At 38.1% G+C, this 243,793-nt stretch overlaps 14 protein-coding genes across 25 annotated transcripts in view; 8 read left to right on the top strand and 6 right to left on the bottom strand.

Moving 5' to 3' along the window:
* The first annotated feature begins 8,570 nt into the window (after positions 1-8,570).
* On the top strand, positions 8,571-23,232 carry stum (stum, mechanosensory transduction mediator homolog). 3 transcript variants are annotated; one of them, XM_057353805.1, is made up of 4 exons: positions 8,571-8,849; positions 18,199-18,378; positions 18,866-18,901; positions 21,349-23,232. In XM_057353805.1, exons 1-4 carry the CDS (start codon positions 8,681-8,683, stop codon positions 21,381-21,383), a joined length of 420 nt encoding a protein of 139 aa, XP_057209788.1. In that variant the 5' UTR covers positions 8,571-8,680; the 3' UTR covers positions 21,384-23,232. The 3 variants fall into 3 exon arrangements, with proteins under 3 accessions (XP_057209788.1, XP_057209789.1, XP_057209790.1); XM_057353806.1 differs by having other exon boundaries at positions 8,572-8,849; positions 18,893-18,901; XM_057353807.1 differs by lacking the exon at positions 18,866-18,901 and having other exon boundaries at positions 8,572-8,849.
* A 3,779-nt stretch (positions 23,233-27,011) lies between these two features.
* itpkb (inositol-trisphosphate 3-kinase B) lies at positions 27,012-62,181 on the bottom strand. 2 transcript variants are annotated; one of them, XM_057353125.1, is made up of 8 exons: positions 61,694-62,181; positions 58,345-59,599; positions 38,379-38,478; positions 37,699-37,912; positions 35,369-35,573; positions 33,965-34,066; positions 31,978-32,049; positions 27,012-30,209 (listed from the first exon to the last, which is right to left on the bottom strand). In XM_057353125.1, the coding sequence occupies exons 2-8, from the start codon at positions 59,407-59,409 to the stop codon at positions 29,997-29,999; spliced, it is 1,971 nt and encodes a 656-aa protein (XP_057209108.1). In that variant the 5' UTR covers positions 59,410-59,599; positions 61,694-62,181; the 3' UTR covers positions 27,012-29,996. The 2 variants fall into 2 exon arrangements, with proteins under 2 accessions (XP_057209108.1, XP_057209107.1); XM_057353124.1 differs by having other exon boundaries at positions 61,917-62,181.
* Positions 62,182-65,280: 3,099 nt separating this feature from the next.
* On the top strand, positions 65,281-88,283 carry coq8aa (coenzyme Q8A, genome duplicate a). Its single transcript, XM_057353307.1, has 15 exons — positions 65,281-65,386; positions 69,500-69,682; positions 70,029-70,361; positions 71,655-71,721; positions 75,924-75,998; positions 77,641-77,766; positions 80,564-80,649; positions 80,754-80,894; positions 82,139-82,220; positions 82,995-83,088; positions 85,323-85,464; positions 86,369-86,476; positions 86,806-86,871; positions 86,950-87,036; positions 87,112-88,283. Exons 2-15 carry the CDS (start codon positions 69,518-69,520, stop codon positions 87,403-87,405), a joined length of 1,866 nt encoding a protein of 621 aa, XP_057209290.1. The 5' UTR covers positions 65,281-65,386; positions 69,500-69,517; the 3' UTR covers positions 87,406-88,283.
* A 31-nt stretch (positions 88,284-88,314) lies between these two features.
* On the bottom strand, positions 88,315-91,596 carry si:ch211-245h14.1 (uncharacterized protein LOC563420 homolog). The gene is made up of 7 exons (XM_057353308.1): positions 91,485-91,596; positions 91,284-91,341; positions 90,760-90,884; positions 90,261-90,330; positions 89,945-90,178; positions 89,485-89,667; positions 88,315-88,945 (listed from the first exon to the last, which is right to left on the bottom strand). The coding sequence occupies exons 1-7, from the start codon at positions 91,563-91,565 to the stop codon at positions 88,731-88,733; spliced, it is 966 nt and encodes a 321-aa protein (XP_057209291.1). The 5' UTR covers positions 91,566-91,596; the 3' UTR covers positions 88,315-88,730.
* A 213-nt stretch (positions 91,597-91,809) lies between these two features.
* Positions 91,810-97,912, top strand: znf512 (zinc finger protein 512). Its single transcript, XM_057352840.1, has 16 exons — positions 91,810-91,851; positions 92,450-92,540; positions 92,713-92,765; positions 92,920-92,969; positions 93,385-93,560; positions 93,649-93,726; positions 93,810-93,914; positions 94,195-94,319; positions 94,608-94,694; positions 94,784-94,882; positions 95,020-95,187; positions 95,696-95,890; positions 96,066-96,167; positions 96,388-96,450; positions 96,695-96,793; positions 97,101-97,912. The coding sequence occupies exons 2-16, from the start codon at positions 92,480-92,482 to the stop codon at positions 97,479-97,481; spliced, it is 1,842 nt and encodes a 613-aa protein (XP_057208823.1). The 5' UTR covers positions 91,810-91,851; positions 92,450-92,479; the 3' UTR covers positions 97,482-97,912.
* Positions 97,913-98,288: 376 nt separating this feature from the next.
* Positions 98,289-114,004, top strand: gtf3c2 (general transcription factor IIIC, polypeptide 2, beta). Its single transcript, XM_057352956.1, has 19 exons — positions 98,289-98,414; positions 99,177-99,369; positions 99,490-99,706; positions 100,255-100,534; positions 100,673-100,749; positions 100,864-100,941; positions 101,019-101,117; positions 101,265-101,492; positions 101,595-101,706; positions 101,929-102,040; positions 106,261-106,292; positions 108,084-108,213; positions 108,311-108,455; positions 109,046-109,207; positions 109,613-109,700; positions 109,777-109,896; positions 109,972-110,136; positions 112,172-112,279; positions 113,142-114,004. The coding sequence occupies exons 1-19, from the start codon at positions 98,355-98,357 to the stop codon at positions 113,361-113,363; spliced, it is 2,628 nt and encodes an 875-aa protein (XP_057208939.1). The 5' UTR covers positions 98,289-98,354; the 3' UTR covers positions 113,364-114,004.
* A 969-nt stretch (positions 114,005-114,973) lies between these two features.
* slc30a2 (solute carrier family 30 member 2) lies at positions 114,974-126,518 on the bottom strand. Of its 2 annotated transcripts, XM_057352975.1 has the most exons (9): positions 126,458-126,518; positions 125,521-125,612; positions 122,431-122,639; positions 121,796-121,942; positions 121,451-121,604; positions 121,134-121,353; positions 120,026-120,131; positions 119,770-119,904; positions 114,974-118,812 (listed from the first exon to the last, which is right to left on the bottom strand). In XM_057352975.1, the coding sequence occupies exons 2-9, from the start codon at positions 125,598-125,600 to the stop codon at positions 118,667-118,669; spliced, it is 1,197 nt and encodes a 398-aa protein (XP_057208958.1). In that variant the 5' UTR covers positions 125,601-125,612; positions 126,458-126,518; the 3' UTR covers positions 114,974-118,666. The 2 variants fall into 2 exon arrangements, with proteins under 2 accessions (XP_057208958.1, XP_057208960.1); XM_057352977.1 differs by lacking the exon at positions 126,458-126,518 and having other exon boundaries at positions 125,521-125,800.
* Positions 126,519-127,396: 878 nt separating this feature from the next.
* On the top strand, positions 127,397-148,705 carry si:ch211-243j20.2 (uridine-cytidine kinase-like 1). Of its 3 annotated transcripts, none has more exons than XM_057353359.1 (15): positions 127,397-127,532; positions 128,750-128,946; positions 130,284-130,390; positions 131,476-131,646; positions 132,626-132,697; positions 134,992-135,181; positions 135,499-135,560; positions 139,547-139,566; positions 143,770-143,868; positions 144,224-144,317; positions 144,531-144,593; positions 145,016-145,138; positions 146,348-146,455; positions 146,778-146,934; positions 147,099-148,705. In XM_057353359.1, exons 1-15 carry the CDS (start codon positions 127,414-127,416, stop codon positions 147,173-147,175), a joined length of 1,659 nt encoding a protein of 552 aa, XP_057209342.1. In that variant the 5' UTR covers positions 127,397-127,413; the 3' UTR covers positions 147,176-148,705. The 3 variants fall into 3 exon arrangements, with proteins under 3 accessions (XP_057209342.1, XP_057209343.1, XP_057209344.1); XM_057353360.1 differs by lacking the exon at positions 139,547-139,566 and adding an exon at positions 138,922-138,938; XM_057353361.1 differs by having other exon boundaries at positions 127,399-127,532; positions 128,753-128,946.
* Positions 148,706-149,045: 340 nt separating this feature from the next.
* mpv17 (mitochondrial inner membrane protein MPV17) lies at positions 149,046-167,714 on the top strand. Of its 3 annotated transcripts, XM_057353367.1 has the most exons (9): positions 149,410-149,632; positions 149,800-149,852; positions 150,049-150,131; positions 156,298-156,413; positions 158,651-158,743; positions 162,496-162,591; positions 165,670-165,702; positions 165,796-165,848; positions 166,290-167,714. In XM_057353367.1, the coding sequence occupies exons 1-9, from the start codon at positions 149,504-149,506 to the stop codon at positions 166,357-166,359; spliced, it is 726 nt and encodes a 241-aa protein (XP_057209350.1). In that variant the 5' UTR covers positions 149,410-149,503; the 3' UTR covers positions 166,360-167,714. The 3 variants fall into 3 exon arrangements, with proteins under 3 accessions (XP_057209352.1, XP_057209351.1, XP_057209350.1); XM_057353369.1 differs by lacking the exons at positions 149,410-149,632; positions 149,800-149,852 and adding an exon at positions 149,046-149,271; XM_057353368.1 differs by lacking the exons at positions 149,410-149,632; positions 149,800-149,852 and adding an exon at positions 149,046-149,325.
* A 501-nt stretch (positions 167,715-168,215) lies between these two features.
* uts1 (urotensin 1) lies at positions 168,216-171,295 on the top strand. The gene is made up of 2 exons (XM_057353376.1): positions 168,216-168,617; positions 169,578-171,295. Exon 2 carries the CDS (start codon positions 169,600-169,602, stop codon positions 170,050-170,052), a length of 453 nt encoding a protein of 150 aa, XP_057209359.1. The 5' UTR covers positions 168,216-168,617; positions 169,578-169,599; the 3' UTR covers positions 170,053-171,295.
* Positions 171,296-175,041: 3,746 nt separating this feature from the next.
* On the bottom strand, positions 175,042-188,264 carry trim54 (tripartite motif containing 54). Its single transcript, XM_057353258.1, is given in 10 exon segments — positions 175,042-175,130; positions 175,350-175,474; positions 176,531-176,553; positions 180,715-180,963; positions 181,708-181,796; positions 184,005-184,068; positions 184,978-185,015; positions 185,018-185,091; positions 187,302-187,474; positions 188,112-188,264. Coding segments are annotated over 10 exon segments (1,077 nt in total).
* Positions 188,265-189,577: 1,313 nt separating this feature from the next.
* Positions 189,578-204,138, bottom strand: dnajc5ga (DnaJ (Hsp40) homolog, subfamily C, member 5 gamma a). 4 transcript variants are annotated; one of them, XM_057353373.1, is made up of 7 exons: positions 203,982-204,135; positions 195,796-195,929; positions 195,459-195,672; positions 194,707-194,866; positions 193,562-193,644; positions 191,809-191,847; positions 189,578-191,448 (listed from the first exon to the last, which is right to left on the bottom strand). In XM_057353373.1, exons 2-5 carry the CDS (start codon positions 195,918-195,920, stop codon positions 193,565-193,567), a joined length of 579 nt encoding a protein of 192 aa, XP_057209356.1. In that variant the 5' UTR covers positions 195,921-195,929; positions 203,982-204,135; the 3' UTR covers positions 189,578-191,448; positions 191,809-191,847; positions 193,562-193,564. The 4 variants fall into 4 exon arrangements, with proteins under 4 accessions (XP_057209356.1, XP_057209358.1, XP_057209355.1 ...); XM_057353375.1 differs by lacking the exon at positions 191,809-191,847; XM_057353372.1 differs by lacking the exons at positions 191,809-191,847; positions 193,562-193,644 and having other exon boundaries at positions 195,796-195,926; positions 203,982-204,138.
* A 1,608-nt stretch (positions 204,139-205,746) lies between these two features.
* On the bottom strand, positions 205,747-207,507 carry hddc2 (HD domain containing 2). The gene is made up of 6 exons (XM_057353370.1): positions 207,412-207,507; positions 207,217-207,338; positions 206,579-206,681; positions 206,422-206,490; positions 206,201-206,339; positions 205,747-206,118 (listed from the first exon to the last, which is right to left on the bottom strand). The coding sequence occupies exons 1-6, from the start codon at positions 207,454-207,456 to the stop codon at positions 205,979-205,981; spliced, it is 618 nt and encodes a 205-aa protein (XP_057209353.1). The 5' UTR covers positions 207,457-207,507; the 3' UTR covers positions 205,747-205,978.
* A 32,211-nt stretch (positions 207,508-239,718) lies between these two features.
* The window catches only part of hey2 (hes-related family bHLH transcription factor with YRPW motif 2), a 4,722-nt gene continuing 647 nt past the window's right edge, over positions 239,719-243,793 (top strand). Inside the window, exons 1-5 of the mRNA XM_057353364.1 lie at positions 239,719-239,964; positions 240,518-240,596; positions 240,767-240,850; positions 240,999-241,080; positions 241,533-243,793. The exon at positions 241,533-243,793 is cut by the window's right edge and continues 647 nt beyond it. Coding sequence (XP_057209347.1) covers positions 239,882-239,964; positions 240,518-240,596; positions 240,767-240,850; positions 240,999-241,080; positions 241,533-242,194 — 990 coding nt within the window. The 5' untranslated portion in view covers positions 239,719-239,881 and the 3' untranslated portion in view covers positions 242,195-243,793. The remainder of the gene's footprint in view (positions 239,965-240,517; positions 240,597-240,766; positions 240,851-240,998; positions 241,081-241,532) is intronic.

Genomic DNA, 243,793 nt, shown 5'->3' with positions numbered 1-243,793 from the left:
AGCCAGAACCAAAGCCAGTGCTAGAGTCAGAGAAGGAACCAGAACCAAAGATGGCACCAGTGCCAGAGCCTGAACCAGAGTCTGAGCAGGAACCAAAGCTAGATCCAGAACCAAAGCCGACAACAGTGTCAGAGCATGAACCAGAGTCTGAGCAGGAACCAAAGCCAATGCCAGTATTGGAGCCAGAACCAAAGCTGGCACCAGAGTCAGAGAAGGAACCAGAACCAAAGATGGCACCAGAGTCAGAGCATGAACCAGAGTCTGAGCAGGAACTAAAGCCAGCAGCAGTGTCGGAGCTTAAACCAGAGTCAGAGCCGGAGCCAGAGTCCATCGGCACAGAGAGAACACCATGCCAGAGGTCTGAAAATGTTGTTCACCTCAAAAATCACATCACAAGTAATGTTTTCTTATTAAAATGTGTGTCAACTCGGAATAACGCAAATTACATGAGGAATGTTAGTCAGTTTTAGGACAGGTGTTAAGCCTGATGTGTCTGCATTTGTTTAATGTTACTGCATGGTTTACAGTGAAAAATGTATTTATATAAATATCCTACACAGTGTAAAGATTATTACATTTTCTTTCATTTCTTTAATATTGAATAAGTAAGGCCATGTCAAAGATTGAAATCATAATGTAATGAATGACTGAAATCAAACTTTGACACTCATAATTATGAGACCTTCGCCATAACACATTAAGAAACACACATTAGTTTAAATACATTGTTAGGACTTTCCATAGACATATATTTTTATACTGTACAAACTAGGGATGCACCGATATGTACATTTTGGCGATAACCGATAATTCTTTAACATTGGAAGCCGATAACCGATATATTGGCCGATATACAGTATCTAAATATTCATATAAAATTCTCTAAGACTGACTGGTGGACAACTGCTTTTATTTGATAACAATCACTGCAGAAAAACAAGGTAACCATTAGTTCTCTTTTCCCCTCTGAAAATCATGTACCAACTACCAGGCTTACTTTACACTAGTTAACGATTCTTTAACCTTCAAACTTTTCTGGTATATTCTTTATTGGTAACACTTTACAATAAGGTGCTATTTGTTAGCAATTAGTTTATGCATTAGCTAACATAAACTAACAAGGAACAATGCATTTATTAATATTAATTCATGTTAATTTCAGCATTTACTAATGCATTATTAAAATCAAACGTTGTCACTGTTAATTGTAGTTAATGCACCATGAACTCACATAAATAACTGTATTGACATGAACTAACATTGACAAGGATTAATAAATGATGACAAATTAAATTGTTCATTGTTAGCTAATGTTGGCTAATGCATTTACTAATGTTAACTAATAGCACCTTATTTTAAAGTGTTGCCTTTTTATTTAATAAACAAATTATAGATGTTCTTCAAGAGCAACCCAGAAAAATGTTCTTAATAGCCACATATCTAACAGGTCTCAAGACAGAAAGCATTCAGACAGCAGTCTGATTCAAACAATATGCGTTTGTTCCTATAATTTACACATTCATAAATACTGTATCTACATACTGTACCTACATCAACTATGTTTTGCTCATATCTGTAAGTGAATGATCACGACAGAAAGACAGTACTGTACTGTATTTTAACTGTAAGCAGCGTGCATATAACGTAGTTTAACCAGAGGAAATTATTTATTATTCATCGGCCATAATATATCGGCCTAAATTTTATTATCGGCCGATACGGATAACATTAAAAATGACCATTTATCGGCCGATACCGATATGGCCGATAATTTATCGTGCATCCCTAGTACAATCCGTATATTGTATCCTTCAATCCTCACCCACCCATAATCCAAACCCTTTCACAAATCTTTCTGCATTTTTACATTTTCAAATAAGCATAATTTAGTTTGTTTAATACTCAATTTGAATTGTGGGGACCACTAAATAAGTTTTGCGTTAAACTTGCTTTAGGCCCTAACATACAACCCACAGCTAAATTTAACAACACTATGTGTCTTTTAAATTTTGCTTTTTTTGCCATCTAAAAGGTTAGCTTTGGAAAAAGTGAGCACAATAGTAACAACACAACTCAGACTAGAGAGCCCCGCACATGAACAATCACACCTCTGGTAAGATCCCGTGTGGTGTGTTCAGTCCTGCTCCTGAGTTCTGTCTCCCAAAGCAATGATTGTTTTCTCTTCACGCTGTAGGTCTACTCAGTTTTGCAGGCGTCATGAGAACAACTGACATGTGGACATCTTTGAAAATGCTGCCGCCAGCTGGGAAAGCCAAACTGACATCAGAAACAATTAGATTTTGACTGGACATTGCTGACAACAAAGCATATTTTTCCAAATTTTTTAAGCATTATAGTATTCTATTGCAGATTAACTTGTGGGATTGTTGATATAAATTTAGAGGTAAATTGTATTATGTTGTACTTTGTATGTATGAGCTGTATTAAATCACAATTGGTGTAAATTTCACCTCATTCTTGACTATAAGACTGTATTATCGCTAAGATGTCACAAGGCAGGCTTAAGAAGCTCTTTGGTTTTCAAGCTCTTTTAAAAGATTATTATTATTATATAATTATCCAGGCACTTTTAATGGAGTATGAACAGTGTTAGAATACATTCACATTTAAGCTATATTTTAAGGAATGGTGAGGACATCATGTCAAAATAATAACGATTGGTTTATTGACCACCTTCATTACGTTAGAAATAGATTGTGTTCTTGTCTAAAACCATAAGCTGAGAACCAGACTGAAGCACAAAGTGTTGATACACGAGATACACGAGAGGTCTCGCATCCAAGACTTCAGTATTGCATGAAAGTAATCAGAGCCATTTCTCCTTTTTAAAGGTGCAGTGAACTAGGACCACAATTTTAACCCAAGCTTTTGTTATATAAGAGGGAATCGTATTCAAGCGAACATCCTGTAAGTGTCAGACCTGAAAACGCCCTTGTTACTGAAATAACAACTGTTATTGATACGAGGCTCAGCGAACGGCAGGTCCTGGAATGCACCTATCTATGACAGGTTGAACACCGCCTCCACAGAAGAATATCAACGCCTACTTCTCGAGCTCTGCCCACTGGTTCGCGCATGACAGTACTGAACACAAGCTGCACGGAACCAGATAGAGCGAGTGTAAGCATCATGCCGTTAAAGATCGCAAAATATTGTGCAGTGCCTGGTTGTGGAAGAACACAGTCGCTGCATAACCTTCCTTCGGATTCCGACAGTAGGAATGCGTGGTTCACTTTTAAAGACGTTCCAGCTCACGTGGGGAAAACATTGAGTGTTTGTTCGCTTCATTTCAATGCGGATTCCTTGAACAAGTCTTTGCGGAGAGACCAAAATTAAAAAGCAGTGCTGTGCCGTCAATATTGGATCCGATACGAATGGCACAGCAATCTTATGTGAGTAAAACATATTTGTACTATGCGTCACTATTGCTTTGTTAGAGATCGCTTGATGTGCCCTGATAGTATTACCTGGGGACCTCTAGTCATTTGTAATAATTGTAATCGGCATCTCTGTGATTTGGCGGGCTCATATATCATTTTTCAAGGTTTTATCCACCGTTTGCGAATAACGGAGGCTGTTTTGAAATGTTTTGATATTATTTCTGGTGCTGGGTCATTTTGGCCGGGAGTCTACCGTTTGTTTATTTATCATTTATTATGTACATCCGCTGTCGCTGTGAAAACAACAATGGCGGCAGCCGTTGGTGGAACTGTGTAGATTAAGGGGCAGTAATATTATAATAAGATCCTGCTTTTACGTCACAACAGGAGCGAAATCTGAACGGCTCGATTTCTCACATGCTTGCAGGGAAAGGCTTACTGGGTCTTGTTTTTCACGTTTTCTGGGTTGCTAGATGCACCGGGGACCCGATTATAGCACTTAAACACAGAAAATTTTGGATTTTCATCCGATGACTCCTTTAATAGACTAATATGGGTAGGCACCTGAAAGTACAATTCTGACGTAATGCGCTCAGCATATTACACAGGAAGTGTTAACTCCACTGACTCTAGGCCACTTGCTTCTCATGACACTACCTAAACCTTGCAGAGTGGAAAAACACACTTGCAGAAAAAAACACATTAGTGTGATGACCATATGCATACACAACAGCAAAAAAACAAGAGCCAGATCAACTGATCACATGGATTTTTCTATCACCACCACCTGTCTTCTGCTCTTTGGTTTCAGCTCATTGACTCTCAGTAAAGGTTTGTCTTTATCTTTGTTTTTCTTTTTAAGGGTTGGATAAATTACAAATTGGTAACCAGTTGGATATATTTTTCTTTACTGTACCGGCTAATGGCCAACCAACACTCATAAACAGCCCAACATTGCCTGAATGCCATCTGTTGGCTTTGTGTGTCCCAATTTTAAGCACAATAAGAATAATGCTGTTCATTACTTTCATTTTGATGTGTTTTAGAATTGTGCTGCTTCTCCTTCACCTTCACACCCATAAAACATGTTGTAGGCTACTACAAAACCTATAAAGACTGCCACATGAATGGCATCATGTAGGTTTACCTTTGTAAATGTCTTGGCAACATCGAAAACGCTTATACAGTATATAAAATCATTTTCAGTAACTTTTTTCTTTGAAAATCTAGTTTCATCACCAAGCAACAAACAGAAGTCTGTGCCGACCCTGAGGATAGCTGGGTTCAGAACCTGATGAGGGATTTAGGCAGTCCCATAACTGAGATGCCAGTTCCCAATTCTGAAGCGGACACTGAGCCAAAGTAAACTCCTCTTTGTGTTTTAATTTTTTGTTTAAAAGCTCTCATTTAGTTGTAGATTATGTAATCATAAACTGTAACAAAACATTGCATAATACGGTTTTCTATAGCTACTTTGCAACAATGCACATTGTTAAATGTGCTACATTAATAACAGAATTGATACATTTAACATAACATGCATATTTTAAAATAAGTAATAAAATTCAGGACTTTATTGCATCTGTATTTTTACAAGGTATCTAGAAGACAGAAATAAACACTAGATTTGGCTCAAGTCATCTAAAAGTATCTATTATACCTCTTTATTATACTTTACATCGAGCCTTTTGTCCTCATGACAGGTCTGATCAGTTCTGCATACACCCTGGGCAAGAATAACTGAATTTCTCAACGATGAGCACAAAAGGACACCACAACTCATAATGCAGTATTTACTTGCTGGTATTTTCTTTTATTGCACTCTATGGTACAACATGTATGCAATTCATCACCATGATTGATGTACACACGCTGGTATTTTTGCACATTTATTTTCCGTCTGCATTATGAGACATTTCCTGGAAAGTACTTTTAATATCTTTAATTGCAGCTTATATTGTGCAAAGAACAACTGCATCTATCCATATATTCTGTTTTAAGATTGGTTTTTGACACTCCCGTTTGTTCGTCCTTTCTATTTTTGAGCCATATTAAACATTTTATAACACTTAAGGATACTTTGGTCTCATTCTATACTGCTTAAAATCTGAAGTATTGCAGGAACCTCAATCCAAATGTATGCACTTTCATTTGTTTTTATCTTAAGAGCAAATAAGGCTGCAACTAAGAAAGTAACAAAAACAACATCTGCTTTTTTACTTTCTTAGTTGATTCCCTAAAATATACATTTCATCCTTCACTCTTTATCTACAAAACATAATTGTCCTTTTAATTTTCAGTGGGTTTCCCTTCACTTTTAAAAAGTAATTCTATCACTATAATTTGACCATATCATCAATACCATCATAATTTAAGTAAACAAGTGAACAAAATCACAATGGAAAGGATCAGCCACTGTATAATAAAGGTAGAAAAGGACACTTGGAATCATCCAGACATATCGCTCTCGTCTCAGTTAGCCCATGCAGTATGTTCCGACTGTCTTAACTCACAATGTTTAAAACAGACAGTAACCCTTCTGCCCACTAGTGGTCGCTACTGCATAACAAATCTAATTCAGCAGAAAGGACGAACCCAACCATTGGGTTCTTTCAAATTAAAATGCTGGGCTGTTTAAATCCATTGTTGGGTCAAATCTTAACATTTTCAGTGTTAATTTAACTCAATAATTGGGTTTGTCGCTATGCTGGGTTGAAAATAACCCAGCATTTTAGAGTGTTATGGCACTTAGTTTGAGAGGTTTACTGATTGTCTACAGAATTTATTAATATAGACTATACTGTACATATATCCAATATTAAGCAAACTAATCATCTAAGAAATAGTATTAAGTGGTAAAATGATCAATTATGGCGCATCCGTATGAGTGAGTGAGTATGTTCTTACATAATTAGTGTTTTGTTTCATGTTCAAAGGCCTGGTGTAATTTAGTGTGTGTGCATTTACTGTTCATCCACAATCTTGCATCAATTCAACCTTCTCCAAGGAACACATATTACAATACTTATAAAATGTATAGCTTGAATGCACTGCAAGTTGTTGCAAAGTGTCTGCCAAATGCATAAATTTAAAACCTGACAACAGGTTGAATGGTTTAACGACAATAAGGCTTACTCAATGTTTCTTTATTCTCAAATCTGCTGCATTTGGTTTAACAACAAATGTTTGCTTTAGTAGCTGGTTATTTTAGCCTAAAAGCTTTTAAAATCTCTTACCAAGCCACTGAAAGTACATCAGACATGTGCTTCTGTTTGTTTGTCACAAGGCTGCGGATTGAATATTTAAATCCAAAATTATCAACGGCCACGCGCCGAGCAGAAAGTCTGCGAGTATTCAGAAGACTGCCAGTGTGCATCCAACAGATCTGATGTACCAGACATGACATGAGACCAAACAGGTGGTCACAAACACAGATCCGACACCAGTGTCTTTTGCAGAATATAAAAGGATTCAAGATGTGTTTTTATTCAGATTTCACATCAAAAGGCAATAATATTCGATAGAATTTGATTAGGATATATTTTGTGTTTGTGGTAGTGCTTTGTTTACACCTTTATGGTTTGTAAAACCACATGGATTGCAAAATATACATAGCAACCCAAAGACACAGAGTTTATGAAATACCAGAATTACTTTAATAATTATCATATTTCCTGTTGTACTTTTTTCAGTTGACATCATTTTATATGAACCATATCCACCAATACCACCCTGTTCCTATAGGCAACCTAACAGCAAATGAGTTTAGGGTTCATCTTGATGAATATTTACGAAGAAATATCCAAAAACTGGTCCATATTTGTTAAGGGACCTAAGAACAGAGCAGCTAAACCTCACTGGGGAGGAATTGCGTGAGTATCCAAAGACTGACGGAATATCATTAAATCAAGAGTGCATGTGTGTACTTAAAATGTCAAAACAGACTGAGCTGAAATTGATTGACTGTTGCCGTTTTTCCATCCTAGGAGCAGAACCTATGCTCATATCCACATTGCATCCCCTTTACAACCCCTCATAGTCCCCTTAAGAAAGTCATTACCACATTGACAATCACACCACAAAAAAAGCATATTTTAAATCCAGTGTACACTAAGAACAACTTTGCGGAAGCTTTTATCTCCGCACTAATCTGGAGATGAACTCTGCAGCAATTGTTGATGAACCGGTTGGGTCAACTGTAGGCATTAATTTACAAATAATGGACAGTTTCTAACCAATGGTAATCTATTAGCCTCAAAACATAGCATGTGTGTGCACTGCAAGAATAATGGTAGGCTACCAAAAACAACATTAAAAGCATACCATCTACATAAAAAGAAAAGATTTCTCAAAGCTTCCTGATGGGGAAATGGCAAGTGTTCTGATCTGATGAGTGCATCACAGCTGTTGACACAACAGACCCAGATGGTTTTGATTGGCTGTCTGGCTCATTGTGATGATGGCTGTGCCTTTGGACGCTCTTTTCACTCATTGTGCAACATATCAGCTGTAACAAAACTGTGTCAAGTACAAGCCACAGCTTTCCTAATGATAGCCTATCATAATATAAGAGATCAAAAAAGTTTTTCATGCTTTTTCACGAATCATCAGGTTTTGCACAAACCTTTGGAGTCCCTGCCACATAAAGTGGGTGATGTCAATTATTTATTTTATGTAATTGGGGAAATTATGAATTGTTATAATCCTTACACTTAGTAATCCTCATTTATAATGACGTTTTAACATCAACAGTAAACGGGAAACATGGCAAAACAATTCTGGATAAACACATTGATAAATCTTTGTTAAAACACCACATTAAACACCCCATTTATATCAAAGCTGCAACAAAACAACTTTACTTACGTTGATATTCAAGATGACAAGTTGAAATCACGCGAAAACAACTTTGTTATGTGGAGACTAAATGAAGTATTGATCGCGAAAGAAAAACGCATGACCTCCTGGGGCTTCCGTACGAAGTTAGCGTTTTTCTCGCATGTTGATTGTGCAAATGACTTAACTTTAGTAAACTTGATATAATTTAAACGTGGTACATCAGTAATGTTTCGTTTGAGCGTGCTAATTGTTCTATACCCTACTAACGCCACTGTGTCTTTAAATGTATTGTACGTACTGTCACTCACTGACACTGTAGTAAGCGTGACGCCTCTACCGTTCACTTCGCGCACTGACTTCAACATCTCACTGCGCCTGAGTGTCCTGTATACACCATAACGAGGATTTTAAGGTTTTCTGTTAGTTTACTTAATTTGAAAATGGACCGGAAAGACACAGAAATGAACGATAAAGGAGTTTCATCTTCTACCAGCGGAGTTGTTGTCCAAGTAAGGGAGAAGAAAGGACCTTTACGCGCTGCCATTCCCTATATGCCTTTTCCAGTAGCTGTCTTCTGCTTGTTTCTCAACACATTTGTGCCCGGACTGGGTGAGTAACCGAGGGCGATCTGCTTTTTGTGCACAACCGAGCCACCTGTGCGAATTAACCGTGTTTATTCTGCATTCTGTATAATATCTTGTATTACGCTACATGTATTGTTTTGTGAGTTGGTCCTAAATGATGTATTTCATCAACAAGTTCTTTTAGTGTGACATTAAAGTAATGTTTTGGCAAAAGGTTACTTTTTATCCTATATACTTTGTGGAGAATACATTCGTTTATACTAACAATCGGGGTTAATGTAGAGTTACGCCACTTTACGCAAGGCTCATTGTATTTGTTTATTCGCGCATTCAGTCGTACATTGATTCATGTGCACTCATGTTTATATTTGTTTTATTTATTACATTTTCAATTGGTGGAATAATACTATCGTTTTGCACAAATCACCGGAGCTCACTTGAAGCGTCTGTACGCGAAAAATCCGCTCAAGTTTCTTGCAGACATTTAGGGTCAAGATACCCAAAGCCGGTTCAGTTCAGCTCGTGCGTAATTGTAGCCACGCATACAACAAACCACACAAACAGTCAAGACAATGTTAATGATGAATAAATGCACCCACTCCATCTGCCCTGATTGATAACTTGACCTTTTCTCCTTCATAGCTGATCTATTCATCCAAGCGTACTATTGTCATGTCAACCCTGATTCTCGATCATAGTTTGACCTTTGGGTCTTCTGTGTTATCTGTTATCTCCTTTCTTCCTTTTACAAGACAGCCTCTCTTCTTAATTGCAAATAGATTGGTCATGATGGAGGTTTCCAAAGCCCAAATGGATTCCTATTTCCTCACAATTATGCTGCTGCAGTTTGACAGCATTAGAAACATTAAATCTAATGACTGTATTGTTTGTACAGTACAGTGCTTTGCTTTCCTGTAGCTCAGTGGTTAGGCGCTAACAACGCCAAGGTCATGGGTTCGATCCCAGGGATTGCACATAATTAGAAACAAAAATGTATAGTATAATGCAATGTAAGTCGCTTAAAGCGTCTGCCAAATGCATAAATGTAAATGTGATATTGAATATTAATCAGAGTCTAATACGCTTGGGGAATTACAACCTTCGGGAAAATGTATATCTTTGAAATATTGAACAGTAGAAGAATCTAACACTATGTTCTTTGGTTATGATCATCAAAGCTGAAATAAAGCAATGAAACTCAAACCTGGTACGCTCCTAATCTGAACCCTTCTAATTCGTGTTATTGTCTGGGTGGTTGAACTGATACCTCTGGGCTCTCCAGTCTTTTATGGATCATAAAGCTCTGTACATCAGATTAGCCTCTCTCTTTTTCACCTCACACCCTGGTGTCATAGATATTTTACCTTTAGGTTTCAGTTTTTGTCTAAGGTGCGAGGTGCTTTGTGTTGCAGAGCTCTAAATCCAAGCACTGACAGTTGCAGTTAGTTTTAACATTTAAATGACAACTGTCGAGCTTGTTACCGCCTCACTCGGCCACTTGTGGCCCTCTCATGTTTGTCAATATTGGTTTCATCCATCAGGATACCCCCACTGGAACCGTGCCTCATGTCATCTAATCTTATAGTCCATTACAGCATAGCTTTTTCATTGGCTCTTATCAAATTTCAGCCAGTCCCTCTGGTCTCTGGAGGACATGGAGTACTTCTGCTGTAGGTCTTGTGAAAGCGATCCGTGGGTCTGCATGCATTTAGTATAAATCAATGCACGCTATTTGTTTGGAGAATTCGCACAGTCTGTTACTTTCTCTTAGAGGTTTAACACACATGCACAATTGTTAAAGATTTTAATAGGATAGCTCTGATCGTTTTGACATGAAAGAATGAGAAATATTATATGTAGAGAGTTCATATTGAAATCTCTAAAATTTAGATCTTTGAATCCAAGCATTTTCCGACAGTTTTTTCCTGAAACTAGGGGCGACACATGCAGTTTCTGGGTCCTTTGTAGGAGAACATTTTGAGAAACTGGAGATTTACGTTACCATTTGCTCCTTATTGAAACAAGAGATACTAAATAAATCTCATATAAAATTCTCTGTCCTGTATGATTGCCTCTCACGTAATGTTGAATTGAAATACCCAAGATGCATTTTAAAGGGGCCATGCAACAGTGTTTCATGCATTCTGACTTATTTACAATGTTAAACATGCTGGCTTCTCATGCTTAACATGGTCAACTTGTCAAAAAACGAGTTGGACGTATGACGTAGTATTTCTGTGCTCGATACACTCCCCCAGCATTCGTATAGGTTTCGGAAAGTTTTTTTTTAACATGAAAATCCGTTTCGTAACAACTTTTCTTAGTCCCTTATTGGGCAATTCTCCCGGAAAAGCACTCCCATGGCAAGGCAGACGAAATAGCCCGCCCACCGCCAACCGACGAGCGAGGAAGACTCGCTTTCCATCAAGATTGGCTGCGCTGTGGGCCTGCAGCTGCAGCTCGTTACTCTTGCGATAGAGAGAGGTCGAGGTGTGTTTGTTTGTTCACGGCATTTCAGTGATATTATGTTGTATAAACGGTGGATATAACGCTGGATTTGGAGATTGTTTGAAACTGATAGATGGCACGGTCCCAGTGCTAAAAGATACCGGACATGAACCGCATGAAGTGAAACTAAGTCATGTCTGTGTTTTGTTGGCAATCGGCGCGTACCTGCATAACGTAAACAACACAAACTTATAGTGAATCAATAGTTATGCAGGGATAATGTATTGCGATGATGTATTGTGTGCTCGTGATTTAGTTCCTCCCCCCGCACACCCCCAGGAGGTCGTATTTTTCCAGAAATAATCGTACAGCTGTATCTATCTTTTATAAATGTGATCAAACTAAAGACTCTTCGAAGATACGAAGTATGCAATACTACTGTATAGGTACTCAAGATTAATATGAGATTGGCAGAAACTGCGTGTGTTATGGCAGCTTTAAGAGCAGAACTGTGCGGAATGGTTTACCCTGCTCATGTCTGCAGCACATTCATTTACACATAAACTAGAGCAGAATATTATGACAAGAGGGCCCATGTTTGGATGGTGATGATAAAATGCCAAGAGCCAAATGGGGCTCACTTTAGCGCACAGACTGCATTCTGGTTGTCAGAGAACGTTACCACCCTAGTTAGTGTACAAGCTGCTCTCTTCACCTTTAATTGCAGATACTTGGCAGGGTATGCACTGTGCGCCAGATGACGTTAGCATTAAATTATGTTAATTTGCATGTGCACCAAATGAGGGTCATGTTTGTGGATTTCATGCCAAAACTAAATGTCTGGTTACACACAGTTGGGCACAAAATTTCCCTTGATTGTAAAGGGGTTCTTCATACAATAGATTCAACAAATATTATAAAGTATGTTATTTAGCCTGGTTAAAGGCATAGTTCACCCAAAAAAATTTTTACTCACCATCTTGTCTTGTATATGACCTGTATATATAAGATATTATGAGAAATGTCGCAGTGGTTTTGTGTCCATACAATGGAAGTCAATGGGGTCCAGTGTTGTTTGGTTATAATCGTTCTTCAAAATATCTTCTGTGTTCTGCAGAGGAAAGTCAGTCACACAGGTTTGGAATGACATGACATGGTGAGTAAATGAACGAATTTCCATTTTTGGGTGAACTTTCCCTTTAAGTAGCCATTTAGTTTAAGGTTCCTTGAACTAAGGTTTGCTTTCTCAACACTGCAAATAATATAAAGTTATATCTTAAACCTGATTTTTGGCTGATGTGATTTTAAGGCCTTGACATTATATGGCACCAAAACTATTTTGACAGTTGGATTCACAGTTTTATCAGTCTTGTACGTTCATCTACATAATGTATTCAGGGACGCTAGAAAATATATTCTGTTTTACTTTAAGACTGTGTCGGCTCTCATATCCAAGAATACAGATCGTTTTTATTACCTTAGAATGAGCTATTTCTATCTACATACACCGTGGGTCCCCTTGCATTGAATTCACCATGTTGTTTCTACGGTAGCCCTAAACGGACAAACTGCTCTAGCGCATTTCATAAAAACATTATCTCCTTCGGCAAAGAAGTGAAAACGTGACGACATCTTTGTCCTTTGTCAGCCACCATAGTGCTTCAAAAAGGAGGGTAGAGGGGTGGAGTGAGCCATTGGTTGCAATTTGCAACCTCACCCAAGATGGTGCTAAATTTCATACACTGGACTGGACCTTTAAGGTCTGTAAATGGTAAAGATTTGCATTTAGTCAAGTTCTGAAATGGAGAGAAATACAGTTTATTGTACTAGTATCATTTGGGTCCATGTGCCCAGAAAAGTCATACCTATTAAAATGCTTAAATTTTTTTATTGAATGTTCAGAACCACACAGATCTAAAACTAAGCTGAAAACATCTTCATAAACAGTCAGATTTAAAGGATTGTTGTAGATTTAAAATGACATGTGCAACTCTCAGTCATAAAGTCGAACGCTTCATGTGGATACTATATCCCAACACTCTTTGAACTGTACCCATGACACTAGCCCTGGTGCTCTTCTTGTTTCCATGACAGCAGATGCTAGCAGAGGGCTGCTTGCCTGTCTGTGGTAAGATTGAAAGAGATAAGCCAGTCCGTGAATTCATTCCAAGGCAGAGCACTTAAAATGGTAAAAAAAGGGAGTATGTGGTTTTAACCGGGCTGAAAAATGAAGCCTGGATTTAATTTCAAATTCCATTAATACATTTTAAAAGCTTCTCTTTGGTCTTCTTTAAAGCCAAGACAGAAATCCTGTGACCGTCACGTAAAGGACTATGTTGTTTAACCTTTGGCCCGTGTGTGAACTCTCTTGTGGATTCAAGCTAATAATAGACTGAATAATTCAAGGCCATGAAGAATGCTGTGATGTAATCGGATGTTTACATCATAATTTCTCATTTTCATCATTTTAACAGTACTTTGCAATGCAAACCAGGAACAAAATTATGCAGTACAGAATTAAAACTAAGGAAAAAAAAACCAAATAAACACTGTAAGAATTAGATTAAATTAAGAATTCTAAGAATTTTGTCTCAAAATTGCAGTAAAAATGGAGAAGCTCAAATTAAAGTTGCATTTATTTTAAAGTACTTTACATTTACGTTTATTCATTTGGCAGACGGTTTTATCCAAAGCGACTTACAAGGAGGAACATTTTGTCAACACGCTAAACAGTACCATTAGTTTACAAGGCCATGCTACTAGGAGGATTAAAGCTGGAGTAAGCAAAGGAGAGAATGAACAACAAGATTTTTTTTTTTAGACAAATAGACAGACAGACAGACAGAGTTTCTTTAGTAAATTGCACATACTGACCACAAACACAAATCGAATTAAGACGGGTGGAGTACTCCTATTTTAGTCGCATTATCGAAGTGCGGAATAGACATGTACACGCCTTAATCGCACTATTACCGGCGCGTAGGAACTTTCACGGCACTTTGCGACAGGTTACACACACGCACGGCAGTGGACAGCCGTTTCGTTTTACGGCAAACAACATGGCTTCAAGCAAGAAAGCACATTTTTGGTCCGAACGGGAAACAAGAAAGATGCCAACAATTCTAGAAAATAAATGAAACACCAAAAACTGTATGTGGTACCATGGCGAAGACGAACTGTTTGTTGATACATGAAATTATGGAGGGAACGTCGAAAGGTATATTCTTAAAGCAACTCATGTAAACACCTTAATCGTAATATTAGCTTACTCAGAATAAGGCAAATAATTCGATTACTGACGTCCATGTAAACGTGGTCACTGAGTTTTTTTGCACGGTATTGCCGTCAGTATGAATGGTTAGTGGATGGATCCCACCATTGCCTTTTTTTAATACTGGGAGCAGTTTATGGTACTAAGTACCATCAAGCATCCCTGACGCAAAGAAAATATTTTCTTATTTATTTAATGTCAATATATTAGCTATTAATCACAATTATCACTGATGCGTTTGATGGCAGCACTTTCTTTTACCAAAACCTTACAGACAGAATGTGGAAAAAGAACTTTTGGTTTGTTACTTTGAGGTATTGAAAAAACCCCGGAAAAAAATCATATTTAATAAAAAAAAAACATTTCATGCAATGTTTATTAGCTACGGATCGGTCTGAGTGAAATCTCTATAAAGGGGTGTTATTGTGAGGAATGGATGTGTGATGAGTAATCTCACAGAAGGGATTGGAACTGCGATGGCTGTAGGCATGAGATTGACTTTGTCATGCCTTTTCACAAGCTGTCTTGGCTCGCAACCTTGTGCTATTATAAATATGGGCCATTGAGCTGTTGTGCAATCTTCAATTTCCGGTGTCTCCGTGCATGTCTTCAAGGCCCACCTTGAGGCTAATCCTTCATCTCTCATGATGTGTCTGCTATACATCAACCTCTTGGGTGCAATTTCATTGCTGTCTGTTGATGCATCATGTTAGATGATTCAATTTCATTGACACCACGAAAACCAGGAACAGTTTTGTCGATCCGGAAGTGTTTAGACTAGGGCTAATAAATGTACTGGGGATCAGTCCTCTTCCTCACCCTTAGGGACGGAGTGAATCGAACCTTATCTCCACCCTCAGCAGCGGAGCAATTCGGACCTTGTTAAAATGTTAAAAGGTGTCGTAAGCAAGACAGAAGAGCTTTGTCTTTTTTTCCACGTCCAACAAATAGTTTGTCATACGTAGTGACTTGAACAAACTCAATCCATTGTGTAATCAACAAGAGAGGCGGCTTGTTAATGATTTCCTGAAAATATTTCCTGAGTGGCGCATCCGAAAGCTCCACCGAGGCTCTCGCTCAGCCTTGTGGGCAGAGAGATAAATGATTTTCCATTCCACGCGGCAACATTGAGGGTCATGACAACTGTTTTTACCAAATGGGTTTATGTCACAAACATGTGTATAAACAACCTAGCGCTTTCAAAACCTGCATTCACACCTGAGACTCTCGCTCTCTTTCTGGTTCTCTTTCTTCCGAGTAAGACAAAGCAGAATAATTAACCTCCTACACTGGCAGTCGGGCACATGTGTGAGAAGCCGAAGAAAATTATAGTCATTGTGAGCCTAATGTGCAGGGGCCGGGGACCCTCTGCCGCTGAACCAGTGTAGCTCTTGTTCATAGGGAGTGTGTGTGCGTGTGTGTGTGTGTGTGTGTGTGTGTGCGTGTGCGTGTGTTAATGTGGTGGGGTAGGGGGTTCTCACATCATGGACTGTAATTAGACTGCTGGGCAATTCCAACGTTATGGACGTGACATTTTGCGTTATGGACGTGACATAAAAATGCTCAGAGAATGAATTTGTTACAAATATATTGAACCATCTGTTTATATTTTACTAAACCCTTGTTGATAGAGTCTAAACATCAAAAAATGTCAGTCTATGAACAAATTTTCTATTTTAAAAAAGGGAAATAAACATGCGTTATGGATGTGACAAAAAAAGGACGTGTTTTTTGGGAGACGATAAACTTTGTAGGATTTCTGTGAAATAAAATGCACAATCCTGAAGCAATAATACCCAATTAATGGAGAAGGGATGCCTCTTTATAGAACATAAAATAGTTATTTTATCTTAATTTTCATGTGTCCATTTATGAGGAATATGTAGCGTTATGGATGTGACAATCCTGAAAATGGCACTTACCTGACTATGAAAAACCATGCACTAAAAATAAAACAAATGCTTTACAAATTTGAAGAGAGATCTCACATGGGTATTTGAACCACCAAATGTTAAAATCTGTGCTGTTACCAAAGTAAAAACTGTTGGTAAAAACTTTATTTTTTCATGGTAAGGTTGATATTTTCACGGAATTGCCCAGCTGCATACATCCAAGGCGTTTCACTTAGGTTTTGTCCATGGTTATACTGCACAAACCAAAACTAAAAGAAAAGTATAGACTGAGTGGGAATGGGTGACCCAGTCTGTGAAGTCATTTGTGATTTACTGTTTTTTTACATAAAAAATTCCACAGACTGGGTCACATCGGCTTCCATTTAAATAAATGTGAATACTGGGAGTAAGCATTCCATCTTATACATTCGTTCTTCACTTCCTTGGTGTCTGTTGTGCTATGACTGCTTTCTTAGAATAATGTTTGTATAAGGGCCATGGGAAAAAGATACTGTGAAATGGATACAAATGATTTTTCCCCTTCTACTTGGAAAGCCCCTTCCAAAAGATAAATGTGAGTTTTTTTCCCAGTTCCTCTCCAAAAGGCAAGCATACCACCAGCCCACACTGTCAACAAATGAAAAGACAGTATCCAGGGCTTTTAAAGTCACCATGAAAGGGAAGTTGCGATTGACCTATTTTCCATATCGTGACGTATATCCGAGTGAAACGGCTTCTGAAATTAGAAAAAATGTAGGGCGGGGGCCGGGCTTTATTTTGCCCATCCCTTTTTGATTGGTTTGTTGTAAGTTGGGCCTGGAGGCAAAGACTTAAAATGCCTGGCCATTGGACAGTGTAGTCCTACCTCTTTTTTGTTGCTTACGTCGTGTGGTGAAGAGTTGTTGAGGGGGAGAGGAGCTTAATGTTTTTGATTAAAGATTATAATCGCAAATGAATTAAAATAATAATAATAATGGTGTGCACGGATAAATCATTTATAATAATCACTGCAACACTGTGTGAAACACATTTTCCTGTTTGATTTCATGGTGACTTTAAGGGGGTTTTCAACTGTCTCTTCTTAGGGAGATTCATTACTTCTGTGAGCTATGATTCTTGGTTTAACTATTGTTCTCCCTATTATAGTATATCTACCATTATAACTGCCTTGAAGTTCACCCGAAAACTAAAAATGGTATATTTTTCACCCTTTTGTTCAAAATTGTCTTCTGTGGAACACAAAAGACATAAGAAAAAATATCTTGTGTACATACAATTGGAAGTCAATTCGGGACCAATGTTTGATTTATTTATTTATTATAAATAATTATTTATTTATATAAATGATAAATTATTATTTTTTTATTGTTATTTTCTCTTTGCTCTGTTTTATGTACATTATGTATATTTAAATCATGCCTGTTTGCCGGTTTATCGTTTTGCATTTGTTAAACATTGTCCATGCATTCAGAGAACATGTTAACATTCTTCACAAGAGTTATCACATCACAAGTATTTCTTTCCGGTCAGTAAGTCATACAAATCAACCAGTCATGTCTGAACACTATTAATCATATCTAGTCAAGCTCTAATATTAATATTTTACATCATAATTATGACTTTGACCATAATGTACTTTATAATTCACAACGTGATTAACGAGTTCATTACAGGCAGTCAGGTCAGGACATATTGCTTGTTTTAAAACATGTAAAAACAAAAGAACCACGTTGACATAGCCTCTCACTGTGCTTTTGTGGCAGGTACGTTCATCTCAGCCTTCACGGTTTTGTGCGGAGCGAGGACAGACCTGCCCGACAGACACATGTGCTGCGTGTTCTGGCTGAACATCGCAGCCGCCTTCATCCAGATCCTCACCGCCATCGTCATGGTGGGCTGGATCATGAGCATATTTTGGGGAATGGACATGGTTATTCTTGCAAGTATGTCTTTAAATTAAGTGACATTGGGATTTACAGTAAGTACACAAACGCGTTTTTGCATAAAAAATCCACGAGACACTATGTACTTGATGTTTCACAAATCCGTGTCTGACAATTTAACATGCGTAGTAAGTGTAAGTGAAGATTACAGGATGCTGTGGGATGTAGGCTACATTGTTCAGGTCCGATTTCGCATCATTCTTGTTCCTGATAATACCATCCCTGCCTTCCAGGGCTGTAGAAGGTGCCAGAATCCTTTGAACAATGACTATTAGAGCAGTCTGCTGGTAGGAGTGGATTGAAAGCGCCACAGTAATTGCTCCGTGTAGGCGGTTAACGCTACTCACAGTATAGTCTATAGTGCTAATGAAACACGGAGATATAGTCTTTCAGCATTCTATGCGTTGTATAACCTGAGATTTTTTGAATTTGCATGTTGCGTTTTACTGATTGATTTATATTTCTAACCATTTATTTATTTATTTTGTTACCTCATGGCGGTTCGGACTGAAAGTCTCTGAAGGTAAGTGAACCTGAGATTTGACTGTGCTGTTAAAACTCATCTTCAGACCTGCCTCAAATAGAACATTTAAAGATGCACCACCAAATACTGGTCACGTACACACTACGGCTATATACGGTCGACACTCCACGTCTGAATGCTTATTTATTTCTGTACACACAATATACATTTACAAAAAAGTTCACTTCAAGTTCAAAAGCTTCTAATTTTAAAGTATACTTGTAGTGAGTACTAGTATACTTGTAAATGTACCATTTCAATTCTACTTGCTAGGTGGAAAGTGCACTAAAATACACTTTAAAAAACTTGTTTAGTACTTTAAGAGGCGGTTTCTCAGACAGCGCTTAAGCCTAGTCCCAGACTACCTTAAATGTTAGAGGTTTCTTGATCAAAAACAACTTACACTGATCTTAAAATATATCAGTGCGATTGTAATGTTTTTTTTTTGTAAAATGACTTAAATATCCTGATTTAAGATAATCCCTGTCCAGGAAACCGCCCCTAAGAAATTTAAGATCTAAGTGTACTCAACTGTGCCATTTTAAGACACCATGAAAATAATGACTAAATACTATATGTTTTGTATATTAACAAATTAATGTGCGAAAAGCACTTGGAAGTGTACTATAAAGTGTATTTTAGTACACTATTTCTTACCTGGGTTTGGACTAAATTGGCTGACATTTTGGTTTAAGTGTACATGTACAACTAAATCTTTCTTCGTAAAGTATTTGAGAAATAATACTTAATTTTGAGTTTTAAAGTGTAACAATAGCACACATTAATAAGCTTTTTTGTAACGTATACAACTTTTAAAAAAATCATCCACGTGATCGATTACAACCACTTTCTTGAACCAAAAAAGATATTACAAAACTCACGCTTAAGTGTGTTATACGCTTAAGTGCGTAACCATCATATTTGTTTTTTTAGCCACAAGACACCAAAAATGTTGCTATGGTTGTCATACATCAGCCATCACAATTTCAGGAGTGACTCCCGTATTCTATACACACAGAACAATACATTTACATAATTCACTCCCACATTTAAATTGATGGCTGTCGCTTGCATAATTTGCGACGTGGCCATTAATGTAATAAAACAATGCATGACATTATCATCAATAGCATCAAAGTATTTGATACAGGTCTGCCGTTCAGTCACTCATCACTACACATGCTGCAAGCTCATTCTGAATCTGATCCATCTCGGACAATGTGCCTCCTGCCATCTGCCAGTCTCCCATCAGTCTGCTTGAGCCACTTTTTGTCTATTAAATGCCAGTAGAGTCATAGCGCTCATTAGAATAGAAGGCCAGCAAAGGCGAGACATCATACGGAGTCTGCCGAGATGCACCACAGCAGAGTCGCACGCTGAGCTCTTTCACAAGATATTTCAGCACCTTGCCTTTGTGGTACGGAAGACAGCTTACGCTTGCCTTAAAACACGCAGCACAATGGTTTGCATGCAAAAGCTTCAGATTTGAAATGTATATTAACCTTATTAAGCTGCAGCTTTAATGCGTTGATTTATTAACATCATTTAATGTTCTAATGTGACGTTTTAAGTTTGTTGGAGTCATTAATCCATTTCCATTCTAAAGCCCACCCTACAGTAAATACTGCAAGATAAAGCCCACATTTAAGTGTTGGTGGAGATTGTTGAGTCTTTGCTATAAAATGCCAACCCCCAGTTAAAGTGATATATGGAGATGACAATATATGAGTCACCGCTCCAGATGGTCGATTGATGTGTCGAGTGAGGCTCACGTCAGGTGGTAGTTGAACATTTCTGCTATTTTCATATTTAGGTCGGTTTAAACATTTCCTCAAGACTTTTTATAGGAAATAAAACCATCATTTAGTACTTAAGATATCTTCTGTAATGTAGGTGCCTTCTTGAAGGTCACGGAAAGTAAATGATCAAGAAATCCCCAAACAAATTGAATAAATTAAACTTTCATATTGAGCTAGTTCTTAAAGGGATAGTTCACCAAAAATAAACAAATCGTCACCATTCATCCTGATTTAAGATGGAAAAACCTTTGATTCTTTTTTCAGTGGAACACAAACGATGATTTTTTGAGAAATGTCGCAGTCATTTTCTGTCCATACAATGGAAGTCAATGGGGACCAGTGTTGTTCGGTTACCAACATTTTATAAAATACCTTTTGTGTTCTGCAGAAGTAATACAAGTTTGGAATGACATGAAGGTAAATAAATGACAGATTTTTAATTTTTGGCTGAACGATCCCTTTAAAGTACTTTGATAAAAGGCACAGGATTCATGGTTCATGGGTTGGCTTTTGAGACTTTATAATCAAAAGGTTGCAATTTACGTCCTGCTATTCAACCACCAGGCTCCGTTTCAGCCATTCAGTTCACCCATTTGGCTTTTATGTACCACCCGTCTTATAAACTCTGTATTGCTCCTCTGTTTACAGGTTACAGGGAGCAGGCCGCCCCCCAGCAGCTCTGATTCCTGCCCTCCAAATCTGGAATGTGCACCTTCTCCCATGCCATCCGGCCAACACATATTGGAGCTTTGAGACGGCACCCACATGGCCTGGGAGATCCAGGGATTTCACATGTTGATTCTCAGTCCAGCTCATGTTATATATATTTATATATATTCAGGTACTGAATGAATTGACCTGACTGCTGAGGGACAGTGGACTGTGAATCTGTTGTGCACATGTGAACTGTCTACCTTACACCTGACAGGGAAAATTCTTTTATTTAATCTTGCTGTGCTCTGTAGTCTTAACATGTATTAAATCGACACAAATACACCTAATAACCTACACATCTGTAAAATGTATGTAAAAGTGCTTTCAAATGTGCAATGTAGCTCAAATAAAGGGAGGCTTAAAGGAATAGTTCACACAAAAATAAAAAAGTACTTCCATATCATTTCAATGTTTTACTGATGAACAACAAAAGCAGCAGTATTTATTAAAGCATAATGTCCGAAATTAAGTTGCTATTTAATTAAAAATAAAGTTAATGGTGACCATGTGTCAACATTTTTAGGCAAAGAGGTTTTAGTAAATAAATTTTCAGTTAATTTCTTGTCCAAACCCATCAAACAGCTTCAGAAATCACTGAATATAATGCAGTATTTCCTATATTTTATGGTGCTTTGGCCTTCTTAAAGCTTCACATCTTTAAAGGAATAGTTCACCCAGAAATGGTCCCCATTGACTTAACCATAGTACATTTTTATTCCTACAATAGAAAGTCAATGGGAACCATTTTTGGATGAACCATTTCTTTGAGAAGGACATGGCCCCCATCCACTTTGAGTGTATGGTAACAAAAATATCTTATGAAAAGTCATACGTTTGAAATAACATTCAGATTTTTTGTCTTAAATTTTCAGTGAACTATTCCTTTTATAACGTATATTTTGCTTCTCACACAACATTTTACTGTGCGAATACAGTACACATTACACAGAATATTTAAATGGTCATGTGCATTACAGTATTTATAGTATTTTAGTGTGCCGTGTTTTTATTACTCAAATCAAGCATTATACATTGTATATTTATCTGTTTGTTTTACAAATCAATGCATTTTTTTGCAGGGATGCATTCTTTACTGTTAATAATTAAAAGAAAAAAATGTACTGGTAATTTTTTTGCCAGGACACATTCATTTTATGAACATTTCAGTTAACACAATGCAATGCGTTGCAAAATACAAGTAAAAAATCTGTACATTGTGCCCTATAGATTTTCTACAGCGTTATTTTTCATCTCTGTTAGTCCTAAAACCCAGAGCCCAACACCCAGACAAATAAACAAGTGTTGTTGAATAGTGGGACAGTTGCCATAGCGACTGCTCACTTTAATTGACTCATGCCTAGGGTATGAAATAACACAATTAGTGAGAGTTATTGTTATTTGACTGGAAAAGGCGCAGTGCAAAGTGCAGAAGTCCAAACATAGCGATTTTAAAATTGATTAATTAACCACCAGTTGTAAATGCAACAAACAAAATATATGATGCTGAATGTGCAAAATATTATGAATTGAATTTATATGGTTTCTTACATTTCTGAGGTCTTAAATTATTTTGAATCTTTGTTTAATATGAATAGATACTAGCTGGTCTCTGCTGTGAATGTATTTGAGGGTTTTTTATGTATACAAAGTGAATTGTACATTTGTGTGCTGTTTAAAAACCATCAGTGTAATTCAGTCCAAAGGCGTAGATTTAGTACAGCCAGACGTATGTTGCTCAGCAGACTTACACAATGAATTGTAACCTGTCACACCTCTGTACATGTCAGAGGCAGCGTCTAATAAATTCTGCTTTTTGAAAGTGACATTTTAGTGAGTGTGTCTTTTTTGTACCGTTTACAGAAACGCTCACAATCCAGGTTCATGACCAAAACTTGTAACATTACACACTCTTGCTAAATAAATGTATTTTTTATCATTGTCATGCTTTTAACTAAAATGACAGTATCTAACCTACCGTACAAACATGAAATAACAAAATCATTCTGAAATAAAGTAACTTTGTTACTCTCTACATTAATTAGAGATTGATGTCTGCAATAACAATACAGTGCTTGAAGGAAGAAAGTGTTTGGCCACAAAGGCTCATTATTGAATACAGAGACGTGACTTCAAGGCTTTTACCCAATTTACTGAAATTAACACAATTCAAATGAGACAAGAGGCAAGACGTCCTCTCTTGGGAAAATAAAAGATGTTTTACAAACATTAAGCGTGAGACATGGTGATCCAAAGGAGAAGCTCTCATGCCATTTTCACAATATTTGTTTTGCTTAGTTTAATCTCTGCTTTGCCATGTGTCAAAAGTGCATTTGGTGAAATTACATCTTTGCTTTAAATGGGACTCAAGGGATCTGTCTTTTTGGATGTCTACAAGCTGCCTAGAAAATCCACCTCTTACTGTAAATCTGTGGATCACATGGAAAAAATGGAAAGGGATGCTGACTTTCCAAATGCCATCGGTCTTACTTTCAAAATTATAGCTTTAAGTGTTAAATACTTGATGTTAATGCTTCATTCAAAATAAGTGGCATTGTGCGTGTTATGCAAGTTTACTTTGATTTTTAGTAACGATCGAGTCATTGTCCATGTCTTTTTAATTAAAAATATTTAAATGTTACAATAATTTATAGTGGTACTGTAGTTCAAGCAGTTAATTTGTAGTTTAATTTTAAAATCTGCCATCATTTATGGTTTTATTGCAGCTTTTATCACACAAAAACGTTTTGAATGTAGGATTATGTCCGACTCTGTTTTTAGATCGTAACGGTTTGTCTCTTTTCCCAAATAAGGCTGGATTTTTGTGCTGTTGAGTGTTTTTATTATCTTAAGCCTTTACAATGCATTCCTCTGATTCTCACTGGTTTTTCTCATCTCTCATGATAAACCCAAGCAGAGGCACCATGAATAGTTGCAGTAACCATTTAATATAATATCTTCATATGTGAATAACCGTGCTTAGTTCATGTGTTTGGTTTTATACGCCAAACAAACTACTGTACCACAAAGAGTCGTGACCACGGTCACTGGGTTTGTTTACAACAGAAAGGAGAAGGGTAAATAAAGGGCTTGAGGTCTAAACCTGAAATATACACGGCATCTTCAATCACTTTGTGTCCATATACAGACAAGAGACCCGCTCTGGTGCCAGCACCCACCCCCAAAAAGGGTGTCAAACTTAAATGACCATCCGAGTACACGGACACTAGACTTATCTAACACTTGAAAAAAAGAAAATCTCCACTTTTAAAGTTTCGTGCATCATGGTTGCTAGCTGTGACATTAAAGTTTTAAATGTTTACATTTAATTTAAACCCTTGGAGAGGTGCAAGTCAAACATCCTTTGTCAGTGTCTTTGGAGTATTTTGGCATACATCAAACGGAATTGCTAACCAGTCTGACCAGACAAGTCATATTCCCTTCAAATTCCCAGTCTAGCTAAACACTAGATGCGTGTTCCGTGGGGAGATTTTTATCTCTCGGTTATGGAGCCACCAGATGGCGCTCTAATACAGCACCACTTTGACCAGCTAGCTACACCATAAAACAAACGTGTACGTTCTCATTTGTAAACTGCAACCACCTCCTACATCTCAATCCCCATTTCCTTCGTGGAAAAATAAATAAAACATAATACAAAATAATGACAACTACAGGACAATGAGCCTTAATGCGCCAGTTTAACAGACCCTCTGTTTACCTGAACACAGCATCCAGGTGGCTTTTAACACTTTGCTCCTAATTAATCCCAGCTGGTGATCATTAGTTGTGATAATTGTAGACGAACTCTCAATGGTCTATAATGAGAAAGGGGTGTGTTCAAACAAAGGCAATTGAGCGTTTCTGTTTGTCCACAGGGTGCGCCCATAGTATCTAACGTTTGCCCTAACAATTATATTTCGATCAACTAAAAAAGAATTGTTAAACACATAAAGTTGCTTTGATTACAATATTGTTTATATTGCTTTTATATTTTGATTCATTTAAGCGGCGCTGGGCCGGGTGCGCGCTGACGTGTTCAAGCGCGAGCCTCGACTCTTAATTGTTCCCTTCTGTTTAACTATTCAAAAAGTTAAATTAATGGCCAAATAATAATCATTTAAACATTTTGTCACTACAGTTATTTTGATGTTGTATGTCACGCTTCAGAAAGAAGAAAAGCAGATCCCAGGCTGCTGCTGAAGAATTCAAAAGATGCAATTCCCACCAGCTGCTCGTGTCTGTATGACGTCACGAACCGTAACAATTGGGGTCATACATACAGTATGACAGTTTTACTGGAGCAAGTTGTCACTATATGAAATAATACTATAGAATATTACCGTTTATTAACACATAGGGGCCTGCCCGTTATGTCAGCCTCCATACCATGTCCATTTTGATTTAAACCATCAGATGGATACTGATCTTCAAATTAAATGTGCTTTGTCTATACATGATTAATCTCTGATCCTAAATCCTAAATCTGATCCTGAATGTTTTAATAGTAGGCTATTCACAGCCTCCTCATACAGCAACCAAAAACTTATCTCACTGAATTATGACTCAAGGTTTGCCCATGTCTTATGATCCTATTCATAGACGATCATTTGTCAGTTTGACCTTTTTTCATCCTGAGCTCTGCCTGTTCCTCTCAGCTGAGGTTTGATCTATAACTCAAAGTATTTTTACTGTTTCTGACGCCAGTGCTCGGTCACACACTTTATTTTTCGTCTTTAGATCCTTTTATTAGTATGGGTGTGTGTGAGGCTTCTTGACTTCTTGACTCTTGAACATGGCCTCACTCCAAGCTGACTGCTCCCCGGGCTAATATTTCGGCATCCCAACGCCAGCACTGTGACTCGGTCCAAGTATGACTAAATAAGGAAGTCCAGTTTATTCAAGAGAAACTGAAAATTGAGCTGCTTAACCTTCACAATTTAAGCTATCAGATAAAAATAACTAGTTTGTGCACTACCCACACCAAAGACAATCTGATCATGGATGATAAAAAAACATGTAACCACGACAGAGAATACTGATATAAATTATTGTTTAGATCTTTATCTCAAATGTTTTAGAGTAAGAATGTGATAGAATAAGTGATGTATTTTTCGTACTTTGAGGAAATGAATAAAACAGTTTTGCATAGTTTTGAATAGACTTTAAACTACAGTGAATTTATTTATTTATTATTATTTACTTTATTGCTAACAAATGTCATTGACATTTATCAATGTTACCCAAATCCACAAAGAGTGCATTTGGGGTATATCATGTTTTGGATAGGTCCAAGGCATAAAAACTTTTTTCCTAAAATATACTTAATGTCTGTTCAGTCTTATTTTATTAGGTAATTCACATGAAAAAAATAGTTTAATTTATAGGAAAGGGGAAGAGGCCAAAAACAGTCACTGCGACTATAAGCATTATGTTTACTATGGAATGAAAGTAATGACATCTTTCTATCTTTTTCTTATTTTTTGCATTCATATTTATGACATCTAGATCAAAGGAGCAATTTGATGTTATGTAAACGTCCTCGTACCAAACAGGACCCAGGCCTTGACCATCAACTCATTGCAACAAAACAAATCCGACTGGTTTCAGAGATTTATTTGTCCCAAAGAGAAAGAACAGGCTCTGAAAACATTTGCACATTTTTACACAGCAACATGAGCTTAGCTTACATTACAGTGAACCACTACATCACCAAAGTATGAGAGGTACAGCCGAACAAACATGAAAAATAAAACAATGCAGCTACATTTAGTGTTCTTGTGCAAAATGTAACAAAAAACAATATATAAATATGAGTATGCGTATGACACCTTTAGAGGTCCCCGTAATTTTGACTTCACACAAAAAGGGCATGAAATGTAAAATGTGTAGGGCAGGAACTTGGTCAGTTTAGTTTGTTCTTTGTAATACAAGAATCACACCAGCAGGGGGAGACCTATTCCCATTTCTTTGGACAAGTTTAGTTTGCAGAATGGACAAAACTGAAATAACTGGAGATTGTGTATTTATTATACTGCACAATTTTTGCTATGATGCTTTTAACTTTATTCACAGGGTGCGTAATTCATTGTTCTTCCACTGTAGTAGGCTACCACACAAACTCTCGCCATCGAGTTTTTGATTGACATTTCTCCGAACAAATATTTCAGTGACATCTGTCAGGCCTGTTAAAGCTAATCTTAAGGCTTCATATACCAAACAGTTCTACATTTTCCTCTCTCCGTTTTCAATCTGTGTTTGGGGAACTACAGCACAAGGCTTTGAGAAAAGGTTCTCAGTTCCTTCGTCAATCGTAAAAGGCCATTTATTAGACAACAGCACATCTCTCATACTGAGTAAAGCATGGGTACAAATGAGGAACCCTATGATGATGTACTCTGAGACCTCTCAATGACCTCTTTACCCTTGGTCATTAACAAGATTCACGCTGACGTATCAAATAGTACGTCCGCCATATGCGTTCCTCACCCGGGGCTACATCAACAATGATAAATCACCGTTTGCGTTTATTCTGCTGTCAGGTCTGGTTTCCATAACTGACCAACAAATTAGTTTTTATCTCCAGCAATATTTTGTTTGGAGCATATCTCTGTGTCTGGGGGTATGCAGAGATGGGGCATTTGCATGGCAAATAGGCATGCAAACAACAATCAAACCTTCAAAAATGACGCGTTCTTAAGAGGTGTGAGCGAGCGTACGAAGGCACTGCGACCTCAGGCGCTTGTCAATGGAAGAACAATATTTCTCAAGCTTCTCATAACAACAGGAATGTTTAAAACTGCGTGGAATAGTTGACATGTTTTGGATCAACATATGTGTACAATAAGGTTACGATCTGTAGCTCCTTGAGCTCCAAAAAAGTCATTGGGCTCACCACCTGCCATTTACAGCCCTTAAGGATTCTTACAGACAAACACCAGTCAAGATATGTCATCTTAAAAACAGACCACAAACTGGTAGTGTCAGACACTTACATCATCGTCTGTATTTCTGCTATGCCCTTCCTGAGAATAACCTTGGTGCTTTGATTCACTGTTTTTGGGCACACTGGATTATGAAGGAATGTCAATATGATGAATTTGTTTAGCATGAAAGCATAGAGTAAGACCATTCACCGCATGGATCCTTTCATTTGTTCTACTACAGGCATCTAGTAAAATGACACACAACACTACTTAACTTAAAACTGGTTAGAAACTTGCAAGTATAAATATCTAAATAGGATCTAGTGGTGGATTAGAGAGTAGGCTAGTTTTAAAACTTGTTATAAAATTTAGATTTTTTTTCAAATAAAAATGGTGGCTGGGTGTAAAAAAGACATTTTCTGAGCATGTGCAACATCTCCAAAACATGTTAAGATTACCAGTAAAACTTACAATTGTGCTCACAAGTTTACATATTTCTTGCCAATTCTGCTTATGTTAAAAAATAATAGATCTACTTTTTTTGTACTGCATGGAAAGTCACATAACAGATATCAAAGTACATTCAACAAGACAAAATACTAAATAAAATGTTCACCGATTATCCTAATAGTTAAACTCAGGTAAAACAATAGTGCACTAAAATACACTTATTTAATTACACTTTCAAGTGTACTCTATTAATCTTGTATTTAATATACTAAAAACATAGCTTTCTATTCATGGAGTCTTAAAATAGCACAGCTGTTAAAAAGACTAATAATTTGTATTTTAGGTACAAAATTACTCCAAAATAGAGCACTTTAAATACCTTTAAGTGTATTTTAGTGCACTTTTTTCACCTGGCAACAGTTAACCTTTGTGTTCTTACGTAGGGCTGTCAAACGATGCGATGCGAATCTGGATGCGATTAATCGTTTGACAGCCCCATAATATTGTCTGTAGTGGCACATCATTTGCTCAGTGATGTTGAACATGCAGAGCATGCTGGGAAATCATAGCCCAGAACAAACCAGTGGCAAGTAAACTAAAGGCTACAAATAGTCATCGCTCTGGGAGGTAAAAGAAACAAAAGCACGTAAACAGCATACATTGTTCATTCACTTAGCTACTGTTTTGTCTTCTGGAATCTACAGATATCCGTCACGTAGAGCTTATATTTACAAAGAACTTTCCCACAGCAGTACTAAAAAAGCTCAATTTTCAGGATCCCACTTATCAATAATATAAAAGATTCTGCAAGCGCATGTCAACGTCTGTGTAAACCAAAGAGCGCAAGTGCAACCGTAAGTACTCGACATTATTCCATAACACTAACAAAAGAACTGGCATAAAAGGTGGATGAGAGGGAAAAACGGACTGCGACTTTAAAAATCCACCTGTCTGTTAAAGCATCAAGCTGCAAAGATTCTATTCACACACATCCTGAGCTAAAACACTGGCTTTTACACTACATATGTACAGCATCTACAAGTTTACAAACATACACGCTCATTAAAGGCCACTGCGGCGTTTTCGTTTTCAATTTTACAGTTTGCTTTTTTGGTAAGATCGGTTAGGATAGCTTTAGGGTAACCCAGCGAGGTGTGGAACTGTAGTGCGGGCGACCCGCCCCGAGGGCAGGCAGAGAAGATGAAATCTCTAGTCGGGATTAGTAGCAAGCATGGAGATCACAATGTCTATGAGGTGGTCCAGGCCGTAGAGGTAGCCGTCTTCTCTGTTACCCTCCACCCAGGTCGCCCTGTGGCACAGCTCCTGGCCATCCGGCAACGGAGTGGTCTTGCCGAAATCGATCATCCATATTCTTGCCTGTTCCCGTTTGTCGTGAACGAATAGGAGAGAGCTGCCGATCACCTGAGCGAGAGAGAGAGGCGGAGTTATAAACGCATGCCGTGCACAATAGATGTAAATATCTTGTTTTACGTTGATATTTGTGCAGCAAACATACGATGGCTCTTTAAACAGACGGTTGCAAAGAACTGTGCTGTTTTGTCCACAGTAAAGTTTGCTTTTGTTATATGTGAATGTGAATATACAACACTGTGTTTGCAAAGTCTGTTTTAGCTCCTTTTATTGACACACTTGTGGAGTGTGAAGTGTATCAAGTGTATTTGTCTTCTTTATAATACTTAAAACACTAATAAAGGTTGTGGCGAGCTTTGCACATAACAGAGCTGCTGTTTTAGCTTAAAGTTCTCCTCAGACGAGCACTTTCAACAAGTTGGTATGATTTATTAGGGTCTTCATGAAATGTATGGAACATATTCTGCTTAAAAACACTCGATGGCTGTGTAAACGAAACCCTTTTTGCCTCGTCAAAACAGCTATGCTCACAGCAACCCGTTTTGGTGCATGTCTCTTTAAATGATAATGAGTTACAGCGCACACCCCCCCCCCCCTTCCGTCCGGCATGTCAACACAACACACGTGTAGTGGCAATGGTTTAGCTAAATTATATTTCCTGAATTCCTCTGCGGTTCGTTTCGTCTTAAACGTCTCAAATCATTCGTCCGGAGACAAAAAAAATCAGTCACAGCAAACAGCGCATCCTAATGCGCTTACCTTGTGTATGCTTACCTAAAATCCACGGAATCCACTGCAGATCTCAGCGGAATTACATGGATTTTAGCGCTTGTCACACAACGTGAGAGCTAGTTTGCTGTGATAGATTTTTCAGCCTAAGCACGAATGATTTGAGACGTTTAAAACGAAACTAACCCCAGTGTTCGCCCCTGTTCATTAGCAGCTTGCCGCAGCTAAACATATTAATGCACATAGTGTATTAACATACAGTACATACAGCTAAACTCCAAGTGTCCGTCTGCACTTATATACAGTAAGTTTAACACTGGCTTTGAATGTTCTATTTAGCCCGTGACTGACTTAGCTCCCTTCGCTATCATATGCTAATGTTATCCTCCTATATATACGGTACATTCACGTCAATTCAGACTGTTGATAAATATTACTTACATCAGCTAATCCTGCTTGTAATCCTTTTTCAACCTGTCCCAGGTTGAAAAAGCATTCCGGTTTGAAGTGATTCGCACAAACAAGCAGGTTTTTACTTATGGTTTCTGATGGATTTCCACTAAAAATAAAATAAATCCACTCCTGTCTCTTCCTAGGTTTGGACTCTGTGCAGCGACTACATTGCATGTTGTCCATGAACTTTAGCCATGGCGTCATGTACACCGCTGTCGCTTGTGAAAACAACAATGGCGGAGCGCGGTGGGTGGAACCGTGTAGATTAAGGGGCGGTAACATTCTAATAAAATCCGCTTTGGACGTCACAATCGGAGCGAAATCTGAACGGCTCGATTTCTCACATGCTTGCAGGGAAAGGCACACCAAAAAAAACCTTACTGGGTTCTTATTTTTCTCGTTTTCTGGGTTGCTAGATGCACCGGGGACCCGATTATAGCACTTAAACACCGAAAAAGTGGGGTTTTCATCTGATGTCTCCTTTAAGGCATTAGATGTTTAAAAGCTGATCTTTTCATAGATGCTGTCATGTATTCATTTCCCACACCTTCATAAATGCTATTACGGTTTATCACATGGGGGCGGTGCAAGGAAGCATTTTGTATGTGTGTCTAAGAATAATAAAGAACAGGTTTACCTCGTGTGTTTTGAAAAACGGTGAAACCTCCAAGGTGTCTCTGATCTCATTTAGGCGGTTCAGATAGGAATTCTGTAGGGTAAAAGACAAAAATAATTAAAAAATAATATTTACATTTAAAATGATAAGTGTCATAAAACTCATGTTTTATGAGTAAGGATATGTGTCCACCGAAGCATTTTTTATGTGGCTGAAATCTAAAAACGTAGGCTGTGGGTGTTTGACAGGTTTTTTTAGCAGTGGCGCTTTGGTTGCCATGATACAGAAATTCCGTGTGGTACCAATATCTGATTTCAAAGATACTTTGTTTAATCAACAAATATTAATATTGTGGTGGCCGGGGATATCCGGTACAAACACAGATACTCGTAGGTAGAAATATTAGCTTCTGCGTTTGTTTTTCAGTTGTTGTACAGATATACGATCAAGCAAGATGTGGTGGTTGGTTGTTGTTGTATTTGTTCCGCCCCTCCTGCAATGTGATTAAACCAGAGGTGGACGATATTTTTTGTTTTAAACATTTGTTTAGTGTCTGTACTTTCTCAGAATGTATTTACTTTGGAAAAATGTTACTTCACTACATTATAAAGCATATATACTCTTTTACTCCACTACATTTCATGAATATATCACTGCTGTCCTTCTGAAACCTTGTATCTCCAAATTTCATGATTTTTATATTTTGCCATAAATCATCATTATTAGTCAACTGTTATGTTTGTCACTGGGCTTTGCACATTTCTAACCAATAAAAAACCATTTAAAAAGTGCTTGTCCACTCTGACAACACAGTATTTTATCATTTAAAAACCGCAGTGTTTTTTTTCCATTTGCTGAAAAACTGTGAATTTGGACAGCCAAGGTTTCAGAAGGACAGTGACGACATGTAGTCTTTCTACGTTGAATGCATTAAAATTCTAGTACTTCGTTTTATTCAAGTATTTTTAAAGTAAGAAAGTACTACATTTTTAATTTACTTAAGGTTAAAAACATGTAGTTATGAAATGTAGTGGAGTAAAATGCATGATATATGCTTTATAATGTAAAGGTAAAATTGTTCCGAAGTAAAAACAATGAAAAAGCACTGTACTGTACAGATACTTGAACAATGCACAATTCTGTTTTTAATTCATGGCGACAAACAAAAGTGGATAGAAAAACCTTGTAAAATCAGTGCAAACAAACAAAATTCCAATGCAAACAACTGAAAAATGACGTTGACCTCAGAAGAAAGCCTTAGTGGACATTTATGTTACATGTTAAACGTGTAGGACTGTGGTCCTGTGAAACGCAACATTTCATTCCTTTTGTATGTTTCCACACACAGCAAAATGACACTAAAGCTCTTGAACTTGAGGATGTTGTTTATACACCGACTATTGAAACACAAGCTTGTTTATCTGTTAGATGTAAAGCACAGTCATCAGATGAATCAGAACTTGTAAGTGAATCAGGATGCACGTAAAGTTCCAGGACACACGGTGGACAAACATGGTGTTACTGTTAAATAAATAGAGACTTAATTGGAAGCCAAGGACAAAGTTCTTCGGAACTGTTTGCCAAAAGGGCTTAACACTGAGGAAACACCCAAACTGAAGGGAACCCTGCCATGCCATACACCTTCATTTCATATACAGCAAGTCAATTCCCCGAGCACAAGTACACAAAGATTGACGTGAGTCAGCCTGTTGCATCATGCAAAGCGTGTGTATTTGCATGTGTGAATTTCTGGGCAATATAATGGTGCATGTGCTTTAAAAGTGGCTTTCCCTGACAAACACAGTTGCAGGTGGGCTTTCTCTGGGTTTCAAACATCTACAATGCTAAAAGGCTGCACCGCACAAAGGAAACCCCAAGTTTCACAAACCACCCTGGGGGGCGGCGGGGGGGCCAAGAGTTCTGCTCCACCTGTTGCTGCTTCCCCTCTGTCGACCACAGAGGAGCTTCATATGGGCCGTAAAGCACAAATACTTGAACATGAACTTACCAGGATGTTCTTGTTTCCTTTGACAAACTCCTGGAAGGCTTCGGTCAATTGTTCCCTCGTCTTGGTCTTTTTGAAGTCCCTCTTTACTGTACCGTCCTCTTTCTGTATAGGGATAAGGGGAATTGTGGGGGGTCAAACCAGAACGGGAAAATAAAAGCACCAATACTGACTTCACAACAAGGTGCAAGTTACAAGAAATCAGACATAAAGTCTTAATTTTCAACCAGTATTTATGTCTTAGTTTCAGAGTTACTTTTTTTTTGTTTTTAGTTATTAAAAAGAGTGTTTTAAATAGGCTTTTATTCTTATACTTTTTGTTTTCAAGCTCATTTTAGTTTAATATTTTGCCATTTTGTTTTATTATTATTATTATTTAATGTCATTTTATTTTATTACATTTATGTATGTATTTTTAATTTTATTTCTTACATTTACATTTTTCTAACAACTATCTAAACAATAAACTGTTATTTTACTTTAAAAAGCAATTGTGTGTTATTTTGTATATTTATATATATACTTATGTCTTCTATTAAGTTGATCGTACTAAAACTTATTAGCAAATCTCTTCATTCTTGCTTTAACCATAAATCTCACAAAAATTAGTTTGACAGCAAGCTTGCTAATCTCCTCTTCTTCATCCTAAAGGAATCATGACTGTCTGGACTGACTTCATTAGCTGTACAACAGCAGTGAGTCTTTTTGACATGTTTAATGAGGATGTATTTACGTTGGTGGAGCCATGTAAGAACTGAATTACGGAAGTGAAATTGTGTTGTGAGGGCCGTGGCCTGTCACTGACCGATGTTGGGCTCAATGGACGTGCCACAAACAGGCTGCGTGTATGACAGAAACATTCAGGCACGACCGTCCTCTTGAGACGGACCAATCCTGCCCCCTCACCTCAATTTCAAGACTGTGATTTCATTAAAACACATGTCTCAAACAATGTCTCAAAACCTCAAAAAATGCACTTCCAGTCAAACTGAGATTTCTCATTCATACTCTTATATTATTAAAAATACGTTTTTATGTATTTCCTTTCATTATTTTAGTGCCTTAACTAAAGGTTTTCAAATAAAATGAGGCCTATATATTACTTGATTTCAGTTATTTTGACAATATTTGGCATTAATAATAAAAATAAGATATAGTTACATATAGAGAAAGTTTGTACTGTATGAATCACCAACCTGCAATTTTATGTTTTAAACAGAAATGGGGATAAATAGGCAAAAGTTACAGATTGCAATTTGAATCTTTTTTTTTAGTTAAAATGCCATTTAATCCGAATGTTTTGTGCAATATCATTTATTTCTGTTCTATATCATGCTGTTGGTTTCACATGAAGGGGAAGTGTTAAATGTCAAAGTTCCATCACGATTTTAGAAGCAGAAATCTCACCTTGATGCCCTCGATACGGAAGCCTAACGTGGCCGTGGAGCTGATGGTTTCCCTCCACTGCATGTAGCGCGGTTTTGTGACCGCTTTCTGTTCGTTTTCCTCGGGCGTGGGCGCGTCAGAGTCCACTTCGATCATCTTCTGGTACATGTCGGGTCTCAGGCTGGGCTTCTTTCTGGCTTTTGTCAGCTCTTCTTCCAGATATGTCCTGTGAGGAGAAACAGTTTTAGGGTCACATACTTGTTTCATCAAAACTTATAAATTTGTAGTACATTCAAAAGTTGACTGATTTCATTGGCTAGAGGCATATATCCACTGAAATGGTAACATTAGTCCTTAAAAAAAAAACTATAAACTGCCATTGTATGACACCCATAACAATTCATCAAAATATTCGATTTTTTTGGTCCAGAGAAAAAAATGAGGTCTGTCAAACGATTAATTGCATCCAGAATAAACGTGTTGTGTTGACATATTATATGTCCGTGTTCTGTGCATATTAATACATGTATATATACAGTATATATATTTAGGAAATATTTAGGTGTGTTTATTTATATTTACCAATAATTGAAATGATACATAAACATTTATTTTTTTACATTTTGTATTTTTCTCAAATATATGCATGTGTCTATAAATATACAAAATGAATATGCACAGTACACAAACATACTGTATATTATGTAAACACAAACTTTTATTCTGGATGCAATTAATCACAATTAATCATTTAACAGCCCTAAAAAATACAACGTGTGTGAGGAATCAATGACAAAACTTTCATTTTTTGATAAACTTTTCCTAAATATTTACTCTCCTTTTAAACCACACTGACACAACCTCTCTCTAAATCCAGATGAACTTTTCTTGAGAACTTCTGTTGCTAAAAACTGCACTGAATACGTGAACCTCAAAGCGTTGCATTGTTTTGTTTGGACAGCCCAGTGGATACTGTTAATATCCCGACCATCTGGTTATCTCTATATTTGTCCATGACCGCTGCCACGTTTCGGTCGGAAAACAGATCGATAGGCGATCCCGGGAACGTCAGAGCGGGAAAAGTGATGAAGGCTGACCGATGTGTCTCAGGGTCTTCCTATACCGGCCGCAAACAAGCACCGCTATCATTCAGCAGATTAGAGGACACAACGTTGATCCTCTGCAGATTCTCTGGGGAGTGAAGTTCTTCTTAAAGTTATATGGTGCTTGGAATGTTTAACATCTGTACAAACAATGGGTCAATGGAACTACTAATAAGAAATTTTCAAGAGCAGACAGGCGGTTGGACGAACGTGAGATAAGACAAACTGGGGACTTTAGAGGATTTCGTTTTAGATGAGAGAGAATTCTGGTTTAGTTTCTTTTCATTGGCGTATTAGACTACAGATAAGTTTCTTTCAAGTTGCTTTGTTGTACACAGCTCTCTGAACGGCGCCAGCTGTCCTGCATCTGTTTTTAGTTGAAATTCTTTCAAACAGGGTAAAGGAACAAAAAGAAAACTACTCTACTACTTCCAGATTTCAGAATTTATTTCCTAGAAGAGGACGACACATTTTAAATAAGGCCAAATGTTTGACCTTTAGTATTACACAAACATAGATGACCTCAGAGCTAACACCAAAAAAAGCCATTTTGATGTTATCAGGTCAAAATAAACTTCATGTCCTTTTTTAATATTTGTTAATATTTACTGGACAAGTATTTTTCATATAGATTGTGAAGTTAAAAATGTTCATATTGATCTTCATAACAATTTAAAGGTATAGTTCACCCAAAAATAAGAATTATATCATTGACTCACCTTCGAGTTGTTCCAAATCTGTATAAATTTCTTTGTTCTGATGAACACAGAGAAAGATATTTGGAAGAATGCTTAGAACCAAACAGATCTTGGACCCCATTGACTATCATAGTAGGGAAAATGACTTAGTCATTTTTTGTTCTATTGAACACAAAAGAAGATATTTTGAAGAATGTAGGACAGCAAACCGTTCTGGGGCACTTTCGACTACATTTGTCATTTTTCCTACTAGTCAATGGTGGCTAAGAACTGTTTGGTTACAAGCATTCTTCCAAATATCTTTCTCAACTAGAGATGGAGTAATTCATGGCAGAATTTTCATTTTTGGGTGAACTATCCCTTTAAAAACTTTTCTTAATTTTCATGTTTTCCATGACCGCCTTTCAATAATTGTTTTGCAGATCTTTATACTAACTGGTTCAAAGGTCATTTTCTATTTCTTCAAAATGTAATATAAAGTTAAAAATGATGTAAATCGGTGTAGCATCACATGTAGGACCGCTCCACCCTCATCCCTGATACAACTGACCTGACTCCAATCTTGCAGTCCATGACACAGGGCAGCTCAAAATCCGCCAGTAAGTCCTCCATTTGATTGTACTTCTCTCCCTCCTTCTCTACATCTCCGAAATACGCAGGAACGTAAGGTTTCAGTACGTCTTTCATTAGCCTGTCCAGACATTGCTGCTCGCACGCGCAGTGTTTCTTCAGGATACGACCATTGGCACCTGCTTTGAAATTACCTGAGGGGGCAGAGAAAGAGTACGTTGACACAAACACTGCATTCAGAAATGTGTCTAAACTCATCGCAAATACACACTGTGAAGTGGCAGAGATTCTTGCTTATATTAGTGAATGTTAAACTTTGAACACATTTATAGCTAACCAGAGGACATTTTTATTGCTCTTTCATACTTCAAGAGACTTTATTGAGCTCGCAAATAAGCACTACATCCTTAAATAATTTGGTCTTGTAAGAATAAGGTGCTCAAACAAATCTAAATACAAAGGTTTGTTATCGTACTGTATTTAATACAATGTGTGTGGACTGCACACTTGCAATGCAATGGCCGAGCATTCAAATCTGCATTTGCATATGTGTGTAAAGCACACCTCTGGTCTGAGATTCAATGCAATCCCAAAGCACTTCAAGTTTGCGAGTGTTTTAACTCGAATAATGAAAGGTACACCAGTGACTCTGATGCCCACCTGCATGGCCAGCCAGCTGGATCCAAGGGTACTTTTTCTTGAAGGACATCAAAAATGGTGACCACTGAACCATGTTCTTGATCTTCTTCCATGACTTATGCTGTTTAATGACAAAGAGAGTATGATGAGTATGTTTACATATATTTCCTGTAAAACTACAACCACTGAAAAAGCAGTAAACACTGCACACTCATATGTATACAGCCACGGAAAATAATTAAGAGATCTTAATTATTAAATAACAATTAAGAGAACATTTTCATTTAATCAGCATTTCTAGATGTACTGTGACCATTCCATTCCAGTCCTGTGCAGTGTTGGGTAAGTTACTCTCAAAAGTAATTAATTATTAGTTACTAATTACATATTCAATAGTGTAATTAGATTACTGTACAAATTACTCTCTCCAAAAAGTATTTAGTTACTTATTACTAATTACTTTCTATAGCCTATATCAACCTTGATTAGTTAAGTGATTCAAGGATATACATGAAACGGCTCTTTTAATTCATTAAAATAAATAATATTAAACTACATAAAGTTCTCTTATTAACTGACCAAAGTTGTCATGATCCTGCCTCTCCTTGTCTTGGTTTTCAGGTCTTGTGGCAGGATCATGTCAGACCCATGTGTTTTGTGTGGAGAGAAGCATACTATTGTCTGTCATAACATAGTATGCATTCTCTCCGGTGTCGCGTCTTTTAGCCCCGCCCCCTTGTTTCTCCGTCAGCTCCCTATTAGTGTTTCATCCCACTCACCTGTCCACCCAGTTTCCCCATTAATGTTATCCTTGTCACCTGCCCGTCACTAGCCTTTTGTCATTTTCCCTTGTTAGTATTCCCTTTATATTCCCTTTGTATTCAGTCTCCCCTTGTCGGTTCATTCCTTACCATTACTTTACCCTACCTAGTATGTGGATTACCTTGTTCCTGTCTGCCGTGTCTTGTTTGCCGTGTCTCTGTCCTGCTTTGGACTTATTATTTGGATTTTCGCTGACCTTGTTTGTTTGCCCCTTGAGGGAAGTTTTAGTTTGAGTTCTGTTTTGTCAAAGTTTTCCCCATTGTGGGTTTTTTGTTTACCATTTAAATAAATCATTTCTGTTAACCCTTTGTCTGCCTGCGCCTGGGTTCTGTCAACACCGTGACAAAAGTATTACAAATGTGAGAATTATACATTAAAGCACATATTTTAAAGTTAGACTCTGAATTTTGATGTCAATTACACTATTAAACACATATATTACAAGTATTTAGTTTAATTACATCAGAAGTAATTATATTACAGAAAAATAAGAGTAATCCCTTACTTTATTTTTTCAAGGGAAAAGTAATTAAATTACAGTAACTAATTACTTAGTAACTAGTTACACCCAACACTGGTCCTGTGTCTGTTAAATTTCAACAAAATCAAAGCTCAGGAGTGACAACGTCATCCAACAGTAATGTGAAACACTGACAGCATGACAAGACACATGAAAACTGTGATAAAAATCCAGGTTATTACAAATGAAAATATTTTTAACTTCTCCTAAATACAAATATTACTGTTGTTTTGCTTAAAAGTGAATATTAACTTATTTTCTTTGCAGTATTTGAGGTGTGAAAAAATACAGAGCATAATTTCCGTTATTTTCGCCTGTTTCGCAAGTGTTCATTTTCTGCAGATAAATGCAAAAAATAAATAAAAAATAATATTTTTATGTGAAATTTGGGAGAAATATTGTTAGTAGTTCACAAAACGAAACAAAAATAATAATTTGACCTAAACACATACCTATAAATAGTAAATTCAGAAAAACTGACAATAACTTTGAAATCTCTTGTCTCTTAATTTTTTCAGTGTATATATTTTGGCTGTGTATACAATTTGTCAACTGGTTACACAAGTTTTTATCAAATAAATAAAACAAATATAATATATTAAACACTTTAAATGCCTGGAGGCGTATGAGTAAATACTTATATAACACTTGGCAGATGGAGCTCATTTTCCTACTGCAAAGCCCAAACCGACACACAATATGTGGGTAAGAATAAACAAACAGGTCTTTTGCATCTATTTACATACATTTGCTGGCCGCTCCTACACTGGTCTGGACTGATACCATAGTTTACACAGCACATTACAACACTTTATTATTGTACAATCACATTCACTACATAAACCCTAAATATAAAATACAGGGAATCTCAATCATCTATTTCGTGTCTTCTACGTGTTTTTAGTGCGTCATGCAAAAATGTCTCCCAATGGAGACAACAAACAAGCAATGAAGCAGATCTGACAGTTTACATCAACCTGTCTGTCCAGCTGACACACTGGTTTATTCCACGATAAAAGATTTCACCTGTAACCCTGTTCTTCTCTATTTGGACATATTCACAAGCTGCATAAAACACTGTTTTTCCACTTCCAAAAAAAGCCGCTGGGCCATTACACTGTGTTATTCCACTTCACTAAATGTCCTTGAGTGAGATCACTTTAACTTTCCATGTTGGCATGGCGAACGCATTCTCTACTCCCCTCTCTGAGATGGATGGGGGGTTTCCTCGGGTGACCAGGAAAGCCTTTCTCCCCCCCAGCGCTCTGAGCCAGCTCTCCCAGGAAGAGCAGTCCATCACTGGGCATGATGTGAGCACAAATCAGCCCCCTGTTTAAAGCTAGAGAGCCTGTCGGGCCAACAAACCCGAGCCAAGAAACGCACTCAAAATCTGCTTTGCTATGCATTTCGATTAAACAATGGATCGAAGCATTGCTAATAGAGTTACAAATATATTTCAAGTTAGAATTCACTTAAATAGAAACTGACAGGACAGTGTGGTGTTTTTCATGGGTTGCTATGGCAGCAATAAGCTTGACAATTCTTCAATGTAACTTCCATGCCAAAGTGTCTGATTTCACTTAGACAAGAATAAAAAGAGCCATAAATGGTATTAACCATCATCTGAGCTGCATAAGGGTTTATCTGTCACATGAAGGTTTTGTTCTGCTCCAGTGGAGAAAACCAGCTCTCAAGACCATAAGATGCTGTTGGAGGAGTTGGGTGTGTGGTGACAAAAACAAAGCCCCCTCAACCTGTACATCTACTAGGGGCAACCCCTAAAGGCAAATATTGGAAAGTCGCTGACCCAGAGGTTGCCATCATTGCTTGGGAAAGCAAAGGCTTGAATGTTAACAAGACTGTAGCTAAAAGCATTCAAGGATTTTATGGCCGCAATCCGTACTTTTCCCTCTCTATCGCCATCTCTTTTTTGAAATAATGCAGGTTTTTCTACGTACTCGACTTTACAAGCGTTGAAAACAACTCACATTGTCTTCAAAATTCAACCCGACATCTCAAATTACAAATCATTATTATTCTTAATAATTCTTAATAAAACATACTTTAAAATATATATGTATATATTAAAAAAAATTATTCTTTCATAGTGTGTTGTTTTTTAGTTTTTGTGAAATGCATCTTGTAGTAGGTTAACTAAACTTAAGTATAAAATGTGCTGGATAAATTAAAATTGTGCAATGTTGCCCCTGGGCAAAAAATCAATTTGCTTGATTACTAGCACATGATGCAAATGATATGGCAAAAATTGGTCTGTAATGAAGGGATGACTTTGAATAAGCCAATAAAAAGGTTTCCCTTGGTTACACAACATACTGGCAATCATTTTGGGCTTTTCTGGCATGTTGCACTGCCTTTAGAAAAGCATGTTATTTTCAGCCCATGAAAGATATAACTCATATTTGTTTTAGAGTGATTTAAACTTATCTGAAAACATTTATTATTGTGCAGTGTGTTCTGCTGAATTGATCATTTGCAATTACTTCTTAGAAAGCCTTTAAATTTAATAAAAAAATAAATATGTTTTGTATAAAACTCAATAAAACTAAATACGTTTGTATTTTAGTAAACAGGTCCATTTTAGGCAAGAAAAATGGTTTGCATAAGGCATGCAACAGAGTGTTTATTTCTTATTAATAATACCTTAAATGTTATAAAAATGTAACAAATATAAATATATATATATAAAATAAAATAAAAAATATATAAAAATATATACATTTGGCCCATGTGCAAAAATAAAGACCCACATCATGTTTTACAAAAGACCAACTCACATTTCAAAAGACTATTGAACACAAGTGAGGAAAGATATCTGATATTTTAAATAAAACTAAATAGCTACAGCGAGCAGAGGTCCTTGGCAATATATAGATGTCTGAAATGAAACAGATGCTGTCAGGGCGCTGTGGTTCACACCTCTGGAGAAAGCACTTAAAAACATTAGGACTGATGGACAGGTAATGTTTGCCAGATATTAAGGTCAGAACACTGTGGGATCCATCCTCACCACGACAACACACATTAAAGGATAAAGACAAAGTGTATCCGAGAAAAAAATCTACAGTGAGGAAAACATCAGGATGTGGGAAAACAAAACAAGTGGAAAACTTGCAGGAAATGATGCGGGTTGCAGACTTCAACAGAGAACCAAGGTCAGGTCAAAAAGCCTATAGCCCACTGAGTAAAACAACAACTGCAGATCGTACACCGTAGATTTCAAGATGTCCTATTTCTATAATAAATGTATTTATTATAATAAACCATATTTGTCAAATTGGGTTGCAAAAACACCAAATCAAGAAATTTCCCACAACTGGCTAATAAGGTTAAAACATCTTGATATCAACAAAAATAAAAGCAACAGGTAACACCAACGACCCCCAAAAACAGGTGTTTAAATCTTTTACATGGTGGTCTGGGTCTCATATCAGAACATATTCTACAGTCTAAGCAAACTAGAATCCATTACCTGCACTGCTTTGACCACCAGAATGATTGACGTGGCAAAAAAAACCAACACAGGAAAGATGAAATTCCAGATGTGCGTGATGAAAGATGACATGGTATGAATGATAAAATCATGCACCGACGTGATGCATGTAATCGCAATGTAAGCTGGAATTTGAGTGAAGCGCGGTGCAGGGCGATGCGCATTTCTCATTTGTTTCCATACAAAGCATTCAAAAGCACAATTGACCCATGCAAATATGCTGGTAGGCCGAGCGCAATGTGCAGAGACCACATTAAAACTCAATGGGATGCCTGCGAGGGCCATGAGCAATGCAAATGTTCTGGGTTCCTCAAACTCACCTGAATTGCAAAGAGTTTAAAATGGCAAAGGAACAGGTTATATAACAGCAACTCGTGATTTTTGGTCCAAAGATTAGATCGGAAAACCTCCGAGACGAATTGCAGTGTTCTGTCTAATCTCAAAGTAACTAAAATGAGTAATAAAACGTAAGTGTGTGCTGACTGACGTTTCTTTGTGTGTGTTAAATGCGTCTACGGTGGATCTGTGGTGTGTTAGTCAAAAGGATGAGTCATGTGAATGTTTAAATAATCGTGTTTTAAACCGAGATGAGGTCAGCACTATGTTCTCACATCGCCAACATGATTTGTGAATCTCACTTCCCGTTTACTGAAACGTATAATGATGAATGATGAAATCATTTGTAAATATAACGTCATATATGTTATTAAAGTATATATTTTTATTAAATTTGTCAAAAAAAGGATTTTTGAGAGGTTGTTATCTGGGAATAACGAACCTGCAAATTCAGATTAGTTAGGGTCCCATATTTGCATGCAGAAATATATTTGCATGACTTCAATGGTTGGTGACGAATGGGTATGGGTGATGGGTAGGAATTGAAAGGAGTAAACATAATACATATGAATGCCTTTCAGACTAAATGCATTTCCTGGATTTAAAAACATATAAAATAAACACTTTTTTTTTTTAAATATTTAAAACATGTCTTTAACACCAATGCACGGAAATATCCAGAGTCTGCAATACATCTGTATGTGAACTTCGTATTTAGAAGTACGAAAAAATAAGACTGTGCACACAACAGGGTCAAAAAGAGAACTAAAGGTGAGCAACCTCCCTCTTGACTATAAGTGCAAAATCATCTCGAAACCACAAAAGTTTCCGACAGCAGTGCATTCTGGGAAACACCTGACGCCTATAAGATCCAGTGAACGTTTGCATGCAGCACCCGGAAGACTATCGAGTCTTGCTTGTTTTGCTGAAGACCACAGACTGTTATTCTGTAAACATCACCCCACAATAACAAACCAAGTCAATTCTCAAAGCTAATTCTCTGTGCCTTGGCAAAAATGACATATCTTGTGTGATGTGCTAAAATCAGAGGTGGACAGTAACGAAGTAAATTTACCTGAGTACTGTACTTAAGTACACCTTTTGAGATCTGTACTTTACTTTAACTTAACTACATTTGAAAGACAAATATCATACTTTTTACTCCACTATATTTATAAAAAGGTCCAAAAGTAGAAAGTGGTTTCTATGCAGCGGGTTTTCCTGTGTGAGCAATTTATCTGGCTTGCGATCTGCCAGGACCTTCTACTGTTGCCAAGTATTAACTTCTGATCTGCTGCTATATCATTTAAGCGATTTGGAAAATGAATGATGTTTTTACTGAAGTAACTATAGTTGAAGTATTCCTGTTGAAATAAAAACAATAGAACCCTGCCCAAAATACAACATAAAATGTAATGGATTTAATGGTTATAATGGGAATTGTACTATGGATACTTGTTGTCTACTTGTATGTGATGGATTCTATTGGTGGGATGGTAAATCTTATTGGAATAAAACCCGAAACACACTAAAAATCTCATTCTAATTAAAAAATTCTTTGTTTTTTTTCCAGCAGGGATGGTATTTGCAGTAAAACCACAGTATCCACAAATTTACCATTCTCTATAGGAACCATACTCCAATTAATAATCTTTAGTAAAACCACAGCAACTAAACATACCATAGTTTCATTATACTAGCTATAGTTTATGTTTGTAGTTAAATTATGGTAATACAAATGCTAATAAATCCAACAAACACATAGCTTCTACTATTTACAAGAACCTTACTACTTACTGGTAAATTGCTGCTAAAACTGGTAAAGGGAATATACAAAATAAAAGAACACCGCTCATAAATACATAGGCCTAGGGGGCTAATGAGGATAATTAGGCTAAGTGATCATACAGGATTATATCTAAACTAAACATATATGTGCTAAACATACAGTATAAAGCTCTTAAAGGAGTTGCTCACTGGAAAATTTGCCCCCATTGACTTTCCATAGTAGGAATAAAAATGACTATGGAAAGTCAATGGGGGCAAATTTTGAAGTGAACTCCTCCTTTAATACAACGGATACTGTGAGCTACTCAAGTGTATTCAGAAGGTTGCTTCAGAGGCATACGGCATACGACAATAAAACAATGCACAACTGACATAAAGGAAATTTACTTTTAATACTTAAGTACTTTTAAAAGCACATACTTCTGTACTTTTACTAAGTAAGAATCTGTCTTTACAACTTTTACTTGTAGTGGAGTAATATTTGACCAGTAGTATCTGTACTTTCACTCAAGTAAGGAAGTTGTGTACTTCGTCCACCTCTGGCTAAAATACACACATACACAAACTACACATACATTAGAAAGTGTGCATTGCATTTATGCAACCGGAAGGTTTCATCCAAAGTGATTTAGGAGGCATTCAAGCTGAGTATGTTTCTCCATACATTGACATTTATTCATTTGGCAGATGCTTTTATCCAGAGCAATTTACAGTCCGTCCTTCAGACATTTTACACATTTGTGAGGAAAACAAAATTGACCATTTCAAAAAGGGGGTGGGGCCATGTCGCACCTACTTTATCCATTTTATACAAAATTGTGAGGGAAAAAATGTCCATTTTAAAGAAGGGGCAGCGCCATGTCGCACCCACTTTATACATTTGTGTGGAAAAATTGACTATTTCAAAAAGGGGGCGGAGTCATGTCACAGCCACGTTAAAAAAAGCCATACGAGTGAGTCTAATAAAAAGTCGTAAGACTTCGCCTTTCAGCAACCCTCCCTTTGGAATGCCAGAAAAAAATGAACTATCCCAGAGGATGATAATGCGACCGCAACTATCCATTACTCATTCTCGTCCTCTCCCTCTCTCACACCCCTTTTCCTTTCGCTATTGTATAAAACCACTATCAACAGCTGAGGATTTTGTTAATTTGGGGAACGGAAGAGGCCGCGGCGTATCGCTCGGGGCGCACTCCGCGGCGCTGCGTCGTGCCATTGTTCTGATAAGGGCAGCCTGAGCTATATCGAGCGTGAGGAAAGGGATGCCGCTCTGTACAGCGTCTCCTTGACCTCACGGGTGTTGTTAAAGTTTCCACTGAGCACTGAGGGAGGAAGTGGCTTTTAACCCCTCGAGAGGAACCTCTCTGCGATACAGGAAACGAAGAGGGTTTTGAGACAGTATTTTCCACATCTGCAAGACATAATCAGCAACATGACCAAAGGCTTGTTTTTTTAGTTTTTTTTAGAGACAAGCCGCTCACAATTATAGAATTATGAGTCCTGTGGCCGTATTGGACACCACCAGCCCTACCGTATGCCTTTAGAATGCAGACACTAGGGCTGAGAGTTGTATTGAACACTTACTACACTTTCCATCAGCAATATACTATATGATGTATTATTTTATATTTGTGCATAATAAATGATGAATCTTCACCATTTTCACCTTGTAAAGTCAGCCAAAAATAAATGGGTAGTTGACAAATAAATCGTACATGTGACACAGCAAAATGTAGAAAACAAACTGTAAATATTACATCTTTATATTATTTTGATGTTATTCATATTTATATTTATCACATAAAATAGCATGAGAGAGATTTTTCCGTCACACCATAGGACAAATTTGCATAATTCTGTCAACTACGAAAATAAAAAAATGATAAAAAAAAAACTTACAATTATACAATTAACTTTTACAAAATTACAATTTTATTGCATATTGTTTTATTTTAGAAGTGGAAGTTATTTTAGAGTGCATATATCAGAATACAAACAGTATTGTGAACTTATCTTGAGACTTGCTCACTATTTTGCTTAAGGCTAGACAGACGAGATCCACATGTGTATTCGTACTACCCACTTTTTTTAAACATAGACTTATATGCATTTTAAATTAAGTAATATACTCAGGTTTAGTGTTTTCTTCTAAAGTAAGCACGGTTTAAAAAGATCAACGTCCATATCTTGAAAATCCTGAGGTGCAAGTTTCCATCGACAAGTCAGTGACATGTCTAAACTGCATCAGAGCGTTTAAAGCATGCACACTACACGTACACACAGACAAGCACACAAAAATGAGTACAGGACTTGGGTGCCGTCAGATCCATGTATACTGTTTATACTGAGGAGCTACCGTTTTCACGTACCAACAGACTGTTTGGCATCAATTCCACTTTGACAGTTAAGAACATATTACTTAACACTCCTCTGAAAATGTGTCATATCTGTTCCTGCCTGTCCTGAAACCGCCTTTTCCCATCAATGGCAGGAGAGTCCTTTCACGGAAGCGAGACCTCCCATAAAACGGCAATTTAACGGCACCCTAATGTATACAAAGTTTCGCGGGATCATATTTGATGATACTTTGACTTGTCATTGTGGAGATCGACCCCAGCTGTCATTCACATTCATTAAATGAAAAACCATTGACAGGGATATTCCTCCAAAAAAGTACTTTGTCTTTTACACAGAAAGAAGGAAGGCCACAGAATAATACAATAGACATAACATAGCACAGCCTTATATAGGTTAAAGGTCAAAATTCTTCAAGAGAGTTGTGTAATAAAGATAGGCTTTGGTAAAGGAGGGGAACTGAAGGCAGTGAAATATATTAAGTGCATCAAAGATGCCACTACAAGAAAGTCTGTGACGTACAGAAGGCATCAAAGGACACTCATGCATTTCTCAGAAAGACAGCAACAACATTCCTTATAACAGTGTTGCTCTGTTGCGAAAATTAAATTCATTCATGTTTTATAGTACAACATACTGTATATATGTAGCATATATATCATGTATGCATTGCATTGTATATTGTATACATATATGAATTTGCATATATAAAAAACATATACACTCTAAAAAAAAGCCGTAAAAATAGGGCACAATATACTGTATTAATATGAAGGAATTTTCCGTGTTCATTTTTACAGTTGTTTTACCTGTATTTTACATTTTGCACTGCATTCATTTGCATTTTAGCATTAATGGAAATGTCTGTAAAATAAAGGAAAATGTACTGGTAATTTTCTGCCAGTACTTTATCTGTTTTTTTACGGGATTTTTTTTTACAGTGTACATATACACACAAATATACACATACTGTACATACATACAAAAAACACGCACACTATATATAATATATATAATTCTTCCATATGTATATGTTATATATATGTCCTATATGTGTATACAGGGGGCCATATGTGTAAAACATTTGCTTTAATGCCCCCTCAGGTTATATTAATCAAAATATGAGGTGTATGGTATACAAAATGGACAAAACACTAAACGTTTGAGGTATTTACTGGACACAACGGGGCAACTACAGCATATCAAAGAATATGGATTTGCTGTTAATATTTAAAAAATGCATAAAGATACAATCAAATCTCCAATAAAGCACACAATGTATCTGTTATTAATATCTGTTGCTCCTCCTGAGCCAGGACTCAGTAAGCTTTGTACATGTGATGCGTGTTATTTTTTGCCAAGCCTGCTTATATTCTTCCCAAAGCTGAGCTTCAGTTTATTGTCCAAGTACAACTATGCAGCATGAATACAACGTTTTTAATACATCTTTAATATTTAATTTAAAGTGAAGAAAGCTGGACATCACTTGTATGTGTGCATGTATACAGTATGTATGTTTAAGATACCCAAATTCTCTCTCAAGTTTAAGAAATCCAAATGCTCTTTCCTTCCCTATCAAGTGTAAACAATCACACATTAGTAGTAGCTGCGGGTGCTTTCCCTACATAGAACGAATACACGGTTCATACAAGTAAAGCCTGCTGTGCCGCAAAAAGTGTCTGGACACGAAAAAGGGCCGGTGCACTTCCTGTCTGTTGCATATGAAACGGCTGCCTCCAGCAGCAGTGCAGCAGAACACCAGCTGTTTGAAGCAGGCATGCCTTGACGTCAGCCCGTCGCCAGGCAACCGTCAACCACAGGGGTGTTACATTTTCCATTGCTCGTACCCTTCAGATCCTCCAGTGTATCTCGCTACAGCATTTGTATGCTCACAGTCAGGGTGATAGAATCAACCTCACACAAAAACTGTTTGTGCTGGATTGGCTCACACGGCGCTGGAGGAGTGTTAAGAGTTCAGTGTGAAGCCACTCTAAGACTGAACAAATACGCCAGGGTGTCTATGTCACCATATCTGATTACAAAACGGTTGTACTTCATTTGACTTCGGAAGATGGCAGAGAAGCAAAAAGATAAAATTGCTCATTTCTGCAGTATCTACTAGGGATGTTGCGGTGATGAAATTTTCCCCCATCGGTTAATCATTTTACATTCAATTTTAAAATAGTGGCAATACGGGAACGGCAATTGCTTGATTTAATGGTGGGTTCAATATCTTTCTTAATAAAAAACACACGAAACTAAAAAAAAGTACAGTGACATTTGCTTATATTAAACACAGATAAAATAACAAATAGATAAATAAATAAGAAACGAATAAGAAAGGAATACTAAACGAAAAACGTTTATGTTAGATAAATAATTAAGAAAGGAATACGAAAGAAAAACTTTTACTTTAAATAAATGGCAAAGCACCGGCTTTTGAAAATTAGAACAGAAAGAAAATTAAAACGTAACCGGCTCTTGATGACAGTGCTTACATATTCTAATATGTTCTTTGCCAGAAAAGCCTTGTCAGTGCTTGTCAGTCAGCACTTTACTCTCCTCGGATAATGAATAAAATCTAAATTGTTCCGCTTACGCTGAATGCAGCAGCCGCATTCAGATGCGCCGTCTGGTCTTTGACTAAACTATGTGATTTATTACTATAAAAAATTAAAATGACGGTGGGGTCAGTGACGCGGTGGACAAATGATGTAATTGGTATGCGGGTGGACACCGTGTATCATCGGTGACACCGACTTTCGCAACAAGCCTAGTATCTACAGTACCATGATAATTCAAATGGTCACTTAAATTAGGGATATCTGAATTAAAAATGAAATTTTTGAATGATTTGCTAACCCACATGCCATCACAGATGTACTATATGACCTCCTTTCTTCAACTGAAGAATCTTATATTAAAATACCATCATCTTATATGGGACTCAAAATGTTAAAGCTTCAAATACAACATTTAACCATCATTAAAGGAATCTAAATGGGTTAATAAAAGTCTTCGTGTGCAAAATATGCTTGGGAGGGAATTTTTAGTTTATTTAGTTATGCTGAAACCAAAACAAGCACTCAGATTTAAAAATGGTGACACGTCAATTACTTGGTTGCGTGTCCCATTGCGACTAGTTCTTAAAATGCACTAAAAGCACTACGGTGGCTGACACAGAACTAAGATGTCGTCAGTTTTCGCTTCTTTGCCAAAGGAGATAACGTAATTACGAAATGTGCTCTGTAGACTAATTTGTCCGTTTAGGGCTACTGTAGAAACAACATGGCGAATTACATGCAAGGGGACCCGCGGTGTATGTAGATAGAAATAGATCATTCTAAGGTAATAAAAGCATAACTCTTCATTATGTAAGGTCTTTATACACCTCTGAAGACATAGTTATGTATATTATATTGCTGTCCACAGATCCTCCAAAAAAATGACACGTTGGACTTTTAAATGTTTTTTTCTCTCTATGACTGTGCTCAGTTTTTTTACTGTGCACAGCTTGTGTGGCATAAACGTGCACCACACACATAATCTGTAGGCAGCTATCCGCCCACTTACTGTAGCCTGCGCCTGGTGCAATCCTCAAGCTTAGACATGTTTTATCATACCTTATTCATACTTTCACATTTATTTAAAATTGTAAGATTGCACGGAGATTAAACTGACATGTAACATTCCACAGTTTGCAAAACTGCCAATCAATATAAAATAGCATAACATAGTTTCAAATATTGACAGAATACACTTGGCAATAACATGAAACAGACTTTCACATACCAAGATGCACACTGCAAACAGGTAAAATAATACCCATAATCCTGTTTAACATGTGCACTCAATAGGTTTCACCCATGAAGAAATAATTAGGACTAATAATCATAGACAAATAAAAGCTGATTTATTTAACCAGGTCGGGTCACCTCACGGGGATTGAGATCCCAGGATTAGTCAAATACTACTCACTTTACTTCGCTTACCTTCCATTTGACGCTTTCAAACATAGGTAACCAAAAACTTGCTTTTGCATGATGCCGCTAGGTGTCAGTCCAACACGGCTGCCACGTCATCAAGCGCAACGTAAACAAAATCATCACCTTTAAACAGCGCACGCTCAAGCACGCTAAATGCAAATTGTGTCTGATTCACAGTTTTCACACAATTTAACCCACCGCAGCTCTTTAGTTACAATTACAAAGACTTGCAACACAAGTGTTTGGTTAGGTTACACTTGCTGTTGGGTTTGCTAAAGCAAGTAACCACAAGCCTGTGTGCACAGGCAGACAAACACACGCACACACACACACAATCGGGGGTTCTTCCAGCATCAGATTGACACAGGAAAAGGAGACACCAGATCAGGGGGTAAGTGAGCATGCAGAAAGTGAACCACACCTGTGACAACACCAGGACATGTCTTATATTCATACGCACATCTCATCTTCCTTATTAACAAAACTGTTGCGTAAGCAAACACAACAATAGCACATTCCACGAGTTAAAGCTTGAAGGCTCTTGCTAGAACACACTTGCGTAAACGTTAGACATTCTCACAGAGACACAACAATGCAGTTATTCTCTATAGTTGGGCCACCGGTGAATGAGACCTGGCTTTTGACAGACTTTATGATCAGCCCAGGTTCATTTTCCCATATTCTCTGGAACGGTTTCCTACAAAAGGAGGTAATGAAATGTAAGCGTATCCTAAGCGGCACACCTTTAACCAGGAGGAAGTACACTGAAAGATTCATCTTGGTCAACTTGTTTGTATAGTTTCACTTTCTGCGCTCCTCAAGGAGGTTTGGAGATCTCCAAACTGAATGAGTATGCAGTCTTGGTGAAGTGAAATATGCAACAACTGTCTGGAGGGAAACCCTCGGCTGTCTGCTCAGCATGCGGCCCTAAACCACAACACGCTGCTATTAGTGCTGTGTGCAAGCCCACTGGAAACTTTTGTTTGACCGAAAGAGGTGATAACAAGTTGGTGGTTTTATCACGGTGAAATTTTCCAACGGCCCAGTGAGACCCACAAAACCGAAACCAAGCTGCTGTTTATAGAGTGAAATGAGCACAGATATGTGCTCCACAGGCCCAACCTAACCATGAAATGGGAAATAAACAAGTCATGCAAGAAAAAAATTTTTGAATTAAGAATTTTATATGTATACATAAACACTCATAATCCTGGTGCACTCAAAAAGTTTTAGGCATTAAGAATTAAACAGGACTTGTATATGTATGTATATATTAAGTATATACAGTATATATAGCGTGAATATATAGTATAGTATGATGTATGACGTATGATGTGGCAAATCTCTAAATAATATCCCTAAATCCCTAAATAATATGCATTACATTGCATTACATTGCATTACAAAACTAACTGTGGGACTATTTTGCGACTGAAAAAAACCCCCAAATAGATCAAAACTGTATTATTTTAGCCTTGTTTTTCACAACCTCTGTAATTCGCTCTATGCTGGATATTAGCTTCTGGCCCAAATCCTGACTGATGGCGAACGTTTCTTGTCTTATTAGTGCTCTAAATTCATCACAATTTGTGGGCTTCTGCTCATCCGCTCACTTTTTGAGGATTGACCAGAGGTTCTCTTTATGGGACTGACATCTGGGGAGTTTTTTTTTAAATGCATTGGATCACTCTGCACAATAATCTATAAACAATGTGAATGAACACCAACACAGCTTAAGCAGAAACTTTGCAAACACAGCATTTATATCACTGCCACGACTGTAAGCTCAGCTTGTAAAGAACACAATTACAAATGTTCTGTGGAATATTTCTAGCACTTTGCTATTTTTATTAATTATGTGACTAAGAAAAAGAGTCTTCTATGCGTTGAAGTGTTGACACACACCAATTGAAAGTAAATAGTTCACCAAAAAGACTAAAGTAAATATTGTACAATTTTCATATTGCATTTGGATATGGGAGTAAAGAACACTTTTTTACACAGACAAGAACACTTTCCTTAAACATCAAAGCTCACTTTAACAAACTGTTCCCCGAATCAATCCACATAAGGCTCTCAGTACAGTACTGTATCTACCCTCCACAGTCATTCCACTATAAATGGCTCATTCCACTATAAATGGCACAGATCCGGGAATAGCGAAGATTCCATCACAAGTTCAAGGCTATCGAGTCATCTATGGCTTGTGGCCACTCTTTAAAGCCAAACAAACTTTTAAGAGTGCTATCACTCCACCAGACAGTACAATAGGATGTTTGCTCTCCTCCACTGTGTGTTTACAAGAAATATAAGTCACATAATGGGATGTGCGGCATAGAGCTTGTGTGGCCAGCAGAGACACATTATTCTACTGTGTGACATCCATTGTCTAAACAATGAAGTCCTCTGTGACGGCAGCAACAGCACGCTTGCCACTGTGTCTCGATGCGTTTGCAAACGTGACATGCGTAAGTAGGCGGAGCCACAAATTCTCACCAGGGCAACTATTTCGCAAAGAAAAGAGTAACCCCCAGAACCTACGTCACATGTGTTAGTTACACAGGAGGTGATTGTATATGCTTAAAGTCCCAGTGAAATTAAAAATGACAATGCCTATTTTTTCATGAATTATTGCAGCATTTATTGCAAATAGCTTACCAATGTGGGCCCTTCTCTTTTTAAAATTCATGTGCCCTCATTATCCTCAATTAAAATCTGAAAATGCAATTCCGCCCTTCAGTGACTATCCATCTAAAATGATGCAAGTGGGACTGCTTGGGCGGAGTATCCGTTAACTCCTCCCCTTCAACTGTCAGTCTGCTGCCAGTTCCATTTCAAAATGCAACGGCTGTTTTTATACATCCAATCAAATCGCATTGAAAAAACAGGCCACGCCCACTGTTTTTTTCTCATTACCCCCCTTGCCCCCGAGATCGTGAATCTCCCTGCGTACCAATCCGCATACTATTCGTCCTAATAGTATTAGAAAGTAGAATTAGTATGTCCCAAATCGTAGTATGTTGAAAATAGTATTCCAAAGATTCCTGGATGGTCTACTACTTCCGGTAGAAATTCAAAGTGCAGAATGATGCACACTCTGACGGCTGATATTACCCACAACTCACCACGAGTAGGCGGAGTTTAGTGACGCTCCACTGCATTAATAAATGATATAACTGATGCGTCACTAAATTAACAAATCAAGTATACAGTAAACATTACATACGAAATAATGAATGAATAAATACCTTAATGGAAAGAAGAGCTTTGATGTGTGTGACAGTCTTTGGCCACAATGTTGTCTAGGCAACAACGGCCACTTCAGCTTCCATTTAGTATGTCCCAGTTTGTGTAATTTATTTTTCCGTGCACTTAAATGTACATACTACACCAACACAAAAATAATACTTACTATTTTGGCTAGTTTTAGTAGGTGAATTATAACGCAGGGTCAGTATATTGTGTACACGGGTCCGGGCACTGGTAAGCACCCTGGCTCCCTTCTCATTCTCAAGCGCGTTGTTATACTTCACAGCTGGTATTAATCAACAACCGACATCTCTCCTACTTTATTTTTTAAATACTGGTTGAAGTACATATGAGAAACACTTTCATTACTCTGTTACATATCAGTGGACAAATTTGGTTGATTATTAAACTTAACTGTTAACATTGTTTATACATAACATAAAATAGCGTTTGTCTTTTCAAAAGTTACATCGCGTTTCATGAAGTTCATTGAGTTGGCTCCTACTATTTCGGTTAAAGGTCTTCAAAATTTGTCACGTGATTTCCAGTAAGGGAACATAGGAACCATTGACGCTCCCTGGTTTTTGCGGTGCATTGTGGGAATTTTTAGAGATCGAACATTTCTGTGCACTGGAAGGATTTTGCAAATCAGACAGACCAGAGACCTGGTCAGTGCCCTGACTATACTGAACAGGGGAGCTGATCGAGACACAGCCTCAGTTTCACTCAGAATACGGAAGAAAAAACGATCGCAACTTCCGGTTCATGGGGACTTTAAAGCCCCAGTGAAATCAAAATGAAATTATTTTTATAATTTATTTTTATTAAAAATAAGACGTCAATAAACTGACATGCTCCTACGCGCTGACAAAATTCCCATTTAGAAGATATAAGTGTTCAAAACTGACAGTCTGGAACGTACACTCAAAAAAATCTAGAAATTCCATGACATCACGCTACACTTAAGCCTCTCGTCAAAGTTCTAGTCTAATCAAATCCGCGTTAGAATCCGAAGAGTCCCGCCCCCTTCACTATGAGATCTGCCGAAACGGCACCTCAAATCAGCAACTTGTTCGCACATTTATTATGTCCTACATGGTGATTGACACAAAATGCACTAGATGCGAGATGAGGGATGATCCAGACAGTGTTACCATTAACATAAAAGTCTTAATTTTGCGTAAGTGTCACGCGAGCGGTTGCAAGTGAGTGTCCTCCGGTTCAGAGACATGATAGCACAGAGCTGATCATCCGCAGAGAATACTAAACATATCTGACCCGTTTCAAGTCTACACAGAATGTTGTATGTTAAAGTCACCATGAAAGGGAAGTTGCGATTGACTTTTTTCCATATCGTGACGTATAAAAATGTAGGGCGGGGCTTTATTTTGCCCTTCCCTTTTTTGATTGGTTTGTTGTAAGTTGGGCCTGAAGGGGAGGGCTAAAAATGCCTGGCCACTGGACAGTCAGTATAGTCCTACCTCTTTTTGTTGCTTACGTCATGTGGTAGTTGTTGTTGAGAGGGGGAGAGGAGCTTAATGTTTTTGATTTAAGATTACAACTGCAAATTACTTTTTAAAAAATAATGGTGTGCACAGACGGATAAATCATTTATAATAATCACTGCAACACTGTGTAAAACACTTTTCATGTTTGATTTCATGGTGACTTTAAGGCTCTATGAAAGAGATCGACATCGCAGCCTTGGTGAGTAAAGGAGAAGACAAACGCCAGTGTCACTCACCGACATAAATAACAAGCTTCAAATGACACATCACTGGTAACACTGATCTTCCTATTCTTTTCAATAGATTTTTACACCACTGTGGCTATTACGCTGTTAAATGCAGCTATGGCAGGCTGACTGTGTCCAGTAAACGAAAGCTATTGGTTATTTTAAAAGGGGACGGGGTCACTCGATATGTCTCACGCTCTCTGCATATTTTAGTTGAAATTAAGTCAACACATCAAATAATGCTGTGTGTTCCAAGGCATTGCAGTGGGGCTTTAAGCACTTCTCTGTGGTTAATGCTTAATGATACAAGTTACAAATATGCTTTGAAAACATTATAGTCAAAAATTCATTATTGTTTTTGACATTATTTACTCAACCTGGTGTGATACAAAATATTTATGGATATTTTTGTCCTTCTGTGGAGCACGTAAAGAAAGAATATCCGGGCCGCTCATTTTAATATAATGAAAGTGTATGAGGGTGAAGGACTGGGACAGAACATTCTGATCTGTAAACAAATCATTCACAAGACTTTGAATATAGCTTGACAGCCCCAGTTCTCTTTACTTTCATTAGTGGTCAAAAAAGGTCACACTTGTTTTTCCATAGAAGACCGCATTTAATACAGGTTTATGAATATTAATAAATAGGGACAGAATATTCCATTTAGACTCAACTATTTCTTAAACATGAAAATTAAAGTTGTTCTATTTTATGAAACCGCATTCATTGACAAATCACAATTAAAAATACTTAAGTAATAACAGAACCAGGATAGAAAGCGCTAACTATACACAGTGTTTGTTCCTCATGCTGCTTTTGTATTTTCTTTAAAGGGCGGCCAGCTAAAGTCAGAGAAAAGGCTCAGAAGCACAGAACAGTTCAACAAAGAAGTACCTTTGTATGTGAGAATGTCAACAGTTACTTGGGCAGAATACAGACGAACCCGGCATGAGGACAGTGTAGATGGACTGGACACAAACACTGGGAAGGACTGGTCTGTACCTAATCTGTACCTAACATGAAACATGTTAGGTACAATTACAATTACATTTAGCATCTATTTTAGTGGATTTGCCACATCATACCACTGAGGCTTATCCTTTGGCCTGTACATATGAAAATGAAGTATAAAAATGTAAAACAAAAAGTAGCGCTGCACAGTAAAATCAGCAGTGTTAAAAAAGGTCAAATTAACTCACACAGTGTATATATACAGTAATCCACACTTTGAGAGTGTGGGTTAGATATACACTGTGAGTGTTAATTTGACCTTTTTTAACACTGCCGATTTTACTGTGTGGTTGTTTTTCTAAGTCATATAGTCTGTGTCACGTATTATCAAGACACATTGTTTACACAAATGCAAAGCTGTTTGTGGAAAATGAAATCACTCCCACTATTACCAACAAAGCTATGTTCATTTAAATGGGAGTGATGTCGTTTTTTGTGCCAGCTGGCTCCCTAATTGACAAATTAAGCATCGCCGTACACGTGTAGACTAAAACTACGAAGTGAAACATCAAGGTGACAGCATAAAACATAATAAACATCTGCTAGCATTCGTGTCTGAATCTGAATCGAAATAGGAATGACATCAAACTGGAAAGTCACAAAACCGCTGTCCTGCATCCAAAATAAATGAGTGACAGAAGTAAAACGGTCACATTTCAGGGTGGGCTTACCGCTTTCTGTTGAGTCTGTAAGAAGGCTGAGGAGCGTTCGGTGTCACTGGAGATGTCGTCCTCCGATTCCTCCCACGAGGATGAGAAACCCGTTGAAGAAGCAGATGAAGACGAGAGCTTCCTCAAAGATCTTGAAGGTTGAGGGCTGACTTGGGGCTCCTTGCCCTCCCCGCTGACCTCCATGCCGTGGTCCGTGATAATGACAGCGGGGATGGCAGCCACCTCTGGGGTGCTCCCGTCAGGCTGTCCCTGTGTTTCCGTTGGCTCAGCACATGTCTCGGTCCAAGATGCCGAGCGCTCGCCGGCAGGCAGGTTGCTGATGTCTGGAATCCTGGAGGGGTTGCCGTTAGGGCTGTCAGCTTTGCTCTTAGGTCCTGCTGATGTGCTCTCAAGTGGGCCGTCCTCGTCCGTATTTGGGTCGGCCCCGTTCTTCTCCGAGACACTGAGCCGCAGCCCCCCCTCCGGGTCCCAAAAGCCTTTTCCATTTTGCAGTTCTTTGGGGATGTCTTGTTCCTTGTTCTGTGAAGCCAGAGGCGTTTCCTCTGGGTTTAAGCTGAGTTGAGCTGTCGGGACCGGGGAGACGTTTGGGGAAGGTCTCCTGGAAATGCATGGGCTTCTCTGAGCCTCTCTGCTGTGCGCCCGTGCCGAGATGTGAGCCTCAAACAGGTCCACCTTTTTGTTCACCTCCACATTCTGCAGTTCCGTGTGTCGCTCCAGCTGCTGAGCGAAGCGGCGTTCTTCGTTCTCCTGGTCTTTCTCCTGATCTGACCCACTCAGTCTGCGCACGCGACTGCCTACATTCACCCCCAGCAGTTCCGGCCGTCGACATGGAGAACGTGCCCTCGGGCTGCTGGGACTGGTAACAGTTGGGTAGACAAAGGATTTTCCCGGAGACCCAGGGCTCATGATGCTTGGGCTATAGGGTCCTCCGCCGCCCCCCAGCACCGGGTTATACGTAGAACGATCGGGTACCGGAAGAACGGGCCTTCCTGAACGAGGGCTGCTCTTATTGGTCAGATTGTTGGGGTTCATCATTATCAGGCTGTTCAGGGCATAAGCTGCCATAGTGGCAGGTCGGCTCTGTCCGTTTGTGCACCCATTTAGTTCTATTCATCCACAGTCCATCGGTCTCTGGAGCCAATCATCATCAGGAGGGACTGAAAGACTGATAGAAAGCAGGCATGCAGAGTACAATGCAATCCCAGAATTTGCTCATTCAGATATTATATCCACCACTGGTTCCTTCTTAGCAGAGCTGCAGAAAATGCAAGAAAGTCAGATGTTAAAAGTGTCAAAAAATGAAATAAATAAAACATTTTATGATGAAGTTATTAAAGATTACATTTATAAAAAAGCAACGTTCCATCTTTTGTAGCATTAACAATAATACATTAAAGACTTATCTTATCTGTTACCGGTACCCTCTGCAAACCATTTCAACAGCCGTCTGCATGAATTGAATTATTCAATACATATTGTGGAATATCAAAATTATTTGCATGAAAAGACTACTGAAACTATTTCAGTAATTTTCCACATATTACTGTTTTATAATATAGACGGTTTCCTCAGACGTACACAGCTGGCCTGAAGTTAACTTCCGGTCTGTGTTTGGTTATCGGTCTGGCTAATGGCCAGTAATATAACAATTTATTTTATATTTAATTAATAATAATATTAATTCATATTAACATTTTATTGTATATTAATTGTATTCAATCAAATCCACTCAACAGTTATTGATTCTTTGTGGGGGTTGGGCCACGTAACATTTCATTATGATGTTGCCGCTGAAACCGTCTAGCCTATAACTGAAATAGACAAAATCTGTCTAATGTAAAACTTTTATTCTTTAAAAATCATGCAGTTGGTTTTAATTGCCATCAGTCTGTGTAGTGAGATATATAAAAAATATTCAAATACAGTCTTTCTTAAATCACAGTACGTGCTGCAGTCTACACATTTTTTGTGTGTGTGGGCTGGACAAAACATTTTCATTTGAAAAATATGCACGAAATACTAATAACACATGCTACTTAAAAACACGGCCGACATAACCTTCTATGTCTGTCTGGGACACACAAAACACTTGAGGGTGTAACACAATCAGGCTTCTTGGAAGACACATTATTCCACATACCATAGCCATTATATCACATTTACGTTGTTCTGCCAGTTGGTGAATAAAACGAAATTGGCACACAATAGTTCTTCAATTCTGAGAAATGTAACTTTTATCTTTTTACCGTGCTAACAGCAACAATTGTGAGGCCTGAACTACGCTGATGTCAAGCATGTGAGCATCTCAAGGAGAAACAGTGAGGTATCCATTAGCCGCTTCCATTTATAGCAAAAGCCATGACATGGGAAAGGTTTTGTTTGACTGAAACGTTTATTAAATCAAAGGCTGAGGCAAAATATTTCATAATGGACCGTAACAACTTCCTGCAAGTTTACCATGTGGGACTAATGACTTACAAATTATGTGTGCAGCACACCCAAAATATAAAAACTGCTTATGTTTATTTAGTTCAAACACACACTATGTTTTTCTTAACACGCAGCTTCTCGTACCAGCACCCATATGCAAACTTACAGGATTAATGTATTTGTTAAATTAAATAGTGGTGGTTTTGGGTGATTTAAGATAAACATTGCATGCTTTATGTAGGAAAGTCAAATGGGACGGGCAGGTTGTGCCCTGCATTTTAACTCAAGGGGAAGAAGTCAAGGTTGGAATGCGTCTTCGAAATCTCAAACCAGCCACCACCCTTCAATGTGATTTTTAAAGGTCCATTATTGCACTAAAAGCCTGACTGTTCAAATGCTTCTTGAGGCGTTCCATGTCACGGATGAAACAGTTGTGGGACTACCAGAACCCTTGTGGATTCAGCAGACCGCTTGTGTTTAAGAGCAAGTGTAAAAGCTTGTTATGACAGCAGGGCTCTAATATAATCATCTATTAAGAACTAATATGACTTCAAGGAAGACCCTCATGAAACTTTAAAACATCTCAATAAAAAGCCCTTTACTGAACTGCCCACTCTTCGGCATTCACTGAATTTGAATGAGCTGGAAAGCACGTGGCGACTCTCTTGTGAAGTCAATAGATGCAACTGACACATTTGTATTCCAAGTAACAAGAGATCTTTTTCAAGTGGGATCACTAAGCCTATCTGTGAAATTGAAGTTTATGGACATGAAGCACAGAAAAATGTCTGACTTAACACTTATAAATCATAAACAAGTAAGATTAAAGACCCAAAACACAAGCAGTTCTTGCAGAAGCGAACAAGTTCATCTACATTCACACCTTAAATCAGATTTATACAAAGTGGGTTTTTTTTACCAGAGTCTGGTTTATCAGGTTCCAAAACAGTGATGCAGGCGTATTTTGTTGTCATCCATAACCGCATATGTATGATCGATATGATCCGTTACATCTTCCAAACTTTCTCCACACGTTACATCAGACCAGGAGAGGTTACAGTGTTTACTGTAAATGTTCTGCATCACACACAAAGCTCTCCAAAACGTTTGACAGCATTTCACAACAAAGTCGAAAGCGTTACCTCGAGTGTATCGGATCCTTATTGCAGTCCTTTATGTTCTCGGTTAAACGCTCGTTTTTCCGACGTCGGGACACGTAGCAGAATAATAATGACTGACACTCGTCCGTGCTTACATTCCGCGAGTTCTCGTCGTCTATTTAAATAAACGTTTTACTTTATTTACTTTGCATCGGGCAGCGTTGAATCAGTCGATAGGAGCTGTTCGACACCTCGCGTCAGAGCCGTGTGTTTGTTTAATGTACAAAAGGCAGGAAGGAAGTTAATATGACAGTGAGTCTGAATTCAACGGAACAGGCAGAGCCTCACTGAACTGTTTCACACATTGAGGGAAACAACAATGATGCCTTAAGACTTCGGCGATGTATCGTATTGATGCGTGTTGTTTATATGAAGCTTAGATGTGCGTAAATAACTTTTTGTTAGTGTTTGCATATATGCACAATACCAGTTGTTTTCACCCCCTTGAGTGAATTACAGTATTTCTCTAAAACATTTTTATACGAAGGCTTAAATTCTTATTTTTTTAGACATGTTGCCTGTATATGTGCCCGGAGAATCGATTTATTTACTAAATAAAAATGTCAAAAAAAATTCGTCAATAGAAGGGTTAAATCAGATTTCTGTTTAGAAAACATCCCAGCATACATGGGAGATCCTCATAGCATTATGAAGTTGTTATAACAAGTTTAACCCTTTCACGCACGAATATGAAAAAAAAAGATTTTTAGATGTCCAACTGAGTATGCATTTAATTTTTATTTAAGAGCTACTGTAGCTTGCTTTCCATTGTAGTGATCTTCATGGATGACATGTTCAGTTTTAACATGTTTTGCTAATAATTTACATGTATTTTTATTTGGGTAATATCATAGTTTAGAATACTGAAAAATGTTAAAATAATAAAATGATGAATAGGTGTGTCCAAACCTTTGACTGGTAGTGAAAACACTCATAACCCTTTGTAATAACTTACATTACTAAGTCTTAAACAAAACCATTAGGTTAACAATCAATAACTCAACTGTCATTTGAATGCATTAAAATATAAATTAATTTCAACCTTTTCAACCTTTCAAAAGTATGTAATTTATGCAACAAAGTTCTGGTGCGAATAAACCTCAATTAAGCAGCGCAATAAACCACCTAAGAAATTGAGCAACAAATGTCTCACACCCATCAACAACAAAATCGGTAGTCAACCATTATAGACTTTACCAATATAACTGTTACACATTAGTTTATTTCTTTTTCGACATCATTTTTTAAAGTTTAAATGACTCACCTCGCTTTACATAGACAAAAGTTCTTTCTTAGTTCATTGGGAATTCATCATTGGGGCAGGCCTAGATGCTGTCAGAGGTCAGAAAGGTAGAGAAAGTCAGAACTGTAGATATGTGCATTGTCTTAAACCATTCTCACACTCGCTGAAAGCGTGATAACATCATTCTGATTAATCTCTCTGAGGTACAGTACTTACCAACCCCATCGAACAAAGGAAAGTGTGTCATATGCACCACTAAAGTGGATGGAAAATATAATGCTGTAGTGGCCACTGATTTGAATGAGACAGACTGGCTGATATGTGGTATGAAAATTAATTTTCCGTCCTCTATGATTGAGACGGGGTGCATGACCAAGTTTAGCAATATGATTTTTGACTCTTAGATCTGTCCAACTTTCAGGATATAGGTTTTTCACATTTCACATTGCAAGCCCTTGGGCAAACTTCATTTCAGTATTTCCCTATCAACTGTGACAGCTATAAAGTCAGGTCCATGCAATCTTCGAACTCGTACAGTACATATGAATTTCAAATGAGTTAGGAAGAAATCAGCTACCCACATAAAAATAAATAAAGACTGTAAAGATGGACTTCACAAAACAGTCTAGAATCAAAACATATACGTTAACTGAGAATCGGTCGGTTGATACATTGGTTCACCTTTTATAGGCAGAAATGCTCTTTATAAAACTACACCATTACATGAGATAACCTATTGTACATGTTTATTGCACCATTGGAAACTATTTATATGATTCTATATTATTATCTTTAAAAAATATTTTTTAAATCAATCTGTGCTGTATGTAATGCATACTTAATGTTTCAAGGACTTGATAGTGATAGGCACCAGAGAGCCTAAACTAGAAATAAAGCCAACTTAACTTAAGTTGCAATTAAAAAAAAAAAAATCGTATTGCTCGTGACTATAAAAACAGTTGAATGCATAGATAGTTGAAGCTGAATTAAAAAAAAACATACAAATTTAAGTCCAAGATTGTCACAAAATACATCGTTTTATTGCCACCTAGTGGTAGGATAAGTGAAACGAGCAAAGAGCCTCTACGCTTATATAGTAAAATTAAACTTTTCGTAATTTGAAATATATATTTTAATAGTTCATGTGTTTTTATTTATATGTTTGTCCTTTATATCCCTTCGTAAACGCACAACAGTCTCGTTTTATTAAACTCGGAGTTTCTATGAGTTTTGCCTGTTTTGAGCTATTATATTCTCCCAAAATTACTAAAGATAAGATAAGCAAATGTGTCGCTGCAATTCACAGAAACATCTGGATTCCAGGCACAGAACGTGGATTTGCCTATTTTCTATATTGGGGTAAAACCAATAATTAATGCATGCTGACAAAACGTGTACAGTTACTCGGTATACGATGCTAAACGTTTATTTAAGGAGTGGTCAGTATAACATATAACCTAGGGGTACGATTTTAGCCTAAAATGCAACATACCTGAGACAAAAAGATCAATTCAACTTCACATTTCAGTCTTTCTGTCACTTAGTGGGCGTAAGTTAGTGGGCCGCCTACTCTGACATCACTTGCACAGCTTTGTCGACTGCTTAGGGAATTTGAACCACTAGATGGCAGAAAAGTATCAAGTACGCACGCTACAAGGTTTTGAAATGTAATTATGCGTTTCCGTTACGATTTCATTAAAATTGCGGTGTCGGTTTGATTTCAAGCTAGTGACATAAATTAAGGGTGAAAATACAAAAACAAAGATCCCTTTCGATAGAGCTAAACAAATTGAAAGTATATTATTGTAAAAAACATACTATTGCTGTACTAACTGTACGCGCATAATATGCCTAAAGATTGTGAAATCCCTGCGTGACGACAATTTAATATTTGCCCTTGGTCAACATATTTACGACCAACCTCCGTTGCTCGATTTCATGACTGAAGCAGAAAAGAACCAATAAAACAGCGAATAAGGTTTTCTAGCCCCTCCCCTGGTCGCGTCTAGCCCTGGTCGCGTCCATAGACTGTAGCGCCTATGAGAGGGGCGTCTATTGCGTGACCAATAGCAGCCGACGGAGGGAGGGCCCAAACAGCTTTGACAAGCACACTTCAGAGGGTAAACAGCTCTTACCTCATGGACGCAGGTCCACCATATACAGTGATCGGGTTGGAGCAAGTATAACCACATCTTTGCCAATTGTGGAGGTAAGTCCTCATACAACCCATTTCTAAAACAACAGTTATATTTTATTAAATAACGTGTAATGCGAATGCTACATATTTTATCTTATAAATAAAATATGTCCTTCAGCTTGTTGACTCGCGTGTCGTCTGAGGAAGCATGCTTTGATATGAATAGCATTGTATCCGTATATTTCAGTGCGTTTAGATCGATGAAGTTACACGTGCATCCTACATGTGTTTTAACTTTGTAGTAACGTTACGATTGCATTGCTATTTTAAGTTTTCTCTGACCGTTTAAATATATATTTATTTGCTCTGTTCTTTAGTTTCCAAAGCAAATCCTCTTAAAGTAATGGCGTGTTTACGCTACACTTCCCAATTTTTCTTAAAGGGACCATACTTCCTTTTTAGATGCACTTGGATTGCAGGTGTTATTTGGTTACTTTTTGTTAGGAACACGCAATGTAAGTTACTGACTGCAGAGCTAAGATCAAAGCAGACTTTGCTAGGATCACTTCTTTTGCAAAACCCTGAGCCTTAAGCCAAATCTTTGTTTATAATCTTTTTGGAGAGCTGCTTGGGTGCTAAACGTCAGACCTGACCTAGACTTTAACTTAAACGACCTGGCTGAATTGTATTTGAGTTAAATCCGACTTTTAATTTTGCATGTTGCAAGTCTGGTTGACAGATCAGTTAAATGTATTTGGAACCATGAAATATACTAAGGAATTTTAATGCATTTTTGTTGATGCTTTAAGATACATGATTGTTATTTTATATTTATAGTTATAAATGATTAACGATTAACATACATTTACATCAACATGTACTGTTCAATTTTACCAGCTGTTTGCAACAATCTTTTCAGTATTATTATTAACTAAGAACCACAGTGACATGTCTTGGTTCAGTAAATCACAACCTGCCCACATGCAAACATTAAAAAAGGTGTTTCTCTTATTGAACAATCTGATTGGCTACACATTTGACGTTCCTTGTATTCGCATAAACAAGTATGGGCTCTGAGATTTTCTGCCAACAGGCCTTGCAACAGTCTGTCATCACTCATGTTCCTGTTAAATATATAATAACAGCTGCAATTGCCCTGTATCTCACAATGGAATAGGGCATCCTAAAATGACTGACATTTGTTACTTTTTCTGTTTAGCTGTCTGACACTTATTTAAAGGGATAGTTCACCCAAAAATGAAAATTCTGTCATCATTAGCTCACCTTCAAGTTGTTCCAAACCTGTATTATTATTTTTTCCTGATGAACGCAGAGAAAAAAATATCTGGAAGAATGTTAGCAGTTTTCAGTTCTGGGACATTATTGAAAAATTAAAATGATTGTCAAAGGTGCTCCAGAACTGTTTGCCCTCCTAGATTCTTCAAAACATCTCGTTTTGTGTTCAACAGAACAAAAAATATACAACATTGTTTTCTACTATGGTAGTAAATGATGTCCCAGAACTGAAAATTGCTAACATTCTTACAAATATCGTTCAATGCATTTATTCAGATTTGGAACAACTTGTTTTTTTTTATTTTAAAAAGGTTTTAAAATTGTCAGCCTGTTGCATTGAAAAAAATAGTAATAACATGCACAAACTTAAACTGACAGATGGATAAAACTGTGCATTCTTTGCTTAAGATATACATTTTGCATTTGCATGCATTTAGTTGCAAAAATGCAGACGTGTTTAGGCATGTCATTTCATTGGTGTAACAAATACCTACTCGAGTTAAAATGCTGTCTTATTTTCAATCCCAATTTACAAGATTACGGTATGAAAAAGTAGGTTAACGTTATGAATATTTGCACCCGGAGCTTCACTGTAAATAAATGCAAATGTTTAGTTCATGAAATGTAAAGGGCCTGTTCACATCAGGGTAATGACTATGACATTTTAAAAATTAATAAATTTAAGCGAATAGTGGAGTCCACAGCTATGACAATAGCAAACAATAAAGATTTTTTCAGTTGATGAACTGATCAAACTTGGACAACCAATCAAAATCCATTTAAATTTCAAGAGCTCAAGCGTATAAAATGTAATATCGTGGCATGCAAGCTAATATAGTTATCATTATTTGTATTAGTTATGACCTTACTTGCAATAGTACAGTCATGATTTTAATTCCCAGAAACACAGTAAAAATTGTATTTCTTGACCGTACGTGTACTGTATGTCACTTGACATTAGTAAGGAGGTGTTGGGACGACGTTGTGGAGAGACTGAGCTGTCTCTTGAGTTATACAGACTTCAAGTCTAATGTCATGTGCGCAAGATTATACTGTCTTTAAAATAAAATCAGAATACTTTCTTTTTTTCCCTGTGTCATCTTGTTGGCTATTACAGGATCGTCACATTGCAGAGTTAAGTAGCTGAATGCACTGTTACAGACCATTGAACTTTGCCCTACTTTAAAATAGTTGGGGTGTGTTTATATCCTGACAAATACTCCAAGGTTATTAGCTCTGGCGAACTTTTATCAAAGAAAAATAAGTCAATTTAGTCCATGTTTATCACTAGATCATCTGTATGACCTACTTGAGTCGGAGAAATACATATTTTTCAGTTTGTAAACTTCTTTAAAAAAATCATGTTTTGTAGAATGATAATGTCCCTCCTGTAATAGTTGCTGTGTTGAGTTGATTCTCAATGTTTTGACAACATCACAGTGTTTAAAGTGTAAAAATCAACCTGCAAATATTTATATTGGCAAGACCCCATCCCAATGGCATACCCCATCACGAAATTGAGAATGTTACAGTGGTGCTCAGACTGAATTGCACATTCATAATATCTATTATTCATTATTCATAATATGGGCAAGTGAGAGAGAATTTTACTTGCCCGACCGGACAAGTAACTTGAAAAAAAACAACAACAACAGTGCGACATATATGTAGAATAATAAGAATATGTGCATTAGACAGAGCCGCGTGTTTGTGTGAAGTGCGTTTGTCGTGGTTGTGCTTGTTTGTGTGTAACAATAATCAATGGCGCACCGCACTGAGTCCATGTAACTACATGCGGACGCGGAATCCTGTTAATTAAATGTCATCTGGCTGTTCTGCGTGTCTGAATGAATTATGTGCACAGTTTAACATACAACACGAGTGATGGTCGAGGATTTATCTGCGTCTGCACTGTATGAGGATATGAACACATGAACTTCATCTCCAGAGTTGCTCTGAGAGTTAATTTTACGAGCGTTCTACTGTTTGAGTGAAGATATCGGCAAACACACAAAAACTCGAGCGTCTTCCCGAAGACCCGTCAAAATAAAAGTCCCGTTAAATTGAACACTCCGACAAAAAATACTTTAGTGAACTATGGTATTTGCTCTTGAAAATTGTAGTGCCCTTGTAGTAAATTGATAAACACTGTATACTATAGTAAAGTTCAATAACACTATAGTATCTAAGAATTTTACTGCAGTTTACTATAGTAAATACTAAAGTATACTACGGTAATTTATGTGGACAAATATACCACTATTGTATAGTAAAAAAGGAAAAACACAGAACTTATTTAACAAATTTAGGCAGACACTAGTTAAAATGCTTAGAAGCAAACTTGATCAATCTAAATCCAAAACAATTATGTTAATTATATTATATTATGATTCCAATGAAATATCATCTCTTTATCTTTGGACTAGTAATTTTTGTACTCGGACAAGTGAAGGACAAATTTGCTTAATGTCAAGCCCTGTTTTTGTGTTTGTCTGTGTCAAAGCAACCACAAATTAGACACTGGTGAAAAGTTTTGTCACTTGTCTAACCATGAAGACATTTAACCTTTGCAAGAGCTGCCAAGAATTGTGATAACAGCTGTGTTTTGTTGGTGGCACAGGCACCCTAGTAGTGTTGATTTAAAGAGCCAAGTCAATTATTTATAGATTAACAATTGATCAACAATGTGAACGTATAACCATGTCAATCTAAATATTTTACATTTTGTTGACATATTACACTACAAGCAACAACAGCATGTCCACGTATACATTCATTTGGTCTCTTGGTGCCAGAAGGTACCATGTATATGTGTTGTGGCATTAGTTAAAATGTTTTTTTTAAGCCGTTGATGTTAAGGCTATTGTATAACTTCCTTCCCTGTGTTAGGTGTAAAGCAGAACCAACATGGCAGGAGACATGTTGTTGCTGATTAGAGGCCTAGTCAGGCTAAGCCAGGCCGTGATCGAGACGCAGGCCAGCTCCATGCGCAGCGGAGGAGTCCAGGCTATGAGCCAGAACATGCAGATGACGACTGAACAGGCCATGAGCGTGGCCATGCAGAAGATCCAGGTAGGTCCTGTGACAAGTTTCCAGTCACTTCAATGTACTGCAAGTTTTGTATACCTCGGCTTTACGCTTGATAATGGTGTTGTGTTGCAGCTCTTTTATCTACATAAATGATACAATAACAATAAGATTATGCAAATGAAATTTACCTGGAGATTGGGTTACCACCTGGGTTGAGGCCAACTCTTTTTCTAAAACATAAGAGCACAGCGTGTGCTGCCAAGATATTTCTAGTATCAAATGTTTGTTTCAAGTACTTTGAAAGTTTCTTCTTATGTTCATGATTTGCCTGTTTAATCAATTTACTGGAAAGCGCTTAAAATAACCAGAAGGTGCTTATGTGTTTCAGGAGTTCACTGGCGGGCAGCAAAGTGTCTCCAATTTCGGTGCCGACATGGACTCCAAGTATGACTTCACCTCTTCGGAGGAGAACTTTGAAAGTGTGGGACGGGAAGGTTTGGACAGTGATTCAGTTTTCAGGGACGCGGGTGCAGCGACCACGTACACTCAGGCTGCAGGGAAGTCCAAACTGTTTGAAGGTTATAAAGACCCCACCAGCCAGTTCACGGGCCAAACGCGGTCCTATCACCAGGATCACTCCTCTGTGGGAGGCATCACGGCTGAGGACATTGAAAAAGCAAGGGAGGCCAAAAGAAGCAGCTCCAAACCACACAAACAAATGGTACAGGAGACCTTTTCAAATCTCTCATCACCCACTAGTATCTGACTTTTACAGTTGTCAGGCATTACAAGAGGATATTAATAGACGCAATGCAACTTGATGAATAGGGCTGCATGTTATAGAGGAAATGTGATATGCGTCAATTTTGCTAATTTATGATAATACTTAGTTTTTTATTATATTAAAACATTTAAAAATAGAAAATTACATAAACAACACATTTCACGTTCTTTCTGGGTGATAAAAAAAAGATTCATGCCAGTCTCGCTGCTGTCTGCATCGGCGTAAAACTTTAACTTTGCGACAGAGGTGTATAGTACTTGAGTATTTTACTCTCAGGGATCAAGTGTCTTGTCTAAACATTTGACTTCCATACGTTATAAAGCATGGCATATATCATACTTTTTATACATTTGAAAAAGTATTTTATTACTTTTACTCAAGTACAATACAGTAAAACGATTTTTGAGTAAGTATTAAGTATTAAAGGAAAAAAACATGTAAACATTTTATTTTATGAAATGTAGTGGTGCAAACTATGTATATATATATATATAATTTTCCCAAAGTAAAAACACTCGTAAAATACTCAAGTACTATAGACGGTTTCATCTTAACAACATAAACAAAGGTTACTGCGCATGTGCACTTTTGTGACCCCAACTGAACTTCCGGTACACATTCACAAACAATAGAGTGCCTGTAGATTATGTCTGATAACAATCAAAAGATACCAAGAAGAACTTGGCTAAACTTGTCTCTCCAATATTTTGAATTTAGACTCCGATTCCAAGCTCAACTGCGAGATGTAAATGTACCGTACGTTTTGTTTTTTAAATGAGACTGAACTACAAAACCCATTCAAGAAATTGTTTATTTAATCAAATGAACATACAACAAAATTCAACAAATCGTTTATCTAATACAATTATTATACAATAAAATAACTATATAAATTAATATGAACATAAATTTAAATAAAATATAAATAGTTACATTATTAGACACTAGCCAAACACAAACCGGAAGTTAACTGGAGGTGAGTCTGCTTTGTGAAGGATTCAAATCCTTTAGTTATTGAAAACCTTTTCAGTATGCACATTGCAATGTTTTTAACATTTCTATATATTTATGGTAGTCAATGGTGGTCAAGAACTGTTTGGCTACAAGTATTCTTCCAAAGATCTTTCTCAGTGTTTATCAGAACAAATAAATGTATTCAGATTTGGAGTAAATGAGATCTTTCATTTGTGGGTGAACTGTCACTTTAACAGTGTGTCTTTTCTGCCGTAGCTCAGTGAAAGAGCGAGAGAGCGGAAGGTGCCGGTCACACGCCTGGGGAGACTAGCAAATTTTGGCGGTAAGGTTACCAAATCTATTCTTTTTATCATGCTGGCATATGCTTTTTATATTCTTAAAGGCCGTTCTGGATTAGTTTAATGTCATGCTGTCCATTCTGATTCCACCCATTCTTCGATCCAAGGCATCTCTCTTCTCATACAGCATTACAAAACCAGATTGAGGATTTTAAATTAATCTCCACTTTGTAACAGTGTAGACTGATACTGCCTCTGTTTTGGATTATGGGAGAGAGATTAACCAGTCTAGGAATGTGCATCACCTGTTCCACTTCCCATTCTGTTGCGCGTAACTCTACCCTCTTTTGTTCACTAAATGACAGTGTTTCAGTTATTTCTCAAAGGACTATCGCTGAGTACAGAAATGGCCGAATGGGGTTTTAAAGGGAAAGTGCTGTCACATAGGAAAATCTCCCACTGTCGGTCACATTGGCCCTGTGTTGCGATGAGATACAAGGGTCCACTATATACTCATTTTCCACTGACGCACACTTATTGACATGTCATATATATATATATATATATATATAATATCCTCAGCGGCTGGTGTGTGCGACCAGCACGAAGTGTTTGTTATCAGATGAACTTCTGTCTGCCTTGTTTACATGAAAACGCCTGTTTACTGCAAACCCATATACGGTCACCATGCACCTGTTCACCTGACAGGCAATAAAGTTTATAAAGTCAATAAACATTAAAACGCTATAAGGAAACATTTGTGTCCATTTAAAAATTGTTCTGTAATTGTTTATACGCTGGTTGTATTTGACGTGTCTGACCTTTTGTCCTCACCTTGACCTCCAGGTTCCCAGTTCTCTTTGCCCTCTTTCTCTCGCCCTCATTGGAAGGCTAGCAATTTTTATTAATAGCCTCCAGGAATAGTATGCATCATTTTGGCAGGCTTTCATGTGGTTGCATTCTTCTCGCAGTTTGGGTGACCATAGACAGCCACTAAATCGGTATCTGTAACAACTGTTTTTAAGTAGCACGTTCATTTTGTTTACATTCATCTTTGGTCACGCTATCAGACAATCTTTTAATGATCTTGACCACTGTGTGCTGCCCCGCATAGGTCGGGCACTTTCACTGGATGTCAGCTTTTAGAAAATGCAGGATTCTGTTGTACAGAGTATCCGCTCTAAGTTCCACCTTCTAGTAAAAAGAACTAATCGGCAATTATTAAAGTTGGCAGTGTTTCCCCTATGTTTACGGCTTGGGGGGGGGATGCGGTCTATATATTTTCTTTGCGGCGGAGGTCCAGACAATACTTTTTTTAATAAATAATATTTAATCAATTGAGCCGTCGATTATGTATATAAAAAGTTAACATCTAATGTTTTATCAGGCCATTCATTTTATATTCTGATACCCACAGTATATATGAAACATAGAAGGTCTGGTAACTGAGAAAATGTGTTGTAGGCTCTGGTGCTAAAGCGAAGTCCTAGTGGTCTATTTTAAAGGCGGGGTAACCGATTTCCGAATTACGCTGTAGACAACTGAGTCGGGCCGAGTACCAAAACAACCTTGTAGCCAATCAGCAGTAAGGTGCACAGTGCACAGGACGGACATTAGCCGAGCGCTGACGAAAGCGAAAGATGTGGGTAGGGGTGTGTTTGTTTTGGTGATTTGAACATCAACAACGGCTAAGAGAAATCGGACACCCCGCCTTTAATGTAAAAAAACTACTGACAACAAAATGTAACGACTGAAATGAATTTTGACAACAAAATGTAACAACTGAAATGAATTTATCATAAGCAGAAGTACTTACAAAGTTAGCCTTTCCATGCCATTCATACTAGAACTGATTCTAAATAATCTTTCTGATTAAAACACGATTCATTTTGAAATGCTCTTAATATGCTGATTATTAATGCTGTTAATATTATTAATATCATTAATGCTAAATGTAGATACAAGACGTTATGGTTTATAATCTGTCACAAACCTATATAGTAACAGTAAACTGACTGACAGCTAAAAATACTTTATTAGACTGCTGCATTTTCGTTTACTTGCGTTACAGTAAAAGTGTCCATTTATTTACCTGCCCTTGGTGTCTGCAGGTCTTTATATGCGACGCGTCTTTGGCAGGAGAACCTGGTAAAGTTCACATTATTTGTCACGTTTATTGTATTAGTTTTTAATAAAGAGAACAAAACAAATGTTTCCCACGTTTATTTACTATTACATTTATTACGTTTAATAAAATTACTTAATATATTTAAAATAAAACACTGCTATATATGACATTCATTTAATCTGTTTATTCTCAAAAAGTAGAAAATAACTGTCAACAAGAATAAACACAAGTGTGTAAATGTACATTCGTGGCATTAACGGTCCCTCTCCTCCAGCTGATTCTAATCAGACTGTTGATTCGCGTTGTATCGTGGGAAATATGAGTGAGCGATTGTACGTCGGATATACACTCAAAATCAGAATGCATTGTGGGTAAAAAGTTGTGAACAAATGTAGGGAATGAGTTGTTTACTCAGAATTCGGACAACACTACAAAATGGCGGACACCCGATATAGTGCACTATATAGGAGATAGGGGCGAATTCAGACTACTGGTTGGCATGAAACGGAAGTAGCGATTGTCTTTTTTTCCGTATCGTGACGTATACTCAAGTGAGACGACTTTTGAAATGAGAAAAAATGTAGGGCGGGACTTGATTTCATCCACCGACAGCTGATTGGATCGTTTAAAGGTGAAATATTTGCAATCTGTCCGTCATTGCAGGCCCACCCTCACGCCATTCCTCATGACCAGAAGTAAAGAGAGGTCGTTTTGAGAGGTGGAAGAGGTTAACGTTTCCGATTAAAGATTACAAGTGCAAATGAATGAAAAAAATAATGATGTGCACGGATAAATCATTTCTAATAAATACTTCACCACTGTGTAAAACAATTAGAATGATAAGTTTTCATTTCATGCCGACTTTAAAGATGAGTAGCTGAAGTACATGCCAGTCTTTGTGCATTGTGTGCAGTCTTTAAGCATTTTTTTAAGTGGTTTTTGGACGACAGTTCACCCAAAAATGAAAATTCTGTCATCAGTTACTCACCCTTGAGTTGTTCCAAATCTATACACGTTTCTTTGTTCTGATGACCACAGAGAAAGATATTTGGAAGAATGCTTGTAACCAAACAGTTCTTGACCACCATTGACTACCATAGTAGGAAAAATATATTTGTAAATTTCTTTGTTCTGTTAAACACAAAATATATTTTGAAGAATGTAGGAAAGCAAACAGTTCTGAGCCACTTTTGACTACCATTGTCATTTTTCCTACTATGGTTGTCAATGGTGGCCCAAAACTATTTGGTTTCAAGCATTCTTCCACATATCTTTCTCTGAGTTCATCACAACAAAGACATTTATACAGATTTGGAGGGCGAGCAAATGATGACAAAATTGTAATTTTTGGGTGAACTGTTCCTTTAATAGTGTGATCCTTGTTTTTCACAAGTCCTTAAATTCCCCCGGACATAAAAAGAACCAAAAACAGGAACGCTGTTTAATCATCAACCGCAACTGACCTAGAACGTCCCCAGCAGGCTTTATCAAACACTCGAATGTGGCAAAACATACATGTGTTTCCTTAAGGTGTGCTCAGACTCGTGGAAAGCAACAGCGGGGCAGAAAACGTGGCTTTCACATTTCTTGCCAGTTGTGTTTATACTGAGGTTTACAGTCAGCGGCTCCTTTTCAACCGACTTGAAACCGCTCCTAAATTTCTCAAAGCAGCAGCGTTACATAATCACAGAATTACGTAACTATTGAAGGTTGCTCCAAATCTTGTTTCTCAGTTCTGCCACAGTAAATGTGATGACCGTGGTGTTATTTGATATGCTATTTTTGGTGTCTTTTGTTAATTATTCAACACGAGGGTGGATTGATTTGTGAAAAATACCCACAAGCCCAACTCACACTGTTGTTACTGTGACAGGCTGGTCGGGAGTAATGTTTGATAGCGCCACAATGTTGATGCTTTACAGGTAATTCGGCCAAAAATGGCTTGTGTCTGTCTGCCACATCCTGTAAATGACAGACTTCAGCTTTACATTTAGGGTGGATGTGTTAGTTTGAGGTTTGAGATAATGACCGAAAATGATCGGCTTTATTTTCTAGTTCATTATTTCTAGTCTGTTCACGAATGCATTGTGAATGTGAATTTAATGATGTCTCTTGCAGGGCTCGCTGTGGGTTTGGGTATTGGAGCGTTGGCAGAAGTGGCAAAGAAAAGCTTCAGAACAGAGGATAAGAATGGTAAGACCTCAAGACCAGCCTCAGACACCTGTTGTTATTCAAAACCATTGAATTTGGCTTGAAGCTTGTAGGGAATAATTGGACTAAAACTTTAATAGAGTTGACCGCTCCAAAGTGGACCTGAATGTGCTATAAACACATTGATATACACATTTCTGTGTAATTGGTATGAAAAAATGCCAATATGGTCAAATGTATACTGTGTATGCTTAAAATATTGTCCTTGAAATGTTTAGCATCGTTCACTACTTGTACATGTAAATATGTGTATCATGTAAATACGTGTACAATGTGAAGCTGTATATACAATTCATTTTTATAATGTGACATATTTAGAGTGCAACATTATTATCCATTAAGAATTTATTGGACCATGAAATATACACAGCGTTGCTATTTGCTAATATTATTCTTTCGTGGCCTTAGGACTCTCAAAGGTAGACTTCATAAATCAGTAGAACGCTTCATTCCTGTTATACCGGTTATTTTTCACATTCTTTTTTCGACTTGTGCGACTAACACAATGGTGAGTTCCTATGTTAAATCTGGCTGGATTTAGGAACTGGGCGTGCAAACATATGGAGGACTACGTCCTGTAATAAGATCTTATCTAGTTAAACCCCAGATATGCTAGGTAATTATTACCTTTGACCTCATCAACACATCCATGAATAGCCTAATGTTCTCGCATAATGCAGATCTGTTGACCCTAATCCAGCGGTGGGTGAGAGTTTGTTTACAAGCAATGCGTATATGCTGCATGGACATACAGTTCTCTAAAAAGCAAAATCCTTTGTTTACATGTACATTTATGCATTTGATTGATGCTTTTATTCAAAGTGATTTAATATAAAGTGAATTCGACACAGTTATCATAGTACATGCGCTCCTTGGGAGTCAAACTCAAAACCTTTGTTAAAGGGATAGGTCACCCAAAAATGAAAATTCTGTCATCTTTTACTCGCCTTGTAATTTCAAACCTGTATGACTTTCTCTCTTCTGCAGGACACAAAAGATATTTTAAAGAATGTTGGTAACGGAACAATAGCATTTATACTTATAAGAGCATACTCATTGACTGCAATGGTTTTGTGTCTATACAATAGAAGTGAATGGGTACCGCTGTTGTCGTTCTTCAAAATATCTTCTTTTTGTTTTCTGCAGAAGAGTAAAAGTCATACAAGTTTGAAATGACAAAAGAGTGAATAAATGATGACTGCTTTTTTAATTAAAGGTGCAGTGTTTAGATTTAGCGGCATCTAGAGGTGAGGTTGCAAATTGCAACCAACGGATCACTCCACCCCACCTACGGCTGACACACGACTAAGATGTCATCACGTTTTTGCTTCTTTGCTGAAGGAGATAATGTATTTACGAAACGCGCTCTGTTAGAGCAGTTTGTCCGTTTAGGGCTGCTGTAGAAACAACATGGCGAATTCTATGTAAGGGGACGCACGGTGTATGTAGATATAAAAACATAACGCTTCATTATGTAAGCTCTTTATACACCTTTGAACCTATGTGTATTATATTACACTGGACCTTAAGTTCCCTTTTGTTTTATGATGCTCAACTTCCTGTCTTTTAAATTCTGTTTTCAGTCCACTAAGTACACACTTAACACACTTATAATTTTACACAGGAGAAAAGAAAGCAGTTTTGGACAGCAGCCCCTTCCTGTCGGAGGCCAATGCGGAGCGTATCGTCAGGACACTGTGTAAAGTGCGTGGGGCGGCCCTTAAGCTCGGCCAAATGCTCAGTATCCAGGGTAAGAGAATGCTTTCTTCTGTTTACTTCACATTCGACCGGGTCACTCAGATATCACTCTGGGTCATTGAGAGGTCTCTCACTATTGCCATGCTTTATAACCTCCGGCCATTTACAATGTCGATTGGGTGTTCTGGAGGCATGAGGGCGTCTTCAGTTTTAAAAGCTGATGATATCAGTAAGAGACTTGGCCAGCATTCAGAAAGGTGCATAGAAATTGGAGATGAGGGTTCTTTTCTGACTGATATCCAAACTTCTAAAAATAAAGCAAACTTGCGTGTCCTTCCTGCGTTATTTCCATAAGCCAGTATGGGTTCTAACTTCTGTGCACGTGTTGAAAGTTCATAGTACTCGTACAGTATCAGTCGAAGGTTTGGACGCATTTGAGTAAATTTATGGGAGTTACAGATTGAAAGGTTTGAAGGAAAAGTTTCCTGCGCTGAAAATTAAATATTGTCATTTTATTCACCCTCATGTCATCCAAAACCTGTATATGACTCATCTGTGGAACACAAAAGTGGTTGTCTCAGTGGTTTTGTGTCCATACAATGGAAGTCAATGGGACCCCAATGTTGTTGGGCCACCGCCGTTATTTAAAATATGCTTTGTGTGCTGCATAAGAAAGAAAGTCATACATGACATGAAGGTGCGTAAATGATGATAGAATTTTCATTTTTGGGTGCTGTTCCTTTGAAATGCTTGTAGGCACGTACAGATTTTACATATGATTTTCTTTACATTCAAAATCAAATAAAAAAATTTAAAGTTGAAATTACACATTTTCATAATGGACGAGTTGGACTGAGTAGGAAAGTTGGATCTTGAAAAGTTCTCTGTCATGGCCTCACCCTTGTATCCACTTCTGCTCTCCTGCTGTTGTCCAGCAATTCAAACATTGTGCAACTTCATCTGTGACTTTTGCTGTCATTCAGATGCCCGTTCTGCTCTGTCATATCAGAAGCATCCAACATATTCGTGCAGAGGAGGATTGACTTCACATTCCTGGAAAGAGCGCATGAAAGAATGCACGCTGCCCATGGCTCCCCCGATACCAGCACAATCTCCATGCGTGATTTCTTCTGCGCTGGCCGCATGCACAGATTCCCTCTGATTGTGTGTTGGGTAGGGATGTGGCGGTGATGAAATCTTCCCACCGGTTAATAGACGTGTAAAAACACTATGGGGTGGTCGAAGATGCAGCCGTGCGCATGACGCATTTTACTTTCAGTTTTGAAAAAGCGGCACTTCGGTAACAGCAATTGCTTGAATTAATGGTGGGTTCAATATCTTTCTTAAAACACACAAAACTACAAAAAAGTACAATGACATTTGCATTAATTGAACACAGACCTTACAAAACGAATAATCACAACACACATCAAGCAAAAATAAATTTAGCCTACGAAACTATATTAAAAAAAATGACGGTGGGGGTCGGTGCCGCGGTGTACAAGCGATGTAATAGGTAGACGGGTGGACACCATCGCTGCGTCCGAAATCGCCTACTTCCATACTATATAGTAGGCGAAAATGAGTCATGAATAGTATGTACCAAACCTCAGTATGCAAAAATCGGTTTGCGAGAAATACCCGGATGGTCTACTACTTCCGCCGAGATTCGTGAGTGTGGATCGGATGGACACTTCTCTATCCCATGATGCCATAGGAGCTGAGCAACAGTCAAATTTCCAAAGTAAATTAAATAAATATAGAGGAAAACTAAGGCGGATGTCCGTTTTTAATCTAAGTGCCAGTAAATGAATTTCTCGTAACTAAATTATCCTTTAATCAACGCTCACGTGTAGGTTGTTGTTAATACGTCATAGGTCAAAGAGCATACGGGTCACATGACCGTAAAACATGGCGGACGCAGTATATCCGAAATGTATTCATACTACTCCCACTCATACTGTATAGAACGTTCTGTTTTAACGGCCGATGGATGGGTACATATTCACATTCACTACAGACTGTCACATTATGTGATTTCGGACGCAGCACATGTATCAAGGGTGACACCCACTATCGTAACAAGCCTAGTGTTGGGTTGTATTTGTGTACGCTGCAGGTTGTACATCAAGGACAGTGACAGCGCTGCGGTCGGCGAAGCTCAAAATAAGCCGACAGCCATTCCAGAAACGTGACCTTTACACTGCACTTTAGGAAGATGTGAAAGATCTAAACACGGATGGGGTACTGCGTTTAGGTCATGTAAAAAGATGCTTGTCATAGTTAGGAAAGATAAAAGAAGTAATGTACAGTTGAAAAGTCAGTACCTCATAAATATTTTGTGTAGGTTAACTGATATGAGCTGCTGAGATGGTGTAGAAGCCCACGTTCCTCTGCAAGAGTATCAGCGCAGAAAATGTGCTGTCGTCAGACAAATGTAGGTCAGAAAACTGATGCAGGATAAAAACCATGGCAACCGTTTCTCTGTGGCAATGTGAAGATAAGATTTTGACTTGTTTATGAACCCCTGAAGGTTTGCTCTCTGGTTGTCCTACATTTTGAAGGTGATTTTGAAGCTCATTTGGTTTGGAGAAAACTGCCTATTTATTCGTCTCTCTCTCTGTCTCTCTCACTTCCTCCTTAATTGTCATAACGTCATCGCTAATGTTGTTTTTACAGTACACAGATTCACTGAGTAAACATGTATTAAGAAAAATGAACGCAAGACTTGGTTTGTGACTGCGTCATATAAGACATTTTAATCGCACGACCAATCATGCGCACCAGACACAATTGAGACATGTTAATACCATATGTGAACTTCAGTTGTGTGTTTTATATCGTTTCAGATGATGCATTCATCAACCCACAGCTGGCCAAGATCTTCGAGCGTGTCCGGCAGAGCGCAGACTTCATGCCCATCAAACAGATGATGGTACCGTCTATTTAAACCACGAGCCACACGCCATTTTTCAAATGTAAAAATTCGGTACATACTGAGGGAATAACGTTTCACACGTGTCTGTTTGCTCTGTGCAGAAAGCCCTGAACAGTGACCTGGGCCCGAACTGGAGGGATAAACTGGAGACGTTTGAAGAAAGACCCTTTGCTGCTGCATCCATCGGACAGGTCCATCTGGCCAGGATGAAAGATGGTCGAGAGGTTGCCATGAAAATACAGGTTAGTTAAAAAAAGCTGGAAGAATCGCTCCACTGGTAAAGCACGGTGCTAGCAATGCCGAGGTCATGGGTTCGATTCCCATGGGAATAGTCTGAATGCATTGTTAGTCGCTTTGGATAAAGGTGCCTGTCAGATGCGTAAATGTATGTGCAATATGTCAAATCGGTATACTTTAAAAGTGTCGTTTTAGTCAAATATTAGTGCAATAGATGTACTAAAATAGGTTTATTTAGAGCATCAACAGCCTGACGTCCAAAGTGCGATTCCCTTCTGACTTCTTTTGCTAATAATAGTGAGCTGAATGTTTAATAAGTTGATAACCTAAATCTGTTTGGACTGCTCGTCTTTTTTTAGTAAAACAAACAGTTCAGAAACGTTAACACAAATCGCAAAGTCTGTTTGGAAGCCTGTTGTGGTGTATTTGTTGCATTGGCCAGTGTGTTCTAGCACTTGTCTCAAGAACCTCCTTCATGGAGACATCGTAGACTCTTGAAGACAGATGAGTCTCCTGTGACCCATTTGTGTGTTTGTTTACATGTTAGTGCCTATTTGAATGACTGTAGCATGTAAACAATTTGATACGTGACATATTATTTGCACAATAAAAACATCTTTGGATATTTAAAGGTCCAGTGTATGAAATTTAGCAGCATCTAGTGGTGAGGATGTGAATTGCAACCAACGGCTCACTCCACACCCTCTCTTTCGAAGCACTACGGTTTCTGACACAGCACTAAGATGTCGTCACGTTTTTGCTTCTTTGCCGAAGGAGATGACGTATTTACGAAACGCTCTCTGTAGTGCAGTTTGTCCGTTTAGGGCTACTGTAGAAACAACATGATGAATTCCATGCAAGGGGATCTGCGGTGTATGTAGATAGAAATCGCTCATTCTGAGGTAATAAAAACATAACGCTTCATTATGTAAGGTCTTTATATGCCTCTGAAGACATCGCTATTTATATTATATTACATTTCTGTCAAAGGATTCTGCAAAAAATGACATACTGGACCTTTAAGAATATATGCAAAAATCTAAGATTGTGATATTTGAATTGTATTGTTGCCTTTTTATCATACCATATTATCATTTTACAGTACCGATATATATTTCTAGGACATCAGGTTCTTTCAGTTACATTGTTTGTTTGAGGAACACTAAGGACTTCTAGACAAACAAATGATTAAGTATCTGTAAATATCCATGTGTTGGAACTTGTTTTAATGTGCTCTGTTTTTCTGCAGTATCCCGGAGTTGCACAGAGCATCAACAGTGACGTGAATAACCTGATGACTGTCCTAAGCATGAGCAACGCACTTCCTGAAGGTGATGACCTCATCGCTCACGTTTAAAAATTTGATCTCATCTGTACCCAGTCATCAGTTTTTTGTGATTTATGTAAACAAGTTAACTGATGTTTAAGCCTGGGGGATAGTGTTGAAGCTCAGACAGGTCATTTCCTCCCACAAACCTCATCCTGTGTACTCCCAAATACAAAAAACTTATAGAAGAATCAACGCTTTGAAAATTACAAGTACTTGAGAATATGCCCATTTTATATACTTTTTTTGTAATTGCATCTTTCTTAAATATTTTAGTTTCTGTTTATGATTTTAGTATGCCGTCAGCCATCTGCCTCATTTCTGATCAGACTTGGGGAAACATTCACTGACCTCATTCTTTCCTGGAACTTTATGTCAGTGAACTTTAATGTGACAGTTTGATTTATATTTGACCTATAGATTTCAGACTGTATGTTGACCAATCACAGACCCTGGGGGCGTGCCATTGATCACACAGAAGCCACTGTCGTTTTAACAATGCTGGTTAGAAACTCTGCCTCTGAACTAAACCTCCAACCATTGTTTAGGCTCCACCGGAACACTGTTCATTACCATCTACAGAGACGAGAGAGAAATGACGCAAATCACAATGCCTGTTAAATGCCAGACAAGTTTGCGTGACTTGCCAAATATGTGAACGACGAAGAAGCGTCTTAGTGTATCAGTTCTAAATTGTATTTTCACAGTGATGCACGGTTGGTTGTATCTTATAAGGTCCTGACTCATCTCTGACCGTTTCTTGTGTGTCTCTGTGCAGGTTTGTTTCCAGAGCATTTGATTGATGTCATGCGTCGTGAGCTGGCGCTGGAGTGCGATTACATAAGAGAAGCCAAGTGTGCACGGAAATTCAAGTGAGTGAACCTCACTGTCATGGTTTATAGTGCTATAACAACCGGCTGGATGTACAATATCGCGCTTGTTACACAGCTGCTTGTCACATGAGAGAATACTCAAATATTTATTTATATTTACAAAATATTGATTTGAAATAGGGCTGTCAAACGATGATGTGCTTACATATATATGTCTGCGTACTATGCACATTCTTTTTGTATTTATAAACATACACAAATATGCATATACAGTATTTAAGAAAATATAACAATGAATTCATAATATTTCATATTAATTAATACTATTTAATATAATCATAAATGTAATTTATTGGTCAGTATAAATACAGTACATGTAAATTTTCCTAAATATATACATGTATATGTACGCGTTTATAAATATAAAATTAATATGCACAGTACACAGACATATATTATGTAAACACAAACTTTTATAGAATAAATAGTTAAACTTTAATATAAAAATGAACTCTCTCTCTTGTTAGTTCAAACCCATCTGCCATTCTTCCTTAAAAATAAAATCTTTAACAAGATGTTTACAATGCAACACATTTTTGTTGCCACTGACCAATCAGAATCCAGCATTCCAGGTAGCTGTGTTGTGATGTATATTACTCCTTAAATGTTGGTTTCTGAGCCGTTACTTGGTTCATTTCAGACAGCATTGTGCCCAATTCCAGACCTAAATTTGCCTTTGGCTGATGCTCTTTCGAGAAAGGTTTCCACATGGCAAGAATAAATATTACAACTGCTTGAAATGATTGTGCGCTTCTGTATCCCAATATAACATCATCTCCCGAGCACTGGCATCAGAGCGCCAGACTAAAAATATCTACCCGTCATTTTTGGCCTTGCTCGTAGGACAGGGTTTCAATGACCTGATGTGAAGGAACAGTTTGTTTGCTGACAGCTTTTAAATATAGCAGGACTGGAAATAATAAATATTGACAAGCGTTTTGTCAGGTAAGACCACCTTGTCTTGTCCTATCCTCTTGCGGGATTGTGTGGAATCACACACGTTTCGAGATAAATTGATCACATCCTGGAGATGTCTCTACGTTTATGTAGATCATTGAGGGAATGGGTGTTTGGTCAGCTGGTACTCCGTGTTGAGGAATACAAAAACCAAACACACATAGATTGTCTTATCGTTCTATAATAGTGTTAGGAAGTTCAATTGATTTTATTGAATCTGTTTGTTTGGACGTTTAAATCAAAGATATCATATCCGATTTATCACTCAGTTGTGTTTACAGAAGTCCCTGCTGAAAACTTGTGGTGAAAATAAAATGTTAGCTTTATACTACTGTTTATTTCTGTTTTAAAGGTTCCACTTTAATGTTGTCACAATAAGTTTGATCTTCATTTATAGTTATAAATTATTTATAATCATTTATTTTTAATAAAACCAAGAACTATTTTAGCCCGTACATAACCGAGTTTTGATTTTAGTATTATTTTGTTTTATTCATATTTTAAATTAGCTTTTATTTTTACATTTTTAGTTTTAATGTTAATATTAGTTCAAGTTTTAGCAATTTTGGTAAATGCTTTTGTCATTTTACAATTAATTTTTTATGTTGCTATATAATATTAATTAATTTGTATTTTAGTTTTACTTTAGTTTTTGTTTATTATTATATTTTTAGTGCTTTAAACTTATTTCAGTTGATTTGAGGCAACATTTCAATTTCTCCTTAAGTTAAGTTTTTCCAATAATTTTAGGTCAATATTTTATTTGATTTCAATGAACAGAACAGATTAAATGTATTAAAAATTGTACTTTAATGTACAGCAATTGTATTTTATTTGATTTCAATGAACAGAAACGTTTTCAAAGTTTTAATTTTAGTAAACTAAAATAACCTATTTCATTTTAGATATATTTAGTAACTTTCTATTTAAATAATAGATTAAATGTAGTAAAAATTGTACTTTAATGTACAGCATGAGCATCAAACTAAAGTCTTTATATCCACATACAATAGTATATAGGCTTTATGAAACATACTATTGTGTTTGAAAAAAAATGTGTTTGGTTTTGTGAGACAGCAAAGTATTAGTTTTAGGCTGAGCTCTTCTGTACTCTCTTCACCATGACTTGCTAAAACACACATCACAGCTTTTACGTTCAAAGCAGATGCTCGCGCACTCGTGTGCATGTCCTGGTGAGCTCATGCGAGTTGGCATGCTTGTGTTCAGTGACTCAGAAGCTTTGTGGTTTTTGACAGGGAGCTTTTGAAAGATCACCCGTTCTTCTACGTGCCAGAGGTGATCGACGAACTTAGCAGCCAGCACGTCCTCACCACTGAGCTCGTGCCGGGATTCCCTCTCGACCAGGCCGAGGGTCTCTCACAAGACCTGAAAAATGAGGTATCCACTGACTGTTATATCCTTTACTGTTAAAGGAAGTGGTTCATCTTCATAAAGGAAAATTCTGTCATCATTTACTCACCCTCTTGTCATTTCAAACCTGTATGACTTTCTTTCATCTGCAGAACACAAAAGAAGATATTTTGAAGAATGTTGTTAACAGCCCCCCATTCACTTGCATTGGTTACCATAGAAGGGGGGGGGCGGGGGTGCTGTTCTGTTACCAACATTTTTCAGAATATCTTCTTTTGTGTTTGAAATGACAAGAGGGTGAGTAAATGATGACAGAATTTTCATTTTGAAGGTTAACTACTACCGATTCATTCCCGTTTGTCCTTGTTTAACCCTGGACGTCATCCGCTAATCCATATGCAACAATAAATCATTTTTAAAATTAAATTATGAATTGGTTGCTGTAAATTGTGTCCTTTAGATGGTAATAATTTGTCATTAAGCCACAATATTATTCTATAAAGAATGAGTCACATGGTCTTAAACGTGCTTAGCCACATAAAAGCCCCTCACCTTCTTGGAACATTATCACCACCTAGCGGTGAAAATATTGTATTGCATTATTTAGCCCCAATGCTGGCAGTGTAAACAAAAGTATAGCCAAAACACTAAGGAATGTAATTTGAAGTAAATCTTCATTTACCAGATTTGTTGACCAAGCTCTTAAGTGTTCCATGTTGATTTAAATCAATAAATAAGTCAATAAATGTGATGGAAACTTAAAACAGAACATACAAATATGCTCATCAGTCACGGTGTCTGTAAACATTGCATTAAAACTGCCTCGTGGTTGTTTATGGGTAAACTAAGTAGTACACTTAAGGGGTTTATGTGTAAACATGTGGGATTTAAAGCTGTAGATGGAGTAACCACACTTTTATTTAATGCTCAGATCTGCATGAACATCCTGACCCTGTGTCTAAGGGAGCTTTTTGAGTTCAGATACATGCAGACTGACCCCAACTGGTCCAACTTCTTCTATGATCCACAAACGCACCAGGTAAGACAATACATCAGCATGCAAACATTCGGGTCAAGAGATTATTAAAAACGTAAAAACAAAAGAAAGTTCCCCTTAAAGGGACAGTTCACACATAAATAAAAAATTCTGTCATTTACTAACCCTCGAGTTGTTCCAAATTTGTATACATTTCTTTGTTCTGATGAACACAGAGAAAGATATTTGGAAGAATGCTTGTGTTCTTGGCCACCATTGACTACCATAGTAGGAAAAATGACAATGGTAGTCAAAAGTGCCTTAGAACTGTTTACTTTCCTACATTCTGTGTTCAACAGAACAAAGAAATTTATAAAGCAATTTTTCCACAGGTTGCTTTGCTGGACTTTGGTGCAACGAGAGGATTCGACGAGAGTTTCACGGATCTCTATATAGAGGTGAACTCATCGGATTAAAAGTAAACACTCATTGAAACGCAAACATTATTTAACGGTTGTATTTACTCTTTATAAAAGATCATCAAGGCGGCAGCAGAAGGAGATCGAGAAGGCGTGCTGAAACAATCCATAGACATGAAGTTCCTGACTGGCTACGAGTCTAAGGTAAAGTGTCCTTATCTTTTTTTCACGTTTGGGCGGCACACAAGATGCTCGTGCTAACGTGACCTCCTTTCATAGGCCATGGAGAACGCCCACGTGGATGCGGTTATGATCCTGGGCGAGGCCTTCGCCTCCAAGGTGCCGTTCGATTTCGGAGCACAGAGCACCACGGAGCGCATCCACAACCTCATCCCCGTCATGCTCAAACATCGACTCGTCCCCCCGCCGGAGGAAACTTATTCGCTGCACCGCAAAATGGGCGGGTCCTTCCTCATCTGTTCCCGCCTCAATGCCAAGTTGAGCTGCAGTGACATGTTCAACAAGGCGTACAGCAATTACTGGAGAAACAGTCAGAAAGGACCCATCCAGTGATGGACAGTATTTCCAGCCAATCGTAGCGCAGAGTTCAGGAGGCGAGAGTTTGTATTAAGCACAGTACCAATTACGAACTGACGAATGGCACTTCTGACTGACCGAACCGTACCATCATACACATTTGTTTTTGTTTTGAGTGTGTTTTTTGGGAAATAATATCCGTGGAGTGGAAGAATTGCTATTCAGATGGATGTATCGATGTGCCTATAGAATTCCTAAAACCAAGAAAGTTGGTTACTCATCAGGTATGGAGGTAGTAAACCTACCGTTTGGCTGTAGAACATTGAACATTTCATAACCAAGCCAACAGTTTTTCCAGGTTGTCGTACGAGGACCGTTCTCCTGAATCAGTATGTTAACTTTGATGCATATATTGTTTGAGAAAGCATTATGATGTTTATTTTCTTTCCTGGTTTGTTTGTGACTCGTGAATGTCGCGCACAAAATGTAGGCTCTTTTAAAAGCCAAAGTATGATAAAGGTGATTGATGGGTCTGTTTTCCATCGAGAGATGCATAAATGCATATGTTGCAGTCACATATTAGGTAAATATGGCTTTTTCCTGGTTTCTCTGACGTACACTGCAGGGCTTGACTGTTTGAGCCCATCAAAACTCAAAGCCTGTTTGTTTTTGTTATGTCATAATGCATTTTAAGACGTTAGGATGTTATTGATGGTGGGATGAGGTATCACGTCTGTACATGCATTTAAATGTGCCCTAAAGGAATCAAGGTAAGAAGAAGAAAGCATTGTTCAGTCTAATGGCTTCATATCATGGTGGAGAAAGCTTTTTTCTAATTCTCTTGCTATCGGCATTCTTACAAGTTGTGATAAAATTGTGATAAATCTGAAAATATTAAATATTTTGAATCAAGACATCAGTCTTAAATGTTTATTAACAGGCTTGATATACAAGTTACTTTTATTAGCACATGCAAAATTCGTGCAAATTATTTTTTATTTTTCATTTTTGGCTGAACTAGGAAGGAATGACAACAGTGACTAAGAATTTATAGATTCTGGTTTACATTTATACATTTGGCAGGAACTGCAATTAAGATATACATTATCATGAGTGTTCCCCGAGAACACTTATGAAATCCTTTTTACTTTCCTTTCTACTTATATTACTCATAGCAACACAGAAATCAGATACAAGAAAAACAATTCATTTTGAGTGTACAAACAAATTTCTTCTTTACTGGATCGAATGCAGGCCTTAGTGAACAAATAACGAAACCAAAACATCAAGATACAATATTTATTACATACAGTCTGTATACTTATGTACTTATTCTCCAATTCCAAATAACCTATTTTCCACTACCAGCTATTTGTGTACTGCTTTAAAACAGACTGAATTCTGGATATGGCACTGTTATTTGCTAAACATGGAAGAAGACCGCCAACTGTATCGTGAAAGAGCACATGAATGTAATCCACTACATTCACTGGAGATGATGTTATACTTGAGCTCGGTCCCACATGGTTAGTGCTGTGTGTGTGGTGCATCACTATTAGCACAGTGGGTCTATTAGCTGTAAAGATACACAAAACAATCCAAAGAATTACACATTCCATTAGGGCATTACAGTACAACAACACTTTCTTACATACTGTAGTAAGTGTACTATGTCACGAGGATTGAAGCAGCAGTTTTCTGCTTTGCATACTTCTGGTCTAAATACTGGATAAATGTGCAGGAAAATTGTGATAAGAATACTGAATGGTGCTTGATAAAGAGATTGAAAGTAAATTCATACATGCAATTTGTGCAGCGATTGTGTAGTACTGCAGAACGCAAAAGAAGATACAGTATTTGTAAGAACACTGGGAACTAAACCATACTAGCTCCCATTAACTTTTATTGTATAGACACAAAAACACTGGGACATTTCTCTAAATAACTTCTTCTGTGCCCCACAGACATGAGGATGAATAAATGATGACGATTTTTATTTTTGGGTGAACCGTCCCTTCAAGTTCTGCAGAGCATGCTAAAAATGTCTTCTATTCAACGACATGTTTGTCAGTAACAGCTAAACAGCTTATTCATGTTTCATAGTTTTGTACATACCTGGGATTCCCCTCAGAGCTTCTTCAATGTCAGTTCCAACTCTTGATACCACTGGGCAGAAGACCAGGATCAGCTGACAGTCTGTTATATCAGTCAATATTACCCCCTTGAGCTGTGTAAGAATTTGCTGATCTGCTCCCAAGGTTCGGCCACACACAACTGAATGCACTTTTACCAATGGCTCTATAAAATATAGATGTAACAAGTAGATAAATACAGTATAGCAGGATCCAAAAGTCTGACATCAAACGAATAGTTATATCTGAAAATAATTTTTATTTCCGCAATCAAGGAGCTAAAGGAATGTATGCCGCGATGTAAAATGAAGATCGATTTTAGGTCACTAATGTAATAAAAGCCTTGAAGTATACAACATGGTCTGCAACATTTTTTGATTTGTTGAGACAAATTGAAAAGGCATGTGCTTTCAACTCCGGTAAAGCGTCTGAAATGTACTCACCAAAAGAGCTCTGTGTGCTCTGGGGTATTGAACTTGTTTGGTCATAATGTGGATATTGTCTGCTATGTGAAGCTGCTTCTACACCCCAGTGTTCTTTATCAACAGATGCCTCACCAAAACCGTTTAAGACTTCAATGTACGGTTTCAGTGATGCCTGTGCAGCTTTGAGCTGGTCATCCACTTCTCTAAAGGTTCGAAGACACTCTCTCAAAACATCCTGAACCGCAGCATCACCTATGGCAAGGGACCACTGTGAAACATCTGCTTCATCCTTTTGTAATACTTTCTGAGTTTTCATAGATCAACTGTTACTCACCGCTGTCATTGTGCTGTATTAAATGCTTCAGTGCATTGGCAAATGCTTCTGGACCAGGTTGAAGTGATTCCTTTTGGGAATGAAATGACCAATAATAACCACGGAAATACATTCACAATTCATTATACTGAATAGATGCAAGTTGATAAATAGTTTGACAATTATTCTGAACTTGAGGGGAAGTGGCTTCATACATCCACTCAAATGACCTTGGTATCAGGTGGTTAAAAATATTTGAAAGAAAAATGGTTGTTTGGTTTGCACATGCCACTTAGTTTAATATTTTGTTATATAATTCCATGAAAAGTGTAGATTTAAATCAAACAAAGCCTAATCTATGGCCCAAGATGCTGGGATAGGCTCCAGCCCTCTCTGTCTTGGACAAGTGGGCACAAGGAATAATGGACGGACATATAAGTGACCAAATATTTTGGGACGGTGCTGTTTATTTTCACCAGTTTCTCACAATCTGTCTTTTTTTCCAGAGCGACAGCATTACCTTCGCTGTGTTTATAATAAGCTCCATGATTTTCCTCCGGAGCTGGAAGTTTTTCACGCCTGGGAAGAGCTCATTCAGTTCCTCCCTGGTCAAAGTGAGGACTTGAGCATCATCAATTCCCGCCTCTTTAAGTAAAAACAAAGCACTACTTATTACTGAAAGAGATTTTAATTTCATTAGAATAATGAAATTATACATTTAATCTATAATGCTTATTGCTGAAACACCATAGCAACCGTCACAGACATTCTAATGGATTTAATGGTTATAATTGTAGAATGGCAGTACTGGTAGATTGTGTTGGGTTCTGATGGAGGGATGTCCTACTGGAATTAATCCCAAAGTCCCACTACAAAAAGGACTTTTGTCATTGTTTTAATGGTGAACCGCAAATGAGAGTCTGCACCTTTTTCTCAGTAGGACTAGTGTTGTTTCTTGCATTTGACAACGCCGTACATTTAACCTGGGGTCGTGATGGAACAACTGCCGTAAAAGCGCATTTGGATTGTGGTTTTGATACATACCATCAAGTACATGAGATGCAGAGAGTTTCTTGATCTGTTCTCGGAGATCTCTGCCCCTCTTTAACAAATAACAAAATAAATGAAGATGGAAACTACTTATGAAACTAGCACCTGCAAGCAGATGTGTAACCATACAATTCACGAAGCCACAGTTATGTGTTCTGGATTATTAAACCATAAATAATCAATAAAATATGATACCTTTTCTTTGTTGTTCCTCCATGAGTTTGGGTTTATCCATTGGGCTATTCCGGGAAACCAAGAAGACCCTGCGCCGCTCATTTTTCGTGTAATGAAACTGAAAGTTGATGCCGTCAAAGCTAAACGGGAGACATACGGGCTGTCGGGTTGTTTATGGGCTGACTCAGAATCAGTCGAGGTTTGGCTGCTGCAACGAAGAGAAACAGAACGATCGTGTCAAGATCTGATCTGGGACCGCGAGCGATTGGTTGGTTTTGTCGTAAAAGCCCGCCCTCTTTCAGTGTGTTTGGGATGAACGCTTATCTTATTGGCTCGGACAAGGAAGTGGGCGTGGTATGGCGAGAGAGGTCTCCAGTCCAGAACGAAGGTAATGCTGTAGCCACACTTGATTGTTTCATTAATGTTGAGTGTTTAATGCGCTTTTATTATGTGTTTACAACAACGTGTCGTTTTTAAGTGTACATATAGATCTGGTTTGAATGAGAGGACGTTTCAGTCTTTACGACATTTGCGTCGTAAGGAAACATGCTGTTTTGAACGGGAGTAGACATGCGATAAAGTATAACTCGTCACGTCATTAAAATGAATGTTGTGTACATGCAAACGTGCATGTATATGTTATATCCGTGTCGTATGGATTGTTTAACGATAAAAGGAAGTGTCTATTTGCCATAGAACCGCCCATTTTTGGCAGGACATTTTGGTGGGCAGTGATGGTGGCGGTGGTCTTCAAGGCTCATTGTTGTTCATGTGTGAGAATGCAGGGAATGCGTTTTTGCATTGCATTTGCAGTCCATCAGATCCTTGCAAACGTTCTTTTGCATTAAAGAGAAAAATGCTCGAAGCGACAATGTATTTAAAAGCTTGACTGTCTGTAATAGTCACTATTACATGAAACATAATCATGAATTATTGTTCGTGCTTGTCAGTTTCATTCAGCATCTCTGTGTTAATGATTTGTGAAGCACAGGATCGTGGATCAGAAGCAATCTACAATGTCTAAAACATTTAGAAAGAGGAAAATGCCAAAATCAAAACTAAACCCACAAACAGCAGGTAATTTTTCATTAATGTCTACATGTTTGCATTACGGTTTACAAATCAAAAGCTTTTCATTGTATATTATACAGTAGGACTGGTGAAAAACCAAAATTGATAGAATGAAATTTAAGCAAAGACATTTCAAATGTATCATAAATCAATATCAAATGAGTTGCTCTTTCAACAGATGTCATAAAGGATTTGAGAAGAGAGGGTGAATGTGGATCAGACCCTTCAAAGGTAAGATCATGCATTCCTACTTTATATTATACATCAGTATGAAGAATATTGTTGTTATGCTATTTCTGTATAATTGAATGCAGTAAGTCAGACAAAACATAAGAACATCATAACTAATTTGATGCCTTTGTTATTGCGTTATTTGTTATTTCAGAATGAGGAAACAGGCTCCTTGAAAACAAAGAGAACACACGTCAAAAAAAAGTGAGTTTATGTGTACTGTATGGTTCTCAAACTTTTTGGTTGTGAGACCCCCTTTGTGTGGAGAGTGCATCACTTTGCGGCCCCCCAAATAAAAACGTATAATCTTAAACTTAGATTTTAATTAAACCAAAAATGTATCCAGTTATAGAATGCTGGAACATCAATTCTTTTGTTTGGTGATCTTTTCTGATGTTTGATTGCATAAAATCTATACATTTCCATATTACATAAAATGCCACAAAATCTTCTTGGGGCCCCCCAGGAGGCCACAGCCCCAAGTTGGAGAACCACCGCTATATACAGTAATATGGTCAGAACTTACGTTGTTGTGGCACAGTTTGTCTTTATTTTTTAAGGCATAAGTAGTAGATCGGGAGAGTATATCTTAATTTTATTCTGTTCGGTGTGTCCTAAGGTACCATGATCTCCAGCCTGTGGTCTTGAGACCTACTGAGGATTCAGGCCATGGGTCACCTTGCAGACCAGCCATCACTTCCGGTCTAGTCAATGGTGTGGAAGCCCAACATACGAGTTCATGTGACCACACGAGTTCTTGTGGAATAGTGGGGAAAGTGCATGAATCTAGTTCCGGTAAGAGGCAGCTCCCGGAGACTTAAGTAAAATAAATGAACAAAGATTTACAACAATCTGATGTTTCATAAGCTGTCATGTCACATAGAGTTAAAAAGGAAACAAAATATGGAAGATGTCAACCAGCACTCCTTAAAAAAATACATTGAAGAAGTGAAGCAGGCAGGTATTATGTTCTTTACTGTCTATCTTAAATAAATCAGATGTAAAAAATGATTATCAAAAATGCAGACTTGTTTCCTTCAACAGTACCTGTCATAGTTCCTGTTGCTCAGAGGAATCAGAAAACTGACGGCACACAGGAGCACAAATCACCTCCGTGCACCAAAAAAGAGACACCTGTTTATGCACCAGGTAAATGGTTAGTTCACCCAAAAATGAAAAATCTGGTCAGTTTTTTTCTTCCGCAGAACACAAAAGAAGATATTTTAAAGAATGTTGTTAACCGAACAGTAGCGCTACTCATTCACTTCTATCGTACGGACACAAAACCAATGCAAGTGAATGGATACTGCCACTGTTCTGTTACCAACATTCTTCAAAATATCTTCTTTTGTGGTCTGTATTGGGGTGTGCTGTTTATGTTTCCGCGTATGTTGTAGTGTGCTTATAATTTGTAGTTTTGTCTTTACAGGAAGTCAGGAGGAAAAATGGCAACTTCAGATTTTGGCGAAGGGTCGAGTGACCTGTCCCAAATGTAAGAGTGTTGGAAGAAAAACTGTGGATGGTTTGAAGAAACATCTGGAAACCTGCAAACTGGTATTTACACATCAGTATTATTTGTTTTTAAAGATTTATTTTTGGCGTTTTTTGCCTTTATTTATAGTACAGTAACAATGAGAGGACAGGAAACGAAGTGGGTGAGAGGGGGGGTGGGATAGGGAAAGGTCCACGAGCCGGGACTCGAACTCGGGTCGCCCGGAGCGCAACAGCGCCATATGTCGGGGCACTAACCACAAGGCTATCGGCTCCGACGCACATCAGTATTTTTAAGAATAAATAATAGAAATTAAGGCTCTGAAATGGATTTGGTTCTTTGTCATGTAGAATCCCTTTACGTGCCCACACTGTGGGAAACAATTGAAAACTTCAACTGGAATGAAGTACCACCTCATGGCCGACCACAGTAACCTGGTTTGTATTTTTTCTGATGCCATGTCAACATTAATGATAATATATAAAGATGCAAGTAATATATTATTGTTTGTTTTCATTTTTTGTAGCCTCTTCCAGATACTGGGAATGACGTCGCTGACCAGGCTGTAAAAGAGAAGCTTAGGAAAGTTCTGAAAAGGATGGGCAAATTGAAATGTTCAAAAGAGGTTTGTAATAATACAAAACTTATCATAAAGCAAATTGATTTAATGTTTTCAATACAGCGTAAAAAGGTTTTACGTCTGCTATGATGTCAATATTTTAATTCTTAATTATGTATTAAGAGCTGATTGGTTTGTTTCAGGGTTGCACAGGAAGCTTCACCAGTATAATGGGTTATGTGTACCACATGAAGAAATGTGGCAAAGAGGAATCAGAGCTGGAGAAGCTCGTAATGAACTGTAAACATTGTGGAAAAGCGTATCGATCCCGGACTGGTCTGGAGTACCACATCAAAAATGAGCACAGTACAGTGAGTCACACTTTACTATAAATCTGTGTAAAAACATGCAGCAAATATCCGACTTTTGTTTATCTGACTTAAAGGAGCAATGTGGAGGTTTTAGTGGCGTCTAGTGGTGAGGTTGCGAATTGCAACCAACGGCTCACTCCACTTCTCCACCCTCTCTTTCGAAGCACTACGGTGGCTGACACAGGAATAAGATGTCATCACGTTTTCGCTTCTTTGCTGAAGGAGATCAAATATTTACGAAATGCGCTCTTGTAGAGCAGTTTGTCCATTTAGGGCTACTGTAGAAACAACATGGAGAATTCCATGTAAGGTTGACGCACGGTGTATGTAGATAGAAATAGCTCATTCTAAGGTAATAAAAACATAACGCTTCATTATATAAGGTCTTTATATACCTCTGAAGACATGGTTATGTATATTACATTGCATTTCTGTCAATAGATCTTCCAAAAATTACACACGGGACCTTCAATAAAATGTGATTTTCTGCAATCATTTCTTGGTGCAGACGCCCCAAGAAAGTGAAGAAGAGGAGGTGAAGACCCGGAAAGAGCCCGTCTCAGAGCGCACACAGAGCGGGCGGGTGAAACGGTTGTCGGCGCAGGTGGCCGTGTTCCACCTGAGGGAGATCGCCAGCGAGGAGCTGGTGAAGGAGTGGCCCAAGAGAAAAGTGCAGCGCGACCTGGTTCCAGACGACAGGAAGGTGCTCCAAAATCTAATCTGTCAAACTGTGTCAACATGTTGTAATTTCAGGGCTGTGTAAAAGGAGTCAGAACCTGTGTAAAACTTTTTTTTTTTTTTAGTTTTGATTGGCTTGTCTTGGAAAAGCTTTTCTTGAGGTTTTTTATTGACCGAGTTATTTTTGTGTGTCCGTGTAGCTCAAGTATTCTCGTCCTGGGTTGCCTGCTTTTAGTCAGGATACTCTGCGCAAGTGGAAGAATGAGGTCAAACTTCATAAGAAAGTGCAGTGTCCAAATAAGGTGCGCACATAAGTGTTTATACAATTGCATTTTGAATTGAAAAGATTGTTTCAGGTTATTTTTAATCTAATGCCAATGTAGTTTTTGATTGAATGCACATTTTGAAATATAATAATAATTTTGATTATTTATCATAATATTCCTCTAAAGCATTGTGCTTGCTTAAAAGGTTTACTTGGCAAAATGTGAAATTTTTTAACTGTGTTTTGGTTTATATCAGGGATGTGGTTGCTTCTACACAAGCGTATCTGGACTAAAATCTCATCTTGGGCTATGTACTTTGGTGAGGAATGACATCTCTTATATCATAATATAGCTTATAGCAGGGTAGTCATTGCTCTCGAAAATCAAGCTTTTCTAGTTATAATATATGCATTATATATAATATAATATGTGAATATTGCTTGTTTGACGTTGTCATTTTGATTTCCATGGAGTGGGATATTAATTATGATTTTATGAATTGATTTATGATGAATTGCATGCATTTTATCAAGAGGTTTGCAGCTTTTTGTTTATTTCTGCAGGGGGGATTTGAAACTGGAAAGTATAAATGCTTGATATGTAAGAAAGAGTTCTACTCTGAAAGTGGAGTGAAGTACCACATCAAGTCCATTCATTCTCAGGTGAATGTACAGTTCTGTTCTATAGCTGTCCAGTATACTTGAATCTGATTGGTCAATTGGAACCTTCTGCTTTCAGATCTATTTTATGACTGTGTTTATAACATACTGTATATTTGACTGCATCTGGCAGTTTCCTTCACTATGCTGGTTTTATGTCTCTTGTAGCACTCTGTGGTCTGTTCTCACATATTAAAATAATCTTAATTTTAACAATGTTTTCTGTCCAAACCCTTTCAAGATGATCCAAACTCTTGATGCAAAATAAATCTTATGATAAACGTTTATCCTGTTATTATATTTTTCACAGGACTGGTTTGTTATAAGGTCTAAAGCTAAGAGTTCCAAATTTGATAAACTGCACAAGACGCAGCCCAATGAAGATTCCACGAGTCCTTCTGATGTTCCCACGCCAAACCCAGCCGTCGGTTTTCCCCAGGCGCTCGACGCATGGCAGCATAGACAGACACCTGTGGCGGCCACGTCCAGTGGAACAACAAATCCAGGACGAGATGGTAGGAAGGGGAAAGAGGGCAGGCAGGATAAAGACTGCTCTGAGTTCAGTGGCAGTGATACCTCCAGCAGTGAGACAGAGGCAGAGGGTCCGGTGGGCCACAGACATGACGACTGGGATTTCAGCGGACCGCTCACAAAGCCTGTGTCCAACCAGCGACCTAGAAGTAATCCATAAACACATCATGCTCTTTTTCTGAACATTACATCATCTCATATTCACCTCCAAAGCTGAAACAGAAGTATTGGTGCTACTAGGAAGACTGATTATAAACATTTATGGAGTTTTTTTGGAGTTTTGTTCTCTCAAAGGCTACATACTGTAACAATGCAAACATTAACATGACATGTGACAGAGTAATGAAACATGTAAATAAAGGTATTTATTACCTGATGCTGTATATTTAGTGTTTAGAGCATGGATTACTGGAAACTCCAGGTTTTACCGCCGCTTTTTGTTGCAATGTCACAGGATTTATTTACACTGTTGCATGTAATGATTTTCATTTATGCTGCTGTGATTTGTGTGATATTACTGAGAAAGTGATGGCATTTATATTGTAGCAATGTTCATTGAGTGCTGCATTACAAACAATAAATTTAACATACTGAATCTTACAAATGTCTCTTTAATAGCAGAATTGAAAAGGTTACAATCCATAATATTTTTTAATAGGTCAATAGTAAGAATAAGTTAAAAAATAGATCCTTGATTCTTACCAAACGCTTAGGGTCACTTGTTTTTTTATTTTATAATAATAGTAAATTAATGAAAAACGATGCAATAACACAAATGTAATGCTAGTTATGTTGGAAAAAAAGAAAGGAATTAGAGATTTGATCGTAAACTTTTGAACGGTGGGTTTCTCTGCCCCATTGATACCACCCCGTGGTCAGCCGGGATGTACACACAGATTTGGAGCCTCACTGTATGAAGCGTCATCTAGGGGGCGGTAGTGATCAAACGAGGTCACATATTAAAACATGGCGGCGACTGTAAGCTAATATGTCAAAAACGCGGTAGCCAGGGCGTTTCGTCGATAAGCAGCATATGAACGCATATCTGAATATTCGCCTTAGACCCAGTGAAACCAGCGGGCGTCAGGAAACGGTGAGTTGGTCACTGATTGTGTGTTGTGGTGCTTCGAGTTGGATTCGAACCGCGTGAATTGTGTTGAACGGAACAGCGGACAAACAGACTGAGCCACCGTTAAAAGCGTCATCAGTGAGGAAAAAGCCCATGTCTTTCCTGTGCTGCGGACTCACAGTCCGTGGAGTAACCTAATTGTTTTTAACATATAGTACAATACGTGTTTTTCATTAAAACACTGCACTTATGCGACGCGTGTCAGAAAATGTACTTGATGTGAGCCACGTCAGTGTCAATACAATATAAAACAGTTATGTGATAATATAATACAACACAATCAAAATCGTGATCAATAAGAGATCAACTCTTTCAGCGTATTGTTACATTTAACATTTTGCATTTATTGAATGAAAACTTGGCTGTCAAAATACTAAGCAACCTCAAGTATAGTCAGTCGTGCTGGCACAAGCGCCTGTGCGCATGTGCAGGTTACAAACTACTATTTGCGTTCAGTATGCTACCACAATATTGAAAACGCAAATAAGCTTGTTTTCTTTTCCTTTTGTTTATTTTAATTTATATTATATAATTTTATATTTTTGTATATCTGCCTGGGTAACAACTTGTTCCTGCACTTTAATTTTGTAATACTAAAGTATTGTATTGTTTTGTAATAATAAAGTATTTTATGTATCGTTGGAACTTGGAGCACCATAAATGTAAATAAATAAACCTTAATTTAGGCACTCAAATTTGACCCCCAATGTTTTTCTTTATTTCCAGACTGTACTGACCGCGGGTCTCTTAAGGAGAAAGGTATTAATGGCCACGGCTGCCCTGACCGGCAAGCAGAGAGCTGGGTCAATGGGTTTACCCTGTGAAAAGGACACGGAGGACCAGCCAAGGCCGGTTAACCATGAGAACGTAGGAATGACTGAGGATTCGGGTGGAGAAGCTCATGATACACCCAATACAGGCATGAGCCCAAATCTACTAGTTCATCTTAATAAAATGATTTGAAATGATTGTAACAATGTAAGGAATCTACAGTACACAGGACATCATTGAAGTGTTTTATTACGACTGTCTTTCTCAGGTCAGACTCCGGGTGTGGACCAGGAGAGCTCATTTAATTCAAAGGAAACCCAAAAGAAACCAGGGCGTCCTAAGGCAAAAACAAGGGTTAAGACACCTGCCAAAAGGAGGAAAAAGGAGATCGTTCCACAGACTCCACCACAACATGAGAATTCTACAAACGCTGATACCTCTGAACTAACTTCTAGTGGGCGACCCAAGAGGAGAGCTGCTAAAGTGTACGATTCTTTAACATAAAACAAAATGTGCAATAGTTAACGTTAAATAACAAGGATGTTGAAATTTACAGTTAAGCATCAGTCACATTTAAATATATAAACAACACAATTGGATTGTTTATATATTTAGCATTTGGAGATATTTTATGTCTATGATATTAACAGAAGTATTACATTTTTCATTTTATGTTTTACCATTAAAAGGTGTTCCAATCCCAATCCCAGACACTATGCAATGCATGCTTACCACTGAGCCACCCACACTGTATAGTTTAAACACTTTAAGAAATAATGTGACTTCTTGTCTGTGCCAAATCACCAAATGATTGCACAATTTGCTCAGAAACAAAAAACATGTTTGAATAGAAAATCCAAAATGTCATATAAATGATTTGTGTTACAATAAATGTGGGGAAGCATAAAACTCAAAGTTAAGTTCATAAATTAAACTAAGATGTGATTTGTTGATATAATTTGCTAAGTCTGTAATTACATGAACCATTGAATTGAATAATTTATATATAATCTTTTTTTTTCATCTTGTGTAGTGCTTTGGATTATCTCCACACCCTGGCCAAGGATTTCGATCGTCCTTCAGAGGTCTCCACCAAAGATACTCCCAAATCTAAAAACTCAGTCCAGAAAAAGAAACCAGCGAAGGGAAAAGGGAGGGGGGCGAAAAGAAAAGCACCAGATTCTGACAGCGATGATGAGGATTTTGCCCCAGACAATGATCAGGATGAGGAAGAAAGTGAAGATGAAGTTGACTCCGAGCCAGAATTTGACTTGGTCAAAGAGTGCAAACGTCGATCGTCCCGAGGACATTTTGTAAGTATACTTTTCTGAATTTCGTCAAGTAATGTGAATATTATATTCCATTAGGACGCGTTACGCCTTTGACAAATCGTAATGTTTTCACATTCGATTTCTGTGTTTATAAATCTTTTGTTGTTGTTGACTTTTCAGCACGGCATGCTTGCAAATGGCTTGGCTGCCAATGCCATGGGACCTGTTTGGAACAGTTTTCGTAAGAACAAAGATTTGTAAGTCACACATGCCAATTAGGATGACCAAGTGAGCTTCATAGAAGGCTGTCTTATCAGCATCACTGTGTCTTCCATGTTTCTTATCCTTTTTGTACTAATGCTTCTTGCTAGTCGGGATGAAAACCTCTCCCCCTGGGTATTTCCAGAGTGGATACCTTCTGCTAAAGACTGGCATATCCTGTCTAACAGGTATTGATGATGATGTTAACTATCATGCAATATCTATAAAATCAAAGATGTGCTCATTTTTAACTCTCGATTAACAGCGAGGCTGAGAAATATTTACCCCAAGAGAAAAAATCTGCTGCGTTTACCTTTACACGAGAAACCTTTAAAGGAAAGACTGATTTGCAAAGAGTAAAAAGGTAAAATATCACATTTGATGATTTTACTCAAAAAAACACTTAAATAAACGTTTGTCCTTAATATAGTCACTGCTAACTATTCATAATATTACATGGTTTCTCCTACTCTATTTCTTAATATTAAAACAAACGTCTTTCAATTTCCAGGTTTGAATCCCTTCCACATCACGGTGATCGCTGGGACTCTCTGTTCTTCGTTGGGGGTCCTGTGAGGTCCATGGAGTGGTGCCCATGTCCGGACGGGGCGGCACCACGACAGTACGCTGCCATTTACTGCCACAAGGGCATGGACGACAGAAACGAAATCAATAAGATGCACACGGGGCCTGTCTTACTGCAGCTGTGGGATATTGGAGAGCTACAGTGCAAGAGCAGGTCAACTTGATAAGAGATGTACAAATTGTCTCAGTCAATTGGACTGAAGAGTTGGGTTTTACAACGAAAATGTTGTGTGACTTTTTCTTTTACCTACCTCAGACCCTCGACCGTTCCTCATCTAGCGTACGCTCTGGCCGTAGATGACGGATGCATCTGGAATATAAAGTGGTGTCCTGCGGGAGCTTGGGAACTGCCCTCCACCAACAGAAAGGTAGCAAGTATTAAAGAGTGGCGTGTGTTGAGTTTGATACATTTGATTCATCTTACGGATGGTGCATTCAAGGTTTTGAGAAGTGACTTTGAATTTATTCTCTTTTTTTGTAGCTTTATTTTTATTTATTTTTTTCACTAGAGTTCGGTTAAAGTGCAGTCCATCATATCTTGCATGTTATGGTTGTGTTATATTATTAAAATATATTTTCTTGTTTATCAGGCTCCGCAGTTGGCGAGATTGGGTCTTCTAGCTGCAGCTTTTGCTAATGGAACTATTGGGGTCTACAGTCTTCCACACCCACAAGCCCTTGCAGCACACCATCAAAGTAAAGGTAAGTCAAATATGGGCTTTTCTTATTTTTTATGTGGTTATATTATACACTATTCCATTAGTTCTGCCTATAACGTGAACAGTCATTGTTTAGTTTTGTTTAGTTTTACACCAACTGTCTAGCCTTTAGAGTAACCAGGATTTTATTTGCTGCTGTGCCTTAAATTTACTAGGCTTTGTATGTGAAGTGAGTAACCTTTTTGTAAAAAGAATATAAATATATATTATGTGCATACATGTGCAATGTGTCTGTACTGCCAGAAGAGGGCAGCACGAGACAGGGGAGCCTGAGCCATGGAAAATAATGATGTGTCCCATTACCTCTAAACAAACTGGTATGATTATTGTTTTCCTGTGTTAAATGCTTGGTTATTTTTTTAAAACGTTAAACTGCTTGAAACCGAACAAATGATTTAGGAGTACAAACGCATCTCATTATCATGCATCCAATTATAATTTACCACAATGTATAGCTACAATATGTATGTACTGTATACCAATCCCATTTTGCCTAAAAAAAATACATTTAATTAAGGGCTGTCAAACGATTAATCGCGATTAATCGAATCCAGAATAAAAGTCTTACGTAATATATGTCTGTGTGCTGTGCGTATTAATTTTGTATTTATAAACGCAAAAACATACACATACATGTATATATATTTAGGAAATATTTAGGATATTTATGATCTAATTGATATTATATATAAACATTTATTAATTTTTATATTTTTCTTATATATATGCTTGTATGTGTACGTGTTTATAAATACAAAATGAATACGCACAGTACAGACTTTTATTCCAGACAGCCCAAGTTTAATTTTTGCATTTGGTAGATGCTTTTATCTCGAGCTATGTTTTTCATCAGAATGTTAGTATTTGGATTCGAACCCAGAACCTTTGCGCTTCTAATGCAATGCCCTAACAATAGAGCTAACGTTACAGAAAATGAAATTTGTCACTTATCCAGTAGCACAACAGGAAAATAAATCCTTATTTGACAATTTATTGCTTTTATTTGAGCTATTACTTTGTTTCAGACTTGAATGTGTGATGTCACAATACTCGTAGGTGCGCGGGATGGTTTGATTTCGCTCAGATCGCACATCTTAAGGCTAAAAGCACTGATGAAACGCCATTGTGTGTTGATTGTCCCACGGCAGCCCATAATGAACTGCCCTCGGGGAGCGTTAGAAACAAACTGATGACCTGCCATCCGCTGTATCATTCCCCGTTTTCCTCTTTCTTCACTTCTACGCCGTGGCATTAAACGCGCATTATCCGTAGCGCGTGTGTGCGTGTGCATGTCTGTGTGTGTTTGCTAAAGATTACCCTCCCAGGCTTCACATTCATCACAGTCACAGTGAGAGAGATAAAAACGCAAGGGGGTTGTATTGCCCATATGAGCTTCAGCCATTTCATTAGCCGTCCCCTCTATCAAGGCAGTGATGTGCTTACTGTTGTTATGGGTTCTCCTTCTAACCCAGTGTGCTTTATATGAGCTATTGATGTCGGAACCGTTGTGTAAGTTGTTGGTATGTTAGTAAACATTTAGCAGACACTTTAATTTAAAGCAACTTATTACAGGTCAACAAAGAATTGTTGATAAAGTGGGCCCCCACATTCTGCCCTTTGGGTCCCTCTGGGGCCGTCGTTGCTGTAGACCCAGGCTCTGCTCCAGGAGATAAGATGCCAAGTGTCCACCCTGTTTAATGAACCATTTCTGTTGTATTCGGGGGTTGCCGGCGTCTTGCTCCTTTGTGTGTGAGCTTCTAATTCCTTGATCTATTCAAGCTTTATTGCTTTCCTAATTACATTAATTCTGAGGCCAGAAAGAGTTTATTTGCATTGAAGAGCTGTCATTTTCTCAATGGACCCACTGATGTGCCTTGAAATGTGTAGCCTTGTTGGATGTGTTGACATCATTTTGACTGAAGCATGAAGTTAGGGACATACTAAGTCGCTCGTCTTTTAAAAGTAGCCTATAGGGAGCTGCAGACATGATGCATTTTTGTATGCAAACCCCGGAAACGAGTAAGCATTTCAGCACGTCCAGTTCCATGGCCCCAAAGTCTATGGGTTTTTGGTAAATCGCCTGAAATAAGATCTGTGGCTAACAAAACCCCTAAATATTTTCACCTTTTAATCTATGACATAAAACAAACCAGTTATAATCCACTTGTGTTTTTTAAAGCTTTATTGTGACTTAAAAATGGCGGATGCTAACAAGTTGCTAAAAGCGACTACATCCTTTGACTGGGACGTTTGATGTCATCGCCCATATAAATCTCACAAATAATACAACATGGGCACAAATCTCGATAAACGCAGATGGGGATTCATTCACGGAGTAATTACTTACCAGGGAACACGTTTTTAATCAATGTTGGTGGTGGTGACGACCGTAGTGTAGTCTGTTTATAGCCTTGTGTTAGCTTTTAAAGCTTCAAAAATAACGTGCTCATTTGTAAAGGTTATCTTGATAGACAAAATGTGTAAATGTCGTAAACCATTGTTAATCACAGAGCTTATTTTTTTAGGCTTTTGGTCGAGGGAACCAGTGCGGCGCTAACTTCCGGGTTTGCCTACAAAATTACGTATTCTCTGCGGCTCCCTATAGAATGCAGTTTTTACCTTACAGATTGATCTTTATTGCCGAAAGACTTCTGAATGCTTGTTTTCCAAATGCAATTTAGAAACTAAACTCGGTTCACTAAGAATCCGCCAACCAACTATCTACAAAACCTGGTTACTGCACAGCAACCACCCACAACACTCGTGGCAGCAAGTTTAGACATTTTCTTGGACTCTCTCTCTCTCTTTGCGATATAGATTTCCGTTTCTGAAATGGTTGGATAGTACCCAACTAAAAAACTCGCAGACTGACCTTTCGGTAAGCTGTTCTTCTTCGCTCGCTGCGTTCTTCTATTCTCTTGATATTACCACAGAAATTGCCTCTCACACTTCAGCAGTTTAACATCTCCACATTGGCCCTGGGATGTGCTCTTAAAGTATTTCCTGTTGACAGACTGTTCGTGCCTCTTTTTTTTCCTACTGAATCTCACTCTCCCGGAGTCTCTGGTCAGTGATCCAGCAATGAGATGTGGTCAAGATTTCTTTTTCAACCTCGGGGGAATTAACCTTCATCAGTGAGTGTGGAGTCGGGCAACAGACTTGAGTCCTGCTCTTTGACTTTCATAGTGACTGCATTTGAAAGATGTGCTTTTCTAATTTCATGTTTTCATATTGTTGTCTTGTTTGTGTTTATTTAAATAATTTGTAAATAGATGATCGGTTATAGTGTACTATAATGCTGTATTATAGTATGGCAGTGATGAAACGGTTTATGGTTAATAATAATAATGAAACGGTTTTGTCTGGGGTGAAAGGGTGTCCATAAGGGTACGTGAGAGAGACGGAGGCTCCTCCTTTCTCAATGGAGATAATTTACTGGCTTGTTTTCATCAGACAAGGATCTATAATTGAAATGACAAAAAAGATGCATTGCTACGCAGTTGTTAGTGTTCGAAGCCATGAATTTAAGGCGAATACCAGACACCCGTTTTCGGCGGCCTGTCAATCAAAAAGACCTTAGTCATCTCGGAGAAAAGGCTGTCCGCCACGCCGTCTGAATGAGTGAATCAGAGGTGTGATGCTTTATCGAGCTGATCGAGCCGTCATCGCGGCGTATGGGTCCGACCCGTAGCCACGCAGCTGTTCATCATCTCTGTTCTCTCCATCCACACAAACACAATGTGTGTGTACACGCACACAAACACGTACAAGCTATCTGTCTCCTACACACACACTGCTTGGATTGTGCCACTTTAGGTTTGTGCCAGATCAGTGGTAAATGTTAAAAGGACAAAGAACTAAAACCAAAAATTTCAAATACAGTCAAAGGAAGGCTTAGATTCATTACACAGTCTTAAAGGCACAGCAGCAAAAGTTCAGCTTTAGTAAAAAAAGTGAAAACGAAAAACTGAACTATGAATGTTCTTGGTAGGTATACAGTATAAACTATAAAATGGTACAAAAACCCCCTAGTCAATGACACAGAGCAAAAATGCATCAAGTTTCCCCTTTACATTGCCACATGTCATTTGCGTCTTGCTCCTTTGATTGCTTTGCTTGATTAATGCGGTGGTGTATTGGATTGTAATGCTCCTATCTGTAAGTGCACAGCATTGATGAACACGTTTATGTGTTTTCCAATAGGTGAAGACAGCAAAGCGCCGCTGATATGCCAGGTAGGTCAATATCCACTCTACCGGCAATCCTCTCATCCTCTCAGTCTCACTGTGCACATTAAGTGACGCATTACACACTCATTGTGTTAGACCTCAAGCATGCGATTTACAGAAAGAATGTCCAGAGATCATTGAAATTCACACTGACGGGTAATTTTCATTGTACAGTAGATTCATTTCACAGTTGAAGTGACTTTTTACTAAAGAAATTTGCTTTCATGGTGGAAGGAAAGCTTGAAGGAAAATGTCAAATATTGTAATTTGGAGGACAAATACAGTAGATTACAGTGAGATTAACTGTTGAGTAATGAAAACAAAATGTATATATTTTTTATAGGAGAGATGCACCGATACTAATTTATCCACCGATACGATAGCCGATTATTCAGAGTGATATCTGCCGATACTAAAATCGATAGTTTGGTAATTATAACTCGCATTAACTAAATTCTGAAGATTAAATTAATATTTCTGAACTTTCTGAATGTTGTTAATCCATATAATCCATATTAATATTGAACATCAAACTGGTGATGTTTCTAAACATTTTCTATACACAGAGCACATATTCATTGCATTTTTCTGTCCTCTTTTGATTGACAGGATATATCGGCCCTGATCATCGGCTACTGTATACCGATAATTGGCCGATATAGACGGTTTCATTTTAACAACATAAACAAACGTTACTGCGCATGCGCACTTTTGTGACCCCAACTGAACTTCCGGTACACATTTACAAACAATAGAGTGACTGTAGATTATTTCTGATAACAATCAAAAGAAACCGAGAAGAGACGTTACTTGGCTAAACTTGTCTCTCCAATATTTTGAATTTAGAGACTCATACCAAGCTTAACCGCTAGATGTCAGTGTGACGTACAGTTTCTTTAAATGCGACCGAACTACAGGACCCATTCAACAAATAGTTTATTTATTAAAATGAACATACAACAAAATTCAACAAATTGTTTATTTAATACAATGCTTATACAATAAAATAATAATACAAATTGATATTAACATAAATCAAATTCTAAGTTATATTATTAGACACTAGCCAAACACAAACCGGAAGTTAACTGGGGGTCGATCAGGCGCGCGCGTGTCTGATGAAACAGTCTAAATCGGTGCATCTCTATTCTAAACTCGCATATTTAAGTGAACACAATCTAAATAAACATCATCTGAAAGATGAATATTTAAGTTTTTCATTGATGGTTTATTAGGATAGGACAATATTCGGCTGAGATACAACTATTTGAAAATCTGGAATCTGAGGGTGCAAAAAATCTAAATATTGAGAAAATTTGTTTTAAAGTTGTCCATCAGGGGCGCTGTAGCACGCCGTTGCTAAGAAGAAACAGGTTTGTTTTAACGCTCTCTATTGGCTTACCGCTATAATGACGTTGTGGAGAGTAGATGAACCTGAAAGCGTAAATTCTAAGCTTTACATACCAAACTTGAGTGGGTAATTCCCAAGGAGCGGGCAGCAGCAAGCGAAGTTTGTAGGCGTGGTTTTTCTGTGATTTTTGCTGCATCAACTCACAAAAGTAAAGTCTTGATATACTGCATATACGTCAGGAAATCGACATTTCTTCATGTAACATGATCCTAACTTAATATCTTTATTATTTATCTTTTTGGCATAAAATAAATATCGTTAATTTTGACCCACACAATGTATTGTTGCTATTGCTACAAATATACCCCAAATATACCATCTTTACCCGGTAATCCTGAATGACTGCTCTATATATCAGTCTGTTTTATTGTGCCGTTCATCTGCAGGGAAAGCGTGTTCTGACTTTGAAAATGGGCTCCAACCAGGCAGATCATAAAAGCCAAAGTGGCCTGTGTTTTGCGATGGATTGGCTCCATGTCAAACCACACAACCTCCTGGCTGCCGGCTTCAGTGATGGTGATTTATATACATCCTATCCATAGACCTGTTTGAAATATCTTTGTGTTTCACATCAAACCAACAACGTTGATGTGTCGTCACTTTCTCCTTTTAGGCGTGGTTGCTTTGTGGGATCTCTGCAGTAAGTCTTCACTTCTAAAAGTCAGGTCTCCAGACGGAGGTCTCGTTCTTTACCCGTACCACTGCTTTTTTGCTCACAATGAGATCGTCCGGACCCTGTGCTGGTGCAGAGCCTCCACGTAAGAGTCACAGATATGGAGTACACCAACAATCCATCTGATACATTCAGTCATAGGACAATATCTATGTTACAGATATTCATGTTTTTATGATATTAGCTGTATGATATTCATGCTCTAATACTTCAGCCCCCCACCACGGCTTATTCATTGAGAGCACAGATGTAGTCTAGATCAAATACATTACGCGGTCCTGGTTCATTCGTTTTAGCAGCCTGCTCCCGCACGTAGATTTACAGCACCGTGCCCTTATAATGGATTTCAGTAAATGGCATTAGAAAAGTTCATTTGGAAAATGACACACTCTCTCACTCGCAAGTCCAGATTTCTTTTTATGTGCCTGAGACTTTTTCATATGTTATCGCTTTTGTACAATTCAGACACATACTGTATTGCAAGCATCCCATGACTTCTTCCTTAGACACGCCCTTTCAGAACATGTTTCATATCCACTGATATTAAAATGTACATTTATCGCATTCATGACATGTTGACAACACTGCCTGAACAAACCAAATCAGATTTGTGTGCAATGTTTAATTTATATTTTAAGTTATATTTTAATATCTTGATCCTACATTCTTGTGCAGTACAATGTTGGTGACCGTCGGTGATGACCGCATGGCTAAAGTGTGGGACCTGAAGAAAACCCACACGCCTTTGTTGTCTGTGAAGCGTTGCCTGACCACTGAAGTGTACTGGCCTCTCTTCTGGAGTGGCATCCTGATGGCTCAAGAAAGTTGCTATGCCACGTGAGCATATTAACACATTTAACAGATTTTAAAGAAACAGTTCAGCCCAAAATAAAAATGATGCCTTCGTTTAGTCAACCTGAAGTTGTTCCAAATCTGTATACATTTTCTTTGTTACATTTCCAAATATCTTTGAGAGAGAGATATTTGGAAGAATGCTTGTAACCAAACAGTTCCTGGCCACCATTGACTACCATGGTAGGAAATATTGCTTTATAAATTTCTTTGTTCTGTTGAACACAAAAGAAGATATTTTGAAGAATGTAGGAAAGCAAACCGTTCTGGGGCACTTCTGACTACCACTGTCATTTTTTACCACTATTTTCATTTTTGGGTGAACTGTCCCTTTAAGTCAATGTGATGTGTATGTTTTCATTTGTGATGTTTATCCTGTGCTGTGTGTAGGTTTGGACAACATGGCGTTCATTATTTTGATTCAGGTTACGTTGGAATAAAGCCTTTCTTTGTATGTCCGAGAAAAGCCACTGTTTGGGTAAGTGGACGTTTCATGCGTCATAGGTTTAATAATGACGAAACGGTGAATATCCCTGTCTCCGTCCCTCTCTCAGAGCATTTCTATGACTGATTGGTTGAATTCCTTTGTGATTGGGGACAACGGTGGAGACTGTGTGCTTAGCTTGCTTCCTGAAATGAACGCTGACCCCACCAGCATCAGACGACGAAGATTTGTATGTCATTTATTGAATTTCCACATATTTAAGGGAAACATTTTCCGAACATAACCATTTGCTTAACGCCCACAGTCAGTGTACAGAACCGATCTGGTCCCGTTTGAACCCGGTCAGCGGGATGAGGAGGTGGTGGAGGAAGAGGAGGAAGTGGAGAAGCCAAGTTTTCCCGGACAGGAGCCACAGAGCTACAAAGGAGCGACCAGAAAGTATTATCTTCACTTTCACGACCTGGACCTGGTAAGAAACTCAATGACATGAGATCAGTTTGAATTAGGGTTATGCAGTATACAAGTACAAAATGTACCACTGATGGTAAAATACCAACATTTTTAAAAAGCAAAGTTAACATTTTGGGGCGTAATAATGCACCGATGTGTGATTTCAGATGGAAAATGCCACACATTGATTTGACAGTTTATTCATTTTATAAAATCAATACAATAATACTTAGTTTGAGGCCGTCACACACCTTTGCATCAGATGCTGTGTGTAAGAGACTGGGGATTCACTTTAAATGAAGATTTATGGAATTGAGTTCATGTTGCCGAGTTCGGTTTTCTGTCTCATTATTCATAATCTTGTGTAAAGTTAATTGTTGTTATTTTCTGGCTCAATAATGATATATAATGTTTATGTTCTGAAATATCTGGAAAATAGAATCTTGGTTATTAAAAGGCTAGTTCACCCAAAAATAAAAATTCTGTCATCATTTACTCACCCTCAGGTTGTTTCAAACCTACTGTATATAAATGTCTTTGTTCTGTTAAACACAAAGAAAGATATTTGTAAGAATGTTAGCAATTTTCAGTTCTGTGACATCATCCACTACCATAGTAGGAAAAGAAATATTGTATATTTAGTTGTTCTGTTGAACACAAAGTGAGATATTTAGAAGAATTTAGGAACACAAACAGTTCTGGGGCACCTTTGACTACTATTACATTTTTCCTACTATGGCAGTCAATTATGTCACAGAATTGAAAATTGCTAACATTCTTCCAAATATCTTTCTCTGTGTTCATCAGAACAAATTAATTTATACCGGTATGAAATGACATGAGGGTGAGCAAATGATAGTTCACCCAAAAATTACAATTCTGTCATTATTTTCTTACCTCATGTCATGTCATTTCTTTCTTATGCAGAACACAAAAGAAGATAATTTGAAGAATGTTTGGTGACCGAACAACAGCAGTACCCATTCACTTCTATTGTATAGACACAAAACCAATGCAAGTCAATGGGTACCACTGTTGTTTGGTTACATTCTTCAAAGTATCTTCTTTTGTGCAGAAGAAAGAAAGTCATACAGGTTTAAAAATAACAACTATGACTTTAAATCAGTTTAATGTAGAGCAGTTGTGTATTTGTCTTTATGACAAAACCGAACTAAACATTCGCTTTCTCCAAACGAGACAATTTGTCAGTATTTACTTTGCGTGTAGGAAGGTTGAAGAGTATGACGTTTGTACAGTATGTATGCTTTTGCAAGAGCATGCAAGAATCCATTTGTGAGCGCACGTACGATTGCGACCACTCGTGTGTTTGTGTTTTGTGTCTGATAGCTACTGCGTGCTGCAGCCTATTCCACAGATCATTACACACGGACTGTGCCGGCTCCATAGCCGAACGGGATTTATTAGCTTAGTTATTTTCCCAGCACACCTGAGCGAGTGCAGCCTGGGAGGGTTGTCTGAATGTTACCATGGGGGTCTCTCCCTCTTTGAAATCCCTCCGAGACTCGTCCCGCATCTCATGGGTTATATGTTGATTAAATTCTGCACCCTTCATTCATTTAAAATCATGCCCGCCCGGAGGCTGGCTGTACCACCCCCCATCTCCATCTGTTTCTGTGTCTCATGCTCCAGCGCTCCTCCCAATCGTCCATCCGTCCACGGCCCGCTGCACATGTCCGCGCTGAGGTCGCGGTCTGAAGAAAGCCGGAGCTGTTTGAATTGAGCTAATTGAAGTCTCTTCAGTCATCACTATACACACACACATGCTTTTAGAAAGCAAAGGGACACTATGTTTGATCAACTGCAGTAGTTAAACACCTGCAAGTTTCTTTGTTAACACACGATTAATCGCCTGCTTAATGTGAGTAATTGATTTCATGTTCTGCATTGAGATCAATACAACATACGGCGGGCTCCAAAAGTCTACTGCAAGTGAAAATGCATTAGCTGGATCAAAAAATTTCAATTACATTTATAATTTTGTATTATTTGCTATGTAATTCCTTTAACTGTTGGACTTGTTATTTATCTCTCAGGGGAATTTTGCTAAAAGTGAAAGCCGGCCTATGATGCAGCACCTACAGAAACAAGAGAATAAAGGCATTGTGAAAGTGGATCAGATGCCATTAAATGCACTTTACAAGGTGGGTGTTGTCAGGAGAGCAGTACTGCGTAGATTTGAGAAGATAAATTAACTTGTATTTAAGATGTGTTATTTAAATAAAATTCCCAGTTTCATTTCATTAATAACACTGCTCTGTAAAATGTTATTTTGGAGGGATTACCTAAATGTAACATCAAATTGATGTTTTATTCTAGTTTTAGGATTTTGAGGCATTGAAAACAAGTCAAATTTGTAAAAAGTCCCAGAGCTCATTTTGGAAAAGAACATAGCATGTGGCCTAATACCATTTCACCCAGACATAGCTCAGCGTCCTCCGTCAGGCGAAGGTGATATTGTTTAGCAGAGACTCCTGTACAGAATGATTAGATCTGTGATGGTGAAAGAGTTTATGGCTCGCAGTAATGTTCACTGACCCACAGAGGACATGCAGGAGTAGAAGGTTAAGCAGACTCTTGTAATTAATAATCAATATGAGGAGAGGTTCACACTATAAATGCAAATACACCCGGTCCAAAATTAACACTTGCCTAGGTTGTGACCAAAAATAAACAGAGTAAATAAATAAGTACAATGTCACAAAGCCAGACGGTCATTATCCCAAAATAAACCCAGACAAACTCTTTGTTTGGTGATTAATGTCTGTTGCTTAACATTATCTTGCTTATCGTTCAGTGACTGGATCAATGAATAAACATTGATATGACCCTTTCTATCTGCTAGTAACATATTTAGCTATTATCAAAAGTTCGGCAAAAAAATGACATTTAAACTGAGATTTAGGAAACGGCTCAAGTGCAAGTAAATGGTGACATATCTTTTCATTATTAGGAATGCCTTGTTTTCTTATCGTTTTTCTCTTTCTTTTCTCTTTCCTGTCTCAGGTCTGTTTCAACCCAAACATGGATGCATATAACTGGGTGCTGTCCGCCGGTCAGTCGGGTCTGGTGCGTGTCCATTGTGTACGTGGTCTGAGCAACTCCGTTATGGTCAAGCTGTTGCATGAGACTCAAGCTCAATTCAGCGCCATGTTTCAATCACAGGAGTCTGAGGACTCTGCGACAGCTGTCCGTCACACCACAGCTGATACGGTACAAGTGTGCTAGTCTTCACCCTAACATCCTCTCAGCTCAGAGATGGACTTGATCTGTGATGTCATAGACTGATATACTTAGCCTGTTATGTCCAAGAGTTATATTTTTTAATGATTGATGACACACGTACTTTTTAACCGCTAACTTATATTGCAAAAAGTACTTTGATATATGCCTTTGTGTATATACGCATCTGTTTTTATATTTTTGTGTATTTCGTTTTTAATGTCACGCAGAGGTTAAACCCTTTTGAAATTTCGTGTAAATATGGTTCTTTTTATAAGGACTGTGTGGACAATGAAGTTGTCAGCACTTATAGTGGCCGTGTCATGTTTGAGAACCGATATTCTCAGACCGAGTTCGGTCCAATGTTGTATTATAATTTAAATTTCATTTGATTGACATTTAGTCTGAATTGATTGACTGTTTTATTTGCTAACCTGTCTGTCAATGGCTGTATTTTTTTCGTCGCTTGAGGTTGTAAAGGATTCCATTCCTAACCCTAAAAGTCTTTATCATTCTTTATTATTTGGTCTATATACTGTACACCCGTCCATTTAAAGAATCTCCATTACCTCTGTTTTTTTCTATGCTTTCTTTATACCCTAGTCAAATTTAGTGTTAAAGAAATTCTAATAAAAATAAAGTTCTGTCAGTGACTTTCTTTTTTTTGCTAAATTTGATTTTCTAAATGTCCAAATCCTCTTACATTTTTACAAATTTCAAGTAAATGGGGACTAGACACGACCATACCCTTTTAATGAGGACAGAATTTTATCTTTCATTTAAAGGTCTCTTCCCTGTGATGGTCTAGGTATACTTGGGTAATGTTTTATCAGAAAACATTACCCACATTTTTTTTTTGACGGCCATATCAATGTCAAAGTGTCCCAATGCATCTAAATTCACCCTGCTTTCAATTTGGAAACAGCATTCAAAATCTTAAGTTCATTATATACACATACTCAAAATACAAATTTATATTATCATGCAATGCAAGTCGATTTGGATAAAAGCGTCTGCCAAATGCATAAATGTAAATATATATACTTCATTTTGTATATACTTAATGTTATATTAAAGGTCCAGGGTATGAAATTTAGTGGCATCTTGCAACCAACGGCTCACACCATCCCATCCCCATTCCTTTTGAAGTACTACGGTGGCTGACACAGGGCTAAGACATCGTCACGTTTTCGCTTCTTTGCTAAAGGAGATAATGTATTTACGAAACACGCTCTGTAGAGCAGTTTGTCCGTTTAGGGCTACTGTAGAAACAACATGGCGAAATCCATGCAAGGGGACCCGCGGTGTATGTAAAGAAATCGCTCATTCTGAGGTAATAAAAACATAACGCTTCATTATGTAAGGTCTTTATATACCTCTGAAGACATAGTTATGTATATTATATCCATAGATCCTCCAAAACATTACACATCAGACCTTTAATATGTTGACTGTATTCTTGACCATTTACAGCTATTTATCATTTTATTCTTTTTGCTCTTAGAATTTTAAGAACTGATTTATGTTAAATGTTTAGCTCTTATGGATGATGGTGTATATGAATAACAATTATGTCAGTGTTTCTATATGATAAACATAATTTTATTACAGCTTACAAAATTTTACCATACACATATGTGGCACATAGAAAATTAAAGCCATGTAAAAATTAAATATCCATCATATTAATTTGTAGTTATATAGTGATTTTACGTGCTCACATACAGAGTAACTGTAAAACATTTACACACAGGACTTTTATAGACAGATATTTATATAGTAAGCAAATTTATACATCCACAAATCTGAGGCACACAAAAATGAACACGTAGGTTATTTACAGGTTTTACAGAACAACATTAATGTCGTATGACACAAAAATACAGAACGTGTGAAAAACATGACCAACGAGGCACCATCAGCTATCAGTTTTGCAGTCTTCATAAGTCGCATAAATCTATTTTCTACAATATTCAAATTGGGCCCTCACAAGTTCTTCATATTCTAACAAATAATACTAGGAGGGTGTTACCACTTTTAAATCGTGTCTATTAAGTTTTTGTACAGTGATATTTTCAAGATACATCACAGTATATGGACAAAAGTATTGGGACGCCCCCTTCTAATACAGGTTTGACAACTTTAGTCATTTCCGTGAGCACAAATCTTAATGCTACAGCATATTATGATATTCGAATCTAGAGAATCGTGTGCTTCTAATTTTATAGTAAGAAAAATGTCCTTGTAAATTTCTTTGTTCTGTTGAACACAAAATGAGATATTTTGAAGATTTAGGAAAGCCAACAGTTCTGGGGGCACCATTGTCATTTTTCCTACTATGGGAGTCAATGGTGGGCAAAAACACAAGCATTCATCCAAATATCTTGCTCTGTGTTCAACCGAACAAAGAAATTTATACAGATTTGAAACAACTCTGGGGGGTGGAGTAAATGATGACAGAATTTGCATTTTTGGGTAAACTGTTCCTTTTAAACGGGACGTCCCAATACTTCTGTCCATATAGTGTATATTTCTGTTACACTGTAATTTATGAATCACTGAGAAGTGCTTGCTTGCCTAAACATGTGAGACTGCAAAAGCTCTATTAGTATTGTTCAACATTTTTGTTAAATCTCCTAAAATCATAGATTGATAATCCATTAAATGGTGGACAAGTCGTGAACACACTATCTGCTAATAATAGCTAAAATTGTTGGGTTTGTCCCAACAATGGGTTGAAATAAACCAGCATTTTTAAGGTGTACGAACGTTGGCCAACAAGGATGTTGATCCAGGAACATGTCACACTTTTTATAAGTTGTAGAAAAATGGAGCTGGTTGAAAGCTCAGTTTGTCACTGTGGTCCCTCTAAACGCAGAACTTTTTCACACCAACCCACGAACAATATCAAAAATATACCGCTTATGCATTCGTCATTACATTTCCTCATTTGTCCGCTCTATCTCTCTCTCTCTCTCTCTCTCTTTCACATTTTAAATATATATTCATTTTATCAAAACAAATCTAGACAAAATATAAGATTTAATGGTCTTTCAGTGAGATTGCGAGGTCCTTGGGTTGGTCAGTTACGAACGGCCATCTGAACTGCAGTCAGTCGTGAAAAACACAAAAGCAACCATGCAAAGCAAACTCTTTACTCGTAAGGACAATATTTTCACCCCTTTCACCACGTCACGACAAATCACAACAGCTATTTTAGCAGTACACGCAAGCTTAGAACACAAAGTGTAATACAATGATTTTGTTCCACGTATACTTTATGAACATAGTAGTGCATGTTTAGGGGCTCCTAAAATTCGATGAAAAGATGTCACCGAAGTTTGTGACCATTCTTCAGATAAGCATATTACCGCAGTGAATATCATAAGTGATTGTTAAAAGACATTCTGAAGCCATGTGCTTCGCTGATTTACAGTATTTTACTGCCATGACTTGAGTGGAGAACTGCAGAGACGTTAGAATAGTGTTGAACTTTTTCTGGAATGTCACAGTCGTGGCGGCAGTGTGGCGGCACAGAGATCAGAGATGGAAATCCTGTGCAAAATGTGAATGTGTGTCGGAATTTCTCATACTGATTTTGCTGTGTAGCATGTTTAACTTTCACAAAACAGAGTGTAGCTCGACATGGACCTAGCACAGCACCGAATTGTAAAAAATATTGATATCAAAAAATGTTTCTCGGACATCATTCTTAAAACACACAGGTCGTGGCTGTATTTGGCTGTATACCACTTTACTGCCAATTGAATAATGTGTAGTAACAGAATATAATATGTATCATTTTGGATTCTTTCTCATTTTAATGCAAGTTCAAGCATTAAAAAATCATTCATTAAGTTTTGGTTATTATCACTTTTGTTCATTTGTCAAACTACAAATGGAAGATCAAGTCAAATGCATTGCATTGTGGGATACGGTATCTGTATACTGCACATCCTGGCAATGTATTCTAGTAGGCGTGTATTCTGTACACGTGTAGTTGACAAATAAACCATACATGTGACATCAAAAATTTTGGGAAAAACTAAAACTCTCTAATGCTATTGTATTTAATAAATATAAATATTAACAAAATAAAACAATATAGTTTGTTTTCAAAATTTTCGCTGTCACACCATAGGACACATGGTACGGTTTATTTGTCAACTACCCACATGCAGATATTTACATACTTAGCATGTAATAGTACACATAGTAGAGCTGGACAAAATTAAAGAAAAATGCAATATGCGATAACAATATGCAATATACTAATGCTTAAAGTTTGTAACAAATCAATTTGAACTATACTAAAATATATTTAAAAACTGAAAATGACAAACAACATGCATGTTTAACATTATTTCTGATACTGTACTAGTCTTTTTGCTATCTGCTTCAACCTGTAACTTTACTATACATAACTAACTAATTATTGAAATAATAAAATCATGCAATTACTTCTAACCACTGCGACATTTGTGATATTTCAATAAGTTTATCATATTGTGCAGTCCTGTAAGCCCCAATAAGTAGTAGTATCCTATTCCAAATACAGACAAATCTTGCTAAGAGCTTATTTAACACACCCCACTGTTGAAGAAACAAGCGACACATCAGACCAATGTTTATTTGTACTTAATATAGAAATGAACCTACGAATTGCTTATACTCTCAGAGCCAGTGAAGGAGAACAGGGTCCTCTTAAGCCAATCACCCGCTTGCTTTTGTAAATAGTATTATATCGCCTAACAAGACATTAGTGAGAGACACCCAACAAAATCCATAATTACACTCGAGCGGACTTAAGCATCACAACATGGCAGACATTCACATTGATTCGAGAAGCAGGACAGCAGAGGCAATGCTGGCTGGGGCTCAAACCCTATAACTGTTTTTAAGGGAGTCACGTCAATAGCCATCTTTTACCCTAGCAAGCCCGAGGACAGGCAATTACGGTATACTCCGGCTGTAATGTATGCTGCCAGCCAGGCAAAAGTCACAATAAAAAGCTCACAGCGGTGCCTCGGCCATCAAATTTATGTGCTTTCATCTTTGCATACGTGAAGCTTAAACATCACCACTTCATTTTAAAGCTCTTCCTTCCATAAGCCCGTGCACCAAAGATGGCACAGTGTGAAATCGCCTTTTGTTAGATGAAAATGTATTTGACACGTACTTATTCAAAATGATATGTATTGTACATGGTACATTTGCACAGTGTTTCCATTTCTGGTTTGGACCCTCGATGAAGCTTAATATGTGTGTATACGTTTTGTACAGACAGCCTCCTCTCACCGGTGCTGAACTTAGTCCATAGGGTCCTGGCACTGGGCGCAGTAGATCATGTCCTCACAATAAGGCTCCACTTGAATGGTCGTGCTGTGAAAGCCAAATTTGGTCTGAAGAAGTTCCGTAGCTTCCTTTAAGACACTCTGAGGGTCAGCGTTCTCCTCTAAAAGAAGAAAAATAGTGACAACATAGTGAAAGCATGAGAGTTTAAAGGGATAGTTCAATGGAAAAAAAAATATGATCTCATATTATTCCAAACTTGTATGGCATTCTCTCTCATGCAGAACACAAAAGAAAATATTTTGAAGAATGTTGGTAACCAAACAACATGGGCTCCCATTGACTTCCATTGTATGGACACAAAACCACTAAGACATTTCTTAAAATATCTTCTTTTGTGCTCCACAGATGAAAGAGATTTGGACACAAGGATACAAGGGGGTGTACTATCCCTTTAAATTTGAATAACAGCAGCGTTTTGGTAAAATCTTTTTTTTTATTCTGTATAACCCAATAAAATGTAATGGTGATGAATGGAAATATGCAAAGGACTGATATTTAGATGTTTATTCATTTAAAAGTAAAAATGTAGTTTATTATCCTGTTATTCAATGTCAAACAGGATAAAAGTAGGGCTGTCACGATAAATATCACGTGAATTACGCGCAGCTTTTGAGTGAAGTACGGGAAAATGCTGCTGCATCCGAAAGCCAGAGGGCGCTCTCGTACAGAAACTCCAAATACGCACTGCAGAAGAAGACCATAACGCGGTCTAGAATCTAGGAAATGCCTATGGACATCTTTTTATCACTGTTACGCAAGCCTCATCAGGTATTTTTAGGATAATAAAGTATATTTAAAATGACCATGTTTGACGGGTGTTGCTTTTTCAAATGCACATTATAAGCGACTCAAACTCGCACTGCTTTTAGATCGAGCAGCATTTCCTACTGATCCCAGAGACGTGCTACGCATTAAAAAAAATATCGACACATTGCATATTGCAGCCAGCTCGATTACAATAGGGTTTAGTGGTATCGCGATAAATTGTCGTGCAGCCCTAAAAAACCATACAAATAATAATTTGACAATAAAACACATTTAATAAAAATATACTTACCAATGGCTATGTGAACAGAAATCAGACTGTGGCCCAAGGTGAGAGCCCACAGGTGTAAGCTATGCATGGCCTTCACAGCCTTCAGAGAAAGCAGCACCTCCTTCACTGAATTAAACTCTACACCTTTGGGCGCCCCTGAACGACACATGAGATTTATAGACCACAGCTTGTATTATGCACCAGGACAACAAAATCTACCAAGTAACTGCATGAATATTTTACATAACAACGAGAAACTAGTGAACGTGAAAGTTACCTTCCATGAGAATGTGGAAGACGTCTCTCAGAATGGTAAGGGTAGTGGCCAGGACGAACACAGAGAAGAGAAAAGTGCATATGGGATCTGCTACTTTGTATTCTGGCTGCGTTAGAAGGAGGAGAGAGAGAACAGAAGGTCGGATGCCGTGAAGAACAGAATCGGATGCTTCTTTGCAGTGTCAAAATGCATTAGACTACAGATGTCAGAGAGGATTTTCCACTGAGGCGCTTTCTGGGGCCAAAAACAGAATTTAATGTCCTCTTCCTTATCGAGAAGATTTCGTTTCATCACTTTTTAGTTTTTCAGTGAACTTAGAATGAACCGGTTCTTCTATCGCTATATTAAAAATGACATAAATATATATAATTCAATTATTTACATATAAACTTGGGTCCAAAAGTCTGATTCCAGTATTGTCACTTCTTCTGTTTAACATTTTTCTCATTTTAAAATGTTTTTATTTGTATTTTAGTAACAAAAAAGGTCCGTGGTATGTAACGACAGCATTTACTCATCAAGCAGACGTAAAGAGATTTTCAATGTGTCAGATATTTGGACATTCTGTTATTTATCCACAAATACATGACTTGCTAAAGTAACTGCCACGCTTTTTATTATCTTTATAGGAAAAATTCACCCTAAAATAAAAAGTTGTCATCATTTACTCAACTTCGAGTTGTTCCAAATCTGTATAAATGTCTTTGTTCTGATGAACACAAAGAAAGATATTTGGAAGAATGCTTGTAACCGAACAGCTCTTGGCCACCACTGACTACCATAGTAGAAAAAATGACAATGGTAGTCAAAAATGCCCCAGAACTGTTTGCTTTCCTACATTCTTCAAAATACCTTGTTTTGTGTTCAACAGAACAAAGAAATTTAGAAAGTAATTTTTCCTACTATGGTGGTCAATGGTGGCCAAGAACTGTGTGGTTACAAACATTCTTCCAAATATCTTTCTCTGTGTTCATCAGAACAAAGGAATTTAGAACACTTTGAGGGTGAGTAAATGAAGACAGAATTTTCATTTTTGTGCAAACTGTCCATTCAAGCACTATAGTCAAAAGTACATCAATTTTTTATGGTGTTAAAAGTATTCATTTACCCTGAAGAAGATTATCATGGCTGCAACCATCACTCCAAAGCTTTGTAACAAATCCCCCAAAACGTGAATAAATGCTGCTCTGACACTAGTGTTGCCATGGCTACCCAAGAGGCTGTGGGAGTGGCCATGACCCACGGGACTCATCCCATTCTCGTCAATCTTGTGGTAGCCTGAACCGTGACTGTGGAAGGTTGTAGAATGATGTAGAATATATGCCATTCTGTAACATAAACCAAAATCATATCAATTAAACAAGACATTATTTTCCATGCATTTAATTTTTTATTCGTATAAAAAAGGGATTTCTGTCTACTCACATGATGTTGACCACAACTGCGCAGCCGGATGTGACGAGCATTACGTTGCCTTCAATCTCATAGTCATTTTTTACAATCCTCTCAATGGCGAGATAAACCAACACTCCAGTCACAATCCAGATTGACATTACAGAGACCAGTGCTCCCAGAATCTCTGTTAAGTCATGTAAGATAAACAAGGTTCAGCATCATCGCTGCAAATGATTTGAACTTGAGAATCAGTAAAGAAATATTTTAAACTGATACAAGTTAATGGCACAGTAAAGCTTATTCAAAATGTCTTAAAACTTAAAAACAACGTTAGATTTGGGGTTGAATCTGGCGGACACTCTAGACTGGTCTCACCTGATCTGTGCCATCCAAAGTTCATTTTTTTGGTTGGTGGTCTTGAGGAGATCCACAGGGAGAAAAGACTGACCATCATACTGCCTAAATCTGTCAGAAGGTGAGCTGCATCAGTCATAATGGCCAGACTGTGTGCTAGATAACCACCTGTGTCAAAAGAAAAGCGTCCACAGTAAACAATATTCATTTATACGTGCAAAGTTTTTTGATTTTTCTTAAGTAAGCCTTTTGTAAAGTATTTTTGTTGTTTGTGCTTACACAGCAAAAGTGTCCCATAGTTCAAAAAGAATGGATGACTCATAATTATTTTCAAGTATGTCTCTGCATTGTGAATGCTGACTTGAACAAAAAAAAGTGCTGTACAGGCTGAACAAAATCCTGAAAATGTCCGCTTATCACAGTTTAATAGATCAAGGATTGGTTGTGGTCCAGCATTTAAAAATATTTTTACACTACATGGCAAATTGCTTGATGCTTACAGTGAAGCAATGCAAACAAAAAATGTATCCTGTTTTTATTATTATTCTGACTACTTAAACTCAATGAGCCGTTCTTTGTTTGGAATTATCTTTCAGTATATTACATAATGCTGCATTTAGGCTATTTCTGTCTCTTAAAAGGACCAAAGTTCTTACCTATAACCTCTCCGATCATGAACACCAGACAGACTATGGAGGCAATGTACAGTTTTTTCTTTGCGAGGAGTTTCTCACGGCTCTCCTCATGTACTGCTTTATTCCCATGGCAATGACTTCCAACTGGCCTCTTCAGCTCGATAGCACCAGCCACATCACCATTTCCCATTGGCAGATCTGGACAACTTTCTTTGGAACCTGAGATTTCACTGCAGAATGCATGCAGTTATCAGATAATGCAAAATGAACAGAGGTTCACTGTAAAAAAGCTCAGTCTCAGCTTCATATTTTATAGTGACTGTGTATGTGAACATGCAATGTTGGGCCTTATTCTAGTAGGATTTAATGGTGTTCTATTGGTTCTGATCCACCAGATAACATTCCACCAAAAAAAAACCTAACACATTACCTGAGAGCCACAAAGACCATACTTTCTAATAAAACCCATACAATTCCCATTATAACCATTAAATCCATTCAATTTCTAATGTTTATAGCATGGTTGGATTTTTAAGTTTTAGCAAGTTACTGTACATTTTAGAACTGCATATATACAAGTAACAAACTGTAAATAAACTGCTTTGTATCTGGTGCTGTGCTTGAGAAGCAAGCGGTCAGATCTTTCTTTTTCTCATGTCATTACACAGAGCAGACTGAGATTGAATCTGCTGACATGGCCGTTTTGGGCCCTTCTGTCTTGTGTATTGATGAGAGAGACTTGATGATGGGACTAATGGGGCGTGACGCGCAATCTCGACGCGCATGAGAAGATCAGTGTACCGCATCACACGCGCGCTGCAGCTGAAAGGACGCGCAGAGTCTGTTTAATCTCCCCACCGGGACACAGACATGATACGCTGCTTCTGACACCCACATTTCTGTCTTTGATTACATTGCACTGAACAAGTTCTTTTTAATTATGTGCGAAATTAATAGGTGCGCAAATTATTACCTAATTACAAAATACATAATCGCATAACCACCCCCACATCCCTCATTTGAAACTCTGTTGCACTTATCACTCACATTTTAAAACGGTATAGAAGTACATTAATTGTTACAAGACTCCTCTCTATTCGAACAGTTATCTTAATTTTTGGGTAACCCAAATACTAATAGACATTAATAAAATATTTGTCAGACGTAAAGCAATATGCATCATAGAGCCTCATCTGCTCCGACTGAATCATGCTGTCAACACCTGTGGCAATGCAGCAGTGCGTGAAATCATGGCCCTGAGCACTTTAAAATTATGCACTTGGTTTAAGAATTTGCATGTTTATATATTTGATCTGTAAATAGAACTGAAAAGTAACATTTATGTGCCTTGCGTATTTTCATAGGCCTATGTCTGATGAAAATAACGTAATTTGTTAGATGAGAGATAACAGTAGCTGTACAACAACTGTGCACAGTATATAATAAAAATAAAAATTGTAATGGGTACATATTACATTATTATGCATGCAGAAAGGCGTGCTGTAAATGATAATGTTAAATCTGTATTGTTATCAAGAGCAAGCCCTTTGTTTCAGTACTGACTTGCACATTTATCCCTCAAGAAATCAAGCACTCGGTAACAATGTTTAATTCTTATAATGACTTTCCGGACAAACACTGTGTCCGTTAACCTTGTTTAATGTCCCTCAACAGGTGACTGCCCAGTGTCCGTCCAAGCAATCTTTTAATGAATGCGTCACCAAACTAAATAAATACCTTCTATCTTTCTTTTACAAAATCAAATTAATGCAAAACGGTTGCAATCCACTGCACAACTAACTGCAATATAACTAAAAATATATCTTCATCTGCACAGTTATCTCTTGCTGAACGTGTTTTTGTCGCATAGTTAACAATTCTGTAAATTCTATTCTGTGGCTCAATGTGAAAATTGTCTTATTGCTAAATATCGGATTTAAAAAATGTGTACTTTTAGTAGCCTAAGCGAATTTTATTTTAAAATAGTTTATATTTAAAAATGTAACCGTTCTTCATTAAAACAGATTATTATGTTATATATGCAGGCATACTTTGACACGGTCCATCGCAAATTGTTGTGTTATTCATATTCAACGAATTTTCGTTGCAACACTAGTCGAATTTGACTGTAATCCAGGCATAATGCACCAATGATTTTTAATCGTTCGAGTTTAAAAATAAAATATCTTTCCACCAGGAGCCTAATAATCAATCGTGATGTCTATAGTTTAAATACACATTTACCCCTGTATAAATACAAGTTAGATTTTTTTGTAGTTTTTTATATCGACAACTCCAGTGTATCTGTCCAGGGTGCTGAAACAGTTCTGTCTCTCTAAATTTAAGAAAAAAGCAAATAGCATAAATACAGGTGACAGAATGTTGCTGGCACTAGTTTGTTGCTAAAGTTGTTATTTTTTCGCTATAAACGAAACGAGAATAACAATTCTGGATCTAAAATGAAATGCTTTCCTAAAAATGTCCTCTTGCAAACTTCATTCTTTCTTTAAATGTCTCCTTGAATAATTGTATTTCACAAACTCTGCTGTAATGATGATGCCACCATATCATATCGTAACCGTATACTTTAATCTGTGTTCAAAGCGTATTTCCATATGTAGGCTACTGCGAAGACATATGTTGGCTATATGTGAAATCATTTGCTCAGTAAATACATGTTCCTAAGGGCACTGGTCAAATAAACCTGCACTGCAGTGAAACCTAAATGAACATTTTGCCTTATTTGAACAGAAACATAGTTAACGCTCTTCATTTAAATTATAAGCGTTTCATAGACTTATATTTTATTTCATAAATTATGGGTGTTTTTTAGAAGGAACATGTGACGTTCTTGAAGGTTTATTATTCGAAAGAATTAAACTCAATAATATTGGCATTCATGGCTTTTGAATTATTGCGTAAGATTGTGGAAATATCTGTCATCTTATAAGGGCTTTGAGAAACGCAGAATGGTTTGATTGTATAGTGTCAAAAAATGATATAAAATATATATCACTGTAGCCTATGCTATAATTTAGTCGTTTAAAAATGATTGCTATTATATTGCATGTGGTTACAATCGTTATTCTAAATTAAAATTATCATATTTACCTGTTAAGTTTTAAGGAGTATATTTTGGCATTTCCTTCGTTGATGAGATGCGATTTCTCTGAAGTCGGTGGAGGATCCATAGTCCTGTAAAGCTTAGGTGTCCAGTAAAAAAAGAATGAAAATCCTACTAATTGTACAAAAAAAAGTTTAGGCAAAAAATCTAGGTTTTTATTACACAGAAAAATTAAAACAATTCCAAGCCATCTTCAAAGGACACGAGAAATGACTAAAAGCACACATGGCATCAGGTCCAGAGACATACAAAGGGTTGGACATTCTGTAATTTCGATGCTGTATGTGCGGAGCCGACAAACTTGAGACCAGACGGATGTGGTGCAGAACCCTCATCAGTCCGGTGAGCAAATGTACGAATCCTACTATGGTAAAGGGAGCCCACTCTCCGTTTGGCATTGGAAAGCAACCAAACAACGTCATCAGGACCTCTTTAATATTTAAGAGAGCATGCTTTGCCATAGTAGAAATCGTACAAGGTGCTAAAAGGTTCACAAAAAGTGTGCTGCGCAATTTTGGCTGCAGTGCAAAAAGATAAGGGGTGTGGATTGCTATAAAACGACTGAAAGAAAGTGACCTCTTAACAATTAGAGGTGGTTTTAAAACAAAATTGGTAATTGTTCACGTTACAACCCCATTTTACGTTTTTAGCCTACTGAAGAAAAATACCTGATAGGCTACTTTCCAAAGGAGTAACATTTTTTGCCATATCTGTAAAATACTTGCTTCTAATCTCATAAATCGTATTGCCTCTTTGTAATGCTTTAAGCATGTATTCGTTTAGCATTCAAAAACAGATATGTTTTTATATGTTGAAATCACAAAGCCACACTATTAACTGTAATGTAAACTGTGGACTTTCAACGTAGAACATCCATGGATTATTTGTGTGGCAAAGTTTCTGCAGCATATGATGTTAGCATACCTATAGTACGAATGCAGTACGCGTCTCCCGCGCCGTCGAGGTAGGGCTGATTGCAGAACAGCAGAACCATACGTCACAGCAGTCACAAGGCAGCAGCAGTCTCATGCCGGAAGTGGGCGGAGCAAACGTTTTCAACTACTTAGCTTTGTGGAGCGTATCAAAGTTGTAAACTATTAATGTTAAGTCAGTATTTAATTAAAAGGTTTTAATTGAAAAGATGTATACGTATATACATAAACGTATTCATAAACGTGTGTGTGTGTGTGTTCGCGCGTGTATTATACAAATAATGCTTCAACAAAAATGTTAATTGTGTGCCTTAAAAGATAAACACAGTATAAGTGCAATGCTAAAACAAACAAAACAAAAAAACACATTTTGAGCAATAGAACATTTTTATTTATTTAGTTAAACTATATTTTTACTCATATCAACCAATTTTTCATAGAAGCCTACATAATACCATGTACTACACATCATAAACTAATATTACAACATCAAACAAAGTTATAGCACAGAAGCCACACATTTAACAATAAAAATTAAACCTAACTAAATTAGATTAAATGGTAACCTAAAAAAAATCAAAATTCTTAAAACATGCAATTAATCCTGAGGCATGTTTTGTCCAGACACTCATTAAAGAAATTGTCCATATAACGTTATCGCCCTTAAATTCAAAGTGAAACGCTCTTTGTCTCATCATTCGTTTCTGCCTGTGAAAGCTGGAGAAGGGCTTTTTTCTGGTCTTCCTCGTTCCGCGTCAGATAATCAAACAACAATCGATTAACTACACATTTTTTTTCACAAACAACTTTTTACCGTGTACTCTTTCTCACTACTTCCGCCCACTTCCGATCTGAGACTGTGACTCCGCCCACTCCCGGCATGAGGCTGCTGCCTTGTGACTGCTGTGACGTATGGTTCTGCTCTTCTGCAATCGGTCAGTTCCGGACATGCGTATTCGCACGTTCGCGCCACAAAACATGGCGATGACTATGAGCCAAACTGATGTTGAGGTGCAGCAGAAAGAAGAGGGAGATGAGGACGACCATTCCATGTCCAGATCAGACAGGTGAGTGGATGGGGTGTGGAATACGCTCAGTTGACGTACAGTCTTGTCCGATACCGTATAGCCTTCGTTCGACTTAAAAACAAAAGTCCTTTGATACAAGGGTCAGTTTAGTAGCGTAGTGAATGGTTTGATGTGCTTTTTTCCGAGTGTAACGTGGGGCTTATTTTGTCCGATTGTATCTGCAATATACAAAATAGGAAGAATATAATAGAATACGTGCTTTCGATTGGAGGACGATGGCGTATCTGCTGTAACGTACAACCCTGTTGAAAACAATACAAATTCACAATACAAAAAAACGTTTTTCATTACAAATTTTATTATGAACCTGCTTACTATTAAAACCATTACAAAATTCATTTATTTAGGATGTTCGGGCCTTATTTCAGTAGAATTTAGTAGTGTTTTTGTTCCCCTCCACCAGAGATCATTACATTAAAACAAATACATATAGCCATTTCTGTGATGGTTTTTACTCTAGTATTTTTTTCAATAAAAAACAGTGAATCTATTGCCATTATATATAAAGCAGAATTTATATGTAAAAACTGTCAAATTCACATGCATTTCAATTGCTCAGATTTTATTGGCTGCTTTTGTTGGCCCATTAAAAAACCTCACATGGCAAAGGCTAGGCCACATAATCTCTATTTGGTGTTTGTATTCATCTGTGTAAGCCTGGTCTGCGCGTCAAAGCAAACATCCTGGATCACACATCTCGACGCAGCCTTATTATTGTTTCACCTTCACAATAACAAACTACAGTCCTCCATTAGCACCAGTGAGTGTCCAGTCCCTGTCCATATGATGAGAGCCTTACTCAAATGAAGCTCCAGGTTCAGCTGAGCATATGTGTGGTTTCCTGGACAGGATCTGGAGAAAGGTCTCTAGTCCCTCTCCCACACTAACAGAAGTGATCATGTGAGCGGCTTTTTATGAGGGGTTTATAAAGACATGGATTCCCTTTGAGCTCTCTGTGAAACAGTGCTGGATAGCTTTGCTTTGCTCAGGTCAGATGGGGTTGTTTTATGATTTTAAAGGCATATCTGATGGCAGTGTGGACACTCCAACAATGATTGTATAATGTAAGAATGTCTGTTTACAATCTTCAATATCTGTGAAAAGATGCTAACGCAAATCTTTATTATTGAGTTTAAACTTGTTTGCCCCCCTTGGCTTTCATTTAAAAAAAAGTTGTTCTTTTAATTTCATGGCAGTAGCGAGGATTCTCTCGATGGCCTGATGGAACATAGATGTCCTCTCACCCCCTCCTTGTCACCACGGAAACGGAGCACCAGCCAGAGCAAAACGGAGCCTCCGCTTCTGAGGACAAATAAAAGGACAATATACACCGCGGGACGTCCACCCTGGTATAACGTTACTGGGACCACCTTTAAAGAAGCTTTTGTTATAGGTATGTATGCGTTTAATACTTTTTAAACCTTATTCTTGCTATTGGTTTATTATTGGCTTTGGTTGGTATTGTTGCTCAGGAAAAGGTGCGCTCGTACTTGAGTTTGGGGACTTTCTGTTTGGTCAACCAATGGCAGACTGAGAAATAATTTAGGAATGTTTTTTATTGAATCATCACCGTAAATTATAAAAATGCATAAATGGGCTATACATGAACTCTTCAGTCCAAGTCTTTTTTCCATTTAGAAGAACTTTGATATCGCTTGCCCATAGTTTAAGACTTAAAAGATCAAATGAAGTACAGTATATCTAAAAGTATGGTTTCAGTATTTTTGTGAAACTTCTACAGAGGACAAACCCATAGTGTTTTAAACCTTAAGGATTACACTTTAGTTTCAGTCTGTTAATCTGACGCGAGCGCTCCCGGAGCTGAGCTGTGAGGTATTAGCATGCAGTCCATTACTCACAGAGGGCCTGTCGTGCGGGTTACAATTTCACACTTGGATGTGCTCCAGTCAATTATTCCTGTTAAAAAAAGGTCCGGTGTGGCTGCCGTTGCCTGATCGCTTGCTTTTGAGAACGAAAGGAACACATCCATTCATGTGGAATGATCTTCTCTTAACAGAGGTCAGATGCGAGGGGTCAGTTTTATGGACTTCAGTCTACACAATAACAGCAGGCTTTTTGTATTTCCCGCTGGTGTTATCTCATTTTATTGTCTGATGTCTCTCTTTCTTTATGACCCTTTATACTGGGATCTATCTGAAACGTTAGTATCCAAAAATGTGTGTCAGCATAGTACAGTAGACTGTCTATGTTGTTGTTTTTTAGCCTAAAGGCGTGGTTCGTCCAAAACCATTTATTCATCCTCAAGTCATTCATAACCTGTAAATTCTTTTTTCAGTGGAACACAAAGAAGATATTTTGAGAAATGTCTCAGCGGTTTGTGTCTATGCAATGAAAGTCAATGGGGGCCAATGTTGTTTGGTTACCAACGTTCTTAAAAATATCTTCTTTCGTGTTCTGCAGAAGAGTACCACAAGTTTGTTATAACAATGAATTTTCATTGTTGGGTGAAAAATCCCTTAAACAAATATTAGTTATTAGGAATGTGAAAATCTATATGTAGGCACCCATAAATCAAATTTTTTCATTAACTGTGACACTTACAAAATGAGTCAATCATGAAACATGTTCTACCTGTTTCTCAGCATGCTAGGAACAAGCCTAGGCCGACCAGCATTGATGTTAGATAAGAGGTGCCTCCTCTATTTTTGGCTTCCTTTTGAAACAAGCAGCAGTTTGTTGACACATGTTTGCGTCTGGTGTGTTCTGCAGGTCTGTGTGGAGGTAGTGCCTCTGGGAAAACCACTGTGGCCAATAAGATCATAGAGGCTCTAGATGTTCCTTGGGTTGTTCTGCTCTCCATGGACTCTTTCTACAAGGTAACTGATTTAAAGGACCGAACACACAAATGTGGAATCTTGCGCCTAATCCAACACATTTTTCTCAATGCCGTTTCTTCTGCTGACACTTGCACATGGCTGTGCCATTGAGCAGCTTCAAATGGAAGTTCTTCATCTGTTGAAACCATGGTTGATCGCCTTCATTGGATGTGTTTAAAGGCTGTAAGATGTAGTCATTAATCCTTATTTGATTTAATGACGTATCCTCCAGTTTATTAGTGCTCTAATTAGGTGTTTCAGTCAGTCAGTCTGGTTCTCTCTGTGGATTGGATGTCTGTGTGATTATGGCAGGAGATTGCCTGAATATGTGAAAGCCGTGATTTGTGTGATTTCTAGTTTGTAGCGACAGTGTTTCTAAGATTAGAGAAGGGGAGGAGATTGAATCCAGCTTGTATTTCCTAAACTGACTTATTTTCTTCATTTTAGGGCTGTTCAACGATTAATCGCATCCAGAATATAAGTGTGTGTTTACATAATAATGCATGTCTGTGCATATTTATTTTGTATTTTGGAGACACACATAGACATACATGTGTGTATTAAGGAAATGTTGGCATGCATATAGCAGGGCAGTGTTGGCTTGCTCACCGGGAGACTGCATTTATTTATTTATTCATTTATTTATTAGATATTATTTATTAGAATGATCTTGCTTGGTCTATAAACACCATGCAATGTGCTGTGTTTTACGTTTCTGTGTTTTTCTGTTTTTCTTATTTGCTCCTGTAAAGCTGCTTTGGAACAATGCACATTGTGAAAAGCGCTATATAAATAAAATTGAATTGAATATAATAATATTTATATCATATATATATAAACTATTATTCGTTTTTTCTTTTTATTTAAATATCTTCTTAATATAAATGTATGTGTTTATAAATACAAAATGAATATGCACAGTGCACAGACATATATAATGTCAACACAGACTTTTATTCTGGATGTGATTAATCGTTGATGCAAAAATAAAAACTAGCAATATAACACTGCGCCGATATTGACAAAATTTAGAAATTGTATCATGTCTCTGGTGATTTGACTTTTTTGTTGTTGTCGTCTTGCAGGTTTTGAATAAAGAGGAGCAGGAGTTGGCGGCTAAGAACGAGTACAACTTTGATCATCCTGATGCTTTTGATTTCGAGCTGCTGGTTACTGTGTTAAGGAAACTAAAGAAGGGCAAGAGCATCAAAGTGCCAGTTTATGACTTTACAACCCACAACCGTCGTAAGGAGTGGGTAAGTGTGCGCATGTGTGTATGCTTGTGAGCGTGCAAGCATGTGTTTGGCATGATATTTGTAAAATAGGCTGTTCCATGGTGTGACAGAAGAACATTGCAAGCACAAAAACATTACCCTCAGCATCGTTCAATATCACAGAGATCGCAACGTTTTTTTAACGTCTGTCTAAACCTGGTTAGCGTACAATCCACTGAGACAGCTTTTTCTGAATCACCTGTATACTGTATTTTAACACAACTGCAATTCCATCCTCACTCTTGTGTAAGAGAATTCAAAAGCACAAGCTCTGACAAATCTCTAAAATGATAGATTACAGATCTTACTTGCTCATCATTGTCATGTCATGAATTTGTTAAGAATTGCATTTATATGGTCACAGCTGCAACCTGCAATTTCATGCCTGAAAGAAACGCAATGCTGCCGTTCATTTAATCGTGTTTACGGTTGTTCAGGGATTGCATGACTAAAATGTGTAGTGTATGCGTGATTCAGTGTTTATAGGGGTCGTAATGTTAATGATTGTTGATGATAATTGAAGATCTCAGACATGTGCTGGTCAATACAGAGACTGAACAGCCATTGGCAACAAGCCTCACGCTTGTGGGTCTGTTTTAATGGGATCGTGACACCATCAGGGTTCTCCTGTTCTGAAGCAGAAGAGCGTGGCTGAACACTTCCAGTCTCTCAATGCATTCACTCCAGACTGAGTTTGTTAACATCATAGTGTAAGGTTTGATGGGCATGAAATTACAGTTTGTATAGATTTAGCAAAAAGATCTTTGAAGAAAGCTTGCTGGTTGGCTAACAGGTCATTAGTATATATGTGTGTTATATCTATTTTATGTCTGTCAGCTGTCATTATGTAATTCCATTACGTTGCATATTTAATGCATTGGTGAAAATGTGATGCATCGGTTACATTTTTGCAGTCCAGTTAGTATAACAGTATTTTTTTTTGTTTGTTTGCACTTTGCAGAAAACAGTTTACGGGGCCAATGTTGTGATTTTCGAGGGAATTTTGGCCTTTGCCAACAAAGAGCTTTTAAAGGTAAGTCTCATATTATTCTTGTCACAATGGACATTAGATACGTCTCAACCATCACCATTAACTGCGGTTTGTGATTTCACGAAGGGCTTTCGGGGAAAGATAGAAAGAGATGAAGAACAATCTTTAAAAACATTAAGAACTTCATAGACTGAAATATTGAGCATGATGGGAGTTATAAAACAGAGAGAGATGAATGGAGGCGTAGTTAAAGATGAGGTCAAATGAGAACAGAGGTGTGTAATGATAAGAGAGAGAGAGGGGTATTAAAGTCCCAGAGGAAAGTGATAGATGCTAAGTGACGATACAAAGAGCTGTATTAGGTGAGAGAGAGGGAATCATGGGAAGATTATAAAAGGCATTTCTGTTATCCATTAGGTGGCACTGCTTTTGAATGTATAGTCTCATGAAGAGTGCCAATAGTTCACCTCGAAATCAAAATAAGAAATTCATATTTTTTAGTTATTGCTAAATGAGAAATATATTCAAATAAAATTAAAAAGCATTCTATGGTCATTGAGTGTTATTTAATGGTGACTTTGGTTGTGTTGCAAAGCACATCTCGGTAACATGATTAAAATATTGATCAGTTTAGAAAATTTTTGGAACTTTTTTTGCCATGATTTAATTTATTTAATTCATTTTCCTATTTTTATTGTTGGCACCTTTCTTGTAAACACTTTTGTAATGTGGCATCACTTAACAATAAGATTCAAGCCATTAAAATTACTTCATGCATTGAAATATCACAATGATAGCGTTTGTTTCTTGGGCGTCTTAGTTAATGTTCATCTGTACACATACAGTAGTTCATATTTTACATTTTAGTTTAATTAAAATGTATAAATTAACATTATTGTCTATTTAACCGTCACCAGTTGAACCGTCTATTTCTCTTTCCTTTGACTAATGTATCTCATTCCCACAACCACAGCCAGTAGATGAGATTTCCTCTCTGCTCTGTAGTCTTTGTGTGTTTCAACAGCTCTACATACTCATGATCAGGGTTAATGGTTAGTGTATAATGAGTTCTAGTCTTCGCTTCCATCATCTAAAAGAACTTCAACCCTGGATGAAGAATAGACATATTAAAGCCACTTCCTGAAGCCTGGACCAATATCTTGCCCACACCAATCAGGCTACAAAGAAATCTGCTAACTCTGCCCGCGCGTTTACATTTCCTTGTTGTTCTCTGCAACATTTTGTCGTTCTCCTCTCACAATGTAGGTGACTCATTCCTCTTTCTTTGATGCTGAAGGTGAGGGCTGGCAGGGGGAAGCGAGCAGGCCGTTGACAGCTCCCATTGCCGGGTTTCGATCCTACCCCGCGCAGAAATCCATACGAATTAAAATAGGAGCTATTGTGTGCGCATTGGCAAAGCAGTTCGGCCCGAAATGATTTACGAGGGGAATGCAGCAGAGGTGACGCGGGGTGACAAATGTAAGATGGTGTCCGTCACCTAACGAATGGCTCGGTTTTTTAAATGTTTTTCTTGTGGCAGCGTTCATGAATACGGCAAACGCTTACAGCAGTAATTTCCCTTTTGAGATATGTTGGTTAAGAAAGGATGATGAACGACTCTCTGTCTTCTAAAGTTGATATACACGTGACCTTTCAACCCATTCATACACGTTTCTCGCACTCCTGCACACAAAGTCTTGTGAGTTACGCCTCAGAGTGTCGGCAGGATCGCTGGCACTGCTGTTTAAAAGTATTGGATTGTTTATCGTTACTCGAAGATTTAATGCGTTCGGTTTGTCTTGTCGGGCCATTGAATAATATAATATCCGTTTTCAGCGACAGTGTCAGTTCTGGCAGTATGTATGTCTTGGCTTGTTGCTTTCCTGCTGCACTTCATTGCATTAATTGATCTTGACTTAGTTTTTACTGAACAATTTTTTTACTAAGTGAACTGACGCGTTTGCTTTGTTTAAAGATCTGAGATATGTTTTCAGAGAGACCCTGTAGAGTTTGCAGTCAGATCTATATTGATGTCTGGTGTTCTTTGTACCAGAGGTCACCAAGGTTTCATCTTTATGTTCAGTTTCACCCAAAAACTTAAAAATAATCTACACTTCAAAAACGTGAATATTATCATTTATTTATTGTCATGTTGATGCAAAACTGTATGCGTTTGTTTTTCTGTTTGAGAAACTGTTATGCGACTCTTGCCATAGAAAAACTTTACACTGACCTTTCTGTCAATAGTCATTATTCTGATAAATACTGAGTCTAGCCCACATCCAGATGCATCCCTGCACCCATATAACATGTTATTTTGTCTTTACATCATTTAGCTGCTAGACATGAAGGTGTTTGTGGACACTGACTCTGACATCCGACTGGTCAGGCGACTGAAAAGGGACATTACAGTGCGCGGGCGTGACATCGCAGGTGTCATTAAACAATACAACAAGTTTGTCAAGCCAGCGTTTGAGCAGTACATCGAGCCCACTGTGCAGGTTGCAGATATTGTGGTTCCAAGAGGTAGGTGTAGTTCTCAAAACCATTACATAATCTTTTATAACATCATGACTTGCTTTCTTTTGCAGAACACAAAAGAAGATATTTTGAAGAACCAAACATTGGCCCTATTGAATGTCATGTATGGACACAAAACCAATGAGACATTTCTCATAATATCTTTATTTGTGTTTCACAGAAGAAAGAGTCATATACAAGTTTTGAACAAATAAATAATGACATAATTTTTATTTAAGGGTGCCATATTTCTTTAAGTAAAAATCCTTTAATGCATTGAATTGTCAAAATGAATGAATGATCGAAATCCACTGTTTCTCCAGGTGGGGAGAACTTTGTAGCTTTGGATCTGATTGTTCAGCACGTCCACAGTCAGCTTGAAACGGTAGGTGATGAAAATGTGTTCATGACATTAAATAAGAGTGGCTAGAAGGTCTTTGCACAATGAATTACTGAGACTGACCAACATGCATGTTGTTATCCACATGCTCCTGATACACACAAATGTTGCATGTGTTTGCATTTGAAGCCCATACCATGGTACACTGTAAACCCGGATAAGTCGGCAATACTCAAAAACATTAAGGCAACTCGTTGAGTTTAAGAATTTCTCGGTTTAAGTAAGCAGAACTTTCAAATTTTGATTAATGTGCATAAATCAAACACCTTGACTTATGCAACCCAAAATGAGCAAGAAGAGACTGATCTCAGAACTGGCATTAGCACAGTTATTGCTCACTGGTAACATGTCACATGTTACAGGTTACATGTAGCCTCCCACAGCCTAAGCACATGCACCACTCTTCTGAACAGTGGTAACCACAAAACTGAAAAATATGTCAAACTCTTCTAAATATCCAAGATAAGCCTTTAACTTTACTGAAAAACACAAAGTAATCATATCTTAAAATATACTCTCCTAATGCAGTCTGACGCAAAGCATGCTGGGAATTGGAAATCCTTCTCGACCAATTATGTTGAATTAACATGTTTCAATTAAGTAAATTGAACAAGGAGCTTTTTTTTTTTTTTGAGTTTGTCAAAAGTTCAAGTTAATCAAAAATAATCATTATACTTGGTTCAAAAGTAAAAATGTGTTTCAGGAACTTAAATTATTTGATAAAATTAAGTTAACATTACTTAATGTGTTTGTTTATTTTAAGCATTTGGGTTTACAGTGTTTAAGTATGCTTAGCTTTGGAACAGCCACTATCATTACAATTACACAATGCTTTTAATGCAAGTCTAGCGCAGCGCTCATAGACTACGTTAACACTGCCACCAAAATCAGATTCTGCGCTGATTTAAAGCTTCACGCGCCATTCTGTTGACGGAAGTAGCTTGGTTGCCAAACATTAAGCATGAGATTATAAACATAAGCCGTTGCACTGTCTACACAGCACAGGAGCCACACGATGCGATGCAACAAATGACTAGAATCCATTTTAATAAGAAATTTTGCCACTGGATATGGCACGATGCAATATGATCAAAAATATTTTCTATTGTCTTTTATCGCTTGGCATCCATCACTCGCGTGCGGTTTGACACGGTGGTAAAACATAATTTTTTTACTCAATAGGATGGTATGAAACTAAATGGTAAAAAAAATCTTGGAAAATGACTAATTGTTTTGCTAGACAACACCCTTATAGGGAGCCTCAGAGATGACGTATTTTTGTATGCAAACCCCGGAAACAAGTTAGCATTTTAGGACTTCCGGTTCCATCGCCCCAAAATCTATGGGTTTTTTAATGGGTTTTTGGTAATCGCCTGAAATAAGGTCTGTGGTTAACAAAACCTCTAAATATTTTCACGTTTTATTCTATGACATAAAACACACCAGTTATAACCCGCTCTGGATTTTTTTAAAGCCTATTGTGTCTTAAAAACGGCGGTTGCTAACAAGTTGCTAAAAGCTACTACTTCCTTTGGTGGGAACGTTAGACGTCATCGCGCATATAAATCTCATAAATAATGCAACATGGGCACAAATCTCTAAAAACGTAGATGCGGATTCATTCACAGAGTAATTACTTACCAGGGAACACATTTTTAATAAAGTTTGAAAGAGTTGTCGAAGTCTTGGTGGTGGTGACGTTGATATCGAGCGACCATATAATGGAGTCTGATTATAGCATCATGTTAGCTTTTTACTTCTGGGTGATTGTTTTTCGGCTTCAAAAGTAACAAAGGTTGTTCATTTGTAAAGACTATATGACGTCTAAACAACATAAACCTTTGTTAATCACAGAGCCTTTTTTTGGCGATCTTCCAAAAGTCTATGGGAAAAATGCATAAGCTTTCGGGCGAGGGAACCCCTGCAGCGCTAACTTCCGGGTTGGCCTACAAAAACACGTCATCTCTGTGGCTCCCTATTCATCTGGTGTCGTGTAGAGCCATTTGAAGCTGCGATGAAACTGAAATTTGAACCTTAACCAACTGCCCCCCGTTTTAGTACATTATATGGATAAGAACCCTAGAAAGCTTTCATCAAAAGCCTCAATTTGTTTTCGGCAGAAGAAATAAACACACGGATTGTATGACATGTGGGTGAGTGAATTATCATGAAATTTTAATTGTATAGTGAACTACTCCTTTAAGCCCATTGCACATTGAGTCCGAAATTTGCGTCCGAAATTTCCGCACGTTAAAAAATAAATACGACCTCACGTTGTGTCAATCACATTTACACACTGCCTCCGATATTTTCGTCCGTCATAAAAAAATTCGGACCGGGTTCGATTTTCTGCGTTTTTCGCATCCGTCAAGCATTTTGAGTGGCCTTCAGAGACACCGTACAAACAAGAGCCAAATACGAAAAATGCATGCGAAAATTTCGGACTGTATGTGCAAAGACCTTTAATGTAATAATTAAAATTCTCTTTCTTTGTAAAAACACATTGATCAGAAAACTCGAGACGTATTTTATACATGGATGCCATTTGGTATCAGAAAAAGCGAGCATCCATATAGAGCAAAAAACATTAGCATTGATGCCCATGACAGCCCATCACTCTGCATACGTTCATGCCTTAATATTTGGCACAGAAATGGTTCAGAAACGGTTGAAATGTCATCATAATATAGCCCAAGATGGAAAATGCATTTTGTGTCATCACTTGATTGATCACAGTGAGGAATAGTGGATCTGTTAGACTAATGACACATGTACTTCTCTACCGAAGATATAATACTCTAAACCCGTAGAGACACATCAGGGTTTGTCATCGTGTAGAGGTCACGGTTAAAGTTTTCAGTCCAATTAATACTTAAGATCTTGAGACAGATCTGAATAATATCTTTTTTTAAAAGTAGCATCGAGTTTTGCTGCAGTTATAAAAGTAAATGGATAACCTCCAAAGCTTTGTCAAATTTAGTGTCTGTCTATGTGGTATATGAGGCCATCCCATGATTCCACAGTCACCCAGTGACGATGAATGTGCTGATAAAGACTGTTAAATCACAGCCTGTAGCGTTTTTATTTCGAATTGTTGGAGATACTTGAGGCATTAAAATATAATGGGGAAAATACAAGCATGTGATTGTTTCAGGTTAAACGTAGGAAATATTTTGCCGGTATACCATGGAGAGGGTGGGGGGCTAACTGTTTGGAATGGCTTCTCTCAGTGGATATCTCATTTCATGAGTTTGTCTGTTTTTCTTTTCTTATTTTATTCTCCTCCCGTGCGTATTTGTAATGAAATACTCGCTAAACCCTCGACCGATTGCTCTAACCATCCCAGCGTGAAATCACAGTGAGGTACGGCTGCTATTTGCCCATCCTGTCTCATCTCTTTCTCCCACATTCTTTCAATCCTGTCCTTCATCTGTCTCCTTTTTTCCCTCAAACCTGCAGATGTGCAGTTGAAGACAAAAGTGTTAAGTGTCGTCTGGATGCAGTGTTTGATATACACAACTACATTACTTACTTTTGTTGAAACAAAATGTAATTGTTAAATGAGAAATCTAAAGGTATCAGGGTTATAAAAGAAGGTACGGTTTCTGAAACCTTTTTACTGAAAAACTTCGCCACGGTCGAACTTTGTACTTTTGTCTTTGTCTTCACTGTGTTTTCTCCTGATGGCTGTTGCTAACACGGGCCAGGGGCTATTTCAGTGGTTTTACAACTCTTAAAAACCAATAATGTACATTCAGTCATTATCATTACATATTTATTTTTCGGCAAGAAGCACCTCAGAGTTCAAAACCATTGACATAATCCAAACCCGAGCTCATGTTGCCTGTGTCTGTGTTACTGCTGTTTCTGGTCTTTATCGACTTTAATCAGGTCGTGTTCTTTTCTCTCTTTCTCTCTTTTCTCCGTCTGGTCATCATTGTGTCCCAATGAACATTTATTCCCTTCTACAGAGGAAACTCCGCTGGGATATGTGAGGATAAATTCTTGCGTCCTCTCGTTCCTTAAAGCTTCATTTTATTTATTTTATTGAATCCATCTTCTGCAATCCCTTCTCATTTGATAAACTTGTTTTGTTAATTCACTAATAACTGGTGCTTTTTTCTTTTTTTTAATCTTGTAATTTAAATTTATTTTCAGATCATCCAGAACAGGCAGTGAACATTTCCCTCATCGGTTTAATGCTGTGTCCTAACTAGGTACAACATGATGTAGTCTTAAAGGAAAAGATCACCCAAAAATGAAAATTCTGTCATCATTTACTCACCCTCAGATTGTTCCAAACCTGTATAAATTGTTCTGCTAAACACAAAGGAAGATATTTGGAATGTCAGTAACCTAATAGATCTCATATCCCATTGACTCCCATGGTATTTATTTTTCCTACTATGGCAGTAAATGGGGGATGAGATCTGTTTGGTTACTGACATTCTTCCAAATATCTTTTCTTTGTGTTCATTGGAACAATGAAATTTATACAGGTTTAGAACAACGTGAGGGGCAGTAAATAAAGACAGAATTGTCATTTTTGGGTGAACTTTCAATTTAAAGGGACAGTCACTGAAAAAAAAATTCTGTCATTATTTACTCACCCTCGAGTTGTTCCAAATCTGTATACATTTCTTGGGCACCAAATAGTTCTTGGCCAACATTGACTACCATAGTAGGAAAAAATACAAGTGCCCCAGAACTGTTTGCTTTCCTACATTCTTCAAAATATATTTTTTGTGTTCAACGAAATTTATAAAGCAATTTATCCTACTATGGTAATCAATGGTGGCCGAGAACTGTTTTTTTACAAGCATTCTTCCAAATATCTTTCTCTGTGTTCATTAGAACAAAGTCATTTATACAGACCTGGAACAACTTGAGGGTGAGTAAATAATGACACAATTTTTGTTTTTTGGGTGAACTGTCCCTTTAAGTGATAAAAGTCCTCAAAAGTAAATGGTGGGTGGCTCATGCAGTTGAATTGGTCTAAAATCCCTCTTCTCATGTTACCCATCAAACATGCTCTGATTGGCTTTTTTGTCACCCTTGTGATTGCCTAGTTAGGAGAGGGTGTGAGCTGTCTTTCTGGATGGATGTAGGGTTTGTGGGCTGAGGTTTGCCAATACTCTGAATCAGTTAAATGTTTCATGTTAGTATTTATTTGGATTATTATGTGCTGCACACAATGCCATCTTGAAGTTTACACTATTAATTCTTAATATTAAATACTGAATTCTTGTGCATCAGATCATTGTTTTTGGCAAGCCATAAGGTCCGTCTTCTAGTGTCCTATTAATTTAAAAGCCTCTTCACACCAAGTCTGATCCATTAATTGCAAACTTATTTAATTGAACATTTGCATTCATACATTATTTTTAGGGCTGTCAAACGATTAATCGCATCCAGAATAAGAGTTTGTGTTTACATAATATACACTCACCTAAAGGATTATTAGGAACACCTGTTCAATTTCTCATTAATGCAATTATCTAATCAACCAATCACATGGCAGTTGCTTCAATGCATTTAGGGGTGTGGTCCTGGTCAAGACAATCTCCTGAACTCCAAACTGAATGTCAGAATGGGAAAGAAAGGTGATTTAAGCAATTTTGAGCGTGGCATGGTTGTTGGTGCCAGACGGGCCGGTCTGAGTATTTCACAATCTGCTCAGTTACTGGGATTTTCACGCACAACCATTTCTAGGGTTTACAAAGAATGGTGTGAAAAGGGAAAAACATCCAGTATGCGGCAGTCCTGTGGGCGAAAATGCCTTGTTGATGCTAGAGGTCAGAGGAGAATGGGCCGACTGATTCAAGCTGATAGAAGAGCAACTTTGACTGAAATAACCACTTGTTACAACCGAGGTATGCAGCAAAGCATTTGTGAAGCCACAACACGCACAACCTTGAGGCAGATGGGCTACAACAGCAGAAGACCCCACCGGGTACCACTCATCTCCACTACAAATAGGAAAAAGAGGCTACAATTTGCACGAGCTCACCAAAATTGGACAGTTGAAGACTGGAAAAATGTTGCCTGGTCTGATGAGTCTCGATTTCTGTTGAGACATTCAAATGGTAGAGTCAGAATTTGGCGTAAACAGAATGAGAACATGGATCCATCATGCCTTGTTACCACTGTGCAGGCTGGTGGTGGTGGTGTAATGGTGTGGGGGATGTTTTCTTGGCACACTTTAGGCCCCTTAGTGCCAATTGGGCATCGTTTAAATGCCACGGCCTACCTGAGCATTGTTTCTGACCATGTCCATCCCTTTATGACCACCATGTACCCATCCTCTAATGGCTACTTCCAGCAGGATAATGCACCATGTCACAAAGCTCGAATCATTTCAAATTGGTTTCTTGAACATGACAATGAGTTCACTGTACTAGAATGGCCCCCACAGTCACCAGATCTCAACCCGATAGAACATCTTTGGGATGTGGTGGAACGGGAGCTTCGTGCCCTGGATGTGCATCCCACAAATCTCCATCAACTGCAAGATGCTATCCTATCAATATGGGCCAACATTTCTAAAGAATGCTTTCAGCACCTTGTTGAATCAATGCCACGTAGAATTAAGGCAGTTCTGAAGGCGAAAGGGGGTCAAACACCGTATTAGTATGGTGTTCCTAATAATCCTTTAGGTGAGTGTATATCTGTGTACTGTGCATAATAATTTTGTATTTATTAACACATACACATACATGCATATATTTAAGAAAAATCTCAAAATAAATAAACATTTATATATAATTTCAATTATTGGTAAATATAAATAAACACATGTAATTATTTTCAAAATAATGTATTCATGTGTATGTGTTTGTATTAGTAAATACAAAATTAATATGCACAGTACACAGACATATATTATGTAAACACAAACTTTTATTCTGGATGCAATTAATCGCGATTAATCGTTTGACAGCCCTAATTATTTTATCTACAAAAAAAATGGTGCTATATTACGCTAAAAGTGGTTCTTGGCTTGTAATCATAGGGAAACCACTTTAGTATATAGAAGTATATCTTGGTGCTATAGAAGTGGTTCTTCAGAGGTTCTTCAGTGGTACTTTGGGATAACTGAGGTGCTATAGCACCGCTTCGTATAAAGAACCTGTTAGGACCCTGTATGGTTCTTCAGAAGAACCACTGAAGAACCAAGACATGGTTCTATGTTGGTTCTGTGTTTTATATGTTGAGTTGAATCCAGTGTTAAATTGACAAGCTATTTATTTATTAATAATTCATCCATTTATTGACCTTGTTTTCAAAGTTGTGTTAAAGGGGTCATATGACAAGGCTAAAACCAATATTATCGTTTGTTTTAGATGTAATGCAATGTATATACACGACTTAAGGTTAAAAAACGCTGTTTTTCCACATACCGTGCATGTTTGTATCTACTCTTTGCCCCGCCTCTCTGCAACGCGCAGATTTATTACAAAGCTCATCGCTCTGAAAAGCGAGGTATGCTATGATTGGCCAGTTAACCAGTGCGTAGTGATTGGTCGAATACTGCAAGCGTTTCACGGAAATGTAACGCCTCTTACCATATTTGGAACATCAGGTTCCAAAGCAATTGTACTGACAGGTACACCCACCTTACTTGCGTATACATTTGGGCGGTCTTAGTCAAATCATACAACGAACTGACGTGGATTTGTGGGGGTGTGGTTACACGAGGCGTTTCAGGCAGATCTGGGTGAGCATTCGCTTTTACATAGAATGCATCTTTTGTTTCCGACACTTTCATTTGTGCAATTTTACGTGTCTAATACATGCATGGACAACTTATAACACACCAAAGACACAGAAAAACACGTATTCACGCCATATGACCCCTTTAAATAATAGTGATTATAATTTTGTCATAATCGAGCAGCCTTAACTATAGCTAAGATTGCCAGACCATAAACCATAGTCTGTTTTTCTGGAATGTATTTATACAAAAAATTCAGACTTGTGACGTGAACGGGCTTTAACTCTGCGTGGATGTGCTACCATAACACTGACATTGTATTTTTAACCCATATTCGTACTGGGAAAAAGTCAAATCCAATTGCATTTGTCTCTTTTCCTGTTGCGACACGTATGGGTTGATACTTGGTGTACTTGTTTGCTCTCGTCCAACTCAAGCGTAAGGGAAAGTTACTAAATGTCAAACATATGTGCCACATAGATCTGCCCTGGCGTCCGCTCACCAGGGTCAACCTCTACCCAAGACCCTGAGCGTTATGGAGAGCACCCCACAAGTTAGAGGAATGCACACGATTATCAGGTACAATCTTCGTAAATGTGCACACCTGTAGGAACGTCATAGAAATAGGTTTGGAAATTTTTGTCATAACCCTCCTTACATATAGTCAACGTGTTTTCTTGTCCGTGCACGTCCATGAAACCTAAGCTACATGATTTATTACATAATTATTCTTGAGCAAACCGACTGAATCTTGAATTGTATTTGTAGTTTCTGTGTCATGTGTACAGTAGTTGGGTAATTAAAATAAACTATTGACCGTTTCTTCTCTTTATCTCACCTCTCAGACCTGTGCTTACTGTTTACAATACCGTTCCCTCCTCCAAAACACACATCATTTCTCTTCCATACAACTGACTGTGTCCTTTGCCCCCAGGAATAAAGAAACCAGTCGGGATGAATTTATTTTCTATTCCAAGAGATTAATGAGGCTGCTTATAGAACACGCCCTGTCCTTCCTGCCGCTGAAGGTGAGTGGACCATCATTAATGACCAGCCACAAACTTTTACTCCCGCTGTTACGAGCTCTGGATATTGGCCGCGTAATACAGCAATACATATGAGTGTCAGGTAGTGCGGTCGAGGGCGAATTAAGATTTTATAGCGTGAAGTGAAGCAAGTCTGTTTTTATGTATTTTATTCGGTTTTATTGCTCTGATTCTTGTTTCTTCTTGTCTTTTCAGCCGGTGTCGGTTGAAACTCCACAAGGAACTGTATATGAAGGAAAGAGGCTGAGCGGGAAAAGGGTTTGTTGTTATTTTCATGCTTTTTGGAAATAGGCAATAGTTAAGATCGCTTGCAATTGCTGTTACTGTTTTTGTTTGAGGTTATTAAGGATTAAACTTTGGCATAGAACTTATCTGCGAACCACATGACTTGTTGAAGACAAGCGTACCTCTCTAATTGATTGGACTGTTTGTTTGTTTTTATGCCTGGTGGGCTATAAAACAGGTTGAAAAAATGCATATTTTCTTTATTCTGTGAGCAGGCACCATTTACAAATTCCTCTTAAATAAAAGAAGCGAATTATTGTGTCTGGTTGCTTGATCCAGTTGCATGAATTTGACTAAAAATAGTAGTAAAATTAAAAGAGTATTTTACTATGGCTTTTTACATCATATGCCTTTAAATATTTGTGACTTTGTGCACTTGTGTGTGTTTTTGATAGATCACTGGCGTGTCCATTCTGCGGGCAGGAGAGACCATGGAACAGGCCTTGATGGCAGTTTGTAAGGACATCCGACTCGGAAAGATCCTCATCCAGACCAACCACGACACGGGAGAGCCCGAGGTATCGCCTTCTCCTCCCATCCAGCTGCCGGCACTCGGACACATCTATAAACAATCTGTGATCAGAATGTTCATGTTATCATGTGTCCTTGTGTTCTCAGCCTTGGTAGGACGACGTGTATGATTTACTGTTCTCCAGGTCATGGTCTGCTTTTCATTGCTGATGTTGGCAGATTTGCCATCTAAGCCTGTTTTTAGATGACTAATAGCATGTGTGACTATATTTATGATAGACAGCTCTGTGCTGGGGGTTTTTAGACACATTGCGGACACATTGTTGTAGGTAAACATGTGGTGTATAGCTCCCTCTAGCTGTACGAAACATTTGGTACACTATAGCAATTATGTATCAGAGATTTATGTACATACCCTGGTGTACTTAAAGGGGTAGTTCACCCAAAAATGAAAATTCTGTCATCATTTACTCACCCTCAGATTGTTCCAAACCTGTATAAATGTCTTTGTTCTGCTAAACACAAAGGAAGATATTTGGAATAACGTCAGATTTTGAGCAGATCTCATCTCCCATTGACTCCCACTATAGTATTTATTTTCCCTACTATGGCAGTAAATGGGGGGGGGCGAGATCTGCTCGGTTACTGACATTCTTTCAAATATCTTCCCTTGTGTTTAGCAGAACAAAGACATTTATACAGGTTTGGAACAATCTGAGGGTGAGTAAATGACACAATTTTCATTTTTGGGTGAACTATCACTTTAAAGAAATGGTTCACCAAAAATAAAATTCAGCATTTACTCGCCCTCATGTCATTTCAAACCCGTATGACTTTCTTCTGCAGAACACAAAAGAAATGTTGAAGAACATATCCCCAAAAAAAACAAAAAAAACAATGGCCCATGTTGACTTCCAGTGTATGGGCACAAAACCACTCATTTTTCAAAATATCTTCTTTTGTGTTCCACAGAAAAAAGTCATATACATGTCTTTTACTTGTATTAGGACAGTTCTTAATGTTAAACCTGAAAAACAGAAAATCATTTAAAAGTACTTACTCAATATTATAACTTTAATATTTTCCCATAGTTTGATGCATATATGTAACAAGGCCAACATCTTTACCCATAACATCTCCCATAACAACAGCTGGAGGCTGTTTTGTGTCTGTTCTTACTTTAAGAGTTCAGCACTGCCTACATATCTCTGCTCAGTCTATAAATCTGTCTTATTATGATCTAATGTCTTCCTCAGCTTCATTATCTGCGTCTGCCCAAGGACATCAGTGAAGACTATGTCATACTGATGGACAGCACAGTGTCAACAGGAGCAGCAGCGCTCATGGCTGTCAGAGTTTTACTTGTAAGTTGTAATGGCACCTATGAAGGTATCATGACCGTTTTGTAATTTAGGTACTTTCTTTTTTCAAATTCCCAGTGCATCGTGGCTGCTCTTTTTTTTCCCATTATGACTGATTTGTTTCAGTAAAAATACCTTCGGTTTTATGCAACAAAGTGATTTTAAATAGTCAAAGACACATTCTTTCTGAGTGCAAAGTTCACACAAGTTTGAGTTTTGCAAGTCTGTCTGTCGGTTCAATGTTATCAACATGACCACAGAGGAGTGTAGAGATTACCGTTTGAACCACAATCCCCTTATATAACTATTTTAAATCTGCTTCTAGGATCACGATGTCCAGGAGGACAAGATCTTCCTGCTTTCTCTGCTCATGGCGGAGATGGGCGTCCATTCGGTGGCCTACGCCTTTCCCAAAGTACGCATCATCACCACTGCTGTGGACAAGAAAGTCAGCGATGAGTTTCACATCATTCCTGGGATTGGTAAGACTTCAACTATGCTCTTTACTAAGCCAATAAAATGACCGCAATGTGATCTGAGAAGTGACCTGTTTTGTTTTCACTTTGTTTCCAAGTCTAAATTGGTTTGTATTTTCTTTTGGATCCTATTTTTAAATGTATCCTAATCCAGATATGTTGTTTTCCAGGTAATTTCGGGGACCGTTACTTTGGAACTGATGCTCCTTCAGACTGGTATGAAAGTGATGAGGGGATGGACTACTAAACTCGCTGAGTGACCGTGTATCTGCTTGCATCGGAGGAGGGAATATTTAAGCACTTAATCTCATCTGATTGTGGACCCATCTCTCTGCCCTGTATAAGCGTACGCCTTAGCCTCCTTTTGGCGGTCAGAAATCAAAGCTTTTCTCAAAGTGCCCACGTGACTGGACAGCAATGCTAATGTTAAGTTTGAGTTGGTATGCTGAAGAGGCACTCCACCATTTCTCTATGGCATACTATTATAGTAGTACTATTTTTCCAATAGTACAATACTGTATATACACATGCATTTACACCGGTTGAGCAAAGTGTCATACCATGTTAGTATACAGTATGCTTCATCAATCAGCCTAATTTTAGCCTGACTGTATTGATGCAGCTTTGATAAAGGTGCAGAATGTTAATAGCTTTATAGTAGCCCATGCACAAGAAGCGAATTTAAAGATTTGGGTCATACATAAAGTTGTTTACTGCAGTTCTCTCAGTCTGCAAAAACTCACAAGTTATCTACTGTTTGTTGTACTGTACATTCATTTGTATATTTTTTTCAATTGATTGGTGAATTGGTTCACACAGATGACAAGTGCCAATCTTTTTTTGTATTGATTGGTGCATTAGCTCAAACAGATGATAGGTGCCAATCAATACATCGGTCAGCATCTACCTGTTAGTGTGCATGTGTGAAAATATCAAAAATTTAACAAGGGACTTTTGTTGATACGAGATGAAGTCCAAAGGATAAATATTTCTTTTTGTTTTCATAATGCATTACAGTACCACAGGGGGACAAAATCAGGGTAATAGTTTATGCTTTGTTGCAGCCATTGTCCGGGTTATATACTTGAATTTTAAAGTGTAGATAATGTGTATTTATTTTTCATTGGTTTGCCCGGTGCCTGGTTAATTGGAAGCAATGATAGATTTGCATTGACAAAAGTGTAAGAATAGTTATTGGTGGACATTTTTGGAGGTCTGTTATTAACATCTGAACCAAAACAGAGAGAAGCGTTTGCTTCTTGCAAAACTCCACTGTTACATGTCATCTAAGGCACATAAAATTGTTTTGTTGCCTTTGTTGGGTCTTTGTGTAGAAAATGTGTCAATATGCTTTACTTATTTAATTAAATTAAATAGAAAATTGATTTGTATTTTTGGTCATATTTTGCTAAATGTAATTTTGAAATAGTTTGTCTCAGGACCCTCCATGTAATGTTGTTTATTTTTATGTTTGTGTCTTTTATTTTATGTACAGTAAAGAAATGCTTGGTTATATGTATTATTTTTAATACAGAATAATCAAATATTATCAGTGAATCACTTTGTTACCTACTAAATGTTACCCAAATTCTGAATAGAAACTATCTCTGTCCCCATTGAGATGCGTACTGTGTTAATGTTGTTTATGACTATCCTTGTCTGTTTACAAACACAAGCTTCCAGTCTGACCTCTAGTGCTGTAAGCCATTCCAGTCCAGTTATATTGAAAATATTTGTGTCTAAAAAGCTCAATAAAATATATTGAGGCTGATTCTGATTAAATTCATCTAACAAAAACATCTACTTAATTAACATTTAATTTTGCGTGACATAAGAGTTTAATCACGTGTCCAAGTGGGAAAAATATTCATTCTCTTATATTCCTCTGCAAAAGAAAATCCCCAGAATCTTTGCTCTGCACAAGTTAAGGCATTACGTGTGGCATGCTACTACATATAAATACTATAGACTTTATCACTTTAATTACTTAATGAAATCATGTTATCAAAGTCATTTATAAATGACGCTCCCTCGTTCATGGAAATGTACGTTCGCTTGGGACTTTTATTTTGAAATCTTATTAAGCTTTGTCTGACATCGCTGTTCAAATTGATTTGTTTTACTTTGGGGTAAAATGAATGAAGCTGTCATCGGACTGTCCTGATAAAGACAGGACTGAATAAGTTAGGCGAGTGTATTTATACTTTACTCGCTTCTTCTGAAGCCACTTTCGTTCCTGTTTCGACTTTGGTTTCTTTGCAAGCAGCTTCACACTTAATCTCAGCAAAGCAGCAACACATTTTAATTCTGTATCGTGACAAGGAGTAACGTTAACTTGACAAGGTAACGTTAGGACAGCATTTCAGCTTGACACAGCACACCAAGACGGTCTAAACGGTAAAAACGAATAAAGAATAAAAATGAGTATAAGTTTTGCTGTATTTGGGTAACATTGAAAACTGTTTAGGTAGTCGAGACTTAACTTTCATTAAAGGTTGGAAAATAAATCGATGTCACATACTTCAATTTGTCAATACGGTACATGTCAATACAGTAAAAACCTGCTGTGCAAAACATGAAGTGTGAGACATTGATCATAATTTATGGCACGCGCACTACGTGTGACCTTCATCTGGAACAGCGCGAGACTCCCATCATCTTGTTTGGATGCTGCTTGATCTTCAAAGTCCGATCTGTTTGTAACGTTAGTTGTCTACGTTTCTCTCAAAAGTCTTTGTTCAACTTTTCTTGAACACACTAATATCAGCTGTGTAATATCTCAGTAACAGTTTATATTTGAACTAAACATTGAGTGCAAAAAATGTCAACATGTAATCTTAAAACACGTTTGCATGTATTTATTTACATTAGCCTTTATCCAAAGTGACTTATAAAAGAGGAAACATTCAACATTTTGTCTTACTGTAAGTTTACTAAATTTACATTTACAAGTTTACTAAATGGTGTTTACATTTCATTTCTTGTATGCTTTCAAATGTTAAAAGCATTCAATATTTTGTTGTAAGCATATTTTTAAGTTTTATTTTTAAGTAGGAATACAGTTGAAATTATGGAAGGACAAACAACCTAGATTTTTTTTACATTGTACACTTTCCTTAGACTTTGTCACATGGCGGGGTTGTGGAGATCTTATCAGGCTCTGATGACCAGATATCCATGGACGCTGCAGATTATAACTGCTGGTAAGAGCTAAATCTCATTTGATGACCTCACCTGTTTCCTTTTGCTGTAACTGTCCTCCGTCACTTTTCATAAGCATTCCCAATGAACACTTGTTTTATTTGGCAAATGGCTGATGTTCCCATTTTCTTTAGGTCAACTCTATCTCACAGGTCATTGAGTAAATGTTTACCTTTCCTGTGAGCGGTATCACTTCTAAACAGCAGGATTGTTTGTGTGCACCAATAATAGATCAGAAAAGCTCTTCTGCAGCAATCTGCTCAGCTGTTTGCTTGAACTTTGTCACTGGAGGTTTAACAGGGTCGGGGGAAAGATATTATTTTAGTGGTGTGTTATTAAATGTTAAATCAACGATACATAGTGAACCATGAGAATGCCAAGTTGCATTTGTAAATTTATTTAGAAAATGTAGCCCATGTAAAAAAGTCTAGATGTTATTTTGGTGCAATTACATGTTCTGCCAGTATATGGCAGCATAAGACCGCATATAAGCAGCTTGTCGTCATACTGATGACAAAAGATTCAAGTCCAGGTGTTCCTCTAAAAAGTGTTTGCACAAATGCTAAATGATATTTGAGTTCGAGGTGCCATATCATGTCTTTTGAGATACAAGACTTGTTTGTCCTGTAGAAACATACTGTAACTTTCTGAACTTCAGGGGATCAAAATCAAGCTATCGATCGCCTCCCTGTACTTGCAAATTTGCCTACATTTTTTTTTTCATAAAAGCTAAGAAGAATGTAAAAGTTAATTCATTCAAAGGGTTAAAGTCCATAAATTCTGGCAGTGACACCTTGGCAATAATGCTCAAAATCACCAGTGGTCTTTCTCCAGCTGAGCAGATGAGGATGCAGTTTCATGTAATGAAGAAAACAATAAAAATTGTGTTTGTTTTCCACACGAGGACTTGAATATTTATAGGAACTCCTGCCCTGTGGGTATAGGTTTAATATTAGACCGCAAGGTGCTTGGAAAGACAGGGACACGGGGTCGTTTTGAAATTAAATGTTTTCTTAGGTGTGGGGTTCACGTGACTTATTCACAGATCAAAGAAGATCATCTCTTCAAAAAATAGAATTTATTGCAGTTTTGCCATAAAACTTGGCGTTCTCAGCTAAGATGGCAAAACTTTGTAGAGTTGGACATTTCGTTTTATTTCATTTTTATCCTTTTTAAAAAAAACGCATCTTTTTTCAAAGACAGCTATAAATAAGCCAATATTGAGCTGACTCGTCCAAAAAGTCTCAATCAGTGGTGTACGATTAGGGGGCTGTCTGTTTGACTGACCAATGGATGAGGGGGGTGTGTCTGCAAAATATTTGTCATCGCAGTGGTTCGTAAATGACACGTTTCACCTTTAACCGGTGCACTCGCTCGAAGTGATGAATAGGTTTATTTATACCAGCCAATGATGTGAAGAGGAAGAGATGAATGAGTGAGTGAATGAATAAATAAATGAAAGGAGAGGACGAAGCCACTACATTTCCGCTTTTCAAGTCATTAGTGATGCATCAACCCCATAATCTGTGCTAAATGTAGAGCCTAAAAAAATCAATGTCATTCCGAGAGGGCAAATCTGAATGAATGGGGCTTGTACGTGTTTACTCCGGTAAGCCATGTCACACCGGTCTCATCATCTAAATGGCTTGCTGTAGCCCGCTGCCGGTCGCTGTGGAGAATTTGCAGGCTGTGGATAGATCCTTGCCAAATTGATCACAGATAATTTCACTAAGCACAAGATGCGTCAATCAGCTCCACTCATCCCCAGAGATGCTTCTTCAAGGACAGACGGTGGGAAGAGTTTTGCTGACATCGGCATATTTCTTAAGGAACTTTGCTTGGGTTTACAAGATACAGTTAGTATAGATGACGTTGGCACGAGGGCAGATTGCACCTGAACGTGTGGTAAATTGCATTTTATTTGGTGCAACGAAATGGCAGTCAACCATATTTATGGTTAGATATAGGGTCACTGTCCCCTAGCTGTTTTTTTTTATTGCAAGTAGAAAACACTGTGACTTTTAAAGAAAGCAGAATGTCTTGGTTTGGGGATCAGATATAAAAGCAGCTGTAAATGGGGTCCGATCGAGACCAGATGTTCAAAATGAATCTTTTCAAAGTTTACTCTTCAACTCATTAATGTCAAGTCAAAGCAAGAAGTGGAAAACGCAAGTGTTTGTGACATCTCGCTCCACTGCCTGCTTCTGCCTATTCTGATCAATAAGCAGGTGCTGTCTTGATAAGGCGACCCAGTAAAAGCATGGCAAAGGTTCCTGGCTCTTTTCAGTCTGCTATACTAAATTATTAGTCTTTCTTTGACATTTTGTGAAAAGGTTAGGTCACTTAAAGGGGCTGCGTTGCATTGCCGTTGGAGCAGAGTGTTCTTTGTAAACCGTGATATTTGTCCAAATGCGAAGAAGCAGCTGTCGTCCAAATTTAAAGGCAGTTGCATGTTTTTTTTATATGTGGCTCCATTTCTGGCAGTTCTGTATTCAGATGCAAGGTTTTTTTTTATAGTTTAGTCAGTGAAGAATAATAAGTGACTAGAAAAATGACCCCTATAATATCTGCTGTCAGGAGCAGCCTAAACACCAGCACCGATAACATAATATTATATGTTTTTTTATGTTATGGATTAATAACAGATGCGATGGCTAATGTTGGTAGATGTTATTGTTTGTGTTAATTTTGCCTGTTTTTTTATTTGATTTAATATTCAATTTTCATTAAAAAAAATTAATATAGAATTATTATTTTTTTTACCTTTAGAATGAGCTATTTCTGTCTACATACACTGCAGGTCCCCTAACATAGAATTCGTCATGTTGTTTCTACAGTAGCCCTAAACGACAAACTGCTCTACAGAGCATTCTTCGTATATACGTTATCTCTAAGCAAAAACGTGACAACACCTTAGTTCTGTGTCAGCCGGCGTAGTGCTTCGAAAGGGAGGGGTGGAGTGAGCCGTTGGTTGCATTTTGCAACCTCACCTCTAGATGCCGCTAAATTTCATACACTGTACCTTTAATTTTTATTGTCATAATTTCTTCATTTCACCTAATTATAACTTTCTTTACAAACTTTCGTACGTAAACTTCTTTCCTCCTAAGTGGCCTTGTTTGGAGAGCCAGGGCTCTCTGTGACCTCAATGGTAATTATTAAGAAACAGATCATCTATAAGCAGTGTTAGTCTCACAAACCCACTGCTGGTGCAGTCAGCCCTGTGACTGCGTCCTCTTAGTCATATCACACTGAGTCACCATAAACAGTGTTTGCCGTAGAGCGCGCTCATAAGGCGTAGTTTGTAAAATACATTCAGAGAGTCCTGCGGCGCATTGCACCATTAGATCAGAAACTCCTTTTCTTGCTGCGTTTGTGTGGGGTTGACTGAAGGTGTGACATAGATTAGGGTTTGCCCTGCCATGCCCGGTTACAACCTGCTGGAGAGAGACCAGAGTTCCCAGCATCCTCCTCTCTCGGGCACATCATCCCCTCTTGCTATAGCACACGGTGCACATAGAAGCTTTTCTTTCCAGTTTGCCAACTGGAAGCGGTTTGCCATTTGTTTGTCATGACCTCACTTATCAAAAGTAGATCCACTAGATTGAGGTTCCATTGCATCAGAATAGTAGAAGATATTGAGACTTGGCATATCTATTGAGCATTGTGTGGTGTGTTGCTTTTTTGCCTGTGGCTGAGGTCACTTTGAGGTTCATCTGAAGTTCTGTCATCATTTCTTGACTCCAATGCCATCGCGCACAAGTATACTGTATCTTCATAGTTTCCATTCACTTCAAAAGGAGAAATTTTGCAGTATGTACTAATTTTTATATAATGAAAGTGAATGGGGACTAGGGGCCATCCAGCTCAAAAAGAGAAAAAATGTATATCATATATATATTTCATACAGGTACCAAAGAATTAAGCCAAATGAATATATTACAAGTCTTCAATAATATTTCTTTTTGAAAAAGAATGAAATTTAAGTCTTTTCGAAGAAAGTCTAGTTTAACAGCTGGGGTTACCATTCACTGCCATTATATGAAAAGCAGCATTCTACATTTTCCTACATTTATGCATTTGGCAGATGTTTTTATCCAAAGTGATTTACAGTTCACATTTTTCTCCCCATTTCTGTTCCTTGGTAATATTTTGCGGCACATGTTGACAGAATTGTTATTTTTTGATTAACTGTTCCTTTAAAGGGATAGTTCTTCCAAAAATAAAACATTCTGTCATAATTTACTCACCCTCAGGTTGTTCTAGACCTGTATAAATCTGTTTACTGACATTCTTTCAAATATCTTCCTATGTGTTCAGCAGAACAACAAAATTCTTACATGTCTGGAACAATCTAAGGGTGAGTAAATTGTGAGTTCATTTTTGGGTGATATAATCAGGCTATTGTGTTGAGCTGTGACGATCACAAGGGCAATGCCAGTTCAAATCTGGCTCTCAACATTCCCTGATCCTATCCTATAAATAACAGAACAAACAGTCTTTGTGGTGGGTTTGTTTTGTTTTTTTTCATTGGAGTTTGTATTCATTTTGGGTTTCCGATACGTGTCAATATCCAGTGAGCTCTTTGTTTACGTCCGCATGCATAATGCATGACTCTGCCCCTGCGCTTTGACTGCAGACGATCGAAGCGTGTGTGGAGAGAATGGAGACCTGTGACATTTCCAACAGTTGGGAGGAAGCAGCTCCGTCAATGTGATTGGCACACTATGTGTGTGTGTGAGACAAAGTGATGGGCTGCAGTCTATTTGGAGGTCTCCATCACTCATATCCAACAGCCTCTGTTCATTCACTTCAATGCTGACACACAGACACACACACACTTTTAAACTTCGGGGTGGTCTCATGATTCAATTGCTCAAACAGTATGGTCGGAAACAACAGAAAAGATAAACCTCAAAAACAAAAGTTACAACAAAATTAAAGCTGCAAGCAGCAATGATCGGGCCCTCGCATCTTGGAACACATTAGGGAGGCTAGTGTGCTTCTGTGCATCTCTAGTTGTTCCTGTTTCATGGCATGATTGATGTTACTTAACCATAATTTATCAGGCCTTTAGACTGACCAAATACAATTTTGGTCTGATTAAAACATTTTTGACGCAGAATTTCACACATGTACAGTACATTAAACGTAGCATTATGGCTGTTAAAATTCTGTTGGTGGTGCTGTCGAGCCATTTGGCCTCAATAAACTTTAAACTTTCTGGATGGTACTTGTGCATCCTTTACATTTTCAGCAGAGTTTTTTTTTTTCTTTTAAATCTTAATTTTAGTTTTATATTCCATACTTTTGCATTAGTTTTAAATTTACATTTTTTATTTATTTATTGTTTTGTTTGCACAGTCTATAGAGTTTACCAGATTAACATTTACAGGTTGTATATGTTTACAGGTTGTATATGTATACAGGTTGTGTATGTGACGAATAAAAATCTGGAGTTGTTTTTGGGCTGTGGGGGTACATACTGTAAGTAATATGTTGTAAAACACTGCCTTAAAGTTGAGCTTTTCTTTGTTCACTTTGTTTTCGAAGTTTTCTTAACTTTGAATGATGTTTAATAACTTGTCTTACTAATCGTGTTTTACAGGATAACAGCTGTCCCTTCTGTTTAGAAAGAGACCCCTGTGGTGTTCATGAGGGGTTTCTGCAATGTGCAATGTGAAATTTACAATGTGACATTTAAAGGTCATTTTAGGGAAACAGGATGGCTATGAATTCTTCACTTCTTAGTTTAACTATCATAATCATCTCAGCAGCCGTTATATTTTTAGGTCTTTGCTACTAGTTTTATTTGGAAGCATTTTAATAGCACTTTATTAAATATCACTGCTGTCCTTCTGAAACCTTGTGTCTCCATATTTCATGATTATTATTAATAATCACCTTTATGTTTGTCACTGGGTTTTGCAAATATCTACCCCATAAAAATTATTAAAGTGCTTGTCAACTTTGACGACACAGTATGTAATCATTTACAAAGTACATGGTGTTTTCTATTTCCTGTAAAACAGCAAATTTGAAAATCCTTTCCAATCAGGTCGTCTTGGCATGGTGACCTGAAGGTGGGCCCTCACACTGAGCAGTGGGGGCGAGCAGACGCCCAACTGGCACCCCCTCTCACCCTCATCTTTACTCCCTCTCTTTCAGGTTCTCTGGTGGGAGCGGGCGATGTCATTTCCCAGCAGCTGATTGAACGCCGTGGACTGGCCAATCACAGCGTGAAACGTACCGCCAAGATGATGTGCATTGGCTTCTTCTTCGTCGTAAGTCTCATGTGCTTCTTTTTCATTAGCACATTTGTGCCCGGCATGGTGGTCCAGCATGGTTATAATAGATTGGTTTAATTAGAATTCGGAGCCAAAGGAATCTTACAAAAGTTATTTAAATCTCTCTCTCTCTCTCTCTCTCTCTCTCTCTCTCTCTCTCTCTCTCTCTCTCTCTGTCTCTCTCTCTCCACATGACTTGAGGTCTAATCTGCAAATGGCTTGTATGAATCAAAGCTTTCACGGGTCTGAGCACACTTTATTTAGTCTTTTAAAGATCGGAGAACACACACACTTTCTGCCAATCTCATATTAATCTTGAGTACCTATACAGTAGTATTGCATACGTCGTATCTTCGAAGAGTATTTAGTTTGATCAAATTTATAAAAGAGAGATACAGCTGTACGATTATTTCCGGAAAAAGACGAGCTGCTGGAGGCAGGCAGGGGGGACGGAACTACAGCACGAGCACACAATACATTATCGCATTAATCCCTTCGTGTTTTTTACATTATCCTCGTACAATGTAAATAAAACATATGATTTAGTTTGACTTACCACATGCAGTTCATGTCCGTGAACAAACAAACATACAACTTCTCTCACTATTGCAAGAGTAACGAGCTGCAGCTGCAGGCCCACAGCGCAGCCAACCTTGACACAGCGCAGCCAATCTTGATAAGCGGGTCTTCCTATCGCTCGTTGGTTGACGCGTGAGGGGGCTATTTCTTTCGCCTTGCCGTGGGCGTGCTTTTCCGGGAGAATTGCCCAATAAAAGGAATAGGATCCCTGTTACGAAACAAGGAACAAGTTGGAGTGCTGGGGGAATTTACGCCCAACTAGTTTTTTAACAAGTTGACCATGTTAAGCATACGATACCAGCACGTTTAACAGTGTAAAGAAGTCAGAATGCATGAAAAAGCAGGTTACCCAATCTTTAAATATCAGCTGTTATAAGCTCAGTAAAATCTGTTTCATTGCCTTTTGAACAAAAGGCAGAGCCACAGGTCACAACTTTACCTGTCCGAATAATTTTATGAATTAATCTTTAAAAGAACTGTGTCAGAATTTCTGTCCAATGCTGTCTTTATATAGTATAACTATAAGTCTAAAGGAACAGTTCACCCAAAAAAGAAAATTATGTATTCAACTCACCCTTGAGTTGTTCCAAATCTGTATAAATGTCTTTGTTCTGATGAACACAGAGAAAGATATTGGGAAGAATGCTTGTAACCAGTTCTTGGCCACCATTGACTACCATAGTAAAATTTCTTTGTAAATTTCTTTGTTCTGATAAGCACAATATTATGAAGAATGTAAAAGCAAACAGTTCCGGGGCACTTTTGACTACCATTGTCATTTTTCCTACTGCGGTTGTCAATGGTGGCCAAGAACTGTTTGGTTACAAGCATTCTTCCAAATATCTTTCTCTGTGTTCATCAGAACATTTGGAACAACTTGAGGGTGAGTAAATGAAGACAGAATTTTCATTTTTGGGGGAACTGTCCCTTGATGATCGAGGTACAATTCTAATCAAATGGTTATTGCAACAATTATTGCAAACTCAGCAATGCAGTGATTAAAAGTAAAGTACAACCAATACTACCATGATGTAAAAATACAGGCTCAAACATTTGAGACCACATTTAAAATGTAATTTCGTTTTCAAGTTTAAGGATTCTAAAAATGTAAAACAAAGATAAGCCATGCGCTAAAATGAATTCATAAGGTTTGACCGTGATTTGAGGTCCCTGATTTATCCAAATTCAGGCCTTTCTGAAGAGAGCAATATACAGTATAGTGGAACCCAATTGTAACGCAGCTTCACAAAAGCACCAGATCTTCTTTGTGTCAACTGTTTAATAGTACCAGTTGAGGACCTAAGACTAATGCCAGTGTGGCCTAAAAGAATTACCATTCACAGCTGAACCAAAAATTATAATTAATGTTAAAAGAGAGATTTACTGAAGGATTCACTTGTCATTGTTGACAAACCCCCAGACGACAGCGTTTGACAGAATTATTGATCATTTTACTAATCATGCTCAGATTGAAACCACACTGGGAAACAAAAGCAAATCTCATTAATTCAGAGGATTGGAGATCATGACAGCCTGTTGTTTTCATAGCCCAGTCATAAATTAATGAATCCACTGGCTTCCGTATACAAATTTTTGGTTCTGCTCTACGCACACGTGGTTTAATGGTATTGTCCTGTTGTGTGTGTGTTTTGCAGGGTCCGGTTGTGGGTGGCTGGTATAAAGTGCTGGATAAACTTGTCACAGGTGGCACTAAAAGTGCAGCAATGAAGAAAATGCTCCTTGACCAGGTGAGCCGTACAGACTCATTTACATTTATTCATTTAGCAGATGCTTTTATCCAAAACGAAATAAGAGCGCATTTAACATTAGTCAACACTTACATTTACATTGTCATTTAGCAGACGCTTTTATCCAAAGTGACTTACAAAGAGTATAAGGAGCAATAAGCGATATGTCATACAGGAGCAATAATGCAATAGGTGCCAATACAAAGTTACTAGTTTCAACAAAAGCTAGACCACTACCTGTTGAGAGAAAGAGAGAGGGTTAGTGTTTTTTTTATTTTATTTTTTTATTTTTTTCATTTGTCTGTCAAGTATTCAGAGAGATGGGTTTTAAGTAGTTTTTTGAATGTTGTGAGAGATGTGGTTGACCGGACCGAATTAGGAAGAATGTTCCACCAGGAAGGAGTTGTGAATGAGAATGAGCGGGAAAGCGATTTACTGCCCTTATGGGAAGGCAGTACAAGACGCCGCTGGTTTGCTGAACGCAGGGATCTTGATGGGGTGTAGGAGTGTAGGAGGGTGTGAAAGTATGTCGGTGCAGATCCAGTGATAGTCCTGTAGGCAAGCATTAGTGACTTGAATCTGATACGGGCTTCAACCGGTAGCCAGTGGAGGGAGATGAAAAGGGGCGTCACATGAGCCCTTTTGGGCTGTTGGAAGACGAGGCGTGCTGCTGCGTTCTGGACCAGCTGGAGCGGTTTGATAGCCTTTGCAGGAAGACCAGCAAGGAGAGCATTGCAGTAGTCCAACCTTGAGATTACCAGGGCCTGGACAAGGAGTTGTGCCGCATGCTCAGTGAGATAGGGTCTAACCTTTCTAATGTTGAATAAGGCATATCAGCATGACCGCGTTGTCTTTGCAATGTGATCATTGAAGGACAGCTGTTCATCAAATATGACTCCGAGGTTCCTGGCTGTTTTGGAAGGAGTGATTGTGGTATTGCCAAGTTGGTGTGCCGGAAACACGAGTAGTTCTGTCTTGGCCGGGTTCAGCTGGAGGTGATGTTCTTTCATCCAAGCCGAGATGTCCTCTAGGCAGGCTGTAATGCGAGCTGCTACAGTGGTATCGTCTGGGTGAAACGAGATGTAGATCTGGGTGTTGTCAGCATAACAGTGATAGGAGAAGCCGTGTGCCCGTATGATGGGTCTCAAGGATATCGTGTAGATGGAAAAAGGCAGCGGTCCAAGCACCGATCCCTGAGGGACCCCAGTGATCATGTGGTGAGCAGTGGACAGCGAGCCCCTCCATGACACCCTGAAGGATCTGCCGGAGAGGTAGGATTTGAACCAGCGGAGAAGAGAGCCTGAGATTCCTAGAGATGACAGGGTTGTAAGCAGTATCTGGTGATTGACAGTGTCAAACGCTGCAGATAGGTCTAGCAGAATCAGGACCGGGGATTTAGATTCCGCCTTGGCTAGCCGCAGTGCATCTGTGACCAATAGCAGTGCAGTCTCAGTGGAGTGGTTTGTTTTGAAGCCAGACTGCTTGTCATCCAGTAGTTTGTTCTGGGATAGGTAGGACGACACCTGGTTGAAAGCTGCCCTTTCAAGTGTTTTTGCAATAAATGGGAGCAGAGAGACAGGTCTGTAACTGTCGGTAGTAGAGGGGTCCAATGTGGGTTTCTTCAGTAGGGGTGTGACCTGGGCCTGTTTGAATGTGGATGAAAGGTGCCGGTGAGCAGGGTGGTGTTGATGATGTGTGTGAGTGCAGGTGCGAGTGTGCTGGATGTGGGAGATGGGAGGGTATTGGGTCAAGGGGACAGGTGGTGGGGTGGCTGGAGAGAAGTCTGGTGACTTCAGTGTCAGTCAGTGGGGTGAAAGAGGAGAGTTCAATGTTTGAAGTGAGGGAGGTGTGTACCGAGGTCTGAGGTGCTAAGAACAATCAACAATACGCACAGTATACACTACCGGTCAAAAGTTTTTGGACACTTGAGTGAAATGGTTCTCATTATTTAATAAATCTTTTGATCTGATGGCGTATGCTGAAAATGTCTGAAATTATTTTAGTAGACAAAAATACATTTTCGCAAACATACATATTTTTTCATGACAAAACTAACATTTAAATATTTGACAGCCAATAAGAGCACAGAGTAGATGGGAACTCCTTTAATATTGTTAAAAAAACATCAAGAAGCCGCTTGATAAAATGACAAGAAAACATTTCTGCAAATTCTAGTCAAAAGGTGAAGATGAACATGATAAAATATAATATTTTTTTGTTAGTTTAACATAATTCCCATAGTTCCCTTTGTTTTATTTCATAATTTTGATGAGTTAATTATTATTCTAAAATGTAGATAAAATATGAACACATAAGTGAGTAGGTGTCCAAAAACTTTTGACCGGTAGTGTACAAGTGTACAAAACAAGCAGGAATAGTGATGAAGAGAACAAAAGTTAAACGGGGTATATAAAGTAAAGAGCTTAAATACTGCTAATATACAGCCTGCGAAATCCCATGTTATCAATTAAAGTGACATAAGAGCCAAAAATAAAACACGCACCCATGTCAGATCTCAACATTCAGTTCATTGCAGTTCAAAATGTCTTTCCTGTCTTAAATGAATAGACTCATAAAGAAAGTTGTCCTTAAAGCTCATTGTTTGTCGGGAGTATGCAGATACATGTATAATGCTTACGAGCTGCTATTTTTTCCCGTTGCGACACGCTTCATCCCTTCTGGGGATCCCGTCATGCGTGTCAAGTAATCCATCCCCTGATAGACAGTCAAACAAATGAGCGTTTGCATAATTCATTGTTTACACGGTTGTTGGGATGAATGTACAGGATGAGAGCTCTCTCCCCATCACCGGATTACACCCAAACAACAGCACTTACAATGACAGACCACATCCATTCACCAAAAAGAGATTCAAGGGCTATTTTTAGAGACCCACTTTCTACATTCCTCACACAGATCAAACAATCACGGAGAAAGTGTGCGTGCTGCTGCTTTCATCCGTGGATGTTAAATGTTGTGTTATGGAGAAGATGGCTCGAGTTCCCAAAAAAAGATCTTTAGATGTTATTGAGTCATTTGATATTTAACTGTGTTGCATTGTTGTATATAGACAAACACAAGTGCAGCATGCAAATAAAGCTAAAGAGCTAAACCATAATAATATCTAAAACATGTCAATTTGGCTGGAATGTAAAGTAAATTAAGAATCAAATAGGATGTAAAAAATAAGATTGATCGAAAAGGTCCATCATAAATAAAATAAATCAATCAACAAAATAGAAGCTAAAGAATCACAAGTATGTCACAAGTATGATTTTTTATTACAAAACTTTAATTGGTTTTAATAAATGAGTTGGATCATATTTTTGTGTATTAGTTTTTCTACAGTTCATTTTTTTTAGAATTGATGCAAGCAACAGAAAACTGGTCACATGCAGGTACGATATAGATTGAGATAATCCTATGAAATTGCAGACGTGTTTGTGTGCTTGTAAACGAAAACATTTCCAAAATGAGCAGACAGATTGCATTTTTCCTATTTTAGGTTGACACATTTTCAATGATGATTCTATGATAAATCTACCTGGGTTTATAAAAACACCTGTGGAGTAGTGTGCTCATGAGAAATGAATGAATCTCTTTGTGTCTCCATGATATCTTTCAACATGTGCCAGGTATATTTTATCAGATGTGAAAATGTGAACCGTTAGTCTCTAAATTAACTGGATTAGGTTTGTCTCTAGATTTAAGTCTCTATACATTAAGTGTTCTGATCTTGTGTATCTCCACAGGTGGGCTTTGCTCCGTGTTTTTTGGGGGCTTTCCTGGGTATATCTGGAGCTCTTAATGGATTAACTGTGGAGGAAAATGTAGCCAAGCTCAAGAGGGTCAGTTTAACACGCATCATAAACATCAATTAAAGGTCCAGTGTCATTTTTCGGAGGATCTATTGAACAGAAATGCAATATAATATACATACAGTAACTATGTCTTCAGAGGTGTATAAAGACCTTACATAATGAAGTGTTATGTTTTTATTATCTTGGAATGAGCTATTTCCATCTACACACACCGCGGGTCCCCTTACATGGAATTCGCCATGTTGTTTCTACAGTAGCCCTAAATGGACAAACTGCTCTACAGAATACATTATCTCATTCATGGATTTTGTCCGTAAAGAATGCACTGTCGCTTTAATTGAGCATGAGCTTACGAGCTGCTTCTGCTCCGCGAGCACGCGCTGCTTACACGTGCAATATCAATGCATTCATCTGTTAACATGTGCGCCGGAAAAAAAAAATGCGCTGCTTACACACTGCTTACGCGTGCGGTGTGAAAGCGGCGTTAGCCCTGTGTCAGCCTCCGTAGTGGTTCGAATGGGAAGGGGGGAGCGGTAGAGTGAGCCGTTGGTTGTAATCTGCAACCTCACAACTGCTGCTAAAATTCATAAACTGGACCTTTAAACATTAGTGGCATTACCCCTCCAAGGTCCATTTTTACATTATTAGACAGATTAGTCTCGAGATTTGTTTGGGAAAGAAGACGTCCTAGAGTGAGAAATAAAATCTCAAGAAGGATGGGCTCTTCCAAATTTCAGATATTATTGGTTAGCATAGCAGTTGAGAGGGATGACAATTTGGATATCAGATAAGTCTGACACTTGATGGCTAGAAATTGAGAAGAGAAATTGTCCATATATGCTGTTGTCAGCCATTCCTTTCTCTGAGGAAAAAAGATACAATTTAGGCAGATGGGCAGAGACTTCTCTTTCAGCATGGAGAGACGTTCAGCAGACTTTTGGTATCCCAGCTGGGGGTTCTGCCCTGACGGACATTTCATACTTAAAGAAATTCATGCCCCTACAGCTAGATGCTGGCTTTCAGAGGTGGAGATTGTACAATTTACGGTATGTCCACCAATTTAAGGATATACGTACAATGAAAACCTTTGAACGGCTGGTGTTGGAGTTTTGCCAAGAACTGATTTTTACCGTTATCTACAAATAAGAAAGTTCTTTCTCAAACACCCAAATCCAAAAGAAATCAGTTATCACCAGTAGAGCAATACTTGAAAAAAATCAGCTAAATAATTCAACAAGTAAACCAGTATCCACTTTATACCGAGCGCTATGTGACATGAAAAAAGATAACACCGTGTATATTAGACACAAATGGGAAGAAGAGTGTAATGAGGAGATAAATAAGGAGAATTTGAATACTGATGTTTCGGACATACTACTCATGACTCATACTTAATATTGCCTACTATATAGTATGCAAGTAGGCGATTTCGGAAGCAGGGAGAGATTCTGTGTCAGCCGGTCAACTGCCATAAAGATTAACAGGAGATTCCGATTCAAACTTTCTCCAGGCATACTCAGTTTGTATGGTTGTTAATATATGGATTTAATTAAAATCAGTGTTTGAAAGCAGATGGTAGCTGTTTTGATTCATCCATATTCAAATTTTAGCTTACAAAATCTAAAAAGTTCTGCTGAAATCTTTTTAAAAGCTTAAGGTACAGGGTAAAACCAGCATTGGAGATGAGATTTGGAGCCAATTAACAGATAATATAAGTTATACACTTAAATTTCAGGTGATTGGTTGTTAAACTTTTCAATCCCAGAGTTCCCCCACTGTCGATGTGCATCTATTTAAACCCCATCGGTGGTCCTGAAGATCCCCTCTCACCATCTCTTTGTCCTGACCCTTATTGGCCCTGTATAATTGAGGGCATTTCCACTGCTGGGAAGACGGAGGGACAGACAGGTTGGACCAGCGAAGAGTGACTCACGGGCTTGTAGGAACAGCGGTTGCTCTTCGAGTGAGGCCCATCAATTACTTATGTAGGGAAGGTGGCCGAGTTAAAATGAGACTGAAAGGTCAGTCACCTAAATGTCAGAAAAGACAGAAAGCTAATGATAAATGCGCTCATTAGCCCAAGCAACCTGTGCCAAAGAAATGCGAGGTGAAAACCAATCACTAAAAACAACGTTGGTGTAGCTTAGATAGTTAGATGGTTACTTACTACTCTGCGGCTCGGACAATAACCAATATTAATTCAACATTCATTTGTCAAAGTTAGGCATAACTTTTGGTCACTGCTGTACTTGTACGGTTTGGCTGATATTGAACTTAAGTATAAGAATTGACAGTAACATTGCAAACAGGTGAAGACCACATTAATGCAAACAATTTCTGTAGCCTGTTGTTTGGGAAGTAAGTTTAAATCCCTACTCCCCATTGACTCTCCCAACTCACCGAATTCAAGAGTCATCGAGTGTAAGTCTGGAGAGTTGCCCTGCTGTTGATATTAGATTGAAAAGTTAAGTGCATATTAACTCATGGAAAAACACAAGATTAACTCATCCGCTCATTGTTGTTCTCATCATAACCTTGTATTAATCAAGTGATCATCTTCATAATGAAGTGACAAACAGCGCTGCCTCATGCCACGGCACGTCAATCTGGTGACCGTATCAAGAATCCTCCAGGAATTGATCATCTAGATCTCCGGTTTGATTGTTAACAGTTGCTTGCGGCTTGTGGGCAGTTTCCAAGGCAGTTAGTATTTGGTGGTCTTTGATGTCGCTCCCTTCTAACGATGAAGAGGAATTCTGCCATATTTGTGTCCCTGTTGTGTTTCTGTGTCTTTGTGCATTGAAAACGCTCCAAAAATGAAGTCTCTGTGGCTAAAATCCTGTGACGTCAAACTCAGGGGAAACAATATAGTGACGTCTCAGCCATGTGGTGGGCTCACCCAGGTGGCCGATGCCTTGTTCGGTCTTAATTAGAAACTGTTAAGGCAAAAAGCACAAACAAAGAGTACAAGTTTCTAATATAACCTTTTTTACACACTCAATCTCACTAAGATGACCTTTCAAAAGATGGCGTGAGGGGGTGGGGGGTGAGAGTTTTTTTCCTCAATGCTTTTAGGTAAATCATATCGTTTTCTTTTCTCAACAGGACTATAAGGATGCCTTGATCTCCAATTACTTTGTGAGTACTGGTGCACTTGACACTATATTGTATGTTTTTCTAATCTGTACAAACTGTAATGTTCCGTTTAATGCAATGTCTTGTTTTCTCCAGCTTTGGCCACCGGTGCAGATGGCCAATTTTTATTTCGTCCCTCTTCACCACAGGTAAAGCTCTGTTTTATCAGACATTTCTAGCCTAAAAAGTCAAGTGGTGATTATGAGTCCATTCCAGTGGGGCACAAATCCAACAAGACTGGGAGATTTAAGACGTCACTGGGAAAAGTACAGACCGTGAGAAGCAATACAGCATTAAACAAGAGACAGAAAAAGCAAAGGGTGCCAAGAAACTTTTGCGAAAGTTTTAATTAGGCATCCGTCTTTTTACTGTTGGGAATTTTGGAAAACAGTTGTTTAGTACTTTGATGTTACTGTTTCTTGGCGCTTGAATTGGCACATTGGGATCATCTCGTGTTATCAAGTTTATTATTTATCGATCATCTGTGATTTATGATGCATGTCATTGGTTTTAAGATTTTTCACATTTGCGTTAATCTCCAGTATTATTAATATGGTTAATCTGATCTGTTTAATGTTTGTTTTTTGCAGGTTGGCTGTTGTTCAGATTGTGGCTGTCGTCTGGAATTCTTACCTCTCCTGGAAAGCCAATAAGATGTAGAGATTTACTACCTCCTACCTCACACATGGGAACATACTGCTTTGTTGTAGTTTGTTTCCGCATCGAATAAATGTAGTTGCGTGTTTGGCTTACAGATATGAATTGTAGTCACAAATGTCCAATTTGACTCAAAAATGGAATCTTTATATGCAGGATGTATATTAACCGTTTACATTTTATCTATAATTATGTGTTGGCAGTAAATTGTTACTTACAAAATGGTTTATCGTTTGTCTGCTATCTACTTGACAAATTTTTGCTCTTGGATAAAATGAGCTGCAGGTCTGTTTGTTTTTACTGTGACGTACTACTTTGGGTGATTTTATATATTATCTTTTTAGGTCACAGTGATTATGTTAAGGAACGTGATTACTGGAGTTTTGTGCGTGTATCAGTAGGTCATTGCCTGATACACTGATACATCTTATGAGATAATACAATACTTTGTATAAAAATTACCTTTATAATTTCCAAAACTGTACTGTTCACATACGCTATTTTTTTTAATGTAGGTATTTTAATAACTTTTTAACCTATTAAGGTTTGTCTATTCTAATGTATAGACTATAGCAGTAATGTTGATATGATAGCCTATATTTCTACTAAAAATTACATTAGTATAGAATACACTAAAAACTTGGCCTAAGTTTATGTTTATGTAGCACTATGATCAACCACTAGGCCCTGTTCTTTGCTTCCATTGCCAATAGGATGTAGGGCGGCTGTTCCTCAGCTTGACTGCAATTCACAGCTTCAAACTGCAAACCAGCTTTGGAGTGGACAAAGCTGTCGATGGATAACCGCAGTGTATTTGCTGTCCGTCCAGCAGATGCCATTAAAGGGATAGTTCACCCAAAAATAAACATTCTTTCGTCATTTATTCACCTTCGTGTCATTCCAAACATGTATGACTTTCTTCTGGAGAACACAAAAGAAGATATTTAGAAGAATGTTGGTAACCAAACAGCATTGGCCCCGATTGACATCCATCGAATGGACCCAAAACCACTGAGACATTTCTGACATCTATGTTTGTGTTTCACAGGAGAAAAGTCATATTGCATGTTTTGAATGACATGAGGGTGAATAAATGGACATTTTTTTTCATTTTTGGGTGAATATGCAATTAATAAGAGCTCTACAAACATCACATTACCCATATTCAGCATACAGTTCATCAAGAAGGTAAAACTAAAGATTTAAAAATTTCTTAAAGATATCTGTGTCCAGTTAAAGTTTTATCACCCCACATGATTGAATGTTAGTCAGAAACACTCAACCGTGACTAAACCTCTACATCTGGCTATTTTTCTCTTCACACCCCATAACATGTTATTTTTTACTCACAATGCATTCTAATTCACAGTATTGTAGTCATTTACACATGTACATACAATAGCTTATAGCTTATAACAAAAAGTGTTATCATCACTGAGCTGTATAGAACGTCCCTGACTGAAATGGGCCGGTCGTACAAACTTTATTACAACTGGTGCTCATTTGTACAGGACACAATATAGAAAATGTATATTTGACGAAATAGAAACCAACATGTCCTTGTAACTAATCACACTGCAGTGCAGGAAATACAAAACAATAGTCTTTGAATAAAAATGTACGCTATTATAGAGTGAAGTCTAACATGTAATTAATTATAAGAGAATTATATATCGGTGTGTATATAGCAAGTGTTACCAAACTTAATTTACTAAATTGATTTACAGACAAACACAATACAGAAAAAATAGTCTTATATGGCTGAACCAATGTGGTTTGGCTGCGTCTTAAAGAATGATCAGCACCTTGGACAGGTCTCGTGTCCCCGTCGCGAGCTTCTGCTCTCCTCCTGAACGCAAGTGCCAAGCCATGCAGAAATCTATCACGACAGCAGCTCTTCAGCTCACTCCGCTATAGGTGCATGTCAAAAATAAGGTTTACACTATCAACTCTACCGTCCACGCGCTCTTTACAACTTCGGAGGAAATGTGTGTAACGTTATGAAGTCGTAGATATCAAGATTATTTGAAAATTTTGGAAAGATAAGAAAATGTCGACCAGCACCTTCTCACCTTGGATTAGCTCGTTTTTTCACTCTTTCATTTGAGAATCGCCTCATTTACAATCAGTTTATGCACCTCCACTGACGTCAATGGAGCTATCTTGGATGTATAAAACCACTGAGCAAGAGGCGCTCCACTCCATCTGTCTGCGAAGACTCTTCATTAACAAGTACTGGTGAAGCAACAGAAGACGATAGAGTAAGTTACGTTACATCACTTGCTTCCACCTTTTTAACGGGGGATATGCGAGCTGCTGGTCTTGATAGATTCGAGTATAACAGGTTTTATTTGTGTTGATTTTGTTCATTTATTGAAATGTATAAATACCATTGTTCTCAAATTCGTTTGATTACAGCTACACTGTGGATTACCTTTAAGAGAATTTACCATGGTTTCATAGTTCTTTGCAGATTGATTTCTATTTGTATTGTTGGTTTTTCCACAAACATTATGGTTTTGAGCCCATGGTCAATTTGTGGTTACGATAGTTTTACTACAAATGCCAGTTATATGGTTAGTAAAACCATGGTTAAATGTCCTAAGGGTATGAAGTGGATTTTTGTTTGTTTTTATTCATTTATTGAACTTCAGTCTGTTGAAAGATTACTATCAAATAACCCGGTGATGACGTTTGTGTTTTGTTTTATTTTTTGTTATTGTGTTTTTGCTTTAAACTCTAGATTCAAACTTTTTTAGTTAGCCCGTTTCTGTTTTCGTGCCTGTTGCGCTTGGTGTTACTATTTTTTGTATTTTTAATATTTAATAATACTGCTTTTACTTTATTTGATTATTTACAAAAAATAACTTTATCTTACAATTACGTGCTCATAAAATAATAGACTATATTATAAATACATTATATTAATAAATATTTTAAATACATGTCATGTGTTACTGTACATTCACTTAAAATGAAAAATAAAGGTGCTAAACGATGCCACAAAAGAAACATTTTTGGCTGTCACAATTTAGTACTGTATGATCAGTATGGTTTCAAAAAAACCTTTAGCATCTGCAGAACCTTTCTGTTTCACAAGGGTTATAAAAAATGGTTCTAGGAAACTTTATTCTTCTTTAGAAATCTTTATTTTTAAGAGTGTTATAAAAACTTGTGATTTTACATACGCTGTTACAGTAATAAACTTGGCTGTGCTTCAGGAACCGCACGGGTGTGTCCAGTATGAAGCCTGTCCCTCTGGTCCTGCTCATCTCTTCAGTCTTACTGAGCACTCACATCCCGCTGAGCATCTGTCGACCCCGCGAGCTCAGCATCCTTGACGGACACGGGTACAGCGACAACCGGCTAGACGAGGTGCTCTTAAACAGGCCTGGAGACAACGCCATGTCCTACCTCCTGGGTGACAAAATCCTTCAGTACTTGCAAAGAAACATCGGAGAGCAGAAAGCGGCTCTGTTGCACTTTCCGCACTTTCCCACGGCGAAGGTGCGCGCGCCGGACGAGGACAACAGCTTGGAGGAGCTCGTCGAGTTTAACAAGAGGAACGACGACCCTCCGATCTCGATTGATCTCACATTCCACCTGCTGAGAAACATGATCGAGATGGCACGGATCGAAAACCAAAGAGAACAGGCGGGACTGAACCGCAAATATCTAGACGAGGTTGGGAAGTAGTTGATGGTTTCAAACTGCGAGTACAGTACAAGCCCAATGCACTCTCTCTGATTCCCAATGTTTGCTTTGTTTTTGAAACTATCACTAAAGCATTTGACATTCACTGCTGGCAGGTAAAATCTAAAAACACTCTTTAAAATGAAGGTCGGTCAATGGTTCTTTGCAGAGAACCATCTCTTCTTTTATCAAGAAAGGGTTTCTGAGTTTGCTATATGGTTTTTATAGAGATTGTAAAAAAAGTTATTTACAGATCAGGGGTCTGGGTTCTTCGGCACCCGAATATAGATCATTTTATGAAAACATAGAGAAAGATTATATGGAACTTAAACGTTTCTCACAAGGCATTGAAATCCCTTAGTTGTAACAATTTTTTCACGGTTCCTAAAAGGTTATTTGTAGTAGAAAAGGTTTCTACAGACCACAAAAAGATCGAAATGGGGTCTGTCACTGCCAAGAACCTTGTTCCAGCACCTTTAGTTTTAAGAGTGTGGCAAAAGAGTGTACGCTTCTGTCTGTACCATCTCTGGGCCATTTCAGAACAAAGAACCATATGCAAGACCCATGACAGTGGACTTCTCAACACTGTCCATATAAAAAAAAACCTGTCGGGGTTTATACTGTATGTTACCAAGTGTCACAAACAATTCAGTCTACAATTGTAATGTTCAAGCACCCTTTCAATGTTTACCGATCTTTACCACTCAGCATTATAAATGCCTTTTTTTCATGGTTTTACGAAAGAAACAGTCTGATCATTACTACTAAACCATAACAAATCCTATTATTGCTCATTGGTATTCTCCTTATACGGTAGGGTTTGCATTTATATTGCTGACTGTACTCTTGTAAATCTTATTCCAAGCAGGGAAAAGCATGCTCTGAAGTTTTTCAGCTGCCCTCTCGCTATTTGCCAACAGGTACTATGGAATGTTCTCATGACATAATTTGGTAACAATGCCAGCATTTATCTCTGCCATGACCTTACCAGATGTATAAAGCAAGTTGCTCATTGTGTATTAAGTACAAACGTATGGTGGAAACGATGATCTGCAGCACTTCAATCAAGAGGCTTGCCCACATTTCGTGACAGTAATGTTGGACAATATTGCAAAGTGCTTGAGATATATTGTACATTGTATATTGCTTATCATGATGTAAATGACATATTATATTGATCCTAAATGCATAAACATGACTTTGTATTTTGAACATGAATCTGCAGAAATAAATGAGACTATATGCCTTTTACAAGTAACTGCAAAATGGGTAGTCATTTATCACCGATTTAAAGTGCAAAACACAATATACTCTATGACAGATGTACTGTACATAAAACTAAGGTGACAAGACATGAAAACACAGGTCAGCAGGTTAAATATCATTGTTTTGTTCTTCTAAAATTTCTGATTTTGAACTAGATTGACAAAGCTGGATTTTTAACTAAAAAAAATACAGAGCTCGTTTAAAATGAAAATTTTAAAAATAATTCTTCAAGTTGTTTATTTGAAAGTCTAAGTATCTGTAATAAATCATTCATTGCCTAAAAAAGCCAAACACCTCGACTGAACAGTCACATTTGTTCATGCAAACATCGTTAGATGCAAAAACGAAACATAAAAATCTTGACTTTTAATACACCTAAACATATACAGTGAGGGAAATAATTATTTGATCCCCTGCTGATTTTGTAAGTTTGCCTGCTTACAAAGAAATGAAGGGTCTATCATTTTTATGGTGGGTTTATTTTAACTGATAGAGACAGAATATAAAAAATCAGGGGAAAAATGTTATATAAAGGTTATAAATTGATTTGCATTTCAGTCAGTGAAATACGTATTTGATCCCCGAGAAAAACATAACTTTGTACTTTGTGGAGAAACCCTTGTTGGCAAGCACAGAGGTCAGACATTTCTGATAGTTGGTCACCAGGTTTGCACATGTGTCCGGATACATTTAGTCCACTCCTCTGTCAATCTTTAAGGTTTCTTGGCTGTCGCTCAGCAAATTGGAGTTTTAGCCTCCTTCACAGATTTTCTATAGGACTAGGATCTAGAGACTGCCTAGGACATTTAATGTGCTTCTCCTTAAGCCACTCTTTGGTTGTCTTGGCAATATGTTTTGGGTCTTTGTCAAGTTAAAGGCACATCCACGACCCATCTTCAGTAATCTAGTTAAGGGGAGGAGGTTCTTACCGTAAAAAGTTTTTACGGTACACTGGCCCGTCCCTCAGCCTCTCACTGCGGTGAAGTCATCCTGTACCTGTAGCAGAGAAAAAGCCCTAAAGCATAATGTTTCCAACACTGTTCTTCTCTGTAGGGATGGTGTTCTTGGGGTCAGAGTCAGCATTTCTCTCCATCCAAAAGGAGGAGTCAATTTTGGTCTCACAGCACTTTCGCCAAAGCCTTTTCTGAATCATTTTGATGTTTATTGTCAAACTTCAGATGAGCCAGGCGGGCCTTCTTGGGCAGGAGGACCTTGCGGGTGCTTCAGGATTTCAATCTATTGTGGCATAGCATGTTACCAATGGTTTGCTTGCTAACTGTGGTCCCAACTGTCTTGAAATCTTTAACAAGCTTCTCCGTGTAGTTCTGGGCTGATCTTTAACCTTTCTCATGATCATCTTTACCCCATTGGGGAAATCTTGCAGGGAGCTCCAGACCAAGGGCAATTGATAGTTATTTAGTATTTCTTCTATTTCCAAATAATCGCACCAACAGTTGTCTCCTTCTCACCAAGCTTCTGTCTGTAGCCTATTCAAGGTTTGTGCAGGTCTACAATCTTGTCCTTTACATCCTTTGAAATCGATTTGGTCTTGACCATGGTGGTAGAGAGGTTGAAATGGAAGATACAGATTCTGTTGGCAGGCATCTTTTATATACATAACAAGCTGATTTAGGAGTACTTTCTTAAAGTGACAGGACTAATCTGCGGTCCATATAGGCACATAACCAATCCGTGGAGCCAGAATTCTTGCTAGTTGGTAGGGGATCAAATACTTATTTCACTGACTGAAATGCAAATCAATTTATAACCTTTATAACATTTTTTCCGCTGATTTTTTTATATTCTATCTCTGTCAGTTAAAATAAACCTACCATAAAAATGATAGACCCTTCAGTTCTTTGTAAGCAGGCAAACTTACAAAATCAGCAGGGGATCAAATAATTATTTCCCTCACTGTATATCGACACTCAATACATTTTAAATACAATGTAAACAAAAAACAACAGTTTCTCTTAATTCTTCTATTGAACTATGCTGATATACTGAGGAGCACAAAATGACACATGAAAGATGCTTGTGTTATGTTGAAAACCTTCCCATCGTCTTCCTTGAAAACCCTGAAAATGAAAATATTTTATTTAAGTCTTCTATAATCTTCAATAATCAAAAGCATTGTTTCTATTTTTAGGAGAAATGGGGCATGTGGGAGAGCACAGTGTGTGAGCACAGTGCATTGGCATGAATCTTCTTTGACATCAACCCTCACTGTTTTGAGAAGCTGTCATTGTGCAGTTGTGCACCACTCTGTTACGTAAACCGTTTCTATCTTCTGCCACATATGCAGAACATAAATAAAGTCAAACCGATATATATATTTAGCTCAAGCAAAGCTAGACAAGTCCATACTGAAAACTGAAGGCATCTCATCCAGCAAATTGTCTCTCCATCCCGATTTTGACACCCAACGAAATCTGTTTATTCTAGGAAGAATAACGACTTTAAATTATGTGAAGGCTGCTACGTCAGCCCGTGACGCATGACGCCTCAAAATAAGATCCATCCTCATTTGGAGCGGACGCGCACTCCATGTGTGGAGCTGTTGTGCGGCGAGCACTCCTTTACTGCATCACTCTGGCCCAGTCTATGAATTCATCAGCGGGCTGACGACAACTGACAAGGTCAGGGGTGTGAGCACATACATCAAGTCGTATATTCTCGCTGCCATATATCCTAGCTGGTGGCACATGGCTTGAGCAGTACTTTAAGTAATGGGTGGAAGTATATTCGTCGTATGAACGCAGGTGGGGGGGCGGATGGACCGTGAGAGGAGGACTGTAAAACCAAAGATTCCGAGCACCTGCCACTGCGATTTACCCCTGTTCCCAAACACTGATTGTACTCTATGGACACACGGTCCTGTTAGATCAGCAGAGGACCAGAGAGAAGAAGCTACATTCAGTCTCAGTCCCAGCTTACCCTGATGAAGTGTGGTTTCTGACCTTTAAAGGTATGGTTATTTAAAGAAAGCGTGTACATGTGGGCATACCCTTGTAAGATAACAAACCCACCTGTCAACAAACAGGAAATATTTTTTAAGCAAAACGCAATTTTTTTAAGCCCTGAAGTGACTTCGCAGCAAAGGACACTGTAAGAATTTTTACACCTCAGTTAACATCCCGATTTACACAAAAAGTGAACTTTCTGTTATTTTACCTTAAAACATTTGTAGTTCTGTAGTTTGTTGAGCTCCAAATGATTTCATAAAATCTCTTCTTGACCACAAAAGACGATATTGGGAAAGAACTAGTCTAGGACACAATTTAATGTCATACTCAATGGTGCCCCAGAACTTTTCGGTTACACACATTCTTCCAAATATCTTTATTTGTGTTCATCAGAACAATGAAACTCATACAGATTTGGAACAACTTGAGGGTGAGTAAATGACGACAGAATTTTCATGTCTTGTAACAGACAATCCTGAACCAAGCATATGACTTTAGTCAGTTAATATATAACAGTTGAGAAAAGTAGAGTATTTAAGATCAAATGAGTGCCAAGAATCATCTTGCCATTAGATGGGAAGTTTGCATGACCTGTCAGATTCACACCAATAGAGGAGAGAAACGTTTTATAATTGCTTTCAGACCCTGTACATTTGCTTTAACTTAAATAGGACTAAGAACGTGGGAGGAACTAAAAAGAAAAGACGATTTCCCAATAATTGCATCTTTTAAACTGACCATAATTGGGATTAAAAATATGTTAAAGCCTGTCTGATTCACCACTCGGATGTGCAGACGGGGAGGTCAGATCTTCAAGGCCTTCTTCTCCACTGTCTTCCAAATCATCACCTGCAACAAAAGCCATGCAGCTGCAATTAAACATCATCTCAAAGGAAACGTTCACCCAAAAATGAAAATTCTTTCATCATTTACTCACCCTCATGCACCTGTATGACTTTTACATACACACGTGTTCAAACCACAGCATGCCTACAGATGACTGAAGTCCTGTGTATATATGACGATGACGTCATGTCCAATGATGACATCATAGCTGTGAAGTCCTACCTGTTTGGAAGTCGATGGCTCTCAGCATGTCGGCCACATTCTCCGTGTGGATGATGAAGTGGGCCATGCTCTCGTAGCCGGCCTCCGTCCGCTCAATGTTGGAGGCCTTGGCAGTGTCTGTGATCCTGTCAAGGACAGAGCGGTGAAGTCGCAGCGCCACTCGGACAAATATAAAAGTGACAGATAGCCATAGGTTCCGCTTCCTCTTTTCGCCTGAGGCTGTTCGTGACGCAGTTGCCCGGCGTCTCGGCAGGTGGAGGGTAGCGTGATACATAAGACACAGCTAGAAAGTGTTGAAAGCGTAAGCATTTTTCCAAGAGGTTTGTAGGGAAACGGTGATGAATGCTGATGCGCAAGTTATTGAACATGCTGCATTAACTTTCTACAAACACTAAATAGTTGCATTTCTTAAAGGGATAGTGCACCAAAAAATGAACATTCTTTCATCATTCACTCACCCTGTATGACCTGTATGACTTTCTTTCTTCTGCAGAACACAAAAGAAAATATTTTGAAGAATCCGAACAGCGGTGAAACCGAACAACGGTGGTACTTGCATTGGTTTTGTGTCCATATAGTGAATGGGCACCGCCGTTGTTTCGGTTACCAATATCTTTTGTGTTCTGAAAATCAGACAAGGTTGGGATGACATGAGGGTGAGTAAATAATGACAGAATTTTTTTTCATTTTTGGGTGAACTGTGCATTTGATAGGATCTCAAAGATTCTGTTCTTTTAAAGTATAGTGAAGTAGTACCAAATTTGGGCAAAATTGTTAACCGCATTCTTTAATATAAAGAAAAAAATACAATTTTGTGTCTTTTAATGTTAAAATTTTAACATCCTAGTGACATTATGGACAGGGACCAAATATTCAGTTTCATCTTAAAAGTGTAGATTGTATTTATGATGCTACTGTTTATAGTGTTAGGTGACATTTTACTTCTTTATACCGAACAGCTCCGTATTAAGTATTTCCCACATGTTGAAACAAATAAAAGTTATAAACTAATGCATGACACACTGGGATGTTGAGGTGGGAGGCTGGTGGTATTTCTGTTGACTCATTGCCTGTGTGATTGTTAATCATAATTGTTAGCCTTTATCAGTTTCATCAGTCATTGTTGGAACAGACATGAAGAATTGTCTGACTTTTACAGCCACAACACGTAGTTGACTTACATTTTAAACACGTCCTTCGCACTCTGTGGACACATGAAAGAGGTACACTTTTAGAAACAGAGGATATATTGTAGACTTGTCCTCTTCATTCCTCTTTCACTGCACCATCTAAATCACCCCGCACAGACACTTGTTAAGCAAGCTCATTTGAAGCACTGTTCACATCGAAAAGTCCAACAAAAAAACAGCGCTGCACCTGAGACTGCCACTTTATAGTAGACGCCATTTGAGAAACAACTATAGCCTACCTCTCCATCACCTTCGTTTTAAGTCATATAGCAAAGCTTTTAGCCATGATGGAGTATTGACCATTTGAGCCTAGTCAAAGAACAGAGGTTTGCAGTCCTTCATCCCCATCTGCGGGAGGTTCTGCTGATCAATGTCAGCCCCCTGGGCTTTATCATTAAAGGATGCTTGCACTGTAGAAACAGGCACAGTGTCAATCGGCTGACAGCATATGCATAGGCTTGATCATTTTGCATCGAGGGCTCTGGGGGGACTTTAAAACCAACAAGCCAGGGTCCAGACCCCTGGAGAGGTCTTGAGCAGTAGCCCCACACGGCTCAATAAGAACACATCAGATGTTCACTGACAGCAAGATTTGTGTGCACTGTACATAGAAAGCAGCAAAATACAACAATATTGGAATGTCTCAATCTCTCTTCACTGTTGGAGGCAAATACTATAACGTTTTAAACTTTAACACAGAGGCATTGCTAGACAACACAGGGACACGCCTCAAAGTTTACTGACTGCAGTAAAAAATAAATCAGAATCAAAATAAGCAATATGCGAATTACTTGTGAGTCGGTTCTTTTCAGGTTCGAATCATTATGACGTCGCAGTCACGGACTGGACCGTTTGCAGCCTTTTCTCCATTTGTAGACGCTAGTGTTTCGGGATACTTTACAACAGAACAAGCGCTGGATAAAGTTGAACATTGACAAAATGCATTGCATCGTTTGACATCGATGAAGACGATATTAATTGCACGCGCGCTTTGTAAATGGATCTGCTCTGCAGGTAAATACACATTTCACAAGAAAAACCAACAACAACATAATACAAAAGCACTTAAACTACAAAAATGCACCATATTACTATACTTTTTGGACATATCACGTAAATGGCAGGGTACACCAAACGACAATTAGCCCACGACTCTGGAGCGTCACACGGCTGTCAGAAATCGATGTTGCTTCACAACTATAGTCCACTTGAAAGGGTGAATAAAAACGAGTGAGTGAATTCGGACAGTGATGTTGCATTTGAGACCACTCGTTTTTTAACCTCATAGCCTACTGGGAATACCTGCTTGAACGGCGCTGGAGGTCGATCGAGCTCACCTGAGGGAGACGCATAAATTGACGTCACACTCAAGACGCTTCCAGTGAGATTAGCGCGAAGCTACTTTATATAAAACGTAAAAACAAACCTTAAAGAAATGTAAGTTTCTGGTTTAAGTTTTATTTCTAAATTAAAGCAACAGTAGACTTGACTGTGGCGTGACGTGTAATTGACTGGAACGCATTGAGGTCCGAGGTAGCCCACTTGTAGTATGCCACAAAAAGATACCCCCAACTCATCAATAGTATCCCAGCGGTCACAGAATGAGGGGGCGGAGCTTTCGTTCTCACCACCTAGAGTCTTGGAGTGTGATTTGCTATTGTTACGCGCGAAAACGTCATATTCTTAAATAAGGCTACTTTTTAGGTCTTACATGTGTAAGTTATAACAATACATTAAGGTATGGTACAAAAAGCCATTTAAAACATCAATCTTGTGTAGAATTATTGTATAATGAATGTGTTAGCTTATTGTGTTCCTGTTGATGGTGTTAGAAATAATGTTTCAAACTTGAGGGCATTTTGTATGATTGTAGTAGTTTTATTGTTTTATGGTTAAAAAAACTGCAGCATTAGTTTAAACGAAACAATCAAACATGCATACTGTAAAACAAACTATAAAAATTACAATTGATCAAATGAACAATTCACTCTTAGGCCCAATTTGTCATGACATTCCTGCAAAAAAACCTCCATGTCGTGCCCGAACATAAAATGAAATGTAAGGGCTCCCTGGAAGCTTCTAGTCCTTTCATGAGATCGTTGAGGGCCTCTTTCCTGTCCTCCTCATTCATCCTAAAAATAGAAGGCTCTTCCACTAGGCCCTTGAGCAGACGTCTATTTAAATGGAGCCATTTCACAGCTTCTGTCATGTGTCAGATGACTAGGAGCTCCTTTACATCATATTAGTAAAAGAAATCTTGCTTTAATATTTTTTTATAAATGCAATGTTTGCAAAGATATCAATATTATACATTATATATACAGTATATATACAGTATATATATATATATATATATATATATAGTGATACATTTAAATTTAAGACATACTTCACCGCTGCTAAGTGTAGCTTGTTCCTCACTTGGAAGGGCCTCTTGAAGAACTGTACTATAATATAAATTTCTTGGTTAATTTAGAATTGGTTAGAAGGGGGTGCAAATGCAATAGATGCCCATTACGTACCTTTCTGAGAAAACCCCAAAGTTTTCCAGAAGAATAAGAGTCCACCATCTCCGTATGTTTGGAAAGTCACACTTGAAAATAAAAATAGAGAAATTTTGAAATATCATGTTACAAAATCATAAATATCAATTACTTAAATTGGTAATTACTTACAGATGTAAAATCAAAGGGCGCTCCCAAGATGAGATGTAAAGCATACTGAAAAAAAAATCGTATTAAATAAAATCGTTGTTTCTAACTACTCAATTATCATACAAAACTCATAACACATAATTACAAAACTCATAATTCATCTCACCATCAACATGAAAACTCCACAGTCCACTCCACCAAACTGTTGAGGGATATCCTATAGGAGAAGCATGAGGTTATAAATTAATAAGTTGTCCAAACTTTTGCAGACTTCTTTATAACCAACCTTGTTTTTCAATAGCATCCATGTGCAATTTTGGCTGCTATCTCACTGCAACAGAAATACACAAATAATAAAAAGAGATTTCTTAACATGCAAAGTTATTGTGTGGCACATACACTTTGAAGCTCTGAATCCATGCAGAAACACAGCAGTAAAGAGTATTTAGGCCTTTCTTGAAACTGCCACAGCATGCAAAATTAGAACATCATGCAAGTAAATTGTGTAAAAGCAATGTTAACATCTTGTTTTCTAAATTTTGCTTTGTCACACCATAGGACACATGTACGATTAATCCGCCAACTACCCTTATATTTCTTAAAATAAAGGTAATGCCCAAATACGCTCCGAAAACTGTCTACAGAAAAAAATGTTCTGTACAATAAAACATGGCAACAACTTTAAGCTTCAGTAAGTTGAAACAGTCATGCACAAATTCAATATTTAACAAATAACATCATATACGATCGTCATTTAATACAAAATTCAAAAGACATTGCACAAAACTCACCGTTTTCTCCGCCATGCTTGTCGTAACTCCGCCATCACTTCCGTTCTGTAGCCGTGGTTCTGAAACTGCGGTTCTGAAAATGTTGCTGCGGTTCCGCAGCTGGACATGTCTCAAGCTCATTAGCAAGCAAGCTAGCGACGCCCTTGCCAGGACCAGAGGGGGTCAGTGCCCCTGTGTCAGCACACTTGGCCACCCCACTGGCCCCCCTAAATCTGGAATTGTTTCTGGAATTTTTTACCACAACCGAGAAATTTCGGGTGCAATGCACAGTTTGTCCTGCGAGTGGCAGTAACGATGCTTGTGTGCCAAAAGGAAGATTACGCAAGCAAGACGCAAACAATGTAGAGTCTGTGCGTCTTCAGCAAGATTACGTCTTCATCACACAGGTAATGGAAATATTTTGTAAAAATATAATGAAAATGCATATCATTACACATCATATTAAAATACTGACTGTGAAATAATATGTGAAATAAATGACCATGGAATTTTTTTTGAACTTGTTTTATTAGCTTATTAGTTTACTTCTAGAGAAAACAGTAATACATGACAGTGAAAAATGACTGAAAATTAATCATGACACATGTTAGTGCCCCCCCCAGTTACAGTAGTCTAGAACCGCCACTGCCTATGCCCCTTACATCACGGCGACAAATCCTGAACTCAGCTTTCTTCCAAAACCAAATATGGTGGAGAGTAGGTGAACGGGTCTTGAATCGTGTTGGTGTACCTACAAGAAGACAGCCATCTGAGGTTCCTCCATGGACTGGATGGCTGTCTCCACCAGTTTTACAGACGTCTCCAAGTAGTCTCCGTGGCGACGAAGAAGCGAACGTACATGACCCAGTTTTTGGTCCTGCTCATTTCCAATACGCTCTATTAGTTCCCTTTTACGCTCTTCAAGGATGGCGTAACGTTCATTACACATCATTTTCAAATAATAACCGCTCAAAACTAATAACACCCTGTAACCCTGATGCTGCAAATCATTTTGAGAGGGGCAGTTTAATATTACACAAAAATGTATTATAAATATGTCTATTAATAACATATATGATATTATATTTACAAAGGATTAAACCAATTTGCCTGTTCGTGACGTTTGAACGTCGTTTCTTACTTTAAAACCGAAACTAAACGGCTTTTCCTCGCGGAAGGTCTGCATGTGGTAAAAATGAGCTAATACAATATTTCAAATTCACATTTTATATCCAGTTTTTTTCTCATGTGGCAAGTAGCCGTGTAATAAGCAGGATAATGTACAAGCAGCCGGCTGTTATCACGAAATATCGCTCCGCTTTGCGTCGGGTCCTGATCACACTGTCGGGGCTTATTTCTGCGATAACAACCGGCTGCCTGTACATTATCCCTTACTTAAATTTGTCAGAGAAGAGATGTGCTGCATGTGCCACTGACTATTTTCCTAGAAATTCAAGAGAGTTAAAAGTTACAACTTCCCAATAGTCTCTTAAATTTGTACAGTTTATAGGCTATTGGAGAACTTGAAAACACATTTTACACACCATTTACCATTACGAACTACTAGTTGCTTAGATCCAAATGATGACCATATAATATCAAAATAAAAATCACCACAAATAAAGATCATCACAATTTTCACAATCTTGCTTTATTTTAGCCATCGCCAGCAAAAATCATCAGTTTGATATCTCCAAGCCTGTACCCCTGGCACACTACATCACCATTGTTTTTGGTTTCTCACCTTAACGGTCCTACAAATATCCTCCATCTGTGTGATCAGCGCTTGTACTCTGTCATTTCCTGCCACTAAGAAGGCTATTGCATCTCTGTCTGGAACAAAAACAGCGCAGAATATTGTGACAGGTCTTAATAAACAAATGAAAGAAAAAACGCATGACCATCAAAGTGTCATTTTTCGCAAGAAAGCCATGTCAGACTTGGCCGTGCCGCTTGTGATTTCCACACTTACAAACAAGAGAACAGCATGTGAACTAAAGGCGGAGATTGTAATGTTATCCATCATGACTGATCAAACTTTGCTGATTTGCATTTGAAATGAGTGATTCACTGTTTATTGTGGACCATGACTAAAGCAGAAAATGTCATCATAGCCACCTGGTAGAAATTACGCCTTTTTGGAAACAGGCCTGCCGTTGTGTGGCATTTGGGATACGACCGTCCTCTTGCCTCAGAGGCCTCACATTGTTACCTCTAAATTGAAGAGTCACTTTCTCTTGGACACGAAAAGACAATACGTCCTGTAGTAAAAACTGACCTTTAGTGTGGGAACACTGTAAATAACAGATCGACATGCACATGGTTTTCTATTGGGAAAGGCTGATAGGTTTAGTCATTGTTCATCTGGTAGCTGCTGAAAAGGGTGAGATGGTTTAGAACGAGCGCTTAACGTGGAAAAAGCGAAGAGAGCAAAAAAGTACCAGAAGAAGATGCTATGACTCAAACACAACAGGGAGAAGTGAGTCATTTCTCAGGGACAGTTGCAAACCGGTGCAAAGACCTTCATTATTAGCCATGACACAAGAGCAGCAGGTCAGGGAGGTGAAAAACTGATTGTGAAGTCCGTTGTTGAGACAATTTGTGTTTTCTTTATGTAATCATGAAACACGTTTGTCTACATTTGTTTGTGAAGCCGTGCTTTGTTTAGAACAATCTTTCCCTAAATTCATCTTGGACCTTTTTTAATGATACTGCTCTTTGATGGAATGAGCTGCCAGTCTCCACAGCAGCACACACCTCTTCAGTATCCTTGACAAATCTTTACCCAAAAAATAAAGCAAATTAAAAAGCAAAATCCTAAATACCCAATCAACAAGTGTGAACGTTTTGGTAACATTCCCATTAACTTATGAAAACGTTATTTCTCAATGTTTCAAGTGCTCCACTAACAATGTAAAAATAACATTTTATACAAACATTTTTACAACGTTTAGCAAAAAAGGTGTTTTTTTAATAACTTTGGCTAACATTCTCTAAACAGTTCTGAGAACCTCTCCTGTTAGGTGGAATGGCTTCTCATTTTTAAATTGCGTTGGATGAATGCATGTGCTGAATAAATATATATATATACATATTCAAATATATACTTATTCTTTAATCTGTGATGTGCGATTATTGTTGCTTACAAAGGGATTTTTTTGACACCCAAAATCTAAGTGTGAAAACTACTGGACATAACTTGTCCCTGTGTTGTTTGTGCTACTGACGTGAATGAGCCCTTAAATCGTATGGCTTGGTGAACGAGAGATGCGTATATACATCTTTTAAATTATCAAAAGCTATTTTTAATGCTGTTTAATAAATTGGGTGAAAAAAAGACACCCATAGCACTTTAGCAACCTTTATAATCATAACTTGCATGTGCAACTCAGGAATTGTAAAAACCTTGTTTATCAGACAAATTAGAGTCAACGTGAACTCAAAAATAGGCAATATTAAAAATAAAGAACACGACAGCTGTTGGTTGAGGTAGGAGACATGGCTGGTGGTCTATCTGTGTGTGCGTGTACATGTGGGTGGGTGTTGATTCTAGGGCAGTTAGGTGAGATCAGAGCCCTTGCGGTGTGTGAAACCCGCTGGGCAGTGTATTATACACACATCTGTCTAGTTTACATTGTCACACCACAGTCTCAGTACAACATGTGGTTTTTGCTTAGGTCATTACTTTAACAAACTTCAACATAATGCACTCTCACTTAAAAAAAAACACACTGACGTGCATCAAAATGATAATGTCTTTTTAATGCGTCATTGCACGGGGATGTTTTCATGTGGTCTGAAAGGTTTCTGAGAAATAACAATGAAGTTCAAATCAATATATGATGGCATTTTCCACGAATGCAAAATATAGATAGACATCTAATGTGATCAAAACTAGCTACTTATATTATATTTTTATAATAATTTTCATACTTTAATGCTTAAAGAATGGCATTCCAAAGTAACGCAGAGACATATTCTTTTAAAATTGATCATCTGGTTGAGGTTTCTTGTACATTTCAATAACTGCGGATCTGTTACCTTTCGTTTTTTTGTAGATGACCTGCAGTGGTGCCACCTCACATTCTTTGTGATCTCCAAACACCTTACACATTAGGGGTGGGTGAAAAAAATCGAGCGATTCTTCTAATCTAGAAGGAGGACCTCTCGAGAGCAAGAGTACCAAAGGATTCGTGGACACACGGCACGAATTTTGAGTGCGCACACGCTCACTGAGCGAGAGGAGAGAAAATTCATAAGAGAGCAGCGTATAATTGAAAGCGCGCGTCCAGTTTTGTGCATGAGCAAAGGAAATCGGCGTGCGAGTGGAGAGATTCACGCGCTCGTATGACAAGAATGCGCTCTCGCCTTGTAATAATGCGCTCGCAACATTTGGCATTAAAATAACGCCATACTCTACAGGTTTCCATTTTATGCGCGAGCGTTTTCAGTGTGACCGCGCAGCTGTAATCTGCTTGCGCACTGTGTTTACACACTCACATAATTTTGTCCAACTTCTAACGCCATACCATATGCTTTCCATTGGTTTTAACACTTGATCTGAAATTTGACCACAACAGAAATTGAGATGCTTTTTTTAACTTTTCCAATTAACAGACACAATGTAAAAATACACAAGCACAGAAACAAAATAAAAACAATAAATTTGTATTAAACTATACTGTGAGAAGGGAAAGGACATAAACATTTTTAAGCCCACTCTTTTTAAAAAAGAAACAATTACTCATAAAACGGTGATGAAATATGTTTTCTAGAGACTTTCCAACGATATAATGTTTGTCACAATAAGATAAGAATTCACATGCAAAATCTTTAAGTAAATCAGCTGTCCCGGACACGGGACAGCGCCAGTTACGGGGCTAAACATAGATCACATCTAATTTTGAGAAAGAATCGTTATCAAAAATCGAAAAACCGTGAATCGATTTTTAATCGAATTGTGACCCCAAGAATCGATATAAATCGAATCGTGAGGTACCAAAAGATTCCCAACCCTATTACACATGGAGCAGGTGGGCATCTCACAGGTGAGCAGTAGATGTTGATCTTCTCGTCTTCATGCTGGTCACACATCAGCTGTTGTTGCTCTGTTTTGGGCAGGAGTGGCCTTGACAGGCCTTGTGAGTCAAAAAAGTAAGGAAATTTTGTAGCATAGTGGTTAAATATTTGGGTGATCAAAAGGTTGTGGGTTTAACTCCATTAGGTCAAATTCAGGATACAAACCCTGGTTTATAGAGCTGTATGTAATGATAAACTACACATCACAAGCATTTTATTCTTTGTGACATAAGAGGTAATACTTGCCTTCGGGGTGCTGATATGAATGTTTAAGGCATTTACAGCAGGTGAGACGGTCAAAAGTGACTGATGCAACTATTTTAATATTCTGTCCTCAAATGAGGACATTACTCACATGGACTCTTTTTTATCAAGCATCTGTCTTAATGTGTCTTAATCCATCTTGTCATAATGGTAAGAGGTTTTGGTTCTGTAGATGAGTTGGTAGAGCATTGTGTTGGCAGCACAAAGGTCATGAGTTCAATTCCCAGCGAACACACATACTGATGAAAAATGTATAGATTGAATTGCACTGTAAGTGACTTTGTATAAAAGTGTCTGGTCAAAAGCGTGTAAATATATATAATATGATTCTTTGAAAGTGTTGAGAATAGGACAGTTTAAATCAGAGACGATCTTTATGAAAGACTGCCATCCAGTGGATGTCTGTCGATAGGACAGGTATATGAAATGAGATTATAACAGAATGAGGAAATTAACTGAAAAGTGTTCCAACCAGAATGGGGTCAAATCTGATTATGACCTTTCATAATACAGTTTTTTTAACATAATACATGACCTCCTAAAACAGGCCGCTCTCCATTTTGAGGGGGATTTTTGACCAGAAAATAAAGGTTGAAGGTCAGGTGTAAACAATGTCTAGTATTTGGCTATTGGTAAACCAATTCTTATATTGGTGAAACATTATAAAGACAAGTTATTTTAAATACAGAATTTAAATCAAATAAGACATCGGCCTCAATGAAAATTTGAAGTGTTGCCTTAGCAATAAACGTACTTAAGTTTAAGTTGAGGCACCAAAATTATTTACTGAAGATAAATAAAAACTAAACAAACTAAAACTGAAATGAAAACAAATGTAACCAACAAACACATAAATAATAACATGACAAAAGCACATAACAAAATTTCTAAAAATTAAACTAAAATTAACATGAACACTACAAATAAACTTTTTTGAAAATTAGGGATGTAACAATATCAAAATCTCACTGTGCGATAATACATTGGTATAAAGTCCACTGTACGGTGTTTAGCGCAATATTTAAAATCACAAATGATGGCTTGGAAACGTGCCATAAGCATCCTCTTTTCTTTATCCTCTAATCATAACTGTTGCAGTTAGAGGTATGAGTATGAGATGGGCCAAATGACCTAAAAATCCCTTTTATAAAATAAAATAATTGCATCAGATGGACCTTGACAAAGATAACATCTATTATTTTTTCTAACATTCTCTGTGTTAGACCCGGAAGACCTTTCGTTTCATAAAGTCATGTGACCACGATAATATTGAGACAATTTTGCTATTGCGATAACACGATATATCGATAATATTGTTACATCCCTATTGAAAATATTATTAAAGCTAAAATAAGAGTGAAAACAACTTTGTATAACTAAGATAGCTCTGGTTTAGGGCGGCTTCCATATTAATTCTTTGATAAATATCCTGAATGCTTTGATCAGATAACCTAAAAGGACTTGCCACTCATTCCTCACTCTTTTTTATTTGTTCAGCACCATTTATTCTCTACATTCAGGTGTCCCGCTTTATGCCGCATGTTTTTCATGATAATGTCCTTAGCATTTGTTACAAAAGACCTCAAAGTCTATCTTATTATACCCCATTACACCAATTTTTCAGCGGAGGTCTCATGATGCAGTGTTTAGCGCCACAGGGATAAAGCATCCTAGTTATATTTAGTGTTTTGGCAAAGCAGTCACCAGAGCCTCAGGTCTCAAGTCTGTGTTGTGTTTACATGATGTGGCCAAAAATCTCTCATATGCGGGTAAATCACATTTTTGTGTCACTACACACAGGGACTAAGCGTTGGTTGAAAAGTGGCGTATTGAGATTTTTGACACAATAAAACACAACACAAAAAAGTCTTGGTATACAGTTTCTACACAGCTCAGGGCGTTGTTGGATCTCTGTGTGCATGAGAAATGTGTGCCGGTGGTGTGTGAACAGGTCCAGAAGGAGCCAGCGCTTTAGAGAGGCAAATACAGACTAACCTGCTAGACTCCGGTTTGTAGATATCAATGATATTCTCCAATAGAAGGTTCCTCTGTAGGCCGTGTACACCATGCCGGTCTAAAACCACCTCATGGCAGCATGACGGGCACCGGAAAAGCCCTTCTGTAGACACAGTGGTGGAACCCCGGTTTTGCCAAAGAGGGTTAGAGGCCTAAACCAATGAGGATTCATTTCAAAGATTAATAAAGTGATCTGACATTTAGCACACGAATATACAGAATGCATGGATGAATCTTGCTGTATATTTATCTATATTTGACCATGAAGTTGTCTAAATCTTCCCATTAGTACTGGGACTATACAAATACACGGGACTTGTTGCTATGCTTTTAAAAAAGTGTGTATTTGAATGTTTATTCTGGTTTAAGCCTTGCCCCATAGGCATACATTTTGTTACAATTCCTTTAACCATAATCTTCCTTAAGGTATTTCTTTATGTCTTAATTAATGGGTGAAATTCAAGACCTCTGCAAAATGGTCACTGCCAAGCAATCATTAACAAATCAAACAATTCATTCATACATTTTTTAAAAGTTCCTCTATGGAGGAGTACTACCCAAGGCTTCACTTCAAACTGAAACGTAAAATAAGTTTAACAGAAATAAGAACCGCCAAATGTATCGTTAATGCTTGCCACTGACATTGTCTCAAAATGAAAACAACATCCTCGTTTTTTAGAACAAACTCAACGACTCATGACACATCAGAAAGACAAAATGATACATAATCCAGGTTTGGGTAAATTAACCAATGACACTGAATCTGTAAAATAGGAATGAAGTAATTACCTGGAAGACATAATTGCCACACTTCCTGCAGAGATTGTGCTGGCACTGTAAGATGACCACAGGCTTGTGGAAGATCTCTAGACATATGTGGCAAATGAGCTGCTTCTCGCTGGCATCACCCATTGCTGGTTTAAAGCCCAGCGCAAAGTTCATCCCAGACATTTAATAACTTCTGTCTAAAGAACAAAAACGAGGAACTTTTCTTTATATCGCGACAACCAAATGTCTATTCACTCTCTAACTGCAGAGGGGCGGTGGATATAATTGGTCTGTGTTTGTACTGGCTTGGTTACTGTCCAAAATACCCACCCCGATACCACACAAAAGTCCCCACTTAAAACTCTAGCATAGGGACTCAGGGCAAATTGAGAGATGGAGTCAAATACGCAGTTTTATCTCCTGTAACTTGATGAGAGAGTGGGTTGAGCTGGTACAGAATGAAACGGCAGCTGGTGTGTGGTTTGAAGACTATGATGAGACAACTGGGTCTAGAAGTTGTGCTGGTGCCGGCGACATAAGACACTTACACCCAATATCAAGGTGTATCATTAAACACACATCTACAAAATAACGGTTGGGATTTCATCCCAATAATGACCTTTTGTGTTTATTCATGCAATCAAACAAGCGTAATATCACACCAGTGCTTTTTCCAGAAAACTAGGAGTCAACGTTATGTTGATGGTATACAAGTTAAATAAATGAATACTGCTTTATTTTGGACAAACCTGAATGACCATTTCTTTGGGGGAAAGGAAGATATTTTTTAAGAGAGTTGGTAAAACTGTTTTGCCATTTAATTATATACAAATATATGCTTACTCAATTTCTGAAAAATGAAATTATGGACATTTTAGATAAAATAATTAAATGAAATATGAAATAAATTTGATAAAATAAGAAATATAACTTTGATGTGCTATTAATTAATCGGCACGTCATGTAATTAATAATATTACAATCTTTAATCGCTTGACAGCCCAAATAATTACACAGTAAAATGCGTGTTAAAAAAGGTCAAATTAACACTCAGTGTATAATATATATATATATATATACTGTATATACACTGTGAGAGTTAATTTGACCTTTTTTACACTGGCGATTTGACTGTGTAATAAAGGCACCGGCCAAATTATGTAAATGTTATTAAAACAGTACATTTTTAACATTCAGAAAACCCAAACCATAACAGTTTGCAGATGTCGTCTCCACGTGACCATCATCCTAGTACTTTGTGGAGTATGTTGACAGGGATGTTAATGAGCATCTGTAGGGTGTACTATAAGCTGATTACAGGCTTATGAGTACAACTACAGCACACGGAGCTGCAGTGTGCAGACAATAAAAGCTACCATTCATTTCTAATTAAAACCGTTACTAAATACATGAAGGTCTCATAAAATGATGCAACCTTGCAATACAAGACCACAAGTGAAAAAGAATCACAGAAATACAGGTTTGTTAGAAATCCCCATTCATTTAATTTATTCAGATTCAATAATATAAAGAGATGATGAAATGTGCGATGCATAACAAATCACGTCGAGTAAAAACTGGAGGAAGTAATGGTAGAGCAGTAATCGTACCGTGGACACATCATGTTGTTCTGTGGTTATATCCCTAATAACTGGCAAGTGTCCCCCCTCATCAGTTATTATAAAACTCAATGTGCACCGGTGAAGAGGCCTTCTTATATGCTTCAAATCAGAATTATCACTTGCACCCTAAACAAGTGCCAACAATGTACAGGTAAAAAAAATGGAGATTGCAGAAATGGAGATAAATTGATCCATCAAGCATGGAAATGTACCACAGACCAAAAATAACTGAAAGACAGCCGATCCCATCCCACTGCTTTCTAATGAATGTTCAAAATGTTAAAAGTTTATTTAGGGAAAGCAACATCAATCCTTACAAAAAAAACTTGGCTATAAGAAAATGCCCTGCAAATATGACAACAAGAACTGACAGATGACCACACAACTATTTGAAATGACGACATATTTCTATTGGCACACTGAAACAAAACAGCCTACAATTTAGCACGGAAGTATTTACTATTGCTATCGGAACAACACTCTAAAGAAAAACAACATTTGGCATTTACTCTAGTGCTTTGACTCTATAGGGTTTCTCACAGTAACCCGGCTAACGTCGGGTCCTTCACATTTAACACGATGGGCATTTCCTTATTGCTAAAATCATGAGGCTCTTGAGTTTCAAGTTTACACAGTGCATTCAGTCGGAGAATGACATACACGTTAATCTCAACGCTGATATATTAAAAATAAATAAGATTGTTAAAAATATTTGCATTTTGTCATATGAACTTACAGCAAAGAGAAAACAGATGCGATTTGGCATAGCATTCACCAAAATCGCTTGTTCCCATTTCAGCCCCATTTAACAAATGAAAACAAACCACACGTACAGATGTCGTAGCCTTTGCGATTGATACGTAGCCGTAAAGGCTAAAGCAACTAAATTGGCATTGCTGATTTAAAGTTTCCTATGTAGGTACTGGAAAGAAAAAGTGCATAGAAAAACGCCTTTCACCGACAGTTTCAAGTGTTTTAATTTTAGGGAAACGTACGACCGTCGCATGTCAGTTGATGCTTGAGGCGTTTACATGGCTTTGGTCAGGAGAACTCACTAGTTATGTTTATTTTTTGCATACGACGACCGAAATGCATCTGAGGTGTCCTCAGACCTGAATTCTCCTGTCTACAAAAGCAAAATGAAAAAGCGGCAAGCTGAGACTCCTTGATGTTTGATTAGGAGGGGGGCTTGTGTTCCTATATGTTCAAATGCTGTATATCAGAGGCATGCTGCTATTGTTCGGCATGCACTCGCGTGAACATTCCACTAACATCCATGCGTCTAACACAGAAACGAACCCGGAGCAAGAAATAAAAAAATAAATAAATATTCGAAAACCCCCAAAATAAACCCCACCCCCTCCTGGAGCGCAGCCCGATGGCACCAGTCTTCCAGCTATATTAATTTGTGATTGGATCAATGTGTGGTATAGACAGGCAGATGGACAAACACACCAACGGACACACAGTTAAAGTGAGCTTGGCAGAGGTTTCTGTCTTTTGGCAAACTGCCGCTTGCTTCCAGTGGGTCAAAATCAGGGTATGGCGTGGCGGCAGGGTTTAGATGCCCTGTGCCATGATGCCCGTCACACTACATCGGGGGTCTCAAGTGTTCGTGAGCGGGACCCCTTTGGTGACGAGCAGGCGTGCGGCTCACTTCTGGGCGGTGTACGTGGGCTGGCTGGAGGCAAAATGTGTGAACTCGGAGGTGTTGATCAAAATAGGGATACTTGAGCCTACAAGTAAACAAAAAACAACATGGACAGAATTAGCAGAGGAACAGCATGTCTCCAAAAGATTATTTGACACAATATGTATTCACTGCTTATGAAACCGATACGATACTTATGCAAGCAGTTATCAACAGATTGGCCGAATATCAGGCAATAAATCGGTCTACCACTATTACTAGAAAGTGAAGTAAGTTTAATTTGCTTCTGTTTTGCATGAACCTATCAGACTTTGAGGATTAGAGCTACATGCAGGTTTATCACACATGTTGTATCACATGAATAAACTCTAGGCCTCTGTTCTTTATAGCGAAGCATGTAGAGTTAGATGTTCATCTGAACACAGCTGTACCCTGAGGAACATACCTCCCTTCCCTGATGCAGCTCTTCCAAATCACCGTCCCACTAACAGAGACGTCCATGTGCAGCACGGAATAAAATAAGAGGCTTTCTCGTTATATTCATAACATTTCAACATACCTGGCCATGTACTAAAAACAAGGGTCGTCAAATCATATAGAAGCATCATTTTTAAAGAGGTAAAGACGACGGTAACGTGTGTAAAGTGACATGGGGTTGACAAGACAGAGCATGTTTGGAGATGTGAGGTGAGAAGATGAGATTGTTGAACAGATGGTTTTGGTGACACCGTGCGAGGTGGCTCAGGTTTATTACATCTATATCAATGAGATTCACCCGCTCTGACAGCTCATGCTGACACTACCATCCCAAAAGAAATCCCATTTACCTGCTTCATGCCTGCAATCGCTGGCTTTCTAACATCCTCTAACCCTCAAGTGACTTTACCAACGACAAGGAATTATGGGTGGGTGATCTACACTCCTCCATAAAAGGTAGATATTTGACGTTAAGAATTACAAATTTGCTTTGCATCTTGATATACTTAGTCTAAAATGATTTAAGAGAATGTTAGTGTATATGTAAAAAATGATTGGGTTATAACTTGATTTAAAATTGATTGGAGATCAATAGGATCAAACTGAAATGACATCTGATGACTACAATTTGCCAGCCACGATTGTACTTTTCTCCTAATTGTTTGAAATGACTGAAATTGTGTTTTCCCACAACTGCAAAACTTGAATAATAAAACGTAGCATTGTAAAGCTATCACAAAGCAATTCACAAGCACTACAGCAAATGCATTGCGAAAAGAGAAGGAAACCACTGACTGTACTGAAATACTGAAAACTGTTCTATGTGGCGTAATCCAACATTTTGTATCTCAACATATATTGATAATCCAATATTTGATATCAATAATTTCCCTTATGTCATTTGGCTAAATTGCTAAACTTAAAGCTGAGAAGAAATGCCTTCACTCCCTTGTCAACAAACTCCAAAATCTACAGAAGGTTCAATGTGCCAGGTGGGAAAAGGCGTGGCCTTACAACATGCAAAACATGGACATCCAAAGCATGCACATGCAAAGTAAAGTTCATGGACAGGCACAGTAATGCAAACATAACTCAAGTTGTTTTTAGGGTCTCTATGTATGTGCTTTGGGTTTCAGGTCATTGCACGAAGTTCCTATATAGGAAAAACACCTATAAAAGTACCAACACTTGAGACTTGAAGGGACAGTTCACCCCAAAAATAAAAATTCGGCTATTTATTTATTCGCCCTCATGGTATTAAAAAACTCTATATGACTCTTTCTCCTCTGGAGGACAAAAGAGGATAGTTTGAAAAATGTCTCCGGTTTTGTGTCCATACAATGGAGGCCAATGTTGCTTGGTTAACATTTCTCAAAAGATCTTCTTTTGTGCACAAGAAAGTCATACAGGTTTAGAATGACATGAGGCGAGTAATGAAGAATTTATTAACATTTCTGTGTGAACTATCCCTTTAAGTCAGTGAGAGGTGGTGTATGCAATGTGGTCATACAATGTTTAACTTTTACAAAGGTTTTTGACAACCTCATCCTATGACTGAAACTCAAAGCGTCTGTCATATACAAAGACCAAACACTGTGCAATAATCCAAAGGTTAGTGAAAACGACAAACACAAAAGTGGGGGGTTTATTAGTGTAATTGACATCAGAAACAGGTTCTGACGGCACGTGCTGTTCAGGAATAATTAATGTAAAAGTCTTACAAGTCATTTTGAATCCGGTAAAATTTCACTGGAGATTTCTGGACCAGGGCTAGATATAGGCTGGACAATAATTATTGTTTCACCTGTCGAGTAAAAGGAAACCATTATCATGTTGCAGCTCGCATAAAAATTCAATGGTAATGGACTTTTTCCCCACTGTCGATCGGGGAAACCCAAAACAAAATTACTGGCCGGTTCATTTCTTTCCAAGGGCCACTTTAATCATTTTAAATTCACCTTTTAATTTTTTTAAATATACTCATAAAATATAAAGATAGCACTATTTTAACCTGAAATATATATATAAAAAGGCACATCCACAGTACAATTACCTAGAAGATTTGCTTAATACTAGAGGCCTAAACCCGTAAAATGTGTTCAATTTGTCCACTTCACTTTCATCAATTTCGAAGCATAAAATTGACCAAACACTTTGCCCTACATAAATAATATAAAAGCTACATTAGCATCAGGCGGACGAGAGGTGCTCAACAGTCAATGTCCCGGCTGACTGATATAAAAGCCTCTTCAGATAGATGTGCGAGGTCAGTCAACATCTGAATCACCTGACACTTCAGTATTAAAAGGTCAAGACAAACTGCACACATCTTCAACTTAATTCAAACACTTGATCAGAACGGAATACAGCTCTCTAGACATTTTAATATAAAACGTACAGCAGCATCTGAAGTTGATGGGTGACTCCGAGTTTTCAATTTCAAGTTAAAATGCACCATCTTCCCTCAGATCAAGAGAAACGTCCTTAATGCCTTTTTTCACGGGCCTCATATTTAAAGGACTCCACAACATGAAGGAAGCAAATATCATCTATCAGAACTGCATCAATCATACTTGAACAAACTGCGAAAAAAATGTGAGCGGTACGCAGCAAGTACAAGATGCTAGGGTGACTGTCAAGGAGTTGCTGTTTGGTTTAGGCCAAAAATTGCATTCAAATAATAGCTTTTTTATTAATGTATGAAAACAGCATTTCTTGTTTAAAACATTTCAGAATACCCTAAAAATGCATTTAGAAACCCCAAAGCCAGTTATAACAGACATCAAGCATATGACTGAATATATACGTGACCTGCGCAGTTTAAAACGCACTACACCAATGAACTACTAGTTGAGTCAAGACTCACCTCCTCCATCCTGCTCCGCTTTGATCTGTGCCTCCAGGTCTTCTGGGTCCACATACTGGTAGTTCTCATCATCCTCTGGTGGTTTGCACTTTCCACAGCAGAAACAACAGCAGCAACAACAGCAGCAGCACGAGAAGACTGCACAGCACATGACCATAGCCTGTCGCAGAGACACAGACGTCCGATCAGTGATGGTGCTCTCAGAAAGACACTTTGTAAAAAATACAGGCAGCTTATGCGGTGATGATGGGCCAAGTTTGCGCGATACTGTATGTGGCATCTACGATCTAAGCTATACTGGTCACAACAGTTAAAATCTCAATTCAGCCCTCTCATCCATCAACACGAGGGAAATGATTCCAAAAACAATGCACATCAACGTTTATTTATAACTTTGTAGATCAAAACAAGCTGCTGCTTTTTACTCCGGCTCAGCCGCTGTGCCTTTGGCATTAAGCCTTATCGGGAAAATGGCCCCTGGAAGATCAAAAACTACATTATCTTAAGTAAATTCAAATGGCAGTGTCTCAAAGAGAACAAAGCTTGCTAATTCACCGAGACATGAGAACGGAAAGCAAGGGTCTTTTTGTTTCCATCGAAACCGCAAGCAAATGGATGCGTCACAATGGAAACTTGCACACACTGCTGAGTTTACAGTAAAGAAGACAGTAATGGCCTACTGGTATAGGCAACAATAAATATCCTAACAGAACAAAACCTCCGTTACGTGGAGGTTGAACACTCTCTCTCACCTTGAACCAACACTTGGACATGAGGAAGTAATATTTGACACTCTCCTCTCCAAACTGCTCGGACACGTAGAGGCCCATTGAACCGTATTCATCGTAGATCTTGCGCTTGGTCTCGTCGGCGAGGATGGAATTAGCGTTGTTAATTTCTTTAAACTTTTCTGCAGCTTCAGGGTTGTCAGGATTTTTGTCTGGGTGGTATTTTAGAGCCAGTTTTCTGTGGACCAAGCATATTTGTTTTGTGAATCGGTCCAAAGCAGCATCGTAAACTAGTTGACATTTCCTCATTTCTTGTCCACAAAAAGGGCCAAGTGATGTGTATCAGCTGTGTTTAATTTACCTGTACGATTTTTTTATATCGTCTCCTGAAGCCCCTTTCTCCAGTCCCAGCACCTTGTATAAACTCTCCCCTGCGGTGGACATCTTCCTCTGGGGCTTGTCAGAGGGCTGCTTGGCGTCTGCCATGTCTTACTGCTGAAATACAGGAAAGACAGATAAATCAAATTATGCATCTAAATCACGTGTTGCCGTTACTCAAAGTATACAGCACATTGTTGACACAAAAAAGTAGGGTTGGACGATGACATCGGGGAGTGCACGCAGTTATAAAGTCACAAGCGTCTTCTCTATACTGTACATACGCGAGCTGCGCAGACATTAAGTCACGTGCGTCTTCTCAATATCCGCGCAGCTCACACATGTATGAAGTCGCACGCCACATGCGTCTTTTCTATACATACGTGAGCTGCACGGATATAAAGTCATGTGTGTCTTATCCGTGTCTGAAAGACATCACGATGTTGAGCCGGCATCGTGATGTCTTTCAGCCATCGGCGATGGATGAAGCCATCGTCTATCGGCCCAACCCTATAAGAAAGCAAGCACAATCCACTTAAACACGCTGTGTGGACACAAGGTGTGGAGAAGACAGATCTCATGTTTGTGTTGAAACAACAGGTGTGGGTTTTGAGTGTTTATGAGCCTTCATTTAGGAGGAAATAATTGAAACAAGTGAGAAAGCATTAATGAGATGTTTACACCCGAGTTCAGAGTATATGATGTCTACCACGATACAATGACTTTCATATTATTATAATGTATTTGTGTAAGATTATTATTATTATGTTTAGCTGATGTCATAGATTACACCTGCTTGCATATACTTGACACTTTGCATGATCACAAAAACCTATTTCAAGTTGGCAGAGGTGTTTTGTTGAAGCACAGAGTCAACCTTTGGAGATATATATACCCTGCTGAACCATATCACCACTGTTTTTCTTTTCTAGTATTGTATTTATCCATCTTGAGTTTGAACTAGCAACAACGCACATTCCTTTTTTAATGTCTTGAACACGGAAACCTTTACAGTGCACGTTAGTGTTGCGCAGTAAACCGGTTCTGGAAATATACCGGTACATGTTAGATTTCAAACGGTTCAATATAGTGTTGTCAAAAGTACTGGTACTTCGGGTCCAAATTGGTACCTAAAAATAAAAAAGTTGTCGGTACCTAATTTTCATAAGACCCGGTAGCACCGACGTACCGGGTCAACCAGGTACTGATGCTCTGTCTGACAGGTTGTCAGTCGGAAACTTTTTATAGACGCAATAAGACGTGATGAGCGGATAAGCGCGGCTCCGATCCACAAGAGATGCGCACAGAAATACTTCAGATTAAAGTCATATCACGAAGAAAACAAACAGTTTCAGAGGAAGCATCCGGATTTAAGTTAAGTTCAAGCGGTAAGTTTCAAATTCTGTTCGCGTTTGCATTATGAATGTTGTAGCATATGTTAAGTTAAAGGTTACGTTAAAATAAACGTCCCTGTTTGCGTGTTAATTTGTTAGCGCCAATGCTAACCCAGTCAAGTGTCCTTATTAACCATTTAATGCTTTTATAACTGTAATGGGGTAAAATAAATGGGAAGACAGGATGGGGTTTACAGTACCTATTTTATATAGGCCTATCTGAAATCTATGTGCTAGAAAACTATCATACTAACTGTATGACTATGTTTATGTCTTGGATAGATAACTCTATTAGGTTTAAAAAGCCACATTTAAACTAAAGAAAAATCGATCTGTTGCATTTATTATTTTAATATACAGTTACCTTAATGTAAGCAATCTTGTGTAAATGGAGTATAAAAACTGATGTTTGTTTTAATATTGCATATGCATGTTTGTTCAGTCAGTTGACTTACTGAAGTTTATTCTATTTGTCTTATATAGCAGCAGACTGAGGATGTTCATCAGCATGAAAGACCCCAGTGAGCACCGTTTCAGCAACAATTAACTTGTATAACGTTACTTCATGTATACAAAATGCCATTGCTTTCTATACATTTATATTAACAATGAGCTTTATTAATAAAATTGTGTTTAAATTAGCATGTACTGGTGTTTTGCTTTGGTACCGAAAATGGTACCGAGAACCGTGGAATTTTACTGGTATTGGTACCGACTACTGAAATTTTGGTACCGTGACAACAATACCAGAATTTTTCACGTTTCGGTACTTGAAACGCTGCTGTTCCAAAGTTCACTGCTATTCGGCAGTATGCCGCAGAACCGGCAACATAGAAGAACAAGATGAATAGCTCTACAAGCACTTTTGGGATTTATTTTATATCATTCATAATAATAATCAATTAATAATTAAAATAATAATTTATTTTGGGGCTGGTTATTGATCACCTATGGTACCGATGTGGTACTGATATTAGATTCTGGTACCATACCGAACCCAAAATTTTGGTATCGAGCCAACCCTAGCGCACGTATTCCTGTTCTTTTCCAACAAAGGAATTTTACAAGCTTCTTCATTAAAGACCATTAAGCTATGAACAACCGGCTCAGAGATGATCATCACATTACAAACTTTGATGTAATTGACTCAAAAACCCACCAGTACTGTACTGTACATAAAGAAAGCTAACAACCTTAAAGCTCATGGTAGATCTGATATCAAAATCCCAGAAAACAGCATCGGAACCTACTGGTACAGCAAACTGACTCATCAAGCTCGAAAAATACTTGATTAAACACCACTCAGCCACAGTGAGAAACAATCATCAGATGTTTCGGAGCTAGAATCACATCTTCATCACGGAACATAAAACAACTAATAGCCAAACAATCGCCCGTATCAAACCGCAGCTCTGTTAGCTTCAGATGAGGCTCTGGTCATCAACTGGAAGATTATTTGAGGCTTAACTCAACCGTCAATGCACGTCAGTTGAATCTAACTCAGCAAGATTTCAGAATGCTTGAAAGAGCATCTTCAACACCCGGCTGTAAAACATTTGCTTATTTGATTAGTGATAGTAAGAGAATCTTTTATAACATTTCTATAAATGTATGCATTGGGGATGTGCGAGACAAATGGACTAGTCGTTTAAGCGGTAAGCTCCTACTAGTGGCCATTGAAAACAACAGTCGACTACAAGAAAAATTTATTTTTAATATTTCGTTTAAAAACCTTTTAAATTACATAATAAAACAATATGTTTGAAAAAAATTATTAATAGTCTTTAAAAGTGTATCAGGAATGAAATGTTTTAATTTTAGGTCAGATCTAGCATGCGTTTCCTTTGTGCCAATTGCAGCACGCTCAGAAATGACCACTTGTTTTGGGGGTGTTTTGAAGGAGGAAAACGGGTAGGTTTTATGCAAATTATGTCATATCAAAGTGGCATAATAATAATTTCACTGGAGCCATGCGTAACCACACTGTATTGAGTTCTTATTGCCGCGATGCAGAAAATGCAGACGGAAGCACGGAACGCAGGCATAAAATGAAAAAGTAGATAATGATCTAAAGCTACATACAGTTATGTTAACAATTACTTAATAATAAATTTCAATATTTTTATATTTAAAATGCTTGAAAGACAGATTGACGTTATTTGATGACAGAATGAGCTGTAAATGCGGTGAATGCATCTTGAGCACACTCAGTATAACTGAGATGAGAATGTCTCAGCTTCTAGATTCACAGAACTGTGAAATTTCTTTGATTATAATGTTTATCACAAAAAAAAGCGCTTGAATAAACATGATCGCTTAGCACTGTTATCTGTGTGCCCTTGCAGAGTTTGCGCAGATTCCTCAGACGTTATTGTTCACAAACATTGAGCCGACTTTCATCCGAGCATAATGCTTGCATTTGCAACAAGAACACGTAAAATAATATTAACATCATAATCACATGCGGACTCGAGTGTTTAGCCTTTGTATGTTCTATAAATTAGCTAATATGGGCAGTATGCTTTATTAGCGGCTTTGTCATTCGCTCTGCGCGAGATCAAATGCATTCTGTAGCTTGTTCTGTACTTTTTGTCCATTGCTTTCGCTTTTTTTGTTTACAATACACACATTGCTTTGCTTTATAAATATTTAAAACATGATAGGCTTGTTTGTTATAGGATATCTTGTTTGTTGATAGGCTATAGGACTATCCTAATTATAACTTGTAGGCTACTCAAATTTAAATTTAAACAAATAATTTAAATAAACAAATAATGAAACATTCGTCTTTAAGCTTTTAATGAATTGTTGTTAAATATTTTAAGTTTCATGATTTCAGTGTAGACACACTTTTACTAAAATTTTATTGAACTTTTAGAGTCGTAAAAAACAGACTTATAGGAGAAAATAAAATGGATTTTGTATAGGCTATATATTTTAAGCCCAGGCACAGACCAGCCAAAGCAAACAAATGCTCATTGCGTCACTTCTTGCAGCCGCTAAAATGATCCAGTCAGGGTTGGCGCATCAGCAAATGCAGAAGTGTAAATGATCATAACGTAAGGAAAGTGGAACACATATGCCTGTTTTAAGTATTGGATATGAACAGTTTGATTAATAGCCTACATTCTTTAGTCTTTAAAATGTATTACATAGGCCCTTCGCAAAGTTTTGGGACCGCCTTCTTGGGCCATTCTTAGTTTTAGACTAGTCGACTACGCGGTTACAAAACTTTCGTTTAAACGACTGTCAAATTAGTCATAGCGCACATCCCTAGTTTGCATTTTGCAGATGTTTTTATCCAAAGCAATTTACGGTTCGTGCATTACAAGCTATACATTGCACCAATATGTGTGAATCGGTGGGCATCGAACCCATTACCTTTTGTGCTGCCGCTGCTACAACAATGCTCAATTATTTGAGCTACAAGTATCCATTCAATTTATTTCTTAGTCAATTTTTTCATCAGAGCATTGCTTTTGTTCAAAAGTCTTCAGAATCAAAAATACAGTGGCATTTAGAAAGACTTATTTCTAAAGGGGTACGAACTCTTTTTAATCCAAATGAGCCCCCAGTGATGAAGAGCTTCATATTAAGCAAATACATCATTGCACAAAGGTCGAAGTAAAGGTACAGTTGAGAGATAACTTCTCTAATGGAATGTATATGATGCCTCGAGGGCATATTTGTGAATGACCTTGAAACCAGGTTTAGCAGTAAATCATTACCTCCCCTCTCAATGACCAGGTAAACATGTGATCTAATCGAATTCTTACTAGTGAAAGGTAGACAGATTAAATAATAGATACCATTTAAATAAATGCCATTCAGACAAAATAATCAATTACTCGTCTACAACAAACAATAAAACTATAAAAGCAAAGAAACCAATAAAACACACATGAACCCCAAAGCTTTAACCCAGCAACTAGAAAAGACTTTTCTTTTGAAATATGACTGATATTATTTGCTTAAATGATTTTACAACATGTCTACATAATAGTCAATAGTTCTGTTTCCTGGTAAACAACAAATAGAGCGATCCATACAGTTAAAGGGGGCATGCAACTGTTTTTCATGCATTCTGACTTCTTTACAATGTTAAACGTGCTGGCTTCTCATGGTTAACATGGTCACCTTGTCAAAAAACGAGTTGGACGTATGACGTTGTATTTCTGTGCTTGATACACTCCCCCAGCACTCCATCTTGTTTCGGAAAGTTTTTTGTAAGTCCTATTCTTTTAATTGGGCAATTCTCCCGGTGAAGCACAACAAGGCGAAAGAAATGGCCCGCCAACCGACGAGCGAGACCCGCTTACCATCTGTGGGCCTGCAGCTGCAGCTCATTACTCTTGCAATAGTGAAGTTTAGGTGTGTCTGTTTGTTCACAGCATTTCAATGATGGATGTTATAAAAACGGTGGATATAACGTTGGATTTGCAGATCGTTTGAAACTGATAGATGGAGCAGTCCCAGCTCTAAAAGATGCCGGACATAAACCGCATGCGGTAAGTGAAACGAAGTCATATGTCTGTGTTTTGTTGGCAATCGACACGTACGTACATAATGTAAACAACACGAATTTATAGTGAATCAATAGTTATGCAGGGATAATGCAATGATATAGGCTATTGTGTGCTCGTGATTTAGTTCCCCCCCGCACACCCCCAGGAGGTCATATTTTTCTGGAAATAATCATACAGCTGTATCTATCTTTCGTAAATGTGATCAAACCAAATACTCTTTGAAGATTCTTTGAAGTTTGCAATACTACTCTATAGGTAGGGCTGAAACGATTCCTCGAGTTACTCAAGTTATTCGAATACAAAAAATCATCGAGGCAATTTTTGTTGCCTCGAAGCTTCATTTAATCCATTTAACTACAGTACACACGGAGCACTGCGTTTCCCCACGGACCGTTATTACTAATGCACAGCCCGCTAAACTCTATACATGTTACAGGGCTCTCAATTCTCACGCATTCACCGTCAGACACACGCATTTTAGTCTGTTCACGCGCTCACACGTATGTCTCATGCTGATAAATAACTGATAGCTTATTGAAATGGTGAACTACTATTTTACTGTTTTAGTCTATTTTGCGAGTGAAACTTGTTTTCTGGCTGCACTGAGTCCATACTAGATGCGGACTAGTGGATGCCGAATCCTGTTATTTACACATGCCATCTGTCTGTTCTGCGTGTCTGAGTGAATGAACTGCACAGTTTAACATGCTACACGTTTGACTGCGTCTGCGCTTTATGAGGACATGAACTTAATCTCCAGAGTTACTCTGAGAGTTTATTTTACTAACATTTTATTGTTTGAGTGAAGAAGCAGACATACTAAAAAATAAGCGACTTCCGACAACCTGCCAAAATAAAAGTCCGGTTAACTCAGTATTTTATGTGGACAAATATATTACTATTTAATAGTAAAGAAAAAAGAAACTAAAACTAATTTAGATAAACTAAATGCATCATGCATGAGTTGAAGTTAGTTGTTTACCTTTGAAATTATTCTTTTTCTTTTTATTAATGTTTCTTATTTATACATTTGTATTATATTGCATTTTGAATGTAATATGGCAATGTAATGTATTAAATGGGTCAACTTTTCACAGATATTAATGTATTCGGTAACACTTTATTTTACGGTGCCCTTGTTACGCATGTTACATGTATTTACTATAGTATTTACTATAAATTATGCATAATTACATGTAACTAACCCTGACCCAAACCCTAATCCTAACCCTATAGTAAGTACATGTAGTTGCTTTTTATTACTCAGTACTTAAATGTATAATTACACTGTAACACGGGCACTGTAAAATAAAGTGTAACCATGTATTCTACTGATTTTTCCATCGATTAATCGGGTATTCGGATAATAAATACTTTTTCTTTATTAAAGAGCAATACTAAATATACAAGAGAAAAAAAGATAGGTCTCTTAAAATGAACAACTATTTTGTTTCCTTTTTAGAAAAAATAAAAATTGTATTGTTGAAATTGCATACTCAATTACTAAAATAATCGATAGCTGCAGCCCTATCTATAGGTACTCAAAATTAATATGAGATTGGAAGAAACTGCGTGTGTTATGGCATCTTTAATAAATCAAAAACAACTGCCTCTCCCATTCACACCATGCAAACACACCTGAGTCCTGTGACGTCACGCGCCCATTGATAAGCTTTATTTTTATAATGAGCTAGAGGTATTATCATAGTCATCATATTTATACCACTTGTTGGCTGTTATAACAGAGCTGTGTCCTTGTAAACCCATAATCCACTTCTAATCCAGTAGATTACTCTCCCTTCAGATCCTGCCTTTTCTTTCACTCTCTCTGTTCAACCATGACCCGTTTGGTTTGACCTGAACAAAACCCATTAGAATCTATGTGTAAAGCTAGTTAAAACAGTAAAGGAGTTTATTCATCTTCATACTAGATTGTTGATAAATCTGGGCAATTCAAAAGAAAGCATGTACTCGACTGGCTAATTCACACAAACGGAAAAAACAAGTGTCAACCTAAGCATGCCGCCCCAAAAAATATCAAACATATTTACATTAGTAACAGTCACGTTAAAAGATTCCGACTCTTTATTGGCGGGTTTATAGGTTCGTTATCCATTGCCAACTACTTCTGTCGATGAAGTAAACGGCTGACTAGGCAGTTAGCATTAGCATGCTAAACCACGACCGCGGATATCTAACGATTTAATTTTTTTTAAACGTAACGTTAAATACAGACGATCAACACTCACCTTGAACTAGGTGCTAATGTGATAAAGTGAACTGTGGCTGAATCATAAAGGACTCAGCCGAGTAAAGTCTTTAGATAGTCTCTGCACAGCTCCTCATTGCTATCGCCGCATGCCCACCCTTCAAACCGTAGAGTGCTCCGAGGACGCGGTCGAGTGTTAAGAGTCGACTCTTTTGAATCGATAACCAGGTTGACTCCCGTAAATGCGTAGAATGCGATGGGGCACGATTGAATCGTGGAAGTCAAATCATAAACGGAGTCGACTCCTTGTTTGATGTATTAACGCCACTGAATGCTCATGGGCGTGATCGATGCTTTGACTTTGAACTATGCAAACTACGGGCTACATTTTTTAGCCGTGTAAATTACCATGGCGACGAAACCCACTCAAAACCAATCCACCTTCTTGGGCCCGAAAACTCAGAGTATGCTTAAACTAGACGCGAACTTCCCTGGGTAAAAACTGAAACCGGCTTCGTGAGAGACAGGCCACTGATTCATTTTGAAACGTTTGTTTCTGAAACTGTTGAATTTTCTTGCGTAATTCGGAGGCATTGCTTTGTAATGTCATGTACTCTAACCAGACCCAGCGCGGCACACCAGCCAATCCGGATCGCAGTTTTTCGGCGCGGGTACACAACCCTTTGAGAAACGCACTGTCTTGTGCGTGATTATTGTGATAATACAGCAGTGGCTGTTGCTGCTAGTTAGGACAGGTAAAATTGAGCTGAATGACATAACTGTTATTCACTCACTCACGCATGTTTTTTAACCTGAATCAACATTACATTTACATTTAGTCATTTAGCAGACGCTTTATCCAAAGCGACTTACAGATGAGGGTAACAATGGAAGCAATTGGAACAACATAAGGACAACAAAAAGCATGAGTGCAATAAAAGAAAACTGGTCTCATATAGCCTACCACAGTAGCCTATACAGAGCTAAGTTTTTTTTTGAAAGAGTAGAAAAGAGATAGAAGTCAGAACTGATCAGTCAGGTGTTGACGGAAGAGATGTGTTTTCAGACGATTCTTAAAGATGGCCACAGAATCTGCTGATCTTGTAGGTGGTCTTGTAGGCCAGGAGCAGAGTCCGAGTGAAACTTTTACTTGCGTTTAAGATAAATACGACTAAATGACTCCTTTGGCCAATTAAATGCATATTCGCTCACGAAAGCAAGACTAAATACGTAAAGTGTGGGAAAATTTGATTTATTGCTAAACGAATTTACCGTTTACAGTGCATTTCTGGTTCAATATGGTGCGTTTAAGATATTTTTTTCCAAGTTCCTCTTACAAAAGTACAATATATAAAAAAAGCAAGATTCTGATATACAAGCATCTAATACTGCTTATATCTTAAAGCTTAACATTCCCTCGTAGTAAAAGATGGCTATCAGCAGGTTTCAGTTACATACATAACTGAGCATGTAAGATTTTGATCTGCATTTCATTCCTAGACATATCTTAAAGGGTAAAAACGCTGACTGAAAATGACACTCACGTTTTTACAAAGCCGTGTGACTTTTTTAGGGAGAAAGAGAGGATGTCAACCATTTACTTTCATTATATGTACAAATGTACAGTATAAAAAGGACTGATGCTGTACTTTTTCTGCATTTTGTGTTGCACTGAAAACTCAGTCGCGCAAGGGCCTGAAACGTGTGTGGATGAAAAACAAAATTTGGGTATTTTCTACTTTTAGTGAAAAATCTGGATCACATCTCTTTAATGCCACCAGAAACTGTTGACACAAGATAACATGTGCTACATAAGAATTTGGCTTTAATACAAAGATGGCATTTTATCAATAAAATTACAACTGTCAATACTCATTAAACTGTCAACAGAAATATCTGAAAAAGGCTATTACCACATTTCCGTACAGTGAAATAGGATTGTATTTCAAGACTTTAAAACAACACAGCATATCTAAACAAATAAACTCTTGTGCACAGATGTATAGAGGTAGCTTCAGAACTTGACAGGGAGTGAGGTCATGAGGATGTTGTTGGGGTGTGAGACTTTGTTTCAGTGCTCTTCTCTGCATCATTTTGTCCTTTGGAAGCTATGTGGCGAGCTCTCTCCTCATTTAGACTCTTTAACAGACCCACCACCTCTGGGTGATGGAACCTGCCTGTGGTCAAAAGGAAACAAAATACACCTTCAAATTTGTCTTGTGAAATCGTATAGTTAGCTGGACTCAGATTTCCTCAAACCTTCAGTTGAGGTGAAGAACTCCTGAAGTCTTCCAGGTTTCCCCTCTAACTCTTCGTATTCATGAGCTTGTAGTACCATTTCCAGCTGGTCTAACTGCTTCACCAGTTTGGCCTCTGAACTAGTCTGATTTTCATACTCCTGTGAGTAATGCAAAGCAGTTTTTTTATGGCAAATCCGCACAGTGGAACCTAAAGTAGTTGCTTTTTTAAAGAGTACTGACCTCCCATAGTTCGTAAACCTCTTTACGCAAGCCATCTTCTAAAAGTCCTGAGATGTGCTCCATTGCTTCCTAAGAGAGATTGTCAATGTATAATTGCATACAAAGTTACAAACAAAAATATTTCAATTTTAAAGGTAACATTAACAAACCACTGCACCTTCTCCCTTCTGTGCTTCTCTTCTTTGCTAACGTTGTCTGCTGGAGCTATATCTCCCACAATGCTCTCCGCCAAATCATGAACTAAAGCCATCTTAATGATTCTGCAAAGAGAAGCTCTGATCAATTTTGAACCAGGCTAAAGTCTCTGAATCTAATTATTAGATAACAAGCTTCAAAGTTTGATTTCAACCATTTACATTGATTTCAATCTTTGACACAACCTTACTCAGTCAATATTAAAGATATGGAGAGTATATTTTCACAGAATTTTCTTTACAAGATGTAGGTTGGTTTTATGTTGAACACAGTAAATCACCACAAATTTTGTGGACATTAAACTGCATAATCTATCTTTTAAGTGTCTTCAAACTAGCTACCTTTTGCTTGCCTTACAGCTCTGTAAACTTTGCACACTCTTAATATAACAAAAAGGTGCATAAATATTTTCAGGAACTCATACATAGGCAGTATTTATATTTTGTCTGATAAAAGTAACATTTAAGATTAATACTCGAAGTTAAAGGTATTTTGTCAAATATGTCCAAACTCGTAGTGTATGCATTGCATGCATCTATATGAACTGCGCTGTATAGACAGCACACATGTACCTTGATTTGTTTTCAACACAACACGTACCTTTCTTTATTGACACTGACATCTTGTATTGTTAAGGCCATCATTGACATTCTGTACATGTGATCGGACACACTTTCAGGCTGTTTGACATTTCTGTACACCCATCCTGTTCTTGGTATGCGCTGTAACACATGCACACGTTATCGTAGCACGGGTAGCCGCTTTACACTAGATATTCATACAGGTGTTACTTACTTTTAGCTGTCCTACTAGTTTCATGAATTGTAACATGTTGTCCATTCCGTTAGTGCAGCCGGCTGTGCGCCGACGTCAGCGACCCGGAAGTAAAACTGTCCGGCGGTGAGATAACGACAACGAAATGACACGTACACGCCGCTAGATGGCGATAGAATACAAGCACTCACCACACAAGACAAGGACAACTCTCGCGTTAAATTAACCATAGATTTACTACTGTAAACATACTTGAACTATGGTATTTTTTTAGTAAAACCGTAGTAAGGACAATTTTACTATGGTCTGTTCTCACTACAATGCCCATAATTCAGTCGTTATTTTTATTGTAAAACATGACACAAATGGTAATTAGTTTGCCCAAAAAACATGGTTACTACATTTTTAATCTAATCCTTTACAAAATTGATAATGGTTTTACCAAAGTAAAAGTGAAGTAGCCATGTTTTTTTATTGATGACTTTTTATATAAGCATATTTTTTACACACATAGGATGGGTAAACTACAGTATGGCTAACCATGTTATAGGTGTTGTTTTATTTATGGTAAAACCTTGGTTATTTTTCGTAAAGGAATAAACTAATATAACTAGAGCAATTTCCTTAAAGGGATACTTCACCCAAAAATGTCATCATTTACTCACCTTCGAGTTGTTCCAAATCTGTATAAATTTCTTCGTTCTGATGAACACAATTTGGAAGAATCCTTATAACCAAACAGATCTTGCCCCCCATTGATTCCCATAGTTGGAAAATATACTTTATCATTTTGTTGTTGTGCTGAACACAAAAGAAGACATTTTAAAGAATATAGGACAGCAAACAGTTATGGGGCACTTTTGACTACCATTGTATTTTTTCCTACCATGGTAGTCAATGGGGGGCAAAATCTGTCTGGTTACAAGCATTCTTCCAAATATCTTTCTCTGTGTTCATTAGAACAAAGAAATGTGTACAGATTTGGAAAAACTTGAAGGTGAGTAAATGATGAAAGAATTGTCATTTTTGGGTGAAGTATCCCTATAAGGATTTGCTACAAACGTATATAATACTATAATGCTAATATGAAATAAAGTCATGTGCTTCTCAAATTTTAACCATTTTGTAACCAATATAAAATTACTCGTCCCTCATGTTTTGGCCTTGACACGCACATTGTCTACATTGTTTTTTAAAAGTGAGTGGGCTTGACAATCGCCCCCTTCACCACGTTTTCAACCTTGTTCTTACATTCCTTAAATATCCAAAACAGATTCAAGGTTGATTTAATAAACGTTTTGTGGTGAGGCTGTAATCCTTTAAAGTGAGTTATCAGTTCCTGGTATTTTGTTGTGTATTTTGATTCAAATACCACAATGATTTTAAATTTCGGCACAGATAAGCTGCGCGTGAGGGTCTTCAGGCAATGTTGTGTTCGAGACAGCTGACTCATTATTTACAGAATCTGTGTGTCTCCCTTGCGCAGAACGTTTATTTTTAGCATGTGAGACAACACATTTAGCTGTGATTCTGTGATGTGTCTTCCTTTACTTATGTCATCACTTTTTTTCTCATGACACTGTTTCCTGGAGTTCACTCTATTTGTAGTGTGTAGACAACACATCCTGCCCGTGTGTGTTCTGGTTATCACTTCTTCAACATCCACCAGGAAGGATGTGCCGTGGATATTTTGCTCATCATGGGATACCTTCTATTGGCTTCAATGAAGAAGTACTCGAGATTTGAATAGTTCAGCCCATTATTTCAGCCCATTCATGGAACTGTGACATCATCGTTTACCAATAATTCTTATATGAACTCATTGACTACTGTTTAAAAGCATCCTAGGTAAATGAGTGGGTGTGTCCAAGCTTTTGATTGACAGATGATGATCTGCTCCAGGGCTGAAAAGCAAATGTCTCTCTTTAAGTGGTAGAACATGTTTCTGAGTGATGCTTCAGGAATGTATATTGAAATGCTTCATACCTTTAAGACCGAAAGACCCCTCGGCTAGCAGGGGACGCATCTTTTAACACGTAGTTGTGACAAGTGTCAGAAAAATAAGTACATGTACGTAACTTCCGTTGTCAAAACAATGATAGCCGCAGTCCTCTCTTTATTTACAGGAAACACAATGTTCCTTCCTCACGTACTCTGGCTGCAGAAAATAGACACACAGCTGACTGCAGAAAGACACTCGACTGCTCTTCTCACTAATTGCCACTTCCTCTATATAACCGCTTGTATTACATTTAAAGCATTCGACTGACCTTTGATCTCAGTTGACCCCGGGGGTCTAATATTAGAAACAGAAGCTAAAAATGCTCTGGGAACTTTAGTAGGGGATTTTACAGATCTGTGGAAGTTGTGTGAACCACCCTGAATCACTCGGATGAGGAGAGCGAGACACAAGCGTCGGTTTCTCGTGAGAATGCGCCGCCGTCTGTCAGCAGTTCAGGGGGACGTTTACAGAGGGCACGTGGGGTCTTCAGAGGGCTGCGTTAGGGACGACGGCATGTCTTCTCTTGACACCCCGCTGGGAGTTTTACGGGCTGTGCTACGTGTGTTTGTGTTTAGATTCTGACCCATGATGTTTACAGAGTAAAGAAGCTTTGAGTATCTGCTTGCAAGGCAAAGACACGACGTCTCAGTTTGTGCAAAGCTGTAACCAAATAATCAGAAATAAGTCGGAGAGTCAGAGTGACTCTGTACACATCCTTGACAATATTCATGTTTTAATTTGCATTTATCCATTAACGTGTTAAATGAATTGCCATCATTTGAAGGCATTATTCAACTTTCTAGAAATGCAAATAAGAAAGCAGGCATTTGTTTGTATAAATTGGATGTTTTGTAATCCATACATTGGAATAAAAACTGTAATGAAATATTGTATATCTAGGCATGTCCAAATAAAAAAAACGAATGGTCCAGTGTATGAAATTTAGCATTATCTAGTGGTGAGGTTGAGAATTACAACCAACCGCTCACTCCACCCCTCCCCTTCGAAACAGTACGGCGGCTCTCACAGAACTAAAATGTATTCATGTTTTCGCTTCTTTGCTGAAGGAGATAATGTATTTACGAAACACGCTCTGAAGAGCAGTTTGTCCGGCTACTATAGAAACAACATGCAAGGACATCCGCGGTATATGTAGATAGAAATAGCTCATTCTAAGATAATAAAAACGCTTCATTATGTAAGGGCGTTATACAATTCTGAAAACATAGTAAATGTATATTATATTGCTTTCTGTCAACAGATCCTCCAAAAAAATTACACACAACACCTTTAAAAAGACCTGAAACTGTTCGTAATCTCTAAAGTGGTCAAATGACTAAAGTAACTATTTCTCAACTACGAATTCAGAATTACTTTCATGTAAGTATTTAATTTCAGTTTGATGCCATTCCAATGCTCAAGTTTTCTACATTTCTCACTGTATGTAATTCTGATAAAACTTTTAATAAACATATTTAATTTAAGGTTATATCCCAAAATACCCCCCAGTATGACCTTCACACACTTTATTCATTCAACAGGCGCATCTATCCAAAACAAATAGCAGTGCATTCAAGACACGCATGTATCATTGTGCCTTCCCGTGGTGCACAGCTTCCACAAAGTAAATAAAACGTGCGTCCCTATTTTTCCTAGATCACCATGGCGATGCGTAATGGATCTGGAATCTTCAGAGCTCGCCTGTGCCGGATTTCCAGGGGGCCTTTTCACCATAGCCATGTATTGTGTGAGCGGACAGTGCTGGGGTGATGGCGACTAACAAACAGCACTGTCAGTGGTGGCTTGTGGGTGCTTTGTGCAGCGGAGCGGGCAGACAACAAGGGCCTTGTCCCTGAGGGCCGTGTGAATGAGGAGAGGTTAGCGCGGGGGCAGGTGTAACACGAGCCCCGGCAATGGTGCCATTCAAAAGACCGCTACCTTGAAGTGGGCAACCTCAGCCAGGCTGTAAACCCAGTTCGGGGGGGAGGCCGCGCTGTTCCCTCTCAGAGAGCGCGCCGGGGGCTCGCAGGTCTTTCTTCCTCAGAGGAGAGGGTTTGAGAAAGGGGGACATTGTCATTCGTGGCTCCTGAGCTTTGATTTAGAGCCTGTGAGAGGCTGCGGTTGTGACGCACAGTGAGAGGTCCGTGCCTCTGCTCTGCTCGCTTCTTGTTAAAGTTGAGGTGAAACCTTTGGCGGGCGTGGAATCGATTATTGATGCGCTTTAAACGCGGCAGCGGCGCCTCCTGCTGTTTCACCAGAGACTTGGAAACATGTTGAAATGCCATTATTTTGAAATGTAATTCCGGCGATGACATGTAAAGAAGCGGCATAAATTGCGCCGGAATGTTGTAGTAACAAAGTAACAAAGTCGCACATCTCTGATGCATAGATCTTTCCATCTGTCAATATTTTGTGTATGTATGTTTGTCTGTCTGTCTAGTATTAAAAAACACATTTGAACTTTTTTGTTTTAGCTATCCTTCTATTTATTATATATTCATTGACCAGAAACAACACGCACGCTGGCTCCAGTTACTAGATTTCTTACAGCAGACATGAAGATTTTCCGTTCCCATTTCATCTTTTGTAACACTTCTGATAAATTGCGTTTTGAAACGTCGCCCTGTTATCATGGGAGTCAAGCTCATTCAGCGGAGGCTCTCAAATGTAACCGTACCTCTGCCCCCCGATGCTGACCCACTTCTCCCACGTGAGAGAGAAAGAGCCGGGGGAGAGAAACTCAGTGTCGCCAGGGGCCCTGTCCTCCCTGCCATCGCTCCCACGGCTCACCCTGTTCCCAGCGCAACACCAGCGCCACGCTGCCCCGCCACTCCCCACACACTCGCACAGAGTGCCACTGTCTGCCCAGCACATGTCAGCACCACCTACTATTGGAAAGAAAATTCAGAAATGAGATTTCATGTCTCAATTGTTTCTTATAGACTTCATAAAGAGCGCATAAAAAAGAAGACGGCTTCTGGTTTCCCCTGTATCTCAACCCTTCTTTTGGAGTTTCTGGCAAGATCTCAATAATGTCACACTGTATATGTGTGTATATATATATATATACAGTATATAGATAGATAGATAGATAGATAGATAGATAGATAGATAGATAGATAGATAGATAGATAGATAGATAGATAGATAGATAGATAGATAGATAGATAGATAGATAGGAAATAACACATTGAAAAAAGATTGAAGTATTAACAATTGATTAAATTGTATGCTTTATTTCCTACACTCGATTCCATAGAAGAACCTTTTTTGTCTAAATGGTTCCATAAAGAACATCCGCAGAACCTTTTCAGGGGTTCTTTGTGGCGAAGAAAGGTTCTTCAGATTATAAAAAGATTAGAAAGAGATGATTATTTAAATCGGACGTAACACACGCAGTTTCTGCCAATCTCATATTAGTCTTGAGTAGATATATAGAGGAGTTTTGCATACTTTGTATCTTCGAAGAGTCTTTAGTTTGATCAAATTTATAAAAGACAGATACAGCTGTACGATTATTTCTGAAAACAGACGGCCTCCTGAAGGCATACAGGGGGGGGGCTGGAACTACAGCATGAGCACACAATACATCATCCATTATCCCTGTTGATTCACTATAAGTTGGTGTTGTTTACCTTATGCAAATACGCGCCGATTGCCAACACAGACATTTGACTCAGTTTCACTTACCGTGTGCGGTTCATGACCGGCATCTTTAAGCCCAGGGACCGCTCCATCTATCAGTTTCAAACAATCTCCAAATCCAGCGTTATATCAACAGTTTATATAACATTCCTCACCGAAATGCAGTGAACAAGCAAACACAGCTGAGCTTCGCGAACGCTGATGGACGTGCTCTTTCTCTCGTTCTAGCTGGTTGACGTGTGTGCGTGCCCTTTCTCACGCTCACGCTGGTTGAAGCGTGGGCGACTGGGCGTGCTCATTCATCTCGCTCTTGCTGGTTGACACGTGGGCGTGCTTTTCCAGGAGAATTGTCCAATAAGGGACTAAGAAAAGTTGTTACGTAAGGGAATTTCATGTTCGAAAAAAAGTTTAACTTTCCGAAACCTATAGCTGGGGGAGTGTATCGAGCACAGAAATACTACGTCATACGTCCAACTCGTTTTTTGACAAGTTGACCGTGTCAAGCATGAGAAGCCAGAACATTTAACATTGTAAAGAAGTCAGAATGCATGAAACACCCTTTAAAAAACCTTTGGGTAACACTTCAGTGTAGGGGGCAATGCACGGCCGCTTCCGCGTTTACACTCAGGGGGCGAAAACACATCCGCTGCCCCACTGGAAGCCATTCATCTCTACCTAGAGCTGTGAACATGACAGAGGAGAAGATGGGGTATGGTTTGTTAATAGCGAGACTTTCCCCCTATACTGAAGTGTGACCAACCTTTGACTGAATGGTTCTTGGTGGAACCAAAAATGGTTATTCAATGGCATCATTGTGAAGAACCTTTTAAGCTAACTTTTTTCTATGCATTTTTTGCATATTCTAATTAAAAAACATATTCCCTGATATGCAGTAATTTGCCCTTTTGCCAAATAATTAAAGTATTTAATTAGTTTAGATTTTAAGTTTAGATTTTGTATACTTTTGTACCATACAAAATTGCATATACTGTATATATTTATATAATGTGAAATTCTGTCGTTTTATAGTAGTACTCGTATTGTACTGTATGTCAAAAATCATCTCATTCGTCCCCTTTTTATTTCCCTCAAGGAATTTTAGGAGACACATCAAAGACAGCAGATGCATAAATGTAACAAAATTAAAAAAATGTTTACTCTTTCAAGCGATTTCTTAAGTCTGATATAACACAACATTTATCTTCCACCTTTTTTCACAGGGACCACATGCAGTAAGTTGGTTTTCTCCTAGAGAAAATGTTAGTAAATGTTTGAAGACAGAAAGTAAGGGAGTGGGGGGTTGAGGGGTGCGTTCTGGCTGGTGAGCTGGCTGTCATCCGAGCTTGCACAAGGAGAAAAGCCTGGGAAAGAGCGTGGCTCAGCCGCTGAAATCTCAGGTCATGATGATTTAGCCAGGGAGCATGTGATGGGTACGAGCCATTGACCAACAGTCCACATCTGTACCTTTGAATCGGCCTTGTGAAGTCCTGGCCTGCTGTCATGTTTAAACCGTGGTACTTGTGAAAGGGAGCGTGGATCCAAACCCCTACCTCAGGGGGTCTGAAAAGGTATTGAGGAGGGTTTGAGGTTTCTTAAGCTGGTCGAGCGTCTTTTCTGTGGGAAATGTGCGGCATCTATAGAAAGGGCCTAAAACCACAGAAGTCGGTTCACCGATAAGGAATTATGTCCAAAACATGTTCATGAAAAGAGGGATTACTGATCACGGGTCACAGGTTGTTTTTTCAAGTGGTATAAAATGGGTGACCTCGGGTCATATCTGATGTGACAAGATAAAAGGCTTGAGATCGACAGGTCATGACCTCACCGATTATTAATTCCTATTTACATTTATTTTATTCTATGAAATTCTTTATCCAGAAAGCAAGTTACAGTTACAGTATAAAAAATACAGACATACTTTTTTGTCATTATGTCATTTTAATATACATCCTAAGGATATGTCATTTTTTAATATATGCCCTAGATAGATATTATATATATATATATATATATATACATATAGACATTAACTTCAGACCTATTACTGTAATCCACAGACATGTGAAAGAGCTTTTTCTACACACACGCACGCACACGCACGCACGCACACACACACAGGCTTTGGTTGACTATCCCCGTGGGGACAGTCCATAGGCGTAATGTTTTTATACTGTACAAACTGTATATTCTATCCCCTATCCCTAACCCTATCCCTAAACTTAAAGATCATAGAACACTTTTTGCATTTTTAGATTTGTAAAAAATATTGTTCTGTACAATTTATAAGCTTTTTTGCCCCTGGGAACCTCAATTTTGGTCCCCACGGTGACAGGAGTCCCCATGTGTTGGTGTGTATTGAGGTTTAGGTCCCCACCGGGATATACAAACATGAACACACACACACACACCTGTGTTTTGTACTACATCCTGTTCACATTGCTGTCATTGGACCCTGGCCAGAGAAGGTTAAAGCAATGGGAAACACCCCCATCTATCTCTTCTAACCGAAGCGGCCAGGACCGAAATCTGTCACAATGCAAGTGACTAAGTGGAGAAAGCGGGAGGGATTATATTTAGCCCTATGGACTTAAGGCAAAAAAACAAGGCAGTCGTTTGATAAATAAAGGCCCTAGAGCCTGAGAACGGCAGCAGGACCTACCAAGCAAAACAATCGTGGAGTGGACACGGAGCAGCCTGTGAAAACAAACAGAGCTGATGAGAACGACGCTGCCTGTGAGCGGCTCATTAGCGACCAGATGCAGAATCTCGCCCCGTGGGCCTGTGTGCCCCTTCCTCCCCGTGCATCACACCGGCAACCCCGCCACATCACTCACTCACTCTCAACAGCTTTCCAACAACTTTTTCACAACGTTTTCCCCCTTGTCAAGACTTCTTCACCTTGATATGACTGTATTAAATCTGTTTCTTTCAGTGATTTAATAAGGATGTTTCTGCATCTTTAGTTGTTGTCCTCTCTTTTTATTAACTGTCCTCATTTTTTGAGAACAGACCTTTATTTATTATGATAGCTTGAAGCTTGGAATGTTTTTTTGGATTTTAAAGCCTATTTTTCCTCGTCGGATTGTTTGGAGTTTTGATTAGAGTTCATTTGTTTAGGAACGAGTTCAGTCTCGTATCTCAAATGTCAAACTTTGTGAATACAGAATGTTTTTTAAATGACTTTGCTGGGATAGATTTTATCTCTGGTCCTAACAAACACTCATTGGCATCACTTTTACTTATAAAATAACGGCACTTAAATGAATAGCAAAAATAATTGTTTCCAATCGAGTAAAAAATTCCATTGGTCAACCAAACAGATAGTCCGGCCTTAACACTGCCTCAAAGAGTTACACACTTCATATTTAATATGTTTTTTTTAAGGTTTTATTGTAGTTTTCTTAATATTTTTTGTATTTTCTGTGTTAAGTTTTGTATTTTTTTGCAATTATTTATTTATAATATTGCTTTATAGTTTTAATTTATTTTTAATTTATTTCTTTATTTCAAAAGAAGCAATAATTTTAGTGGCTCATTTTAAAACAAAAATTACAAATGTTGCCTATGCCTATGTCCTAAGTATTTTAAATAATAATTAGGCCTATATATATATATTTTGTCCATTTAATTTTTTTATTAAATTTTTTAAAACAATTTTTAATAGTTTTAGTTAATGATAATACAATATACCTTTCACCACAGTGATTATAAACTAAAATCTTATTGTCAAACATTTCCTCTAACTACATATTAATTATTTACCCTCTTCTTCATCCTACCTGTATAGTGTTGACAACAGCAGTTAAAAGAGTCGGTTTATAAAACAGTCTCCTGTCACTTTGGTTCTAATGACACTCCCAGTGTTTTTGGCTATAAACAATGCTTTCTATACACAGTGCATCCAAAAGACCTTAACTTCCCAGTTAAGCGGTGGCGTGCATTGTAATCTAACAATTTAAGATCCCCCATCAATCTTTAGAACCAAGCCGGAAAACCCCAAAGATGTGACAAAACAGCTGTATTTTTCTTTATCCAGACAGGCCTAACACTTCCTTTGGATTTCCTAATAGCATTTGTGTAAGGATGTGTGTGTGTGTGTGTTGTGTGAGCGTGCTGCATGTGTATATGCATCAGGCCAATGTGGGAACGGTACTAAAGTGGCAGCGGTTCCAGATCTTGATAGAGACGTGTAAGGGTGGAGAGGGCAGCGTTTATCAGATAGGGAATCGGCCAGCACAACAGTGGGAAGTCCTATAAGCACACTGCCACATAGACTTATTGTGCTGGTGCTAAAACATCAGCCTGCCTTCTGCAAGACTTTTTTTTACAAACGTGCCCAATGATCCTGAACTCACTGACTTGACATACTCTGACCATTGCTGCACAAAATCTGTAAACACAAACACATTATAATGTTACAATGTTACAAATTTCATATTTGTGGATAGACAAAATCAAACTTATGATTATGGTTTTTACAGATCTTCATTTATTGCTTTCAGATATTAGCCATTCTGCAAAAAAAACTCAACCTTAAGTCCTTAGTCCATGTTTTTCCAAAGATTGACATGCACCCAATTTATCCAGGATTCTGGGAGCCAGAAAGATCTATCATGAAAGCTTTTTGACAAGGGAGGGCCCGTAGCCCCCAGAGCCCTGGTCAAGACATAGTGCTTCCATCTAACTCATTCACACTGGACATGGAAGAGTTTCAAAGTATAGAAGTCGAGAACAAAGTTGAATGGAAGGAAGTCAATCCAGATAGTGAGAATCCCAGATGGTCAAATCAGCCAAATTGAAGGTAATTCCGAAGCACATAATAATTCCTTATAAGATGTACAAAGATAGGTGTGTGCTGCATGGGAATTGCATTTTTCGGGATTAAACGTTTTTTTCTTTCTAGAAATTGAATTGAAAGAAATGAATTTAAAGTATTTAAATGTATTTAAAAATCTGTTAAAATCTAACTCAATGGCCCTGCTGTGTTCAAAACATAGGTGATAAAACTATACTATATATAGTAAAACTAAAAAGTATTTTTCCTTAGTGGAATCTTTGCATGTGTAACTTTCTACCGAATAAATGCAACTGGATGGTTAAGAAAAATGTATGCGCACGATGTGCATGTATGAATGTGTTAATGTGGACAATCCACAAAGGGAAAATGTGTGTGTGTTAACCACATGCGTGTGCCTGTCTCCAGAGACATGCTGTTGTTCCTGTGGAGTTGTGAAAGCGGTGGGCAGGTCATCTGATCGGCGCCCCGGGGGCGACCTCGGTAGGCCGCCACTGCAGCGTGTCCAGGAGGATCGAATGCAAGTGACAGGCGTGGGTTCTCCTTACAAAAAGCTCCCTGTGGTTGAAGTGCAGTGACTGAGGAAGTCAGCGATGCTCCTCTCTCTCCCTTTCCAAAGAGCCATGAGAACAACCCTGAGAGACAGGACTCTCTCTCTCTCCCTCTGCGTCACCAGACAAACCCCACAATTGCCCTCCTTTCTTTCTGTCTTTTTTTCTCTTTCTCTCTCTCCCTCTTTCTCTCCATTCCCGTTACTCTTCAGATCTTCTCTCACAACTCGAGTCCCACTTGTTCATCGTCTAGTCACCTTTGCCATCTCTTATTTTCATGCAGGCCACAGATGAGATGAGTAAAGCGTTGAGGGAGGTCCGTGGAGTGTGTACGTGCGCGGGGGAGCCGAGGAGTTTGTTTGGTGGAGGCGATCGGAGACATTAAAGAAAGAGTGAGGTTTTGTCCGTGCACACAGAGCGCTGTGTGTGAAACAGGAGTGTGTGGGTAGGACATCACAGGGATTGGGACATTTGGGTGTTTGATCCCCCACTCGTGTGTGGGGAAATTGCAAGTGTTAAAGTGTTGAGGGAGGAATCAAAGCCGAAAAAGTGAAAAACACTTTTTATGTTTCTCTCTCAAGGACATTGGCATGTTTCAAATGAAAGTAAAACTCTTGGTTTCGTAAACGTTTTTGAACCAAGAACCCCATAATTATTGTATTTTTTTATTTATATTTGGAATTTAATTTTTTGGTTTGGGAACGCTTTACAATAAGGTTTAATTTGTAGTTAAATTCCTTAGTTAACACAACTACGTAACAATCAACAATACTTCTACAACATTTATTCATCTTACTGCATTTCAGCATTTTATAGATTTTTAAGATCAAAAGTTGTAACTGTTGTTAACATTAGTTGACACAATGAACAAGCACGAACGTAGTTCGCCCCAAAATGAAAATTCTGTCATTCATTTTCTCACCCTCGTGTCATTTCAAACCTGCATGACTTTCTTTCTTCTGCAGAACACAAGAGAAGAAATTTTGAAGAATTTTGGTAAACTAAAGCCGTTTCCCCATTGACTTGCATTGGTATTGTGTCCATACAATAGAAGTCAATGGGGACTAACACATGAGATGCAGTAGAAAGAAACTCATACAAGTTAAAAATGTCGATAGGGTGAGTGATGACAGAATCAATGTTTTTTGGGTGAACTACTCCTTTAACTAACATAAACAAGAAAAAAATGCTGATCATTGTTAGTTCATGTTAGCTAACGCATTTATTAATGTTAACAAAAACAACCTTACTGTAAAGTGTTAGCATTTTTTTTAAAAACCCAAATTAATAGTTTTACAGTGCATTTTATGGATAATTTTTTTCACTACGCTTGGTGCAATGCATTCTGGGATTGCTTTTTCCATGACGGATACTCACTAGTCAGTTAACACCTACAGAAAAAGGTATTAATGGCTCCTGTTAACTTAAAATGTACCTGTCTGTACATATAATGTAAACTGTGTCAGTCAAATGCAAAGACAGATGAATTAACAGCGTGATATTTATGGCCTGTACGTTATCTTCTATTTGCGTTTCCAAACCACCTCTGCTGTGATGATTTTCAGGCGAAGAAAGTTTCACTAGCCTCCCACTATTTTTCCTCTTGGTTTATAAAAATGAATAACTCTCTTTCATAAGACCACATACAATTATCCCCAGCTCTACTCAGCAGTTGACATAGTAAGCCACAAAGCTCTCTCAATGTTGGCATTGTGTGTAAATAACACTCTCTGAAACAAGCTAGAGAAGACCGAATCAGTTTCATATGGACATGTTGTACATTGACGATGAAAAATGTCTCGATATGAAACTATAGTAAAAGTAAAGCAAGAAGCTGAACAGAGTTTGCTCCTATTTGCATTAAAGGAATAGTTCTGAAAATGAATAGAATGAAAATGCTGACATTATTTACACACCCTCTTGTAATTTCTTTCTTCTGCAGAACACAAAAGAAGATATTTTGAAAAATGCTGGTAACAAAAAACGGTGGTCCCCAGTGACTTGCATTGGTTGTGTGTCCAATAGAAGTCAATGGTGACCAACGGTTTTGGTTACCAACATTTTTCGAAATAATTTTTTTTGTTTTTTACAGAAGAAAGATAATCACACACTGCACAGGATTAAAATGACAACAGAGTGAGGAAATTGTGACAGAATTGTCATTTTGAAGGTGAACTATTCCTTTAATGGTTCATTGCAAGCTATTCAAAGTCTTCTGTCCTTGTGGTCTCAAGCAAGCAAGAACTAGGCCTATTTATTTTATAGACTATAACAAGCTCTGCTATCATAATGGTTTGACGGCTCACCGTCAAACACACCTTCAGCTTTTTAAGTACTTCCAAACATTTGTCACGTTGATGTAAGAACGTTGTAAGAATGCATTTTGTAAAGTTCAAGCATGCGAACACTCTGAATACATTAAATAACTGAGATATATCATATCAGCATCAGATGTGCGTGAGATTCTAGCTGCAAGGGTTGTGAATGTGTTCAGAGTCAGATTGTTTGTTGTCTGCCACCCCACCCAAAACACTGAGCAGCGCTCCAGCATTATTTCATCTGGTGAACCTACAAGGGGAAAAGACCCAGCCCTTCTCCGATAAGAGATAGGAGACAAGTAGAAATGTGTATACGGTAGATTAATCTGGGTGTTCTTTAAAGTCTTTGAATGCTTAGAAATGTCTAGGACAGATCTGTCTGCTTGTTATTTTTTAAACTTAATATCAATAGTTTTTGTTAACAATTGAATTTTTAATATATTTATCTATTCTTTTTTATAAGATTTTTTTGTCACCGAGTAGTGCATTCTGGGATTGGCTTCTCCATTAAGGAGACATGTGCTGCGTCCCAATTCGCATACTATCCGTCCTAAATAGTATTCGAAAATAGAATTATACGTCCCAAATCGCAATATGTTGAAAAGCGTATTCCAAAGGTTCCCGGATGGTCTACTACTTCTGGTAGAAATTAAAAGTGCAGAATGATGCACACTCTAATGGCTGATGTAACCCACAATTCACCGCGAGTAGGCGGAGTTTAGTGACGCTCCATTGCATTAATAAAATTAGATAACTGATGCGTCACTAAATTAATAAATATAACTATAGAGAACTTTACATATCAAATAATGAATAAATACTTCAATGGAAAGAAGAGCTGTATTTTGATGTGTGACAGTTAATGGCCACAATGTTGTCTTTGCAACAATGGCCACTTCTGTTTCCTGTCAGTATGTCCCAGTGCGTGCATATTGTTTTGCTACACTCTAAAATGTATATACTTTTCCATAACAAAAACAGTACATACTTTTAGTGCATAGTAAAGTAGGCGAATTGGGACACAGCAATGCAATTCTTGTACATTTGAGGACATGGGGGTTTTCCCAATGGGATGGCTGTTTAAAAATAAAACATTAATGAACTGTAAGAATATATTCAATCATTCAACATGCGCTTGACCAAACAAAAAAAATCTGATAACTACGATGGGGAAACACTGAGGACTCGTGCCAATTCACTTGCATGAGACATGGGAAAATGGTTGAAGGAATTGGCCACTGTCTGGATCATCATAGTATGGCACATTCAGTATCCCACAGACCAGTGGCAAGATGGTAATTCAATTAAGGCATGAAAGCTGTCTCCCATACAGCGATTCAGTATTGTTCAGAAAGATGAAAGTTGCCAATATGCGCCACTTCTCATGCATCTTATTTTAGAAGTGATGGGAATCAGAGAGATGTGACATTTGTGAAGGTCTCTTTTCATGGAGGAGACTTTCCCAGATCCAGGATCTGTGACTGGCAGATATTCAGCATGTCAATGAATTAACCTTTTCCATCTTCCCTAAACCGTCAGTTCAGTCCTTTACAATACGCATTTTCATGTTCTGTTTGTTTTTTTGTAAAGTTAAAGACAGATGTATCATGTTATGACCAATGTGATCTTCAGAAAACACAATCACAAATGAGATCTCTGTCAGGTGTTTGACTTAGACAGCAGTGAGTTTAAAGGATTAGTCAAAAACTTAAAATTCTGTCATCATTTATTTATCCTCATGTTGTCCAAAACATGTATATGACTCGTTTTTCAGCTGAACACAATGGAAGATATTTTGAGAAATGTCTCAGTGGTTTTGTGTCCATATAACGGAAGTCAATGGGGCCAATGTTGTTTGGCTACCAACGTTCTTCAAAATAATAGAAGAATAATAGAAGAATATGTTCTCAATTATATGAAATCTCATGCTTCTTAGAGTTTTGCCTCAAGATTAAAAAATTTCGATGTCTCTCCTGTATCTTAATTATTTCTCATATATATCTGACAACCATGTCTGCAATAAGAAATAAGAGCTTTTCAATTAATCTCAATCGTTTCTTATGAACTAACGTCTCTAAGATCTTACGTCTATAATTGTACTAAAAATATTTTGGAGAAGCGTCCAAGACAAAGATGATATTTTCAAACAAGAACATCTCAGCAATAAAAATTTTGTTTGGGAAGATAATCTTAATTTACAATTGGTCTTTTTTTGAGCATGGTGTGATCTGAATCTGTCAAGACAACAAAAACTTCATCATAGTTTTAAACGAACAAAAAACGCTTTCCCGCTGCATTGCAGTCCAGTCAATATCCACAGCCAACTCTTTGAAAAATATGCACCACTACCCGTGACGGCAGACTGGTTTGACAGCACCGCACATGGGTGAGGAGCGGAATAGCTGCAGGTGGCACCGTACAGTGCCAGAATCAATTTCACTGTCAGTGCTGTATAGTGTGAGGAAGGGAGGTTGCCAAATTGGCAGGGCATGAGCTCTCTGCAGCAGCTCGGACCCTGAGGGTGGAGGACCTTCTTCCTGTCCCGGACCTCACTCGCACTAACTACAAGTTAAGTTGACACCTCCTTAGTAGTCTTTTGCCTTTGGTCGGCTCTTGGCTCACAATTACAGGGGAAGTACGTCATGAAAGCACATCACGCTCACCACTTGTAAAGGCTTTTTAGGTGAAGTGTAGGCAGAAGAACTGTAACCTGCGTTCGAGCTGCGCAGCCGTTTCACCTGTGGTTTGGAAAAAGAAACAAATTCAGAGTGTTGCTTGCTCAAGACGGTTATATACAGTTCGGTGCTTGTTTGTCTTGACTATAGTACAGAGACGCTCCGATGTCTTTGAAGCAGGGGTTTGAGGTGCTTTTACATTCCATAGATGTAAAGCAAAGAACAGCAAAAATATGTAACAGCCATAATAATGTGATGTTATGTATTTTGATAATTTTGCTAATGTTTTTTTTAAATGTAAAACTAGCTGGGGGGTTTCTTGCTAGCAGAGGGCAAACAGTGAGTCTGACCAGTTTTTCTACTATAAGACAAGCTGTGTATTCGTTTTGATTTATTGAAGACTGAAGCAGAGAAAAGGGTGGAGAAAGATCTACAAAGGTTGCAAGGCGGATTCAGACCTTCAGCCATAATCTTTCGATTTAAAGGTGCTGTGTGTAATTTTTTTGAAGGATCTATTGACAGAAATGCAATGCAATATAATATACATAACTATGTCTTCAGAGGTGTATAAAGACCTTACATAATGAAGCGTTATGTTTTTATTACCTTAGAATGAGCTATTTCTATCTTCATACACCGCGGGTCCCCTTGCATGGTATTCGCCATGTTGTTTCTACAGTAGCCCTAAACGGACAAACTGCTCTACAGAGAGTGTTTCGTAAATACATTATCTCCTTCCACAAAGAAGCGAGAACGTAACAACATCTTAATCCTGTGTCAGCCACCTTAGTGCTTCGAAAGGGAGGGATGGAGTAAGTCTTTGCTAGCAATTCGCAACCTCACCACTACCTAGATGCCGCTAAATTTCATAAACTGGACCTTTAAAGTGAACAATTAAAAATGTTATGTAAAATTAAAAAAATGTATGCATGAAATAAACAAGAAAAAGTCACTACTATCTTACATTGATGCACAAATTAAATAATTAGTCCTATAATGACTGTCATTGCCTTGTGCCTGACAGAAACTTCCAGGTCGACATCATCGCCACAGTCTCGTTCGGGAACTTCGTGTCAAAACAATGCCAGCGGATATCTGTTTTTAAACAAGCCTGTTGACTGAAAAGGAGACGATGAGATCAACATGTAATTACAATCAGCATTAGCTCGCTCCTCTGCTGCCGGCCGGCCTAATTGTGTTGTGTCAGACGTGCCGCTTACGCCATCCAACAATCCCGTTACCACGGTAACACTGCAGATGCCATGGGGCTTCCTCAAAGTTCTCGTTCCCACTATTAAATATTAAACAGGTGGTGAGAGCATATGTTCACCTGCGCCAGGTCTTGAGGGGCTTGGTGGTTAGTGCAGTTTATGTGAAGTAGGCAAGCTTTGCGGTTAATAACGTTGCTGATAATAGATTCTGGAGAATGTGTGAGGGGAGGGTGTATAATTCTGATGTAATCAAATCTGTGAATTTTTTCTTTCATTTATAGACGATTCCAATGGCAACAACATAAACAAACGTTATGTGGCCCAAACCATACCTTCTGGTAGACCTTTGCAAAGAATCAATAGCTGTTGAGTAGTTTTAATTATATTTAATACAATCAATATACAATAAAATATAAATTAAATATAAAAAAAAACTATTCTAACAAAAAAACAGACCGGAAGTTAACGTCAGGTCTAGGCGCGTGTGTCTGATTAAAACGTCTATATATATATAAAATGTAAAAGATATTTTGAAAGATATTTTTATAAAATATAATGTATATGTTTCGGTGGTAGAGCATTGCATTTAGCAGCGCTAAGGTCATGGGTTCGAATCCCAGAGAACACACACACAGATCAAATGCATATAGCTTGAATTCACAATAAGTCACTTTGGATTAAAACGTCTGGCAAATGCATTAATATAAATGTAATGTTACCACATTATGGGTTGTTTTCCAGCCGCAGGGAATAAAAGGAGCGTTTTTAAGAGCCCGAAAAGGACCTCGGTTAAGCTCTCTCATTGACTTGTTCGGGCATTTTCTCAAAAGGCCCCGCGATTCGTTTTGATTAGTGCGACGGTGGTCCGTCTCCATCACTGGCGAGTCTTTGAAACCCAGTGCAACACACAAAAGGCGTTCTATTTAGGATGCCACGTACATTTGCAAGAGAACAATCACGGCAATTTAGAAGTCACGGCAGCGACCGTCCGCATTGTGATGCCGCTGAACCCTGCGAGATAGAAGCACAAATGGAAACTGTAGCAGGAATTAAGCATGCGGATGAATCAGCTGATCCAAGGAGGGTGTTGAACCTCAAGGTCTTTCCCACACCCCCTGCGTTCTTCACAGGAATGTGCAAGAGCCAACAGTCCGCATCCTGCACCCCACTGCTTGCATCTCTGGAACGTGTGGGGTTGCGCAGTCACAATGCATGCTCTGACACGCTAAGGTCACGCAAATAAAGGGCCGAGTCGTGTAAGTAGACGGTTTATTTTGCATAATTGCGAGCTGCGCCGGTGGGTTCGACTCATTGTGCCCGAAAACGAACCGACTTCTCTCATTCTACAAGTGGGCCGTGGTTTTGTATGTGCCTGAAAGCCAGCGATGTAGTCCGTGAACCCAGATAATCAAGCTTTTCTTCATCAAACGTGACCGAATTACACACTTCTGTCATGCACTGTCACAAAGATTTAGGTTTTTATGGCAGATTTAAATATGGAAATGGCCAGCGGCCTGCCAAAAGCTCTATTGCAATGGTAATTTGTAATGAATAATTCTGATTTCATTATAATAACAAATCACTGGCTTGTGAAACCATTCCTGCGCTGGGACTGCTGTCTGGATCGCTTTCATATCATACTGTATAACCAAGTCTGACAGTTCATATTTAACATTTTCAGACAAACACAGTTTAAAATTTTTTTTTTACAGAATGCCACGCCAGTTGATACTGATTCCCAGTGCGGTCGTGCTATTAAAACCAATATGTACAGTATGACCTGTCTACAGGTTACACAAATAAAAAATAAAGAGAAAAAAACTATTCTACAACTATTTTCCCACTCCAACATGTTCTTGATTCCATATAATACCACAAAATAACATTAGATTCTTCTTCAGGGGAAACTCATGATGAATAGACAAAACAAACACCATATTTCATTATTCTCAATTGCCAAAACCTAATTAGAGGTTTATGGCACACTAACATCTTTGGAAACACTGGTTACAGCAATACCTATGGGACCTGAGGGCTTGTTTGTCTCTCACCATTCTCTCGCCTTATAAATAGATCCAAACAATAGCGCAAGAAAAGCATTGTCTACTCAGTAGACCGCAGAAGTGTTAGAAGCCACAGAGTGAAAATGACAATAGAGAGTGCCAGAGGTAGAAAAAAACTTGTGTTCAGCATAAAATAGACATTGTGTTGAAGGATATGGATACTAACATTGATACACTGGTCACTTTCGAAAGCGGACCACAATTAATGAACAAAATTTTGGTCTACAAGTTACAAAAGTGATACATCTGATCCAGACCTATTTTGTGCAAAGTGAAAGTCAAGGTCTAAATCAGCACTAATATGAACTTGAAATGGTTTCTAATTGCTTTTTTTGTATCCCAGGGGTCCATTTTAAAAGCCAGTGATCATTGATGACCATTGAGGGATGAAAACAAACAATCCTTCATCTGCAAGCAACATTGCAGCAGGCTTACTTACCATATACTATTGATTTTACTACATTTTATTTATATAAACCAAATGTTTTATTGACAAGACCATTATTGGTTATATGGGTAAATTTGCCCATACTTGCCCAACTGAACATACTAATATTTTAAATGGCTATAACAGATTATTATGAGAAATCTCTATGCATCAATGTTTTTTTTATTTATTTTTAAGTTTTGTCCATTTCTTTTTTTAAAGTACATGGTTATTTCCATATGATCATGCTGTCGGTTGCTTTCTTTTAAAGTCCCTGTGTCAAACATAATTGCTGATTTCAGCCCTTACACACTCTGTTGATGCTTAGAAGTCAACAGGGCCCGTGAGAAAGACTCTCTCACAGACTTAATTTAGACCATTGAAGAATGTCCGTCTCCCTCCAGTCAACGCCACAAGTCTTTCTCCATGTTCAGTATTCCCAAGGTGAGTTTAATATTTTATAGGGTGTTTGAGCGGAGACGTTTGATGTGTTCCCACATCACCGCCTCATACTGTAAAGTTTTGAAAATATATTATAGAAGTTATAAAACCTTGCAGTTAATAAATGTATGGTTTTTTTTAGATGTCAAAATCAAAATGTATTGCATTGTATCGTAATGTGTAGAGAAAAATATAAGTCATTTTATAGGCTATAATTTCCCCAAGAAATGTTGTTTGGGGCGTGGCTATCTGTTTGGCAACCAATCAGATGGGAGCATTTGAAACAGCTGTATAAAAACATTTTAAAGATTTAAGCAATTTAAGAAATTGATTTACCTTTATAAGAAAAAGGTAAGACATAAAAAGCACAATCCCTCAAATGTTTACGTATGACTATATTATTCATTTTTACATAAAGTGACAAAAAGAACAAGTATTAAATACATCGTTAAAATTATCTTCCAACAATATAGTAAAACAAACAAACAAACATACATACATTTAGGTACTTTTAAGGCATTCAGTAGGTTACTTTGCGTTTTAATCATTCTTTAATCGATTGTTTAATCGACTCACAAGAAGGCTTGTTGCCCAATTGTCTGTTCTTTGAATGATCTGTTGCAAAATAAAAACTACAATTTGTTAAGAAGATATATAGCGAGTGCGGATCCATTTTTGAAACTGACGTTTTAATCAGTCTTGAATTAAAAAATATGCAGAGTCGTAAAGTGCCATCACTCAGCACTCGCCGATGACGTCACTCGTCAATTAGCTCAGTGGCAGCTCGCCGTGCGCACGCGCTTCCCGCCGATCTGTCGGTAGGCGACAGCTGACTTTCTCACAGGCCTCATGTCATTACGTAGCTATGCGTAACATAAACAATTCCGCGCTCCCAGAGAGTTTATCTCGTGCCACAGAGCGCGGTGTGCCCGCACATCAAAGTCCACCCAGCGCTGCAGCAGCTGCGCTCGGATCCTGTACACACCCTTCCTGTTTGCCGCGGTCTACCTTGGGGCTGTTATTTTCCCAACAGAGCGATGATAACCCCCCTGCCTCGCTCCTTCCACCCCGGGCCGCACCACTACTACCGCCGGCCAGGCGGTGACCGATTGCAAAACAGCAGAACCATACGTCACAGCAGTCACTCGGTCCCGTTTAGAGCCGTGTTTCCATAGTTACCTGCAGTAAGACCCAGGCTCTGGTAAAACCGAGAACAAACGTTGGGTTAAAAGTAGAAATCTTAAAAACAACTCTTTTTATATTGAAGCATATGGCCATTATTTGACATTTAAATATAAAGTGGATATTTATGTCTGTGTTTTATATTTCAGAGCATGATAGTTATCATGGTGTTTTTCATAATTTCAATAATTAAAACTAATTTATTTAATTGTCAGACGTGTTTTCTGTTCATGTTTTTTGCTGCTAAAATTGCTGAAAATTTCACCAGAATTTAAAAATGAAAAATCCGAACAGAGAAAAATGCCAAGTTTTATTATGGTGTTAGTTTATATGAATGATTAGCTTAACTTGAGAACAATGAGAACAACAACACATTTAGATGTTTGTTACATTTGTTTTGACTAATATTTTTTTCTTTGTGGTTTTTGTTTTTTCCATGGTGAGGATCTGCCATCGTTCAAAACCCCACCGCGCCCTTCAACCCTGGGTCAAGACCCTCGTAACGCTAGCTGTTTCCTCATATTTCTCTGTGAGAGAGGGGCCAACTGAGTGTCCAGCTGCCATCGCACAAAAAAATCTTCACAGGCGTGCGGCAGCCATGGTGAGCTACATCAAACGGTGCTGGTCAGACACCCCCATACACTTATAACTTCAGAGCCACATTAAGACCTTTTGAGAGGGAGCACTGTTACGTTTTCCTAGGGACTTTGCACATCTTTTTGCCTGCAGATCAGAAGCCAACATTTCCATTTTAATTCATGTATAATGTTTCAGGTGTAAAATAATTTAAAAATTGTTGTACTAGACATTTTAAATCACATATAGCTCTGTATCAGGGGTGTGACACACAAACTCTCTCATCTGTTTTATAGTGTATAATTCACACACATAAAAGACCTGAACTGCACCTGCTGTGTAAAGCATCAGACATTAATTATCACGGTAGTTTCCTTAAGGTTGAGCAGCACTGCCTGTCACATGTTTACAGCCACGATATTCAGCTAGTTTACATTCTCCGTGCCTTTCAGGAGTTGTAAAAGTTATTTATGCACAGCTTTTGAGTGAAGTACGGGAAAATGCTGCTGCATCCGAAAGCCAGAGGGCGCTCTCGTGCGGAAAACTCCAAATACGTACTGCAGAAGAAGACCATAACACGGTCTAGAAACTAGGAAGTGCCTATGGACATCTTTTTATCACTGTTACGCAAGCCTCATCAGGTATCTTTATGATAATAAAGTATATTTATAATGATCATGTTTGACGGGTGTTGCTTTTTCAAATGCACATTATAAGCGACTCAAACTCGCACTGCTTTTAGATCGAGCAGCATTTCCTACTGATCCCAGAGACGTGCTTCACGGACAATCTACGCATTAAAAAAATATCGACACATTGCATATCGCAGCCAGCTCGATTACAATAGGATTTGGTGGTATCGCGATAAATTATCGTGCAGCGGGCAGCAGGATGTGTTGGACTGTCCGTCAGGATGTGAGTGCTCAGAGCTGTAGAAGCATCTACTGTAATCTAAACTAAACAATTATGATTCAGGAGAGATATAAGCTGCTCAGACAGAGAGATGGTGTCAAGAGTTTGCTTCCGCTTGTTGTCTCCGCCGTTTATTTCCAAATTCACAAACAAGTGTCAAGGATTGTAGGGAATCCCCAAACTCTCATCTACCATTTAAAACCAAATGAAAGGATAAATTGAACTTTTTATGTAAATTGACTAACTTAATCCTAAAATGTTCTCATATACTCAGAAACCTTAGTGTTTTATGTAATAATTTATGTAAAATCGAGTAATTGAAGCTGATAGGCTTCTGTTCCCACAAGCCATTGATTTCTCAGCATGCCAATATATTCTATGGGTTGTTTTTGCCAGCTGCCTGTCAGCGCTTGCTAGTTACTCATAGTTACTGACCCTCTGTGGAAGTCAGCTTTCTGATCTCTGACCAGATCTCAACCTCTGGTGCAGTGAAGCTAATGTGACAGCGTTCAGCCTGACTCTTGTGTTTTTGAACGGCTGTTTTAAAACATGTCCTGTCTGGACTGAACTTTGCTAAATACAGTGGAGTGATATATACGTGTCATTACATTTTCATAATGCGTCCATAACCAAACGATTAATGTAAATTTGATTTCAAGAGTAAATTATGTTCCACAATGCAGTTGTCACTTCTGTAATTAAATAAACTCTGTGTATAGAGAACTGATTTAAAGGGACAATGTACCCAAAAATGAGTTGTGAAATCTGTTTAAATTTCTTTGTTCTGATGAACACAGAGAAAGATATTTGGATGAATGCTTGTAAACAACACTTGGCCACCATTGACTACCATAGTAGGAAAAATTACAATGGTGGTCAAAAGTGCCTCAGAATTGTTTGTTTTTGTACATTCTTTGAAATGTCTTCTTTTGTGTTCAACTGAACAAAGAAATGTATAGAGCAATTTTTCCTACTATGGTAGTCAATGGTGGCCAAGAACTGTTTGGTTACAAGCATTCTCCCAAATATCTTTCTCTGCGTTCATCAGAACAAAGCAATTTATACAGATTTGGAACAACTTGAGGGTGAGTAAATGATGACAGAATTATCATTTTTGGGTGAACTGTTCCTTTAAGCTCTCGAAAAAATTCAACAGTCATATTAACCTGCAGTGTATGTGGATAACCAAAGTTATCCTGTTGGATAGTCAAAAAAATCACTTGCCACTTTTAGGTTTAACATTACAATCATAATGTGAAGAATGTAAAGTTAATGTAATTGCTCATCTATACCTTCCATGTTTCTTTTATGAGGTATATGAACTTGTAACACTTCTGGGAGTTATATTTGCCAGCAACAAAAAAGGCATGTGAAAAACAGAAATAATAAAGCACTCAAACACAGATTTGTGTATCCACAAAACAATACATGTGCACATAAGCAGTCCGTCAGCTCTCACAACCCACACAATATTTACATCATAACCATGTGGCTCGTGGCAGACTGCTGAAATAAGGACACCAAGTCTGATCTCTGGGTTTGAGGATTTTTAGTAATAAATTAAAGTGTTGAAGTACTATTTGATCCTGTCACCCTGAGATTGTGTTTTGGGGTTATAGGCAAATAGAACATAATTTATCCCGACAATGTATAACCAGCTAAATAATATTGTAAAAAAAAGAAAATGTATATAAATGCATTTAGCTACAATACAATACTCAAAGACCAAATTTTAAACACATCCATGTATATTTACAAAATACAGTGCACACAGATGCAAATAATAATCCCATGCAGTATTTATGCCACAAGCAATTCAGTCTCTTGAATGAGAGACTTCTACAGTCCGTGTTTGAAAGTATTGTACAATATCAACCAATACTGCCATTTAGCACATGTAAATATAGCAAAATATATTGAATTAATATATAATAATTGAATATATACCGTATAATTGAATTATTATATTGAATATTGAACTGCTTTTATATGAATGGCCCAAGGTTCACTTTACCTTAAGGTTCTATAGGTTGGTTAAGAATGACATACAGGCAACACATGTAATATAAAGATTAAAGATTATGTGACGACAATTTTTTAAGATAACATTTGAAAAGGATATGTGAATTTTATATAAATGTGATTTTATGGAGATTCTGTCTGCCCACCCTTTATTTCAGGTTTGAAACGGTGAACATTCATCAGGCTGTGGAAAAGTGGAAAACTCAGTAGCGGAGCATCTGGGAGCTGTCATGGACACCTCACCTCCTGCATTTCTTTCTGGTGCGAACGCAGCAAGATTCCTGCAGCTGATGGCAACCCTTCTGATGACAGGTATTTTCCAGGCCTGGACCACCAAACCCACTGGCACAGGCTCTCAGTCTAGGTTTTCCCCTGCTGGGTGTGTGAAGAATTAGCAGACGTGTTGCTGATCTGGGGTCTGCGTAGGATGAGCCGGTGGCCCTCTCTCATTCTGATAAGAGCATCTGACCCTGCTGTTGTCACGTTCTCCTCCAGATTCAATGGTGTTGTCTCTGGTGATAAAACCAAAGACCAGGGGTCCTGGGGGTCAAGCATGTGCGCTAGTGCTTTTCAACTGCTCGCACTGATAAGTCGAAGTGTCTGGACGGCCAAACAATGACGGAAGAGCACCCGATTGGCCCTAAAATAAACCCACACAGATTAGGCTAGTTTAAATTTTGGATTTTCATTTTTGGGTAGGCTGTTCCCTTACGATAAAAGCGGTTGCAATTATTTTTTATGGAAAAAATGAGACTTCCTGAAAGTTCTCTTTAATCATACCCATGAGTTCCTTTTATTGAATTAAGTCCATCGCTCTGTACTTATATCACACCCATCTGCTTTTAACAGTCACGGAGAGTGGAAGGATGCAGGCTGATAAAGAAAGAGGGGGTGCAGCCCAAAACAACAATATTCGGCATTGTTTATCACAAGGCAGTGACACAGTATCAATGTTGTGGCTCTGTGGGATCTTACCATGGTAGAGATTAGCAAAAAGCTCTTTCCTGGTTCTCTCTTCAACCTTGTGCTTCCTCGGGGCCGGTGATACCCACACCAAGCATAAGAATTTGAGATGTTTTGGACAGTGTAACAAATGAAGATAAACCAGCACAAGCCGATATTTTGAAAAACATCATGTCGTCTTGTTCACAGATAAAGGTTAACAATGATAGTTTATCTTTTAAAAGGATGTCCAGTGAAATATTTAAATAACCCTGTCCATTTAACACCCCGTGGTAGTCTAAAATGCATCTTTCTTCAATTCTGATCGGATCAGACACAAAACTCAAAACAAGTTAATACTCATTGTTTGGAGTATGAGAAGTAACAGGCCGCAAGCAGCATTAATCATCGTCATACTGTAGGTGCAACAAGAGGAAACGCCTCCTTTCTTCTGTTGCTTTTCCACAAAGTGTAGAAGAGAAGATAATCTTGATGGCCTCTGCCGACTGGTGCCAAACGTGAAAGCATATCTCTTTCTCGCGCTGTGGTTGTATCCTGCCGGCTGGAGTAGTGATTTCACAGTGGTCAGGTCACTTAATGTGTAGCTGATGACTTCTTTTCTCTTGTCTGTAAATGACTTTAACACATTTGCCTTTGGATTCTGCTCAAACTGAGGGCGTCCAGGGCAGCTGCTTCCCTTCTAGACAGAGTGACCAGAAGCCACTGATCCGGGAACAGAGCCAGACAAATTATGCAATTGAATTAAAGTGTGAGATATTAGGGTCATATATGAATAGATGTGGACGTTTGGATGAATTAAAAGCTTTTTTCTCAAATGAAAGTACATCGTGAGACACGTTTGTTCAAAATACATGTGTTAGAAATGGAATGGAACTGTAAAAAAGCGGGGACGGCAGCCGCCGTCTTTGTGAAACAGCTATTTTCTATTTAGGAAGAAAAGTTTAACTAAAGTTTAAAGTTTAAGTTTAACTGCAATATCTTTTATTGGGAAAGACCAAAATCGACAAAACTGTGTTTCCAAGATTATGTTTTAATAATATGTAAAAATTTCAAAGAACATTTCAGTTTTTCTAGATATTTTAGGTATTCGATTTACTTTGTGTGTGTTTAGGTACAATTGTAATTTTCGTTTCTTTCTGTGAACTACTGACAATATGTCTACCAAATTTTATATACAAATATTGTTTCTATTTGCATTTATTAGCAGAAAATGAAAACTGGAGAAACAGGTTAAAATAACAGAAAAGATGCTCAAATACTGCAAATAAAACATGCACTTTTATGCAATGCAACGGTAATATTTGTACATGTATTTAGGAAAAGTTCAGAAATCTATTTTTTTATGTTATAACCTTGATTTTTGTTATGCTGTCAGTCGTTCACATTGCTGTTGGATGACTTTGTCACTCCTGAGGTTTGATTTTGTTGAAATTCAACAGACATTGAACTGGAATGGCCACAATACATCTAGAAATGCTGATTGAATGAACATTTATGATGGTCTCTTAATTTTTCCACAGATGTATTTCACATCAGCGGTAAAACCTAACAGCAATGGTATGGTAATGGCTTGTTTGGCAAGTTTCAGTTTTATTGCAAAGTGTTAAAAAAAGCTAAAAAGAATTGTAATTTGTTAAGCATTTAGCCTTAAAACGTTAAGTTTTGAGTTATGAGTGCCGACAGTGAAAACAAAGCTCTTGTGTATATAATGTAGGTGCCACAGTGAATAAAAGCTATGCATAACAATTGAGTAACAATGTTTGAACAATGAGAGCTGAATGCAGTGGGGGAAACATGGCTCATGTATCCTGACAGGAAGCTCAGGTCATAAGACAGGAAGTAGAAAAGGGGCACCTGTCTGTGTGTGTTCTCACAGTGGTGGGTCGAGAGGCAAGCCATGTCAATGCAAGTCATCTTTGCGTTAAAAACCAACACAGCACGCGATGGCACAGATTAAAATCTATGTCAAAGAATGATGAACCTGTTTTCATTGATAGCCATGCAAAATGACCACAATGATTTTGTCCTAACGCTGACATAATCACAGATACTTTCTGTTGTGCCAATTGGTACAGCGTCGCTGAGAGTTGCCTGCGGGTCAATGGGTGCCGAAACCAAATGGCGGACGCAGTCCGATGGAGCTGTGACAGAATTACTGCCCTGAATCTGAGAATGGCAGGAAGGGCCCTATTATTCTGCCCCATTCTCTTCAGCGTTGGCCCATACGACGCCTGGAGCCTGTCTGCCATGAACTCGCTTCCCAGGATTTCCGACTCACGGCCAGCGCTCCGACTAAAAGCCAAATATTTCACTCCAGAGACGCACAAGGCTTCCTGATATAGGATGCATTTGCTTGTCTCTCTGTGACCTTAAACACTAATAAAGCACCGATAATATGACTTTGGAGTCAAAAGACCACAATCCTAGGATATCGTCCGTTTGTGGGTGTTCGCTCTTCTACTGATAGGAAAAATAAACAGCTGCCTGTTTGTCTCAGACAGATTGGATGGCAATAAGACAAAGAAGTTGATTATTTATTCAGGGGTTAATTGTTTGAAATTGGCACTGAAATGTAAAACCTTGTCGTTAGCTTAGTCTGAACATTGTTGAAGTCTATAATTTAAAATTGATTTTAGAAGAGAATATTTTTTAGTGCCACATTTAAAAATTCAATAATGTTATGTTCATATTATATCTAAATTATTCGTCTGTAAAATAACCAAAATAATGTAAAAATATTCATGTATGGCTTCATTGTTGATGACATCAAAATATTTAAACGCCACATTCATAATTTCATTCATCTATACACTTCAGCTAAATGTATTTGAAATGAGGAAAAAAAAGATATTTGTTGTAATAAAACTACATTCAATATATTGTATTTTGATAGATATTTTGATTAAATATGAAACATTTTTGATACATTTTATTTTTGATAAAACAACTTTTAAACATAAGTTTACTTGAGAAGGTAAACATCATAAAATAAGAAGTCATGTTTATATAGATTTTTTTTAATAAATGTGTGATGAATATGACAAATTGCAGCCCAAGAAAATGGTCTTTACGGATTCTTACATTAGTTTTAATCTTTTTGAACAATTAAGAAGAATGGAGTGAATTTACTGAGAAGTACCGAGCTTAAATGCTTGACTTAAATTTATCTTGACCATTTTTTTCACCCTGGATCACAAACAGATCAGTGTGCACTTAAGGAGGAGTCGAAACCGGGGAAGCTGGTGCCCAGGCAACATGTCGGTTGCCATGAAGCAGTTAACTTTGTTTTAAAAAGGCAGTTTGCGAGTGACTAAGGGCCGCCTTGTGCACAGAGAAGGGCTTGAGATTGTGGCGGTTGCTGTTGTTTTCATTGTGTGCTTGGAACTCTGGGAGGGTAAGAACAACAATGCATATAATGCTGATTTTGGAACGGGTCCACCCAGCTTTTCCCATGCTGGCCAGCCTTGGGAACCACTGATAGCATGGCACACCAGGGCTGGGCCCCTCTCGCCGGGCCCAGGGGCAGGGCAGCCCGCCTTCTCCAAGCAAGTATGTTTGGGATGAAAGGAATCCTTCCTCTTGCCTGGGAATTGCAGAAACATGTACAAAACACTCGTGTTAAGAAACGCACCACACTGCAGTCCAATGTTGGACCTGCTTGGTCACATGCTGCACAGAAGGTGATGTGGCATGTAGCTTCACGCTGCCCATCGGCAACCTCGACGGCGGCCGGACTCCAGATTTTGTTTTGTATTTTTGCCTGAACTGATATCAGCAGCACTTGTTTTATCAGCCGAGCATGAAATGCAAAAACAGAGAGTCTGTGAAACTTTTTGTTTTCACCATTTCGAGTAAAAACACAACTCCTTGAGCTAGTGAAGGCATTAAACCAGGTGCTGCACATGCACTAGCACAATAGCTCAACGGCACAGTTATGAGACTACTTTTAAATGTTTTTTGTTAGGGGTTTATGTAGGGAACTTTCAAAATTATTTAACACTTTCTATATCCTGTGAAAGGACTGGCAAATGAAAAAATTCTTGAGTGGGTTTATCCATCATCAGGGGAGAACGAGGGAAAGTCCTGGCTGGCTTTAATTAGCCCTTATATACTTTTGGTCACACCTGGGAGAGCTGCAGCCTGCTCTGGGCTATGAGAGGCTGTTGACAGTTTGATTAGAGCTATCTGCAATGAGGACTTGATGTGGTGGAGTGTGTTAAAGGCAGTGGGTGATGGAGAAGTACTCAACTTCAGTCATTTTATATTCATTTCATATTAAAGTGAACTAAAGAACATACAGGGAGATCAGAGCTAGCTGTCAGACATTACATTTCTCAGGTTTGTTCATTTCTGTATAAATGCATATCTTCTAAGGAAACCTTTGTTATGTTATATTTATATGGTAACGTCCACCGTTGTCTTAAAAACAAAATGTACACTTTATTGATCGCTATCGGGGCATGTTGTCACAATATATACAATATATGTTGTCACAATATCTATTTTTACAACTTCATCGGGTGGCAAGTAACCCTTGTCTCTTTTATACAAAATAAATAGATTTTGATCAAATCTATTTTATTGCAATTTTTAAGCTGTTTTTATAAGGGAGTACATCCCTCTGCGTACATGGGTGGTTGACAAATAAACCGCACATGTGTCCTATGGTGTGACAATTTAGAAAAGAAAACTAACAATGAAGTTAAATCTCTCCTATGCTATTTTATATTATAAATATAAATGTTAATAATAATAATATACAACATATGAATAATTATTAATAATAATATTATTAAATTCAATATAATATATGATGATACAAATATTTAATATTATAATATATTATTAACAGTTTTTCTTCTACATTTTTGCTGTCACACCATAGGGCACATGGTACGGATTTGTCACTTTGAAGACATCAGAATGCAGTCACACAAAATATATTATACAGTATATTGTACAATATATAGTAGACTAATATGTAAAAAAACAAAAGCGTCATGCGTCATGCTTTAGAGGTGGATTGTGGGATTGACGGTGGTGCAGGGAGCGATTTGCACGCCCAAAATATTTCTTACAAAGCGTCCTGCTGTTATGATACATTATAGAACATTTACATTAAAAGTTCCTCTAACAATGAGCCCAAAAAATAGTTGCAGAAATTAACGTGTGAAAGGTCATGAGCTGCCCTTCTTCACCACAGTACTTCTGGTATTTCTAGGGGTTTATATCATCTATATTAGTTCAATTGGGCATACAGCAAACAAACAATGCGGAGAATAGGGTTACGAGCTATGGCCGCAGTGGTGGGGGTGCTGCCTGGCTCACGGTAACCTCCCAGTGGCAGGGGCTCCGCTGGCCTTCCCTGTGTTTCTGGCCGTCTCTCACATGGTGATTGGGTTTCAGCGCAGGGCTCGGAGCTGTGGGAACGAGGCTTCGCACTGGCGGCCTGCCTGGGAGACTGTGCTACACTCCACCAGGGGGAAGGCACATGACAAGGGGGGGTTTGTGAGCCCAAACAATGTGCCGTCTTCACTATTTAACCCAGGAAATTCTCTACAGCTGGAGCCTCCAACTGGATGAGGTGTGTGTGTGTCGTGAAATGTGTGAAAGTGTGTGTGTGTCCTGTGTGAGCTTGTATGTGTGTTCATACTTTTTTAAGCTCCCTTACAAGTTTAAATAACTCTATCATTCAAATCTACGTGTATTGAAACATATTATCTTCTAAAACAAAAAATAAACTTTCTAACCAAATATGCTAACAAATAGTTAAAATGTGCAAATAAATCATTAATATTAACACTGAATAATAAATATAAAATATAAAACAAAAATGTTAATTTTGAAAATATTTATTTGAAAATATAAACTATAGACACAAATAATCTATCAGATTCCTATATTATTCCCAATTCATTTTTATAATTAATTGATCAAATAAAGTCAAAATTACAGTACTCTAGAAAACAAACTGAATACAAAACATTCTTCATAGCGAGCCCTTTTTGTAAAAAAAGAGTTTTTTATTCATGTTTTACCTTTTTATAGTTTATAGTGTTTATAGGATCTTTTTGGGGCTGTAGAAGGGTATGTGTATGTTAAAGGCTCTTTAAGGAACCATTAAGTTCGACAAATAATATTTTTTAGGAACTCTTTTGAAAAGTGTATTTTTTAAACAATTAATTGTAAAAATAAAATAAAAATAAGGCCTCCTTTAACTCTAGCCTAAGAAAATAGTTACAATGATCCTTTCAGGTTATTTTCTTTTAAGATTATGTAATTTATTACATTTCAAAACGCAGAGAATCTTATTTTAGCTTTTATGTTCATTTTGTTCTGCATTTCCTTGATGAACCTGACTACATGTTGGCAACTATCGAGGGCTTTACATCCTCATGTGATCCCTGCCAGAAACCCTTTACCTAGATTTGCAGTCTGTACTGCTGCCAAGCTCTGAAACACCGTCGCCTTTCGTGCGTAAAGTGTTTCTCACGCTTCTGGGGCCCTCGGGTGCCGAAGCCGGGCAGAGTCAATTATCAGGGGAATGAAGTTTGAGACCTCCGTTCGGTTGCTCGGGGCGTGTTTTCTTCTTTCGGTGGGTGTTCCCAAAGCAGGACGTGGGCGTGAATGCGAGTCTGAGGCTCCAGCGGTTCGTGGGAAAGACGCGCAGAGGAGTTTGGAGACTGTACCTAAGCGCACCGCATCGCCATGAAGCGCCCGTGTGAGGACACCACGTCCGACAGCGACATGGATGAAACTATTGATGTGGGCAGCGAGAATAACTATTCTGGGTGAGTTTGTATGGGGAACACACATTGTTTATTACTGCGTAACTGCACTTTTACGTGTTGCATCAGATCGTGTGCTGCTGTCCTTTGGGAACGGGCGTAATTAATAATGAATAAATAATGATGTTTTCGGTAGTTATTTTCAGAAATAAGATAAACATGGTTCGACTGGAAATAATTGACAACGTTAAAACATCACTTTCATTATTAACAAATCCGATTATTATTGTAATATTGTATATGATGCTTAAGATGGTTTCAGATAGTTCAGTGTGCTTTTAAATAGAATGTTGTTTGAATTTGGTTAATGTGTTTATATATTCATATAATATTAAACAATGCAAAAAGTGAAAAAGTGATAGTGTTACTGACAATCTGATTGTATGTTAATGGTCTGTTGTAAAGGAATAATGTAAACCTGAACTCAGCCTGACTTGGTTTATGACTATGCCATAAAAATATTTAGAACCAGATAAAATGGAATAAACGTCTACATAACAAATGCACATTTAAACAATTTAAATAAAACTAATATTTAAATTCGTTCCTCCTAAAGTCAAAGCAGCGGATCATTTATAAGATGTGGCTCACCTACCACAACTTCCCAAGTTATGGCCAGAAAGAAGCGGAGAGGGGTAATTGTTTTCGTTTTTAATACAATTTCATTCTTTTTTGATTTTAACTTCTATATGCATTTTTTGTATGTATTTTATTTATTTGAACTGTTTTTATATGCATTATTAAAAGTATTTATTTTGAATCACTGATACAATATACCGTGTTGATTTTTTTTAATGACACTTAGATCATTGAGAAAAGACGAAGAGATCGAATAAATAGCAGTCTATCAGAGTTACGTCGCCTGGTCCCCACAGCATTCGAGAAACAGGTACGTTTGTTTCATGTATCAAAATGTTGTTCATAATAATGTACGAGGTTACAGTAGAAAAAATACTACACATTGTTTCATCAAAGCCATCACGTTGAAAGTATATAAGCAGTTTAATCTTCTCGTGTATCTTATTTCTTCTCTCAAGGGTTCGGCCAAATTAGAAAAAGCAGAAATATTGCAGATGACAGTGGATCATTTGAAGATGCTCCAGGCCACAGGAGGAAAAGGTACTTGTTGCTGCACCTGTTTTGCGCTCCGCCTAACGCTGTAGTGAAATCTGAGCGTGAAGTTCCCTTTTGAGCAGATTAAAGTGGAAATCAGCGTTAACGGTAGGATTGAACTGGTGGGAAAGAAGTTGCAGGACAAAAGCAGCACTTGACCCTGGGATTGTGTTTGCTTTCATAAATCCATGGGAGGGTGTGGGGCCACATTCACAGGCTACACTGTTGGGGGTTTGGTAGCGCTTTCCAACGAGTGTTTAAGCTGATGCTTTGGGGAGTCAAAACAAACATACAAACAGGTCATGTCACAATCCCAGTGTGTTTGGGTTTAGCCCCTCGAGCGCAGTGAGGCATGCAGTTGATGGACGTACAACACATGCTGTTGGCTTCATTAGAAACCATTTGTAGGATTTAAAGGCACAGCACATTTAAATCCAAGTTTTCTCTCTTTTCCTTAGGATATTTTGATGCCCATTCCCTAGCCATGGACTTCATGAGCATCGGCTTTAGGGAGTGTCTCACAGAGGTGGCCCGATATCTGAGCTCAGTTGAAGGTCTGGACTCTAGCGACCCCCTCCGCGCCCGCCTGGTTTCTCACCTCAGCAGTTGCGCCTCGCAGAGGGAAGTGGCTGCCGTGACCACTTCCATGGCGCATCACCAGCAGGCCCTCCACCCGCAACACTGGGCCGCAGCCTTGCATCCCATTCCCGCCGCTTTCCTGCAGCAGAGTGGACTACCGTCGTCGGACGGTCCCTCGGGCAGGCTCTCCGAGGTTCCTCAAAGAGGAGCGGCCCTTCTGACCTCCTCCTTTACCCACAGTGACTCCACTCTGAGAGCGCCTTCTACAGGTAGCGTCGCTCCTTGCATGCCGCCGCTGTCCACCTCCCTCCTTTCGTTATCGGCCACAGTCCACGCGGCGGCTGCCGCAGCCGCGGCGCACACCTTCCCTATGTCGTTTCCCGGAGGGTTTCCGCTCTTCAGCCCAAGCGTAACGGCATCTTCGGTGGCTTCTTCCGCCGCGAGCCCGTCCGTTTCCACATCCACCTCTTCGCAACAGAGTAGCAGCAGTGGAAGCAGTAAACCGTACCGGCCTTGGGGAACTGAAGTGGGAGCTTTTTAAGTGTTGGATTTGCTCAAAGCTCTGGATCTGGACGTCTTTGTATACATAGAGGAAAGAACAGCTAGGGTGCCTGATGTGGTCTGAACCTTGAGGTGTTCTTTTGATAGGTTTAACACGCTCCTGCACATACAAAATAACTTTTGGAGAGACAAAAAAAGGACACTTCTCACTACATGGACATGGATTGCCATATTGAAAGAAGAACTTCCATGTGACTTTAAGACATCCTCTCACAAATCTCTCACTTTCCCACTTTCTCATAGAGAACCGTTTCATCTGACCATACTGTTTCAGCTTTGTGAAAAGGGCTAAACACTCACACTACTTAAATGCTGCATTTGACATGTGTATGATTTTTTGTGTGATTTTCACAAACGCTCTTATACTTACTAGCTTTGAAGTGAAACAGAACAGCTTGTTTCAAAACAAACCAAAGGTTTTGCAGATAATCACTAAAGTAAGGCGTGAATGGGTTTTTATAATCAATGATTTAACAATCCAGTTTGGAAATCTGTACACGTGTAAGTTTGTAACTAGAGTCTATATTAAAATTAGACAGATGAGTTCATTGCACTTCAATCACTACTGTTTCGGAAGGAGACTGCATCTTCTCCGTTTTACACAAAAGCCCTACTGAACATTTCAAATAACACTCACTAATACTCCTATGTGGGATTTTCTGTTGAACTATACTACTGTAACTTTGTTACCTTCTAATAACCCATACTACGCTTTGTAAGATGTAACCCTTTTCTATGCAATAAGAAGAAGAAAAGAAACCGAAAGAGTGTTTTTTCATTTGAACACATGTTATAAAACCATCAATCCATTTGACTTCACCACAACAGATCCTGGAATGTAATGAGAGCAAGTCATTGTATTCCCATAGCATGAGTTTTTGAAATTGTGTGGTAGACAAGAACTATTTGTGTTCTTTTATGTGTTTTGCTAATAGCGCAAAAGAAACAAACAAAAGCAATTATAAGTGCCACTTCAACAGTTATAAATCAGTCAACAAACTTAAAGCTTGTGTACGCAGCTCATTTATCCAACATACACAAGCATGACATTAAAATAAGTTAACCATTGTGCACATTGTTCCATAATGACCAGCGTAAGTTGCATTCTTTCAGTAGAAGCCAAAAACAACACATCTTATTTTTTGTCCTGCCAAATTTGCTGAAACGACTTCTTAAGAACATTTGAGCTATTTTTATTTGATGTGCACTGCTTTTTGAAGACAAGACTCCCCCGAACGGTCCCTTAGGAGCAGCTCAAGTCAAAACGTATGTAGCTTTTCTGGCGGGCGTGAACAAACCGCCGGCCCGGCTGCAATGGTGTTGGCCACATGAAAGCGCAACAACACCAGTCACTCCTCCCCAAGATGGGTCTTTATGCCGGCCTAATCCACTCCCTTTATGCTGGGGTCTGTTAGACAGATTTACATTAGTAAATCACTGTCACACCATTAAATTCCTTAAGAGAAAAAGTATCAGGATTTCCAAGTGAATGGGGATTAAGGCAAAAAGCGCCTGCTGCCCACCGACAATCATGGGAAAAGCGCGGGGCCATAAATCCGCCGGTTAGCGGCTGGTTCTC

Source organism: Triplophysa rosa, linkage group LG15, assembly GCF_024868665.1.
Source record: "Triplophysa rosa linkage group LG15, Trosa_1v2, whole genome shotgun sequence".
In the NCBI taxonomy this organism is placed as follows: Eukaryota; Metazoa; Chordata; class Actinopteri; order Cypriniformes; family Nemacheilidae; genus Triplophysa; species Triplophysa rosa.
Note: the sequence above shows the minus strand (reverse complement) of the source record. Positions and strands in the feature narration are given on the sequence as shown.

Bases quoted from the DNA above. Each gene is read 5' to 3' on its own strand.
- gtf3c2 (XM_057352956.1), top strand. From the start codon at position 98,355: ATGAACGCATATCTGAATATTCGCCTTAGACCCAGTGAAACCAGCGGG. The intron at 101,707-101,928 runs GTAGCAAGTATT...CTTGTTTATCAG, and splicing joins TGCCCTCCACCAACAGAAAG to GCTCCGCAGTTGGCGAGATT. The intron at 110,137-112,171 runs GTAAGAAACTCA...TTTATCTCTCAG, and splicing joins ACTTTCACGACCTGGACCTG to GGGAATTTTGCTAAAAGTGA.
- si:ch211-243j20.2 (XM_057353359.1), top strand. From the start codon at position 127,414: ATGCGTATTCGCACGTTCGCGCCACAAAACATGGCGATGACTATGAGC. The intron at 144,594-145,015 runs GTTTGTTGTTAT...TGTTTTTGATAG, and splicing joins AGAGGCTGAGCGGGAAAAGG to ATCACTGGCGTGTCCATTCT. The intron at 146,935-147,098 runs GTAAGACTTCAA...GTTGTTTTCCAG, and splicing joins TCACATCATTCCTGGGATTG to GTAATTTCGGGGACCGTTAC.
- slc30a2 (XM_057352975.1), bottom strand. From the start codon at position 125,600: ATGGATCCTCCACCGACTTCAGAGAAATCGCATCTCATCAACGAAGGA. The intron at 122,640-125,520 runs GTAAATATGATA...TGCATTCTGCAG, and splicing joins TACTCCTTAAAACTTAACAG to TGAAATCTCAGGTTCCAAAG. The intron at 120,132-121,133 runs GTAAATGAATAC...CTTCTAACGCAG, and splicing joins CCATGATAATCTTCTTCAGG to CCAGAATACAAAGTAGCAGA.
- uts1 (XM_057353376.1), top strand. From the start codon at position 169,600: ATGAAGCCTGTCCCTCTGGTCCTGCTCATCTCTTCAGTCTTACTGAGC.
- dnajc5ga (XM_057353372.1), bottom strand. From the start codon at position 195,920: ATGGCAGACGCCAAGCAGCCCTCTGACAAGCCCCAGAGGAAGATGTCC. The intron at 195,673-195,795 runs GTAAATTAAACA...CTTGGTCCACAG, and splicing joins GATATAAAAAAATCGTACAG to AAAACTGGCTCTAAAATACC. The intron at 194,867-195,458 runs GTGAGAGAGAGT...TCTCTGCGACAG, and splicing joins TGTCCAAGTGTTGGTTCAAG to GCTATGGTCATGTGCTGTGC.
- coq8aa (XM_057353307.1), top strand. From the start codon at position 69,518: ATGGCAGGAGACATGTTGTTGCTGATTAGAGGCCTAGTCAGGCTAAGC. The intron at 75,999-77,640 runs GTAAGACCTCAA...AATTTTACACAG, and splicing joins CAGAACAGAGGATAAGAATG to GAGAAAAGAAAGCAGTTTTG. The intron at 80,650-80,753 runs GTACCGTCTATT...TGCTCTGTGCAG, and splicing joins TGCCCATCAAACAGATGATG to AAAGCCCTGAACAGTGACCT.
- znf512 (XM_057352840.1), top strand. From the start codon at position 92,480: ATGTCTAAAACATTTAGAAAGAGGAAAATGCCAAAATCAAAACTAAAC. The intron at 93,915-94,194 runs GTAAATGGTTAG...TTGTCTTTACAG, and splicing joins GACACCTGTTTATGCACCAG to GAAGTCAGGAGGAAAAATGG. The intron at 96,168-96,387 runs GTGCGCACATAA...GGTTTATATCAG, and splicing joins AAGTGCAGTGTCCAAATAAG to GGATGTGGTTGCTTCTACAC.
- mpv17 (XM_057353367.1), top strand. From the start codon at position 149,504: ATGAAGTGTGAGACATTGATCATAATTTATGGCACGCGCACTACGTGT. The intron at 149,853-150,048 runs GTAAGTTTACTA...CACTTTCCTTAG, and splicing joins ATTCAACATTTTGTCTTACT to ACTTTGTCACATGGCGGGGT. The intron at 162,592-165,669 runs GTCAGTTTAACA...TTTTCTCAACAG, and splicing joins ATGTAGCCAAGCTCAAGAGG to GACTATAAGGATGCCTTGAT.
- si:ch211-245h14.1 (XM_057353308.1), bottom strand. From the start codon at position 91,565: ATGAGCGGCGCAGGGTCTTCTTGGTTTCCCGGAATAGCCCAATGGATA. The intron at 90,885-91,283 runs GTATGTATCAAA...TTTTACTTAAAG, and splicing joins TGCATCTCATGTACTTGATG to AGGCGGGAATTGATGATGCT. The intron at 90,179-90,260 runs GTGAGTAACAGT...CCCTTGCCATAG, and splicing joins AATACAGCACAATGACAGCG to GTGATGCTGCGGTTCAGGAT.
- stum (XM_057353805.1), top strand. From the start codon at position 8,681: ATGGACCGGAAAGACACAGAAATGAACGATAAAGGAGTTTCATCTTCT. The intron at 8,850-18,198 runs GTGAGTAACCGA...CTTTTGTGGCAG, and splicing joins CACATTTGTGCCCGGACTGG to GTACGTTCATCTCAGCCTTC. The intron at 18,902-21,348 runs GTAAGTGAACCT...CTCTGTTTACAG, and splicing joins CGGACTGAAAGTCTCTGAAG to GTTACAGGGAGCAGGCCGCC.
- itpkb (XM_057353125.1), bottom strand. From the start codon at position 59,409: ATGGCAGCTTATGCCCTGAACAGCCTGATAATGATGAACCCCAACAAT. The intron at 38,479-58,344 runs GTAAGCCCACCC...GTCATTAAACAG, and splicing joins TACAGACTCAACAGAAAGCG to CATAAGTCATGGAAGAAGAT. The intron at 37,913-38,378 runs GTGGGCATCAGA...CTGCCCCCTCAG, and splicing joins CCAGCTGGCTGGCCATGCAG to GTAATTTCAAAGCAGGTGCC.
- hddc2 (XM_057353370.1), bottom strand. From the start codon at position 207,456: ATGGACAACATGTTACAATTCATGAAACTAGTAGGACAGCTAAAA. The intron at 207,339-207,411 runs GTAAGTAACACC...CATGTGTTACAG, and splicing joins AACTAGTAGGACAGCTAAAA to CGCATACCAAGAACAGGATG. The intron at 206,119-206,200 runs GTTTGAGGAAAT...TTTTGACCACAG, and splicing joins GTTCTTCACCTCAACTGAAG to GCAGGTTCCATCACCCAGAG.